Source organism: Talpa occidentalis, unplaced genomic scaffold (assembly GCF_014898055.3).
Source record: "Talpa occidentalis isolate TD23 unplaced genomic scaffold, MPIMG_talOcc4v2.1 talOcc4.14, whole genome shotgun sequence".
Classification (NCBI taxonomy): Eukaryota; Metazoa; Chordata; class Mammalia; order Eulipotyphla; family Talpidae; genus Talpa; species Talpa occidentalis.
In genome coordinates, this window is record NW_023601433.1 from 15,797,644 (window position 1) to 16,015,533 (window position 217,890).

A 217,890-nucleotide genomic window follows, 5' to 3' on the forward strand; every position below is an offset into this window, starting at 1 on the left:
ATTATCATGGGTTCCAAATACTCATTAATTCTTTAAAGAACAATATCAATTTTCCCATTCAAAGGAGAGTTGACAATCCATGTCCTTCAGAATCTGGTGAAAGGAAGCAGTCAAGAATTATAAAATGGTGTGAAATGTGTATGTGGGCCGTGGCAGCCCTGGAACACCGCAGTGAGTGTATTCTGGGCAGAGACTCTCTGGGTATAACTGATCCTGCATGTGGAGAGGTTTACTTGGTCAATGAAAAGGAGGGTGCTCTTACAAGCAGCTTTAAAACATTTTGGTAAATTTGGAAATCCCTTCTTCTGCAGTTCTTTGTAACTTGTCATCTGAAGTTACCTACCTAACGAAGTAGGTGAGGAGTGTCCCTGTACTGATATCATTGTCTTAGACAAAGAATAAGTGTGAAATATGTCCAACTGAGGGTCCCAAAGTAGACCAAGGATGTACCAAACCTATCCATAGGATGAAAGAAGAAAACCAGAACCTATAAAGACTTACGGATGAGTTTGTATTATTTTGCAGAGAACAGAAAAATTTTAAGGTAAATCACCATTCAACATTCCCTGGAAGAGGGCACTTCATAAGACTGACATGCTGTGGGAGCTTCCTTGCAGGTGTTTGCAGGTGAGCCAATGGTCCTCTGGAGCCTAAAGATTTATTTCTCAACACAATGTCTTTCTGGTTTGATGTTCCTTCCCTCTCTCGCTGCCTCCCTGTTTCCTTCTCTCCCTCCCTCTTGGGTGCCTTTCTCCCTTTCTTCCTTATTTCTCCCCTCCTTTCTGCCATACTTTGCTCTCTGTCTCCCTCCCTGTCTACTGCCTTTCTTCCTGCCTGCCGGCCTTCTCTCCCGCCTTCCTTGGCAGACATTGCTTGTTACTTTCACACTGTAGAAGAAACAAAGGAAATTGCCTTTTAGCACTAAGGAACTAGGGAGTCCGGGCCATCATTACCTGTGTCAGAGGTGATTGGTAGGTAGGTTCCCTGGCCTTTCTTTCTTAAAACACTCATATGAAGACAGGGACAACCTGGATTTCTGTGAGTCTAGTTTTCTTTGAAATTCAGAATAAATCCTGATTTAAAAAAACTCATCATTCAACGTATCACACATGCAGCTTTGAGCTTATTTCTCTTTACTTCCAGCATAACTTACATGGGCATGTGCAAGTACAAATACCTGGAATTAAAATGACCATTTCAACAATCGAGAAACAAGGAAGGAAAAACTCAGTCTTCACATTTAAGTCAGTTAGTCCTTTTTTAATAAATTTGAATTCATTCATCAACAAGTTTCATATTGTATCTATCACTCAATTTTGCTGTTTTTTTTCATGTCAAATAATACCAAAAAATTACATCAATGTGCTTAAGCAAAATTGGGTTTTAATTGATCTTTACAATGAAATGAAATCAACATGGGAATTGTTCATGACAGCGATCACCTATTTCTACTAGAATAATCCTGTACTTACCTTGAATATACTCACTGACTTGTGAAGTAGAAATATGAAACAAGAATGGCGAAACATGTCTACGGGGCTGGCCTAGGGAGAGGCGAGGTGAGAGAGCCGCTCTCTGGGAGTCCCTGTTTACCCAGGTGTTGGGAATTGAGTATTTCAGGAAAACATGGCACCTTTCAATGCAGTAGAAGAGGTAATCGATCCAAGGCACACTAGCCAGTGTCCTGGGAAAGTTTAATCCACCTGGGCAGCTCTTTGCCCCACGAGTCAACGTTACTCTGACCAATGGCTCACTTTAGATGAGAGCCAGTCAATTCCATGAGTAACAAAATATTTTACCAATTGTTCTGTTTTGCTTACATAGAATGGCCAGAAAAATGAACTCGTTTTCAGGTGGAGAGTTAAAGTAAGAACTATGGGATAGTTTATACTTTCAAGCCAGGAGATTCAAAGTTAGGGACATTGTCTTTTTTCAGGACACACCAGTGGTGAGACAGCCCTCAGTGGGATTACCTACTAGATGCCAAAAATGAACACCTACAGCTGCAGTGTGCCTGTCCCCTTAAAACCAGTCCCAGACATGCTTGGCATCACCTCTGAGATGATCTCTCTGGTGAAAATGTTAAATCCATAGCTGGCCAGAAGTGCCTTTGATGTGAATGATTAAACGGTTGGAAATTCAGGGTGCTGGCATTAAAAACACACAGTGTTGCAAATGTACATATAATTTCAAACCTAACAGGAATATTACCATGATACACTTTCTATTCATTGAAGATTCAGGGGGAAATGAATGCCTCATGGTATAGACAGTGAAACCCCTCCATAGTCCTGGGGTTGGTGAACAAGAATAACATTTGCTTTAAAGATTACTCGAGTCTTATCAGTCTTTCTCTGTAAGGATTTATGGAATAGGGCTCTTGAATTACCTCCAATATAACTGAATATGGGTGATCACAAACTGTCATAACAAGATTCTTCTGTACACTTTGAGCCCCTGTACAACATTTCGGAAAGACAGGACTACTTAGAAAATTAACTTTTTATTATGTTCATTTGTTGAGAAAGAAAGAGCATTATATCCCAAATTCAACTTTCCTTACTCAAGAGGTATGGATGTGGGTAACAGCCACCTCCCAAAAATGTCAGAGGTCCGGGTTCAGAATTCATCAGTACGGCTCACTCACTGGCTTCAGTAACTACTGTGGTGTAATGAGAGGTCACTTAACAGAACAGAGAACCCAGCTCAATTCCCGTCTGTCAGCACAGAGTTCTGCTTCTCAATATTTCTTGCAATGCTTTTAAAAATGGAGAAGCTATAAAATAATTTCATTAGAAGAAAAGTAATTTTCTTCCAAAATGAAGTAAAGCAAACACATACCCAAGGATCTTAAAAAGTTTTTTTTTACAGACTATATGTATGTATTCGTGTGTGTGTGTGCACATGTGTGTGTGTAGTTACAAACACTATTTATAGTATAGCTATTATGTTAACTTCATCGCAGTGTCTACAAAGTTGTGGATCCCAGTCTTGGTGCCAAATGCATATAAAAAGCTCAAAAGCTATTATGACTATTCCATGCAAATTTATATCCAGAAAACCTTGGGGAGTAGACTGCAGCTCTTCTGAGCTCCACTGGGTCTCTGCCTTTGATATGTGTGTACCTCAACTATGCATCAAAAAGGTTTTGAATCACTTTTCTCCCAGAGATAATTAATGTCACAGTTCTGAATAGTATAAATTGTACATTTAAACGGATCATCAACTGCTTTTGTCCATGTTCATTTGCATTTTGGGGGTTCCTCTTCTGCATGTGGAGCTCATTCCTTGAATCACTAGATACGGAAAAATATACCTGAAGTATTGAAAGGGATAAGGTCTTCACAAAGTCTTTTTTTTTTTTCTTTTTACATGTTAACAATGATAAGGCCACTTACAAGGTTTTTCCCAATCTGTTTAGCTTTTAGGATCCCCCATTGTTACCCATGATAAAGAAAAAAATTGTCAGAGAAAAGCCAAAGACCAAGAAGTCACTGGCTAGTCTCCAGATACAAATAAAACCAGAGAACAGCATTAGGGAGAAGACATTGAAGAAAGTCATAAAGTACGGGCCAGGGTAATAAAGTCAGTCATTGCTTCTAGCATGAGACTTTGTGGCTTATGTTTTACCTGACGGTGGTTTTTGAACTGTTATAGACTCCCACAAATTAAAGGTTGTGATGGCCGTCAAAGAAAAATCGAGTGGCAGCAACTCATGGTGGTAGCCAACACCACGTGCCTCCCCAGGGAAACTGACGCTCTGTCCACCTGGAGAAAAGTGGTGACAGCTGCAGAGCACTGGATGGGACTCTGCTCATTGGTTTCGGACAGAACAGAGAGGGTGAGGCATATGTGGCATTTTTGGGGTAGAGTGTTAATTTAGCAGTTCTTTCCTGAATATTTTACTTATTTTGTTTTTCTCCAAATGCTTAACTTCACTGTGACATCTATTTGCACAACTGTAGTCATTTCAGTTTATGGATGCCTGTGATAGAAATATTGTTTACAAAAAATATATCATCTCTTTTTTTTTTCTTTAGAAAGATCTCATCTAAATAGTAAGTTAAGGTTGCGTCTATGAAACCGGTGCACCTTGTCTTGTTTCTACGAGCTTTAAAAAGTCCAAATACTGATGAGGCTGTGGATCAGAAGGAACCAAAAGTGACTGTGTTGGTTGTCAGGTTGCTCTCCTTTGCCTTAAGAGAACTGTCACGGGTCCCTGTATGTGTGGTGTGTTCTGGTGTGTTCTGGTTGTGTCCTGCAGCGTTAGTCTAGGAGTAGTTGGATGTGCTTATGAAATGTGTCAGATACAGAAATAAAGGCATGAGGATGTTTCTTGGTTTCTGCAATTGAACAGTAGAAGTGTTTTCACTTCAATCTTAATTCTACATAACAGAAAGTAGTTACATCACATGAAGAAAAGTAGAACACTGCATGCTGCCGTGAGAGCAAGCATAAGGAACAAAATCTTGATAAATATACATATATATGCATATTATGCAAATATATTTTATATTAACATACAATGTTATAAGAATGATTGATAACTTAAAGACAAGGGGGGAAATCATCCTACGTGGTTTCACCTTAGAATAACAAATAACCTGAGACGTCTATGATTTCTGTTAGATATCAGGCCTAAAAATCCATACAAGATGTGGAGCACATTGTCGATGACTGAAATGTCAACTAAACATTGCCAAAATGTGCCACTATGTTCCCACATGACAGGTAAGCTGGATCCACTCCTAGTGAACAAATAAATACACTGTACATCAGGGTACTTACAATGACATGGCATCCATTCCCAATGGGTGTTCAAAAGATGAACGTTCAGACATCAACTTGGGATCTACCTAATGTTAAGACAACAGGTGAGTGCCCACCAGCAACTCACCTTGTCCACAAAACCAGTACTGAAAAAGTCTGTCTGATGAAAGTAAACCCCGTTGCCAAAAAGTCAAAAAGCCTTCACTTAGTAAACTGAAAGAGGATATGAAGTGTGTGACTTGTTTTAAACTAGCAATATCACTGCATGAGTTTTCAAAGATGAACTGAGAGCTTCTTTCTGATTTTTAAACTAAAACATCTAACTTATGATAATAAAAGACACATTTTGGGATGATATTGTGTTTCACGCCCTCATTCTCAAGGCATAATATTTAGACGATGCTTGTCCCTTTCAATTAAAAAAGAAAAAAACTATGACTTTCTTTAATATGCATCCTGTGTTAAATTGTCCATAGCTGCAAAATGTATACATGTATGTGTATTTGTTTTATATACACATGGGTCCTTACACCTGTGTGTATAAACATATACACATACATCCTCATATACACGTGTATTTTATATATATGCTGAGAAAGTTCACATATATATACAATTGCGTATGTATATATGTGTGTGTCTGCATGTGTGTGTGTCTGTGTGTGTACACAGGTATAAAAACTTGACAGGCAGAGTAATATTTCACTCAGTGTTAAATGAAGTCTTTGAAAAATCAAGTACAGTCACTCAGTTAACATAGTACAGCCAGTAAACTAAGTTGAAAAGAGAAAAAGTGAATGGAAATACGATCCTGGACCATCTGTCTATGGCATTCACATCGGTTAGATCAGGGATTTTAATTTTGAGCTGCGAAGATCTCCTCCTTAGGTGGGTCTTCTTGTGCGGGATGCCTCTGTCCCCCATGTGTCGCCCATGCCCTTCCCTAGGCATGCTCTGTTTCCTGTACTGGATTCCTGAGTTGTCAAAGGATATTGCTGAATTCCTGGTGTCACCAACGCTGCCCGCGACCTCATTCATTTCATTGTGAACCTCCAGCGACGTTAACAGAATGTTCCCATGAGCATCCACCTGATTGGAGGAAAATGTACATTGTTACATAGCTAGCGTGCCAATAAATCTCATTTCCATATGCAAACTCAGTGGAGATTGAGGTCACAAATCATGTCATGTGTATTATGAGAAACTGCACATCTGTCAAAACCAGCACTATTTCAGCGGGGAATGTTCTTTTGGAGGTTTAACTGTAGTTTAGAGATCTTATTTCTTTGATTTGAATATTTTCAAATAGGAGGCTAGGTAAAAAAAATAAAATAAAATTGAGGGGTTAGGACACAACCTATGAAGCTGTCTGCAGCCTCTGTAGCACGAGTTCAATCCCCGGCCAGGGAGCTACCCACAAGATGCAGCAGATTCACCTCCTGACTCACCCGCTGCTCCCCTTAGCAGTGTATTTCAGTCACTCTGCCTGTTCTTCTCCCCGCTCTCTCTGGTGAATCCTCTCACCCCCCAACACCTGTACCCCAGTTCTTAAATAAATCTTTAAAAAAATCAAAATTGAAATTTCACATTACAGAAACAAATCCTTGTGGAAGAAACAAAGTTCAAATGCTTTCCAAAATCTTAACCTGAGTGTGTAACCATTTCCCACAGCTATACACTGGATAAAAACTAAATGTCCCCAGTTATCCACAGGGCATGTGGATTCCAGTAGTATTGAACATGATATATACGGTTTTTTCTTGTACATACACACCTATGATAAAGTCTCATTAATAAACTAAGCACAGTAAGAGATCAGCAAAAACAAATAATAACAAAATGGAATAATTTTAAATGATATACTTTAATAATGCTATGTGAATATGATCTCTCCTAAAATATCTTCTTGTGCCTAATAGTTCCAGACTGAGATTGACCACAGGCAACTGAAACCACGGAAAGCAAAGCCACAGATAAGGTGACACTACTGAATTCTTTCCCATTTTTCTGTGGAAGCCACTCTGTCCCCTTTCTTGATGATAAATTATGCGAATTTCCTTGGAGAAATGAGCAAATAATCCAAGGATGGAAGGATACTCAGATGACTCTGGTGGGGTGGATATCAACCCCGCCCAAATATGATCTCTTTGCCAATCATTTTTTTTTTTTCCTGCTGAAAGGGTTCTTTTTAAGGACTATATTGAAGATAAAGTTCCTTCCCACATTGGAACCAGTACCCCTGCCTGCTGTGTACCGGGTAAATCCCAATAAAAGACCTGCAAAAACCACTGAGGACTCTGACTCCTCCTTTACCCGGTCTGCATGGGATCAGAAAACCTGCACTGGTCCATTCCTGCCACTACAGTCTGTGATCACTCTTTGCACACCACTAATCCCTCTTGGCCCTTGAGGTCCCTCCCATGGAGCCTGGTGGTCCCTGTTCATTAATGTGCCCTGCGTCATCCATCCCATTGCCTGGAACACCATCTCCCTTGCCCTATCTCTGTGGAATGCCTACCACTTCTTTTAGAACAAGATCAAGTGTTTATAGCATCCTCAATGAAACTTTCACAAAATTCATTCTTTCATGGGAGAATAATTAATTGGAAATTAATGTGTCTTCCTCTCCTCTGTGTTCTCCTTCATTTCATCAAAGGCATTGAGATAGACATGCAGGAGATGAGGTGGAGAGAAGATTTCACACTAAGAAGAGGAAGAGACCTATGCAGAGCTGTGATCTGGGCCAGGACCACAGGTGGGATGGCCCTGGACACTCAGGGGACCCAGGACAGAAGGGTGCAGATATACAGGGGTCATTCAGACTTTGGCATAAAGACACCACAAAAGTCTCTCAGATGTCTCCCCTGTGGTTTGCAAACACCATTCAAATTCCTTTGTATTATGACTGGGGAGGGAGGTATGTCTTGTAGGATGTCACATCTGGCTCTCCAGAACCTGTGAGTATATGACCTTACATTAAGGACTTTGCAAATGTAGTTCAGGTCATGGGCTCTAAAATAGGGAGACTATGCTTCATTATCCAGGTGGACCCAATCTAATCACATAAATCCTTAGCAGTTGAGAACTTTCTCCAGTTGGAAATTGAAGGTCAGAGATACAGCAGGAGATAAAGGAGAGGTATTTGAAGCAGGACTGGATTACCCATTAATAGCAAGGACTATAAGAAAATCATAAAAAGAAATGGGGTGACTTCCAGGAGCAAAGAATGCCCCTGCTGATATCCAGAGAGGCACCAGGGGCCTCAGTCCCACAATCACATGGCGCTGTGTTTGAGAAAAAACGTGACTGAGTCTGGGGGCAGATTTACCCCCAGGGCCTCCAGAAGAGAACACAGTCCTACAGATGCCTTGATTTCAGCCTTCTGAGATGCTAAGCTCAGAACCCATGGGAAGCCCATTGTGCCAGACTTCTGACCCACAACTGTGAAATAATAACTGGTGATGTTTTAAGTGGCTACTTTTATGGTTATTGTTATGGCAGCAGTAAAAACTACTAGAGAAGAGAAAGAAGGGAAATTTAGAGGGAAAATGCATTTCTGTTGACCTCAAAGATCGAGTACACATTTTTCAGGGAAAAGAAAAAAAGCAGCAGGAAAATTAGCACAAGGTTTGAGGAGTGTCTGCAATGTTCTGATGAAAGGCAAACTAGTTGTGTGGGAACACACACACACACACACACAGCTCCTGGAACATGTTAAGCTCCAGAAAGATAGGCAACCAACCCTCTTCTCACCATCATTATCTTCTGTCTTATCAGAACAGGAAAGTGCACCTCTGATGAGGAGAGCAGAGCGAAGTCCAGAGAGTAAGGGTTTCTGTGTCACATCAAGGAATGCCAACTTCACTCTTCAGGTAGTGAGAAGTAAAAGTGATCTCTAGGTAGAAAGGTGACATATTTCTGAAGCACAACTAAAGCTGAAGGATAAAGGGTTAAAGATGGTGTCAGAAGAGAAAGTAAAGAGGGGGTTCTGGTTAGAGCACCCTGCAGGGGTTTCTGTTTCCTGTCAGGCACCCAGAAAGAGAAATACCAAGAGGCTGTGAGTGGCTTCTCCAGCAAAGCAAGGAATCCTGGCTTGCCCCCAGGTCTCGGCTCAGACACAGGCACAGCCATAGCAGCCAGGCTCCACCACAGTCCAGTCATTTCTGCAGTGAAGAGGGTGTAAAAGAAGTGGAGAGTGACCACCTGGCCTCCAGGCCCATCCTTGCTCCCCAAGGAGCTCTCACTCTGCCCCTGCAGCCACAAGCATGCTGGAGCCTGCTCTGATACCTTCTTTCTGTGAACTGCAGGGGAGGGGAGGCTGCCCATAGATGGCCCAAGATCTACAGTCTCCTTAGAATGAACTCAGCCAGCCTGGAGGAGTATGGAGATGAAAATGGCCTATGTAACACTACACTGGGGAGAAGGGCCTCCATGAAGACCCAATGTAGGATAAATGAAGATTGCTCAGGCTTTTTGCACCACTGGCCTCTGTGACTATCACCTGCGGTCTTGAATGCAGGAGGCACTTGGGAGTGTGGGCTCCGGGTAGGCATGCCTGACGATGGACACCAGGAGTATGGTGTGGGCATGCGTGAGTGGGCACAACTGAGCAGAGAGGCTGAGCATGTCAGGGCAGCGCCACAGAGGACAGGGGTGGTGGAGGACGGTGGGCGGAGTGCAGTAGAGACCAGCGAAGAGACCAAGAGAGAGCCCGGCCTCTCAGACTCCTGGCCCCTTACCCTTCCGTCTGCCCTGCACCTGGTTACCTCACTGCAAATGCTTTAGAAAGATCACTAAATGCCTGAAAAAGCCACTGAGGGCTCCAGGACTCTCCTTGGCCCGCTCTGCCCTAATGCCTGCCTGCACTTCACCCATGCTTGGGAAGGGGACTGAGCACTGGCAGAACATTAGAGTTTTGTTATTTTAATCTATTTGGAGGGGCAATTTTTTAAAAAGATTTATTTATTTATGTATACAAGAACTGGGGTACAGGACAGAGGTGTGGGGGGTTAGAGGATTCACAAGAGACAGAGTGGGGAACAGAATAGGCAGATTGACCAAAGTACACTGCTGAGGGGAGCAGAGGGCGAGACAGGAGAGGTCTGCTGCACCATGTGGGTCACTCCATGGCCAGGGATCGAACTCGTGCTGCAGTGGCTGCAGATAGCTTCATAAGTTGCGTCTTAACCCCTTGTGCCACCAGGGAGGCCCTGGAGGGATGCTTCTAATGGGGCTCTATCTTGAAAGTACCAAGAATGTTAGGCGTCTGTGAAAGTTTAGAACTTATGTTTCATGTCAGTTCTTTTTGCTATCTTTCTCTGGAATAATGAGCAGTAAAACCCTTACAAATACAAACAACAACAACCACAACAACTCTGTCTTCAGGTTCTGGTGGTTTGGGAGACTGATCCTCTGACTCTAGGAAAAGGATGCGGGAGGACAAGGCAGCAGGTAAACTACGGTGTGGCTGGAACAGGAGAGGCACTAAAGGACTGGGCAGTAACATGGCCTCTGTGCAGACCAGCCAGGAAGTGGGGGAGAGCGAGGGCCAACAGAGGTAGCCACCCTCCTAAGAAGGGGGGTGTGATTTGAACCTGCTGTGGAAGCTGTGGGCAGTTTATTCCTAAGACAACAGGGAGGGGAACTCAATGGGGTCAGCTGAGTTGGCCTTTACATGTAGGAAAATTAAAGCAAGATCCTAGAGGAGAAAGCTTTGTGTTTCTTCATTCTTCATGCCACGCAGGTGTGGCTTGATGGTGAGTGATTGAACAGCTTTCCCTGGAGAGGTCATCAGCCAGGGACATCCGGTTAATTCAGTTTATTTTAGTACTTCAATCACGATGTGAGAACCCGCCAAATTTCGATCCTGACAGAAAACTTATTAGATTAGCACTTAGAGAGATTTAATATGTTGAGATCATTTCTTCAATTAGCTCTATTGGATTTTATTGAAATATACAGCATTTCCATCAAATCTACTTGAATGGAAATTAATGTGTTTAAAACAAAATATACCTTAAGGTGAGTCAGAAAATAAGCAAAGGTGTGAGATGCTTATAATTTTTTAAAATAACAATGTAGAATTGATTATTTTCAATAATAAGAAACTGACTACATATTTATTAGAACCTCAGAAAACTGAAATTGTTTTCCTGAATGTAGAAAAAGCAGAAGATGTTATTTAGACCTATAAGAATCTTGTCTACATTCTTTTGAATGTTTTAAGTCCTTTTTAATATTATTCATTTTTTTTTCAGTTATTTCATTCTTTTTTCTTTTAAGATTTATTTATTTCTTTATACAAGCACTGGGTACAGTCAGAAGCATGGGAGGGTGAGAGAATTCACCACAGCCAGAGCGGGGAGCAGAGCAGGCAGAAGGACCGAAGTACACTGCTGAGGGGAGCAGCGGGCGGCAGGAGAGGTCTGCGCGCCAAGTGGGACACTCCTTCGGTGGCCGGGTTGCAGCCGGGGATCGAACCAGCACTGCAGAGGCTGCGGGCAGCTTCGCAACCCAGCGCTCAACTGCTGCGCCACTGGGGAGGCCCTATTATTCATCTTTGGACAGTATTTGATTTCTCTCCTCTCTGTGCAATATTTTAAATTCCACAAAGGATGACATGAAACTTGTGGTCATCCATTTAGTAAACCTGATGCCTCACTCTGTAGTCACGCACAGAAAGGTCTAGATCCTTCCGCAAGAAGCATCCTTCATGCACAGGTGCAGGGCTGGAGCTGAATATGAGAAGGTCCTTCCCTTCAAGGGCTCTACCAGGTGAGCATTTGAGATAATGGACAATTATGTTTCAATAAGATTGCCTACTGCCCAGCTGCCCCATTTCCAAATAGATGCTAACAATATCATCTCCGTCCAGTTATCAGAAATGTCATATGAGTATCTTCTTTTGTCAAAATCTAGGGGATTGTGATTAAGAGCTCTGTAGAACAAAATATCAAATAAAGTATTTTCTTAAATGAAGAGAGGGGAGTATTTCTGATGAGTTTTTCAGATGAATTTCGATGATTCTAAGGACTCGGACTTCCCCCTGGATTTAAAAAGATGTATTAGGAGCCTCCCTCTTTATTCATACGAGGAAAGTAAAAAAGCACACATCAGTGGAACCCAACTGATGACAATTACCACAATTACCACTCCATCCTGAACACTTGTCCTTTGTGCATGTAGGCTCTGCTTCCCCCACAATGTTCTGACAGGTTTTATCCAAGATGTCCAGAGCAGGCCTTGGCTAGTACATGTCACCTTGGCACATGCGGTGATACATATCAAGGCCTGATGGGCTCAGGGAGAAACTTACCATTACCTTAAAGAATGAAGATTACCCAGATTTAGGGTCATCTCCAAAAATCACTTTTTTTTTTCTTTTTACCTGTCTTAAGGCAGAGCCAACATCCAGAGGCAGGGTTTTGTCCTATGAAAACATCCCCTCCTTGTCATGTGAGACCTTCTCCTCTCTCCTTGAAGGCCAGGTTCTGATCCTATGCCTAAGTACAGGATATAAGCCCTCAATTTATCCCATTTACTCTATAAATTTCAACCACAAGAATTTTGCAGATGTAATTAATTTTGTCTTTTTCTCCTACTGATCTGCCTAATGTTAATTTCCTTCACCATGGGGAGATGAACCCAGAAGGGTGGGAGTGTGTTCCCAGCACCACTAAAGCACTGACCACCTCTGGGCCATGCTGTATTTGGGCAGGTGCAGAGAATTGGATGTGCACTGGCAAAGAAGGCTTGGTGGCTGCATGCCACGGGAAAGCATGTGCTCGTGGGAGAACAGGGCATGCCAGAGGCGGGGGGAACAGGTAGAAGGGGAAAAAAATCAAGGACCATTTGCAGAGAAGAATATCTGGCACATCTTGAAGGAGGACAAGATGTAGATGAAGAAGAAAGAGATTCTGGGAAAAGAAAATTAAAGGCAAAGAGATAACAATATTTATGGAAGCATAGAGTGAAGAAAGCACAAGAAATAAGGTCAACTGAAAGCTGAGTTGATTTTTTTTCAAGACTTAATGAGAAATTTGTATGACTCAATATTCTGTCTTCCCTGGTCCCTCATGGCCAGTGTATGCATTTGGGGAAAGACTTGATGAGGGTGGGGATATATTCTATACCCTTGAACTCTAGCAAAGAGAGAAGCCAAACCCAGCATCATCAGAGAGCGCTTGGATGCTTTGGATTTTTTATGGTTACCTTGCAGCTATTTCACGACTTGGCTCACATGAGGTAGATCTCAGGAACCGATACCATTTTGCACTATTCCTATGCCAACCCTAAGCCTTATATTCTAATGGAAACAATAATGTTGAAAGGAATTTGGAATATACTGAATTAATGAAACACTATAAACTAGTTTGGTTGATTGTGACTTACAGTTTTATATTTCAAAAGATTTCCTTTAATTGCCTACCAGTGTATAGAAAACTTCCACCAAAATTGCCAGGTGGTAATTTTTTTTTTTTTCAGAAAGAATTAAAGTTACTAAAATTTAAAAAGCAAACTTTTTAAACAAATATTTCCTAAAGAGATGTTAACCTTTGCCTGTCATCAAGGTTTCAAAAATGAAAACAGACGGAGGAGATTGTGTGTGAGATATGGACCCAAGTGCCTTGAATAGAATGACAGATGATGACTTACAATTTTTAAAGCACTTTCTGAATACTCCCTATTTTGAGGAGTTTGTCTCATAACAAATCTAATTACGATCGGTGATTTCAATATAGATATTCTTTCTGCTTTATAACTTTGACACATTCAAACACGACATATCTCATGCAGATTCTATCACAGAAAGGTATTTTCATTTTTTTCTAGAATATTTCACCAGATTGGCAACATTACCACCACCTCATTTTTTACTTACCTTCAAGTTTTTACATAAGTAATATATTCCTGTTTTGGAAAAAATGGGAAGGCATCGGCCATAAGAAATGAAATCTTGCTCTTTAGAAGGAAGCATGATGTCAAGTCTGCAGCTCTGATTCCTTGGCAAGGATAATGACTTTCTGCCACTTGATGAAATTCAAATACCAATGGTTCAACTTGCAAAATATCACAAAGCTTGTAACTATAATGCATTGCCACCAAAGACTAACTCTTGGGTATAAAAACAACCCATGAACAAATAGAGGTTAGGCACAAATAAATTAAGGTCAAGACTTACATTGCACCACTGGTCTGAGGGAAACTAAGTGAACATTTCAATTATTTATGAAAGAACCACTGAGTTAAGATATTCTACAACCACTCAGACAAGGAAAGTTTACTCATGGTTTTACAGTAGGGTAGACAAAGTCATAATCCCCTAGGCAGGTACTGTTGGCACAGATCCCTCATTGGTCACCTGTACTGTCCCCGAGGAACTGTCCTGATGTCTGTTAGAGGACAAAGAAGGTGTCACAGCAAAGACAGTAACAGCTAAGTCCTTGCTGCCAGTCTAGCTGCTATCAATCCATGGTTGCCATGACCACACTGGTAACTATCCTGAGATATCACTGAACTTGATGAGTATGAATAATTATAATTACAATGGACTCTTAAAGCCATTGTCAGTCCATAGAGCCATTTCTATTTTGCATAAAGTTTGATTCTCACTTTTTGTTAATTCATCTACATCACACGATACAAACTTCTGGGAGAGATTCATTTCTATCAAAAAATTATTAGTAAATTTTAAGGTGTAGTCAGCAGCAATTAAGAGCTGATCTACTAGCATAGATTTTTAAAATATATGAATATGTCAAGACTTAAACAAAACTGCTGGAAAAAGAGAAGTAAATTTTAAGCTAGACAAGAAGTAAAAATGACATGAATAAAATGAAATTTTCCTCTGCATATGATATATAAAATATTCTTTTTGCATTCTGATCATTTCCCCTGTAAAAAAACCTTTTTTGGTTTTTCAATTCTAAGCCTCATATTCAAAAAGGTATTTCTGTCACTCAACAGTTTGTTCTAAACAGTCTTATTTTGAAGAAAGGAAACAAATTTATAATCTGTTCAAATATGGAGAAATTTGAAAAAATAGCATTGCATGTGTATGTATGTCTGTGAGACAGAAACAATAATATGAAGTGATGAATTCTGGTTTCCTTGGAAACAGCGTGACCAAAGCATATCGTGTATTCATAGTAGGATGCAGACTTAGTTAGCAACATAGCAGTATGGTACTAAATATATTTTCCAGTAAGAAACTCAGGAGAATCTTGCCTGTGGAGGCCTGATTTTAGTCACAGTTTCTGGGTTTCTCTGACCAACTCTATTTATGTTTTGCTGAAAAGAGAGGAGCCATTTACAGTTATCTAACTGCCTTCCTCCATTCATTATACTTTGTGGACCTATTCTGGGCCACTGATGGGACACAGACGCAGCAAATACAGTCACACACGCTCACGATAAGGGACCAGGAAAAAATTATAATAAATCAAAAAAAAAATAACAGGCAACTATTAATCAGAGACACTCTGCAAGGAGGGGGGGCAGGAGAGGGATCAAAACAGGGGAGAGAACGTGTTCCTACACAAGGGACTATGGTGATGGTACAAGGGTGATTTTGTGATGTGGATTTTGAGGGGACTACACCTGAAAAGAGAAAGCATACTTTGTACAAAAAGGCAGAATGATGTAAAAAACAAAACAAAACAATATATATATATATTTATATTATAAAACAAAATATATATATATATTTATATTATATATATAGAGAGAGTGTTTCAAGATCTCTCCAGCCAAAAAGGCATGTAAGAGGGAGGTCCAGTGGGCTTAGCCCATGTAGCCCAGGTGAGTAACACATTATACTGTCTAGATCTGTGTGTTACATCTATGATGTCTGCACAACAAGGGAATTGACTAATGACACATTTCTCAGAAGGCGTCCTGTGTGTAAGAGGGAAGATGATACTCCAAGGAGCTCCTGTGTTGCCTCTGCCAGGCACAGACCTGCGATGCACTAAAACCATGGTCAAATATAGGAAGATCTCACAGCTTAGGGAAGAAGCACATTGAACGAGAATTTAAAACATGAAGAAATGTAGGAACAATAAGTAGGCAAACAGGTGAACATAAATTTTTGAGAATCTGATGGGATGCAAGGGGTGGGTGGACAAAGACAAAAATTTTACAGAAACTGTAGTGCCCTTCCACTGAACTATAGTTGCTAATTACAGTTACATATTGCTTTTACTAAAACATCAAATGAAATGGTATCTAATGATGATGCTACTTTGTCATTGGAAGACTATAAGCATGCTGAACTGGACTGAAGTAGGGAGACGCAGTTTATGCTCTCTCTTAGAGTATAACCCAGGAGCTCCTAGGCCACTGCTGTCGGGATTGGTCCAACTCTAGCTTTTTGCTGGAGGGACCAGGGCCAGGGCATGGAGCCCCAGGTGAGGACACTGCTCTGCCCTGCACTGAAGACCTTGAATGAGGGGACTGTGGCCAGCTGAAAAGTAAAGAAGTAAAGAGTAAAGAGTTCTTTGCCCACACCACAAAGAACAGCGAGCTGCTGGGTAACCAAGTTTATCAATTTACAACTAAAGGAATATTGCCAACTTTGGAAACATCTTTCACTTCCAGTTGGGACCCAGCCCTAGAGTTTTATTCCTTCCAGAATATCCTGTTCTTTTCATAGGAAACCAGGCAGTTTTTGGTTCTCCAGCTTCTGCCCTGAGTTTGGTTTCTATAAAAACCCACTTATATGAAACAATATTCAAGGCAAAGATCAAGAAGTGCACACAACTTCTACTCAGAGGTCATGCAAATAGTTGTTAGATCTGATGAGGTGTCGGGTAAGGTGGGGTCCGAGACAGGCAAGGGGGGGTGGTCAAGATGGGAGGTCCTACCCGGTTGCTTTCAGTCTTTGAACGGTCATTCTTCGCCTTGGCTGTTTTCTCGGCAAGCTTCTTCTGCCTTTGAGGGCCTCTTCCAAAGAAAATATAGTTGACAAAGGCATACTCCAGAAGGGCCAGAAACACAAAGACGAAGCAGCCCATGAGGTACATGTCAATGGCTTTGACGTAGGGGATTTTGGGCAATGTCTCCCGCAAGTGCGTGTTGATGGTGGTCATCGTCAGCACGGTCGTGATCCCTGCAAAAGGAGAAGGTAAGCGGCTGCAGCTTCACCTGAGGTCCTCACTTCCACTTTCCTTTTGTCTCTTCTCAAAGCTTAAAGTGGTTGGAGTAATGGATTAAATATCACGGGACATTTGAAATGCAATAGAGCATGAACCGTGTCAGCTGGGCAGCAGGTCATGGCTGAGGGTCAGAAGCTAACTTCTCCCCTTGTCTGTGGTGCACTGCCTGCCACACCTGGAAGCCTGAACATAAACCCAGTGCTTAACATAAAATGTCCAGAGGAGCAGCTTCAGTGAAGAAGAATGAATCTATAAAGACCCTCAGAATCTAAGATCTTCATGGCCAGTGAGGCAAGGCCATTAGTAAGGGCTCAATGAGCCTGCCTGTTGAAAGGAAATTCTTATGACAGTGGTTTATGAAGCAAAGGGAACGAGGCAATGATTTTAAAATTATTGAGGAGGTGTGAAGCTAGAGCTGAGTGAAGCTCCTGAGAGCACATTATCTCACAGAGTGGTTTCCCTCCTCAGCTATGAAATAGTCTATGTAAGTTTCTCCAGACATGTTTGCTGAAGTCAAGAGATGATCATTTTATTAAAATTATAGAATTATAGAATCTGATGTAACCAGATCCCTTTTTTTAATGTCATTCTGTTGAATCCTTTAGATGCTTTTGGGTCATTTTACCCTAACAGGGATACATTTACTCTAGAGAAACACACAAAGACCATATTTTGCAATTCTCCCATATCAGTGACAGGATTCTTGCTTTACAAAGATTTCCACTGGATCCTTTGAGGCCAAAGAGAGCCGGAGGCATGTCGGGGCCTCTGTGAATTGAGTGCAGCTGCATGTGCAGGAAACACTCACTTTGGGGTGGGATGGTGTCTGTGGCTCCTGAATTGTTCTCCTGGAGACAACACTTTGGAAATAGGAAGACATCTCCAGGAAGCAAGATACTTCTGGGTGCAGCTCCTGTCTACCTACCCAACTGTGCCCCTGCCCGTGATTATTCCCAATCACCAGGTCCGAAGGAAGGAAAAGCTTCCTCCTCATTACTATGTCAAGGCCTTTTCAGAAGGGAGATTTTAGAAGGAGAGACCTAAGTCTTAGTTTCATATCCATGGTAACCCCACAAAATTATGTCACTGAGGTCAGGAGGCAATGAGGGCCCAGGATGCCAGTGGGCCCTGGATGTTGAGCTCCCAGCCTACAGGTGGGACCCCACACCACTGCCACACATGGTCCCAACAGGGGCAACTCTCTGTACGCAGGACCCCTACCCAACTCTCCAGTGGAGGGTTTGAATTTGTTAAGCATCTTAGTTGGATGTAGTCCTTGAAGACTTATATCCTCACCCTCTGTGCCTCATAGAGGGGACCTTGAGCTACAGCTAGATGGCTCCTGATCACCTGGGAAGCAGGGAAGATGGTCGCACCACCACTATAGATGTTACTCACACACGCTCTCCCATCCACCAGGAAAGTAGATGAGGAGTTTGAAGAACTGGGAAATGATTTTTATGTTTATGGAATATATGAAAATTGAAGATGTTGGAATATTTTAAGATTCTCCTTTAACATAACATTCATGTGCACCTGGGAACTTTTAAATTTGAAAATGGCAATGGCATAATTACAGTTTACAAATAAATGTGAAAACACCATGCAGATGCTACAAAATTAGGTGTTCTCACCATTATTTAAGAATGTAATGTTGCTGCTGCCACTGCCATTACTTTTTTTTTCCCTTCCAGATGGATTTGGAAAGCTTGAGTGCTCTGCATTAGTCATGGCTTTCGCTCTCTGGTTGACTGTTTTAAGTGGACATAGGTCTTAGTAGCTATTCCTGGGACATGGACTGAAAAACACAGTTGATAAGGATGGCAGCACATGTTATGGGCACAGGGGCTGGTAAATGCAGCCAGAGGAAAATGGACCAGCTCACTGGCAGAGGCTCATAGAGTGGTTTACCAGCAAGATTTCACAATGAATGAGCTAGTCTTTCTAGATTGGGCTCACATGAGCTCTTAGATTAAAAGGTCAATGCCTTTACTAATCCTTCTGTTATTTTACTGGTTATCTGGGGTACATGGTTCATGGGGGACTGCAGTGGTTCACAGACTGGAAAGTACAAACAGACAGTCCAGGCTATGAGCCGTGAGGGTTCACAAGCATGGTCTAGAGCTATTGTAAAGTCAAATGTAATTCCTGAAAGGCAACAGTAAAATGCTAACTAGTTGTAAATGGCATTGTTAGTATCAACAACAGATAACCATGTTATTATCATCATTACAGAAAAATAACAATCTTCGGTAAACTCTAGGTTTCTAGCAAGAAATCTGGTTCTGACAACCTGGCCTTAAACTTCTGGATTTATGTACTTCTGAATTTGTGCACTGGCACCTGAGTATTTGTTAAGTTTCCACCTTAATGACTGTAATTGTTATTGTTAATCAGTACTCACAATGCTAGGATATGCTATTTTCTAACTAACTGGAGTTAATCCCTGGAGATCCAAGCTCAAGGACTGTGTCATGTTGGCAAAAGGGGGGATGGAAGGGAAAAACATGCTGGTATCTCTGAGATCTGCACCCACTGGCTGTGGCCCCAAGATCACCGCATCCTTCTAACCTCCAGACCTCAGGTGCACCCTGACATGGGTAAATGCCTGTTCACTCTGCCTCCCACACATCTGACATCACCCAGAGATGTCACTTCTCTACTGTGGAGCCTTAGCCACCTGGCCAGATCATGCCTCAATCCCCACAAAGCCATAGTAAAGTGATTTCTGTTTATAATAGTTACACTGTTTTGTTAATAACAAGTGGACTCCTACTTTCATATACTGTCATGAAATTGGGTTGACTACAACCCATTTAAGGTAGAGGATCTATTTAATATTGGGGACGACAACACGTAACAATTATGGAGCTGTTGACTTGCTATTATATAGAAAATTTAGAAATTTGCATTTTCAGGATACCTCACTTTTATCGATGCCAGATAATTATGGTTCTCATAATTAGGGTACTCATATTTTCCTATTTTTCTCAAAAATGACAAATTCTCTAAGGCAGATTCACCATGAAGTTCACGAAGCTTCAGCTTCTAGTGTCTACCTCATAGGTCTCTCCCAGGCTTGGGGAGCAATTCTTTGTGTATTTTCAATTTTTTACTTAAAGAGAGCTCCTGACAGCTCTGATTTTTTCAGGTGTGGAGAGAAAGTAGTTTAACAATAATCAACTTGTAACTTTTTTTGGGAAAAAAGTGGTATCTACAGAAAGGACTGATGTTGCAGAGTAACCTCCAAAAGCTATGGAAAAATTGTGGAGACTCTTTTTGAGATGCTTTTCTTATTGTCCCCATTAGAAGTTACGTAATAATTAATATAACACTTTTTATTTTGGTATGTTCTGTTCTTCTTCTCAAAGTGCTTTTTTTTTTTTCACCTAACATCTTCAGGAAGAGCTACCTGATTTTCTGAAGTCATAGCTATGTGCCACTTCATAGGGAAAATATCCAGTGCTGATGGAAATATATAAGCCACATATGTACAGGTCTAGACCAGACATTCAAATAGAGACAAATACACACAATCTTCTAGATAAAAAAAAAAAAGTTGTTCAACTTAAAGTTCTGCAGAAAGATAGTAAACAAAGGAAGAAAAAGATAACTGGAATCCTGAATTCTTATGATTCTAGATAGATCTACATGTTCTGTTGCAAAAATATTCAGTTTTCTTCCCCAATTTTTCGAAGTATGATTAATAACTTAACCTGCAAGATACAAATTCAATTCTATCCAAAGAAAAGACAGATTGTAAAATTGTTCTTCAGGGCCTCCCCGGTGGCGCAGCGGTTGAGCGCCTGGTTGCGAAGCTGCCCGCAGCCTCTGCAGCGCCAGTTCAATCCCCGGCTGCTCCCCGGCCACTGAAGGAGGGTCCCGCATGGCGCGCAGACCTCTCCTGCCGCCCGCTGCTCCCCTCAGCAGTGTGCTTTGGTCCTTCTGCCTGCTCTGCTCCCTGCTCTGGCTCTGCTGAATTCTCTCACCCTCCCGCGCTTCTGACTGTACCCAGTACTCGTATAAATAAATAAATAAATAAATAAATCTTTAAAAAAAAAAAAAGAAAAATTGTTCTTCAATTCTGTACTTAGCTAAAATGCATTTAAATGATTGTTTTGTCCATTTAACTGCATAATAATTAGCTGAATAGAGAATAACGTTTCTGAAAACATGAGCCTCCTCTCAATAATAAAAATATATTGGAACCTATGACATATATTGTACCTCAATTAATAATCCAGTTGTCAAGTGACCAGTGGCCAGAAAAGATCACTAGAACTTTTGGGAATCACTCAGAATCTAATCACATATTTTAATGCTCATTAAATTGTGTAATTCCAATTACACGCTATAGTATTTGACTATTTCTCTGACTTCACAATGAAGAATGTACAATTAATGAAGTCTTTTTCCTGGGCCACAGACAAATTTTGAACAGGAGATGTTAATCCTTGCTTTAAAATTAGCATCAAAAATAGTTTTATTATGCAAATATTCGGCAAGCATATTTTCCCTTTCATGGGCATGAAAATTCACATTTCAGCTTTATAATTAAATTAACACTTCTAGGGAATCATGCATGAAATTAGTGTTTCAAGATAAAAAGTGACTCTATGGGCAAAGCTGTGTCAAAGATGTCAAAAATGGTAGTGAACTATAGCCTTTGAACTCTAATGCAATGACATGGTTCTTTTACATTTTAGATATCATTTTAAAATAACACATACCAAGGGCAACTCTAGCCGCAGATGCATCATAATTGATCCAGAAGGACACCCACGAGAGAATCGTGATTAGTATAGAGGGCATGTAAGTCTGCAGAATGAAGTATCCAATGTTTCTCTTCAACCGAAAGCTCAGCGAGAGCCGAGGGTAGGCACCTATGGGAGACAGGTAAGAATCAAACTAGAGAAAAAAACATGGCAGACAAAAGAGTTTGCTTCGCCTTCAACAGGTCAACAGCATGAATTTGAGAAGTCCATGAATCTAGAGGTGGCTCACAACTGTGAGAACTGCTTCTGTCTGCTTAATGGTACTTATAGCAGAATTGGGAGATGGGGGGATTTGAGCCTATGTAAGAAAATATTCTTCTAAGGCTAAATGCACAGCTAAGAATGATCCCTGAGAAGACATCAGGAATGCATTTAACTAATAACACAGAATAATTCTAAATATCTTGTTTATTTTTAGATTTATAACTGCCCCTTTCTACTCCATTGTAAACAGGGGAGATTTGGCTCAAGCTTCATTGAGCAAAACAGCTTTTATTACTCAGTTCCTTCTGCCCATGGAGAGTGACTATGCAGAGATAGTGCACACTTGAGCCCTGACTCTATGACTGGGAGAGCTCAGGGGCACCTGAGACTTGGAGGGGTATGTAAGGCAGTAGTGCATGCTCAGATGATCTGCCCCAACCACAGACAAAGCACAGAGAGCCTTGGAGAAGCACTGTCTGTTTTCTTGCATACCCCACTCAGCTCACCTTGCAATCCCCTCCCTGCCCAGTATTACAGAGTGAGAAATAGCCCACGGAAAATACCACCTGTGTATTTGCCCTTTCTGTTTAATTTTGCTTTTTGTAGAACCAGACAAGTATAATTCCACTCCTTTCTATTTCAACAATCCACTTCAGCAGTTATACACCTTTCAATACTAAACTTATGAATGTTCATGAAACTGCTCGAAGGTAACCAATAAAAAGCCAATGGTGGGGGGTGAGGGGAGGGAGGGGAGGGATTGGGGTCAAAATGGGGGGGGTTGCAATTGTATGGGGAATATAAAAATAAAATTTATTATATTAAAAAAAAAGCCAATGGCCTTCCATGGTCATCAGCTCGTTGGCTTCCTCTCCTGATGGACAGTGATCTTGTCAGAGGTCACTGCACCGGAAGCTTCAGTAGACATTCGGTCTTGACCTCCTTCTACTCAAGCCTGTCAGGTGCCTATTCTCCTCCTGTGCCCAATTGTATGCATTTCAGACTTGGATCCTTGTCCCTTTCTGGATTTGTCCTTCTAGCTTTCTCTTTAGCAGTCAGAGACACTCATATCATTATTATTTCTATGTAGAAGATGAAAGACCTTTATCTCCTACGTTAGCATCAACCACATTCTCAGACAGAATTATAAAAAGGAGAAATCACCTCATAGCCCAAGCACTTAAAGGCTGACAATCTGTAAAATTTCCCTCAAGCTCTGTGTGTGTGTATGTGTGTGGTTTCTATTATTCTGATCAAATGCATAGATGATATCATCATCATAGCATAAACATTTGCACATTTTGAAAAGATTATTTGTAAACATTTCTAAATTCCTCCTAATCTCCCATCAAATATATACATGATTCTATAGTTTATAAATACATATTCCTGAATGCTATACATTTAGGTTATTTTCATTTTTTGAAAAACTAGAATACTCTTAAGATTATCTCTGAGGATAGTCTTTTTAAAATTTATTTATTTTATATATTTTTACACCATTTTAATTTTTGTATAATAGATGAATTTTCATCTTGGTTATAGTCCCTGTAAAATTCCCACCACCTCTTCACCCATGAACTATCACCATGGTCCCTTGTGTTCTTCCCATCCTTGTTTTGATCCTACTCCCTTCTCCCCCACTGTAGTATCTCTGATTTATAGTTGCCTGTTGATTTTGATTTTTACTTTATTATAATTAGTTTTTTTCCCTGATCCCTTATTTGGATCCTCTACATTCCTGCTATAAGTGAGACCATCCAGTATTTTTCTTTTCTTTCTGGCTTATTTCACTGAGCATGATCCCTTCCAGCTCCATCCATGTTGCTGCAAATGGCATGAGTTTATATTTAATGATTGCTGAGTAATATTCCATTGTGAGGATAGTCTCTTTGCCATATTCAGACTTATTTCCTTAGGATGAATGTGTGAAAACAGGAACTACTGGGCCCATCTCTGAAATTTTTGATACCTATTGCCAGATTACTTTGCAAAAAATTCCCACCAGTGTACATGGCATAACAAGTACTTTATGAAAGTGCCTTTCTCATCTTGTAAACGTGCTATTAGTATTTATTAACCATAATTTTTGTTAACTTCCTTGAGAAGAATTATCCTTTCAATTATTTTTGTTAATTGAATACTTCCTACATGGTTTTTTCCCTCTGTATATAATCTTACAAATGATTTCATTACACTGTAGAAGAATTTTTCTCATTTTTCTCCCTTGCACAGTTTTTACCTATAATTTAAGGTTTTTGATACTAACTCTTGCTTGTATTCTCTGCAAGCATTTCCCAGTTGTTTAAGACTTGTAATGGGTTTGACTGAGGAAGATGTACTTAAATGTTTGTATTTAGTTGAATCAATCCATTTCATCTGTTCTTTGTGATTTTTTAAAGCTTGTTCTTAGCCTTAGGTAAGTTCATAACAGAGATGTAATCATGGACCTGTTTTGAAGGTTAGCCATTACTTCAATGTTTGATGGGAAGTTGATTTCTGTTCCAGAATTTTTCCCACATTGGAATGGAATAAAGCTCCCCTTGACATACTTTTGATACACTCTATTGTTTTATATTATCTCCTAAGTGTATGTGCATCACTGACATGATGTGACACTGGGCTGGCTCAGAGCCTCATCATGGCCTTGGTGTCACCATTATTGATGTTGTTGCAACATGTATTTCAGGGACACAACATTGTCTCTCCATGTCATCCCACAATCAAAAGTTCTTTGGTTCAAATAAGGTCAAAATACTCTTCCAGGAATTTTACCTTTCTCCAAAAGATTTCCCCAATTAACTCCAGTTTTATTATCTGCTGTGTCTGCGCATTAAACAAGAGTGTCCTCACTGCCTCAAAATAATTGTCCCTATTTCCAACTTATGAACTGACACCTACTGTTCCCTCCTTAAGAAATGTCTTCTTTTATCCACCCTTGGTCAAAAAGCCTTTCTTCTCCTTCCCTCCAAATGCAAGTGATCACTCTCTTGATTTATTTTCTTTCCCATTAAAAATTTAATTGTTGGGCCTCCCCTGATGGCGCAGCGGTTGAGCTCTGGGTTGCGAGGCTGCCCGCAGCCTCTGCAGCACCAGTTGGATCCCTGGCCACCAGCGAGGGTCCCACAAAAAAAAAATAATAATAATTGTTAATATTACCAAGATAAATTGAGTGATTCTTCAGTTTGTGAAGTAATGTATTTTCACATACTATAAAGCTTAGCTAAATGTCTACACTATCATAGGCTGCCCACAAATATCTGTATGCTGACAGATAAAAACATAAATATTTGGTTTATTTCCATGACCCTACGGCAAGTCTAATACTCAATGTGTTCAAGATCTTTATTGAATTGTAGTTTGAAATCTCATGGCAACTTAATATATTTATTGAAGTAACTGGATCTTAATTATAAATTTCATGACAAGCTCATGCCTTTCTTATCACTTAACTTTCACTGTTCCTTGCTTCTGATGTGTCTCATTGTTTCTACCAATTTTGGTTAGCTTATGCTATAACAACAATGTTTCCAAATCTCTGTTGCTTGTGCAATTGTTTTTCTTTTTTGTGCTAATATTCACTAATTTCCCCCTGCCTAGATCACTACTGGACATCATAGTAGAAGTGCCACACATACTCCCCAGCAAGTCTTATCCTCAATTCTTGTACCACTGGGGGTGGGAAAGGTTAATCCTCTCCCAGGGAAGAGGAACAAATATATATTTTTTGAGTGATAAAGCGATCTATCATATTCCTCAACTTTCCACTTTTCTTAACATTTTCCAAAGTGTATCTTCTTTAGGGAAACCATTCCCAACAGAAACAAATCTTGATATCCATATAATGAAGTACCACTGATGCTATGCTGGGAACACTTGTCCCTTGAGATATGGGATCAGTGACACAGCTGCACAGCCAAACATTGGAAAGTCATTCAGGGCCCTAAGGAAGGAGTCAGTAATCTGACTTCAGAACTACTATAACCGCTAGAAATTTTTCAACATATTCATTAAGACAGAGCTTTTGGTTAAGATAATAGACTACTTTCTTATGCTTTAATTTAGTAAATGCATTCTATTGTAATAAGTAAAATTCTAACTCAAATCCTAATCCCAGAGGTGGGAATGGACAGCAGAGCAGTCAGCAAAAATGATGAAAAGTACCTGTGCTTTCATCTAGCTCCTAACCATGTCAGAGAGCAATTCATACATGACTGGCCTTGGTAAAATTGAAGTAGGGGCTATACTGGAGAAACAATAATATTCTAAAGCACTAGATTTAGTGACGCAGGAGAGAGTTCACAGTATCTGCACTGAGATACTTATAGCTAAATAAGATTGTTTTCAGACAGGGGAGGTAAAGGACACAGCAGGGTCATATGGAGAAAAACCTTTCAAGATGCCTTGAGACAAAGACCTCAGAATGTTAATAAACACAAGAATTCTCTGAGATGTCGAGATCTAGTCTACTACATGAAGGCTTTTGCCATTTGATGTGCATTTTAAAGAGCATATAAAAGTCATTTTATAGTTCTACTAAACAAAGTCCTTATGCTGACACAATGAATGCCATGATATATGCTGTATCTATGGAGAAAACTACCCAAGTGTTCATAGTGCTAATAATGTAACATTGAGAACTATTGAGTCAGCCACACCAAAAAATACCCTTCAAAACAATAATAGAAGAAAGCTTGAAAATTACAGCAGAAAGGCACAGGACGCCTATGTGGCAATGCAGATGTTGTCAGATTCCCAATTAGATGCTGAGCCAACAGACAGAGGAACAGTCCCTGAACACAAGTGCATTGTTCCAACTCAGGGCTTCCTTGGCAAAACTATCTATTGAAGATGCTGATCTCAACCCTTTCTCAAATGCAGTAAGGCATGGCCAAAAACAAGGCTATGGATCTCTCATCCAACCTAAATTAATAATATCACTAAGACATTAACATTGTGAGGAACACATTAAAAATGTGGTCAGGTATATCATGTCACCTTTGTGGTGATAAGAGTCATCCAAATGAATCTATGAAATAACAAGCTGATAGTTTAGCAACTGTAGTAGAGTTGTTCTTTACCTATACATCTTTGGCAAAAATAATTCTCATCTGCCTCCATCTTTTGGAATTGCTCATAAGGCAAATAAGTCAGAAGGAAAAAGAAAAATATCAGATGGTCTCACTTATAGCAGGAATACAGGGGAACCAAATAAGACATCAGTGTAAAAAAATAATAACAGTACAAAACACAACAAAGCAAAAATGGACAATTATAAATCAGAGACATCCTGCAGGGGAGGAGGAGGGAGAGGGATCAGAGGGAGGAAGGAAGGAGAACAGGGGACTGTAGTGATGGTGCACGGGTGCCCTAGGGAAGGAAATTCTATGGGGACTCAATCTGAGGGGGTGGGGGTAAGCAAATATTGTCTAAAAAATTAAAAAAAATGATAAATGTTAAAATAAAAAAATATGCTCAGTGGTCAAAACTCAGATTTTGACACAGAAGTTACCATAGGGGAAAAAAAAAAAAACAGAAAAATGTATTAAGTTCATTTATTGAATGTGTACTTAAAGACAAATCGTCTTTTATATTTTATGTAATTAAGCCTTTCAATTTTCAGCAAAATGCTGAGGATGATAACAGGTGTAATGAGAGATAATTTACATACAATACTATTGATTAATTTAAGGAGTACAATTCAGAATTGTACAGTCAAACATAACCACAATCCATTTCAAATATTTTCATCACTCCAAAAAGAAACTCAATACCCATTAACAATCACTGCACATCACCCCCATCCTGCCCAATGAATCTATAAACAACATTCACTATAGGTCTAGTGTAGATACTACATGAAATGTTAAAAGAAGGAATTGCTATATGTATCAATCTCATTTTTAATTTAATTTAATCTTAAATTCCAGACACAGACTCCCATTTTTTTTCCTCCAGTGACTCTTGTTAGACAAGAAACCAGTGTTGGAAAGAAGGGCACCTCCGCACTGTTGGGATGAATGTGAATAGGTGTGGCCATTATGGAAAGTGCTGTGGAGATTGCTCAAAAAAATTAAAAAAAAAGAAATTCCACATGATCCATTTATCCCACTCCTGGGTATTTACCCAAATAATGAAAAACACTAATTCAAAGAAATATACGCACCCCCATGTTCACAGCAGCATTATGTACAATAGACAAGAGTTGGAAACAACCTACGTGCCATCAAGAGATGATTAGACAAGGCCTCCCTGGTGGCTCAAGGGGTTAAGCACAGCACTGTGAAGCTATCCACAGCCTTTGCAGCAGGAGTTCAATCCCTCGTCAGCCAGGGACCTACCCACATGGTGCAGCAGACCTCTCCTGTCTCGCCCATTGCTCCCCTCAGCAGTGTATTTCAGTAGATTCGCCTGTTCTGTTCCCCACTCTGTCTCTGGTGAATCCTCTAACCCACCTCACACCTCTGGCCAGTACCCCAGTTCTTATATGCATAAATAAATAAATCTTTTAAAAAAAGAGATGATTGGATGAAAATATGTGGTATATAAACACAATAGAATACTGTTTAAGTATCAGAAAAAGATGAAATCTTGTCATTTGCAGCAACATGGATAGAACTAGAGGGTGTCGTGCTCAGTGAAATAAGCCAGGCGGAGGAAGACAAACACTGAATGATTTCACTTGCATGTGGTACATAAATAACTCAAATCAATGAACTAAGTACAATGAAAACAAACTACTTTTAGACTTTGTTTAAGACCAAATTAGTGGTTACCAGAAGGGAAAATCTGGCAAATGAGGTCAATTGTTCAGTAAAGGATGGAATTAGACATTTAGTGGTGGACTTTATTTAGAAGTTGATTTATGGTAACGCACATATTAGAATTGTATATTGTTATAATGTGATGTTACTTCAACAAATAATATTTTGAAAAAAAGAAAGAGAATGCACACTGACACAAAGTACTCTCAAGTGATTTGGAATTTGAGGATTCAGGAAGCCCATTTCTCTTGGAAGCACTTGCACCCTCCACAAACACCTTATCAGACTTTCTGATGAGGTTGCATGAAAATGCAATAAAAGAGCTTCATGTCAGCACCCCAGAGACCTTCACTGCCAGTTTCTAGTCAAAGGCAGGCAGGGGCAGGATGATTCCACAGAGAGAACACCAGTGCTGTGTGCTGAGAAGACCTTTTCTTCATATCACTTGGGGCATGGAACAATTTGAATCCAGTTTGAAAAAGAATATATCATTTATGCAATACATCACAGAGCGATTTTCTTGGTCGTGGAAATCACTCCTAATGAGAAGCCTATGCTCCTGCTAGTTCTCAGTGCCCACCCAAGGCCTCAGCGCATCCTCTCTGGAGACGGCAGGGACATCTGCAGGACCTCTGGCAACAGAGGACAGAACTGCATAAAAACGGACCATGACTGGTGTGTTCAACATGCAGGTTTGTTTGTATTTGGCCTGTCTGTTGGGTCTTAGAGGCTTGGGTGGGGGAAAGGGGAGGGGCACTTGACTCATTCTTCACTTACCCCGTGACAGCTGCTGCCCACCTAGGAGCTGGCATTCACAAGGTGGCCACTGGGAGGGCTACATCAGGACCCAAATAGGCCCCTCCTTAGAAAGCTGTATCCTGAGGATGCAGACAGTCGGAGAAACCACTGAGGCTAGCATGGGGAGGGAGTATGGGAGCAGAGAAGGGTCAAAAAGCCTTCCCAAAGAAAGTGGCATCTGGATTAGGCTAAATGTGAGTGAGGGAAGTCCAGGCAGCTGGGCAGTAAGGTGGTAAGGAAGGCAGGTTGCTGTGGGTCAAAGGCATTCAAGCCAGAGGCAATAGGCAGAGAGATCAAGACTTCACAAAGGTCATCACAGGGTCCAGGGTTGGAGCTAATTTCCTACCTGGCACTGTTGTTTAAGGTATATTGACAAGTGAGGCTGAGATGGGGTCCTAGATCTCCTTTCACTTAGCATTTTCAACCCAGAGTTTGTGACCTTTATCACAATTTGCAAAGCACTTTTGCTTACTATCTTCAAGACAATAAACAGCATTCAAAGAATGCAAAGGTAATCATTGTAAAATACACATGGTTGTAAGCTAATAAAATCTTAGTGGGGACAGACAGGAGAGCAAAAGATACCCTGTTACTTTTTTGGGTAGGTGACAATGACATCACAGCTGGGATAACCTTAACCAGACAGGAGCAGGAGCACGTGATTGTGTTGGAAGAGGCACCACTAACTTTTGTGGCCAAGGTCATGGACTACTGAGGTTGCCCACTATCCACAGGTGGGAGAAGTTTGCTTCCTCCTGGAAGAACAGTATTCCCTCCTCAGACCTTCTTTCCCCTTTCTTTCTGCTTCCAAAGTCAACAATGTCCCTTTTTGTATAGATGAGAGTCACTTATGTTATCAAACACAGGTTAGTGAAATTTACCCTTTTAACTTTCCACTAACCTGCCCCAGACAGCATCTGCTTGTCTCTCGATCCTTCCTACCCATCAAGTTTTACCATTTCCCTTAAGACACAGAGAAGGGGTACCTAAGGTGATGGAGATGGATGATGGAGCTTCTTTGAATGACAGATGCTGAGGGTCAGTGGCAGGGCATTTCACAAGGAAACCATCACCAGCCATAGTCCATCCAGGGAGTAGGAGTGGACGCAGGACTCACCTGTGGCAAAGACAACATTCCTTGAGACCAGACGATGCTCCACAATAGAGAACTGAGGGAGCTCGATCCTCTCCACTCCAGTGACAGCCTTGTCACCACCACGCCAATAAAATTCAATGTCATCCGTGGTGTAGCCATCTGCCAGGAGAAAGAAGAGGGGACAGAGATACAAACTCATCATTTTGTCTCCATGACAGACTAAAGAAGCTATATTAAAAAAGCAGGGCCTCCTTGGTGGTGCAAAGGGTTAAGCACTGCACTATGAAGCAAACTGCAGCCACTGCAGCACGAGTTCAATCCCCGGCAGGCCAGGGAGCAACCCACATGGTGCAGCAGACCTCTCCTGTCTCGCCCACTGCTCCCCTCAGCAGTGTACTTGTCAATCTGCCTGTTCTGTTCCCCACTCTGTCTCTGCTGGATCCTCTCAACCCCTAAACCTCTGGCCTGTACCCCAGCTCTTGTATGCATAAATAAATAAATCTTTAAAAAAATGGAAGCAACAGTTTGCCCCATTTGAAGTAGATTTGCTTGATGTGCTTGTCTATGAGAAGAAGCATCACCAAAGAGCTACCTTTCAAATATTCTTGAATTACATACCCTCTGATTTGTACCAGACGATGTTGAAAAACAGAAATGGGGGAAGCACTGACAAGAGTTCTATTTGCTAAATCTAATTGCAGAACTGGCCTGGACATTATACAGAATGAATTTTAAATATATATACTAACAGTATTGAATCAGATGGTTATAAGGAAAAATGAGATCTCAAGTATGAAGATTTTTTTTCAAAGGCAACTCTGCTGAAAAGCCACTAAATTTTTACAAACTTAAAGGTGAACTTAACCAATTGGTATTTGATGACATTAGAAACTCTCAGAGTAAGAGCAGTGTCCTGGGCATTTTCTAATGGTCCTATCAGTCCCTGGCTATGAGGTGTTGCAACCTTAGAAATGCCTTTGTTGGGACACTCGTGGACCTTAGAGATTTGTGCAATGATCTCATCTGAAAAAGGAGTGGTTACTGGCCAGATTAGAACTCCAAACCCAGAACTCAACAGTGCTTCTGGAGAACAATAAGATGATAACATCCAGTGTTACTTGTGGCACTTAGGAGTCTTTTATTTATTTTTTTAAAGATTTATTTTATTTATTTATTTATTTTTTTATTTTATTTTTTTTTTCAGTGTGTTTTTTTTTTAATCTTAAATATAATTTTTATATTCCCCCATACAATTGCAAACGCCCCATTCTGACCCCAATCCTTCCCCTCCCGCCCCCCACCCCCCAAAAAGTGTCTCTGGTTCATAGTTTTTTGTTGATTTTGATTTTCACTTTCTTATATTCATTTTCCTGGTCCCTTATTTAAGTTTTCTAGATTCCTGCTATGAGTGAGACCATCCGGTATTTTTCTTTTTCTTTTTGGCTTATTTCGCTGAGCATGATCCCTTCCAGCGCCATCCATGTTGCGGCAAATTGCATGTGTTTATCTTTTTTGAATGCTGAGTAATATTCCATGGTATATATGTACCACATCTTCTTGATCCAGTCATCTATTTTTGGGCATTTGGGTTGTTTCCAAAGCTTAGCTATTGTAAACAGTGCTGCTATAAACATAGGGGTGCAGGTGCTCTTTGGAATTGATGTTTCTGTGTCCTTTGGGTAAATACCTAGGAGTGGAATTGCTGGATCATATGGAAGCTCTATGTTTAGTAGGTCCAGAAATCTCCACACAGCTCTCCATAGTGGTTGGACCAGTTTGCACTCCCACCAACAGTGCAGAAGAGTTCCTTTTTCTCCACATCCTCGCCAACATTTGTTGTTGCTAGTTTTTTTAATATGTGCCATTCTCACTGGTGTAAGATGGTATCTCATGGTAGTTTTGATTTGCATTTCCCTGATTACAAGTGATGTTGAACATTTTTTCATATGTCTGTTGGCCATTTGCATTTCCTCTTCAGAGAAGTTTCTTTTTTGCTCTTCTGCCCATATTTTGACTGGAGTATTTTCTTTGTTGTTGCTGAGTCTCATCAGCTCTTTGCAGATTTTTGTGATCAGTCCTTTATCATTAGTGTTGGGTGCAAAAATGTTCTCCCAGTTGGTGGGGTTTCTCTTTGTTTTTGTTATTGTCTCTTTTGCTGTGCAGAAGCTCTTTAATTTGATGTAGTCCCAGCTGTTTATCTTTGCCTTCACTATCACTGCTTTGGGTGATGTGTCTGTAAAGATGTCTTTGAGGTGCAAATCACGTAGTGTTTCGCCTATATTTCCTTCTATGTATTTTATGGTTTCAGGTCTTAAGTCTAGTTCTTTAATCCATTTTGAGTTGATTTTTGTGTATGGTGTGAGGTAGTGGTCAAGCTTCATTCTTTTGCATGTAGCGACCCAGTTTTCCCAGCACCATTTATTGAACAAACTTTCTTTGCTCCAATGCATAGTCTTTGCTCCTTTGTCAAAGATTAGTTGACCATAAATCTGTGGGTTTATTTCTGGATTTTCTATTCGATTCCATTGGTCTGTATGTCTGTTCTTGTTCCAATACCATGCAGTTTTGATGATTATGGCTTTGTAGTATAGTTTGAAGTCTGGGAGTGTGATGCCTCCATTCCCTTCTTTCTTTTGCAGGAGAGCTTTGGCAATTCGGGGTTTTTTGTGATTCCATATGAATTTCATCAATAATTGTTCTATTTCTTTGAAGAATGACATTGAAATTTTGATTGGAATAGCATTGAATCTGTATATTGCTTTTGGTAGGATGGCCATTTTATTTTTTTTTTTTTATTTTTTTTTTTATTATGTAGATAAGTATTTATTTATTTATTTATTTATTTATTTTTTTTTAAATATTAAATTTTATTTTTATATTCCCCATACAATTGCAAACGCCCCATTCTGACCCCAATCCTTCCCCTCCCGCCCCCCACCCCCAAAAGTGTCTCTGGTTCATAGTTTTTTTGTTGATTTTGATTTTCACTTTCTTATATTCATTTTCCTGGTCCCTTATTTAAGTTTTCTAGATTCCTGCTATGAGTGAGACCATCCGGTATTTTTCTTTTTCTTTTTGGCTTATTTCGCTGAGCATGATCCCTTCCAGTGCCATCCATGTTGCTGCAAATTGCATGTGTTTATCTTTTTTGAATGCTGAGTAATATTCCATGGTATATATGTACCACATCTTCTTGATCCAGTCATCTATTTTGGGGCATTTGGGTTGTTTCCAAAGCTTAGCTATTGTAAACAGTGCTGCTATAAACATAGGAGTGCAGGTGCTCTTTGGAATTGATGTTTCTGTGTCCTTTGGGTAAATACCTAGGAGTGGAATTGCTGGATCATATGGAAGCTCTATGTTTAGTAGGTCCAGAAATCTCCACACAGCTCTCCATAGTGGTTGGACCAGTTTGCACTCCCACCAACAGTGCACAAGAGTTCCTTTTTCTCCACATCCTCGCCAACATTTGTTGTTGCTAGTTTTTTTAATATGTGCCATTCTCACTGGTGTGAGATGGTATCTCATGGTAGTTTTGATTTGCATTTCCCTGATTACAAGTGATGTTGAACATTTTTTCATATGTCTGTTGGCCATTTGCATTTCCTCTTCAGAGAAGTTTCTTTTTAGCTCTTCTGCCCATTTTTTGACTGGATTATTTTCTTTGTTGTTGCTGAGTCTCATCAGCTCTTTGCAGATTTTTGTGATCAGTCCTTTATCATTAGTGTTGGGTGCAAAAATGTTCTCCCAGTTGGTGGGGTTTCTCTTTGTTTTTGTTATTGTCTCTTTTGCTGTGCAGAAGCTCTTTAATTTGATGTAGTCCCAGCTGTTTATCTTTCTCTCCACTATCACTGCTTTGGGTGATGTGTCTGTAAAGATGTCTTTGAGGTGCAAATCACGTAGTGTTTCGCCTATATTTCCTTCTATGTATTTTATGGTTTCAGGTCTTAAGTCTAGTTCTTGAATCCATTTTGAGTTGATTTTTGTGTATGGTGTGAGGTAGTGGTCAAGCTTCATTCTTTTGCATGTAGCGACCCAGTTTTCCCAGCACCATTTATTGAACAAACTTTCTTTGCTCCAATGCATAGTCTTTGCTCCTTTGTCAAAGATTAGTTGACCATAAATCTGTGGGTTTATTTCTGGATTTTCTATTCGATTCCATTGGTCTGTATGTCTGTTCTTGTTCCAATACCATGCAGTTTTGATGATTATGGCTTTGTAGTATAGTTTGAAGTCTGGGAGTGTGATGCCTCCATTTCCTTCTTTTTTTTTCAGTAGAGCTTTGGCTATTCGGGGTTTTTGGTGATTCCATATGAATTTCATCAATAATTGTTCTATTTCTTTGAAGAATGCCATTGAGATTTTGATTGGAATAGCATTGAATCTGTATATTGCTTTTGGTAGGATGGCCATTTTAATAATGTTTATTCTTCCAATCCATGAGCAGGGGATGTCTTTCCATTTCTTTGTGTCTTCTTCTATTTCTTTTAACAGTGTTTTATAGTTTTCTTTGTATAGGTCCTTTACCTCTTTTGTTAGATTTATTCCCAAATATTTGATTTTTTTTTGTTTCGATAATAAAAGGGGTGGTTTTTTTGATTTCTTCTTCTTCAGATTTATTGTTTGTGTATAGGAAGGCTACTGACTTTTGCGTGTTGATTTTGTATCCTGCCACTTTACTGAATTGATTGATGAGTTGAATTAGTTTTTCTGTGGAGATTTTGGGGTTCTCTATGTATATTATCATATCATCTGCAAATAGTGATAGTTTGACTTCTTCTTTTCCTATTTGGATTCCTTGGATGTCTTTCTCTTGTCTTATTGCTCTGGCTAGGACTTCCAGTATTATATTGAAGAGCAGTGGTGAGAGTGGACATCCTTGTCTTGTTCCAGATCTTAATGGAATTGCTTTCAGCTTTTCACCATTGAGAATGATACTGGCTGTTGGCTTCTCATAGATGGCCTTTATGATGTTGAGGTATGTTCCTTGTATCCCCAGAATTTCAAGGGCTTTTATCATGAATGGGTGTTGCACTTTGTCGAAAGCTTTCTCAGCATCTATTGATATTATCATATGGTTTTTATATTTCTTTTTGTTGATGTGTTGGATAACGTTGATTGATTTTCGGATGTTAAACCATCCTTGTGCCCCTGGAATGAATCCAACTTGGTCGTGGTGAATTATCTTATGGATACATTGTTGGATTCTGATAGCTAAAATTTTATTGAGGATTTTTGCATCAGTGTTCATTAGGGAGATTGGCCTATAGTTTTCCTTTTTTGTGTTGTCCTTATTCGGTTTTGGTATTAGTGTAATATTGGCTTCATAGAACGTGTTTGGTATTGTCCCTTCCTTCTCAATTTTTTGGAAGAGTTTGTGAAGGATAGGCACTAATTCGTCTCTGAATGTTTGGTAGAATTCATTTGTAAATCCATCAGGTCCTGGGCTTTTGTTTTTGGGGAGGTTTTTGATTACCATTTCAATTTCGCTAATTGTAATTGGTCTGTTTAGGTGTTCTATTTCTTCTTTATCTAGCTTTGGGTGATTGTAGAGTTGTAGGAATTTGTCCATCTCCTCTAGATTGTTGAACTTGTTTCCATATAACTGTTCATAGTAGTTACTGATTATTCTTTTGATTTCTGCTGTGTCCGTTGTGATTTCTCCTCTTTCATTGATGATCCTGTGTATTTGTGCTTTCTCCCTTTTTTCCTTTGTGAGCCTGGCTAGGGGTTTGTTTATTTTATTTATTTTTTCAAAGAACCAGCTCTTGGTTTCATTGATCTTTTGGATTGTTTTTTTAGTTTCAATTTCATTTATTTCTGCTTTGGTTTTATTATTTCTTTTCTTCTATTGGTTTTGGGGTTTTTTTTGTTGTTCTTTTTCTAGATCTTTGAGCTTCGAGATTAGGTTGTTTCTTTGAGTTCTTTCTTGTTTTTTGATGTGAGCTTCTATTGCTATATATTTTCCTCTTATTACTGCTTTTGCTGCATCCCATACATTTAGGATATTGGTGTCCTCCTTGTCATTCAATTCAAAGAATTTTTTAATTTCTTCTTTGATCTCCTCGTTAGTCCAGTGGTCTTCCAGTAGTGTGGCTTTTAATCTCCATGAAGTAGGATAGTTCCTTGCCTTCTTTTTATGATTTATTTCTAGTTTGATGCCTTCGTGGTCAGAAAAGATGGTTGGTATGATTTCAATCTTGGTGTATCTGTTGATGTTTGTCTTGTGCCCCAGTATGTGATCGATCCTGGAGAATGATCCGTGTGCGCTTGAGAAAAATGTGTACTCCGTTTTTTTTTGGGTTTAGTGTTCTATAGATGTCTGTTAAGCCCAAATGCTCTAGGTCCTTATTTAGAGCTTTAGTTTCTTTACTTATTTTTTGTCTTGTGGATCTATCCATTGTTGATAGTGGTGTGTTGAAGTCTCCCACTACGTATGTGTTTTCTCTGATGTCTGTTTTCAGAGAGGACAACAGTTGTCTGATATATTTTGGTGCTCTTTCGTTTGGTGAGTATATGTTAATGAGTGTTATTTCTTCTTGAAGTATTGTCCCCTTAATCATAATGTAGTGACCATTGGGGTCTCTTTTTATTTTTTTGAGTTTGAAGTCTGTTTTATCTGATATAAGTATAGCTGTTCCTGCTTTCTTTTTTGGCCCATTTGCTTGTAGGATTGTTTTCCATCCTTTGACTTTGAGCCTATTTTTATCTTTCGTAGCTAAATGTGTTTCCTGGAGACAGCAAAAGGTTGGGTTTTGTTTCTTAATCCAGGCTGCAACTCTGTGTCTTTTTATTGAAGAGTTTAGTCCATTTACATTTAGAGTTAATATTGATATATTAGCATCTGTATTTGCCATTATGTTTGTCTTTCCTTTGATTTTATTTATTTATTCTTTTAATAATTTTTTTTTTTTTTTGGTCTTCTTTCGTTGTTATTCGTCCCTCTGAGGTTCTGGCTTTAGGATTCCTTGTAGTATTTTTTGGAGTGGGGGTTTATTCGTAATGAAATTCCGGAGTTTCTCTTTGTCTGGGAAGGTCCATATTCTTTCTTCATGGAGGAAAGAGAGCTTTGCGGGATAGAGTATTCTTGGTTGGCATCTGTTTTCTTGGAGTCTGTTGACTATGTCCCTCCACTCTCTCCTTGCCCGTAGTGTTTCTTCAGAGAAGTCTGATGTCAGCCTGATTGGTTTTCCTTTGAATGTTATCTGTTTCTTCCCTCTTGTCAGCTTCATTATTTTTTCCTTGTCCTGGATTCTTGGGAGCTTTACTATTATGTGTCTTGCTGTGTTTTTCCTTTCGTCGTGGAAGTTTGGTGTTCTTCTTGCTTCTTGTATATCAATTTTCAGCTCCTTCTTCGCATTTGGGAAGTTCTCTTCAATTATCTCCTGGAATATTTTCTCTGTTCCTACATCTCTCTCCTCTCCTTCTGGAATTCCTATAACTCTTATATTTCCTTTCCTCATGGAGTCAGATAGTTCCTGAAGTCTTTCTTCATTCTTTTTCCTTCGTACTTCTCTTTCCTTTTCTGTTTTGGTTCTTTTTATTTCTGTGTCTTCAAGAGAACTTATTCGTTCTTCCATTTCATCTATTCTGCTTTCCTTGCTTTTCCCGGAGTTCTTTAGTTCCTCCATTAATTCTTTGATCTCCTGCATTTCTTTTACTTCCCTCTTTAGGGACTCAATTTCATTCTTCTGACCATTGTTTTCCCTCTTTAGGGACTCAATTTCCTTCTTCTGATCTATCACTTTTTTAATCATGGCAATTTTAAATTCTCTTTCTGGAAGGCTCAGAAGTTCTTCCAAGTTGCTGTCGTTGCAATCTGGGGAGTGGTTTTCTTTTTGTGGTGTGCTTCTTTCCTGAGGAGTTGTTAGGTTGCGTGTGGTTCTTCTACTCCCTACTGTCTGTTTTCTAATTTGCCGTATGCGTTGGGACACTGTGTTGCTCGGACTGACTGGCATCTTGGGTGAACTTCTCCGCTCCCCTCTGGCTCTTCCAGGAGCCATCTCTGTCTTCTGGGGGAGCTTTCTGCTGGTTTTAGGCAGTTTTTACTGAAGAAATGTCCCTGTTCTCAAATGGCGAAGCGGGATGCAGTCCCTGCGCCTCCGGTTTCAGGCACACTCTTCTGCGCACCCGGTCTGCCCCTGACGTGGGTGCCTGCTCCCTCTGTGGGCTCAGACTGCTGGTCGGAAGGGGCCTGGCGTGGAATAACTTCCCGGCTGGCCACTGGGTCCTCCAGAAGCCTTCTGCCCTTTTCAAGCAGTCTTAAGAAATTTCCTGTTTTATGGGGTGTTAGTGACTTTTTTTTCCTGGTCGCTAGGTGGCACCAGAGATCTCTCCTATTGTCCTTGGGGGGCTGTTTTTCGCCTCCCCCCACTCCGTGGGACAGGGAACAGAGCGGGAATGGTAGGGTACACCTCAACAGCTTTGGGGTGCTGTGTCTGCCTTGTGCCCCACCGTCGTGGAGAACCCACGCCCCGAATTTTCGTGCCCCGGGTCTCAGTTCAAAGCCCTCAGTTCCAGGACGCGGGCTGTAGCCCAGTTCAGTGGCGCGGGAATGGCGCCTTTTGCACCCCGCTCCCGTGCCTGGGCGCCTGGTTCCTGCTTACTCAGGGAGGGACCTTCACCTCAGTGAGGACCTCCGCGCGTTTCCCAGCAAGCCTAGGTCGCAGGCGCGGGGACCTGGGCCGCTGCGATCCCGGTCCGCGTTTTCTTTTCAAGGCGCCAAGCGTGCCGCTTTCCCGCGCAGGCTTACGGGCAGCCCGGGCTGTGTGCGCGTCTCCCGGGGTCTTTGTTCTTCTCTAATGGCGCCCGGAGCCTTCGCTCACCGCTGCGGCGAATCCTGCAGGGTTCCTCTCAGCTCCCGTTCACGGGGTGTGGTGGCTGCAATAGTTCCTTTCCACTCACAGTCCCGCTTGCTGCTTCGTTTGTTCTTGTGGGTCGTTTTGGTTTGTTGTTTTCCTCCTCTCTGCCGGTCGGAGAGTGCCGCCTCTGTGGGCGGGGGAGGGGAGCAGGGTTCTGCGCTTCCCTCCCTTCTAGTCCTCTTTTATGGCCACTTTCTTCTTCGGGCAGTTCGCTGGCATCACCCGTTTATCTTCCGTGTCCCGGTTCTCACTGGGACCTGCCGCTTTTCCTCCCTATTAACTTTTTTTAATGGGAGATCTTACTCGCAGCGTCTCCTCGCCGCCATGTTGCTCCGCCCCCCTTTTTTATTTATTTATACAAGCACTGGATACAGTCAAAAGTGCGGGAGGGTGAGAGAATCCACCAGAGCCAGAGCGGAGAGCAGAACAGGCAGACTGACGAAGTACACTGCTGAGAGGAGCAGTGGGTGGCAGGAGAGGTCTGCGCGCCATGTGGGACCCTCACCTGGCGGCCGGGGATTGAACTGGCGCTGTAGAGGCTGCGGGCAGCTTCGCAACCCAGCGCTCGACCACGTGCCACAGGGAAGGCCCTTAGGAGTATTTTAATGGAGGAGGTCAGCTTAACCAACAAAGTCTATAAAACTTATACTTGGAGAAAAATAGCTTTTCAATATAATGGAGTTTTTTATTTGAACATATAATACCACAAAAGGCAGACTCTCAGTGTTTGGCTTTAAACAAGTAAACCAAAACTGTAGGGATGATGGCTCCCGCACTTAATTCCATCCTTCTAGTTCCATTGGCTATCTCCTCTCCCCACATGGTGGTCACACCTCTGTCTCCAACCTTCCCTCTATTTCTTTACACTCCATTCTCATCTGGCAGCCATGGCAACCTCAAATAGAGTACACACCCTACCAAGTTACTCCTCCGCTGAATACTTTCAAATGTTTTCCAATGCAATGAGCAAAACAAGCCCAAACTCCTTATAAGGATTCCGAGATCCTGCAGGAATGGCTGTTGTGCATGCGACTCCCTGTCCCTTGCTCAACATTAGGTCCAGCTCAGACCAGCACACTGCGTCAGTGCTCCAGCGCTTTCCACCCAATGTGCCCTCAGATCTCCATGTGGCTAACACTTCCCCATGTGTGCACCTGACTTTGATCCTTTTGCAGTGACCCTCTCTCTCCAATACTCCATCTTATAAGCAACCTCAGAAGTTTCTGTCTTTTATGAGACTTTGCTTCCTTTAAAGCATTTATCGCTATTTGTTTTCTAATTGTTTCCTGTTTTCTCTTTGGCAATATAAGTGCCAGGAGGCAAGCATCTTGTCTATTTTCTCTATATATTGCTGTGCTTTAAACAAAATGTAAAGAGTTGATATCAAATAAACATTTATTAGCTCAATTGGTGGATTGATGAATTTACTTCCTATTTGGACATAACACCACACCTTCCTTTTGCCCATTCCCAACACAGAGATATGTACATTCGGGTCACCCAAACATTGGGAAAATTCAGTCTTCCACTAAAATGTTTTCACCAGGAATTCTCCAAGGAGGAGAGCCCTACACACCAAGGAGCTCTCTTCTACAGCAGTCCTTCCTTCCTTAGCTCAAACATTGCCATGACAGGATCTACCCTCTCAGAAGCTACTTGTTGTTGCTCATACTGTTGAAATAGAAATCACTTTCTTGTTAGATTCCAAATTTGCCCTCCTGAAACTCAGTGACTCCAGCTTGGGGTTGTGTCCTCCAACCACATGGAATTCACTTAACTTCTTACAAAAGTTCAACTGTTGGGAAATCACCTGAGCCTTCTGTCCCTTGGGCTAATGTCACTTGACCTAATTTCATGTCCCTCAACTGCTGAGTACACAGCTCTCAGAAAACAAGATAGTGACCAGTGCAGCAGTGAGGGCACAGTTGGGCTGGTTTCTTCTGGTCTCAGACACTGGCCTCCCACCAGTAAAGTTTCCCAATATGGTTATGCACAAAGGCATTCACTTTTAGCCACAAGATTCTAAGTGAGGCTGAAAAGTTAGTCACTTGCCATTCAAAAAAAAAAAAATACAATGTAAATATGGGCCAGTCTAAGTCCAACTGAGATGAATTATAAATCAATTATAACCAGTGGGGATAAGTAACGACAGCAGCTACACTCGGACATGCCAGGAGGGGTAGTTCTGGTGGCAGGAGGACACCGGTTTGGTAGGTGATAACCAGGCAGCTCTTGGCTCTCACATTGAAGTGCTCAATGCTGAATTATCAATAAGGCATCTGAATACTCTTCAAATTGAAGAAAATTGCCAAGATGCAGAAATAGCTGGCTTGTAAAGCTCAGTTCCTGATGGGAAATGAGTTTCACTTCAACTGCCAGGGGTCCCAGGAGTACAGCCACTCATGTGTGATGAAGCATATTGTGAGAAAATTGCATCTTACTGTTTGCGCTCTTCTCACTGAATGTATGAGATGGGGAGCACTTGTTTTCTTATATTTCAGCACAGCAAACAGACTCCCTTAATCAGATTAGAATAAAGAAGTCTTTTATGCTGAGTCTCTGCCATGACAGTAAAATTTGCAGAGTAGAAGATTCTACCTCTAAACTTTAGGATAGTAAAAACTATGACAACAAAGTGATACATGGCTTGGGAAAAGATGCTAAATTAAGGACAAGGAAGCGTAAAAAAAACATTTGGATGAAAAGGAAATACAGATACACACAGCTTTCAATTTCCAGGGTGCAATTCTGTTCATCCAAGGGGTATCTTCTCAGGTCCATCATGCATGCTGCAGTTGTGGTGATTCTGGAACACAGAGCAAGGACATGTTAAGGATGGGATCAAAATGCATCAGGGAAAACTGCTTCTAGAGCAGCAATAGTAACCCCTAAAGACAAAAGGCATTTCACAATATATATTGAATAATTTACAGAATAAGGTAGACCAATTTTATCAAGAAAAGCGACATAACTTAAAATCCTATAAAATGATTCATGGGTTTTTTTCACTTTAAATAATCACAGGCAAAGAAGGGAAGGTTTCTAAGGAAATTCTTCCATTTTTTCTGTCTCCTTGTCCTCATAATAAAAAGATCTATTAGCTGTATAAACATGTGGAATCAGAACTGATTAATTCAGATTGAATTCTTTGACTTTGAAGTCAAGTGTACAGATACACAGGCTACATGTTGGGATTCTAACCAACTTACTGCTTGATCCTATGATTTCAACACTCCAGAATGTTTTGCCAGAAGATCATCTCTCATTAGTACTTATTCTGAATCATAATTGAATGGGCTAGCTTCTGAGGGGGGTCAGCTGCAGCCATGGAAATAATTGATATCAGGGCCAAGGACTGTTAAGCCTCCACCATGCAATGGTTAAAACAAACATACATGAGAAACAGTACTTCCAGAAATGTCAAGTTCATATCATACTCTGTTTACAGCTTCATTTTAAGTAAATTAATCTGCCCAAAGTCATTGTTGAAATGCAGCAATTAGGCTACATGATTTATATCATTTTTCTCTAGAATCCCATCCCTTTCCCACAGCCACAGTTGACTGGGTTGGGGTGGGCCCCTGATTCAAGGATAGTCAATCATCAGCTGATCAGGAAATCTATGATGTGGCCTGAGTTTAATGGCAGAATGGAGCTGAAGGAATTCACTTCATGGAAATTAATTAAGATAAGAATGGAACTGAACATGTCAAGTTGATGAATTACAGGCTTATGATGCCACTTTCAAACTGGATAATCAGATATAAGGAATCAAAGTAAAGGGGAGAAATTGCAGAGAGTAGATGGCTGAGGAGACAGCCATGGCCTTGAAGGATGTACACACACATCTCAGGGAGAAGCATTCTCACAGCTGCATGGAGGCTGTGCAAATGGCAGCCCTATCTAGGCCCACTCAATGGTACATCATGAGAATGAAGAAGAATGTCTTCTGAGATCCTTAAAATCATCTAGGGAACCTCCCCCTCCCCACCACACCCCATGTTCCCCCTTTCTAGAAAATTCCTCTTTCTAGCATTCATCTTTCTCTGGGCATCCTTCCAAGTGACTATTCACAACAAACCAACTACTACTTCACGTAACATGAGCAAGCCCTGCTCCTGTCCGCAGAGTCTAACTCCCTAACTAAATCACCAGTGAAATAACATGCATGAGCCAGTTCTGTTGCACAACCCATTTCATCTACATGCAGGTAGAAATAATGGAGCAAAGTATGTCCTTCTATTAGCATCTGGTTAGAAAAAGTGCTACATTTCAATAGATGAGAAGAGCAGCAAGGGAAATGTCAACACATTTGGCAATCGTGGGTCAATGCTAAATTTTATCTATTCAAATAGCATGTGTGTGCCAGGCAGACATTTGCTATAAGACCAACAGTAATGGTGAAAGTGTGTCCTTTCCAAATGTCATAACACTTCCAATTATCACTCCAAGCAGTGGATTACATCCTATAATCCAAAATCAACACATAGACCTTTGGTGTATTTTTCTACAGTGTCTGATTTCTAGCCAACTAAAAACCAACCCCACACTTTCAAACTGTGGTATGTCTTATGGCAGATTGGTAAGCCAACATCCATACAAGATGCTTATAAGGAAAATCAGAATAAATTTATACTAAAATGATGGATTTTTGGAAGTGAAAAATATCTACACTAGAAATGTTCAATTTTAATTTTTCCTACATATATTTTTGTACCTACTTACTTGAACAGAATCATGAATTGAAATTACTATTTTCAGCTTGTTTTCCATATCCATATCCCAAATCACCCCCTAAAACACATACACACAAGGGTGTGTGCACAAGTGCACATGCACACAAACATGTCCAAATAGTTTAGGGCTCACACTTCATGTGGCATTATCTAGCGTGTTTCATGGGAATTATGAAAAAGGGACCATGAAAGTAGAAGTGGTGAGAGTCCACCCAATACAGTTGTTCTCTGTCTTCTCATACAAGTGTGGTTCTGATAATGAATCCTTTTACTATTTGCTTGAGGAATAAAGTAAAGGCATCTATTCTCTTCCACCTATGGAAGAAATACACAGAAAACCCTTTCAAGGTGACAAGAGAGACACAAAAACCTACTCATGCTATAAACCCTAAAGATGCTATAAAGCACAAGGATGGCACAAGAGAAAAAGGAAATTTCTTATCATGTACATACATATATAATATATGATAAGTTATAAATATAATGTGCAAAAAGAGAAAATAAACATCCTACTGCTAATGACCCTAGTGATATTTAACCCACTGTGGGATATAGCAGAGACAATTCTGCTTTCATGAGTGACACACCCCTAAAAGATACACTTAACAAAAAGAAATGTGAAAATTGAAGGAACAAACTTTAAGTTCATGGGAAAAGCCAGGGGGAATAGAGCTCAAAAGTCCTTGACTAATATTCCTGTGGACCTTACAGAATTAAAGTATCTGGCCCCTAGTGGTCTCTCCTTGCATTACTCCATTTTAATATTTCATAATCAGAACCACATATTATTGGGGTGGTCCTTGATTTGTTGACTTATAGGCCCCTTGCCTGTCCTCAAGTGAATTCATCAGGGTTAGAACATAGACAGGCATTGATTTTATACTCTGCGATTTTGCTAAATTTATTTTTAGATCTAATAGTGTTGGAGTTTCTTTGAATGGACTCTTTAGGCTTTGTTTTATATATGATCATTCCATCTGTTCACAGACAACTTCCTTCCATTAGAAAAGATGTGGTAACAATGGAAATCCTTGACTTGTTACTGATCTGTGAATAAAAAGTCTCCATTGAATCCATTGACTATAGTGTTAATTATCAGTTTTTCATATTTCATTCTTATTATATGAAGAAGTGTCTTTCAATTCCTCTTCACATTTTTTTATAATAAAAAGATGTTGAATTTTGTCAGAAGCTTTTTCTGTATCAAATGTGATGTTTATGTGGCTTTCTTTTACTTTATTAATGTGATATAGTGCATTGATTTTTATGTTGAACCATCTTTGCATTCCCAGAATCAATCCCAATTGGTCATAGTATATGCTACTGAATTCAGTTTGTATTTTGTTTGGAATTCCTGATTAATATTTGTAAGGGATATGGATCTATGTCTCCTTATAGAGTTTTTGTCTGGTTTTGGTATCAGAGTAATACTGACCTCATAGAAAGACTAAGGAAACATTTTTTCCTGTTTATTTATTTATTTTTTTTTGGAAGACATTCTGTTTGAATCAACTGGTGCTAATGCTTCTTCACATGCTTTTTAGAATTTATCAGTGAAGACATGTGGTCCAGGGAGTTTTTTTTTGTCGTGGGAGGTTCACAAGTACTGATTCAATCTGCAAACTAGTGTAGTCTGTTCACATTTTCTATTTCTCTGTGATTTGGTAGGTTGTAGTTTCTAAGAATTTGTCCATTTCATCTAGCTTGTCCCATTCTCTGGCATACTCTTTTTTTGAAATATTCTTTTCTAAACTTTTATTTCTTTAATCTGGGTAGTAATGTCTCCTTTCTCATTTCTGATTTTTTCTGAGTCCTCACTCCTATTTCATAGTCAATCTAGCTAAAGATTTGTGAATTTTGTTCACACCAATGTGATAAAACAAAAATAAGAATAAAATTAAGGAAAATGAAGACTAAAATAATCGTTATAAATAACATGATTGTAAAATTAAAACCCTCAAGATGATTAACCAATCTGCTAGAACTAATAAGAGGTTTGTCTGATGGGATATAATATTGGAGAGATATATAGATAAAGATATATAAATAGATCAATAGCTTTCCACATGCTAGCTCAATTAGAAGTCAGCTAGAAAAATAATGTAAAAATGGGCCTCCCTGGTGGCGCAGCAGGTTGAGCACCGCACTGTGAAGCTGTCTGCAGCCTCTGCAGTGTGGGTTCAATTCCCGGCTGGCCAGAGAGAAACCACATGGTGGAACAGACCTCTCCTGTCTTATTCGCTGCTCCCCTCAGCAGTGTCTTCAGTCTGTCTGCCTGTTCTGTTCCCTGTTCTGTCTGGGGTGAATTCTCTCACTCTCCCGCACCGATGGTTTGAACCCCAGTTCTTGTATAAATAAATCAATCTTTAAAAAAAAAGAAAAGAAAGAAAAATAATATAAAAATGATTCATTTCTAATAGAACCACACTTTTAAGAGTTAGGAATAATTTTATCAAGAAATGCGTGAGCTGTCTATGAAGAAAATGATATATGGTGTGGCATATGTTCTTTTCAAAGTAATATTTAATGAACATAATTCCAACATCTCAAATTGAATTTTTAAGAATTTGATAAAACAAATGTGGGAGAAAAAAATAGTTAACCATTAAAAAGAAAATGTTGGATAAATATTTCACACCCTACATCAATATAAATTCTGATGGATTGGAAATCTAAATGGAAATATCAAACTATACTACAGAAAGAAGAGTTGTAATTTAAATTTAAACTTCATACAATATTTTTCCTTTTTTCTACCAACCTTACTCAAGATTTTGGGAATGGAATAATAAACAAGACAGGAACAGTTCTTTTCTCAGAAAGTCTATACTCTCATTGTGGTTTCCCCACCATCATAAATGGGAACATACAACCAATAAACAAGAAATACAATAAAAATGACAATGTCAGATCTGGATAAGTGATATGGTAAAAATAAAATATGGGGGCCTCCTTCATGGTGCAGGGGTTAAAGACAGTGCTATCAAGCTATCGCCATCCACTGCAACACAAGTTCAATCCCTGGCTGGCCAGGGAGCTACCCACATGGCGCAGCAGAACTCTCCTGTCTCTCCCGCTGCTCCCCTCAGCAGTGTATTTCAGTTAATATGCCTGTTCTACTCCCCGTTCTCTCTGGTGAATCCTCTCACGCTCTCACCTCTGGCTGACACCCCAGTTCTTGTATGCATAAACAAATAAATCTTTAAAAAATAAAATATAATGATGTAACAGAAAGGTAAGAGATGATGAGAGAAGGGCTCACCTTGCAGAGGTGACAGTTGATTTCTCACGAATTACATAATTGCATTATGACACTAAAACCACAAATGTCTAGAAACCATACATGTCTAGACCAAGTACAGTCATGTATCATTAAAATTTTGATCGATGTATTACATATACAATGGTAGTCCCAATAGGCTGTACCATCTAGATTTGAAGATGATTTTGAATACAAAATCTTTATGATTTTGTTATTCAAAATCATCTAATGACACATTCCTAGGAATGTGACTCCAAGTTAAGTGATGCATGGCTATATTACATCTAGCAAAATGTATGCACAAAGGCCCTAGGCCAGGGACAAATTTGATAGTTCTAAAGAGCAGAAGGAAGGTCTGTATACTGAAAGCATGATGAGGGAGAACCATGATAGAAAAAGAGGGCTTAGAGTTTTAGGCCAAATCCTTGGGAAGGGAGAGGATGCCAAGGGAAGCCAGGTCGTGACATGGTCAGGAACCCATTCTCCACTTGAAAAAGGATGCAAAGAGTAAACACAGGCATGCCAGCCACTCTCTTTTTACATAAAAACTTAAATATGTTTCTGTGTGTTCAATAAAAACATGTAATGTCATTAAATGAAAGTGAGGATGGAAGTCTGAAGAGGGTGCTTATAAGTAGGGGAAGAATAAACATGCTTGGGAAGGAATGAGAAATTTTATCAGTGGAACTGAAAGTGAGACAAATGACTTCCTCCATATTTGAGGGGTGAAGTAAAGAGATTCCTTACAGTAGCCTCAATAATGATAAATCCCAAAGTAGGTGTCCCAAGCCTGCTTGTTGGTGAGAGTATAAACTGGCATAATCCCACTTGGAAAACAATTTATCAATATGTTATTTACTTGCATAAGAGTAATTGGGAGATAGAGATAAAACAAGGGGTTGGCAGTTAAGTGCAAACTCAAATCACATGGGTATTATCATTTCTTTGAGTTCATATCTTTTCTCGAGGGAAATGGTATTTGATCAGAACCACTGTGTAAAGTACTGTAGGAATAAGAGGGCAAGAAAACCAATTAGATGACTTCATTAGGACATTATGAAATTAGTTCTAGTTTCATTTTCATAATGTGATCAATCTCTTTAAGGATGGGAATGGCAACTTTAACAATAGTAGCAAATTTTAACAGATGCAAACTTTTTATTTTCTGATAACTTTTACAACAAGCCTCTCCAGCAGAACACAGCCACAATTTTTTAGGATAAAAATGACTCAACCTCTGACTTCCAGGTGACTTTTGGAACAACCTAAATACCATTTTGTGAACCTGTTCCCAATGCTTAGTATCAGAGAAAAAGTTCAAAGACAAAAACATGCATGGCCTGAAGAATAATCACATTACAATTGACCTTCCCTGATGCAAAGGTGAGGCATTCAGTGACATAGGTGACCTGCTGACTGAAAAAGAAAGTTGGAAGGGAGAGGAATGTTGACTCCACCTTCTCAGGGACACCAGATACTTCAGCCAGCACCAAAGAAAGAGAACAAAACCTCTGTTGAGGGGCCTCCCCTGGTGGCGCAGGCAGTTGAGCGCCACACTGCAAAGCTGTCCACAGCCTCTGCAGCCCTGGTTCGATCCTGGCCGCGGGGGTCCCATATGGCACCGCAGACCTCTCCTGGCTCGCCTGCTGCTCCCCTCAGCAGTGTATTTCTTCAGTCTGTCTGTTCTGTTACCCGCTCTGTCTCTGGTGAATCCTCTCACCCTCCCGCACATCTGGCCTGTACCCTGGTTCTTGTATAAATAAATAAATAAATCTTTAAAAAAAAACCTAACAAAACCTGTTTCGAGAACAGGGCCAAGGCCTGCAAGCCTTTCACTCAATCCCTAGATCCTGGACAGGTTTAGTCTATCTGCCCAAAGAAAATTTTCAAAGGATCCAACTTTGTTATTTTCATTTGTTTCCTGAACCCCATTTTCTTTTCATTGAAATAACACTGCATTATAACCTTATGTAAGTTTTAGGTGTGCATCATTAAAAGAAAAAACACACCTGCATATACACTACATTAAGGTCACCAACTAAAAGTCAAAATCTCTCCTTCACCATACAAGTGACACCTTTTACCTAGTTTACCCACCCCCATCCCTCTTCCTTTCAAATAACCACTAGTTGGTCTTAGAGTCTGAAGTTTCATTTTGTTTTATTTATTTAGTTCATTTGTTTGCTTGGTTTCTCTGTACAGCACACAAGAGTAAAATCATACAGGGTCAAGTTGTATTTTAGGATGTTGTACCTGCCCCTCCAGATTATTCCTTTATGTCACATGGTTATGGGGTTCTGTGCAAGAAGATCAATTCACGGTCTTATTCAGCTGAGCTCCAGTCAGTGAGCTCATGTGAGCCTTAGCCCCAGTTTCAAGCTCAAGGAGCTATAAGGGTCATAGAAAAAAAGTTCATGATCTAAAACGACCTTTTCTCACTGTCAGAACATGACCACTCTTAAGCCTCTGTGCGAGCAGCCATCTACTACTTTTGCGGAGTCATCAGAGTAATGGATTAATGATTTCCCAGAATAAGACTGGATGATGTATACACCTACGTCATGGACAGCTCATCCACAGCCAGAGATCTTCATCTACCCTTGATAAAGCAAAAGCCCTCATTGATCGGATACTGCAGTGACTGTACACGATTGGAAAAGGAGCCTAGGAAAGCTAAATGGTGATGACCTACCAGTTTGGTCTACTTGGGAGGAAGGAGTGAGGAAAATTCTATCTTGTGGTCCAGAGACACAGCCTGGCCAACTAGTATCTCGGGGAATTAGCGACTAGGAGATTAATCTCTATTGGGTTCGACTTCTTTAGCAGCATCTTACAAGCAGGAGAGCAGGAATAATCCCAGTTCTCCACACACCTGCCATGGGCAGATTAACCAACTAATGTCCTCGGCTGGGCCAGAGAGGACTCACTCGGTGCCATGCCATGACACTTAAGTTACCAAGGGGTATAATTATTTGTTGGTCCATCCCTGGCTTGCCACCCCACCAATATGATCCAGTAAGCAAAGTAGTGGGGGAAAAAAAAAAAAAACAGAAAAGGAAGAAGGGAAGCCAGGTGGGAAGTGAAGCCAAAGGAAGGCCCACCAATGCAAGCATGCAAGCTGTCCAACTGGTTTTCTCAAAAAATATGAGATATATAGTGTGCATGTTTGTGCATGTGTGTGTATATGCTTATCATGTCGAGTATATGTAAATGGTACTTCATTTTGCACAGAATAGCATCGATGTGTGTCTACATGGTATGCACATGAATTTAATAAAATGATGGGGATTTTGAAATACTAACCTGCTTTTTGTGCAAAAAATACAAATTACCTCAAATTTGAATTTATCATTATGGCTAGGAGTGGTTTTTAAAATTCAAGACAGAAATTTCTAGATTAGCCAATTTCAAAAGCAATCAGATGGCTCAGGCAGTGTAGCTGCTAAGAATAAGGTGGTCTGTTATTGTAGATTTTCTTTCTGGCAGCTTGTCTGGGTCTACATAGATCTGGAGAAGTGTTTCAAAAATACAAGTTTCTAAATATAGATATAAGGATTGTATTGTGAGTACTTTTGAATAAAATCAACTACTTATACAGAAATCCATTTACTCATTAAGTTGCATAATCAATGTAAATTTGACCGGAGAGATTTTTTTAGGTTACTCTATGAAGTTCATTATTGTAAGTTTCCCAAAACTTATTATTACACTATTATTTAGCTTTCATATAAGAATTTGTAAGCAGAATATAAATAAAACTATAGTTTTATTCTCTGATTTTTCTTACATTTTCCTAGCTTATGGTAATATATCTAACATTTTCAAATGGAGTTTGGAAATGGATTCAAGTTCTTTCATTCCTCTTATATCATTCTCTCTGCTATAGACTGAATGTTAGTGTCCCCCAAAAAATTAATTTATCGAACTCCTATCCCCTAAAGGGTATGCTATCAGGAGGTGGAGGTCTAAGTCTTGAGGATGGAATATTCATTGATGGGATTAGTGTTCTTTTGGAAAAGACCCCAGAATTCTCTGCTCCCTTCTACCAGGTAAGGACACAGTGAGGAGACTGTAACTTAGGAGCCAGGATATGGGTTCTCATTGGACACTGCTGGCACCTTGATCTTGAACTTCTAATCTCTCAAACTGTGAGAAAAAATGATTGTCCATCGCTTATAAACCATGCTGTCTGTGGTATTTTGTGATGGTATCCCCTAGACTAAAATGCTATACTATCCTATCAGAGCTTTATGCTTTTAACAGAGACACACTAATATACTCTAACTCCGGTAAAAGAGTCAATGAATGAATGGATGGAGGAAGGAAAAATAAAGACTAATTATAATAAAATAAATATCAAAATCAACAAGCAACTATAAGCCAGAGACACACTACAGGCGGGTATGGGGGGAGAAGGGAGTAGGATCAAAACAAGGGGGCTGGGGATTGTATGAAACCAAGAAGAAAATGCATACATTGTGCAAAAATGAAAACTGATATAAAAACTATATAAAACAAAATTTAAAAACTAAAATAAAGTTAAGTAGATTGCCTAAAAGAAAAATAATAAAGATGGAAGGAAGCCAAATAGCAAGTTTTGCTTAAAAAGTCAAGAAAGTCAAACTGATTTTTTAATTGATATTTGCTTCTTTGCTCTCTCTCCACTACACACACACACACACACACACACACACTCACACACACACACTGGTTCTTCTATTCTTTTTTTTATTTTTTGAGGGGAAAGAGGACGAGTAGATGAAGGCCATGTCTCCTGGGTTTACGCTCACGAGATTTCTGGATAATCTTTTCCATGACTGATGTACTTGTCAGAGCCTCCAGAACTTTGCAACCACATCTCTCATTTCCAGGCAAAAATATTAAATGCTGAAAAATGTCCCAAAGAAACATCAATCAAGACACCTTTTATAGTAACTCCATGGCTTGGTTGACATGTGCCACTTTTTTTTTCTATTACAGTTAATAAAGTCTTATTTTTCTAAAGTTCTCATTCCACATATTGCTGTTTAGAGGAAGTCATTCAGTCATTTTCTTTATCTAAAGCCATGCTAAAGAATCCCCTTTACATCTCAAAGCACTCAAAGTTACAGTATATATTGTTATGATTTCACTGAGACCTGCTGAAGTCATAGCTAAAAGGCTAGGAACACACAAGACGTTTACATAAATCTTCCCTCTAAGATCTCTATATGTCTCACATGGGGGACTCCTAGGAGGGTCAGGTTACTTTTAAAGCAGGGGTTCAAGAAACACACACACACACACACACACACACATTTACTCTAAAACAAAACAAAACAAAAATCAGTGCAAGAAACCAAAGCTTTTCAAAAGCAGGGTGTGCCAAAGATGATATTCATAATAATTAACCACCACCAACAGTGGAACATCATGGGAAGATCTGATGGTTTCCTGGGTAACCAGGAAAGCCCAGAACATCCTCAGCCCCATTTCCAAATTCAAGAAATTTTATTGTGAGACCTGATGAGAGGTGATTCTTCTCAGAAGCCTGGCATTTAGTCATTCCCATAAATATCAGTGGCACTACCTCATAAAGCTCCGTGGAGACCAGACCTTATATCAGCACAACAGACGTTATTTTCAACTCTGTGAACAGCTTTGGGAGAACCTTCTTGAAAGCGTCTGCTGTGTCAGGGCAATATTAATTACCCATTCTCGTGGCTATGATATGGGAAATCCGTCCTGAGGGGATCCGTGTTCTTAGATACGGCAGCCCAATTATATACAATCAATCCAAGGAGCTTGTTTTTGCATTTCCTTGCTGACTATTTATAGTAACGATGATGCCCCAAATCTTATCTTTATTAGATTTTTTCTGCAAAGCTCAAAGTGGTTCATGGATGACTCCTAATTAATCTGAGGACATGGCCTCACTTATTATAATCATCTCAAGTGAGAAATGCAACACCCATGAAGCGTGCAGCTGTGAAAGGGGCCCCGAAGAGGCAGACAGACCTGAGCCCGTACAGCACCGTCCCGTCTGGGTGAAGGCGGATCATGCGGTTTTTCACCGTCACTCCATGCACAAATGACTTTTTGTCATTTAAGAAATACGTGTCAGGCACCCATAGCTGGTCAGCCACTCGATTGTCAAGCGTGAGGTTGAGAGGGATCCCAGAATAGGCAAGCCTTTTATCTCGCCAATATTGTTGAAAATACATGGTTAAGGTGTAATCCTAGGGGGAGAGAAAGAAGAGAAAGAGATTAGTTTGTGTTCGGTCACGGGCATATTTCCTGCATGACAGGTCAAATTCAGGCTGCAATCCAGGGGAAATGGATGTTATTTCCAGACAGGGTAGGAAGCTATCACTGTGTTCTCGTAAATGTAAATACCAGGCTTTATAAGTGTACGTCACGTATATAACTCATCTGTTTTACTTGAGTAAGAACCTGACTGGACAAATTGGCATTGAAGATAGAAGCACAGAGAAATAAAGATAAAAACATACCCCCCCAAAAAATCATAAAATCAAGTAGCTGGCAGGAAACTGAAGCCCTCGCCCTCCCACCAGGAGACATGTGGTTAACCACCCGAGACAGATAAACTCCATCTACGAACTACCTCTCTGCAATGGAAGCCACTTCCTTTCCTCTGCCCTTCATGAGGGCCATAAATACTTGCCCTCCATAAATACCCACTGAACACTGGAGACTTGATGACCTGTGGGAAGTCTCCATGCCTGATCCATTACATTTATTTTTCCCTCCAACTTGCCGGGGCCATAAGGTGACCTCGTCATCTGGACAAAATGGGAATCTGAAGCTAAAGCTGGAGATGGCCAGGGTGCATCCCCATGGGCGTGGCAAAGAATTAGTGAGTATCTAAGCAGATAAACCTAGCTGTTAGTGCACTCACACACATATAAATCTATATAAAAATATTATATATAGATGTGGTAATCACTGTTCAAGTCCAGAATGATCGAGTCTAGGCCTCCCTGATGGTACAAGGGGTCAAGGAGCAACTGCGAAGCTATCTGCGGCCATTGCAGCATCCCTGGCCGTGAGTTCGATCCCTGGCCAGGGAGCTACCCACATGGCGCAGCAGACTTCTCCTCTCTTGCCCGCTGCTCCCCTCAGCAGTGTATTTCAGTTAATCTGCCTGTTCTGTTCCCCACTCTGCCCCTGGTAAATCCTCTCAGCCCCCACACCTCTGGCCTGTACCCCAGTTCTTGTATGCATAAATAAATCATTAAAAAAAAAATGATCAAGTCTGAAAAGCCTGTAATATTCACGGGACATCCTGAAACCCTCTGTCAAAGGGTCCAACTGAAAATCTAAAGGTGAGCAGGTAAACTTTCCAACAAGAAGGATAAACTGCTGCTTCCACGCACGGGAGATTCTGGATTCACTGACTTGTAGATCACGAATGAAAACAACCTCATTTGGCAAAAAGTGATAGCATTTCAGTGGAAGAACACGTGCCAACTATAGGTCTTCTGACAGCCAGTCTAATATTAGTTTTGCCATCTCACAGGGCAAAACTCAGGGTTTGCCAATTCAATAATGTTTATCACTGACTTGGGAAGCATTGGCGCAGAGACCCTTGAGAGGACAAAAAGCACAGTGGACGTGGCTCTCCAGATGCTCACAGGCAAGGAGGTGACAAAACAATACACAGTCAATAACTATAAGCAATATGTCTTAAACTGTAAAGCTGGTTACAAATCAGAGAGGAGGAAGTAAGAAAATTCATGTGGGCTGAGCCTACAGAGGTTGCATCTGCAGCCTGAAGGAGAGTGGATGAGAAAAAAAGGATTTTTTTTTTTCCAGGCACTTCCATGGGCAGAGCTCTGTGCCAGTATTAGCTGTGGCCCCTTCCTCACCACCAGTTAAAGACTCTCACAAAGCGAGTGACACTGAAGATATAGAGGCCTTGGTTAGCTAGACATCAGGTAGGAGGCATGAAAAATCACACAAGGATGTGGCTTTTACTATGTTGATGGAAACCTCAAGGAGGGTGGTTTGGCTGGAACTTAGGTTGCCGAGCAGGGAGAAGTACAGAGTGGTGGGCAAGGCTGGACTTCTCGGGAATGAGCAGAAGGTCAGCAAACTTGAATGCCAGCTTCACAGTCAATGAAACCATTGATAGTTTCCAAATAGCAAGAGACACTCTAATTCGCATTAACCACCTCTCATTTTCTCTTTACTCTTGCTGTAACATCTGGGCCCTTGCCGACCCTGGAAGGGACTGCCCTCCCTTCCCCTGGGAGGATCCAATTCCTAGAGGTAGTAAACAACTCTGCCAAGAGATTGTGCATTTCAAATGCAAACTAACCAAGCTGGAGCCCACATCCCCAACAGCCGTCCTTATTGGATTATTGGATTTTCCAAGTCCAGGTCAATTTCCTCGTAGTTATGCCCTCTCTTCTGGTGACTGACCTGGGGTAGCTTCCTTGTGGTATGGTGTGCCCCCATCTCTTGGGGTCTCTGGGTAACAAATTATGTGTTCAACAACAGTCATCTCCTGATCTGCTGGCCTAGCCAGATCTTACATAACAATACAACTTAGATTTTAAACACAAAGTCGTGTGGAAGGAAGATCAATTTTGCAAAGGTGAGTACAGAAGAGGGATGAAGAGCAGAGGCATTAGTGGTGACTGTCAGTGGGTGATAACAGAGAATGGGTGGAAAGGGAGTGTTGGCTTAAAAAAGTCCTGAAAAACTCACTGATATGGGCCTCCCTGTTGGCGCAGGTGGTGGAGCACAGTGCTGTGGAGCTGTTTGCGGCCTCTGCAGTGCCGTTTCTATCCCTGCCAGCCGGCGAGGGTCCCACACGGCGCGGCAGACCTCTCTTGTCTCACCCGCTGCTCCCCTCAGCAGTGTATTCCATCAGTCTGCCTGTTCTGCTCCCCACTCTGTCTCTGGTGAATCCTCTCAGCCTCTCACGCATCTGACCTGTACCCCGGTTCTTGTATAAATAAAATAAATCTTAAAACAAACAAACAAAAAAAACCTCACTGATATGAGGCTTAATCTAAAACCTCAAAATACACATGGACCTGCAAAGTGCAATCACCCCTGCATGAGAGGGGTGACCATAGAGGATGCATTCTAACAGAAATATGCAGAGTTCTGGTGGCATGAGAAGATACAAAAAAGTCAGCAATAGCAGTGAAAGAATTTTCACTTTGAATACATCTCCAATTCCACCCTTACTGAAATAAAAGAATTTCATCTGTTTCCCTCTCTGGTTTCTAACCCTGCACCCTACGTTTGAGTCATGAAGTCTAGCACCCTTCCTGGATCTCCCTTCCAACTGGAGCTCACGGGGTTGCCATGACAATGGAGGGAGCATGTCGATATGCCCTGAGAACCCACTTGTCATTCACAGTCTACAAACTCGGAATCTGGTCTTATTTTGGTTGTGCTGCTCTCCACACCATCTGCACTACCTCTCCCTCTCCATTTTGGTCTGGGTGTTTTTACTAAAGTGATTGGAGTTGACTGGGGTGGAGAGAGTTCAGGTAACAGAGGGAGAGAGGAAGTTGAATTTAAAGGCAAACCTGCTGATTTGGCTGTGGACCCTAAAGCAAGGCCTGCAACACATCAGTGGGAACACTAGTCAGCATCAAGGGGACCACTCTCTTGTGAAAATGTGGGGGCAGCTGGTAGAAGATGTTACTTGTTCCAGGGCCTCCCCTGGTGGCACAGGCAGTTGAGTGCAGCTCTGTGAAGCTGTCCACAGCCTCTGCAGTGCGTGTTCGATCCCTGCTGGCCACGGAGATACCCACATGGCACAGCAGACCTCTCCTGTCTCACCTGCTGCTCCCTTCAGCAGTGGATTTTGGTCAGTTGGTCTGCTCTGTTCCCCGCTCTGTCTCTGGTGAATCCTTTCACCTTCCTGCACATCTGAACTGTACCTCTTGGTTATTGTAAGCATGAATAAATAAATCTTTAAAAAAATATATGTTACTGTACCAGAGCAACATTGCTAAGTCTTGTGTGCTCACCCCCCACACAATAGCTACAGAGCAGTCTACACATTCAGACCTCTCTGGATGCAGGGGCCTCATGTTTTTGTAGTATCATCTCACTTTTTTAAAGATTTATTATTAGTTATTTATGCATACAAGAACTGGGGTTAGGTCAGAGGCGTGGGGGTGGTGGTGAGAGGATTCACCAGAAACAGAGTGGGGAGCAGAACAGGCAGATCTACTGAAATATACTGCTAAGGGGAGCAGCAGGTGAGTCAGGAGAGGTCTGCTGAGCCATGTGGGTAGCTCCCTGTCTGAAGCTCTAACTCAGGTTGCAGTGACTGGCCATAGCCCGATAGCACTGAGACTTTAACCCCTGTGCCCTAAGGAGGCCCTAGTATCATCTCATTTAGAGCAAAGCGGGATTATTAGTGTTCCATTATTATCCCCAAATCAATGAATTTAACTTCTTCTTCCCCAAACCCCCATTAAACATGAGTAATTGGAGGAAGTGGAAATTGGAATCGGGGCAGCCTCCCTCTAGAGCCTGGTTCTCAACCTTGAAGCTCTAAGGGATGGTGAGTTAATTAGCTCTGCATGATAAAATGGAATGAGCTTGTGGGGGGAATGGTTTGCACAGACAGCTTGAAAGGGGAGACTCAGGTCATGTAAGGTGCTCTTGGGAGGGAGAGAGAAGAACTATGGCACCCCCAAATCCCTCATCTTTGCAAACATTTAGCACAGCTGCTATGGAGACACAGGGGATCCCAGAGAAGTTGCTGGTTTTCAGATGTGGATAACGTGACCTGGATCACAGAAGAACACAGCCACCAGGAGATGTAATTTGTAAGGGAGGGGGTAGGGAGAAGTTTGCCAGAGTTTGAATTTCTAGCCTGTTCTTAGAAAAGGAAGTGCGCTTGAGACTGGGAAAGCTCCAGGAATATACAGTGATCCAGGTGGCGCTGGGCTGAGGGTGTGGAATGGGGCTCTGGACTCCTCCGGGACCATGACATGGAGATCAGAAATTAAACTTTTGTTCTTTACCCTCATACTGGAGGGAGACTCGAGCCATGTCTAGGGGGTGGGTGGGGGAGGACACCTGTCGGCTGAAAGTAGAGACGGGAGATAAGTTGGTTGAGGCTGAGAGAACTGGGATCTCTCAGAGGACAGCCACGTGGCACGAATTCCCATCAGGTCCCTGCTGTGCTACAGGGCAGGTAGGGGGCAGAGACATCAAGTGAGACAGCTAATAGGTGGAGTTCACAGAACCAACTTGGTGTGAACTCCACTCTTATGCCTACTCCCCAACTGCACACAATGGGAGAGGCAGAGAGGGGTGACCCCGCAGGACCATGAGCTGGTGCTTCCTTGACTTCCTCCAGGTGGTGACCCCCAAACACCATGTGGCTCAGGCAGGCCCTGGAGAGGGGAAAAGGGGACGCAGCGGAGGCCCGGAAGTGGCACTTCTCAAAGAAGGGCTTTAGGGAGCTTGGAGCATCATGGGGACTCGAACCAGGCAGGGCTGGAGAATTCTTCGTCACAGTGAGCGACAGTGTCCCCACTCCCCATGTCCCTGGTTTTCATCTTTTCTGTTCCAATGGGATGACTCGCCAGGTGAATCTTCAGGCACACTTGGTGAACAGGGGAAGAAGTCCGGATCGGGGGTTCCTTTCTCACATGGCCTTTAGAGAAAAAAGCTCAGGAGGAGCACGCTAAGAGGCGCAGGGAGTGCGGTGGGGTGGGAAGGAGCAGAGGAGTGAGGAGCACTAGCATCAAAGAGGAGCAGTGGTCTCTGGTGGAGGACTGTGGGTGCCTTGGTGGGGAATGCGGTGTGATCCTGTACCTCTGAATCATCTACGATGTTGTAAAACAATGTTATCTCAATAAACAAATAAATAAAATTTCAATAAGAGGAGCAGGGTTAGGGACAGGTGGGCTCAGAGAGGACTGGAGTGTGGAGAGAGCCTGGGTGCCCTGAGCACCAGAGCCCTGGGGAGGATGAGCAGGAGTAGGGCCCCCGGGACAGTGCCTTCCAGGGGGCTGGAGGATGAAAGGATTGTGGGGAGAAGCAGTCTCAGGGAGGAGGCGCAGGAGGGTGCTGGTGGGGAGAACAGGATTCTAGGAGAGGCAGGGCCTGGCAGGGGAGCCAGTGTGCGGGCTGGCAGGGAGGGGGATGGAATAGAGGTGCAGTGAAGCAAGCATTAGGGAGGGGGTGGGGGTAAGCGAGATGAGCAGGACCCATTGTGGGGAGAACCTGGAGTCCTGGGGGAGTGGCCTGGGCCTGGGCCTATCACCCTCACCCCAGCAGGGGGGCTTAATGAAATTAGCCAACACCAACCAGGAAGAGACAGGCTGTCTCCTGGCGCTGACGCTTGGCTGTGGCACAAGCAGCCCTATCAGCACATCTAGACAGGGCGAGCTGGCAGAGGAGGAGGGGGTGACAGCCTGGAGAGCGAGCTTGGAGCTTCAGCTTTGGGAAACAGAAGCTGCCTGGGGTTGCAGAGACAGGGCCCTGCATGTGCATGGGGCCCATGACTGGGGATCGGATTGCACACCTCGTACCTCCCTATGTTCTTCACTCCTGGTGGGGCTCTAGGCTCTCAAAGCTCTTCTGTTGTAATTTGATGGGCCCTGATTTGAGAAAACTGTGCTTTGGGTGAAGGTCGAGATTTGAAATGAATTATGGGGGGGCACAGGTGTGTGTGTGCATGGAATACTGATTCACAGCCATCGAGTTAGCCGGCCTCTCCCTGAGAACAGAAGGCTTCTGGCTTAGGCGCAGACACGATCTTCAAATGGGGCTGGCAGAGGCACCTGGAAGGCCCTAAGTAAAATCAGTCATTTCCTGACCCCACCACTGCCACACCCCCTACCACTGGATGTTCCATTCACCCCTCAATCCACCACTCGGTAGCATTTGGGGGTTATATGTAGCACAGTTATCTTTGGGCTCCTGGATGTGTCCAATATGGGGGACACCTGTGTTGTTTCATGTTGGGTCACAAAAGACTTGGGGTATGGCAGGAGGGGCAGGAAATTTGCTGAGACTTATCAGGCCTCTGCTTTTCCAGGTTCCGGGTCCTATGAGACTCCAGTCCATAGAAGGAAAATGTCCAGCACCTCTGGTTTAATCAGGGACAGGTCCCAGTGGACAACAGAGCCCTGGGGCATGGTATTCTGTGAGAGGAGCCAGGCAAGGAGGAGGCAACCCCAAGTGCATCCTCGTCCAGAATTCTCCTGTCCACTGAGAACTGGAACTCGCAGGGCATAGAATGTACAAAGGTGGCTTATCTAATTACAGTTGGTTAGAACTGCGGTAGTTCATCAAAATCGTTAGATAAGATAAAGTATCTGAATCTCCCTGCCCATTCCCTGCCCTTGCCACTCTGGAGCCTTACGCCAAACTTAGGGTCAACATGAAGAAATACTCAAGAATTATGTACGTTCAAAATAAAAGGTCTCTCTTCAAAAGAATCTTACAAACGAAGTCATTCCACAAAAAGGTAGCTTTTAGGGATCAGAAAGCCCTTTCCTAATGTAATGAAGTCATGTCCTCGCCTCTCTCTCTGTGCTCAAGTATCAAATCAATCATTACAAACACTCGCGCTGGCTGCGTGCATCATGTCACCTCCGCAAAGCAAAGCCAGTGCTGGTGAGTGGGGCTCCAGACGCTTGTAAGGCCTTTCTTTAAAATCTGTGTAATGTTCTCTCGTTGATAGAGTATGACACAAGGATGTTAGGTATTCCCCCAGATTACAAAACTTCATTTCATGCGAAGGTCAGAAGTTGGGGTTCCTGGGTAAAAACGTGAAGTCCCATGTTTTGGTTGTTTGGAGCCAGCGGGCAGAGGCAGTCCTGGATGGGGCAGGAGGGGCTGATGGGCTGACCAGTCTGGAGTGGCTAGGAAAGGATTGCTAGAACTCCTAGTTGTAGGGGAAACCCCAAAGGCTGGGGGCAGGAGCAGGGATGCGCCCTCCAATGGCGTCATTTACAACCAAACCTTTAAACATAGGAGGCGACTGTCATCGCAAAATCTCTTTAGCATCTACAAGCCTTAGAGCAGCAAAAATGACAAAATGAAACCTCAGCTCCTCTTTAGGTGTGTAATTCAAGCCGCTCAACGAAATTGCAGTAAGAGATAAACAACAAAGTTTCTTCCTGCTTCTGGAAATCTCTCAGCATTTATCTCATTAAAATGACAAGCATACATATTTGAAAGTGGAAATATTGCTCATTATTCTGCAATTAAGTAATTGACTAGATTCCTCAGCACAGGAAATGAAGACAAAATTTCCTAACCCTGAGAAAGAAATGCAATCTCCAAACCAAATTTAAATATTTAACTGCAGCTGTGAAAGCCACAGGACACCTGCATTTGCATCTGGCTCAGCAAGTTTATGATACAAAATCTCACAGGTAAGTTGTTCTCAGGTCAGGGAAGACTGAAAATTGTTCTGAGACACTTACATAAGCCCTGGGTAGTAGTACTTCCTTTGTAGGCTCTTCTGCAACTAATGTTAGGCTTGGAGAATCTCAGCACTTCTATGAGCAAAACTTATTCAGAAAATTCTAATTTATTCCTTTTGATGGTCTAAAAATGAGTGTCCAACATTACATCCATCTCTCCTCCATGCAGACTTCAGTGGTGTCCAGGTTTCTTTTTGCTGCTTCAATGCAGTGATCTTTCATAAGAAAGTATGATCTGCTTTTTATGCGTCCCTCTCTCCCTCCCTTGCTCTTGCTTCAAGCAATTCTTGAGCCTATACCAACTGTCAAGAGCCATGCAGAGTGAGTCCTAGAGACCCAGAGATAAAGAAGTCATAATTTGTACATTTCAGAGCTCAAAAATCTAATGGAGCAGACATAAAATTGAACCAAAGAAAATTAAAGCAACTATGAGAAGCAGGGCCAAGTCTTCAGTCTGCCTTCAGTTGCCTGGGCAAATGTGGGTGAGTCATTTTTTTTACTGTCCTAAGCCCACATACCTATCTGAGAATGTCAATGGATAAGGTGAGGACCACCTTCGTCAGCCATGCTCCTCTGAGCTATGCTTGCTAACAGAAGCCAAGACAGGATGTTAAGGCTACTGTCAGCACCAAGCGAGCCTAAGATGGTGATGGGCTGGCTTGTGCAAAGAGATATAGGCAGAGGTGCCAAGATCAAAAAGAACTCAGCTGTGCCTGACTACTGACATGCAACACTTCTAGCAGAAATGACCCTACAGTTCCTTGCCCAGGGAGGTTTCCTTTCATTAAGAGCTCACCCTTCTCTGTACCTTGATCCACGAGTAAAGTTTCTGCTTGCTGTGCTGAACTTGGTTTCTTGTTGGTGTGCAGGATTCGGACTAGGGGAAGAGTCAGCCAGGGGCTTAACCCCCAGTGTCCATAACAGAATTCTGCCTGCCCCCCAGTATCACATGGTGGAAGGCCCAACAAGAGGGGTCAATAAACTACAATAATCCAGAAGAGATGTGTAGTTAAGAGACATCTGCAAACTCTGGAGTTGACCAGGGAGGAAGGTCGTGAGCAAATAAGGAAGAGAGTTGCTAAGATTTTCTGGCCTTCCTTTATATTCTTTATGTCTGCCAAAAGGCTCATAATTTGCACTTTTCATTCATCCACCTAAATGTTAAACATACTCAGAAGATGAACCAGTCACCCCTGTATGAAATCTGAAAAGGTTGATGAAATAGTTGCAAGTTCTCCAGAAAGTCATCTGAAGAACTGCGTAGGATAGACACTATCTTTGAAATATTTTTCTTTTCATGTATGAAAAGATAGTATAGATATTTTTCTGAAGTCCAAAAAGTTTGTAAAGCAAAATGATTGTACCGACCTACATTTAAAGGACAAAAAAAAAAAAAAAAAAAAAAGAAGAACGCAGTAGCAGAAGAAATTGATAACTCAACCTAAGCCAAGAAGAATCTGGGGAATGTAAGAGATGCCCTTGGCTAAATAAACTCCAAAAGAGGCTGGTTTGCAGGGACTGGTGAGGATGTCTGAGCAGCTTCTTTGCCCTGTGACTTACCCAGGAAAGTTACCTAATCACTCCAAGCCTCAGCAACCTCTTGTGTAAAAATGAAACCAAAAATGCTCATTTTACAAAAATGCTCTAGAATTAATTGAGGTAACAAAGCTTAACACAGCACTTTACTCATAATAGGCATTTGGAAAATTCTCTTTGCTTATCCCTCATCCCAGAGCAGGGTCAGTCACCTCTGAAAGAAGCCCCTCCAGTACTGAAAGAAGACTGATCTTCTCCATCAATTGGACCTCCAGTCCATTGCTCCACACCAGTACACACTAAACTACAAAGGAAAATGTGTTTCATTATCCTAAGATGCAGGTCAAAAAGGTTCAGCCTAATATCTTAGTGTCAAATTCTCAAGACCATCTGAAGTAGGGTTTAGCTTTTGCTTCTGACACCCCAAGTTCTGTCTTCTACTCTTAATGCAATACACACAAACTAGTTCCCTGAAGTGTATCGGGTCACTAGATTTTTCATAAAACATTTTGTCTACCGTAAAATATTTTGAAATTACAAATTAAATTTAAACACAAACCAATAAAACAGTTACAGCGTCAACAAAAACAAAACAACAAAGCCGGCCACCTTGCTGAGATTTGACCTGCTATGGCTAAACTTTCTGACCTTCAAATGTTCCAGGATTCAGTAACCTCCTTCCCATTCAGCATCCCCATTTTAAAATGGGGGAAACTCCATGTTAAAGTCAGTTGACCGCTCTCTATAAAAAACATTTTCACTAAGTACCACCTCCACTTCCTCCCCTATTGCAAATTGTTGACCAGACAGTCTTGGGGGGGGGGGAGGCGGGGGAGGGATCTTATTCTCCCAAACCAGGCATCAGGAGCTGAGAGAGAGAAGCATCCTCTCCTTTCCCGTTCCTCACTCCAGTGTCCAGGTCTTTGCCCCTCCATTGGTGCCCCAAGCACACAGTTCTTCCCTGGAATTTCAAGGATGGATCCAGATGTCTTCTGACACTTCCCATTCAGATTTCCAACATGTAACCCGAATCCAATATATCCAAAATGAATCTCTCTATCCCAAACATATTCCCCATTCTGTACCAACCAAACCAAAGACAGAGTTACATACCAGCCTCTCCCTTTCTTAACTTAACCTCCAATATTCACTCAATCACCGGGTTTGATTGTTCCTTTTCCCTGAATACCTTTCATATTCAGACCTGGACCATGAGCACAGATACATTATGGGTTAAATAGAAGAATATATGAGATGACCAGATGTCACACGTTATATGGGAACAGATGTTCCAACCTTGCACAAGCACTGTATGAATGAACTTTTGGAATATGTTTGTACACTGGGGAATCATTGCATGTTCTCCTTTATTTGCGTGAGTGTTTATCTGAATTATACTGAAAACACCAGGCTGTTCAGAAAATTATATACCTGCACCATGCATATGTGTGTGTATAATCAAATATAAGCTTTATTTTCCAGCAACTATATTTTAATGATAGGTTCCCCAAAGGGGATGCAGTGACTCCTAAAGTGCTCTGAGAACTGGGCTGTGAGAAATAGTCATATTTCTTGGTTATTTTAAGGTTTTTTTTTAAAAAGATGTATTTATTCATGCATATAAGAACCAGGTGCAGGCCAGATGCACGGGAGGGTGAGAGGATTCACCAGAGACAGAGCGGGGAACAGAACAGGCAGACTGACTGAAAAACACTGCTGAGGGGAGCAGTGGGGAAGACAGGAGAGGTCTGCCCTGCCATGTGGGATTTTCACCCATCAGCTGGGATCAAACCCGTGCTGCAGAGGCTGCGGACAGCTTCACAGCACTGCACTCAACCACCTTTGCCACCAGGGGAGGCCCTATTTTAAGTTTTAAGGCAACCTCAAAACCCATGAGAGATTTGTCCGCATTTTAATTTTTTGGTGATTACCAAGCCTATCTACGCTTGCCTTAGTTGACCAAAATGCCTGCAGATAACCATGAGGTTGAGAATGCTACATTCTTAAACAGTGATGGTCATTGCTTGGATTACATGGTTTACAGAGTTTGCATCATAAGATTTGCTGAACTGAGTATCATTTAAAATTTAAGGATTTCCCCTTCTCGAAGACAAAGCGTGCACTTTAAAGATGCCACACTTTTTAAAGTACTTTCAATTCCTAAGAAGATGTGTTATTTTTAGACAGCAAGCCCATTCATTTCAGAGATCATGACTATTTCTGGTTCCTATGCAAGACTTGTTAGATTATCCCTGCTAGACAAATCACAACATTAACAATATTGCACTTCATACAGCTGGAAAAAAATTAGTGTGATAGCTAATTTTTTAATGAATTTCAGCAGAAATTTCTGGATGAACATCTCTGCTTGGAATTACATGAAGCAGTACTTTCTCAGGGATATTGTAATCAAAGAGGTAGCCAGCAAGAATTTACGATACTCAATCACACACAATGCCCATGTCGGCAGAAACACAGGTGCTAACCTTTAGACAAGAGAAGAACACTTTCTTACTGACTTTTGAACAAAGGATCCTGTACTTTCTTTTTTGCACTGAGTCCCTTTTTTGCACTGCAAATTATGCAGCTGGCCCAAGCCGTGAGGAGTTAACTTCCTTAGTTTCTGATCCAAGAGATTTGTTTCTCCTCCTAACACCCATGAAACTGTGGCAAACTAACTTAATAACTTGCAAGTAGAGTAGTATCTAGCTGCATCTCGGCTCCTGACACTATTCTCTTCTGTGCTTTCCCTCCTGTCCAAGAGGTCCATCTTCCAACTTCTTCTTTTTAATATCAGCACATCCTAGGATTCCTCATTCTGTTCCACCATCCACCCAGTCACTCATGAAGACTTGGTCTCTTTGCTTCTCTCCCTGCACTCACTTACCGATCTCGTCTAGTTTCAGGGATTTACATGGGTTCATGAGTTTCTTTTTCTTTAATTTATTTATGTATGCATACAAGAGCTGGGGTACAGGCAAGAGCTGTGGGAGGTGAGACGATTCACCAGAGGCAGAGTGGGGAGCAGAAAAGGCAGATTGACTGAAATACACTGGTGAGGGGAACAGCGGGTGAGACAGGACAGGTCTGCTGTGCCATGTGGGTATCTCCCTGCTCAGCTGGGGATGGAACTCATGCTGCAGAAGCTGCGGACAGCTTCACAGTGCTTAGCTTAACCCCTTGCACCACCAGGGAGGCCCAGGTTCATGGCTTTCTATAGGCTTATAATTCCCAAATTTTAATTCCAATACAATTTTTAAATCAAATTCCAGATTGACTCAGTACACCCAAGAGGAAATATTGCTCTTGCCTTCAAAATGCCCACTTACAGTCTTCCCAATTCACTAGATGCCATTCCATCCTTACAGTTACTCAAGTCAAAAATTTCATTAATTTTGTACTCACATGTTCCCTCACATTCTGCATCAATCCATTGGAAATTCCATGGATGCTATACAGAAAACACTGGGGGTCAACCATTTCTCTTCACTGCTATGACCACCACTCTGCCCAAGCATCACCTCTCTTCCCCTGTACCATAGCAACCTCCTGACTTCTTCCACACCTCTTCTTCCCTGGTCCCTTTCTCAACATTGCATCCAGAGTAATGTTTAACGAAGTCACATCATTTGCTCTTCTGTTCAAAGCCATACAATGGTTTCTCCTTTCACTGAAGTAGAGCCCAACTAAATGTGTTCTAGCCCACTTCCATCTCTCTAACCTGATTGCCTCTGTTTCCTTTGCTAACTTTCTTTTAGCAATAATACCCATCTCATTGTTCTGCAGGCAACCCCAGAAACTCTCCTCCGTAGGGCCCTTTGCTTTAACTGTTCTTTCTGCCTGAAACTTTCTTTCCCCAAATAACCTTTTGGCTGACTTCCTAACCATAGTCTAATCATAACTCAAATTCACCTTTTCAATGAGGCTTTGCTAACAATAGCAGCAACCTTTGGCTCTTGCACCCTTGCATCCCATTAACCCTGACCATATTCCAACTGATAAGTTCATTTACTGCATTTCTTTATTCTGCTTATTTTTTTTTTCCTATCCTGGAACTTAAACTGTATGAATACAGGAAATTCTCACCTGTTTTGCTCATAGATATATTCCCAGAACCTAGGACAGGGCCTAACACCCAACAGGAGTCACAGAAGCATGAGATAAACCTGTGAGGCCAAGTTCTGTGCAACCTGGACTATGGGTATGTCCCTTCACGAAGTTCTGCTTTGCTTCCACCAGTGTTTCAGATTGATTGATAACCTTGGATCATGCCCAGGGAAGATTTCTCTGTAGTTTAAAGTCAAATGCCAAGTATGATTAGTACAGGCATGTGATATACATTCTCAGGGCTGTTTTAGCCCAGCTAAAACAGATGCATTTCCTTATCATCTCCCTTTGGGAACTGGGAATTTTTTTTCAAAACACCCTATCCATAGGCATGTAGTCTTTGGAGTGTGCCAGTCCCATAAAGCCTCTGCTTTGTGAAGTTCCTCACTCTACTCTCTTGTTCCTGCCTGGCCATTAACACCAAACCTCTTGTCTCCAAGGACAAATGGCTCCAGGGCTTTCAGTTGTCAAGTGTAGCTTACAAGACTTCCAATCTCAGCTTTCTCCCTGATTCTTTGTCCTTTTTTGTGGTTCCTGGGTCTTAAGTGGCTCCTGGTGAATTAAGTGATTATTGTGATTTGTTTACCATTTCAAATGGCTTCATAATGAAAATTCCTTTGCTTATTTCCTTTGCTTATTCTTTTGCTTATTTATTTATTTATTTATTATTTATTTATTTGTCCAAGCACTGAGTACAGTTAGAAGCATGGGAGGGTAAGAGAATTCAGCAGAGCCAGAGCAGGGAGCAGAGCAGGCAAAGGACCAAGGTACACTGCTGAGGGGATCAGTGGGCGGCAGGAGAGGTCTGCGCGCCATGTGGGGCCCTCCTCCAGTGGCCGGGGAGCAGCCGGGGATCGAACCAGCACCGCAGAGGCTGCGGGCAGCTTCGCAACCGGGTGCTCAACTGCTGCGCCACCGGGGAGGCCCCTCCTTTGCATTTCTTGCCAGCCATATTGCTAGACACAAAAGTCTCCATCCCCTCATCAATTCACCTGTACTTGCTTCCAAGTCCAGCCTGCCCCCCAACAAGGTCACATAATAATCTTTAAAGGACAATATTTTGTCCTTATCTGACCCCCAAACATGCAGCCTGCAAAGAGGCAGGAAGCTCATGGGGGCACAGCTCGGCCTCTGAGACACTCTTCTTGCCTTTGCACCATTGGCTGCGGAGCCAGGGCTCCTGTGCTGGCGTCTCCAGCTACATCTCAATGTTCCATGCCTCAGGCTGGGCCCTGCCACTTCCCTCCTTCTTCTTCTCTCCCAGGATGACCTAATTCATTCCTAAGATGTTTAATACAATCTTTAGCCTACCCTTCCTTTCCTGCGGGCCAGGAATCCCACTGAGCTCCAATTCCTTATCAGTCTGCTCCCCTGACAGCTCCATTTTGTGGTCCTTTTGTCATCTTTACTCTTCCTCCTTCTTTATTCCCCAGCCCAATTCCAGCACCCACCCCAGCTGCCTTGAATCAGAAATGCAGGAGGGAAGGCCAAACACTGGTATTTCTTAAAATCTCCATTTGGGATCCTTATTTTTGCATGCAGCGAGTCTTACCAATGTTTTGACTTAAAATTATACAGAAGCTTTAACTTCATTAAAATCAAGAAACTCCATTTCCTCACATCAACAGTCTATATTTAGAAAGCATGCACGTGTGTACTGAAGCCTGTCACGTGGACAGCTCCCGCCACACACTGCATGGAGAGAGTGGGTGCTGGGGGTGCTGCAAGAACACAGTCTTCCCACTAGCGTCTGGGATGCCAGTGGCTGCCAACACAGCCCTGTAGCAAACCATTCAAGTGCATCTCCATAGAAACCATCAACTCTGTCAATCGCTGACATGACAATAGGAAGACCTGGGTCACCACTCCAGCATCCTCGGGTTCGGGCAGCACTGCACACAGGTGTCTGGGGGCTGCTTCAAAACCAGGAGGTTCTGCCTTGTTCCAAGTCCTGATGCTATAAATAATACGACCATCAACCCAACAGGCACTGTTACCTTCAAAGGCCACACTGAAGAGCTGTTCAGTAAATGAAGAACAGGAATGAATATTTCAGAATACTGATTCTGCACATGTTAACTTGGCATGCTATTTATATCACTGCATGAAGGTCTTTTTTATATCATATAAGTGTATTCATAGGGTGGCGCTTTCAAATAGTGTATTTATGTCGAAATCCAGCACTCTCGTGTTATCCAGACAGTTTTGTATAGTCAATGTCTTTCAGCTGTTGTGTGACAGTTATGCTTATTTTAATTCTGCTAATATCGGTTCCTAGGAAATATAAGCAGATGCTTCTAATTATTTCATTTCAGTCCTGACGTTTATGTAACATGCACATGGATGATTTAGGATTCAGGAGAAGGTGAGGAGTTAGGGAGCTACCACGAGTCCTGAGAGAGTGGTTTGATTATTAAAATGTCTACATTTGCTTTGGAAGCTGGTAAATAAACAAGAATTCTTAATTTCTTTCAAAGAGTATTGTTCTAACAAAGCAAGTGCACTCCCTCAGCAGGCAGTCATGGGCCCCCGTTAAACTTAAACATAATATCTGACACTATTCGTATTCAAATGAGCTCAAGGGAGCAGTGACGCAGAGCTCTGGACCCGCCAAGCTGACTCTAGCCACTGAAAGCCAACTTTAATGTAGCATCCAGATGGTGATTTAAAGTAGCAAAAGGTCTCCAGTCACCAAGGCACTGGTTAGAACATCAACTATCAAGTTAATTGTACATTTTCCTGATTTTGTGAGTAATGTGGATATTAAAATACGGGTTTTCCATATGTGCCTTGCCCCAAGTTGGATGGCAGCTAGACTATTTTTAGAGCAAGAACAATAATTCTAAATGTCCTTTATGTGTCTCATTCTTTCGTAGGCTTTCTCAGAAACCACACAGCTCTGTTTCAGCCACCTTGGCGCTGATTACACAGCTTATATAGACACATTTTCCCTTGCTATGAGTTACGAATTGTGCATGCCGGATTCAGTTGTGACATAACCAAAGATGTCAATTAATTAGCTGCTGTGTTAATCAGAATTAGAGTTTATAATGTATAACCGGCAATATAATTAACTACTGGTAATTTAATCAGTTATGAATCACTTGCTTTACATTCACCTTTAAAACTGTGAAACTGCTGTCACTTAAAATGTATAGGGTGTGACATCACAAAACTACAACGTCTCCTACTATAGTAGGAGACTCCAACTCAAAATTCCACCCTAATGAGGCCATGGGCCAGACAGGCATCTGTAAAGATCTTTAGAGTTGCTCGTCCTCCCCTATAGCCCATTATCAAGTTTACCTTTATGAAAGATGACCTGTGAGGATCTGCTTGCTTTCCGGCGTGGGACTTAAGGCAGAGAAACATGTCAGAAACTTGGTCTCTGTGCACTAGGACTTCAGAGCTGAAGTGAGTACTGGGGAGCTGTGAATAGAATCCACCTCACCTCTCAGTGATGCCTCCCCTCTGGGATGGGCCAGATGGGGGAGAGAGAATAAAAAAGGGGGAAAGGAAATGACTGATGCAGCTGAGATTCAAAGAACAGGATCAGCATGCTCTGGAAAACAAACTGGTGGTCAGAGTTAAGTGTTGCCCCTCCACTGTCCATGACCGAAACCCCTGAATCTGAACAGAAGATCCCTCCACTCTGGTCAGCCTGTGAGCCACATTGGATGTGCTAAGGGGTGGGGGTGATTTCCCAGTCATGCTCTTCTGTCAGTTCCCTTGGGCCAGTGCCAGGGGCAACTTATCTTCCCTGGCTGACCGAGGACAGCTGACAGCAAATGCATACATACTGCAGAATGTCCAGCAGTAATGCAATTCCCACACACAGGTACAAACATGCATATATGAGTGGGTGTGTGTGATCTATATGCACACATGCATATACAGCTCCATACTCATAGGAAGGATAAGTGTGTCTATAGGCTGTGTCTATAGGCAGAAAATTTAATGATCAGCAGCACACTGGCTGAATCCCAGTTGTGCTGGATCTTGTTCCTACATAGTGATGAGAATTATTGTTCTGGCACTAGAAGTAGTCTAGCTGTTATTCTCTAGATACTATCTATCTACCTACATATAAGTGCACACACACATCAAAACAGTGTGTAGAAGAGTCAACCTCACACACAACAAATGTATATACCACCCCCATGTCCACCATCAATGGTTTAGTTTCCATCCACCACCACCCAATCAACCCCCCTTACTTGTTCCACCCACCTCCCAAGCCCTCTCCCCTCTAGGAACTATCATTCTGTTAGCAGAACCTAAGTGCTTGTTTTTGTTTGACTTTTATTATCCATTTGCTTTGTTTCTTATAATTCACATATGCATGAAAGGACATGTTTTTGTCTTTCTCCTTGAATCGTCTTGCTAAGTATAATACCCTCAATGGCCATCCATGTTGTTGCAAATGGCATGATTTCATGTTTTATAGATTTTAACCAATGTAATTTTAAAATTGGGAATTATTTGCAGGAAAGATTATCAGTTAGTCAATAAACAAGTCATTAAATTCATTTATTCATCTACTCAGTCATTCAGTTATTGTATCCATCATTTTCTATTCATTAACTTATTATATTGCCTCCCCAAGCTTGCAAAAAGAAATTTGGCTTGGATTGAGTCCATAAAAGATATAGCATTGTTTTTTACACCCTTTCTTCAAGTCCCATCTTTTCTCTTATCCAAACCTTTCAAAGATCCATCTTCTCCTTTCTTTTCTTTGCCCCATCTGGGTTGTGCCCTCATTATCTCACAGGTCACTTCCCATCACCTCAGGCAGCTCACCCTGCCTGTTACAACAGTTTCTGGCCTTGCTGGTCAATCCCACTTCACTCTTGGTTCCCATTTAAGGCACAACAGAAGAGCCCCTTGGAATCCCAGCTCCCTGCCACACTCTGCAGCATGCAATTCCCATCACCCTCCACACTGTGCTTCCAGGGCTGACAAGTGGATCCACCAGATGACCTGCCCCACTCCTGAAAATAACTTGACACAGGACTCATCATCACCTGAGCTGAAAACCTGCTCTTCTCAAGCAGCTAAGGGTTCTCTCTGCCTACCAAATGAACTATGACCTCTGGCTGCTTCATGTTAACTTTGCAGTTGATTTCTCCACTACACCACTATGGCCAGTCTGTCTGATTCCATCTGTTTGTATCCCTCTATGCTCCACAGTGGGCTCTCCTTCTGTGTCCATCTGACAAGCACCCCCAACTTTATCGCCTCTTTCTGCAAAGAAACTTCAAGCAACATGGCTACCGTGGACCCTTCTGAGACTCTCTCCTGCACTGGATACTTGGTGAGGCCCTCGTGTCGAATAACAAGGTTGTCCTTGCTGACCAACAAGATTTTTGAGATTTCCTAACTTTCTAAAACATGACAGCCATAAATGAATATACTGAGTGATTGCTCTCTGCTTGTTTTATGAACACCCATGCACCCACCTTAGGCTATAAAAGGTAGCCAATCGCTGAAATAGTCACAAGATTGTGAACATTGGAAAACTAGGACAAACAAGGCAACAGGACAAGGAAGAGCCCATTCTGAGCTCATCTACCAGGCAAACTTAAATCCTTAAGTACAGGGCTACTTATTAGAGCACATTCTGCAAACAACAGCTGTGGGCATTAGTCAAAGTGCAAACTTCAGCAGTGGGCAGGAGCCAGTTGCCTTCAGACTCCCTTACAGTATACTGAGGACAATGCTTTGACCATGTGTGTTCCCTCTGAGCTCAGGTGACAGGGTAGAACCAACAGGCAACCCATCGCATATTCCTTGGGTGCAGTGGTGTGAGTATGTGTGTGTGTGTGTGTGTGTGTGTGTGTGTGTGTGTGTGTAAGCTCACCCTAAAGCTTGACACATAGCAGTAGCCCAGTGGATAATCTCAGTCTGGACTCCAAGGTCCAAACTTTCCTTTGTCATTTTTCATGTTTTTACTCCACTGACATTACTGATGGCCTACTGTAACATGTCATCGCCAGTGCATGAAAGGAAATTCAAGAGAAACCAGACATTGCAGATGTTCAGTATGACTAGTGAGTGTATAAACGGGGTGGGGGGAAATTTGGACAGACATCACACAGGACTTGGGACATGAAGCTAAAATTTAGGGTGATGATTCTGCAAGCCAGAGAATGTCAGAGATTGTGGGCAAACCAACAGAAGCTAAGAGTATGATGTGTAACAGATTCTCTGTCACAGTCCTTAGAAGGACCCACCCCTGCTGACATTTTGATATGAAACTTCCAGTCTCTAAAATTGTGAGGCAATACTTTTCTGCTACGCAACTCACCTGATCTCTGGTGCTTAGTAATGACAGCCACAGTTCATGAAGAATAGGCAGTCATAGACCATGCAGTGTGGTGGTGACAGGAACAGAGAGACTTGAAAGCTATAGAATGGCTATTATCAAAAAAAAAAAAAAAAAGAAAAACAAAAAAAAAAAAAAAAAACAAAAGAAAAAAAAAAAACACTGGTAACAAATGCTGGTGAGGATGTAGAGAAAATGAAAACCTCGTGCACTGTTGGTGGGAATGTAAAATGGAGCAGCCACCATAAGAAACAATATGAAGCTTCCTCAAAAAGGATAAATAGAGACCTGAAATCTGGCAATTCCAGTGTGAGGTAAATATCCAAAGAAGATGAAATCCCGACCTCAGAGAAATAGCTGCACACACGTTTACTGCAGCAGGAGTCACAACAGCCAAGACGTGGCAACAACCTAAGTGTCCATCAATAGATGAATGGAAAAAATTGTGATATGTATACAGATATTATGTATATATTCAATGGAATATTATTCAGCCACCAAAAAGAAGGAAATCCCACCATTTATGAAAATGTGTGTAGCCCTCAGGGCATTATTCTAAGTGAAATATGTCAGATAGAGAAAGACAAATACTGTACAATCTCGCTTATATGTGTAATCTAGAAACTTCTTGCTCCTCGACACAGGCAACAGATTGGTTGAAGACTGGGGGAAATGGAAGTTGTTGGTTAAAGGAGATAAACTTCCAGGTATAACAGAAGTAAGTTCCAAGGAGTTAATTCACAGTATCACAATTATAATTAATCAGCTTAATCATTTAACTACGTGCAAGTTTAAATTAATAAGGCTATATTATATACTTGAAAGCTGCTATAAGAGTATATTCTCACCAAAACAACAACATAATGGTAAAGGGAAGGATGTGTTAACTAGCCTTACTATGATAAACATTTTACTATGTATATTATATCAAATCATCACCTTGTACACCTTAAACTTACACAATACAGTATGTCAAATAGATCTCAGCAAAGCTGGGGAAAAGCAAATATTCCCTGCGCATTTCAGTACTCTTTTATTTATTTTTATAGATTTATTTTATTTATTTTATGCATACAAGAGCTGGGGTGTAGGCCAGAGGTGGTGGGGGAGGTGAGAGGATTCACCAGAGACAGAGTGGGGAACAGAACAGGCAGATTGAGTGAAATACACTACTGAGGGGAGCAGCGGGTGAGACAGGAGAGGTCTGCTGCACCATGTGGGTCAGCTCCGTAGCCAGGATCAAACCTGTGCTACAGTGGCTGCCAACAGCTTCATAGTGCTGAGACCTAACCCTTTGCACCACCAGGGAGGCCCATTTAAGTACACTTTTAAGAAGCAAAATACCTCCCACATACAACCTCCCCTTCTCCACAAGAAAAAGAAAGCATGAATGTGTTTGGGAGAAATTTAGGCAATAAAACAAGTGTCTTCATGTTAATCAGTATATGTAGTAAGGATAGTGATTTGCACATGGAGTGAAGAAAGGAAACACAAGGCAGAGGTAGGCCAGCAATGAAAGCAATTTAATTTCATCAGCAGGTGATGGGATCTGTAAGATAATTTTAATCTATAGCTTTGTAGTAAAGTTAGAAAATGAACTAAAAGGAGAAAACTGAAAGCACCTTTAATATCATTGCCAATCAAAAGCACCCCTTTTCCTGTTCTGATGCACAGCCTCCTGCTGTCCTTCCATGCCAGGATGAGCATGGGGGTGTGTGTACATGCATGTATTTACACGTGTATGTTGTAGGGGAGTCTGTGTGCGTGCCCCAAAACAACTGGTAACTGAAAGTAAACCACCTTCACATTCATGGTTTTTAATTAAGAATATATTTAAAAGTTATTTCTACATCTCAATATTATGCTACCAAATAATGAGCTCTACTTTTTAATAGCTTTAGCGAGATACAATTTACATACCAAAAAACTCAGTTTTTTAACAGTACTTAAATAGATTTTTAGTAGAAAGTTCACCATAGTCTAATTTTAGAATGTATGTAGCATCCCACAAATAAACTGTGTCCTCTTGCAGAGTTCACCCTCTATAATCCTAAGCATACATTCTATGATAAACTAATTTGTTCTATCACTTTGCAAGTTAGTGAACATTTCTAACACAATTCATAATATCCAGTTAGTGGGTGTTATGAATAATGCTGTGATGATCATTCACGTCTGAGTCTTTTGTAGACGAATGTTTTCATTTCTCTTGGGTATATACCTAGGAGTGGAATTGCTGGGTCAGATATAAATAATATAAGTTTTTCCAAAATAGCTGCATCATTTACAGTCACACAAGCAAGAGCTCCAATGTCTCCACCTCCTTGCAAACACTTGTTCTTTTCTTTTTATTATGACCATTCTATTTGGTCAGAAATGGTATCTCCTTTCATTTGCATTTCCCTAATAACTAATAATGTTGATCATCTTTTTGTTAGTTTACTGGCCACCCAAATAACTTCTTTGGAGAAATATTTCCAGAATCTTTGCCAATATTTTTCAAATTTGTTTTTCTTCTTATTAAATTGTACAAATTCTTTTTGTAGCCCAGATAGAAGTCAGTTATAAGCAAATATTTTCTCCCTGGTTGTGGATTGTTTTTTCATATTCTTAACAATATCTCAAAGAATTGAAGTTTTAAATTCTGATGGCGTCAAAATTATCAACATATCCTTAAGTTCTCTTTCTCCTAAAGGAAACCAAGGCCCAGTAGAAAGCAGAGCTGACGATGACATCCCCAAATATGACTCTTTGGTGTAAGGATTATTTTGGGCTGGTTCTATTTGAGAAGCTGCAGACACAGAATTTATGAAAACAGTTGAAGTTGCCCTTTTGTGAGGGGAATCTACACTTATAAGGGAAATCTTATTATAAGTGTTCTTCTCTGTACCAGGAAGAGATGGATGACTAAACACTTATCAATGGAAAAGACAGCTACTGAAATCTGTATAACAACCATGCCCTAGTTTACTGTTTTGCCTGATAACATCCCGGAAGTGGCTCTTCTTTTGTCTTTAGCTGAAGCTGGTATTTAAAATGGTTTGGCCATTTCAGGGAGTTACTATTTTCTGGCTATCTACTATGAGGACAAGAGATATATATGTTATTAAAACGTCTGTCTTTTATTACAAGAGCTTCTCAGTCAAGAACCTAGAGACACAGGGAAAGTTATTACTTTTTTTTCTCCCCTGCATAGGACACTTTGGCTTCTTTGGATTCCTGCAGAACTAATAGAGGATGAGGTCAGTTCTTCCTTCATAGGGCCATAGGGCTTATCAGGAATTTACACTGATCCATACTTGGCTAGTGGAGGGAATCAGACTGTCACCTCAAAATGTGCATTCTGTTTTAAGAATTATTTTGAACTGAAAGAAACTGAGAAAAAGCAGACATAGGAAGTGATTTCTGCTGCATACAACCCTCTCCCCCATTGTCTTCTGGAAAAAAGAACGTAAAGTCTCCTTGTGAAGGTATCCTACCCCCCTCTACCACTTTCCATATCAGGGAAGGAATAACAACTTTATTGCCTGAAATGAGATTAAGCCTAGAGTTTACACAAACAAACCTCATTAAATAGCCATTTTCTACCAGGAGTTCACCCATATATTTATCCACAATTTGCCACACCATCACATTTCCATTATCTGTCACCTCTCCACAATTGAGTCTTTTATTGAGATGCTATATAAACCCAAGTTCTAACCACCCCTTTGAGTTACTCATCACCATGTGCTCCCATGTATGTAAGATGCCCTGAAGACACTTTAGTTTTTCTCCTGCTAATTTGCCTTTCGTCAGTCTATCTGGAAGAACCCCAGCCATGGAATGAAGATGGGTAGAAATTTATCCCTTTCCTATGCTAGGTACATTCCTGCAGCCTCCAGCTCTCACATATGTGAGATTCTTGTTCAAGCATTTATTTTGTCACATCATTTTCTTTACTCTGTTTTTTTTTTTTCTTTTTTGTGGGAAAAGTCCATGTGGGGGGATTGAGTAGTTTTGCAATTCACTCATCGAGAAAAATATAGAGGTGTTGCCCTAATAACAATGTTTTATAAACTATTATTTATGCAATACCAAATAGAGAGAAAGGGATCACTTCATTCCTGCTTTATTATTCCCAAGGATAATAATTTGATTAACTTCAACAATAGGGGGCTATACTACACCTTGCCAAAGTTTTATACAAGAAGAAACATTTAATAGTTAAGGATTTTATGTTCATCAAAGATAGACCTGCAGAACAAAAAGATCGTTTGCTTCAGCAATTTATAGGAAATCAGTGAGTCATTCAAAATCATTTGAGAATCAGAGTTCTCAAAGAAAAAACATATTCAAGATGCCCAATTAGACCATACAGGTAAAAAGGAAATAATGATTATTCCACTTAAAAACTAACATTCACCATGCTTAGCAGAATTTCTCTTAACATACTGACTTTTTTCAGTACCAGTTCCTACCACAAAATCTTAAAAGGAGTTTGCAGAGGCTACACGAAAAAAACAACCAACCAACCAACCACACAGCATGAGAGCCATTTTCCTTTGTTCTGCAGAGTGAACACTCACATTTTCCAAAAAGTTATTTGAAATCAACCATAAGCAGGTCTACTGACCCAATACAGAAGGAAAAACCACAATCAGAGCCAATGGTACTTTTGCAGAAAGAAAGCTTTCTTTAAAGGTCAGTCAAGCAAGAAGGTAGGAAATGAGGTTCAGATACATCTCCCCTATGAGTTTTTAAGACAAATAGGGGTGTTTATTGTAGGAATCGAGAGCAAGAAGATTTGGGGGTAGAAAATTATTGGCCAAAGGGTATGGGGAAATTTCAAGAGTGTGGGTGCACTATAGCTCTTCACATCTCTTTCTGGTTCTTGTGAGATGGGGGAGGTGGGGTGCAGTTCTGTGTGTTACATGTGGTGGATTTTTCACCTTCTGATATTAAGAATTCGCTACTGGCCATCTGCTTCTCCCATGCACCTGAGTGTGTCTCCTGGGGCCAGGATGGGCACAGGTATTGCAAACAGGCCAAACTGATGTCAGCTGTTCTGCTGGTACCTTGGTCATGATAACTCAGAAGTAGAAAACATAAATAACTGAAGTAGCAGGAAGTTTCTGGGTACTGGTTTCATCTTCATGGATCACAAATCAGAACATTTGATATTATTTATTTCCCAGTAAAAGCAACTACAGCATTAGAACTTTTATTAGACTTAGTATCTTGTTCAATGTTATCATTTTGCAAGTTGGGGAAACTGAGATCCAGGGAAAACCTCCTATGGAAACCAACCACATCCTGGCTGCCTTCAGACAGGAAGGGCACTCTGGAGCCTGCCTTTCTTAGGCAATCAGAAGGAGCATGCAGGGATCTGTCAGCAAAGGTTGGCAAATTTACTTACAACTTGATATCCAGCAAAGCAGCTTCAAAATCCCAGTGGAGAGCCAGAGGGCTAAGACAAGCCAAATATATATCTGATAAATCAGATCCAAGTGTGAAAACTGTCACTTGTTCCTTATACATGCTTTTCTCTGGAGTCATTTTTATTTTCTTTCTCATCACCTCACCATTTTCATCCCAGAAGCATGTGTTAACCTGAGTATTTCAGTCAAGAGCCCACTAGCCACCCGTTCCCCAACATTGCAGATGAGGGAGATTTGGCCCTAAATCAGTCCACCTGCAGCAAGGCCGGGGTCTGTATATAAGGTATTTCCTGCGTCTCAGTTCTCCAACCTGCAAAATGAGAGTATGGAATAAGATACTAGCCTGTCCCCATTCCCCAGACAGTCCCAGCCATCACCTGCTTGTGAGCCCTTACCTGATCAACCATTCAGAGTCACAAGTCAGTGACTCATTCACAGTTGACTCTCTTCCTGGTATACCAACAACCCCCTTTGCTTCTCCCAACTTCCAGCTCCAGAGAATCTTCCTAAATCCCATCTGGACTCTCCCAGGTATATTTTTCTGTTGCCTTCCAATGATAGTTTGCATTTTAAATGACTGCAACAGGGCAGATCTTATCATTAAGGAGTGAATTTCAAAGAAGTGCAAAGTTAAGCAATTAAGCTGATAAAGAAGGTATCAAGGAAATGTCTCAGCACTGTTAGTATGACCCAGGGATCTATTAAGGGATACATGCTCTAAAAAGAGTATAGCCATCCATGTGTTATAGGGCAGCCCTGATACAAAACGTGGTACCTGACTGGGTCCTCACCCACGCGCTTAAAAGGACTTATCAATGTTCTACTGCAGGCACACGCGAAAGGTTAATAAAAGGTTTATTTACAAGGGAAGGGGAAATGAGGAAATGTACAGCTCAGGGAGAAAAATGGGAGACAAAGTTTTAAATGCGTCCTACCCGATCCGCCGATCTGGAATCCCAAATGGCGCTCTGAGAGCTGGCCGCGAGCCAGGAGCCGTGAAGCCAGGAGGCGAGCGACAGAGCGCGAGACCCCAAGGCCCACGTGTTTGGTTTTTATACCCAACCTGGCTGCTTAACTCCACCCTCAGGTCCCAGCCACCTTCCCTTTGGTGGTGACAGGATTTGTCTTTCTCAATGTCTTGATGACTTTGGTCTGGAGTGGGGGTGGAGTCCACAAAGCCTGTATGGGATTAGCTCAGAACATCCTTTCCCCCTAACACATGTACACAAAGGTGAAGGAAGCACATTCTTAATACGAAATATTTTGTATAATACTATTGTGAAATAATGTGAGAGAAGGAAAAACATGTCATTGGACCCCTCTGTCTTCAGAGCAAATGGAAATACGTTTTTGTTTTTTTTTAAGATTTATTTATTTATGCATACAAGAACCAGGGCACAGGCCAGATGTGAGGGTGGTGAGAGGATTCACCAGAGACAGAGTGGAGAACAGAACAGGCAGATCGACTGACATACACTGCTGAGGGGAGCAGCGGGAGAGTCAGGAGAGGTCTGCTGTGCCATGTGGGTAGTTTCCTGGCCAAGGATCGAACTCGTGCTGCTGTGGCTGTGGACAGCTTCATAGGTTGCGTCTTAACCCTTCGTGCCACCAGGGAGACCCTGGAAATAGTTCTTAATATCAGTTTTCGTATTACCCCTCTTCATGTAGCTATTTATCAAAAATCAGAGAGTGTATGAGCGTATAAAAATATTTAAATATATTCAGAAATCTACAGATCTTGTTAAAAACCCCCCTTATTTGTGAGTTCCAACTGAAGAAAATGTCAGAGATTACAGCCCATACTTAAGAGCTGGGGGAGATAATGGCAAGTAGACTTGTAAGTAGAAATAATTCTTATAAATGGTTACTGCTCTCAAAGTTGGCACCTTCCCAGGGACAAAGAAAATGATACACATAAAACCAAAAGAAAGTCACCAGAATGTTAATTGTGTGATAGAACAGAAATAGATGTCCCCACAATCCCATAAAAATATAAAAAAATTATGTCTAACATAAACACATTAAAATATAAGTGTATTTATGAAAATATAAATAGAATATAAGCCTTTTTTTTGGAAATAGTGAACATAAAGGTATACATTAGCCTGGATGAAACTCTTAATCATCTCCAATCAATGGGTTGAAAAACCGAGGCTTGTAGTTTCGCAATTTCTTAGACCATCAAGTTGGATGCTAAAAAAAGGGTAAAGCTAATCTTTATAAAGTGACAATAAGAATGTTTAGTTATACCAATTTATTCTGGGTCCAGGACAAAGAATCTTGGAAATGAGTGGTCTGGGGCATGGCAGGATTAGCTAGTCTCTATTTTCATTTCTTCATCTTTAAATAGGACAAATACAGCCAAATACAGCCCTGCATGTCATGCCTTTGGTACTAGATATATAATAGTCATTAGTGTTTTATTTTAACAGAACTAAGTAAGAAGCTGAGACAGAATATATTGTAGTATCTGAATATTTAGGTAAGTTCTTTTCAAGGCTCATGGAAAATTTGGGAAGTGGATTGGAAAAGTACTCAATTAGATCCCTGATGGTAACGTTTATTAGGACATTAAACTGCTTAAATGTTAAACCAATAAATCCCAAATGCAAAGAACACCATGCAATATAACATTATGAGATATAAGATGGGCATTTCACGGGCTCTGCTAAAGATGCGATTTGAATATAAGGGATTTCATGACTCCAAAATGCTTAAGTTTATGACAAATTGAGGTATTCTAAAAATGGGTTTAATTTTAATTGAATTTTAGATATTATTTAAAAATAAGTATATCCTTTCTTTGATTATAAAGATGATTTCTGTTTATTCCAGGAAGTCTGAAGGAATAAGAAAACAAAACCCTGCTATTTTGAGATAACTATTGTCATATATTTGGTGAACTAACTTACATTTTATTTCATACACATGGGTTAATTTAATAAAATTGGGGTCATACTTGTATTGCATTTTGTGCTCCATTTCATATAAAACTGTAGTTTGAACATCTTTTCACATTAAAAATTCTTCAAAGATCACTTTTTACATGCATAATCTATTATACCATAATTTATTCACCATCCCCTTCTTTAAGTTGGTAAATTATATTGATGCATACCTTCATAGACACAAAGCTAGGTTTCCATGCTGTTGATTATTTTATCAGGCACACACAGGAGTGAAGAGACAGCTTCCAGCTCTGCTCACATGAAGAAGCCTTGTGGGTCTGGGTGTTTTGCTGGAAAGCCTGGCCTCCCCAGCCAGGCACAGGCAGACCATGAAGAAAGCTCAGAGTTTTCATTTGCATTTATTGGATTATCGGTTATATGTAAGTTGCAGCCTTTTATTTCCTCTGCTATGAGCAGATGAGATGTGCCCTTTGCTTAGATTTCTCTTAAGATTTGGGGTTATTCTTATCATGGCGCTCTTTGTCTATTACAGTTATTAAACCTATGACTGACATATTTGGCAACTCAGCTTTCAATTTGTGGTGTCTAACTTTTATCTCTACGTGACTTTTTGACGTGCATGTTCTCACAGTTATAAAATACAGCATATGTGGAAGCCTCTTCTTCTGTGAGGCACAAGGTGCAGGGGGAGACCCTGAGTTAAACTTGCTCCCCGCAGGCACTTCCTTGCTATACCTCTAGCTGCCAGGTCTGTCAATCAAGTGTGCTAGCTACCCACCTTTCACACCCATTCCAGTTCCCAAAGTGTAAACTGTGTTGTGACTTTAGTATAAGAAGCAAAACTCAATTCAACATTCCTAAACTTAAATAACAAATTGAATTGGAAACTTTCAAAGACGATTGCTCTGGGTGGTGGAGGTATTGAGTATCCACAGGGCATTGACTGCAAAGAGACCGAATCTGTTACAGGGCAAGGTGAGGGGCACCCAGAACACCCAAACCTGGCCACTCTAAATAGATTCTGCCATCCGCCACATCAAGACAAATATACTCTAGTACACAAGAACTTTAATGGAAAGGAACTTTAACATAATTAGTGTGCAACAAAGACAAGACAAAGAATAATGTTTCCAAATCAAGCACCAGAAATAACGAAACCCTCATGGGGAAATGCCCAGCCAAAAAGGGTGGCCTAAAGCAGGGCCCCTGCAGCCCAAGGGTCTGCTGCCAGTCTAAGTCACCTCCTGGTGGGGACCCATAGGGAAGGGGCAGATATGGCCAGACAGGTCTAGGAAGAAAAGAGCAAAATCAAAATCAAGATAAAAGCTGCCATTGTTAACTTCCCCATGGGCCTTTCATCCATGTCTATTTCAACCGGTCTAAGACCAAGAAGCAAGTGCAGCTTCTTCACATGTCTCTCTGCTCCATGGGCCACTTCCATGTCTCCTTCTGGCTCTCTCCATCCTTCCTCCTTCTTTCTCCAGCTTCTTCTCTTCCCTGCTCAGCTCCACCCTCCCTTGGGTGGGGCAGGGAACCTGGAACCTCCCCCTTTCCTGGAGACCACCTTGTTACAAATCAAGCAGTTGCCAGGCAATGACTAGATGAGGCTGGTGCCTCCCTCCATGGAGGTTCCTTAGATAACTGGTCAGTTGGAACTGGCTTGTCTTCTTCTTTTTTCTTTCCGTTTTCTCTATCTTTCCACAATTTAAATTACTGCTCTTAGGATTTGAACGCTCCAATAAAGAATAAGCCCATGAAACCTGAAATCCCCACCTTCAGTCTCATACCCCTGTCAGTCTGTCTGTCTCTGTCTCTCTCCATACCCTTCCTTCCCGCTCATATCCTCATTACTTCCCCATTCCCAGTGAAGCCTGGGTGTACTGTGTAATTCCCAAGTCTTGTGAGTAATTTATTCTATTTTTTCACTGTTTCATGATAGTTATTACTGAAGGGCATCTTGCTGTATCACAAGATTCTAGGGCTTAGATCCAGTTGCAGTATTAGCAAAAAAAAAAAAAAAAAACCATCAATGGGGAATTTACCTAGACCCTGGTAGAAGGTCCACAGACATTTCTGTCCTTAGTATTAATATCAATAGCCCGAGGCAGACACAAAACACAAATATTGTGAAGTAAATGACTCTTACAAAATGAGATATCTCAGAAAACCTCAGAGATTTTATCTATGTTTGCTATAAACTTAGGATTTTTCTTTAAGAACCTTAAGCATTGTTAACGTTTGCTAATTTTACTTGGAATATCCTAGACCACAGGGTTTTTTAAACAAGAGCTCTTGTCTGGGTTTTGAGAGCCTTTGGGATCTGGGTCCCAGCACTTGACGTGATGTGCTGATATTTACTCTCTTACCTGGACCTGTGGTTTCAGAGTAAAAAGCAACATCCTCCCTTTTGTTTTAGGTAGAAGGGAAATAACCCACTCTTAAGGAATTTATTGTCTTTGGTTTTGTAAATATAATGTAAAATTTTCTGGGGACCCACCCTGGCCCCTCTATGCAAAAATCTATGCCCCAAGGGAGTAGTCTTTACAGCTAAAAAAAAAAAAAAAAAAGAAGAAATTAACAATGATGTCTGATCTTTGCATCCCTATGGAGTATTCTTTAAGGGGAGGAGACTGGATCCTGCGTTGTCTTCCTCTAGCATTGCTCATCTTTGGATCTGGATAATTTAGATCTGCAAGCCCTTCTTATCAAGAACAATTATGGTGTTGATGACTCATTGCTTCTGGATATATAAACTAAATTCAAACATGCTTATTCAGAAAAGTTCTCACAGAGTAAAATCTGGTGGACTGTTTTCTGAATTTGAATCTTCAGTTTGATTATCTAATAAACACTTTGCCAAACTAATCTTGAGATTATTTTTCCATTAACAGTATATACTTGAGTTTTTATATTACGGTCTTTGGGTAGTAATTACTTCTACCTTCATATTCACTCATGCAAGAAGTGCTGAGAAACTGTGGGTAGGACGTAAGGTTAAAACCAGCAGGTTGGGCTCTGTGATTGAGAGGTAGGTCTTACTTATTGCCTTATAGCCAAACATTCCTCTCCTTGATGGAGTAGCCATTGAAATGAGGGGCTGGAATCCACTCCTAGATGTCCAGACACCAGCCAAACTTCACAGGACCACGTTTGTTCAGTAAACTATGTCCTGAACTCCACCCCTGACATCCTGTGTGAGGAGCTGCTAGGAAGAAGATGGAAATGAGTGACCATTTAGGGGAGGCCTTTAATAGGAGCAAGGTAAGTAAGCACGCTCTCTTGCTCATCAGAGCTGCCGTGGAGGCAGCCGTCTTCCAGCCAGATGGGTGGCAGACCTTTGCTTCCATCTTCAGTTGTGGGGGGTTGGGGGTGAAGGGGAGTACTCCCAACCTCAGCAGCCGCAGTAGTCCTCTGCCACATTCTGCTGACTTCTATAGCTGCAACTCCATCTCACACCATTGGTTGGTAACTGGACCTTCTTCCTTTATCTCTACCCTGTTAGTTCATCAGAAAAGAAACAACCCCAGGCTTCTAATCTAGGCACTCCCACTCCATGCAGGAAGGTGCCATCAACAATGGGCATCAACCTGCATTGGGGAGAGCCAGGGGAAGGGTAACATGAAGAGAGTCACAGGAAGCCCCAAATATATTTTTACCAATATTGTCAAAAAAGACTAAGGAATCCCTTTAAATGTACACTTCTGGTGTTATAGGACAGGGAGAGGGGCAGCCCAAGCCCCACAAACCTGCCTATTCTACATGGGTTCTGCCATCCGCCGCATCAACACAAAACATATGACACTTTAATGGGAAGGAACTTTAATAAAACTAGGAAACAATACAGGTAAGGCAAAGAGTCTAGTTTCTAAATGAAGCATCCAAAGTTACCCGTCCCCTCGTGGGTAAAAGTCCATCCAAATGGGATTGGCCCAGAACAAGGCCCCACAGCCTGCTACAAGTCTAAAGCATCTTCCAGTGGGGACCCACAGAAAAGGGTCAGAAATAAGCAGACAAGCCCGGAAGGAAAAGAGCAAAATCAACATCAAGATAAAAGCTGCCATTGTCACCTCCCCACAGGTCTCACCCACATCTGTGTCACCCAGTCCACGACCAAAAGACAAGCGCAGTTTCTTTACATGTCTCTAGGCTCCATGCGCCTCTTCCAGGTCTCCTGGCTCCATCCTGCTTCCTTCCTTCCTCAGTCTCTTCTGCAGCTTCTCCTCTTCCTGCTCAGCTCCACCCTCCCTTGGGTGGGGCAGGGAACCTGGAACTTCCCCCTTTCCTGGGGACCACCCTGTTACACTGGGAGCAATAATTGATAGAAAACTTAACCCTTGGTAGGGAAAATGTATGTGTGAATTGCTGGAGTTAGGAGACCCCCCCCCCCCCCCCCGCCGCCGCAAGATCCAGCTGATTACAAGGCATAGGATTGTATCCATAGCAACTGAGTATGTGTAATAAACAGTTTAGTTTATTGTAGTTAAAAGCACCTGATCTCAGATGGTGAGGGAGTTCTGAAATCCCAAGTCAATTTCCTCCTCTCTCTCCTCTAAACTCCTATATAAAGGATAAATATATCAGTTAATAGTTGCCTAATTCAGAATGAAAATCAATTGGCAACTGCTCAAAATGCTTTGACAGTAAGAAGTATTATCAACATCTGGCAAAATGCCAGCAGTCAAATTCCATGGGGTATTTGGCATGAAGAATGGAGACTACTTGGGTTTGAGATTTAATTCTGCCTTTTCTTGCCACACAAGTTATCACTGCCTTGAGCCTCAGTTTACAAGCTGCAGCATAAGATAAAACCAGGTTAGGCACATCTGTTAGGATGTTAAGGTGAAATACGGACTCACAAGACCACATTATGTAAATGAGAAGGAACTATAAAGATGTTTAAAGGAATATTATCTAATTGACAATTAGTATGGGTTAAAAAGATTGGTAAATTTAGTTTGAAATTATCAAAATAAAGAGGCACTCATGGTTCCTGGTAACTAGCTGAATCCTCAAGCAGCTCAAGACAAAACTATAATACACATGCACATACACATACATATGTGCACGCATACACACATGTACACATACGTCTACATGGAGCACCCACATTTAATCGCGATAATCATCAGTCAGAAAATGTTTATTGGGCTCTTAATCTGGACCCGGCACATTGCAAAGCACTAGGACAATGCAGACCAAATCAGTATGTCTGCACTCTCAGACAAGACACAGCTGTAAGAGGAAAGATTCACATGCCTGAGATAGATACGGAGATTCAGGTGGAATAAAGGAAGCATATGCAGGAGGCAGAGAAGACGAGAGGGAGGCAAGGTTACTCTCTGAACAGTGGCAAATGCCCAAGGACAAGGTGCTGCTCTCAGGCAGGGTGGACAGAAAGCAGAGGTGTGAACCTAGACCTGCACAGAGCAGCCTGAAGAGTCCTCCAAGTCCATGTGCCAAAGTATTGTTTGGGAAACATTTTGGGTGCTAAGTGCTTTTTTATTATTAGGTAAAATTGGTTTACAACACTGTGAGACCCAGATGCACAGTTTCACATCTTGAGAAATGTATACCCCTCTCCATGTCCACTACCACAGACTCTCCAATCCCACCTACCACCCTGTCTCAGATACTTTCACCTGTTCCTCTCATCTCTATCCACTCCCTCTGAAAACATCGTTCTGTTGTCAGAATCTAATGGTTTAATTTTGCTTTATGCATTCATTTGCTTTATTTAAAGATTGCGCATAGAGGTGGGATCACTCAATTTTTGTCTTTCTACTTCTTACTTATCTTGCACAACATAATCCCCCTCAAGTTCCTTTCATTTTGCTGCAAATGGCAAAATTTCACCTTTTTTTAAAATAACTGAACAGCATTCCATTGTGTATAAATACCTCATCTTCTTTATCTACTCATTTATCAGCGGACACTTAGGTTGTTGCCCTATCTTGGCTGTTGTAAATAGCACTGCAATAAGAGAATGTAGATAGCTCTTCAAATGAACATCTTCATACTCTTCAGCTTAACACCCAGAGGTGGGATTGCTGGATCATATGGTCCATTCTTAGTTGTTTTTAGTTTTTTGAGGATCCTCCAAATTGGTTCTCACCTACACCTGTTTCTCCAAGCCATGCTTATAGGTATTCTTAGTAGTCTTTTGGATGTGAGCCATTCTCACATGAGATGACACCACCAAATTGTGGTTTGATTTGCATTTCCCTAATAAATGAGGATGAGCGTGTTTCATGTGACTGTTGGTCATCTGCATGTTCTCTTTGGAAAAGTATCTGTTCCAATCTTCTGCCCAGTTTTTGATTGGACTGTTGTTGTTTTTGCTGTTGAGTCTTGTTAGTTCTCCATACATCTTGGGTATTAACCCCATGTGCAAATATCCAAATATTCCTGACGTGCAAATATCCTCTCCCCGTCATTAGGCTTTTTTCACTCTTGATATTTTCTTTCATTGTGCATATATATATTTTTTAATGTGATGTATCCTGTTTGCTTATTTGTGTTTTTGTTTCCCTTGCTATTTAGAATATTTAGACATCGCTAAAGCTGAAACTTTGGAAGTTTTGCTTATATTTTCTTCTATGTATTTTATGGTTCTGGTCTTTCATCCAAGTCTTTAATCTATTTTGAATTTGCTTTTGTTTAGGAAGTTAGAGAATAATCCTATTTCATTATTTTGCATGTGGTAATCCAGCATACATCATTATGAAGTAGTGCTTTCATATTCTTTGGAGAGAGAGAGAGCTAAAAATGGAATTGTTTGGTCACCTGGTAGTTCTATTTTTAACTTTTTGAGAAAGCTCATACTGTTTTCCACAGGGGCTGCACAAATTCACGCTCCCACCTACAGCGTGTGCAGGTTCCTCTTCTCCACACCTTCCCGAAACACGTTTCTTGTCTTTTTGATACAGACCATCCTCACAGGTATGACAACGTATCTCATGAGCTTTGATTTTCATTTTCCTAATAAGTGATGGTGAACATTTTTCATGTGCAGTTGTCACACCTGACATGTACCACCGAGGGCCACAAACTACAAGAGAAAAATGTTTTGTATAATAGACATTGTGCATTCAAGTAAATTCAGCTAAAATAGTAAAATTGACCAATATATCTCCCCAAATCATGTTTCCTTTATGACAAGATTGATATTTTAAATCGATAATATATGTAACGACTCATCTCCATCATGTTTTTTAACTTTAGTCAGATGTCATCTGCAATAATTATCAAAACATAATCCAATTGAAAGAGCAGAGGCTTTAGAACTTGGGAAGTATATGAAAAGGGTGTCTATTTACCAGAATTAGATCTCCTCATGTGATTTACTTATGCCCTTTATGCTTCATTTGCATTTCACAACAAATTAAATAGCCAGTTCTATTACCATGGAACAGCATTAATACTACAATTTTCGAAGAGTCTCTGCTTTCAAAGATAGCCCTAAAATAAAACTCATCAGTTGTAAATTGTGAACTTTCTAATTGGCTGGACACATAATAACTTTCACCCAAATGGGGCGGTTCCACCATCGTCACCTCCATCAATAACAGCTGGTGGCAGGTTCTTCCTCACTGGGTTACGCTTCCCCTTTCAGAGTCAGGAGCATTGCCACAGATGTCACACCTGCGTCAGGAAATAAATGACTCTATTTTTAGCTCCTGCTGCTTTGAGTAAAACCTCACAACAATTAGGCCTAATTACTATGTGCGGGAGCATTGCCACGGCGCCTCTCTAGAGATGAATAGGAAGATGTTGGGGCCCTGGGCACCACACGTGCAGCTGCATGTCCACAATCACATGTGAAAGGCCTCTGTTTTCAATCCACAGCACAGATGAGGATGTCTCAGGGATGGTTGTTGCAACTCCAGTCCAAGCCAGGTCATGAAAAAGGGTGCATATATGGGATATTGGCAAAAGAATCCCATAAATGCGGACCTAGCTCCATCAAAGCTACTGGCATCCTATGATGTTAGGATTCTTCATTTGTTTGTTTTTAAGTTAGAGGTAATTATAGATTCACAGAAAAATGGGAGAAAAAGTGCAGGGAGGTTCCACATACCCTTCAGTCATTTCCCTCCAATGCTACCACCTTGCTTCATTCAAGCACAATATAAAAACCAGGAAACTGACCTTGGTACAATCCACAGACCTTATTCAGACCTTGCCAGCTTTACATGCAATCACTTGTGGTTGTGACTGTGTGTCTGTGTGTAGTACCAAGCAGTCTTATCACTTGTATAAATTTGTATAACCACCACCACAAGCCAGACACAGAACTCCTTCATTGTCCTTTATAGCTGCACCAACATCACTCTCTTCCATTCATAATCCCTGGCAAACACCAATGTGTTCTCCAATTTTGTTATTTTGGGGGATGTTGTATGATTTTCTGTGTAGTGGTTCTATAAATTGCTAAGAGACGAGTGTTGGAGTTCCCAACTCTAGTTGTGGATATGTCTATATCTCCTTTCAGTTCTATTATTTTTGGTTTTGTGTTTTTCATGTTTTTTGTACACACAGATTTAAGGGTATTATGTGTTCTTTGTAGATTGATCTTTTAATCATTACATAGTTTCTTCTTTGCTCTTTCATCTATTGGATATAAATATAGTCCAGCTTGCTGTTTTTTAAAGTAATGCTTGCAATTTTTTTTTTACTTTAAACCTACCATTGATATCAGTATTTTACCATTTTGATCCAAGTGTAAACACCTTACATCGATTTGGGTTCTTTAACTCTTCCAACCTTTTAAAAAGAATTATGTTAAGAGTATTCTCAACATTCATTGAGTATCACATCAGGTGATGTTACATTTAATTCAATTCTTCTCATGAAGAACAGTTTATTACATTTATAACTAATGAACTCCTTCCATTGTTCTATGTTACTTCATGATATATCATTGTCTTTCTGTTATAACTTCCTTTATGTTTAGAAAACTTATTTTAGATATTATGTAGCTAAATCTCCTGGGGACAAATTCCTTCGCTGTTCTTCATCTTAGAATATCTTCATTCCTGAAAGATGTTTCCGCTGGATATAGAACTCATGTTTGAAATTTATTTTCTTTTAGCATTTGAACATGCCCCAAGTCCTATGTCTTCATGTTTTAAAGTGAGAATTTCCCTATCACTCAAATTGTTGGATTTCTGTCTGATTGCTTTCAAGAATTTGTTCCTTTTCATTAATTTGATTATAATGTATTTTGGTGTGGATTTCTTTGGTGAATGTTTTTGTTGTGAATTTACCTATTTAGAATTCATTAAACTTCTTGAATCTATAGGTTTAGGCCTTTTGCCAAATTTGGGAAATTTTTCCACTACTGTACTTTTTAATTTGTTTTCAGTTACATATTGTTTCTCCTTTCTTCTGGAACTCTAGTGATTCAAATATTAGATCTGTTATGATTACCACACATACTGCCATTCTTTTTTATTTTAAGTCTACCTTTTCTCTGTTATCGGATTGAGTAATGTCAATTGTTGTGTCCTTGAGTTCATTAATTCCTTTTTCTAATCTCCTACCTGGTGAGGTTTTTAAAATTTTACTTGTATTTTTCAGTTCTATAATTTCCTTTGATTTTTTTGTATCTTCTATTTAATTGCTGAGATTTTCTGTTTTCATTTGTTTTGAGACTATTGTAGCGCCCATGGAAGCATTTTTATAGTTGATGCTTTAAAATAATTGTTGGAAAACTCCATCATCTTATCCGTCTTAGTACTGGCATCTGTGGACTGCCTTTTCTCATTCAAGTTGTGCTTTTCCTGGTTCCTTTATTACCAGATTCCAATTGTATATGGGGTATCATGGATATCATTGTGAAACCCTAGATTTCATTATATATTTATTTTGAGCAAATGCTTGCTTAGTTTTGGTGTACTATGCATATCCAAGTTAGACCGGGCTCCCCAGTGAGCAAATCTGACCCTTTCTGCAAAAATTCCCACTCAGCCTCACAATGTGACTCAAGACACCTTTTTTGCAGATGTGTGGAGTATAAATCCCGCTTCCCCTCAGGTCCTGCCAATACTTTTCAAGCAAAAGTAATATGCCCACTCCTTACTGAAAGCACTAACTCCAGAGAGGTTGGGGAAAGGGATACAGAGAGCCAATTTCACTCACTTCATTGTTAGAAGGTAAGGGTAGAAACTCACCACCCATCCCTTCCATGTCTTAATGACCCAAGGAGGATGGTGGGGCAAAATGATAAGCTCCATCTTATATTTCCATGCATGTGATGCTAATGCAGGCAGAGCTGGAGGCTCAGCTTCCTACAAGGTCTCACTAAAACCTTAGTGGGGAAAAGTAAGTGAAATGCTGACTAGACCTGCCTCATTACACACCACTCATTTTCACTGTTACAGGGTAATGATGGAGAATCAGCTAATACCTGAAAGTAGGAAAACAAAATGACAATGAGCCCCATCTTACACCACCTCATTCGCTTTTGTGGCTATTTGTGGGGATGTATGTTCTGCTCCTTGTTGACACCCAGAGGCAGGGAACAGATGTCAATTAACTTCCCCCCCTACCCCCGCCTTACTCAATTCAATTGCCATCAGGTTAGGGAGCAGGTTACGTTCCCTGTTGCATCTACAGACACTACCCCCCTGGGATATTATTCAAGGGGAGGTGAAATCTCTGTTGAACCCCATCTATACCACCCTGGCAGGGAACAAGCATTCTCTCGTCTGCTCTGCCAAGCAAGGAAGGTGGGATAGCTTGCAGGTCAGCCCACTACACCACCTAGGGGGGAGTCTGAGTAGTGCCGCCTACTCCAGCTGTTCTGGGGGTCTGGGGGTGATAAAGTCCCAATTTGGCCCCAGTATAAACGTGAGGGGGAGAAAAAAAATTAGTCTTCCTCTTGGTGTTTCCTTGGAAGAAGGCAAGTATTGTGAAAAGTATTTTCTGTTCTGTTAGACTTCCCTTTTCCTCTAGAAAACAGTTTATTCAGAGGAGAAAACAAAAAAACCCAGGAAACTCCCCACCATGTTGTTCACCAGTCTGAGATTCAAGGCAGTCTGCTTTCTTTCTGCATCTTTCAAGCCATTCCTTCTCTCTCTCTCTCTCTCTCTCTCTCTCTCTCTCTCTCTCTCTCTCTCTCTCTCTCTCTCTCTCTCTCTCTCTGTGTGTGTGTGTGTGTGTGTGTGTGTGTGTGTGTAACACCAGGGTGTTTTGTTATAAGAGACAGGACCTGGGAGGAATGGGGCCCCTCCATCTTTGCCATATTTGGAAGTCTAGTCTTCATTTATAAATTCATTCAGTGTAGGTAGCGCACCTCTCAACATGGGAAGAAATAAACATCTTAACGGCCATCGAACTGAACCCTCTCATTTCATAAACACAAAACAGAAACATAATGCAAAGTTGTAAAGGTATAGGTTGTCAAAGTGCTACTGAAAGGCTGGATGTACATGTAAAAGTAAAGGACTAGGACTTGAAGACTCAAAGTACAATTAGCTGCACTAGCAGAAATAGTAATTAAATGCTTATATTTTGATATTTTACAAAATGTAAAATGATATTTTACATTTTCACTCTCTGTCCCATCTAAGGTGACCTTCCATTTCCTATACGTGCCAGGAGTTGGAATAGGAAATAAGGTGCTGGAAGGGGAAGGGGTCAGATCAAAGAAACCCCTAAATGTTCTGGCCGGCATCCACATTGGGTGGGGACTTCTGACAAATCCTTTTGTCTTTCAGGGCCACTGTTATCTTCAAGTGAAGATAAAAAAAAAACTCATCTGACTGTCAGGTAGACTTTTCTTTTCTTTCTGATCGTGCTAATGAGCTACTTTATAGATTGACATTAAAATGAATTATAAAGGGCCTCCCCGGTGGTGCAGCGGTTGAGCGCGGGGCTGCCTGCAGCCTCTGCAGTGCCAGTTCGATCCCCGGCCTCCAGCGAGGGTCCCACACAGCACGCAGACCTCTCCTGCCGCCCGCTGCTCCCCTCAGCAGTGTACTTCGGTCCTTCTGCCTGCTCTGCTCCCCGCTCTGGCTCTGGTGAATCCTCTCACCCTCCCATGCTTCTGACTGTACCCAGTGCTGGTATAAATAAATAAATCTTTAAAAAAAATAATAAAGTTAGCAAACACAGAAACTACATCTTTAAAAAAAATGAATTATAAAGTTGGATATGATAAAGAACTAAATATGGCTAGTTCAATGGATGGTAACAATAAAAAGTATACATGGTAACAATGCATTGATAGGAAAAACCACTGAGACAGAGATTTAGAAGTATAAAACATTTCTTTATTACATATATTTCAAAGTTGAAACTCCAATGTTGAGACTGCTCTTTTACCATGTGTGTGTGCACATAGAAGTGTGCACACACACCCCCCAAGCCCACACACACACACACACACACACACACACACACACACACCATTTTTGCTCTTTAGCCCAAAGCCGCTGCCTCAAAGAATGCCTGCTTACGTAAGGACAACAGTACTGAAAAATGGCCTCTGTGCAACTCTTCAATAATCCATTCAAGAGTGACGCTATTTTTAGGTTTGGGTGGGAATGAATTGCTCAGATTGAAAGCATGACTCGTCCACTCCACCCAAGTACCACATTACTTATGGTCAAACAATTCTTAAGGCACAAACTGAGTAGTTTATTTCCATTACTTGGCAGATGGGAAGCAAGAACTGAATATTTTTACCGTGACTCTTTCTAAAAAGTAATTTGTTAGGGAGAATGTATTTTCCACTCCCAGCAGCACACTGCGCTTCCTGTGTGGGGCTCTGCAGTCACTGAGGCTTGCAAAGTGGGAGGAGGCTGCACGATGCAGCAGCCCTTGCAGGCTTGTCACGGGCCATTTGCTGTTCTACATGAGGCAGTTCAGAAGCAACAGGCGAATGAGGAGGGACGTGAAATGGTCTGCAAACCCAACAGAGCCTGACAGCTGTTATTTATATCATTAATCATGATTACATGTCAAAGGTAACACCATGAAGCAGTATACTAGGAAGACAGCCCAGTGTCAACTTGGGGATTTCAAAGACCACGGATGACACTTGAAACTTCCAAGCCTGGATCATGGATAGAGTTGAGACCCCCTAGAGGACTCCAGATCAAGGGTATCCTGGCTCCCCCTCAAGGAGACAGGATCTATGCAGAGGCAGAATTATTGTGCAAGATATAGACAGTCAAAGCTGTTCTCAAAGGGAAGACATGCCTGGAAGAAGAAATGCAGGGATAGTGGCTTCCCGGCTCCGAAAGTGGTGGCAAAGGGATCAGGCTGGCTATTTCTAGTCCAAGCCTTTCTAGCTGGGAACATTTGTATCTGCCCTCTGCCAGGCAGGACAAGGGATGATCCATTTCTGCTGAAAATGGCCTCAGTAGGAAAAGCGCGCACACCATTTGCGATGCTAGGTGCTTTCAGTGTGAAAATAATGGGACAATTATTTACCGAAAGCACACTGCTCTACGTTTCATGAACATGCCTCACTTCAGCCTCCTAAAGCATCATCTATTACTATCCCGTCCTATAATGGAGGGACAGGAGGATCAGGTTGCAAGTTTCAGCTACTTTGGTGCAGAGACAGGGTTCCAGTCACAGCAGCCAACACCAGAGTCTGAAAAGTGAACCACCAAGGAGGACAGCCCCCCAGGACTTCCGGAAACCATGGGTGTTTGCAGTGGGGTTCTCCCACTTTGGGGAGAATCTGGGCCATGACACACAACAGGGCATTGCATCTGCTTCCCTCTGTCATAATCACTCTGACTGATGTGGTGACTGGTTGGAGCGCAAGTCCTCTGTTTGGGGTGGCACAGCCACCAGGGGACTCCAAGGCAGGGTGTCAGCTCTGGTTATTTTAAACTGCATCTCCCCCCCAAAACAGAAAGGTATGATTCATTCCATTTACTTCAAATTATTAAATATATTAACATGTATTAAATGTAAAAATAATATTCAAAATGTGACTTCCACTGTTTAGTTAAAACAGTCTTTTTTTTTAAGATTTATTTATTTATGCATACAAGAACTGGGGTGTAGGCCAGATATATGGGGGCTGAGAGGATTCACCAGAGACAGAGTGGGGAACAGAACAGGCAGACTGACTGAAATACACTGCTGAGGGGAGCAGTAGACCATGAAAGGTCTACTGTGCCATGTGGGTAGCTCCCTGACCAGGGTTTGAACTCTTGCTGCAGTGGCTATGGATAATGTCATAGTGCTGCGTCTTAACCCCTTGCACCATCAGGGAGGCCCCAGTTGAAACAGTATTATTTTAACTTTTTTGCTATAGAACATGATAGCCATTCTCAAGGTCAGTTCCAATCCTGACTGTGTGTTCACTAGGTGGGCAGCAGCCCCACTTCAATTTCCTCCTTTGGTTAGAGGACATCACAATTCTTCCTTCTTGATTTGCTGTGAACATTAAATGACATAACCCATTCAGGCACCCACAGGGTAGATGTTCAAGAAAGGTTAACTATTATCACATTACCTCATTAATTATTGATCGGCAATGCCACAACCTGTTTTTCTCCAGGGAAGGTCGTAGACCGTGATGTGCTCATCACCTCAGAGCTTTCCAAGATTCTTTCTAGAAAGCATTCTTGTTCTCCCGTCTCCTCTCTCCAGCTCTCCTCTCAATTCAAACTTAGTTTCCCTCATATTCCTACCCTGACATGAAAATTTCCCTCTTTGGAATTTTCTTGGTCCCCAACTTTACTCCTGTTTTCACACCAGGATCTCCCTCTTCACTTCAGCCAGCCATCAATGGGTCCCTGTCAGACGCTGGATAGTCCAGGATTTCCCCTCCTGGATCATGGTCCTCTCTCTCCTCTGGGCCCTTTCCCATGACTCCCCTTCTCAGGAGTGATCCACTCTCCTAAGATGGGCCCCGGATACTGTGCGACACCCACAAGTACAAATGTCCATGTCCATAGCAGCCCTTCCAGAGAGACCTTGTCCAGCCTTTCCTTACCCCTTTCTATGCAGGAGGAAACTGAGGCACAGAGCAAAGGGCAAGCCTGCCCACAATCACACATGACCTCCAGGGAGAGGCTAGTTAGGGGACAGCAAGGGCACTGAGCTTTAAGTCAAAAGAAGAGACAGGAGCTGAGAAAGTTTAGGTTTAGTTTCATAATCACTAGGTTATTAGAGTCCCTCTGTTGCCTTTGGGAGCAAGGTAAAATGTAGACTCTTAAAGCACATACTATAGCCCAATTCCCTCTACCCTCAAGTCCTCGGGTAAGATGGGCATTAGGATGAAATACTTCAGAGTGTCATCTTAATTGAGTCTATTTAAGGAGACATCTACAAGCTTACCATAAAACTCATTCAAAAACTTCCAACCTGGGGCCTCCCTGGTGCCGCTAAGTGTTAAGCATCAGCACTATGAAGCTATCTGCAGCCACTGCAGCACGACTTTGATCCCTGGCCAGGGAGGTGACCCACATGGCACAGCAGACCTCTCCTGTCTTGCCCATTGTTCCCCTCAGCAGTGTATTTCAGTAGATCTGCCTCTTCTGTTCCCCATTCAGTCTCTGGTGAATCCTCTCACATACCCCACACCTCTGGCCTGCACCCCAGTTCTTATATGCATAAATAAATAAACCTTTAAAAATATAAATAATAATAATAATTAAAAAAAAACCTTCCAAGCTACTATAACCTCTTCTTAAATGTCTGGTCTTTCTGAAACTATTTTATTTATTTATTTGGGAACTGAAAGATTTAGTTTGTGTCAATGTTCCCCACAGATTTGCAATAGTTCACCTCAACTTCCAGTTTGATTGTGGAAACTTATTACAAAGCAAACAAAAGGCAAAGTAAGTTACCTCCCTAAGCACAAACAAACAATACATCAACAGTCAACAACCGTCAGTCACCAGCACTGAACCTGGATGTAAATGACGTAAGGTTTTCACAGGTGATGACAGATGAGAAAAACTCAGGGAAATCTTGTATGTCTTGGTACCAACAGAGGACAATCTAAGCTGACCCCAAACACCCTAAGGAGCTTGGGAACTGACTTCTCTCTCTTGCGCCTCATGTGACATTATTTAGGATACGCTGTACCCATAGCCAGGGAAATGAACACCATTCCCAGGAAGAAATATTCTTAAAAATCTCAGTCAAAATTGATGTGCTTTGGGCCTCCCCGGTAGGTTGAGTGCTGGGCTGCGAGGCTACTCTGCAGCGCTGGTTTGATCCCCGGCCACTGGCGAGGGTCCCATATGGTGCGACAGACCTCTCCTGCCGTGCCTGCTGCTCCCCTCAACAGTGTATTTCGTCAGTCTGCCTGTTCTGTTCCCTGCTCTGGCTCTGGTGAATTCTCTCACTCTCCCGCGCTTCTGACTGTGCCCAGTGTTTGTATAAACAGATAAAATTTATAAATCTTAAAAAAAAAATGATGTGCTTTTCCTTCATTTTAAAAATGACAATTAAGAGGCTGTTTAACTTCTGTTGTGCATTCTGTGTGTCTGACCACATAGAATGCACACGGGGCCCTGGTTCTCTAGGGTGCAGATGGACCCGCAAATGTGCACAGGAGTGCTCAGGTGAGCACCCTCAGGCTGAGAGTAGGGTGTGCACTGAGCCACCCCATGGGGAGAAGTCCAGCTGGGAAGTGGAGTGGGATGGAGAGGGGAGGTAGGAGACATCACAGAGGCATTTGGGAGGTGAGTGGCAGAGTCTCTAGTTGGAAGAAGAGGCAGGGAGGACTGGTGAGAGCAGGAGGCAGTCGCTGGGATGGACAGCAGGAGGGGCAGGTAAGTTTAGGAGAATGGGCCCAGTTAGGGGCATCTTGTTCCATATTACAAGTCCTCTGCAATAGGCACAGGCAGAGCAAGTTCCTAGGAAATCATGGTAGGACTGTAGGAGATGACAACTGCAGAGCAGAGGGCTGAGAGTTAAGGACAAGCCCGGAGGACATGGTGGGCCCTTCAGGACTTGGGAATCAGGCAAATCCACCAGCTCCCCAAACTATGAGGCAGTGACAACTGATTCTGTGGTGTGTTTACAACATCCCCAGATCCAGCTTTTCCAAAAAGTAGTGACATCAGAAAAGTAGGGCCGCCCTGGTGGCACAGGGGTTAGAGACAACGCTATCAGCCTATCACCAACACGAGTTCGATTCCCCTGCCGGCCAGGGAGAAACCCACATGGTACAGCAGACCTCTCCTCTCGCACCCGCTGCTCCCCTCAGAAGTGTATTTCAGTGGATCTGCCTGTTCTGCTCACCACTTTGTCTCTGGTGAATCCTCTCACCCCCCCACACCTCTGGCCTGTACCCCAGCTCTTATATGCATAAATAAATAAATCTTTAAAAAAAAAAGGAAGAAAAGTAAAATTCTGGGACTTAGAAGAATGAAAACACTGATACTGAGAAAATGATGAAAAGTAACTGTGCTTTGAGGAATTTGATGAAATCAATTCAGGTAGGCTCAAGACATCATAAGCTTTAAAAATATGTTTAATGCTTGGCTTTGCTATTTGGCCTTCTTTTCTCTCTTTTTAGACCTTGCCTTTTCCTCCAAAGACCATTCTTTTTTTTTTTTTTTTTTAAGATTTATTTATTTATATATTTACACAAGCACTGGGTACAGTCAGAAGCGCGGGAGGGTGAGAGAATTCACCAGAGCCAGAGCGGAGAGCAGCAGAGCAGGCAGAAGGACCGAAGTACACTGCTGAGGGGAGCAGCGGGCGGCAGGAGAGGTCTGCGCGCCATGTGGGACCCTCCTCTGGTGGCCCGGGAACAGCCAGGGATCGAACCGGTGCTGCAGAGGCTGCAGGCAGCTTCGCAACCCAGCGCTTAACCGCTGTGCCACCAGGGAGGCCCTCCAAAGACCATTCTTTACAAAGATCCCTCATCGTGCACTTCATTTTGTGAGATTTCTGATGAGTGATGAGGCCAAAGCTATCCAAGGAAGGAAGAATATACCATGTATAAAGAAAAGACAATATAAATTTCCCCAACATCATCCCCATCAAGAAGAGAAATAAAGGTCTTTATTTCTGGAACAAAATGCAAATAACTGATCATTTTCCTTTCAGGTTCTTGGTATCTCTGAAAAATTTTCCATAATAAAATAAATTCCAAAAAATTCCATCACTGAGTGGTTTGAAATAAACAGAATGCATTAGGCTATACCAACATTCACAAATTCATCACAAATCCAAGTTCATTTTTCAAAAATGCCTAAGAAAAAGTGTCAAATCAAGATTCTTCAGAGATTATCTATGTGTGCCATATCCAGGAGGGCAAAAGGTGTTGGATTAACCTTGAATCAGGGACAAGATCCTGCAAGTGCAGACTGAACCAATGCTGCTGAAAAAGGATCTCTCAATGAGGGCTGCATCGTCCTCTTGCTGTTTTTAGAGTGCTTTAAGCATTCATCAAGAGACCAACAGAATGTGTAACAGAGTCGTGCGCTTTATAAATGCTGGGGTTGCTTTATAGCTGAGTCGTATTAAAGAATTATAAATTTCTTATTTGATTAATTTGCACTGGTTTTACTGCTAGCATCTCAGAAGGACTTTATTGTGTTTCATCAATTTTATGGTTGACATGTTTTCAATTTACTTCTTACTATTAAAAAGCTGAAATGAGTTTTTGGAAAGGGATGTTTAGTTCTTTCCTTCCTCCCTAAGGCCACAGGGCAGAGTGGCGAAGGTTCTGAGCAGATCCCATGCCACAGATTCTTCCCTTGTCACTTTCTAGAAGCATTTGATCTTATCTCACATAAGGGAAAAAGTTGTTTGTCATTGTCACATCTATACATTTATTGTTTCAGTCTGGAACATACTAACAAATAGTTTCACTGTGGGGAGAAAGGCTCAGACCAAGAAAAATTGGGAATAATTACCCTGCATCCTGCTTGTAACTAATAACATTCTTTTATTTTCCCCCCTCTTTCTCCTTTTCTTTGGAAACTTAGAACTGTATAGACTTTCCAGTGCCAATTATTTTATCTTATTTGCATAACTCTTCATTTTACATAAGCAAATGAAAGTATTCACAACAGAAAAAAACCCTGGATATCTACAGCATGATCAGCATGGAGACAAGATGTTTCTGAAGAGACATGAGAAATATGTGATAGGAAAAGAAATAATCAAGCGGGAGACACAAGAAAAGCACTCAATACAAAGAGGGGTAAAGAGGATGCAATTGGTGGGAGTAAAAACTGATGCAACCGTTATGGAGAGCAATCTGGATTACAATGGAAATACTGTATCACACAGCAATTCCACCCTTGAGCATATATCCAACCAATAAAACCCATCAATGTGAAAGTCCGTCTGTTCCACAGTGTTCACAGCAGTACTATTTTAGGAGCTCAGACATGGAAGCCGCTTCAAAGTCAATCCACAGATGACTGGATACAAGGGATAGCGTGTGTCCATACTCTGGAGCACTATATCGCCATAGGAAAAGATGACATGCAGCCATGTTCAACAAAATGGAGGGAGTCAGAAAATTAGGTATAGCAAAGTAGGTTAGAATGATAAAAACAAATACTAGACATTTACATAGTAGAAAATTTGATTATGTGAAACACTTTAAAAAACCGGTGGACATTAGCATCCCGAGGACTCTCAGGATGGAGGGAGAGGGCAGGAAAGGAACAAAGCTTATAAAGGATGGTGGCGGGGGAGTGGATAACTGGGAGGGAAGATATTGCAAGTTCTTAAAAAAAGTAAAAATGTATTTTTAAAAAAACAAGGATAGGGGCCTCCCTGGTGGCGCAAGGGGTTAAACATTAGCACTATGAAGCAGTCTGCAGCTAGTGCAATATGAGTTTGATCCCCGGGCAGGGAGCTACCCACATGGCACAGCAGACCTCTCCTGTCTCACCCGCTGCTCCCCTCAGGAGTGTATTTCAGTAGATCTGCCCGTTCTGCTCCCCACTGTCTCTGGTGAATCCTCTCATTCCTCACACCTCTGGCCTGCACCCCAGTTCCTGCATGCATGCATAAATAAATCGTTTTTAAAAAGGGATAAAGGTAGATCCTCTTAGGTTTCAATAATTATTTCATAGCATCTTAAAACACTAGTCCACACATTCACAAACACAAATTAAAAGTGCTTGTCATATTTACATGTCTAAAAATAGATCAAATAGTATAATATGCATTTTAAGCATAAATCAGGGTAAGTCACAACTGAGCTACAAATTGTCTTATGATATTTTCCTGGGGCAGCTCTCCGGAGACTAATTCCAACTCATTTTGGAAAAACAAGCGGGGCAGAGAATTGGTGTGTTTACATTCAAGGAGCTTCTGCAGCTCAACCTCCATAACGTCACCTGAAAAAAAAGGATCAAATTATAACTGCTTTTTCTTTGCTTTTTTTGTAAAGGAGATGCAGGCAAGCTGGTGAGAAATTTCCATTTTAACGGGTTATTTTAAACCATTAGAGGGGTGAGTTGCAGAGTTGAGCCTTTAGTCTATTCTCCTCACATTCTCTCTCAGGAAAGTGAGTTCTTATAGATACCTCATTTTTCTCTATTACTTATAGACTTACCTGTTCACTGAAAATTCTGTTTCATCCCCTCAGGCACTTGGAATAGTGAGATTTAACAGTGCCTCAAATACTGATCTGTGTTGTGAGCAGGACGGGTCCGGGACCACCATCAGCCTTCCATTACAGGAGTGAAGAACTACAGTTGTCTCCTGAATAATACGGCTTTGAATTGTGAGGGTCCCCTTAGCCGGAGATTTCTTATAAACAGATGACTTGCACTTACGGCATCAATAGATGGAGTACAGTCCTGTAGATGTATCTCCTCTTCCTTGTGCTTTTTTAAATAACAAAATAAATAATTTCTTACCTCCTTGTTGGAATAATATGGTATGTAATGCATATAACGGATGAATTATGTGTTAATGGACTGTATGTTATCAGTAAAACTTTCGGTCAACAGCAAGTTAACAGTTAAGTTTTGGGGGACTTCTTCAAAAGCTATACACAGATTTTCAACAGTGGGGGGTTGATGCCCCTGGACCACATATTGTTCAAGGGCCAACTATATTCTTTGATTCTTAGGAATGTGACTGCAAAGGCCCCACTCAATATGCCCTGCAAACAATGCCTCTGCAAGTCACAGGAGGCATCTTCATTTAGAACAAATCAAACACTGCTGTTATCACACCACGACTGTGGGTTCCAGGCAGGAGGGAGGGATGGGCAAGCCCTCCACACTCATCCTCCTTAGCAGATGTCCAGCACCCACGAATAAATCTAGAAATGCACCAGAGTGTTTAAAAAAAAAAAAACTCTATCCAAAAAAACAAAAACAAAAACAAAAACAACTCTATCCAAAGCTTTACTTCTTGGGACAAAAGAAAAATGTGACAAGTTAATTAATGAACCATTATGGGGAAAACTCCATATTAAAACAGATTTCTTCATCTATTTTTATCTTTTGCCTTACACTATTTTTTTGTAAGTCCTCTCTTAAAGACACATATTCACACCACTGCTAATCTGTAAACTAAGTTATCTGGCAGCAAAAGCACATCAAGTTCCAGGAGTGGGTACATTCATATATTAATTCATTCTATCATTCATTCACTTCCATGTTTTTTTGTTTGTTAGTATTCTCTGAATCACTATTTGAGACCCTGTGGGCATGGTGGAGAGGAATATATTAAGATTCTGCTCTTACAGGGCTGAAACATTATAAAAAGATGATGAACTAATAAATGCGTGCACATGCAATGCAGTGATGGGGGTGGGGGATGAGGTTGTAAAACCAGAGCTCGGGGAGATGACCTTGAGCAGAGGCCTGGTGAAATATGCTCAAGCAGGACCTAAAATTGTGAAATTAGAATCAGGGTATGGCTGCAAAATTGTGGGTGAGATCACTAGCTTCAAAGAGGACAAGCTTTGTGAGGCCAGGCCAGTATTGTAGACCTGCAGAGGAAGAGATGGTGAGCCGTGGACCATGCAACGGTTTGTCCTTGAGCTAAAGGGTGTCAAATATGGACAAAATGTTGGACCTTGTGCAATCCAAAACTCTGCTTTCCTTCTCATTGGAATAGGTAGAATCAAACTTATCAAGCTAGTATGTCTTCCTGTGACATAATTACTTGTGGATTCAGAAATCTCAGGAGTCCTGGGTCTCTTAATGAGGCACTGAATATTAAATTACACTTGAGAGCCCAGGGTCCAGTTGAGATTGTGGAGTTGATTTTCTCATGCTGCCACAATTTCTTTTTCCCATTTTCCATTTTCTGAACAACAACAACAACAATGTTAAAGACCCTTTAGAGCTTATAAAACCAGTTCTTTGGTTTTGATTCAGTGCCCTGCCCGATTCAAGAGCGGAATAAACCTTGGTTCAAAAGAGTAAGAGGTACCAAGTTTTCATCATTCATCTCCATCCTTGGGCTTCTTCCAAGACAATGGAGCTCAGTAAGAAAACAGCTGAAAGATCAAAAGACTCTAAATACCCCTCTACTCTGTGTGTGTGTGTGTGTGTGTGTGTGTTTTAAGAGGGGTGAGTATAAACAGAGATAGTATGGAAAGCATTTTCAAGAAACAAATGTTGACAATAACACTACTTGCAAGTTACTGTTAGACTCCACAGCTTTGCGTACATAAACAAAATGCACCATTCAAAGTTCCCGAGTCTTTAAGCAATGGATTCTTTAACACCTGCTCCCAACAGACCTTTACTTCTCTTTGTGACTAGTACTTGATTAAGTTACACAAAATCCAATTTCTAATGATACCACCATGTTTACTTCTCTCATTTCTGACTGATCTTGCAGGCCAGTGGGGGTGAAGGTCTGGGTTGGCCATTTTCAATCTACCTGAGGATAGATCTGTAGGGGGAGGTGAGCTCAGGTGCCCAGAATTGGCAGAAGCAGCTCAGCAACCACACAGAACCTGGGGATGAAAGCTACTATTTGGAAAAACCAAACACACTCAAGACAATATACTTACATATGTGCATGTATGCATACACACACAATGACATAAATACACATACATTCACATAAGCACACACTCACAAAAACATGCAAATACACACACATTTATACACACACACCCCTGTGTTTCTTTATTTTTTTTTTTTTAATAGAGGCATGCTTTATTTATTTGTTTGCTGGTTTGTTTGTTTGTTTTGTTTATGCATGCACTGGGTACAGTCAGAAGCACGGGAGGGTGAGAGAATTCACCAGAGCCAGAGCAGGGAGCAGAGCAGGCAGAAGGACCGAAGTACACTGCTGAGGGGAGCAGCGGGCGGCAGGAGAGGTCTGCGCGCCATGTGGGACCCGCCTCCGGTGGCCGGGGAGCAGCCGGGGATCGAACCGGCGCCGCAGAGGCCGCAGGCAGCTTCGCAACCCAGCGCTCAACCGCTGCGCCACCGGGGAGGCCCCCCTGCGTTTCTTTAGAAGTGTTAAATTTCTCACCATAAATGGATAAGCCTAATCTCAGGCTATTGAAATAAATATTTAAACTGGGCAACTATTTGATCCTGGTATCAGAAGTCTTCATTTCTTAGGCAGGCTCTCCCACATTCTTCATGGTTGAACACCTCCAACAAATTTAAATCAATCCTGTTAATGCTATCATTCACATTCCACATTTGTGTCCTGCTAAGGGATTTAGGCATGATGAGTACTAATCAAAGAAGAATAATTTCAAAATAAAATAAATGATTAAATGTCCACATTATACAAATGTTGCTTTTAGACATTTTTGTTGGAATGAATGTGGTTGTTTCTCTTAGAAATCTGTTTTAATGCATATAGTAATTTTGGTTACACATACAGTTAGCTGATTTCAAACAGACTAAGTGTAAGTTCTCATAGAAGAGATCATATAAATATTGCTCATTTATTTACAATAAGTAACTTTTATGTCTTCTCATTCATTGTCATCTTAGTGACAATGGGTTTATCAGAGCTATTCCTAAAATAGGCTTTTTGGGAGAGAGACCAATATCCCCAAAGCAAGGAAGCCAAGAGCCCTGACCACCTCCTGACCATTCCATGGCCCAGGAAGGATTTTCTCCTGAAAACTTTGGAGATGCACTTATGCACGTAAATGAATTCAACAGTCCCCACTTGAATCAAAACAATCACCCAGTTTCTTGGGATCCAAAAAAAGGAAGAAAAGGGAAACCAGCTTTCTTTCTTTATTACAGCAAAGGGAAAAGAAAGACAATTTTACTGTAAATGAACCAAAATGGCAATGCACATTAATATGGAGCACCATGTTTTTCTGAGCCGTCTATTTGCACTAAATTCTTGCTCATTTACTTTGAAGTTGACTCATGAAACTGCTTTAATAATTAATAGTTTGTATTCCTTTTTTGTCATTATTTGAGGACTGTAATGACCCTCCTGAGGTTCTTAGATGGATTTGTAAATTAGGGAAATAATGTGTTCCTCCAAATTTCACCCAGATATCAGCATATAGGAAAGTGACTAGGGCTTCTGAAAATCCAGCTACCCTACTATCATCAGTAAATGGATGGATCTACAACTTATTTTCCATATAAGCAGTGGAAGATAGCTCAGTGCACAATGGAGTAGCATGAGCACCCTAGTAAGTTGATGCTATTAACATGTCTAAGAAAACACATTGTCATCACACAAAAAGATATAGCACCAAAGAGAGAGTCCAAAATAAAAGAGAGAATGGAATTATACAGAGGCTAGAAGGGGACTATGCTTCAAACTCTCCTGAGAAATTTTCATAAGACCCACTCAATTTCCTTGAGTGTTTATCTCCACCCATCAAAACAATGCTCATTATGATTTGGCTTCCCAGCAGGCTGATCTCAGGGAGAGAACAAGTTGATGATGCAGACTCCTTTGCTTAGGTTGCTGACAGTTCCTTGCTTCAAATTAATCAGTTCACAGTCTGGTACCTCCTTCAGGCTCCTGGGAATGCTAGTTTTCCCATGTTACGTTCTCAAGGTGTTTTTGTTGTTGTTGTTGGTAATGAACTTGACCGGAGTGGAGAGATCGTGACAACAACTTGCCCAGACCTGGGGCCCTTTTCTGCTTCTTCAGACCCTTATTTTATCAGAGAGGGAGCGAGAGCCACACAGACAAGAGAGAGCGAGTAATAGGGAGAGAAAGGGAAACAGAATCAAAGAGATAGAAATACAGACAGAAAGAGAGAAAAGGAGTAATGGGTTTGGGGGTGGAGAGAGAGAGAGAGAGAGAAAGAGAAAGATAAGGAGTGGGGGGCAGAGCAGGAACCCAAGAGAGACACTGAGGAAGGACAGTCCCCCTGTGGTGACGTCAGGAACGGGAGGTCCTGAAGGACCCCAGGAGTGCACAGCATCAGAAGCCACTGCTAGACACACAGGTGGGCAGCTGGGCTCTGTGCCACCCTCTGTCCCAGCTGACACTGTGCCTCACTAAGGCCAAGATCAGATCAAGAACAGGAAGAGCCCAATGTTTGTAAAATTTCCTTAAGTGGAAAGTCATGAATGTTAGTGTGAACGCCTATAAATAGTGACTGCAAGCCTCCACTTCGAAAGCAGAGCAGGGAAGCAGCTGCACCAAGGCTGTTTTCTCTGCTCCAGCGGCACTCTGCCCAGAAGGCTGATCCTCCAGCAGGCCAGGCAGGTCTGCAGGGACCTGTACCGAGACCTCCAGCATCCAGCCCACCAGATCAGCGCCTTCTGTCTCCTTGGCAAAGAAACCAATACTCTAGGTTTACAGGACATGGAATATGCATTATTCCATGCATATTGGAATACTATAAAAGACATAAACTCATTTGTAGGGGAAGATCCCGCGCCTTCTGGTAGTTGCTTCCAAGCAACTTACTCAGTGTGGCCACACTCTCCACTGAAATCTTGTCTTCTGACCTTATTAGGGTAGGTAGTACCAGCTGACATCACATTTCCAAAATATCCACTCTGAACATTTAGAATAAAACAGTGAGAATCACACTCACCTGCTCTTGAGAATTCACACATACATATTCGAATTTCACTCTGATCTGCCTAAGCATATCACCTTATGATGCAGTGTCTATTGCATATACACCCTGTTTGCCCCCATCTACTCCAGCTTCACCATTTTTAAATTCAGATTTGGCCTATTTATCTTATTTGCATTTGTGGTACACTTATCCAAGTGTGTTTGGGAAAGACACAATTGAACAATCATATCTAAGCTAAAGATTCTCAAAAGCAGAACTGGATCCAGAACTATGTAGTATCACAGTTCCTCCAGGCCAATCTCACTGCTTCCAGAAAGCTTCCAGAGGGAAGAAAAGCAGCCTGTCCCAGGATCCAGGGCAGCTGGCCCTCTCCTACTTCAGACCAACACGTGCCCCTGCAGTTGGCACCCATTGGGTCCGGTCCTTCCCTTTAGGGTCCCACAGCACAAATCGAACTCTTCACTGTCTAGGATGAACTTCAAACCTATGTTGAGAAAACTCTAAAGAAATTTAGAGAAAGCCAAGAAGACCATGGCCAGGTCTTTATGCTACAAGTCAATCTGCTTTTCTCCATTTATTTCATAACAGAATGTGATGGCTAATTTTATGTCAACTTAGCTAGGTTGCGATGTCTTATTGGTTCTGATTCCCTGGAGCAAGTCCTGGCGCACGGTTTTCAGGTACTTTTCATGAGGCTTCCTACCTTTCTAATACCTCAGTGGAACTGGACAGCCCATCAGCCTGGCGCTGCCCCCACATCCTACACGACAATGTTCTTACAGTTTTATGGCAACCTTAACACGGTGGTCACCTGCTTGATATACTAATCCAATTCTATTTTGGAAAAATTACACATAGGTCTATTTAACCTCACAGTTAAAGATGTCTTCTGACACAAGGATGCTAGCTTTTAGGTTAAAATTGCCCAAATCTGTTATTTTTCTTATTTATACCATGGGAGTAAAAAACCTTGATGGTCCAATTGATTCCGGAATAAACCATTATAAGCTACTGACTCAAACATTCCCTATAACCGGACATGGGAATATTCAATAAGTGGTGATGATTATTAACATCATCCTGATGAGCACACATTGCTTGAGCACCTGGTAGCAGAGAAGCGTGGAGAAATCAGGGAGCTGTCCTCTTTTCTGAATCACACAGGACTCTCCTGGGACCAGGTTCTGGAAAACCACACTATTAGGGAACCACAGTTCTGGCTTTTTGTGCAGACAGAAAGAAAAGAACCAAAACTCTGTCTTTCCTCTGGCAGTTGAAACCTCCATCAATGCAAATATTTTAATTCCCTACCCCCAGTGATTTTCTATTACTTTTCTTACCATTGCTTTCCTTGAGACCTGATTTCAAGATTCTAACTTTAAAATTCTTATTGTAATCACGTATTTTTGTAAACTGTTTTAAATGTCTTGGAGGCAATTGAAATAAACCAACCACCAGCATGTCTAATATTAGCCTTACTTGATCTAATCACCCTGGAATTTTGTTCTCACTTGATCTAGAACTTCAAATTTAATGGATTCTACTTAAATGAATTAAGGTGAAAAGATGATATATTTGCCTTCCATTTCCTTCTTCAAGGAGAAAATATGTTTATAAATGCCTATTTTTCCTCAAAATCAGAATAAAAACATAAATAATAACCCAACTGATATTCTGTTTATATCTCCTATGCTTATATCCAAGTTGTAAGCAGAAAATATGATTCCATTTACTTTATACAGATGTTAAGTAGATGTTAACTTGAAACATCTAAGAAAGTTCTTCTGTCTCAACTATTCCATAGTGTGGATGACTATCCATGGTTTTTAAGGGTCAGAATACAGGTAATGTTCCACATTACAGAAGAGAAACTTGCAAGTTTATCTTGGCTTTTATTAATGCCAGCCATCCCCAAGCCTTGAAAGTTGGTTCTGGTAAAGTAGGAGAATGGCTATTATAAAATCATCACAGCACTTGGAAGAATAACATTAGAATTACTTGCTATCTTGCTTCTGTTTTCCCTGAACACCTTGAGTCTTTGCCCTTTCCTTGAGAAAGATCACTGAATCACTGACTCAAGGATTTTACCTTAAGTTTGTCCTTATAGTGTATCATGCTAATATCTAATCTCTGGTTTCATGTATTTCTCTGTTACATGATTTGGGAAGTGATGACTCATTTGTACCATATAAAATCTACCTTTAGCTTCATATTCACAATGTTTTCAATAAAGTCTGTATGAACTCCTGGAACAAAGGTTTCCATGCCTTCATCCCCTTTTCCTATTATGTTGGAGAAAAATGTCTAGATATGTTTCCATAAGTTTCCCCATTATTTCCTGGCAGAAAGCAGATAAGGTTTTATCATGGAGCAAAATAAAATAGGAGTAAGATCTAGCACATGACCACTGATACCGAGTGCCTGAGCAGAAAACCCCCAGCTCCTACATAAATGAAGAAGCACAAGTTCCAGACAATTCCCTCTTCTCCTATAAAAGCCTGAAGCTGCCAGGATGCTCTGAGATCTGGGCCCCAGCTTTGCCCCTAACTAGCGGGGTACTTGGGGCAGATCACAAACACATATGAAGCATTCAGGTGCTGCAGCTGCACAGGATGCATGCCCAGTGCCTGCAGCATTTGGTACTGTTAGACATGAGACAGGAAGACAAGCAGTAAGGACACTCCCCATTACTGCCCCATGGATGTGCCTGCTGGATTCCCAGGGGACCCACAGTGAGTTGGGCACATGACAAGCTGGCCCATAATCCTGGCAAGCAGCTCCTTTCACAGTGCTGGCCACACACACCACAGCAGCCTGAACAGCCTGGTAGGCCACCAAGAGCGCTGTTTTTTGCCACACAGGCAGCAGGCTCCCCAGGTTCTAGGGACAAATTTGGGAAAGGTTCAGCTCCCAGGAATCCAGACTTCTGCCTCAGCTTCAAAGAGACTGCCCAGCACAATGAGAACAGCTCAGAGAAACCCCCCAGTCAGGTCAACACGCCCGCTAGCCACCAATGCGATATGTTTCCAGGACGTGGTTTCTAAGAACTCTGATGTCAAGGTGCCCTCTATTTTGAAATAAGGAAAACACGAAGAGCATATATGAGCTACAACTTCCCTTAGATAGCTGAGGGTCAATGTTAATTTAAGATGAACTCCCCACCTGGCATTTCAAGGCTCGCGTGTCATCAGGCCCTGGTCAGAAACAGCTTGTAAGCCAGGTCAGGTTGAGAATACCAGTGGCCACATCAGCCTGTCCCTTGCTCGACCGCCCATCCCTAGCCTGTCAATGCTTTACAAGATTTGCAGAATGAGGACATGAATGAGATGGATAGCTGTCCCCTGACCTCCAGACAGAAATGTGATTGTTCAGGTGGGGAGACCTAAGCAAACCAGATCTAAGTGAGCAGATGCTGTGCCTTTGTCTCCTGGAGTCTGAAAAAGAGAAGAAATTCACTACATAAAATAGAGACTAGAAAAAAATATTTTTACAGCTGTCCTTACAAAATCTCCTGACTACAACAAATGTAAGCTACCATAAAGGTATTTAAAATTATACACTCTGGAGGAGTGACTTGGCTCGTGAAAAGGAAAAGGATAGAAAGATGTTACCTATTTCGAAGAGAGACACATAAATGGCAAGAACTCTCTAGAGAGTCATGGAGATTGTTACTGACATTTTCCCAACTGACCTAGAAAGAGAGGGGCACAAATCCATCTCCATGTTTTCAGATGTTTCTGAGTTAACGCAGGGAGTAAAATGTCCAATTAGTGGGAATAGCCACAGCAGAACTTTTGAGAGTGAGATTTAGGGGGAAAAGATACAGTAGGTCACACTTCAGTGCATGCATATTTAAGTTAGTTATTTACTAAATGAATGGGCTTCAAGCTCTCATTTTGCAGCTTAGGAAAGAGAGCCAGAAATAACCTCAGGATGCTTTCTGAAAACCCTACTATTTTTTGCAGTCCATCCATCAGACTGGAAAAGGGGACCAAAGAGATAAACTGCACACCCCCACATACCGCCTATCTCAGACACCAGGGCAAAGTTTGGTGTTCATAGGCTAGAAGAGGAAGAAAATGCTACTTGGCACAGTGGAGGTGAGGAAAATAAATAAAACTGGGGGTATAAAAGCAATGTTCAAGTGAAGGAAGACAAAAAGCACAGAGACTCTGTATCCTAACTTCTGTTTGTGGAGTTGTCTTTAATTCTTCTGTTTCTTAGCCTAGTTTTCTTAAGTTTATACATCAAGTGGTTAACTCACTGCTTTCCTTTTCTTTCATCACCACTTTGCTAGAATCCCAGCCCTCATCATCTCTGTCTTGAACAAATGCATCATCCTCTTCCAGGTTTAACCCTTCCTCTCTGTGCTTTGGATTTTTATCTAGGGCATATATCACTTTCCTGAATGAAAATAACATAAGTGGTAGCACATTTCCTACAGAAAACTACAAACACCTTTGTAGGCATATTAGGGTTCTCCAGAGAAATACACCTAAAGGGAAGGAGGGAGAGATTGAGATTTATTGTGCTACTGCACAGAATTGGCTCATGAGATGTCTATGGAGTTGGCGACCCAGGAGAGCTAATGATGTCTAGTCTGAAGGACAGGGATGAGATCCAAGAAGAGTCAATATTTTAGTACAACTCTAAAGGTAAGTAAAGACTGATGTCCCAGCTTCAGAAGTTAGGAAGGAGGAACTCCCTCTTGCTCACAGGAAGGTCAGTCTTTTTGTTCTCTTCAACTGATTGAATGAGGACCACCCACATGAGGGAGAGCAATCTGCTTTACTTAGTTTACAGATTCAAATATTAGCCTCATGCAAAAACATCCTCACAGAACCACCCAGAATAATGTTTCACCCAAAACCTAGGGACCTTGTGGCCCAGGTAAGCTGCCACACAAAACTAATCATCACAGGAAGGTTTTATAAGACCCTTTAACAATCTATCCCAAACATAATACTCTCCTACAGGACCAGTCTCACCAATTGTGGGAGTCTACTTAAAATTGAAGTGCGAGGTCTCTTGTTCAAAATTTCCAAAAAAAATTCAAGCTGGTCAGAGGAGAACATTAAACCAAGTGTGGAGCCCTTCTAAGCAGAACTCTGGATGGCTGCACAGATTGCATGCCCCTGAAGCATTTTTTCTGACTTCCAAATTCACTGCTTCCAACTATGACAAAAGCTTTGTTGGCACTCAGCATGCCATCTTTCCCATGCTGCCATATTTGCTCTTCAGACTTCTCAGTTCAATACACTCTGCCAGACTAGGGGGTCACCCCTCTCTGGGGAGCCTTGAACATCCCTTAAGGACACCAAGTCTTAAGTAAGACCCTCATTCCAAACTCAGAATCAGTGCTCTTTTCCTACTTGTGGCCTAGTACCCGCCAATCTCTCCTTCCTGTTGCTTTTCACGTTTTGTCTCCTTACCAACTATATGCTTCATGAGTATAAGGACCATGTGTTATTCATTGGCATCATCCTAGGATCTAATGGAGGGAGCATTAGCCCACCATTGGCACTCATAAATATGCACTACTCATAGAAATAGCTATAAAGTAATTTCAAAGTAAAGATTATAATAGCCAGCAGATATCAAGTCCTTTCTTAGGTGCCGGGCTCTGGTAATTCAAAGTATTTCCCATATAATGTTGTATTTACTCCTTGCTATAACCTTACCACAGCGAACTGTCAGTGCCTCACCAGTATACTATGGGTCTTCCATTTCTCGTAGGTATGGAGGCATGCATTGTACATCTTTCCCCATGATTTCCCATGAGATTAAGCTCCAGTCACTCTTGGTTAGTGGATTAATAATGAGGCTTTTTTGGCAGTGTTCCCTCCCTTTAATCACTGTCCCACTTCTCTGCCAGTGTTCAAGGTCCTTACAAGATTCTCATTTCAGGTTCTATTTCTGAAAGAGCCAAACCAAGAGAGAGTTCATATTATAAAAACTTGAGACCCCTCTGTTTATAGCTGCACTATTTACAATAGCTAAGCTATGGAAACAACCCAAATGCCCAAAGATAGATGACTAGATCAAGAAGATGTGGTACATATACACAATGGAATATTACTCAGCAATCAAAAAAGATAAACTCATGCAGTTTGCAGCAACATGGATGGAGCTAGAAGGGATCATGCTCAGCGAAATAAGCCAGAAAGAAAAAGAAAAATACTGGATGGTTTCACTCATAGCAGGAATTTAGAAAACCTAAATAAGGGACCAGGGAAAAGACTAATCAATGCAAAGTAAAAATCAAAATCAACAAGCAACTATAAATCAGAGACACACTACGGGGGAGGGGAGGGGAGAGGAAGGACTAGGGTCAAAATAAGGGGGGGGGTGCAATTGTATGGGGAATATAACCAAAATGAAAATGCATACATTGTGCAAAAATGAAAAATGATGTAAGAATTACACAAAATAAAATATTAAAGCAAAAAAAAACAAAAAACAAAACTTGAGACCGAGAAGTTTATCCTCCCATGTGATAAGTGTCAAAGAAATGCATTACATGAATGATTATTGAATGGGTGATGGAAGACAGAATTCTGTAAGAGCAAAATTTGCAAGCGAAAGGTGATTTTGGGTTTGTTTTCTGTATTTCTTGATTACTTGATCCTATTACCCTGAATATGAGTTCAAAAGACATAGTTTAGAAAAAAAGGAAAGGCTGGATTAAATAGATCATAATCTCAAGACAGAATTCAGGATGAAAAAATAAGCAACTAGGTTCAATAATAATTTGAATAACTACAAAATGACTTATCCAAGATCAATTATTAAGGAAGAAGAGATAGAAGGAAAAGAATTCTTACTTCTCAAGGTCAGTGCTATGAAAGACCCACAAATATATGGCTATTGGCTAGGATTCTGGATGGAGCCACCATCTCTCAGTAAGTAGGGCAGTTCTCAGGTTCCTGATATATAAATGAGGGCTACAAAAAAGAAAGATCATCAGCTATTTTGAAAAAGGACAGGATGTTAAAGCAGAAGGAGATTTTCAACAGCATGGAGGGGATGTCATTGCAGTTTGCAGGGCATTCTCTCTTTTATATTGCTGTTGAAACTATTCCAGTTCTCTCAGCCAAAGTGTTTATATTAATCAATAAGAAGTATGAGAGCCATTTCTATACCTAAATTCTAAAACACCTACAACTCTGATTCCAAGTCAAGAGTAGCTTGTTGACAGCTCCCCCAAACTGACATGGTCACACTTTGGACTTAGCAATGACTTTGATCATCACAGAAAAGCTCATGAAAATATACCCCCAATCAAAGGATTTTTCATAAAGTTAAGATAACATGTCAGCAGCATTGCTTTATATTGCACTGGCAATGCCCCAGGAAAAGTGCTGAACCAGCAGGAGCTCCAGCATCATTAGCGCTAACACATTTATGCTGCTGGACTGCAGAGCGGCTTCGCCTGGGATGCCACCGAGGAGGCCCCGTGAATCACGAACTCACACGAAGTCTACTTTGGAAAGAATATGTTTAATAAAAGCTCTGCCTAGAGTGTTATACTTCTCCACTAAGTGGAAGTTCTTTTATCGATAGTAGCTGTATTTGAGAAAGTGCTGAGGTGGAATCCACTACCTCAGCAAAAGAGGCATAAACTTGATGACCAGGCAGCTTGGCGGCTCTCTGGCCCAGGAGGCACAGAGGATGTGCTGGCAGGCGGCCCTGTGGGTATCTCCCCTCACGAGCCAGAGGGTGGAGTGAAGGGAGATGAGCCTCTAGGACTGTTGTGGGGCCAAGTCATCCTCGCTGCCTTTCTCATTATCCTACTGCCAACTGGCTCTGCACTCTACTGTCAGAGGGTCTGGAGGATACACTGACATATTTAACATTCTCTTTTCAACTTCCACCCTTTATTTTGAGGATCTTCCACAAGAAATTTATCAACACCACCTTTTGAAAGATCAAGATCATATAGGATAGGTGAGATTTACGATTTAGTAAAGATATTAAAATTTCAAAGTGCTTTAAGAAATGAATTCACTCATACAAATAATGAACTGCTTATAGAAAGAAGCTCCTGTGCACAAATGGAGTGTTACCATGAGCGTTTAATAACAATGCTCCAAACCAGAGGGACCTTATACAGCTCAGTCATTACCCCATCTACCTTTTATCGTTTCTTCCATCCTTCCTGCCTGCCTTCCACCCTTCTTTCCTTATGGAAAATTATATAACATAAATATTTACAACCATCACATCTTGAATTTTTTTTAATGTGTTTGTTAAGAAGTCCATCAAACAAGGGCAAAATGCAGCAGGTCTTGCATTTTTCATACCAATTTGTTTCTGCTGCCCTGTAAGATGTCTGGTCCTGTTTAATTACACCTGCTGACTGAGAATTTTAATAATCAATGTTCTTTCACACCAGTGGAGAATATTTAAAAGCCCTGTTTCTATCCAAATAACTAACTAAAATAAACAAATTATCTTTAGTATATGTTAGTGATAAGCTCTGAATGTTAACAATCACTTTACAATCATCTTTACAGAATCTCCTTTTGGATCCAGTGGGCAAGCCACTATTGCTGAAGACATGCTGACTTTTCAGCATATCATTTTAAGTCAAAAAAATAAAAGAAATTGAATAGAAATGACCTTTTCTCTATTACATGATGACCACATGAAATAGATTACTGGTAGTTGGGGACAACTCAAAATCAGTCATTAATTATTATAAAACCCAAAGAGACACAAGACATAGTTTAAAGCAAAGATAAATACACCATATGCATTTTTTTTCCTTTACAAATGTTGATGCTGGACCGGACAAATGTCAACTACGTCATCAAGGAGACAGGCAACATGGAGGGTAGTCATGTGCACTGTAGTTATTAGAGCTGAGTCTCTCCCATTCTGAGGCTCACCAGCTATGGGTCTCTGGGCTGGTCTTTTTCACTCAAACATCAGTAGACGTATTTGTCTCATGGAGGTGCTAAGCTAGCACCTAACAAATATACTTTTGTGGATCATGTGTCTGCAACCCCATGTTGATGCTGGATTTGTTGCTGCTGATTGGTGGCATGGAGAAATCAGAGATGCAGAAGTCTCTACTACAGGAATCAATAAATCCTAAGAGGCAGAGAGTGTGTCGTGGATGCCATTTAGGGAAGATCTGTGGTTGATCTTCCAGGTTACTGCTTATTTCAGTGCAGACTTCAATCAGATCAGTTAAAATGTGCAGCAAGCCATGTTTGTTGCAACTATTCTGAATCAAGAATTACACCAATCACTTTCAAGGAGTAGCTAAGAAATTTGACTATTTACTAATGGTTGGTCATTGGTATTAACATTTTGATACTCAACGAATTTTAAAGCACTTTATGTAGTCAGATAATTAAACCATCTGGATACTGTGAGGAAAGTCCCATTACTTTGAGATCTCACTAAGCATTAAAGCACAGACCTGTACTACTATTTCAGCTTCATTTTTATTTTCAGGTTTATGTAAACTTCAGTTTCTTATACAAGTTCTAAAGCAAGAATCATACTTCCAGAGCCATCTTCCTTTTAAAACGTTCAAGGAGATTTCAATTTATATTTGTTCTCCTAACATTCCTGTGGAAATGAGAGTCAACTGAAGCATTTGTACAAAGGACTTGGATACAATGAATTGGAAGAAATACTACATGTTTTTATTGTAGGCTAATAGAAAAAAATGGTTTCTAGAGGAATGAAGAGGTCACATCTTGAGCCAAGCACAAATCATCTTTTGGATCTGGGATTGTTGGTCTACAGTGTCAGTGCAAATACTTGGATACAGTGTCGATCAGGTGACACTTTCACAGGAGACCAACGAAAGGAATAGAAGAAGGGGGTGAGCATTTTAATCTCTGGTGTGAAGAATTATACAAAACCTCTCATTTTTATCAACATGATCATATCAGGAATAATGTATGATCTCAGGACAAGTGAGCCTGTTCTAAAGACTCTCAAACTCCAACATCTTTCAGTCCTCTTTGCCCCTCTTCACTCATGGCTCCTTCTTCCTCTTCTCCAGAAATCTTTAATTCTTCTTTTTACACTTTGCACCTCCTCCCTCCCTTCCTTCTTTCTCTAGAAATTTTGTAACACTGGTTAAGTAAGCAAATACTGAGGGACTAAAACTCTACTGGCCTTTCTTTAATTTTCTAATTAATCACACATCCTTTGGGGTCCTCTTTTATTCATCTGTCCTATAGATTAACTTTATGATAACATGGAGCAAAGGGAGGCTTTAGATGGTATCCTTAGAGAAGGAAGGAGCACATGAACAAGCAAAGAAGGGAGAAGGAAGAAAAAAGTCAGAACAAATAGAAAGTGAAGAGGTTGGGGGAATTCAGAAAACTGAATCCCAAAATTTGGCTTCCATGCTGTGTCCTATGAAGGGTCCCTTCCATTCAATGTATCACTCTTTATATAGACAGCTTTCTCAGCTGGCCCGGGTGGCTCACGGAATGGGATGACCCACAGTCCTTCAGGGGATAGGGTAAAGAAGGAAGATTTTAATCACAAATTATTTAATGACCTAATCTTTATGGGAAAATGAATTAGTAATAAGGTTATCATCTGCCTGGGGGCATGAATTGGTCCAAGTGGCTGTGATTACAACTTACTGACTGATTCTTCCCAGTAATTTATTGCAAATCAGTCCATAATAAATTTGGTTAAAGAGAATATAATTATAAAATATTGGAGTTGGAAATGACCCAAGAAATTATTCTGCTCCAACCTCTGACCTCTGCTTGAATACCTCTCATACTGGCCAACTCAACAACGACTGGCCTCAAGTCCCAGGATCTTCTTTGCCTTCTGAACATGAGTTAGTCTCCAAGAGGTGATCTTTCTCCAGAGGCAATGCCTTTCTGGTTTCTTGTAGTATAGGCAAGAGAGAAAATATTCAGTTAAAATACATTTTAATATTAAAAGGAAATGAGAGGCCAAGTGAGTAGAGTGCAAGAAGAAGGTAGTAACAGGTAATTAAATACATTTTCTTGGTGGCTAGAGTTACCACTGATTTCTATTCTCAAAAGCTAAGAAACCCTAAGCATTCTCTGTTCTTATCACAAGTTCACCAAGAGGAAATGAAACGAAAGCACATTAACTAGTGCCTGAGCAAACAATAGAAAGAAAAGAAAGAAAAGAAAGAAGGAAAGAAGGAAGGAAGGAAGATGCGACAAAGCATCTCTTATTGAATACATATGAAGTATAGATGGCCTGATCTACTTTCATTTTTTCATTTCATTTTTAATTAATGAAAAAACATTGCCATTTTGTCAATAGGGATATGATGGAAGGATTCTGAAATGGGTCCCTCACGATCCTTCAGTGTGATACAAGCCCTCAGTGGAGATATTGTGCATCACTGAAGCCCACACTCTTGTCTGAATGGGCCAACAACCATAACCAATTCACTCACCAAGGTGAGAGGACAACATAACAAGAGTCACTGTTAACACTGTTAACACTTAGGAAATTCCAAGTCTGTGGGACTAATGAGCTAGGAACTGTGAATGAAGACCAACTATGTATGAAAAATGTATTTCTTATTAATGTATTTCTTATTAATCACAATAAGCTCACATGCATCCAAATGCCATCCAAATGTCAAGGAGCTAATGTCATGAGAGTTGCAGCTGTTCAAACTAATAGCAGAGAAATATATGACCCAGAATTTCTCAATTTAAAGAGTGTCAGTACATTGTTCTATTTGACCATCACAACAATCAGGAGGACACAAGTATTTGTAACTGTTTTCACAGGGGAAGAAACTAATCACAGATTGATTACTTCAGGTGCCTTAGGATGGGGAGCTCCACTGGCGCCATATCCCTACTATAGAAGGTCTATGACCTGCAGTTCTAGGTGAGGACATGCTCGCACTTGCAGGGAACTTCTGGTCTACTCCAACTTGACTCCACTTCTCACAATAAGAAAAATCGGAAGGGCCTCCCTGGTGGCGCAACGGTTGAGCGCTGGGCTGGGAAGCTGCCCGCAGCCTCTGCAGCACCTGTTCTATCCCAGGCCACCAGGCCAGGGTCCCGCACGCCGTGCAGACCTCTCCTGCTACACCCGTTGCTCCCCTCAGCAGTGAACTTCGTCAGTCAGTCTTCCTGTTTTGCTCCCAGCTCTGGCTCTGGTGAATTCTCTCACCCTCCTGCGCTTCTGACTGTACCCAGGGATTGTATAAATAAATAAATAAAATCTTAAAAAAAAAAAAGAAAAGAAAAATCTGAACACAATGAAAATCAACAACTTTTTAGATTCATCTGAGAATTTCAGTCATGGGGCAAACTACAGCCTTGAAAACTAGAGAGACAGACCTACCAGAGAATCACCACTCACCGGGAGTAGAAGAACCACTATGCCAGCAACTGGGCAACTGACTAATTCCTGTGACTGAGCAACAAATACCTTGAAAACTGAAAGCTCCTGGAATCCCAGTCTTAAGGGGACTCCCACATGTTTGTGAGTTTTTACCACAAACAAACCCATCAGGTTCTAAGGGTAAAGACGGCAGAAAGAAATCCTTTGGTGCTTTCAGCTGGAAGAAGGGGAAATAAATCATTTTTAATATGATCACTGAGACTTATTTTCCTTAACAAAGACCTGCCCTCAAGGAAAACTATTTTACCAGGGCCTACTCAATGCGATGGAGGGAAAATAGCCACCCCCAGGCCTCTATAGCCTCCCATCTCATTAAGGTGGAGAAAAATCTGAGAAGCATTTGTAAGGATCATAGCCCATGGGCACAGGCCCACTAAAAGACCAAGAACTAATCAAACAACTATTATAGAAAACGCTTTTTCTCCTCCACACCTTGTTACCACTACAACAGGACTCTTGTATAATAATGATATTACAACAGAAAGAACTTAAATACTTAAACTCTATATAAGAAGGAGTTTTTAAAGAAATTCAACGTCAACTGAGGAAATAAAAACAAAGACACTGGATGAAATATTAGCCTCAGAAAGCTAGAAAAAAAGTAAACACTGGGAAAATCATAACTATAAAAATATAAAACCTCACACTACAGCCAATTTACCTTAATTCTCTTTAACCACTACATTACGTCTGCATTGCAGCAAAAAAACTGTGAAAGACATGCTGAAAGGTGGAAATCACAGAGCTAAGAGAGAAAGCAAACAACAGAACTATACTCAGATCAGGCAAAGATGCTAGAACTAGATAAGAAAATTCAAAGTAACTATGATGAACATGTGAAGGACTCTAATGGAAAAAGTGTATAATATGCAAGAAACCAAAACCTGTAACAGCAAGGAAGAATGCTTTTGATATGCTCATCAGAAGACCAGAGATACTTGAGGAAATAATCTGAGAGTTTACAGAATCCAAAAAGTAAAGAGGAAAAAAAAAATGAAGGAAATGGAACCTAATATCCAAGTAGCATCGGAACACTACAAAAGGCATAACAGACACATACTGGAAATACCAGAGAAGAAAGAAAGGAACATAAGACATATTTAAAATAATAATGACTGAGAATTTTCCAAAATTAATGACATACACCAAACCACCCAACTCCCATCACCTGGCAACACACACCAGCTCCGGACAGTGCCGGCCCCTACTTCATCACCCTGACCCCTACTTCATCATATCCAATATGAGCCGTGCAGAGGGTCCGACAGAAATCACAGCACAATCAAGGGGACCTGGATGCGTGCCACTGAAGAGGAAGACTTGGATGTCTAAACCTTCCCAGAGCAGTGTGCATAAGGCATGTTTGAATGCAGAAAACTTTGCTGAAGTACTAAATCTGACAGTGCAACATTGCACCCCAGAAGCTGCCTCCATGAAATAAATTTGAGAGAATGTTGACACAGTGATATAGTCAAATTTGAAGGATTAAAAAAAAGAGAGACACATGAAAACATGTGCTTAAAACACATTTATATCCAAACCCACATACATTTTTTTTTTAATTCTTGGAATATATAAGTCTTTTCTGGAAAGAAGTGGCCTTGCAGTTTTCAAGATCCATATAGATTCTTTGGAGTGCTAATTGTACTGGAAGTATAGTTCTTAAAGTACAATTATTTTTTAGCACAAAGTGGGAAAAAATGCTTCTGAAGAAATAGATTATCTTAGGATAAATAATGTGTATTCTTAAAACGTGAGCTTTTCTTTATTATTATATAAAGATATATATCCTATAAATATACATATTCTATAACATATTTATATAACATAGTTATGATCACACAAGATAATTCACATACCATAATATTTACAATCATAAATGCATTATGAAATATAAAATTACAAATATGGTACATTGATATATACTATATAAAAACATGTATAATTCATCTTTAAATTCCTTGGAAATAAACACTACTTTCACATGTATTTTTTAAAATAATCACACTTCTGGGGTCTCCCCTGGTGACATAGGCGGTTGAGTGCAGCACTGTGAAGCTGTCTGCAGCCTCTGCAGTGCTGGTTCGATCCTGGCCAGCTGGCGAGAGTCCCACATGGTGCGGCAGACCTCTCTTGTCTCGCCCACTGCTGCCCTCAGCAGTGTATTTCTTCAGTCAGCCTGTTCTGCTCAACACTCTGTCTCTGGTGAATCCTCTCACCCTCCCGTGCATCTGGCCTATACCCCGGTTCTTGTATAAATAAATAATCTTTTAAAAAAATAAAATAAAATAATCACACTTCTGAACTTCTGCCTAGAACGAAAATCTATGGAGAGAAGCAGAGTCTACATAGCGTGGTATGCAAAGTGACCAAATTTTCATCCCCTGAGCACTTGCTAAGTCTTCCTTCCCTGCAGAGAATGACCTGTCTGCCTCTGCATTTCCTCTAGGACATGGCTACCTAGCAAGTTCTCCAGGCACTTCTCAAATCCTGCAGGGAAATTGGACCTCACTAAAAAACAGGAAACAGAACTTGCATATCAGCCTGCATCCACCTGGAGTTTCAGAGAGGGTGTGCAGAATGTTTCCGAAATTGTTGTTCCCTTGATTCGCAGAACAAGACTGAAATATCTACCCCCACTCCCAGTGCAAACATTTTTCAAGTCACTGATCTGGTAACTAACTAAAAAAAATTGGTCTTAAACTCCTTGAGCAACAGTGTGCTCCTTACATTTGTATCTCCACATCCGCTGTGATTTTCTTCAGGGTCAGGACCTTAATGAAGGTAGGTACCACCAAATGCTTTTGTTTTTCTATTGATATGAAAATCATCTGGCTGTCCAATTCACCCTACTCCCTCATCACCTTAGGGCAGATCAAGAGTCCAGCTCATCAGCTAAGCAAGTCTCTATGAATCACGCCCACAAAAGGGATAGAACAGCCCCCGTGCAATCTGCAAAAAAAGACAGATGCAAAGCAGGCTGCCAGGTTAGCCTCTCCAGCTACCAAAGAAATGTCAACTGATTATACCCCAGAAGGAAAAGGGAACAGATGGATTGACGTGACTAATGTCATTAGCCTATTTGCCTCTGGGAATTAGAAAAAGGGAGAAAACACAAGCGTGTTTACCCATATGCTTCATGAAGGTAAGGGTTGGGAATTTGTTGGTTTCTTTCTTGATAAAAGAAGTTCTCATTCTCTATTAGGTATTCTGCCATTCCTTTTGTAACCTGGATATAAATGCCAGAGTGAAGTATATTAGAATTAAATTGATCACTGTGTGATCACAATCAGAGGGTCACAATTATAACACATTTATAGGGCACATTTGTAGAGCACTGTTGTCTAAATATAAAAATACATAGTGACAAAGAACTTACAAGAAAAAGGAGAGCATTATCTAAAGGGCTGAAAACAGAAAAGAAAAAAAATGATAAATACATATATATATATATTTATACACACACACACACACACACACACAAGAGGGGAGGTGAAACAGAAGAATGAAGAGGGAGGAGAGAAGAAAGATGAAGAGAGAGCGTAATGGGAGATAAAAAATATTTATGGTGTTAATTCTCCCTCTTTCAAGCTCATTATTGCCTTTCCCCTATATCTCCCCAAAGACTCCCGCTTAGCTTGTGTTCAACAGATGCATGTTTATGCTCCCTCCGCTCAGCTGTCAGAAACTTCATCTGTTAAAATGTTAGTTTTGAAGACTGTAAAAAGGAAAGCTGATATAGTAAATCTGATTCAACAACCACCATCACCACCACCACCACAACAAAAATAACACTTATTTTTGAGTGAGCTGTACTGAACCTCTATAATAGTAACATAATTGCCAAATTTAGCTTGAATAACCAACATTTTAATAAAGCAAAGGAAAAAAAGAATGTCATTCTTCATGGAGTTGATGAGAATATTTGAGATTACATTAATATATCAAAACAGCAGAAGAATGAAAAACAAATTCAAAATCCCATTGAGAAACAGGGCTACAAATATCCAAAGGAATATTTGTCAGGATTTAAAAAAAAATTCCAGTGCTATTTCTACCAGAACAAAATTCTTGACACATGAGGTGAAATATTTGGGTCTTGCCTCACTAACGTGGAATAATTAAATCTAGACTGAGCAGTGCTCCAGTCCTGCCTAGTCACTCATAAAGGCGAGATTCAAAAGAAAAAAAAAACTAGACCCAAGGAACTTAACAATGCCCCAGAAGAAAACCCAGAATATTCAGAGGAAGACAAAAATATCATCAAGTTAAAATCCACAATAAATGACTACCAGGTATGTCAAGAACCATGAAAACACAAGAAATATATTAATGAATCAAAATGGGAGAGGCCTGTAACTTTAAAAATACTAGACTGCACAGACAAGGATATTTAAAAAGTCATTATAATGCTATTGTATATATTCTTAAAGCTAATGATAGAAATGAAAGATAGTTTTAAAAAACAACTTCTAGATATGTAAATATAGTATCTAAAATATAGAGATGGGAATTACTGCAGACTAGACAGTGCAAGAGAAAAGATTAGAGAATTTGAAGATATAGAAAAAGAAACTATATAAAAGAAAACACAAAAAGTAAAGAAAAAATAGAATACAACTGAGTTTTATGAACTGAATGAAGATGAAAATAAAACCTATCAGAATGTGGGTGTTACTAAAGAAGTACCTCAAGTTATAACAGTGAATTCTATTTTTAGAAGAGAAGCTTTGAAATCACTGACCTTCACTTCTACTTATGAATAGAAAAAAGAAGATCAAGTTAAACTCAAAGTAACTAGAAGAAGAAAACAAATATCAGATCAGAAATCAATGAAATATAAAACAAAAAAGTAGAAAAATCAATGAAACCAAAAGCTAGTTTTCTACTAAAATCAATAAGCTTCTACAGACTAAGAAGAAAAAAAACAGAGAAAACAAAGATTATTACTACTGGGAATGAAAATGTCACTTCACTTCAGTGTCTAGATATGTTAAAAAGGAAAAGAAGGGAATGAACAACTTTATGCTGATACATTCTACAACTCAGATGAAATGAACAAATTCTTTAAAGACGCAAGAAACTACCTACCCTACCTCAGTCAAGAAACAATAGATCATGTGAATAACCATTTAACTATTAAGGATATTGAATTTTATTTAAAAATTTTCCAAAAGTTCAATGTTGAATCTTACCAAACATATAAAGAAAGAATATCAATGCTGTACAAACTTTTTCAGAAAATTGAAAAATAAGAAAGAATTCCCATCTTATCCCATGAGGTCAAAATTCTGACAATTATGACATAAAAATCACAAGAAAAGAAAACTATAGATTAATATCTATTCTTGAATGTTTATGCAAAAAAATTATTCAGGGCCTCCCCTGGTGGCTCAGCAACTGGTTGAGCGCTGGGCTGCAAAGCTGCCCACAGCCTCTGCAGTGCCGTTCGATCCCTGGCTGCCGGCATGGGTCCCACATGGCATGACAGACCTCTCCTGCCATGCCTGCTGCTCCCCTCAGCACTGTATTTCATCACTCTGCTTGTTCTGTTCCCTGCTCTGGTTCTCTCACCCTCCCATGCTTCTGACTATACCCAGTACTTGTATAAATAAATAAATAAATCTTTAAAAAAAAAATTCAAACTTTTAACAAATCAAATCCAACTACATATAAAAAAGATAATTCATCTTGACCAAATTAAGTTCAAGCCAAAATTGAAGGTAAGTTTAACTTGTTTTTTTTTTTTAAAAACTAACTAATTTAATTCAACATATTAACAAAAGATAAAACATACTATTATCCCAATAGATGAAGTGAGAAGAGCTTGGACAAAATTCAAAATCAGTAAGATGAACAATTCACTGAAAAAATTCAGCAACTAGAAATAAAATAGTTTCAACTTAATAAAGAGCATCTATGAAACACATAGCAAAACATCAAATTACTTGTCAAAAGATCCATTTACTTTCCCTGTAAATTCAGGAAGAAGCCAAGGATATTATAATCAAGACGGATAGATGTTGATTTAAAATTTTGTACACCCAAAACCTATGGAATGTTATAAACCAATGTTACTTCAATAAAAATTATATATACATGGATATTATACATTAATCTCAAAACTCAACAATAAGAAAATAGATAGTCCAGTAAGATAATTTGCTAAGATCTGAACAGATACCAAGAAGATATATATCCAGGCCCATGGATAGAGGATTAGATCAAAAGATGTGGTACATCCACACTAAGGAATACTATTCAGCCATAAGGAACGATGAAATGTGGCCATTTACAGCAAAATGAAAGCAGCTAGAGAATATTATGTGCAATGAAGCAAGAATGGCAGAGACAAGTATTAGACATTTACATAGAAAATTAAACAAGGTAAAATACTTATATAAACTAGCAGACATCAATAAACACAGCATTTCTAAGGTTAAGAAGGAGAGGGGAAGAAAAAAGACTCTAAGGGAAATATGGGATGATGGTATGAGAAGAAAAAAAAAAAGGAGATATCTAGCTAGCTAGCCAGCTAGCTATTGAGATATATATATATATATATATATATATATATATATATATATACCCAGAAAAAAAAAAATCAAGTGAACAGATGTTTAATGTCATTTGCCATTAGGGACATGCAAATTATAAACACTGCACATCTGTTAGAAATGTTAACATTAAAACGACTGACCGTGTCAAGTGTTGCCAGGGAGAAGGAACTGAAATACACTTTGCAGATGGGAATCTAAAATGGTACTACCACTCTAGAAAACATTTTGGGTATTTTGGAAAAGGTTAAATATACACCTACCATATGTTCCAGTCAATCCACCTGTAGGTATTTACCCATGAAAAATGAAAGCATATGTCCATACAAAAAAGTGTACAAGAATGTTTCACAGCAGCCTTTTGGTTTAATAGTCAATCCTGGAAATAGCCCAAATGGCCATCAGCGAGTGAATGGACAAGCGAAGGAATAAAGCAGAAGTGATTATTGATACGCGCTCAAAAAATGACGCAAAACAACAAAATCCAGACAATCCAGAACATACACAATAGTTTGATGTATATAACATTCCAGGACCATCAATCCATGCAGACTGGGCATGGGGATAGAGGTGTGGCAGGGAAGGATTACAAAGAAGCAGGAGGACTCTTTTAGGGATGACAGATACATTCATTCCCTTGATGGCAGCCCTCGATGACAGTGATGGTTTCAGGAGTAGATGCAAATCAGACTCACCAGATATTATACTTCAGACATGTGAAATTAATGTAGGTCAAATATCTCCCCCCAAAAAGTACAAACAAACAAAAAGACAAAGAGAAAGACTTGGTTTCCCCCCACCAAAAAAAAAAATAAAAACAGATGTTAGACAAAACAAATAAAAAACACTCCACTCCACTCAACCAAAAAATTACTTCAGATCTCATGCAGTCTCTGTCTGCTATTTACCCTCTTCCCTCAAGGGGTCTCAGCTGACAAAAATGAGCCAGGGACCCTTCTGAAGAAACACCCATCCACTGCGTGGGAAGAAGTAACTGTCATGAAAATCCACTGATTCATTAGGTCTCCCGCAAAAGAACTCTTCATACAGAAGGGTAACAAGGCCTAGAAACATTCCTTGAAAATTCATATGAAGCTGTCATGTTGATGAGGCCAGATGACATTCATCTACATGCTTTTTCCTGCTCCTTTTAACTTTACAGCATGGTAGAAACAGTTAATGTGTTCATTCCTTCACCAAACATCAATTTAATACCCACCCCACACAAAGACATGTACAATCTGCAGGTAGGAAGGAAAAAAGTTGTGGTCCCTTTTCTGGTGACATCTGTGTTAATTGTCTTTAGACAACATAAATTAAAGCAACCAGAAAATTAAAACAAAAGCATGAAGGGAGTAAATATAAATAACAAACACAAAAGAAAGTTGAAAATAAGGGGAATGCATGAGGCGACGTCATTAACAGGAGTTGTCTGGGATGGCGGAAGTGTTGCTCATTCATTCAACAAAGATTCTTTTGGCCAGGATTTACTAAATCCGTGTCTACAGCTCTCTGTGTGAAAATACAAGGGCTTTTCAGCCTCCCAGGCACCGTTCTTTACCTGATGAGAGTCTGTGAGGAGGGAAGGCGGAGGTCAAAGTTCAGGTGGGGATGAGGGTTCATATTTGAGTAACAGTGTTTACTGGACTATAATTCACTTTTTGAAAGTGCCAAGAAAGATGGGACTATAGCTTCCATCCTAAAGGCACTCATAAAAGCAAAGAGAAAGAAGCACAGAAAAGCTTGACTGCACACATATGATAAATATTTTAATGGAAATGTACCAGAGGCAATGGGATCATAAAACAAAGTATCTGTGGCAGCCAGCAAAGCTTCATGGAGGAGACACTGGCACCAACAATTATGGATGATGTTCCTAGGAAGGAACAGGCCAGGTGTGTTTCCAGCAAATATTTTGTAAGGAAGCCATGAGTTAAGATTTGTATGAAGGGGGCCTCCCTGGTGGCACAGATGGTTGAGCACAGTGCTGTGGGGCTGTCCACAGCCTCTGCAGCCTGGGTTTGATTTTTGGCTGGCCAGGGGAGATACCCACATGGCATGGTAGACTTTCCTGTCTTGCTCACTGTTCCCCTCAGCAGTTATTTCGGTCAATCTGCCTATTCTGTTCCCCACTCTGTCTCTCGTGAATCCTCTCACCCACCCCCCACCCGGCCCCGCACCTCTGGCCTGTTCGCCAGTTCTTGTATAAATAAAAATAAATCTTTAAAAAAATTTCTGTATGAAGGGAACATCATTTCCAGCACAAAGAACTGATGGCAAGACCAGAAGTGGGGAAACTGACTGAGAAATGACTACACAAATACAAGAAAGAAATGGCACATAGGATGGAAAGAGGAGAGAGAGATTTAAGCATCAGGATATTGAGTCTATCAGAGTGAATTATAGGTACAAGCTGAGGGATGGCACAAAGTCAAGATGACCTGAGTTTCTGTCTTAGATGGCTGGAGAGGGAGGGCACACGGTTCTAGTCATTATTTCATTCATTTCAGTGAATGCATTCATTATTGGAAGTGGTGGATTCGAAATATTTAAGACACAATTCTCTGCTGCAGATATAATCAAGGTTCACTGCCATGGTCTACGGCGTCAGATGCTTCAGAGGAAACCCTAGTCTAATTCAGCATGAATACCGCCCCTTCAATTTGGGGGTTTCAGTCAATTTCAGCATGAAGGGTCTCAGCACAATGATGGTGACAGAGTTACCCTGAATGGATGCCATGTCCCAGTTGGATCCCTAAGAAATCATGGTGTAAAAACCCAGAATGGAACCACAGATGACATTTGCCAACTACTAAGCTCAGTTGCCCACAAGATCTTACTGGGTCCAGGTGCAGACAAAGGGTTAGTGCGAGGGAAAGGGCATCGCCCGGGAATGGGCACAGTAACAGGCCATTGGGAAGAATTAGGAATAAGAGTCTTAACACTGCCCTGGCTAGAGCTGGTGTGCAGGTGAAAACACCCCAAGGCAGCCACCAGCTCAGTGCATTAATGAAGTAGGGAGCCAGGGGGTAGCATATTGGGATCGTGAGGCAGGCAGACAGAGCAGGAGAGTATGGAAGGGGACAGAGAGGAGACCAGAGAGGACACAAAGGATGAAAGGGATTTAAATGGGAAATGTAGTGCTTGCATTTCAGTGGCCACTCTGGCTAGCACATGAGGAAAGGGAACAAGAACAGAGACAGGGAGGAGGGTCCAGATAGATGGAAAGCCTGGGGAAGGATGAGTTAGCATGAGCAAACACTGCAAAGCAATTCATCCCAATGCAGCAGATGACGCTCTGCAGGACTCTCTGAAGAGCGAAGAAGAGTATGGGAAGCCAGGAGTGGATGATTCCAGAGCTCCAGTTCGGATATTGTATTTTTGCGGTGCTCAAGCCTCCAAGGTCATTCAGGAGGCAATCTGGTCCTGCTAATCCCAGGCAGTGTTATCAGAGTGTGGATGACTCCAGCAAGTCGAGGAGGAAACACAAGGAGGTTAGGGAGGAGGCTCCAAGGCACAGAGCAGATGCCGAACTGGAGCAAAGGCAGAGGAGATGGGGCACGGGGCAGGAGGGCACAGTGGAGCTAAGGTTCAGTGGAAGCTCTGAGTCCCACAGGCGGTGCCCCAGGCACTGGCTGGGAAATCAAAGGAAGGGACACGAGGGCATCACACGTGGGTGGTGGACCCTGGGGAATCCCAAGTAAACTCTAGGGTGGCTTGGGGGTAGAGAAAGGGGAAGCTTTGTAAGAAGTCAGGAAGCCAAGACCTGTTGGTCAAGGTGAACAGGTCACGAGGCAAGAACAAGGAAAGGGCTAGAAAGAGCCTGGTTTGGGCAAGGGAGTGGCACACTCTTCCCAAGAGCAGCTAAGGGAGAAGGTGAGGGGCTGGGTGAAGACGTCTATAGGGAAGAGACAGTGGCATTATAAAGACAACCAAGGGGTATCTTTCTTTTAAACCTTATTTTTTAAAAGATTTATTTATTTATTATTTATTTATACATACAAGAACCGGGGTACAGGCCAGATGTGCAGGAGGGTGAGAGGATTCACGAGAGACAGAGCAGGGAACAGAACAGGCAGACTGACACAATACACTGCAGAGGGGAGCAGCGGGTGAGACAGGAGAGGTCTGCTGCGCCATGTGGGTATCTCCCAGGCCGGGCTCGAACCCGCACTGCAGAGGCTGCCGACAGCTTCACAGTGCTGCACTCAACTGCCTGCGCCACCAGGGAGGCCCAAAACCTTATTATTTTTTAAGATGTGGAGCATGAAGCTATCTCCTGAGAAGGTGGAGGATGAAGACAATGGTTTCAGTTCTCAGTGGCAAAGGTGAGGGATAAAGAGGGAGCGAGTGGATGTAGATACCAATGTGATTAAAACCTGATCCCTGATACTGGTGACTGAGTTCTGGTGTAATACTGCCCACCCACAATGGCACTGGGATGCGGTATTTTGGCTCAGGAGTGGGGAAGGAGGAGGAGGGGCTGGGCGAAATCTGGCCTTGGGGGTCTGAAGGGAGGTTGATGGGAAGATATTTGAGGAAAGTATAAAAAAGAGCTATTTGGGGGTATAGCTCAGGGTAGAGCATTTGACTGCAGAAAAGAGCTATTCAACCAGGCTGCCAAGGGCCTGGACCACTTCAGGGGAGACCTAGCGTAGGGGTGGGGGACAGGTGGTTGCTGACACAGGAAAGAGTGGGCTCCAGGAAAGGAGATGCCAGCTGCCATTTCCATCCGTGGTGGTGGGTGGATGGTGGGGAGGAAGCGCTCCCTGATTGATCTGGGTGCTGGGGGCATGAGCTGTGCAAGTGAGCATGGACTGGAGTGTGCTCTTTCCTGCAGGTATGCTACATGTCACAACAAAGAAGAAAACTCAGGAGAGCTGCCAGAGAAGGCAAAGGACCACAGCAATGAAGTGCAAGTGTTCTGTGATGCAAGTTCTACATCCCAAGGCACCTGCTATGGTGGTTCCTAGGGGGGACTATGCTAATGGGGGAGACCTGGGACCCCTGACTCAGAAGGAAACCATTGCACAAGCCAGCAGCAACATGAATGGAGATAGTGAGACTGTACCCATCATTCCTCTCAAACCTAGGAATTCAGTCATAGAAGATATGTCGAACTTCTTAATGTGTGACTCTAGGCAATTTTTGCAACCTTTTCAAGCCTCAGTTTCCCCGATTATAGATTTCAGAACTGTCCGCTGTTCTATTGCCTCTCATTGTGAGGACTGGCAGAGATGATATATGCAAACTGCTGAATACAGAGTCTAAAATACAATCCCCAACACCACCTATTGTTATTCTCTTTATCACTGTTGTCAGTAACGATGTGTGTTAGAAACCACCCAGGACAGTCCCCAAGACGCCGAAGTTCAATAAACACTTGTCAAATATGAGTTCCGTGTAGAATATGAGGTTCATAGAGGACACACCAAGAACAGAGAAAGGTAACCATCACCTGCCTCCAGGGGAGATAAAACACATCCCAAAAAAGCAGCATGCGAAAAATTACAAAGCCTCACAGCAGTTCGGTAAGAAAACAGAGTGCTGGTTAAATATAGATGAGCAAAGAGTATTCAGAGGAGAGAGCAGAAGAGAGGTGCAGGACTGATGGGGAAGTTTACACAAGACCAGGCATGAGGGAGCCAGAAGGGCCATATAGTGCGACCTGGGGGGCGGGGAGCATCACTGCCCAGACCAGCAAGGCCTGAGAACCATCCCACCAAAGGGCTTAGGCTGGACTGGGGATAGGAGTCACCAAAGGTTAATAGAAACAGGAGGTCAGAAAGGCTTGAGAAAAAGCAAAAGGAACAATTGTTTGAAGCCACTACTTCTGGGTGCCCAGTTACTTTGGGCTCTCAGAAGCCCCTCTAGAACCAAGCAGGGAACAGGGCAACAGATATGATGGTTACGGAGAATTTTCCCTGCAGCTGTGTGTGGGATGTGCTACATCCCAGAACAGAAAGCAAGAAAACCCACACGATGTAATGAAGACTCTTGCAAAGATACCACATTATGACAATAAGTCCTTAAGTGCCAAGTCAGGAACTAAGCGGATATGACTTACCATTGGTAATTATGTTGGACAAATTGTAAAATAATAAGCATTTATAAACTTAATTCTCCTACCAGTCCTGAACATAGCACAGAGAATAAGTTCTTGAAATAAAAATATAAATAATGAGATGGTAGGAAACGGGATGAATGCACAGGAGCCAGTGCATTGTTTCCATGGTGATAGGTGACGTCATCACTCTGCTGACCTAAGATCAGTCTACGGTCTCCGTTTCTTGAATCTCATCTGTTGCCTTCTGTGCAAAAGTGATTCCCTTGTCAATAAATTGTCAGAAACAGCCTGACCTAGCACAGAGGCCTCCTTTATTGCAAATCACCTATAATCTGTAGAAAGTAACTTCAGTGATCCAGAGGTTACTCTAAATGTCCAGACTTTCGACACAAAGAATCTTCCAGACACAAAAGCCAGGGTGTGGTTTTGGTGCAGGGACCAAGCCATGGAAAGAACAAACACCACTGTGCAAACAGGCTAGTTTAAATTAGAACGGAAAACCCAGCTATGCAGGAATTCCCCACACCTCCTACAGCAAATCCACCCAACTCATTCTCCACATGAGCTAATCAATAGCCCGACTCGAGGGAAGGAAACAGAGAAGTCTCATCTTCCAAATCTAAGATTGTGATTGATGTTTTCTCCTATGGGCCTAAAAGATACAAACTACAACACATCTTTCTGCAGCTGACTGTCACAGGCTGGTCATCTTCTCTTCAGAGTGATGATAAGCAAGGGAGAGAGTGCCAGACGTGGAAGTCGAAACCGGCCTGAGCAATGAAGGGAAACACAACCAACAGAGCAGATCAGGTGATGGCTACCAGGGGATTGGGGAGCATGTTCCTATTTATAGAGAGCCACGGGATCCTAGAATCCCCAATGCAGGCCTCTCCTACATCAGGAAGAATCCAGGCATTACTTCCATGTCCTGCAGACCCCCGTCTCAGAGGCAAGCGGACCTTCCTGCGTGCTCTCATGTACACTGTTCTGGCCCTGGATTGCTCATGTGTAGGTCTGGGCATAGCTGTTCTTGCCTCCTGTGCAACAGCTCATGATCTCTGTTCTTCATTGCTGCGGCATGCGAGCCAAGCACATGAAACCTCAAGGAACATGGACTACAGGGACAGAGCACAGACCACAGAGGAAAGTGACAACCCTGTTTAGTGTAGACTCGTCTGAATGCCATTTGGACACCTGTGTCGGCCCGACCAGGAACTCAGTTTGATACTGCCCCCGTCATGCCAGAAACTGAATGGGCATGGTTCAATTTCATGCTTCTAATCAGGCACAAAAACATCATCCAAAAGTCCTTAGCACAGTGATTCAAGCAATTGCTGCTAATTATTAAAATGGTTACTATTCAAATTTTATTTATACTTTAATTTTTATGCTCAATTTTACAACACTGGTGTGTAAAAAGCTAAGTATAAAATATTCTGACCTGAATGACTGAAGACATTAAATAATGACTATTTACTATCATCCCAACACAGTGTTTTAAAACTACCTTGAGGAGTGAACACATTGATTGCTTCATTGCATCTTATTATCTCACCCCGACAGCTGTTTCTGTGCCAAAATACGTGAGTTCATCGGCCTGGATATAGTTATTCTAAGGAAGGTTAGTCCTGACTACTAACTTTACAAGCTAGTTCAAGAAATCAAGACCGTCAGATGGGCATGGAAAAAGGTTAAAAGCAAAAACTAACCCAGTAGTTAATGTCATAAGCAAAACTGGCCACTCCCAACCATGACTGATCATCAGAATCCGTATTATCTGTCACCACAGGATCACCTGCCATCGGCCACACCTGTTTGTCTCCAGGCTCTCAGATCATCACTGCGATCATCAGGTGTGGTGCAATTTGAGCTGAAATAACTGAAGGTACAAAGGTGCTATGACTTACGACATCAGACTGTAACACCCGGCATTGATTTCAGGGCATCGAGAGACCCACAGGATCATTAAAACCTAGCAATTGTCCAACCACCACACCCCAAAAGGTATTAGATTTTACTTCAACCACAAATAGTCTTTTTTAGGAACACTGAGAGTTCTCTCATTCATTAATGTCCACATTACTTCTTTTTAGGTCTTCTTTACACCTATACAGACAGCCATATACACAGAGCCTAAGCATTTACTTCAAACAGAAGAAATTTTTTCTCAAATCTAAAACTGAAATAGAAGAAGCTGGAGGGAAAGCTGTGGGATAAAGATGAAGTGTCAGAATGGCAACATATAAAGCCAGAGAAAGGAGTCCAGTTGATGTCCCAAAGACTCAATTAGTTTTTTTTTTTTAAATCTTTTTTAAAGATTTATTTATTCATGCATACAAGAACTTGAGTACAGGCCAGATGTGCAGGAGGGTGAGAGGATTCACCAGAGACAGAGTGGGGAACAGAACAGACAGCCTGACAGAAATACACTGCTGAGGGGAGCAGCGGGTGAGATAAGAGGTCTGCCGCACCATGTGGGTATCTCCACCAACGGCCGGGATCAAACCCATGCTGCAGAGGCTACGGACAACTTCGCAGTGCTGCACTCAACTGTCTGCGCCACCGGGGAGGCCCTCAATTAGTTTTCTTATATCAGAAAGTCCTTAAAGAATTTTTCTCTCATCATCGAGTCACATAAAGCACTCAAAGGTGGGATTCAAGCCAGATCTTCCCGGGGATGCAAAACAGTCCAACATTTCACATGTGAGCAAACAGTCGCTCTCACACTTTCCTGTTCTTTCCCTCTACCACAAGGTCTTCACCATTTGGAAATGGGTGGCTCCTGGCTGAAAGAGCCAGTGGGGCTGAACCTCTAGAAATGGGCACAATAGCACACACCCCAAATGCCCTCCGTGCTCCCTGTTGGACACCATCTGTCTCATGACTCAAGGCTCCTTAAGTGAGCCCACAGAGACACCAAGAAAGTCTAACTGACAGATTTTGGCTGCACTCTTGGGGGTCTTGAGGATTTTGCAGGAAGAGATCAGAGCTCCTTGAGGATCCCAGCCCTGCCGGGTCTCAGGTGATCCTTCCAACTACACCACCACCCAACTCAGTGTTCCATCTACTCTGATGGCTAGGAAAGAGGTGAGCATTCTTGAAACTGGAATGTAATCTTTTTAATGAGCCCCAGTATATGCTGGCCCCAGGCAGTGAATCGTCTACATCTTCCCTCACCTCATTTCATTTTCCCTTTGCTCAATTTGCTCCCTCTAGGGAAGGTGTCCTCAATCTGAATGGTTCATTAGAATAAACTTGCAAAATTCAACCCCAGAGACTGGAGAATTCACACCATTGGATTAAGGGTGGGTGGGAGGGTTGTGGCTGCTGGGGTCAGACGGCTTTAGGAACTAATGAACTAGCCAACAAAATGGAGACTAAGACACCAATTCATTGAAATCTCTTGGATTGCAGGTTTATAAAAGACAGAATTTGAAAATGCAGGCCTAAAAGGTGAGACAGCATAAGTAGAAGGAATCACAAGCCAGTAGGATGAGTTGCCCATCCTGTTTGAATAGGTGGGCTAAATCATGGACTGACAAGTCCTTCCAGTTTAGCCCAGCATGAGGCGGCCCACCATGACCATGAAGTGGCATGACAGGTAAAAACATTAGATCCTGACTAATGATTGTCTCACAATTTCTTGGAGGGAGAAGGCCAGGAGCTCACATGCTAGGTGTGCTGTAACAGCTTCTACACATGCCTGGTCATAGCCCAACCCAGAGCAAGCTATAATGCTGCTGCTCTATCTCCCCCTCGTATCTCATGGACTGGCCCTTTATTTTTTGTTGTTGTTGTTGTTGTTGTTTTATTTCTTTTCTGAGAATTTTTAAAATTTATTTTTATTTCCTTACATCATTCATTTTTGTACAATATTTGATTTCTCCCCTAAGGAATAGTCCCTACAACAGTTCTTCCACCACCACAGCACCCGTGAACCATCTCCATAGTCCCTGTGCTCTTTCTTCCACTGTTTTGACCCCTCTCGTTCCCCCTCCCAAGCTGTAGGCCTCAGATCTCTGGTCAGCCTGCGAGTTTTGTCATCTTCCTGACCCTTGGTTCAATATCCCTATTTTCTACCTACAAGTGAAACTATCCAAGATTTCTTTTTCCTCCTGATTTATTTCACTGAGACTAATCCTTCCAGATCCATCTATGTTGCTGCAAATAGCATGGGTTTATCTTTTTAATCATTGAGTAATATTCCAATGTGTATGGATACCACATCTTCTTGATCCACTCCTCTGTCTGGTGCATTTGGGGTGTTTTCAGGCCTTAGCTATTGTGAATAGTGCTGAAATAAACATTGGGGTGCAGGACCTGCCCTTTAAATATCTCCTCCTAACTCCCATTAGAGAGCCAGGTTATATTCCCCTTTCCCAGACTAGATTCATGTATGAGTCTTTGTAATGAAGCCAACTATTGCTCTCTGGTGAATTCTTTCCCTAGAGGGCAAGGACCCACTCTTTTTTTAGGGGGGCAGTAACAAAGATGTTAGAGACATTGAGGCCTTCTGGTTGGTTATCTTTCTGGGTTACTTGGGGTCTTGAGGGAACTACACATCATGCTGTAAAAATTAAAACTGGTCTCTTACTTTACTTCTTATATGTGATCAGGACCGTGGGGGGAAATTCTAAAGCAATATATTCAATGAATTTTACACTAGCCTTCCACCTTCGCATTTGACAGAATTTCAAGATTGGTAGCATCTTCATCTTCACACAGCATCTTGGCAATACTTTTAATTTTTATAAAAGGGGAAACTGAGGACCAAGGCAAAGTTATTCATTCAGAAATATGATGAGTAACTAGAGAGGGGAAAGTCACAGGACTGAGGGTTCAGACTCTATTCACTCAGAAGTGATTGGCTGGATCCAAGGGCTTGCCTTTGATACTCTGACACTGTCAAAATCAGCCTTGTCTAGCCTTAGGTTGCTCTGCTCAGCTATAATTGTTACAGTCTTTGTTGCCCAAAGCTTTGCCTGAGGGACCTATCAACTTCACACTATTTTGGATTTTATCATTCATTTCCCAGGAGAGTGACCTCATTTCAATAATAATACAGAAGCACTCAACCTTAAGATTGTTAGAGTAGCTTCCAAATGTCACTCAAAGGGCCTTTGTACTTCCACTGAGAACAGTTTTAGTTCTCTGCCCATTTATAAGGAAAAGGAGGGCATCAAAGAGTCATATAGATCAGAAAAAACTCATAAGAAAATTATACTAGATTCGAAGAGAAATTTGTTGAACTAATATTCTCATTAGCATGTTTACAAAGTCATAATGTAAAATTATACGGTGCTTTGAACAAGCTTATATATACTTTCCCTATGATGAAATAATTTGAGTCTTTTGAATGTTGCTATAGACATCTTCCTAATCCTACATCCTGATAAGTATGGATTCCTGATAATTATGGGCTTATAACAAACCCCCACCTAGGGTGGCTGTTCCTACACTAAGAAATCCCACATTGAAGCATTTATCAGCTATAATTTTGCAAACAATCAGCTTCTCAGTTTTAACGTAAGCAAGTATTTATCTCCACATATACAGAAATAGGAAGACACACTTGAGCAGGCACCAGTGGGAAGAGGAGGTGGGAAAATGTGGACACACAGCTAACCTCCAATCATTGTTGTTATTCCCCTGAATATTGAGGAACAGCATAGTCCTGTTGGCAGGTTATCCTTCTGGGTCATAACTTAGGGTCTTGGTGAAACAGGATGGGCATCATTGCCTACTATATCTGTCTCTGTCCAACCCTTAGGCAAACCAGTGCCTACAATTCCTATGTTAAAAAGAGAAATTGATCAAAAGGTTGATATCAAAAAATGCACCAGTGTTCCCTGAATTTGTTTTAAATAAGAATGTTCAAAACAAACGGAATAGCCATGGGAAGGAGCAAATTCTTAAGCAGGTCATCTTGCAATCTGGAAGCATCCATTTTCAATTTTTTTTTTTTTTTACAATTTCATCTGCTGCCACATTCCACATGTTCATCACCCCTCCATTCTGGCTCTTCTCCAACAAGCCAAGCTTTTCATATTTAATTTTTTTAACTTATGCAGAACTCTGAGAACACCCTTCTCCCAGAGAACATTCTGCCCATCTTTGTAAAATGTCATGTGTTCTGCAACACATTCTCTTCTCTTCCATGCAAAATGAACCTACTGGTATCAATGGGTCCTCTCCCCTGGGCTATGCCAGCAGGAACACAAGACTTTGCCAAAGTTGGCCATGACCTGCCAGAAGCAAATGGCAGTGTTATTTCTGAGGACAGATGTCATTCCTTGTTCATCCCTGTCCTTACAGTGCCTACCACTGTGCCTGATACACTCAAGAGCTAGTGTTGCAGAAATAAATTCTAGCCTTTTACCCAGGCAGGGAAAGAACAAGCAGTACTTTAGGAATGGTGAGGCCAGGAGAGTTTTATTACTCATGCATGAGTTCTCAGACCTGGGTAGCCCCATAAGGTCTGAGCACTGGTCTAGAGACAGAGTTTCTTTTATACACAACCACTTTACATTGATAAAGTTGGTTAGTTAGCAAACAAATTATTTTTTTAATATTTTGTTTTCTATAATTCTTACATCATTTTTCATCTTTGCACAATGTATGCAATTTCATTTTGGTTATATTCCCCCATACAATTGCACCCCCACCTTATTTTGACTCTAGTTCTTCTTCTCCCCACCCTTTCTTCCTCCCCTCCCCCCAATAGTGTGTCTCTGGTTTATAGTTGCTTGTTGATTTTGATTATTACTTTGTATTGATTAGTTTTTTTCCTGGTCTCTTATTTAGGTTGTTTCCATACCTTAGCTATTGCAAAGAGTGCTGCTATAAACATAGGCGTAGCATACAAATTCTTGACACAGGAAAAGGGGAAGGATACAGATCTTCCAGGATGGCCTGGGAGATCAATCAGCCTAGCAGACGGCCAGACCTTGTTTAGATATGCTTATTAAGGAAGCAAACTTATTATTTACTTTACATTTCCAGGTCTATGACTCTTTTACAGGGAAAGATTTCTTTTTCTAGCAGTTCCCTTTCACTAGGTGTAGGATGACAGGTTCTTAGGAAGAGGAGCCTTATTTCCTGGTGTGCCACAAATGAGACTAGATTTCTACTGGCTTTTGAGGGGCTTCAACTGATCCTATATCTTCCTAAGAATGGCTATAACTTTAACTGTCTTCCCAGAGACCATTCAACTCATTCAGATAAGTTCATGCATCCAAAGTGAAAATAAGCTAAACATTCACCTCATAGCAAGCAACAGATAATAATGATTATAGGTGAATTATTTCTTATTTGTTTTGATACAGAAATTATTTCAGACTTAAACAAACAGCACAAAACTAGTAGAAAATTATTCCATGCACCATTTGCCCAGCTTCCTGCAATGCTAACATCACACAAAACTGTAGTAACATGATCAAAGCCAAGAAATCAACAAATGGTACCATATTATTGAATCAATTACAGGCCTTTTCAAGTTTCCACAAATATCACTTTCTGGACTAGGATCCAAACCAGGATCACACATGGCATTTAGTTGCCAGTGTTCCTAGTCTTGTTGAATCTTGAACCCGACGCTTCAGTCTTCCGAGGAGTACTGGCCAGGTGTCCTGTGGAGTGACCACAAATGAGGTCTGTCTGATATTTCCTTGTGACTGCACTTGGGGCCAGAATATCAAAGGAGCCAGGCTGTGCATACCCTTCTCAGGACATGGATCAGAAGGCACAAGGAGTCCACTCTTGCCATTGCCAGAAAGGTTCACTTGCATGTTTCATTAAGCTGCTGTGTGTAGGGTTTCTACACCGCAAATTCACTGTTCTTTCTTTTTATAATTAATAAATATCTTATGCGGAGTTACTGTGACACTGTGTAAATATTTTGTTTTTCCTTAAAACTTCACCTACTAACTTTAGCATGTGCTGATCATTTTGTTAGTGGGATTGCCAAATGGTGCTTTTCTAAATCTATCATCCCCTACAATATTTATTTGCAAATCCTTTATTTATTTATCTAGATAATTATTTACTAAATCACCTATATGGACCATAATGGGCACCTTATTCCATGGATTATTTTTAGTCCTACAGGTTGTAGTCCCTCTCTGTCATTCTCTTACTGTCATCCTCACATTTGACCACTGACAAGCCCTTCAACTTTGTAAGAGGTTTGCATCATTTTAAACACTTTCTTTATCTCTAGTACAGAAAGATATTCCAGATTCATCTGGTACTCTTCCTTTCTAAAATCAGCTATTATTTCAAGGAGGTTTGATTCATTTATATTGGAGAATCTTAAAATCCAAGATCTGGAAGCTAGGGCTACTAATGGCCACTGAAGCGTCACTGATTCTTGGCACAGGGCACAGAGCTGGGACATTCATGTCATGCACATACAACCACACTCTACACACCTACCCCCCTTTCTGTATCTGTATCTACATGTACATTAAAAACCCACATGTTTACATATTATATGTGCTTACATGTATTACATGCTTACATGTATTATCAAAACCCACATGCTTCTCATCCAGGCCATCTCCTTGTCCTTGCTTGTCAATTCTTTGACAATAAGAAACCCGGTTTTCATTACCCACAATATATTTATTTGTTGAAAATAATTTTCAGAAGTTCTAACCCATTCATCTGTAAGAAACCGAAGTATAATATCTGTACTAAACAGAATACGATTATTGCCTTAGCGTCTATGGTCAAAATACTGCTTTTTAAGTTGCCTGAATTAAGTATTAATCCCTCCCTCAACCCCAAATCTAAAGAGAGCATTCAAACTGGAAGGAGAGACATTCTTATGAAGGAAAAACAGGAATTCTCCTGTCTAATGGCATCTCCTATCTTAGTTATTAGGTGAGGCTAATTAATTCAGCTGTGTCAATAAAACCAAAAAGCCAAGTGCCATTAAATCTTAATTCTTCCAATGTAACAGCACTGCTGGGCAAGACCCTGCACTCATTGAGTTCCCAAGTATCTGGAGACTGTCATCTTTCAGCACATGCTTCCCAATGTCAGCCTGGGGTGATCTCCACTCTGACATGCATACTGGGTCTCTATGGGGCATAGCTAGAAGACACACCACTTCTGCTGAGACCCAAGCACAAGGACACGCTTATCTACAAGAGGGGCTGGGAAATGCAGTCTACCACAGACTCAAAGGAGAAGAAAACATGGATTTAGAGAGCAGGTAATTGCCTTGCCACACTGCACACACTGGCAATGCAAGATGTTCCTAAGAGAGTTACATCTATATCACCAGTTTTCCAAAATGTTCTGACTGTAGTATTCTATAAACATCATTAATTCATTTCAGCTCTCCTCACATCCTTGCTCTAGGACTGTCCTCAATCTTTCAAATTAAAAGGACTCTCACATTTCCATTTGTGTGTCATTTTTCAAAATGTATCTCTGATCCTTTCTAGATATATCAGCCAATATGCCACAGATGACTTTTGTCTAGTCCTTTATAGAGGCCAGGCTTCACCTTAACCAATTTAAATGTATCTGGTAATATAAATTCCGTTCACAATGTGCAATGAAAATGTAGCTTCCTACATGGCTCTCCTTGAGAACATTCACCTTTTTTGGGCATTATAAAAATACCCCTACAAGAGTATGCATGAGTGGAATTAGTCTGAGTCAAACATTCAACTATAAGATAATAGGTGGATTCTTTTTTCAAAAAAACTCGCCTTTCAGATCGCACTAACCTTTTTTGCTCTTCTCCATGAGGGCATCTGTCCACCCAGCAGTGGGAGGGAGCAGGGATGGCCCAGGTGCATTCTCATGGTCTCTGGTGCACAGAATGTTCAAACTGGACATGCTGAGCATGGCTGCCTCCAGCTCATCTCCAGGTCTGATGCACAGGCTACATACAAAACCCCAGAGTCCTCGATTTCACAGTCCGGACCACCAGTCCTGCCCAGAGTCCTCCCTGTTCATCCTTCTCCTTGGCTCACACAGACTTGGGGTGTGTTCGCTGCCCCACCAACCATCAACTGCACCTCTCCACCAACCTGCATATGCCACTTAAACAAAGACTCCAAGCAGAATTGGGGGGATTCCTGGAGCCCTGCAACCTTTGCACACGGCTCTTGCAGAAGCAATCACCAGGCTAATCAGGGACCAGGTGCCAGAGTGCATTGTGCACGAGTGGGTGTTTTGAATTCTCAGAATGCCACTTCTCCCCACAAATCCATGAGCCAAAATGGCTCTGGTCCAGCTTTCTTTCCTCAAGGCAAAAGTGTTACATTTTCTGTTCTCCAAGCCCTCAACATCCTTCCACCAGGGATCTGCAGAATTTAGTTCCTCACTTTCTCCAGGTACACAGCCACATTTTACCCAAGCAGTGGGGGCTCCCCTGAGCTCAGCTTCCCATCACATCCATGGTCTTAACTTGTGCCTTCATTGGTGGTTTGTCTTCACACACTGTCAGCTCCAGCATGGCAAAGACAGTGCAATGGCCCCTGATGTTACTCTAGATGTAAACCTAGAATAAGGCTAGCACATGAGAAATTCTCAGCAAATACCATACACAGAAGTTGAACACATAAACTCCCTTGCCATCTCAAGGAACAGGAATCTCCTCTATAGACTTTTGAAAGGAATACCAACACACACAAAATGAATTTAGAAAAAGCCTGGCTTTCAAATCTCTTGAATTCCAGGGGTGTCTTGCAAATTTCTGCTTTGACAGTTCAACTAAGAAAATATATTGTTTCCTTCAGTAGATTTTGTTCCTTTTCCTGAAATCCTAACACCCACTGATTCAGTGAAGAGGAACGTCTAGAACAATAAGATTTACAGCATGAAAACTAGTTTTCCTGGTGGGCATGTGCAGCACTGCCACAACCCTGCATCTGGTGGTAAGAGAGAAGGGAACTGTGTTGCAGAGACTGGAGCACCTGGCCCCAGGCCATCAAGGTGCACAGGGAAGGGTGGGGCTGAGCCCTCCTTTATCTCACTCAGACTCTTAACACTCTCAGTCACTGCTCTTTGTATTTTAAAGTCATTTTATTGTTTCAAATTGTTTTCTGGGTTCTGCACATGTATTCAGAAATAATTTTATGAGCAGTAGTATGAAATAGGAGGTCAGAATAAAAATGAAAAACCAGATGCCTGAACTTAAATCCTCCATCTCCATTTTGCTGGCTACACAATATGGCACAAATTACTCAATCCAATTGTATCTCAGTTTTGCAGAGATGAAAAAGGGTTAATAATAAAATATATTCCCCATAGGACCATTGTCGCAATAAATTAATTCATACATACAGCATATCACTTATAAAAGAAACTTGCAAACAACTCATCAAGCAATCTTGAATAAAATTTGAGTTCACATTTAGCCTTACTGGTAAGATCCCTTCAGCTACTATTGCAAAGTCCCTTTCCTTTTCAACACAGTAACATGAATGATGCAATCTCCTTTTAAATCTTTGTAGCAAATCAATGATACTATTTTCATCCAAAAGTTATGTTTGCAATCGACACCGATTTCACAGTTTTACTTGTTTTAATAATGAAATTATTTGGAACATAAGCAAGCCATTAAACACAATAATAAAGGAAATCACCACAAAACAAAACAAAACAAAAAAAAACCAATATATATATACATAAGAAGAAAACAAAACAGCAGACATCCAAACAAGCAATGTTTACTATGGGGAGCAGTTCATTTCAACTCAAGTTTTCAAAAGACTTCTTCCCACCAATGAGAGAATGATGGCTCACTGTATAGAGCTCTTGCTAGAATAATATCCTTGTTGAGTTCATGACTTGAATAAAACCCTCATGAGATTTGCCTGCTCACTAGGTTTCACTTTGGAGTTCACATAGGGGCCTTCAACACCAGCAGCCCCTTCTAGGGATACACAGGGAAAGCAGGGAAGCCACAGACCCACACTTGCATGCAGGCCAACAGGAGGCCCACTTTTGCACCCTCGTATGAAATTCAACTAAACAGAACTGAGTTCAACACCTATAGCCTTTTTCTCCACTTATGTATATTCTTGACCTGAATTTTTCTTTCTGTATGGGATGTTACATTCAGTAATGCTAACTGCAAAGAGCTCATATCTAAGTTCAGCAAACATACAAACATAAAAGAGATAGGCAGGAGCATTTTCACCCAGAAAGTGGAAACTGCACACCACTTAGTACTGTTCTTCAAAAGATGACAGAAACCTCTGTCTCCTGCACAAAGATAATGTGGTTGAGGCAGGTTAACTGATGTGTGTGTGTGCGTGTATCAAGTTAATTTCCCAGGAAAAAAGGGTCAATGGAGAATTTTAATTCTTACGAGAAAAAATCACTTCTCATAGTTAGATCAAAAGAATAATAGGGCCTCCCCTGGCGGCGCAGGTGGTTGAGCACAGTGCTGTGAAGCTGTCCACAGCCTCTGCAGCACCGGTTCCATCCTGGCCAGTGAGAATCCCACATGGCACAGCAGACCTCCCCTGCCTCGCCCGCTGCTGCCCGCAACAGTGTATTTCAGTCAGTCTGCCTGTTCTGTTCCCCACTCTGTCTCTGGTGAATCCTCTCACCCTCCCGCACATCTGGCCTGCACCCCAGTTCTTGTATGCATAAATAAATAAATCATTAAAAAATAGAGAAATAGATCTAATTTTTCAACACAAAAAGTTCCATCATGTTCAAAGACCCTTAAAAAATGAAAGCTACTTACAAAAGCTGATCACTTTGATGGCATTATATGAAGTCATCTTCCCATCAGTGTAAAACACTTTTCCACAATACAATACTATTATAAGGCATACTTTGTACTATTTTAAACTTAGGTATGACGGAATTTCCTTTACCAACAGTTTCTAAGGAAACAATTCAACTTGATCTGTTATCTCAAGGACCATTCCCTCTGAAATTGTTAACTCAAAGTTCCTACCAGGAAGCATCCATCTAGAGTTCGATATAACATGTTGCCTCTATCACTCTTTAACCCCCCACCCAACCCCACCATCACACACACACACACACACACACACACACACACACATACAGTGGAACCCCAAGTATCAGGGAGGCAGGAAGGAAGGCCATGGAAAGGGCAACAGTTGAGCTTTCACAGGGTGGTGGGAGGTACTCAGGGTTTATGAATCAGGAGCACAGGGCAGCTTTATGACTTAAAGCAACTAAGTAGTTAGTATTTATTTCCAAGTCAACATCACACGGTGGGGCTTTTGTAAGGGTTAGCAGGTAGCAACCCTCAAAAAAAATATTGAAAAGTTTTGAATGAATATTTGGATGAAAGAATAATGAAAATAAATGAAGGCAACAACAACCATGAACTTGAGGATGAAGAGCTTGGGGATGGTGGCCACATGGGAATAGCCTTTCACAAGCAAACAGGATCACCAGCCCTTTCCAGGTTAGGCCTGGAGAGAGAGAATTTTCCAATAAGAAGGACAACTGGCGAAGTGCCCCCTTTTTCCCTTTGGGTTTGACCTTCTTGATTTTTCTTACTTGGCCTCTTCTGTCACCACTGTCCTCTATGTCCTATCTCACTGCCCAATAGCCAGAGAAACCCCCTACTTTTATCCCCACAGCTGAGGCCTCTGGTACCGGCTTTCTCCCTAATTTGTTCTTAGAAAACGTTCAACTATAAGAGTAATATACATGTCTGTGTGATTTCTACCATAAGCTTCAAAAGGCCAGGACCTTCCAATGCAGCTACAATTTGCTATCCCAGGGGAAAAAAAGAACTCACTGTACAAAACAAGACTGGGTACAGAAAATAGAGAACAGTAAAATCAATCATTTAAATGGTCTGTTATTTACTTATTGACTAGGTAAATAAAAATATTTTCATGAAGATAGACATTAAAAACAAAATAAATTTTGCAGGCCAATGGGAAGAAATTCTGCTGGTCAGTTCTCATCCACCTAAATGTCAGTATTTTGATTTTACTGCAGGATAGATATAATTCTAAAACTATTCTGTTGACACAATTTTGATGTTATATAATATTTCTCATCAAGAAATAGTTTCTGAAAACATTAATTTTTGCTGCACTATAAAATTCTACCATTTTGCTTTGCACCATCATTTATTTACACATCACTCGTCGGAGATTTAGTTTTTTTCTGGTTTTGTTTTGTTTTTTTTCTATTTTAGCTAGAATGCCGCACAGCTCATTGTCTAACTTTCTGAACATTAGTTTGATAGATTGCTGGAAGAGAAATAACTAGACAAAGATATCAATCTTTTTTAGAGGTTTTATACTTATTGACAAATTGTAGGGATTAGTCATCTCACCAGCTGTGCCTGAGAAAGCCTTGGTCTCTGCCCCCTTCTCCTCTGTGGGGATGATAATTCTTTTTAGTCTGGAATGTTTTTTTAAGGACCTCAATGGACAATACAAAGTATTGGTAGGGAAGAGCACCAAGCTCCTGGTTACTATTCCTGCACCCTCAGTTTACAAACTACTGGGTCTCTGACAGTCACTGCTGTTAGTGCCTCTGATTGTGTTGATCTTCACTCCTTGGCAGCTTCCACCCTCTCCACACCATCCCTGCCATGAGGTCCTCTCCCAATGCTGGTGCAATTGAGAGGGAGGCTAAGGCTCATTCTCCTAGGAATGTAGGGTCCCCTCTCTCCACTCCAAGGTTCTAACTCTCCAGGTTATTACATCCTGAGGGTTAGATGGGTTAACTCATGAAATATTAGCCATCTAAATTAATGAAATACAAAAAGAAAGTGAAATGATAGAATGAAAGAGGGTGGGTTTTCACATTTGAAAACAAGAGAAAGAAGAATAAAAGGGGGATTGATGAATTGAGCATGCACAATATTCTTTTCTAACAATATTTTTTTAAAGATTGATTGATTTATATATTTATTTATTTATTTATTTATTCAAGCACTGGGTACAGTCAGAAGCACAGGAGGGTGAGAGAATTCACCAGAGCCAGAACAGGGAACAGAACCGACAGACTAACGAAATACACTGCTAAGGAGAGCAGCAGGCGGAGCAGGAGAGGTCTGTCCTGCCATGTGGGATCAAACCAGCGCTGCAGAGGCTGCGAGCAGCTTCGCAGCCCAATGCTCAACCACTGCGCCACCAGGGGAGGCCCACTAACAATATTTCTTAATATAAGTTTAACAACAATCATGAAGGGTAATTATCAGAGATAGGAACTCAAATGCAAACTTAGAGAAAATGACAAGGTAGTTCCAAGGGAGTGGCTCCTCAGTGCTCTGTGCTCACTACATCATCCATTCTGAATAGCTGATCTGAGAGCCCAAGGGATACCTCCAGGGGCCTCACCTGGAACTTTCTGTGCCCCACTTGGGTCAGCTTGACCTACATGATGCCGAATAAGAACAGCATGTGTAGAAACCCACTAGGCCAGGTAAATGTGACTCTGTGCAAAGTGTTTTCATGCACATTTTGGCCAGAAGTGAGAAGCAGAAGAGCTAACAATTCAAATAAGGATGACAGCTTCCCTAGAGACAGAAATTGCCTGGTTGGGCCAATATTGTTAGGGAATCAGAAATTTTCTATGGGATCAATAGATGCTCAATAAATATGTGTTGAGTGATTAATAGCCTCATGCATTCATCAGCAGCCTGCAAGAAGAGGCACTAATGGCAGGCAGATGACATGCTTTTTTTTTCCTCATTGACCAGGGATTTCTAAAGAATAAATGTTTGGTGTGTTTACACCACAAAGTCGGAAAAGTAGAATAGGATCTTTATTAGGAAGAGACTTAAATGACTTTGTAAAATAGAGGGAGGAGAGGGAATTGAAGTTAAAATAAGTTCTATTCCTTCTTTCTGATGCCAAAAGTGGAAGCAGAGAAGTGGTCCTGTGGCCCTAGGATCCATCTGAATTCAGACCTTGCTGCTTCCTTCTTCCACACCTGCACAGGTTACTCATTTGTCTCTGTCGCCCAGACTCCCCAATTTTTAATCACATCACCAACAAAATAATCTTCCTATAAGTCAGTTTTGATATCTTCACTCCTCACTCAAACAACATTTGCGAGCATCCTGGGACCCTCCACAGACACGAATCCCCCCACATTCATCATCTCTGGGCGTGCTGGGTCCCAGGCTGGTGCTGGCTAGACAAGGAGCTCACAGAAGCCTCTGTTCTCTAGGAATGAGGACAGCAAAGGACACACTCCAGGGAGTCGACAGTGATATGGTAGGCATGTGCAGTGGCTCAGGGACCCAGCCAGGGTGTGTCCGGGAAGGCATGCTGGTTCTTCAAGGACCAAAACACATCTCCAAGGGGGTGGTACAGTGAGGAGCTGAGGATAGAGCCCTGTTATGGGCAGAAGAAGCAGCATGAGGCAAGGTCAAAATTGTCACCTGCCTGATGGCCCCTCAGTAGGTCCATCTCCTGCCTCCTCTGCAGCACCCAGGCAGTTCCTTCTGCTCCATGTACCCTCTGCCAGTGTCCATTCCACAAAGCCACTCTCTTTCCCCAAACTGGGCTCCATTCTCCCTCTTCTAAACTCTCACAGGGCATTTCCTAGTTTGAGCTGTGAGGCATTTGCTCTATATTAGACAATCTGAGACACCCAGTTTGATGACAGCTACTGGTGGCCTGCTTGTACAAGGACAGTCCTTGTTTCATTCATCACAGAATGGTTACCAATAATGCCTTCTTTCATTCTCAAAGCCTCCCAGCTGAATAAAAGCTATAAGAAATCTCAGATTACCCAACACACACGTGTGTGTTCTTGGAGGCACACGCCCTCCTAGAGTTAGGATAGGACCATGTCTAGGTGAACCCATTTCAAGCTGGAAATATAAGTAGAAAATACATTTACTATACCTAACCTACTGAACATGGTAACTTAGCTTGGCCTGCTTTAAATGAATTCATAACACTTACACTAGCTTACAATTGGGCAAAGCCATCTCCTACAAAGCCTATTTTACAATAAATTATGGACTATCTTGTGATTTATTGAATACTGCACTAGAAGTGAACCGAATGCCTTAATTCAGAATTCAAAGTAAAATTTCTATGGAATTCATATCACTTCACAGCATCATAAAGTTGAAAAACTCTAAATTAAACTACTGTGAGTTAGGGACCTTCTGTACATGAGGATGGGGACAGTAAGCGTGGGAACTATCCCAGGCAAGGCCTACAGATACCGACTCTGCAACCTGCAGCCTGAGGGTCTGGAGTACTATGACACTCGCCAAATGCCTCTGTTTCTTGGCCCACAAAATGGCATGATGGCAAAGGTATTTAGCAAAGGCTTATGATTCAGTCAGTCTTGCCCAAGTAATGAAGCTTCTATGAAAAAACAACCAGAGGGGCTTCTGAGAGCTTCAGGATTGGGGAACACATGGACTTGGGTTGAGTAGCATGTTTAGAGAGGTCCTGAAAGCCCAACACCCTTTCTCCATGCCTTGTCCTATGTATCTCTTCCAGCTGGCTGTTCCTGATTACATCCTTTGCAATAAATCAGAGATCAAGTGAGTATACAGGTTTCCTGAGTTCTGTGAGCTGTTCTAGCAAATTAATTGGACCTGCAGTGATGGTGATGGCAAGAGCAAACCCATGTGTCAGCAGCACAGGAGCCACCCTGGGCTTGCAACTGGTGTCTGGAGTGGAGCGTGGTCTTGACAGACTGAGTCTTATCCTGTGGAATCTCATGCAATCTACAAGTAGGTAATGTCAGAATTGACTTGAATTGCTGGAAACCCTGCTGGTATCTTAGAATCAATTGTTGATGTGGGGAAATCTTACACACTCACAATGGAATTGGGTCCTGGAGCCCTAACCCATGTGCCTTGGGTGAATTGAAGGTAATTCCTTGTACCACAATGAATAGCTGCTTCCAGTGATTTTTCACATATTCTTAACAGAGAAAGGAAAAGGAGAATATGACAGCTTGTCCAGTGGATGCTTGTGGCTATCACCAAATGCTGAGACTTGAGACCCACTGCAGTTTGCTATGTACCTCTTCTATCTCCATTTAGAAGAAACAATTCATCTTAGCCACAAACTTTTTAAAAAAAATTATAAACTGAAAATATGATATAATCCCAGCTACCCAAATCCCCTCACAAGTGCTAAGTAAAATTGACAGTGTAGTTGTTTGGTGACTATCCTTTCAGGCCACTTCCAATTTATATACATTTTTTCCAAATTTGTGTTCATCCTATACACTGCTGTTTTGTAAATATCTGTGCACCACACCAGGTAGATACCCACATCTCATCCTTTGAAGGGTTTCACAATATCTGATTGAAAATACCCAAGCTTATTTTTTTTTTAAGATTTATTTATTTTTATACAAGAGCTGAGGGTACAGGCCAGATGTAAGGGAGGGTGAGAGGATTCACCAGAGACAGAGTGGGGAACAGAACAGGCAGACTGACAAAATACACTACTGAGGGGAGCAGCAGGCGAGACAGGAGAGGTCTGCCTCGCCATGTGGGATTCTTGTCAGCCAGCCGGGATCAAACCCACGCTGCAGAGGCTGCAGACAGCTTCACAATGCGGCGCTCAATCTCCTGCACCACCAGGGAGGCCCCAACCCAAGCTTATTTTAACTAGCCTCTCCTATCAAGGTCATTTAGTCACTTACCAGCTTCTCACTGTTCTCAACAATGATACGATTATCATCTTTGTAATTATGCAAATGTTTCCAGCAGAAAATCCTCACAATGCAATTTCTAGGTTAAAAGTGTGCAATTTTGAAAATGCACTCTATGGTGCCAAATTGGCGCTTATCGATTGGCTCCTCTTGCTTTCCTTAAACCATGTTTCAGAAGCTGCTTCCCTGGAGTCCTGCTATGCTATAATGATGATTTGTCCTTACGTGTCACCTGTGTCTCTCTAGCAGGGTCCCCTACTGACTGCCTCTCCACTACCACTTAGGACATCGTGTTTTTTCTACAGCTTTATCTGCTGGGTCCTTTACCACTATCAGTTCTCTGACAGCTTCTATCATTTCCCATAAATATTGTCCATATTTTACTCAATTTTTTCTTTCAACTCTGTTTTCTTTACAGTATGGTCTTGGTATATTGCTAAAACAAACAAACAATAACAACAACAACAACAAAGCCAGCTTCTTCCAACCCTAGGATTAGAAATTACAGGATTAGGATTAGAATGTTGTCCAAACATTCTGCAGTATTTCCTCCCAAGCTCTATTAAGAATGTGCAAGTCTCTGATCCATTAGAAAAATATTTTATACAAATCCGGAGGTAGAAAATTGAGCATCTAATGGTCTCACCTGAAATCTTAAATAGATGATCCCTTTGGCCCTGATTAGAAACACGATTTTTGTTAACTGTCTAAATTCCCACACATGAATATGTCTGTTACTGATTTTCCTCTTCTCTTCCATTGATTTACTACATCATCCTTGCTATGATTTACCTGCTGTCTCATAAAAATGAAAATAAAACTGCTATTTCGCAACCTCGTAAGGAAATTTCCCTTTCCTTTCCTTCTAAAGAAAGAAATCACTTTCTTCCAAGATATTTTTGTTGTGTTTACCCATTTATTCTGCCATAGGAACTTCATCCATCTATCATGTTGTTGCCAAAATTTAGGATTACAATTGGGATTTTATTATAATTACAAATTAATTTGGGAATAATTAACATCTATACAATATTAAACCTCTCCACACCCTCATTACCATGACATTAGAATTTATTTTCCTCATGAACCTGGTACATATGGAATGGATGATAATTTTTCGTTTTTCCTCCTCTCTCAACTCTTCCCAAGGTCTGTTACAGGAGGCTTTGTACCCCAAAGACACTCAGTTTCATACTAGGAAGGTTTCAGATTGGGGTTCTATCTTAACTCCATGCAAGTTACGTGACTTGAGGTAATTGAATTCTTACAGTTTTCTACTATAGCATAGAACTGTTCATTTTTAACTCTGTAATCTTTTACCCATTAGAACTATAAATGTACTGTTTACAGTATGCAGTATTCTGTGCACTGTTATGTAGTATAATCAATGGTTTCCAATTCAGAATGATGCCAGAATATAACAAGGTGTTCCCATAAGATTTCATGAGATCAATGGATTTTCTATGCCAGAGCAAAGAAAGAAATCCAAAATTGTGGGAAAAATAAACATCCTATTAGATTTTTTTTGTCTGTTTCCTTACTAAACAAAATGCACCATGACAGCCTCAATAAGTAAAGGTCATTTTCTAGCATCATCAATATTCTCTGCCAATTCACTTATCCCATGAACATTTATCTTGTATCCTTTCCATTTCACCATCTTAACAAGCAAATGACTCAAAGTTGTAATTGAACTGATCACTAGAAATGAATAAATGAATATGCATGTGAGTATCAACAGCAATTTGTATGCATTGAACACTCATCTCTAAGAAATACCTTTCAGGTTTCTTTGAGATAAATTCCTTTCTCAATTCTACCTCCTAAGTAGGAAGAAGAATACATTTATATGTGGGAGGACTAGAGAGAAAAATGGAGCTAGTCACCAAAACTAAAGTCCCCTTCCAGAGTACTTGACCCAGCATCACCTGCCAAAATAACTAGCAAAATAACTAGAAAAGCTCGACATAAACTGAAGAGAAAGAATTGCACACAGGTGAGGATTTCTGAATGAGGCACGTATAAAATAGCATAATCTACATGCTCTTATGCATGCACTTGAGTGCAGATCAGAGTGTAGGGCTGAGTAATTGTATTTGATACTAAGATCGAGCATAAAAATCCTAAGATATTTACTTAGAAAATTAGCTAGACTGTATGCACATTTAGCTACATTCTAACTCCCATTTCTTTTCATTTGTGATTTTTTTCATTTAAAATATGCTTCTTTGCTGAGATAAACACAGCTATCAACTATAGTGGAAATTATTCTCACTGTAAGTCATCCACAATAACAAACTTTCAATAAAAGTTGAATAAACAGTTACAAACATCATGATATTGAAACTGTTATTTTCAGTTACAAATTACCTCCCCAAGAAAAATTGCAATTATTCATTCAACAGCTCAAGACAAAGAAATAATATTGAAGCTGGCAGGGGAGAAGAAGCAGATAACCTATAAATACTTCTATTTAAGTACATATATACATCTTCAAAATTGTTAATTTTTATTTCTAAATAATTACAGATTTTTAGGAAATTATAAAATATATACATAGGGAAATCCCATGTACCCTTCACCCAATTTTCCCAAAGGTAATATCTGGCATAACTATAGGACATTATCAAAACCAAGAAATTGGCATTGGTGCAATCCACAGACCTCATTCAGATTTCACCAAATTTATATGAACTCATCTATGTGTATATTGGGTGAGGTTGGGGAGACAACAGTGGTTAATTTTATGCATTTTATCACCTATCTAGGCTCTGGTAACCACAATTGAAGTATAGATGTGTACTATCATCATAGGCCTTCCTCCTGCTAGCCTTTTATAACCATACCCACCCCACTCACCATCTCTAACTAGTGATAATTACTAGTCTATCCTCCTTATAATGGTATTCCTTCAAACTTGCTGTAATTGGAATCACAGAACCTTTTGGCACTTTCAGGTCTCATAATAACATGAGATCCATTCAAGTTATTGCAAGTATCAATGGTTCATTCCTTGTGATTGCTGAACAGTATTATATGGCACGTATGTGTCAGTTTGTTTAACTATTCAATTCCTGCAGTACAGCTGTTGTTTGCAGTTTGGGGGGCTACTAAAAATAAAGCTGTTAGGGATTTTCATTTATGGGTTTTTATGTGACCATAGATTTTCATTGCTCTGGTGTAAATGCTGAATAGTGCAGTTGGTCGTAATAGAATAATCACATATTTAATTTTATTAAAAAAATTGGTTATTTTCAAGAGTGGCTGTCCCATTTTACAATGCCACCAATAATGTATGCATGACTCCTCTTCTCCACATTCTAGCACATACTGGATGCTATTACTTTGTTTTTACTATGGCCATCACAATAGGCACTTAGACATCGAGCAGCTTTTCATGTGGTGATTCTCCATCTGTAACTCTTTGAGGGAAGTCTGCTCATGTTTTCTGCCCATTTACTAATTGGAATGTTCATGTTGTCACTGTTGAATTTTGGGAATTCATTACACATCCCAGATCCAAGCCTTTGGCCAAGTATGTAGCTTGTAGAATTTTCCCTGGGTATAGAGCTTCTCTTTCATCTTCATGGGATCTTTCGTAGAATAGGTGTTTTAATTTTAGTGAGGTCCAATTATATTTTCCTTTTATAAATCATTCACTTGGTGTCAAGTCTAAGAATTCTTCCCTTAACCCCAAGTCTTAAGGTTATTTCCTTACATTTTCTATTTTAGTTTTCTGTTTTATGTCTATTTTGAGTAAAGTTTTACATATGTCTGAGGTGTAGGTCAGTGTTCATTTATTCTGTCCCCCTTGTTGAAAGCCTTCCTCCACTGAATTGCTCTCGAACCTTTGTTAAAAATCAGTTGTATAACTGGGAGAACATTTTTGCACCCAACACTAATGATAAAGGACTGATCACAAAAATCTGCAAAGAGCTGATGAGACTCAACAACAACAAAGAAAATAATCCAGTGAAAAAATGGGCAGAAGAGCTAAAAAGAAACTTCTCTGAAGAGGAAATGCAAATGGCCAACAGACATATGAAAAAATGTTCAACATCATTTGTCATCAGGGAAATGCAAATCAAAACTACCATGAGATACCATCTTACACCAGCGAGAATGGCACATATTAAAAAAACTAGCAACAACAAATGTTGGCGAGGGTGTGGATGAAAAGGAACTCTTCTGCACTGCTGGTGGGAGTGCAAACTGGTCCAACCACTATGGAGAGCTGTGTGGAGATTTCTGGACCTACTAAACATAGAGCTTCCATATGATCCAGCAATTCCACTCCTAGGTATTTACCCAAAGGACACAGAAACATCAACTCCAAAGAACACCTGCACCCCTATGTTTATAGCAGCACTATTTACAATAGCTACGCTTTGGAAACAGCCCAAATGCCCAAAAAACAGATGACTGGATCAAGAAGATGTGGTACATATACACCATGAAATATTACTCAGCATTCAAAAAAGATAAACACATGCCATTTGCAGCAACATGGATGGCGCTGGAAGGGATCATGCTCAGCAAAATAAGCCAGAAAGAAAAAGAAAAATACCGGATGGTCTCACTCATAGCAGGAATCTAGAAAACTTAAATAAGGGACCAGGAAAATGAATATAAGAAAGTGAAAATCAAAATCAACAAAAAACTATGAACCAGAGACACTTTTTGGGGGGTGGGGGCAGGAGGGGGAGGGATTGGGGTCAGAATGGGGGGGTTGCAATTGTATGGGGAATATAAAAATAAAATTTATTATTTAAAAAAAAATCAGTTGTGTATACTTGTGTAGATTGATTTCTGAAACCGCTATTCTCTGCCCCTATTCTCCATTATTCCGAATTCATTGTCCCTAGACCAAGCTGCACTGTCTCGATTACTGTGGCTACATGGTCAACATAAACATATGTAGTGTGTGCAGTTCCCTCCCACTGTTTTCTTCCATGTGGAGATATTTTGTCTCTCCTTTTACTTCTCCCTCGCCATGTATGGTTTAGAAGAAGTATGTTTATGTCTATAAATAATCTTCTAGGAATTTCATAGAAATTGAAAAAAGAACCTATACATCAATTTGATGTCACTGTGATGATTCTTCCAAAAACATTAAATTTCTCCGTCTGTTTAGGTCTTCTCTCCTTTCTTTTATCAGCATTTTGTAATTTCTGGCATACAGATTCTCTAATGCTGTGTTCAGTTCATATCTAAGTATTTCATTTTCTTGGAGTGATTATGAACATTGCTGTGTTTTTTTATCTCAACTTTCACATATTTGTTGTTAGTATAGAGATATGTTACTGAGTTTTGTGATCCCAGATTCAGCAACCTTGCTGGATTTATTTATTAATTGTAGAATTTTTTATGTAAACTTTTTGAGATTTTCTATATACATAATCATAACAACTGGTAATAGGAACATTTTGTTTCTTCCTCTTCAATCTGTATGTCTTTTGATTGACTTTTTTTGCTTTAACCAAGTGACTAGAATAAGAGAAGTGAAGTGATCATCTTTGCATTCAGTCATTTACCATCAAGTATGATGACAGCAGTAGGTTTTTAAGATTCTTCTCATAGGTTGAAGAAATTTTTTATTCTTAGTTTGTTGAGAATTTTAATCCTAATGGGTATTGTATTTTTCTAATACTTTTTCTGTCTATGGATGTGTAATTTTTTTCTTCTCTAGCCTATTGTTATGGGAAGTACTGATTTCTTATTGCTACTGAACCAGCCTTGTATACCTGTAATAAATCACACTTGGTTATGTTGTAGAATTCCTTTTACACACTGCTGGATTTGATTTGCAAATATTTTGTTATGAATTTTTGTAGCCATGTTCTTGAGAGATTCTGTTCTGTTGTTTCCTCTTGTATACTCTTTGCCTTTCTCTGCTTTGGTATCAGAGCAGTACTGGCTTTATAAAGTGAGTAAGAACCTGTCTGTCCCCTCCTCTTCTATTTTCCATGGAAGACTGTGTAGTAGGAATACTAATTTTCCTTTAACTGTATCCACTGAAATTATCTGGGCCCAGAGATTTCTTGTTTGGGAACTTTTAATTATAAATTTGATTTCTTTAGTTATTAATCAAATATTAAGAATACAATTCATCTGGAATATGTTTTAGTAACTTGTGATTTTTTAAGTAATTGGTCTTTTTCCTAAGTTATTTATACTAGTCCCTTACATTCCCATAAGTGAGTATAGAGTGTATAGTAATAATTTTGTTTCATATATTCATGATTTGTGGCTATCTGCTTTTTAATTTTGTCCAAGGTTTCTCAATTTAACTGAGATTTTTGAAGACTCAACTTTTCACTTGATATTTTTTCTCTACAGTTTTCTTGTTTTCAACTTCATTTATTTCTGCTCATTTTTTTTTTATTTCTGCTCATTTATTTCTGCTTCATTTATTTCTGCTCTTATCTTTAAAATATCCTTAAATCTACTTAGTTTGGGTATTTTTTTATTTTTTAATATTTTATTTTATATAATTCTTACATCATTTTTCACTTTTGCACAATGTATGCATTTTCATTTTGGTTATATTCCCCATACAATTGCACCCCCCCCTTATTTTGACCCTAGTCCTTCCTCTCTCGGCCCCTCCTCCCCACTCGCCTCCATAGTGTGTCTCTGGTTTACAGTTGCTTGTTGATTTTGATTTTTACTTTGTATTAATTAGTCTTTTTTGTGGTCCCTTATTTAGGTTTTCTAAATTCCTGCTCTGAGTGAGAGAAAACTGGTCCAACCACTATGGAGAGCTGTGTGGAGATTTATTGACCTACTAAACATAGAACTTCCATATGATCCAGCAATTCCACTCCTAGGTATTTACTCAAATGACACAGAAGCATCAATTCCAAAGGGCACCTGCACCCCTATGTTTATAGCAGCACAATTTACAATAGCTAATCTATGGAAACAACCCAAATGCCCAAAAATAGATGACTGGATCAAGAAGATGTGGTACATATACACAAAGGAATATTACCGAGCAACCAAAAAAGATAAACACATGCAGTTTGCTGCAACATGGATGGAGCTAGAAGGGATCATGCTCAGCGAAATAAGTCAGAAAGAAAAAAGAAAAATACTGGATGATCTTACTCATAGCAGGAGTTTTGGGTATATTTTGCTTTTCCTTTTCTTGTTTTTCAAGACTTAGACTTGAGAACTTTTCTTTCATTAATATAAGTAAGATTTAGTGCTATTATTCCCTCTCTGTACTGCTTTTACTGTGCTCCAAAATTTGATAGGGTAGATTTTCACTTCATTCAGTATTATGCATCTTTTTAATTCCTTTGAGATAGCCTCTTTGACTCATAGATTATTAAAAGTTTGCTGCTCGATTTCCAAGTATTTGGAGATTTTCCTGTTGTCTTTCTGTTCTAATTTTAGCTTGAGTCCATTATAGTTAGAAAATGTAAACTATAAGATGTGAATTATTTTAAATATGTTAAATTTTTCCTTATGACTCAGAACAAGATTTATGTTACTTTTTTTTTCCTGACCTTCAGAATCTCCCTATGTTTACTAGCTGTATAGTGTCCAGGGTTTTTTTATTGTAAGAAGAAAGAGTAGGAACAATGTGGCTACTCCATCTTGGTTGGAATTAGAGATTACTCTGTTTAGAACCTTTTTAAAAAAACAGTTTCATTTAATCCTTCCCTCTGTCTTCATGCTTTTTGATTGTATTCTTATTAGCACTTCCACCAGTAAGAAGGCAGTGAAATAAAAGGAACTAGAAATTAAAATCAGTTCATTTTGCTATTCATTAGCAACTCTGGAAGAGGTTCAGTGAAGGAATAAGTTGAAACTACTTACTAAAATGAGGTTTTCAATAATCTGTGGGTGTTAATTATCCATTCAACCCAAGCCCTCAATTAGTAGTAGTGGAACACTAAGTCTTAGACCCCATTCACTACATACATTTTGCAGCCCTTCAAATACTTTCTAGAGGGAAAGTACTTAATCTTTGCTCACAAAACCAAAAGTTCTTAAAAGCTAGATTGTAAAATTATATACAAAATGAAAATGTCGAAATTTTTGTCATGAAAACATGAAATATACTTTTAAAAATTGCTTCATACCAAGCAAAGAGACCAGTTAGTATGACACCTGTCTTTGTAGCATATTCAATTAAAGAAGAAGCAGGTTGAATGCACAGACAAGAGAATCAAAATTAACTAAAATATGGGATCTTCATTATATTTAAATAACTATTGTTGATTACAAAGAAAAAGTTAACACAAGGGACTGTTTTATAGTAAAATAGCTTTAACCATTTGAAGAAATAGAATTTCATGGAATTTTTGACTCTGAAAGATAGAAAACTGCTAGAGATATAACAACCTATGAAGTCCATGAGGCAGGCTGGAAAGGTGAAGAGATCAAAAGTAATGTTTAGATATGGTGAATCAGAAAAGCACAAAATTTTGCTAGAAACTAATTGGACCTCAAAAATATCATAAATATAAAATTTTTCCTAAGCTTATTTATTTTCAAATTTTATTCTGATAGAGTCATATTTTGTAAGTTCTTCACATGGTAATGCAGCATTTGGTCTTTTTCTTCCAAAATTGTGTATTATAAAATACAATTAGCATTTCAGAATAATGTTATCTCTAAATTTTCATGAGCTTTCTAAATTATGGAAGATTCATGAACTACTTATGTTGAAACTTACATAATAATTTTTTTGTAAGAATTCTCCAAAATCTATGTGCTTGTAGTTTTCATTTTAGCAAATTTGAGGGATAAAATCAATTTTTGATGGTAAAGCTATCTAGAATTCATGGGATTCCTTCCCTTTTTTTAACAAAGCACATTTTACAATGCATGTTAATCAAATATTAAAATATAATAATAAGCTTTTAAATATCAACTGGCAACAATTTCATTGTGGATATTCAAAGCAGAAATGCACCGGAATGTGTCCAGAACAATTACAGATTGAAAGCTACATTGTTCCAAAGTCTATGGTTTCCAACTCCTGGAACAAGGCCCAACAGTAATAACAGAGCCATGATCGGATTTCCTTCAGTTTAAAAAGAGCTCTCTAGACATAGAAACTCCTGATAAAAGGTTGTTAAAGTAACCACCACTCCACCTCCTCCACCTGGTTTAGAATTTGATGTGTAGCACCTTGTTTTCATCATATCTCAATATTCTCAAAGTACCTTGGGCAAAATCGATGCTGGAGTTAACTCATCAATACCTTTTGGTGGCATCTCTCATTGCTGTTGATTCAGCATGCTAGTAAATGAAGTTTGATCAGAACACTAATTTCACCAATACTTTTCTAGGAGTCAAATTGTTAAGTTTTTTTTTTTTTTTCTAGATTATTTCATATACTTACTTTGAAGACTAGAAGCTAAACTCTTGTATCACACTCAGTAAAGTAGGAGACCTTATTTCTACCTCTAATTTTCTAATGTGCTAAGTAACCTGACTTCTAAGGGGTATTGATGAAGAGGGAGGGTAATTATTAAGTACATGCAGTTATCACTGACAGCATCTATGCCCCTCAAAATGAATTATTATACAAAGAAGCATGCTTTGAAATATCTTCAAAAATTAAACAACTTAGTGTTATGTAACTAGCAAACCAAATCTTTTCTAACACCTACTCTTTCTCCCCATCTCTTCTTTCTCTTTTCTAATACGTAGTCACCAGGGGTAGTGGTGATGACTTGGAAGAAAGGAGTCCAGGGCTCACTCTCTACCAACTTACAGCTTCACAATTACTTCTTCACCACTTTACACTTGTTGTCTTTAATGAGCAAATTTAAGGATCTATTCTTGGCCACTATGTTCTTTGAATGATGGTTTCCTTAAGAAAAAAAGGGTCCTTTCCTATCTCTTGTCATCTTTACAATCAAAATGTCATCACCCCAATACTCATTTTTAAAATACCATTGATGACTGATGGTATGGAATATACAGGAGTGAAGGGATACATGATATTGCAAAGGGAGGAAATCTTTAAGTGTAACAAAGTGAGACCAATAGAAAGGTTACAGGGAAAAATTGCTAAAGTTGTGATAGGGATTAGAATAAGCTGGAGTTGGATGAGAGAAAGACTTTGCGACGAGCCCAGTTCTGAGGTCCCCAGTATCTACCTTCCCCCCAAAATCAACCTGTTTACTCAATACCCTCCTCCAGGGCCATCACTTCTTTTGTTTTTGTCTCAAAATAGTGTCCATAAATATGTGGTCAAAGAAAATTTGATAGTTAGAGAGAGCACAGTCAAGGATAAGGTTTGGTGTATCTCATTAACATATAAATACTTTCCTTTTTGTATTTTCCATACAAAGACTAAAGGAAAGAATCTAATCGAGAAGATGCTAAAAAGGAGACAGTGAATGCAGGTATGGGAAAATTCAAACTATAGAGCTCAAAAATCAAGATAAATTGGGGTATGGGTCCCTATGTGATGTCCATATAGGATAAAGTAAGCCTATGTTCTGTATCCTCTGAAGGAAACAAAAGTTGAGTTCCAACATAGATGGAGCTAGAAGGGATCATGCTCAGTGAAATAAGCCAGAAAGAAAAAGAAAAATACCGGATAATCTTACTCATAGCAGGAATTTAGAAAACCTAAATAAGAGACCAGGAAAAAGACTAATTATAATAAAGTAAAAATCAAAATCAACAAGCAACTATACACCAGAGACACACTACAAGGGTAGGAGGAGGGAGTAGGGTCAAAACAAGGATGGTGGGAATTGTACAGGGACTATAACCAAGATGAAAATGCATACATTGCACAAAAATGAAAAATGATGCAAAAATATATAAAATATAAAAAAAATTAAAAAGATATGTTAATAAAAAAAAAGTTGAGTTCACCATCAAGAAAGACAAGAATGAGAATGGAGACCTTAAGAAGAGAGAATGTACTGTGTGGTGTAGACAATCAGGATTACATAATAAATTATTTGATGGGAGCATTTTTGTAGTAAGAGAGCATTTTCTCCTAGCGATTTGTACGTCACACTTTGACTAACATTTTTTGGAAGGGTGGGGAAAAGGCGAGTATAACCCTGATGTTAAAAAGAACTTTGAAAGAGATTTCTTTAGTATCTGGACTGAGCCACAGAGCAAGATGCCTTAAAGAAGTATTAAACTAAAATTTTTACCAGGGCAGAGGATGTAATAGAGGGACAAGGAGACCAGTAAAAAGCATCTTCTCAATACCAGGATGCTACCTATGGTCAAATGTGTGACCGTGACAGAAAAAGGGAAACATAGGGCTCAGGAGTAGCTGAGAAACTTGGGGTCATTTCTGAATGCCTTTCACTGACATGCTGCTAATTCTGAGCATGATGGAAGGATTAGTAATCAGGGTCTTGAGGAAAAATGAATACCCATTCATCGCATGATCAAGATAGAAAAATCCAAATTCATCCAAATAAATGTTAATGGCCTTTTAATGATTCTTTTCCTATGAATCAATAGGCCAGACTTAGATCATATGAAATAATGTCTGATTTTTTTGTCATTGATCTCCAGAAAATAGTCCCCTAAAGTGTTAATCATGTAGGCAAACTCATGTAATGCTTCATTAAAGAAAACCTCAGGTTATCAGGTTATTCGTTAAACAAAACGTCAGTTGTTCCCATCCTATCAGCCTTGCTGCAGCCCCATAATGATTAAGGCAGTGACACTCATGAGCACCCTTCCCCCAAGGGATACTTTTAGTGCTGATGAGCTCCTCCCAGCTCCAAGCCTGCCTCCTCAGTCTCCCCACGTGTTCCTCCCAGCTGTTCCACATACTCAAACACCCAAAGGGTGGGGGGGTCAGCTCAGTTACTGACATTAAATGTGGGATTAAACTGACATTAACATATCTTGGTAGAGTATGATATGTGTGTTTCAAAAGGAAAATGTTCATCTATGATTTCACAGCTCCTAGCAATAAATTATTTTTTCCAAAGCCTTAAGTCCTTATTTTTGAGAACATTCCAATTTTCTGTTGTAAAATTTATTTGGGAAATTAGAATTAATTATAGTTCACTCAAAACAAGGACCTGAACTTTTGTGCTCTGTTCCTTATATATAACAGAACATAGCAGCAAGCATAAAATTAAGATAAAATCAATTTTAATATGAAACTACAATATTTTTTTTGTTAGATGAGATTTTGTTGGAATAAAATGGTAAAATTAAGAACAGTTGGAGGAGATTAATTCACTTTTAGCTTTAAATCCTAATGTTTTGTTGTGATAGCTCTTCCATGCACCAAAGAAACAAAATTCTAAAACATTACATATAGAACAGTTAATGAAAGTCCAAATCAAATATCCCTTTCTTAAAAGTTACTTGGCTACAAGTGTCGAACACCTTAAAAATATTTATAATACTATTTTTGAGTTGGTAGTCCTACTTAATGAAATATTTCTCAAGGAATTAACCTATAATACACATAACAATTTATGCACAAGTATATTCATCAAAACACTATTTATGTCTAGCACATTAGAGAAAATAACCAAAATATCAAACAATAGGCAAATACTACATAAAACATATTATTCCCATGCAAGTGAATAATATAGTTTTCAGAACATCTGTAAAATATGTTCAATGGCATTGGAGTGTCTATATTAAAAAAGTATAAGGAAAAACAAGACAGTAACATATATATATATATATAGTATTAAAATAATGCAGCCATATTACATGCACATCAGAAAAATACATCCAAGTGTATATAAATTTTTTTAAAGATCCACTCATTCATTTTTATACAAGAACCGGGGTATAGGCCAGATGTGTGGGAGGGTGAGAGTATTCACCAGAGACAGAGCGGGAAGCAGAACAGGCAGACGGACTGAAACACACTGCTGAGGGGAGCAGCGGGCGAGACAGGAGAGGTCTGCTTTGCCAAGTGGGATTCTCGCCGGCCAGCCGGGATGGAACCCGCACTGTAGAGGCTGTGGACAGCCTCACAGCACAGCACTCAACCGCCTGCACCACTAGGGAGGCCCCTGTATATACATATTTTAAACTGTTTTAATAGGAAATATTTTTTTGGGGGGAGAGAAAATAATAGAAACTCTTTTGTGAAAATGTAACAAGTGTAACAACTACCAGACTTCCTAAGTATCATCATGCTGGCTCTGGCCATAAGGGTCTTCTTTTCAAAATTTGAACACTGAATATTCCTCACAGAGAAAATGTTCCTGTGTTGACATGATGTTAAAGAAAATGGAAATCTGCAGTAAAGGCATCTAGGTGTCATACAGAAAAATCATTTACAGAGTTCACAGTTGGGTAGGGGAGACTGCCTACCTTCCTTCTTAACCATCCTCCCTCCTGCTTGCCTTCGTCCCATTACAGCTGAAAAGCCACAATGTCCAGCACATTCTGCAGCTCCAGAAACACCTGGGTTTTCAGTACAAGTTCCTTGCAAGTTTTCAAGACTGTTAGAGATTATGTACCTGAGGAGACTGCCCTGGAAGTAGGATAGGCTCCAGTTCAAGTAGTTCAAATATCCTCAGTGCTCAGTGGCTCTACTTTTATGAGGATAAACACAGGAAGAACAGAGCTAAACACTCTTTTTTTTTTTTTTTTTACTTAGAACAAACTGGTATATTCCTACCCTCTAATCAAACATGGCAAGATGCCCCAGTATTCAAGTATTAACGAATGAAAAAGTCACATATCCTAAAACAATTTTACCCTTTTTGTCTATTCTTATCCTACCTACAGTTCTGTTATGTCTTTTCCATGCCTCCTATTCCTATCTGTTTCCTCTCAAATTGCTTTTTGGAAAAATGGTAATATCGGTCCATGTCTGTCTCTCAGCTCCTCAGCTCAACTATCAGCTTCTCCCCTTTCTTCATCCCTACTATTGGCAACCAGGCCAAGTTGTGTGCCAAGAGATGATAATTATTCACTCTTCACACATTTGTTGACCAACTCATTTGTTCTCTTACTCACTCTTGGCTCAAGGCAAACACCCACTTCATAAATTTCTTCAGTAAGTTTATGTGGCCCTGAGGGTGTGCCAGTATTTCAAGTCTGAAGTGATACGGACTAAGTTTGAACAAGGGTACTAAATGGGAGGAACCTGTCATTTGGGTTTATGATGCTGGCATTTGGTTAGGAGAAGACAATACTCAAGTCTCCTTTTAAACCTGAAGTAGGCAGGTAAAGATGACAGAATAAGAATATAGCAGTTGAACCATAAGCAGTCACAAAAGACAATAGGAAATAATTATTAAGTGATACTAGTTGTTTTGTAAATTCAAAAATAAAAACATATCACTTTGTCTTTTCAATTAGTTCCAGTGTTGACCTACAAATACAATGTGATTTGATAAGTCTGGGATTTTAAAAATCTATTCATATAGTCTATTTGGGTTTTGGGCTTCAGATATACATCAATAAAAATCAACTTGTGTATTACCACACAAAATTCACCATGAGAAGTCTAGTTCTCATGGTTTATTTTGTAATAACTTGTGAAAATAAGTGTAAGTTAGGTAAAACCTTTCCCTCTAACATCAAAAATAGTGTTTTTTCTACGAGTTCTGCTGAAATCAGTCCCTTACACATCCCTCTACTATCTCAACAGCCTTTGCTGTCAGTGTAACGGGAATTCTATCATATTCTCTTTTATTAAATGTCAGGGTTTTGTTGTAATTGTTGCTGTTTTCACAATTTCCATTATAAGAATTCACACAAGAAACAGTCACACAATTGTGATCTGGAAACACTCACATTATTTTGTATTATCTTCTAATAGACAACAAAAATAATCCTGTGATATGTGAGATTGATATGTGAGTGCTTCCTCTGGTTAACTGACAGTTTCTATTAATATTATAGCACTAATGGTCCAAATTTTCTGTTTACACATTATTACATAATCAAGTAGTCTTGGACAAAGGTTGGCATATCAGGAAATCAGCAAATTGGATGTCAATTAATAAACACCTGCTTTTCTGTCAGCCTTTGTTTAACAATTTTCCTTCTGCTTTCCTCTGAAGGATGCTGAGGATGAAAAGAGGATTTTCCTTAATTGTATAAGAGTGTGAGAGATACGTTAAATGGAGAAAAGTTTCTGGGTCAAATTGATGCTTGAGGTCTCCAAATTTTGAATTCAAAATTGCAGAAAAACAAATGGGGAGAGAAGCTAGCAGGTGATACCCTCATTTTTTTTTACCTTATAAGGGAGATAAATGTCATTGAAGGAACAGCTAAGAGACAAGAAAGGACACCCAATTCTTTGGCTTGGCCTTTCCCCTAACTCAAGCAAACCGGCTCATAACCACGATCTGTGGGCACCCACTGGCCCTCTGAGTTGGATCTACCTAGGAATGCTCATTTAGTTACACTTAGAATAAATGTCTCCCTTTTCAATGTCTTACCTTTGCTAGAAGCTTCCATATACCTCTTGTGAATGGGAGAGAAAAAAAAAACCTGAGGAACATATATGTGGGGCTACCATTGTAGAAAAATGATTAAGTCATAAGTTAAGGAAGTCATTTCTCTACTGTCTTTAGACTATGCTACTTTTCCCCCAACCACAAACTATAATCCATTATTAATGGGATTGCACCCTCTACCCACGGTGGAAAAATATGAAGTAAACACACCTTGAACATTATGAATATTGTATTTTCGGTCAATGACTACATCCAAGTTTGGGTCATACTATGGATTTTAATCTGTAGCTTCCTAAATAGATAATGTTCAACTTATTTAAGAATTTTCACATCCACATTTTTCCTTTTACAGAGTAAAACTAACAATATTACATTGCTCATTTTACAATTTCTAGTATCAATAAGCCAAATCTTTCATTCCCATACTCACTCGCTCAGATTTTATAAATAGGAAATTTGAAGCTAGGAATAAAGGGAAAGGTAGAACATGGTAAAAATTATTTTTTTAGAGAAGCCACAATATGTGAATTTTACCTTTAAGGTCTAAGCTTACAATTATCTTCATTATGTGCTGGTTTATCATCCCGAATTGTCTGAATGCCATAGTAGAGATGATACTGACTAAGTCTGTGTCCTTTTACTTTGGACTAAATGATGAGATCAAGATTAAAATTATCTTACTGCTGTATCACAGAAGATTCAAATACGATACATGAATTAAACGTATGCCAAATTTAAAAAAAAAATCTTAATATGGACATTTTGATGCCCAATAGCATTAAGTAAGACACTTCGAGATAGAACTATTTTTCTTAAGTGATAATGGAAAGGTTATGCTTTGGACACAAATAAAGCATTTTGAAGTCCATATAGTTTCCCTCCTAAATTAGTAATTCCAAATTCAGTTCAAAAAAGCAAACACCACTCTGTTTGAGATCTGAAAATTAGTAAGCATGGATACAGATTGTAAGTCCCAGTTGTTTATGGACAAAATGTCTGATGGGCTCTACATTCAGTATAAGATGCTTTTTAAAAACATGGTTCCCAAGATTCAGAGTGGGGACACTTTGAGTACAAGGTTGTAAACTGCTGAAGGACTATTACTGGGGTAGCCAAAAAAAACCATACCTAGTATCAATTGACAAGTAGCAGTGACCTGTGCAAGGCAGATAAAGTTCCCCTTATATTTCTAACTACTCACAAACTCTAGGAAACACAAGAGCTGGAAGGCAACTTAGACAATCCATTTTAACACTTTCCTTTAAAAGAGCAAATTGAGAACCCTTGAGTTCAAATAACTTGCCAATGTTTTCATAACCCCTTCCTGGGGTCTGAGTGGTCTGACAAGCATTCCTTTCCACTGCATAGGGAGTCTTGCAAGTTAGACCTCCTATGGTCTCTAAAGGCAAAATAGCCTGGAGAATTGAGGAAATTATCCAGATAATTAAAACTCCAAACAGTGTATAATAATAAAGTAAAAGATCAAGCTTGGAGAATGGCATTCTAATCATAAAATAAAAAGAAGCTTTGAGACAATACAATGTAAAGTAATCATGAGAGATGGCACACATACAGATATAGATATAAATATTTTGAAAATAAGAATCCTCCTTTTCAAAACCAGTTTTCTGGTTTCTAAATGCCCAAAACAAAACAAGCAAAACCCATTGTCCTCACAGTCAATTAACATTTTAAAATACCCTCTTTGAAAATTTCTAGATTGACTTTGAATTTCTTGCCCATTATTACCAAACTTTTACAGTCAAGCACACATCCTGACGGGGCCTCCATAGTGTTGTTTGCACAAGACATCCCTCTGACAATAGTACTGTGGTTTATGGGCCAGTCCAAAAAATACATTTGTTCTCCCGGCTACTATGACCAACTATTCATGAATGTGTATTAACTCTTCATCGAACTATAAAAAATTAGGGGAATTTTAGAAATGACCTACTCGAGGACATGGCAAATAGTTTATTATTGAGAATCTTTCATCCAAAGAGAATCTTACATATAAATATGAATAATAAAAATTACAGTATATTTTATATATATATAAAGTATATACTTTATAACTTCACTATACATAAAATAGTGTATATTGTAGTAATTACTTGTGTATGCATTGTAATATATCCAAAAGAGAGAAATCACCCCTCCCTAGTGGGATGTGGAGCCAGAGCAATACCACCCCAAGAAGGAATCTCCAGGCTCTCAAGAATATCATCTAGAAACCACTGGTCCAGCCCAGCAGCCTCAAGGAGCCACATTTTAAATCCACTTGTGAGCCCAAGAGCCTTTTGCATCATCCCCTTTTCAATACACACCTCTGCCTCTGTATCATTTACGCTTGTGATATAAAAACAAGGCTTAAAATGCATGGACTTCTCCTCAATATGACAAAGATGGTTATTGTAGAACAAAACATGTTTTTTTAAATCAATCTAATTATAACAGATGTTTTATCTTTGCTTCCAGAAAATATCACCCATCCCCATACGCACAGGTAGAATTTTCGGTCAAAATTGTGCCTTCTACCTTTGGACCTGGTGACCAAGCAAGTCTTTCTTATTCAGTAATCTCAGTGATCATCACTCACATGAATGGGCCGTATGGAGACCATTCTGATTCATTGGGTTAACCCTGCATTTTCCTACACTGTGTTCTACAGAAAACTTCATGAAAGTATTAATAGCACTCCCTCAGTTCCCCACAAAGCAAAAGTTCCCAAATATAGTTTTGATATTGAATTCAACCTACTCATGGACATTTACAAAATCATGAGCATATTAAAGGACCTGAGGATTCCTGTAGCAAAGAAACCTGATTTACATTTTTAATATAATCACTAATATTATTTGAGCAGAAATGATTTGATTATGGGGCACACAAATATATTCTTTTTTTTAAAGATTTATTTATTTATTTATTTGTATAAGCACTGGGTACAGTCAGAAGCGCGGGAGGGTGAGAGAATTCACCAGAGCCAGAGCGGAGAGCAGAACAGGCAGATGGACTGAAGTACACTGCTGTGGGGAGCAGCGGGCACAGCAGGAGAGGTCTGTGCGCCATGTGGGACCCTCGCCCGGCGGCCGGGGATCGAAGCAGCGCTGCAGAGGCTGCAGGCAGCTTCCCAGCCCAGCGCTCAACTGCTGCTCCACCGGGGAGGCCCACAAATATATTCTTTACAACTGTATTCTCTTAAGGAACCCTTATATAAGCCCATTCCACAAGGAAATGACATTCTTACAGGGAATTTTGGTGGCCTGGGCCAAAACAAAGATTCAGAAATGAAAACACATCCAACATCACAATTAACTATGCCTTCATTCCAATGAGTTATCTGCGGAATATTTAATAGCATAAGTAAGAATGTAGCACAACCAATCCTGGTACTCATACATTCAATGAGTTATTCCCAATGTATATGGTTTGGAAAGCTAAAGCGAAGAAAACACCAATGGTGAGAAATTATGCTTGGAGGGCACTAGCTCTGTGGACCTTGCAGTAACTCCAATACTGCACAAATGTTCTTGGATGACAGTTTAGGAATCACTGGTCTAGACCAAAGGAATGCACTGCTCCCATAACTCAGATTTTTTTTTTCAATGACAAGTTCAAGTGATGGCTAATATGATGTAATAAACAAATACCCAAGTAAAGGAATTAAACAAATCAAAGGTACAGCTTCACAAGCGTCAATTGCTACACAAATGCATTTAACAAATATTTACCAAACATTTTCTGCATGACAGGCTCTGTTCTTGGCGAGTATTCTGGTCAACATTCAACCTGATGTATGAAAGTATTGCTTAGATGACTATTTACAGTCAGCATTTTAAAAAAGTGTTACATTATTCAGATTGCTCTTTCTTTTAAAACAATTTTTGGTTCCCATAGACTCACACACAGACACATACATACACAAACACTCACCTACAGAGCATATAATGAAAATTCAGCCAGAAAGGGTGTTCTTTCTATTCATTAAAGTTTCCAACAGTAAAGTTTTATTCAAAAAATTAAATTGTAAGAGAACAGCGATGTCAAGTTGAACAAATTAAATATTTTATATGTATTATCAAATACAGTTAAGGTTATAATGCTTTCAACCAGTAAAGTTTTGTCATTCTTCCATCATCAATTCCAAATAAAACAAATGCATTTCCTATTATAATTCATCCCATGAAGAGTAATAAATATTTTATATAAAAGGAACTCTTTCACTATATAACTGGGATAAAATATGATATTGTAATTAAAAGAATCCATATACTCTTTCAAACTGAGTCAAGAAGTATGAATTAGGGCCCCAAAGAGCTGTGAGATTCTCAGATATTAATTGTATTCCTGTTCATCTTAAATGTTAGTTCCATGCACACTAAAGTTTTTGTTAATTGTATTAACACTTTTGTGATACTTAAACTCAATGGGGAAATGCAGAGGAAAAGGCACATGAGTTAATGCTTGTATTTCTGTTCTATCCTAACTGCTTTCATTTCCTGTTTTGGTCTCCTGATAAGCAAGAGGGAAATTGTACTGGCCCAACCACAGAGCTCAGAGGCAAACTTCTGTATGAAATTGACGTATTGAGTAAACTGCCAAGAGATGAGACCTAGCTTTGTCCTAGTCTTCCAAATTTTGCAACTGGAGGGCCTTCATTATGGCTGCCATAAATAGCCCAGAAGTAAATTGTGCTAGAAAACCAAGAAACAAATGAAAAGCACTGCAGCTCCACTGCACTGCTGAGCCACCAAGGAGAGAGCAGGCAGAACCCATGAGTCCCTGTACAAGAACAATCAGAACTTCCCTATCTTCTAGAAAAGCGCAGCACAATTTACAAATTTACGCAATTTACAAATAGACACACAAATTTTGATTTAAAAAAGCACTTGTGGCTGCTGTTTGGAATACCCATACACACTACCCCTCACACAGGCTGTAGTTTGCAATTCATTATTCTCCTTTCTGCTTTGAAGTCAGCATAGAAGTTCTTCAATAAACCAATAATGGGATGACAGTTACAGGATACCTGCAGCCATTGGTATTATGTGATATAAATTTATACGAATTCTGATTCAGTCCCCTAAGGTAAAATTATATACATCACATTTAGCCTATGAAAGTTTCTTCTTGGTCATGAGTCCAAATGTTAGGTTATAAAAATCTTTCATTGGAGAGCTACATATCTATTCATTCATATACTTATAGACACATCATTCATTCTTTGTTTATATACTTTCTTTCAGCAAATATCAATCAGGCCCAGCACTATGCAAGGACTGCTCATAGATGCAATCCTGTCTCATGGAATTTAGAGTCTAAAAGATTTAGTATTTAAGCAAACCCTAATCACATTTAAAATGATGACAAATCTCATCAGGGAAGACTAAGATTTCATGAAGAACCAGGATAGGAAGATCTAATTTAGAGAGTAATGGGGGGAGGGGGTAATAGAAGGAGATGAAATCCCATGAGCCCCTAACAGAGCATTTTTTATTACTCTGTAGCATAATGAAGTAGAAAGACCAAACACACACCAACAAATCTGAGTTTTGCCATGTAGCAAGTCAGAGCTATTCTTGAAACTGTTTTCTCATTTGATAAATGGAGATGACATTCACACCTACATTACCTACTTCACCAAATTCATCATCAGGTGTGATGATCAAATATGACAAAAACAGCCCAAGCACTTCATAAACTGCAAAATGGCACAAAACTGTTAGTTGTCATCTCCATAAATTACACCTCCACATATATTACAAAATGGTTTCAAAGGTTCCAAGTGGTACATAGTCTCCATTTACTTATACCAAATGCTAGGTAGTCTTCAAAATGCAATGACATGACAGTCACACACATAACTGTATGTGTGATATGATCCAGACCTCCATATCAAAAGGAAGGATTCTATTACCACAGAAGAAAAGAAGGGCTATCACAAATATCAGATTGTGCAAAATTAAGTATTGTATTCATACAACTTTCATTGTGAAAATTGGAAATTTCTTTAGCGATATGTAAATAAGCTGATTTGCAACATCCAATGCACCTAAGCCTGGCACAGGTTTAAGCCAGAGGTCTTTCACAACAGAACAGTGCATGTAAGATTCACTTTTAAGAGATGTAGCAACATAAGCTTTACAACCTCCCTGAGGGGAAAGACAAAATGCATTCTCTTTGCACTCTGCATACCATTCCTTCTAATATTAAACACAAACCTCCTTTCATAAAGAGCATATTATGTAAGGTATTATTCTCATCCATCTCTGAAGTTCATTATATACTTTCTTATCAGTGCCCCAGCACTGATGTATGATCATAACTTATGCATAAAACATACTGCCAGTGAAAAGTAATGTCCTCAATAAACAGTCTTACCTCCAAAATGCAGCAATCTGGAACCAAATGCCAACACGCCCCATGGACTTTACCCCAGGAGTGCCTTCCATGCAAGCAGTTTTCCAACCCCAACTGGGTCAGGGAAACACTTTTCCCTTTCTGCTGAGTCATCCCCCAGCTTACTTTATAATAAGAGAATTATCACATTCCTTACCTTTAAAATGTGGTAACAACTTAGACGCAAACTCTGATTATATGCCCCAGACCACTCCAAAAGTCAAGGATAAGTTTCTCACATGTGTTTGCGTGGCTATGACTGTGGGTGTCTTTATCAGGATTCTCACTGTCAAGCTAAATTCTTGGTGATATCACATGGGAATGAATTCTGTGGACATGCCATAAGCAGTTGGGACGCCTTTGAAGGAATTACTGGGTCTTAAGTGACTTACTAAGTATAGAGGTTCTTAAAGATTTGGAAAAAGAACCCACAGTTCCCAATAACTTTAGGCTATTTTCAGTATACTACTTGGACCCCTGAGATTGAGCTATTCTTCCTGAGAACCTAGCAAGGTGCTGGACATGGGGTGCTCACTCAGCAATCACTACTGGCAAAGCAACCTCCATACTGAAATGTGGGGTTGATTCACGTAAGTTTGACAGAAAAATGCCTATACGAATTATCCAAATCGCAATTCCCAGATCATTCTAGCAAAGATGACCCCTTCCCCTTTCCTACTTTTCTGAAAAGAGAAGAGACATAAGTGGTAGTGCTGATGTGTGCATGCATGGTTTTGCACATTAGTAAGATGGCATCCATTTTACAGTTATACAACTCCAAAAGCTGTTTCTTGGGCTTCTATCATAAGAACATAAGTCTATGTTCTTATGCACCACACTTATTTTACTCAGGGCACTTTAAAGAAATGAGTTTTATAAAAAAAAAATGCAACAAAAAAGAAAGACAACACAAAAGAAGTAACTAAGTATATGAATAGATCTCATAACTAAGTGTACACATTACATTACATATAAGGAACCCATCACTACAAAAAAAGAAAGTAAGTGATGATTTATATGCATAAAATTTAAAAGAAAATCCTGTCGTTACATTTTCATTTGGGTTGAGCTCATTTTAATGAACTAATTAAGTAGAAAGTAATAACAAGGTACAAATTAAGTCATAGAAATTAGTGTTAATAATACTAGAGTTTGAGTTTTATATTCTTCCTTCTTTATAGTTAATTAACTGAAAATGAAAATTTCTGTCCTGAATTAACAAATCAAATTAACAAATGGCTTATTCGAATTTTCAAACTTTAAAAACTCATGACTCGTTTAAAACACTGCTTTTAAATTAAAGTTTTTTGATTGTTTTATTTTTTACTTTCCTTATGTTTTCTTTTATCTTCCTTCTGTTACTTGTGTTTTCAATAATATTCCTCTGTTTATATGTCTATTTATTTTTTTAAGATTTATTTTTATTTATGCATCCAAAAATTGGTGTATAGGCCAGAGGTGGGGGGAGAGGAGGGCGGTGACAGAGGATTCACCAAAGACAGAGTAAGGAGCAGAACAGGCGGACCTACTGAAATACACTGCTAAGTGAAGCAGAGGGCGAGACAGGAGAGGTCTACTGTGCCATGTGGGTCAGCTCCCTGGCGCAGTGGCTGCCAACAGATTAATAACACTGAGACCTTTAACCCCTGTGCCGCCAGGGAGGCCCCACTCTCCATCTATTTTGTCAACACAGGTTTGTTAAACACTGGGGCCAAATGCTAAGTACCAGAATTATAACACATGCATATAAAAATTCTAGTAAACACTATTCTGTCATATATACAATCTTACTTAAATATGCAGATTAAGTAAATTTCAATAATTACTTAATCTTAGATAATTTAAAAGGTAATCTGAAATTTTAAAACAAGACCTAAGAGAAACAAAGATAGTTACATGAAATAAAATGATCTTTGATTTTTGTCAGGTCAGCTAATTAAAACAAGCGCATGAAAAGAAAAACTGAAGATTAGGAAAAATGGACTATCGCCATTAACCATCAAACAGGCTATATAAATAAAGATAAATGTTAAAACACTCAAATCCATCTTAGATTATTTCTACAAAACATCACAATGTGTGACAGTACATAAGTGTATATGCATAATGTACCTATTTATTTGTTTATTAAGTCAGAGTCAGTATTTGGGAGTCATCTGTCTGTACTGCATGTGCTTTATAATCATTAAAAAAGAAAAGCAACAGCATAACAATTGTGCAATATCTGCTGTCATTCTTTCTAGTCACCCCCAAAGTTCATGAACAAGTACACATATGTCCTGCCTTGAAGTACACTTGTTTTACACATTTTTATATTCTAAATATAGAAAAAAATTTTATATATTTCTCTAAATAGACATTTTCAAAAATAGATCTATGACAGCCTGAGGAGAAAAATTTCAAGGAATGACTTTCCATGACTATATATCCTGAAGTCTTTTTGCAAATTTCACTCTTCTACCTCAATATCCTCACTTCTCTATCTAAATTTACATTTTGGCCAAAATATTCATCCTAAACCACATGTCAGTCACCAGCTTAAGAACATTTATTTATAGGCCTTTTATTTCTTGAAAAGTAGCATCTGAAGTCTTTGGCATGGCAGAGAAGGGCCTAAGCGAACAAGGGTCTGTGCTGCTTTTCCAACTTCATCTTTCAAATCTACACTTCACAATCTGTGATACTCTTCTCTGTCCATATATTTCCCATTTTATTTCTTAACCCAGAACATCCTTCTCATCCTCCTCCATCTATAGGAGCCTTGACCCTTCTCATCCAAACAAAATTACTTTTCATGAAAGTTTTCAAGCCAGAAATAATCTCCCTCTCTCCCTCCCCCCTCCTTCTTCTTCTTCCTCTCTCTCTCTCTCTCTCTCTCTCTCTCTCTCTCTCTCTCTCTCTCATTCCTTTTTCTTCCTCCAGGCTTCGCTCTTTTTTATGTGCACTTTTCTTTTTCTCTGATGGAACTTATCACATCCTAATTTTTGTTATAACCATTTGACATTTCTCTCTTGTTCCACATTTCTCTTCTAATGGTTACAATATCCTTAAAGCAAGACCATTCCTCATTTAGTTTCATAATCTTACAAAAATTAGTTTTGTGTGACTAGTAAAGTGATTAAGAAAGCTCATAAATAAAATTTACCATTTTTAAGCAACATGACTTAATGACAGCTATAATTTTATATTCACATATTGCCTCATCTTTCCCAATAAAACGGGACTATCAAAATAAATACTTAATCATTGCTTTCTTAATTTCCTTTAATAATAAGTCAAATATCATAGCCATGATCATGAGCATATATGTTAAGGGAAATTGGACTTTTCTAGAGCATGATATTAACCAAAGCACTATGGAAGATGTTTCAAATGGCACCTGTCCAATGGCCTTCAAGCTCAAATTCTACTAGTATCCAATTTTGTTTATAATAAATTTATGTTTACAGAACCAGAAAAATTAGCATCATGAGAATGCAGAGAAAAAAAAAAGAGCACAGAAGTGTCCCATGCCTGTGTTATGCATAGTCACTGACTTTGGGATAATTCAATATAATAACCTGCATCTTCCATTTGTCTTTCTATTATTGGGTACAGGGAAAATTGGAACACCTCAATTCACAGCGCATGAATTAGCAACTATTGATGAAGTTTTTGAAGGTATCAAATATGAACATGGTGCCAAAGCAATTGTATCACAAAGTTTAAAAATTAACTCAGAGAAAACATGCAATATTCTGTAAGAACACATTCTCATTCTTCTGGTTGGTTTAATATTGTATAGAGTTGTTAACTGGTCACACCAATATATTTCTTTCACTTGAAATCCAGAGAGTAGATATTGAATATACTAATTTCTTTCCTTAAGATCATAAAACATATCTTCAGGACACAACTACTTTTATAAAATTACAAAAAAGTAAAATGTATCTTATTTAAAATTAATTTTATATAAAGGCATTCCTTCTGTGTTTCTTGCTACCACTGTTATTGTTATAATACCTTGCATATAAAGATCGTAAGTGATAATACATGGAAAGGATACATTTTAAAAAAAAAATGACGCATAATTTTAAAATCTTGAGGTAAAGAGAAAAAAATTAATGGAAAGAGTTTCACATAGTCAAAGATTTATTACCACAAATCCACAGTAGCATATACTTCTAAATATATGACATTACCACCTATTTAGTGTTTTAGTTTATTTGTGAGTCTATATTTTTATGACTTATTGCAATGTTTCTCAAAATGCTGTCCATAAAATATCTGCTTCAAAATAATCTGAAGGACTAATTTTAAATGCAGAAACCCCAACATTCCACTCCACACCAGTAGGATCAGAATCTCTTAGAGTAAAGAGGAAACTGGGAGTCTGCTTTTGAAGCCAATTTTTCCACCTGACTCTGATGTACACCATAGAGACCTACAGAGTTTCCGAAACCATGCCTCAATATACTCCCAGCGTTATATGTCGGAAAGAAAAGTTGCCAAATGATTTCTCCTTAGAAATGCTCATTCTTACAATCCCTAAAGTGTCATCCAGCAAAAAATAAACTTACTTCCAAATTCCATGGTATGTCAACTCAATGAATAAATGAATAGGATCATTTTTCTCTGCGTACCCTGTTGTCTTGAAGTGCCCCAAACAAAAAGTCTGTGACACCCACTTCGCACTTCGGGACAGAGACAGACCTCCTCCGCTTTCCACAGGTCAGAATTAGAATCCTGTCATCATTAACAAAACCCTAAGAGAGACTCACTAGCCTTGAGATCTCCAGGCATAGCCGCCCCTTCAGAGAGCTCGCCTGCAGCACAGGCCCTCCATCCAGCTCAAGGAGCAGCCAAGACGCCGTCAGCACCTTGGACAGCGACCGGCGGAGCAGGGCTGCCGGCTGCACGGCTGGAGAGTTTGCCTCCAGCAAAGTCTCTGAGTCCCAGGAAACTGCTCTGAGCTACCCCCACCAGTGCACAGACCACCGCCCCTGGTTCTCTACAAGTGCCAGCATCTCTTCCCAGAAGACAACAAAGGAAACCTTAAGTGCCTCTTAACTAGACTATGATTCACCCCCACAACTCGCCTCTCTTCCCCTTCCCAGTGGCCTGTTGCTAAGGAGGCAAGAAGCGCTTGGGAAACCTCGGGACCAGCTGACAGAGCGCCGGAGGAACTCGGAACAGGAGGGCGGCGGTGAACACCGAGCGCTAGGCCAGCCCAGGACCCCTTCCGCAGGAAGGGTGCGCTCTCCGCACGGCTCCGACGCCAGCGACGCCCACCGCGCACACCCAGGGGTGGGGGAACCGCGCGCGCAGGAGGCTGGCACCCTGGAGCGCCGCTCCCTCTGCCGGGCCGGGAAGCTGGACCCCGCAGGAAAGGCCTCTGGCCCAGCCCTGTGGGCGCCTGCGGGCCCCGACAGCCCGGCAGGAGCTAGAGGGAAGCCCCGAGGAGGGCGGGCACTCACCATGTTGACTTCGGAAACCATGTCTATGCTGGCGATGTCGATGTTCATCCCCACGCAGACCGGGGGTCCTGCGGGAAGCGCACAACACGGGGATGAGCCAGACTGGAGCAAGGGGCGCGGGTGGCTCTAAGGGTGCCGGCGGCGGGGCGAGGGGCGGGCGGCATCTGAGGGGGGGTCGCCAGCGAAGCGCTCCCGCCGCACCCCCATCCCGCCGCAGCCCGGCGGAAGCGGCCCCCGCCCCCCTTCTCCGCCCAGGCCGCCGGCGCGGTGGGTGGCTCTTCCCGCAGCGGCCGCGCGCACCCCACTTACCCCCGAAGTCGGGTCTTAGGCGAATGTCGTAGCCTTTCAACAGCTTGTCCACCGTCTCCTTCACAAAGGACATGTTCCCGGGATCGTTCACGCTGGGCGAGGGAGCAAGGGGCACCGAGATGAGCCTCGGGCGGCCGCGCCCCCGCCCGCGCCCGGCGCGCACACCCCCGCGCCTCGCCCGCCGCCCGGCCCGCTGCCCGCCGGCCCCCCGCGACCCTACCTCTGCGCGCAGCACACCACCGCCACCAGCACCGGGGCCGAGAAGATGCCGAAAAGCCTTCCTCCCGCAAAGCCCCACATCCCTCCGCCGCGCCCCGGCACGGGGGAGGGGGCGCCCCGCCGCCGTCGCGACCCGCAGCCGGGGCTGCTCCTGCTGCTGCCGCCGCCGCCGCGCTGGCCCCGAGCGGAGGAGGCGGAGGGGGAGGGGCGGGCGGAGGGGGAGGAGCGGGCGCGGGGAGAGGAGGAGCCGCGGGAGCCCGGCGGAGGGGGGCGCGCGGGCTGGGCGAGCTGGAGGCGGAGCCCGCTGCGCCGCGCTCCCCACCCGCCCCCGCGCACGACGCGCCGGGTGGCCACGGCCCGCGAGGCGCCCTCCGGCCCCGGCCGCCGAGCCCGAGCCCCGGGGCGGCGGGGAGTCAGCGCCGGTCCCGGCCCCCGAGGGCAGGCGGCAGCTGCGGCTGCGCGGCTCCAAGCAGGGCCGGGGTCCGCCCGAACGCCGGCCCCCCTGGGGTCCCCGAGACCTGGCGAGGGCGAGGACCCGGGGCGGCCACGACGCTGGCAGAATTCGTCAGGGAAAAGCGATTCGCCTCCTCCCGCCCCTCCCGGACCCGATCTCCTCACCACGACCCCCGCCCGGCTGCGGCGCAGGCTAAGTGCCAGGGGGTGCAGCGCTGCGCCCCTGCCCGCCGGGTGCCGGCTGCAGCGCCTGGAAGGAAGCTGCGGCGCCCAGGAAAGCCCCCTGCCTCACCTGTGGGGCTCAGAGCCCCGAGTCCCCAGAGTCCAGGACAGCCAGATTGGCAGCAGCAGGGCCAGGAGACCTGAGCACATGGCGCTGCTCTTCCGATTTCACCTGGGTGGGATCCGCTCTTCCCAGTCACGGAGCATTCAGACGGCGACGCGGGGATCCCCGCCCCTGCCCCCACCCGTGGGCTTTCCCGCCAGACCCACCTTCCATCTTCCGGCCCCTTGCATGGCGGCTCTATTAATTATTTATGAGAGGAAACCGTTTTTTAAAAAATCTGTTCTTTAAACTATTCCTCTTACCTGTACTCCTGAACACCTCATGTGAGCACTGGATCCTCCTCGCTCACATAAATACATTTGTAATGAATGCTAAAAAGGAGCCTGGAAATGCGTATTTTATTATCAATAAGCGGAGGTCTGAATCAAACAAGGAGACCCCTGTCATTCCAGGGACGCAAAACAACCCGCCTTTCTGGCGCAGTCTGGTGCTGTCCATGGTTCTTAATATACGGCCAGGGGCTCTGCTGTCCGCCTGACAGGCCCCATATTTTGGTTCTCCTTCGAAGACTGCTCACACACACCTTGACCAAGCTGCAGCCCTATGTACGCCACACTCCCCCCTGTCCTGTCTGTCACCACTGGGTGCTTAAGGGGTGTCTGCACATCCATGGCCATAGATTATTTTTCTTTTGTGAATGATTCTAAATGATGTTTCTCTGTGCCTCAGACTTCTCATATGAAAGAAGACGGTTATACAATCCTACTTGTGGTCAACCAAAAAAAAAAAAAAACCTACAAATCGAGTTCATTTTTTGTGCTCTGTAGACTCCTTTGGACCATCTTAGGACTTAATGAATGGTTAATAATAGATCACTGCTCCTCTGTATTGACGCGTGTTTTTCTATAAAGCTTAAGGTTTTCTATTGTCAAGACTTCACATAGGTAAGTATCTAAATCTAGACCCTTATTCTCAAGCTGGCAGGTTTCTGTGCATTAATTTTAAATACCATTGCCTTTTAAAGAAATCAGCAATTTTATTTTTGGAACAGAAAATGTGGCCGCAGAACCTGAAAGGTTGATATTAAGATAGGTTAAGAGATAAATATAGCTCCCTAATTATTTTCCGGAAAAGTCTATTCACAACTACTTTGTGTTCTGTGTCCTGCTAATGTGCAAGGAGTTATCTAGAAAATGAGTTCTGTATTATCATACCTTCCCTTCTGTGTACATGTTTTGGCTATTTTTCCTATTTGCATATACCTTTTTTAGAGAAATGACCTCCTGCGGATCACAACTACACAAAGTGAACAATAAAAGTAAGGTAGTTGAGTAAATCCAAAAATATAACAAGAATCATCACTCTTTCTGCTATTTTTTAAAGATTTATTTATTTATTATACAAGCACTGGGTACAGTCAGAAGCTCAGAAGGGTAAGAGAATTCACCAGAGACAGAGCAGGGAACAGAACAGGCAGAGTGACGAAATACACTGCTGAGGGGAGCAGCGGGTGAGTGAGGAGAGGTCTGTGCACCATGTGGGACCCTCGCCTGTGGCACCTTCGCAGCCCAGCATTCAACTGCTGCGCCACCAGGGGAGGCCCTCTTTCTGCTATTTTATACATTCAAAGACATTCAAAACAATATTACAAATGTTATCATTATCCAACCATGTGCTACCTCAGCCCTTCTTGACTTCAACCAGTCTCTGGGATTTGTGGCCCTACTTATTAATATCATCAAACTTGCTACTTCACCAAACAGTTTTGCAAGAATCTAATAAACTTTACATGGAAACAACCCCACCTTCCCTCACCTCATGTCTGCATTGTTTGTGTCTCATCTCCCACCTTCAGGCTTTTTAATTGACAAGATCCAAGGTACTGGCACCCACATGTGAGCAACCTGAAATTGCAGGAGAGTTAGCCGTCCATGTGGGGAAACGTTGACAAATGGAAGATGGAAGCCAGTGGGTAAATCACTCTTCTTTTGATGTCCCCCTGAGAAATATTCTGACATAAAGTAGATACTCCTATCTGTTCCCTCTCCTTTCATGTCTCAATAACCCTTTTCCTTCACCTTCATTTCATCAGCAGTACATGCCTTAGTAAAATGTTAACTCTTAAAATTTGCCTCAATATGTCTTCTGGGGAATCCAAGTTAAGTCGTCAATTGGTTGGAAAATCATCAAAATCACCTAAAATGTGGGGCTCCCTGGTGGCGCAAGGGGTTGAGCACAGCACTATGAGGCTGTCCACAGCCACTGTAGTGTGAGTTTGATCCCTAGCTGGCCAGAGAGCTACCCACATGGCTCAGCAGACCTCTCCTGTCTCGCCCTCTACTCCCCTCAGCAGTGTATTTCAGTTGGTCTGCCTTTTGTATTTCCTACTCTGTCTCTGGTGACTCCTCTCACTCTGCATCTCTAGCCTGTGCCTCAGTTCTTGTGTGCATAAATAAATCAATCTTAAGAATCACCTAAAATGCAGTATTTTTATATAATGAAGGTAAAATCAAATAGAAACAGTGTGGTAAGTAGACACTTTTGTAATCAAGATTCACTAGGCTATGAGGGTCATCAGTGTCACTACTCAGCAACCAAGGCTGGACATGCAACCCCTCAGAGAGCCATCTTCAGGTTTGGGTGAGCACTGAACCCCAAGAATATCCATTTTTCCACTCTCCAGGATTCCTCAAACCATGAATATTTCTATAATTTTATTGAATGCTGCTAATTTATTAGCCAAATGAGCAGGAAATTATTAATTCAGTTCTTTCATTTATTTTCAGCTGAAAGAGAAAAACATCCAGTTTGTTGATTTGTCCTGGATTTTGATATCTTCTTTAAAGAGTGTTTGGATTTTGTTTTGGTAATTAAATTACTTGCTGAAGACTTTGATCTTTTCAAGACTAGTTTAAAACCTGCTAAGGCCAGATTAAAGTAGGCTTTAAATGTAAGTTTATTTTGACCATACTATTAAAATGGTATCCTTCTGGGACACCTATTGAATGTCCCAAGTGTATAACAATTACCTTCCTTTTTGGCTAGGCTAGAATTTGAATATATACCAATCCTGTGTCACCTCTGAAAAATCATGCAGTTTACAGATTTTTGTATATTTTTCTAGCTTTGTGAAGGCTCACCCTCTGCACTTAAAGTATAGTACTTGCCAATGGATGTGAGGAGTCTACTGTCTGGAGGTTTTCCTGAAGAACATCCTTCTTACCCATGAACTTCCTCAAATAAAAGTTGCCACCATCTCTCAGAACTCTTATCTCTGTCTTTTCATGCAATGATTCTCTCATGCTTGAGTTTCTTCTTACTACATGGTGCACAATAAAGGACTTCTGGTTGAGTTTCTTCACATATCTTGTTCTATAAAGGTCTCCAGGTAAAACATCAATTCAATGATAGGACTCTTATTCCCTTCACTAAGAGATCACCATAGTGCACTGCCTATTGTTCAATGTCTAATTATAGTTGCTTCATATATTTTGTTGAGTTTTTTTTTCTAGTTGTTTATGATGGAAGCCCAGTCATATTTATTTCACTATTGCCAGAAGTCTTAAGTTCATTTTTATTTTAAGAAATTGATCATTGAAATTTAAAACACTGTTACTCTCAAGACAGGTCTAATGATCTGAAAGCAATGGCAGTCCATATCTCTGTGATAAGATCATTTATCCAGATAATATATGCTATGTAAATACACAGTAAGTTTTACCAGAAAATTATATTTATTTATTCAATGAAATATATTACAGCTAGATAAAACTGCAGTCAAAGATGTTATTTTAAAAATCTGTATTCAGAATCATAGTTCCTGAAATGTCAATGGAAATAGGGAAAAATCTGACAAGAGGAAACACAAAGGTAAAAAGTTTCAGTTTTTTAATTATATGAAGAAATAGAAGACAAGACTTTCCCTAAAGAAAGGAAGATCACCAGAATATTTTTAACCAATAAATGAAAGTAAACTGTTGCCCTATACATGAAATCTTTTGGTATCTTAGGTTTCTAGAGGATTCCTACTTACACCAGATGGAAAGATCTTAAACTAATGATGACATAATGTGCATTTCTGATATATTACTTTAGAGTATAACATATTCAATTCCTTTTAATATCATTCAATTTCCTTTTCAAAAAGCAGCATAATTTCCTTTACTAAAGATGCCATGGCCCTCCTTCCTCTGTCTCTTGTCATTCTTCCTATGATTCACCTTCTTAACCTGACTAAGTAACAATGCTGACAGGATATATGGAAGAGATGATCAAATACCCACTTGCATAATTGAGTATAGTGAGAAACATAGATAAAACTAAGAATTATTTTAATGTCTTAAGAACTGAAAATTAGGAAATTAATACAATTTTAATGTTCAACCACAAGGTAGAATTGTATCTTAGTGAAAAATGTGAATTAAAACCATAGAGAAATATATAGAAAAAACCCTGCTTGTATTCAATATATCTTAACTCTTAAGTAGTCTTTGTAATTTGGAAAGGAATAGCTTCTAGAATTTATTAGTATATATGTTCATAATATGTAGTGTGTATATACATAATATATTAAATATAAATATGTAATATATGTTAACATATAAATTATAAACACAGTGGAATTTAACACTACATTAATAAATTGTGAAACATAAAAGAACAGAGTCTAAGAGATATTTTAACATACATTTATACATACACAATAAAATATTTCATATATTAGGAACATATATGTTGTTCTTTTAAGTTTCATGATTTATTAATATTTTATTATATAATAGTATAGAATATTGAAATTCATGGAATAGTTATAATTTAAACTAAAAGTTATTTATAGTAAAAAATTTTTAATTTGCAGCAAGCCTAAGGATGTTTTATTTCAGTTTCCTCTCTTCTTTTAATATTTAAGTATTCATATTAGTTAAGCAATTAATTTTTGAGAACTATCTTATCTTAGACATTCTGCTAACAAGTAAATGAGAGAAAAATATGAGAAAAACAGTTCTTGCCTTCTACTTATTTATTAGAATAAGAATAACAGAGCCTGTACAAAACCTTAAAGAGAGTACTTCCGGGCCTCCTTGGTGGTGCAAGGGGTTAAGACACAACCTTTGAAGCTGTCCACAGCCACTGCAGCATGAGTTTGATCCCTGGCCAGGGAGCTACCCACATGGTGTGGGAGAACTCTCCTGTTTTGCCTGCTGCTCCCCTCAGCAGGAGATAGGAGCAGTGTAGTACTGAGCTGAGAAAGAACCAGGAGGCCCTTCAGAAGAGTATTAGCATTAGGACACTAAGAAGAAACACAGAGAAGGCTCATCAAACAGACTATGTAAATAAATTGTAGGGACTTCCTTTACCCCTTACTGAAGGCACTCGTTTATAAGGCATTCATTTATCTTCCAGAAAAAAATAATGGGGCAGTGAGGGAGGAAGGAGGCATAAACTTTATTCAGCAAGATCAGCTGAATCTAATCTGTAAGAATATCAGCACAGCACGCATTACAGTCATCTCCCCCATCATTATTTGTATTTCTATAAATTGGAGGATTTCTCTCTCTCTCTCTCTCTCTCTCTCTCTCTCTCTCTCTCTCTCTCTCTCTCTCTCACACACACACACACACACACACCTTGTCAAAGTGTAGCCTTCATTTATCAGCTGAAGATTCAAAGAACCTCTGAACTTGACATAGTAATGAAGTGACATAGTAATGTGTATGAGGACAACTCGCTGGTAATCAAATGTTATTAAACCTCATATTCTGTGTAAGTTGCTTTTATCTCTTAGGATCATGATTTTTAGATTTATAACTACTAATTAAGATGGTTCTGCTACATTTGCACAAGCATATACATATATGTGGTTGTCATAGCAAAAGGTATGTATGTTCACACTTCATATTGACAAATTCCATTCCAAGTTGCCTCTATCAATTTACAATTGCAATATCAATGATCAAAAGTTCTCTTTTATCTACACATATACCAAATCTCTGTAATACAAGACTTACATTTTGACAATCTGCTAGAAAATTCAACATTAGCATGGGAATAATTTGTAATTTCCTGTTGACTTGTAATATAAAGTATCTTTTCATATTTATTGGTTATTTATTGGTCACAGGCCACTGCCCAGTTATGCCGAGTTATTTGCACTCTCAAACAAGGACAGATATTTTCTTCTTCTTTAATTATGAAAAATTACAGATTGCCATGTGCTAATTTTTTGTAAGAAAGCTTTATATGTTAAGAACGTCTATCTCCCTCCTTTTCTTAAGTTATTCTGCTTTCATTCTCCTTTTAATTTTGCTTATTCACAGGATTTTGAGACCAACACCACAATCTTTTTTTAGAACATTTTCATCCATCTAAAAGAAGCCCTGTGCCTATTAGCAATCAATCCTATCCCCATTACTCATGTGCTCCATATACCCCTTCTCAGCCACACACTCACCCGGTAATGTTTTAAGTGATTATTGGTAGCATACAGGGAAAATGATTATCTATATGCTAACCAGGAGCTTTATTGAAACCCAGAACTACTTAATTTTTTCAAGCTCTAAATAGTTTTAAAATTCATTTTCTGATATTTTAGGTGAAAAATTTATAATATCTGAAACAAAACAATGTGTGCCCTTTTTCAATTGTTATATGTCACGTTCACTTAACTCCTCTCATTGAATTGGCTCGAATTTGCAGAACAATGCTAAACCTCAGTATAATTGCAGACCTCTCCTCAGCTCTCTTCAGTGGTTTCTTGATTGCTTATTCACAATCAAATTTAACAGAAAAGATATTATTCCTCATGTGAAGATCAGGTATTATGTAATAAAAAAGAATAGATATCATTTAACAGAATATTAAGAAAGTATTCTATTCAAACTTCAATATGAGTTTTGCTTTTTTTTAAGATCTGTGATGAATCGTATGTTTTATTTTTTGATTGGAGGGATGCATAAAGATTATATGATTATCTTCACAACCTTATAAATTTACAGGTTTTCACAGATTGCAATCACAGCAGGAGTGTTTCTATGTGCTGTTACGTGTATCTGCCATCCCCACAACAGGCCTGGTGTCGGCGGGTCTCTGAGGGTGTCACAGCACGTCACAGGTCACTGCCCAGTTATGCTGTTGGGCTTATGTATATATCTAGTCTCAGTCCAGACACTTCCATTCCAAGGCTTCTTTATTGGGGCTCTACATAAGGACACCCCTTCCTTATGAGGAGGGGGGACATTTCCCCACTTCTGGGTTCTTCTAAGTTGGGCAAACATTACCATCAAACAGATTAGAAGAGAAAAAATGGCTACATTGAATAACACATGTGTGGGGAATTTACATAACTATAAATTATAAAGTAAATGGGACAAACAAATGGGGGTTTCTATCCCAAGCTAAGGAGCCTGAGGCATCCAGGAGAGAAAAGAGGTTTCATGTGATGAAGAAGAGGATGACTTCCTGTGACAAAACCTTCCCTCTAGATGCCTACCCTGCCTCAAGTTAGGTTTCTCCCCTAAAAGGTGGCTTCTGGAGATAACCCTAGATCTAAGTAATCTTCATTCTTTAGATCATGGAAATGGTATCTCTTTAGGCTCCCAGGGCTTCTGTGAAATAGTTCTGCCTACTGAGGTGACATTCTGGAAAAGACCTGCTCTGAACATCTTGGGAAAAGCCTATCTGGACATCTTTGGGTGGACCAATCCTACAGCAACCCTGAAGATGCTTTTCTCCACTCTGACATGGGTTCAGCACTTCCCCACCCATAACCCTAGGTCCTCCCCGTTCTCTATGGCGGGAGCCTTTTGGTTGGGGGGTCTTTGTTCAGAGAGAGGATCTCCAGATTCCAGCTAACTCGCTTGAACTCCACCTGGTATTGTTCTATAGGGAAAAGAAGCGTGTGGGGCTGGCTTTTCTTTCTGTGTGAGTTTTTTTTTTTTTTTTTTTTTTTTTTTTTAAGATTTGTTGATGCTAACAAGAACTGGGGTACAGGCCAGGGGTGGAGGGTGTGAGAGGATTCACCAGAGACAGAGTGGGGAACAAAACAGGCAGACTGACCAAAGCACACTGCTGAGGGGAGCAGCAGGCGAGACAGGAGAAGTCTGCTGTGCCATGTGGGTAGCTCCCTGGCCAGCCGGGGATGGAATTCATGCTGTAGTGGCTGCAGGTAGCTTCATAGGTTGCATCTTAACCCTTTGTGCCACCAGGGAGGCCCTGTGAATAGTTTTCATATGATGGTAGTTTGTGGTTCAAGACTGGATACTTTTTCACTGGTTTATTTTAATCACCCACTCCAAAAAATAGCAACTTAGTTCTCTTGACATAGACCCTATAAAGATATATTAAGAACCAAATGGCATCCTACTGACAAAACTTTCATTGCTGAGACATTAGACAAGGTATATCTCAATTAATATTCAATATTGTAAGTAACTCTCATTTCTGATATCTTGGGGCCAAAACCTTTGTTTCCATTTTGACACTTTCTTTCTGAAATATTTCAAGAAATGGAATTATTTACTCAAATGATATGTACATCATAAGCAGTGTTCTGTAAATATTGCCAGATATTTTTTCCAAAGGTTATCACAGTTTCATTCACACACACGCAGAGTATGGCAGAGACCAATTCTGAACACCCACGTAGATGCTAATTTAATTTTCTAACCTATGAGTATTTGGTAAATGAAAAGTAGTGTATCTCAGACTTTTTATTTTAATACACCATATTTATTAAGGTAAAATATTTGATAAATTTCCTGAGTTATTTCTAATTTTTCTTAAAATATCAAGTAAAATGCTTTCCTTACGGGTACACACACACACACACATACACATGAGTGCACTTAAAACAGTCTTAGATTCAGAGAAAAATTATGTAAAGGGTGTAGAAAGTACCCACATAAGCCAGATCAAGTTTCCCCTTCTATTAACATCTTATGTAATATGTATATTTATTATAATTAATGAATCAGTTTTGATTCATGAGGTAAATTAAGCCCAACCTTCACTCAGACCCTCTTAGTTTCACCTAATGACATCTTTCTCCCCCAGGAGAAATTCAGAATTCAGAACAGTATCAGTACACATATTTATTTAGTGGTCGTAATTCCTTTATAGTTTTTATAGATTCTCTCTTCCTCTGATATTTTTTAAGATTCTCTCTTTGTTGTTTTTTTTTTTTTCTTGTAGTTTGAGTATGACATACCTTAGTGTGTCTTTGGGTGGTTTTCTGTTGTGGTTTTGTTGTTGTTGTTATTTATGCTTTTTGGTGTACTCTGAGCTTCCCGGTTCTATTGCTCGGTTTGTCTGTCATTGACTTGGGAAATGTCTTAAACATTCTTCTTTCAAATATGGATCTCTGGATCTCTCTCCTTCTGGTATTCTAAACTACATGTATATCACACCCTCTGAAATGGTCTCACTATTTTCATTCCTTTTGAATTTTATTATTTTAAAGATTTATTTATTTATGCATACAAGAGCTGGGGTATAGGCCAAAGGTGTGTGCAGGGGTGGGGGTGGTGAGAGGATTCACCAGACAGAGTGGGGAGCAGAATAGGTGGATCGACTGAAATACATTGATGAGGGGAGCAGCAGGTGAGACAGGAGAGGTCTGCTGTGGGTTATATGATTATAATCATATTATCTTTCAAATTCACTGATTCTTTCTGAGATGATACACAGGATACTAATAGAGCCACCAAAAACATTCTTCAATTTCATTCCCATGTTCTAGATTTCTAATGTTTATTTTTTATTCTTAGAATTTCTACTTTTCTGAGTATATATCCATTCTTGCATATTTCTATATTTCCATGATTAACATATTACATATTTAAATGCCCTCTCTGGTCATTCTTGTATTTGCCACACATCTGAGCTCAGTCTCTTGCTCACTCGGTACCATCAAACTGTACTCTCATTATTGCCTTTGGACTCTGTCCTCTTCCTCCAAGACCTGGATTTGTGCCAGGTAGCAGTACCAGGCCTTAAGCAGAAGAATATGTGAATCTGGCTAGTACTTGGCCTGAACTTAACGGGTCCTGTCACCATGAGGCCAGGGGTTCAGATTCCTCTCGAATCTTGCTTTTGTCTCCTTTCTTATTTTGGGCTTCCTGTTGGCTCTTCTTTAGAGACAATCTGTATTTTTCAGGAGTTTCCACTGTGCTTCATGCTTTTCTACGGAAGTCCTGTTGGCGTGAAGCTCAGGTATGGGGGAAGGGAAGCCTTGTGCCGTGTCATGGTTAAGCTTCAGTTTTCCAGCCTCTGTCTCTGGAGCTTATTTTTCTTCCTAGTGACAAAACTTTATTCACCCCTGATACAGGAGGCTTGTGGTCTAGGCGGGCCTGAGGGGCCCACAGAGGGAGGAATACTTTTCCCCATCTGGGATAAGGCTCCAATAACACCTTTCCTTTGGAGAGCAGGTTTTCCTTCGTCAGAGGGGAGACTGTGGGAGTAGATTATAATTCATTTTCCCTCCCCTTGCCGGAACCAGAGCATCTTTCTCAGATTTTCACCATGGGAACCGGGTGGTGTTTCTGGAGGTCATGTCCATACTGGTGTGTGCCATGCCCTTTGACAGTGTCTACGCTAGCCCCAGTCTCGGTCTCTTCCCTACCCTACCCTGCACTTCATCATGCTTGGAGTCAGTCACCAGGTTATGGCTCTGCTGTTTCACTCTCCAGAATGCAGGGTGGTGACTGGCCAGGGACCTCAGTTCTTGATGAGTCAAACTGTTCACTTTTAGCTTCTCTAGATTTTTCTTCTGAGATTGGCAGTGACTATTCCAAGTGCTTTTACATGCCAAGGTTAAATTCAGAAGTCTTAATTTTTTTTTTTATTAAAAGCAATCTTTAGGGGCCTCCCTGGAGGCGCAGGGATTAAGACAGCACTACGAAGCTACTGCCAGCCACTACAGCACAAGTTGGATCCCCCACCACCCAGAGAGCTACTCATGTGGCACAGCACACCTCTCCCATCTCACCTGCTGCTCCCCTCAGCAGTGTATTTCAGTCAGTCTGCCTGTTCTGCTCCCCACTCTGTCTCTGGTGAATCCTCTCACCTCCCTCACCTCTGGCTTACACCCCCGTTCTTGTATGCATAAATAAACAAATCTTTAACAAAAAGCTTATACTGTCTAAAATAGTCTCACATTTTATATCTTAGTGTAGCCCAAAGAGAACTCCTTAAATTATATGATTTTTAATATAAAACAGTGATCCACTGACATTGATTATTATGTTTTTGGAACAGTAACCAAGAATGAGGGACCAACATGTTTTTCACCAATATGATTATTTACCCTTACTGTGGAGGTCACTGTGCATTTCAAACCAGTGACCTAGGCAAGAACAAACTGTGCAAGAACAAACTAGATGCAAAATATCATCTAGCATGTACATAATGTGTGTAAATCCTTTATCATTCTATATAATCAACTCCTTCAATATTTTTAAAAATTATACAAGTAAATAAAACAATATTGTAGGAAAGCAAAAAAAAAAACCAACAAAATTGTCCCTATTTGCAAGACAAAATAATGCTTCTGTCATTCTAGTGTTTATCTTTGATTTCTTCAATGTGCACTTACAATATTCAACTTATTCTTTATAAAATAGGATGAGTTATCACATTTTATGGGGATTTGCTGGGAATGGGATGTTGTAATTGAAGCCTCATAACAAACTAAACAATATATTAATATATTTCTAAAAAGCAATATACTTCAAAATTATTATTTATGCCTAAATAGTTACTCCTGTGCAATAATCTATTGAACTAATCCCTTAGGGTTAGATATATAATTTATTTCTAATTTTCCCTATAGCAATATTAATATAGTTACTTTTTAAAATTTATTTATTTATGCATACAAGAGCTGGGGTGTAGGCCAGAGGTGTGGGGGAATAGAGGATTCGCCAGAGACAGGGTGGGAAAGAGAACGGGTGGATTGACTGAAGTACACTGCTGACGGGAGCAGTGGGCAAGTCAGAAGAGGTCTGCTGCACCATGTGGGCAGCTCTCTGGCTGGCCAGGGGATCGAACTCCTGCTGCGGTGTCTGTGGACAGCTTCATAAGCCACGCCCCAGCCCCTTGCGCCACCAGGGAGGCCCAATATAGTTACTTTTAAGACATTTCCTATGCCTCATTCACTTGTTCACCTAGATAAATCTCTAAAAATTAAATGACCAGTTCAAGTGGCATGCCTCCTGCTGAGGTTTCCAGAAGGTGCCAATTCAACACCCCATAGTCTTTTCTCTCTCAAACACCACATGAATGTGTATCTTGCTCACATTTGAATCAAAATTGTATTTTATTCTAGTATATAGTCTATGTACTGCTATAGGCAATATATAGACTTTAATTGCAGGTTTTTTTTGGTTTTAAATTGTTGGATTTGTTTCTATTTATTTACTTATTTGTTTGTTCAGTTATTAGTCCAGTTTTTACACATACATTTGTCCACATGCTTATCCTTTCTTTTGCCATTCATATGTGAGATGTTACCCATTTGCTCAGTTTCCCATATGCTCAGTTTCTGTTCACCTGTTTTTGTTTTTTATTGATTCGCAAGAATCTTTAAGAAAAATAAATCTTTGCATAAATGTTTTAAATTGTCTGTGGGATTGATAATTAACACTTACTAAGTGCTGGCTGTATGTCTGCGCTGTGATAATTGTTCTTCACAAAGTCTCTCGCCTCACATAAACCTTCCAATAATCTACAAAGGGGTTACATTTATAATACCAATGGTACTGTGAGGAAACTGAGTTTTAAAGAGGTGAATGGTGCTAGAACAACCACTGAGTGCTCAATCTGTTTTCCTAATCACTGAATAACATGTTTTTTTCTCTGATAGCAATATTTTAACTCCTTATAGCCATGTTCTCATCATGCTATTTGTCTGAGAAAAAATAAATTTTTGATTTTATGAAATGTAAAAGTATATATTGCATATAACAAATATAATATAAAATATAATATATAATATATATTTCACTGTTTAATTGTTATATATATGTTTTCTGCTTTTCAGTCTATAATTTTTATTATTTTAATATGAATAATTTTATACCTTATTTCTAAGACACTAATTGATTGTCTAAAAAATAAACATTATGTATATACATATGTATCTTGAAAATGAGTAATCCATAACAGACTCTTGTAACATAGTTTCAGAAGACTAGAAGAATATTTCTTTTCTCATAGTTCTAATGATGTTAATGTTGTGTATGCAAAAAAGAAATATTAAGATAAATACTAATGCATGGAAAATCCACAAAATTAGCAGAGGCATTAAATCACTTCTGTCAGAATAAGTATGAATGTAAGAGTTTTGAATAACAAATTTAAGCATCATTAGAAACAATATGACATAATACAATTATCTATGTTTATATATCAGGATAATCTTGGCAAATATATACAGACTAGTCACAGATATTGACTATGCATTACTCCAAAGAAAAGTGTCAGGATAGTTTTAAAGTAGAAATCAATGTGCAGTAAGCAATGTAATAAAACTCCAAATTAGCAACAAATGGATAACCAAATTAACTCCTAAACTAAATATTAAATTAATAGGAGAAATGAAAACTTTAACCATATAACTAAAAACCGAGTGTCATAAATTTATACACCATAAAAATCCCTCTTATATAGAAGTTGTTACCTTAAGTCAATTTTTTAGAAAATAAGAAAGAAGTTTGGAAATGAATTCAAGTCAATATTTTTTAAGGAGATATAAAGTTAAACTAATTGAAGTAGAAGGACAAAGTGGAAAGGGAGAAATAAAATATTTCCTACATACCATTAGATAGTGAAACAGAAAACAGTGTCACCAAAAGGAACCATGAAAACTGTAAGTCCAAACTTTCCTCTCTGATTTATACCACCAAATTACTTACAAATCATACCCTTGTATTCTTTTTTTTTTAAGATTTATTTATTTTTATACAAGAGCCGGGGTACAGGCCAGATTCGCGGGAGGGTGAGAGGACTCACCAGAGATAGAGTGGGGAGCAGAACAGGCAGACTGAGGAAATACACTGCTGAGGGGAGCAGCAGGCAAAACAGGAGAGTTCTCCCGCACCATGTGGGACCCTCACCAGCCAGCCAGGATGGAACCGACACTGCAGGGACTGAGGACAGCTTCACAGCGCGGCACTCAACCACCTGCAGCACCAGGAGAGGCCTCATACCCTTGCATTCTTATTGTTTTATTTTGAAAATGTCTAGTCAGATTCATTGGCCTACTTGCCTTCCCTGTGTCACATTTTTATCACAACTTTGTTGTGACACCTGATATAGGATAGGATAGGTTTCTATTTACTACTCTTCTTTGCCTTATCTTTTCTTCATTCCGAACTTCACATAAATTTAAAAGCATGTTAAGTTTTACAAAGAACCTTGGTGAATATCTAAAATTGTGTTGAATTTATAGGTTTTTCTTAGAAGAAAAAACTCTTTTATGACATCACAATCTATGAACATAATGTAATGTCTCCATTTATTTAGGTTTTCCTTTATTCCTTTTCATAACATTTTAATATTTTCCCAATATAAATTTAATATTTATATTGCTTAATAAAAATGTACTCTCAATATTTGTGTAAAAAGGTATTATTCCTCAGCACAAATCTGGTGGGGGCAGGTTATCTCTACATATTGTAGTTTTTCTTGAAAATTATATTTCCTAATTAATTGTTGATGAGGAATCTAAATATTCTGGAGTTAGATTGAGTTTCAACTCCATTTTATTATTATTAATGTGTGACTTAGTTAGATAATATGTAGACAGCCATTATACTATGAAAAAAGCTCTAATTCTTTGTTTTATGTCATTTGATCTTTAATTTCTTTCTATTATCTTAATTTGCTGCATAGGGCCTCTAGTATTCTATTAATTACAAAAGCTGACAGCAGATACCAATGACATAATGAGAATATGTCTAACGCTTCATTATTAACTGTGATGTTACTAAAGATGTTGATATGTTATCAGTGACACTATTTCTTATTGCCAGATTGCTAGCATTATATTGTATCAAAGCTTTAAGTCTGTGGAGATAAAGGAACTTTATTTCTTTCTTCAAAGTCCACTTTCATTGAGGTCTACTCTACATATAATAAAATACCGCACATTGTGAATTCTACACTTTTGGTTCTAGCTTTGTTGTGTTCCAATAATGATTGGTGTGCTTTGCTCTAATTAGGCTTCAGTGGATATTTGATGCTTTCAATGTGCCTTTTAAGCTTTTTAAATGATGGTTCTAGGGTGGATTTTCTTCTAAGCCCAGTTTAGGCCCATTACTATGACATTACCTTTCCACAATCCACTGAAGACCTCATGTGTTCAAAGAACTTTGTCTAGGTATTGCAAATTAAAATGATTTTTGGTGGGCCTCCCTAGGGGGTGCAGGGGTTAAAGACACAACACTATCAAGCTATTGCTAGGCACTGCAGCAAGAGTTCAATCCCCAGCCGGCCAGGGAGCTGACCCACCTTGCACAGCAGACCTCTCCTGTCTCAGCCCGTGTTCCCCTCAGCAGTGTATTTCAGTAGATCTGTCTGTTCTGCTCCCCACTCTGCCTCTGGTGAATCCTCTAACCCCTGCACCTCTGGCCTACACCCCAGTTCTTGTTTGCATAAATAGATAGATAGATAGATAGATAGATAGATAGATCTTTAAATAAATAAATAAAATTATTTTTGGCTCTGTAATCCCTGAGGATTTCAGTAATTAGTCTTTTCTGCAAGTGCTTTGTCTCCCCTTAAGGAGTTTCACCCTATGCTTATATGAATTATTCTATCAAAGATTCAAAAGCATCCTTATCCAGATCCCTGAAGTTCTGCCTCTGTGGATCTGTTCTTCCTTCAAACTCTTGTCCCCAAGTTATGCTAACCTTATCCTTTCAGAGTTATGATCCTGCTCTTCAACTCAGCAAGGTTGCCAGAATTCCTTTGGGTTCCTATTTCCTGCATGAAGGTCTGGAAGTTACCCACAGGCAGAGCTTTGGGCAATAAGAAAGCTCACCACATTTGCTCCTCATCTCTCAGAGCTCACAGTCCTGAGACCAGGCCCATAGGTGGGATGTACAAAGTGGTGTTCAGCAGAGCCCTGGCCACCTTTGAGAGGGAAGTGCTTCCTGCTTTGTTCCCGTGTGTTCCTGAGATGACCCAAACCAAAGGATGTAGGGAGACGCTGACTGTGGATCCAAAACACCTTCATTTTTGCAACTTGCTTCCTAGAGTTCTTAAATACATGACCTAAACAGAACTCTTATTTTCAAACTTGTTTGTGCAAAATTTGCAGTTGGACAGTAACTAAGGGAAAACTACAAACCTTCTTGATTAATCTCGACAACATACAAATGAACTTTTAAGTTAGGATGAAGCAAATATTCCTAGGATAAAATACAGAGTTTCTATTTCTTCCTGATTCTGAATCAGATGATTATACGCTTCTAAGAAATTGGCCCTGTCTTCCAGATTTTCCTTTATGAGGACCAAGTCTTTGGAGCACCCCAGTTCCTCCAGAAGTTTTTGCCCTGTTTCAAGGGAGTATGCATCCATACAACCTCCACTCTTCTCTCTCCAGGGCCCCTGGATCATCTAACATCCCTGCCACCAGTGTCTCCTAGTCCAGACTACAACCTCCAGTGTCCCCTCTCCACCTACTTTCTTTTCAGTGTAGTGTGAATCCTCAGTGTCCTGTTGAGTTCTGGGGGTCATGCTGTTAGGGGGAAAGGATGTCGTGAGCAACCTCCATACAGGCTTTGTGGACTCCACCCCCACTCCATCAAGACACTGGGAACTACAAATCCCATGATCAACAAAGAGGGTTGCGAGGACCTGAGGGCGGAGTTAAGCAGCCATGATCTCTGTTTCGATATTGAACCAGCCATGTGAGTGGGGGGGTCACTCTATTGGCCCCATGGCACTGAGCTTTTAGCCAGCTCTCTGCAGGTCATTTGGGATTCCAGGTCGGCAGAACTGGTAGGCCGCACTTACAAATTTATCTCCCTCTTTTACTCCCTGAGTTGTTCATTTCCTCATTTCCCCTTCCCTTGTAAATAAACCTTTTGTTAACCTTTGGTGTGTGCCTGCAGTTTAAGTCCCCTTTAAGTGTGTGGGTGAGGACCCAGTCAAGCAAGCCGTTTTATATCAGGGTGGCCCTGTAACACTACCACACTGGGTCATCTTCCAGGTCCCATCCTGGGGTCATGAGGTCTGATGGGACCTATTGCACAAAGGCCAGTTGCTAGTTCCAGTCTACTGCTTTCACAGCTTTTTGGGTCACTGGGGCTCACCTCACCCCTTCTCAGCTACCCAGTTGGCCCATTCCATGGCTCACTGGGTCCCTCCCCTGCTCTAGATATTGCTTTAGTATGAGCTATAATTATCTTTTTATTCTTTTAGGATTTATTGGTTTTATTCTTTTGCAATCTAGCTACGAGTATATGGAGGAGGTGAGCCCAGCATCTTCACCCTGCTGCCATCTTGCTGGTCCTTCCTCACAAAATCCAAAGCTCATAGTTTTAACTACTTTCATAGCTTTTCTTCTCCCCATACAATATTATCTGCAAAAGCCAATATCAGATTTCGACTCATTCAATCTAATCAATGTAATGTAAAGTCACGTTAAATTTCATTTCTGTTCTAAGTAAAATTAGATTGAATCCCATCATGACAGGAAATCACCCTAATGTTGTTTGGTGTTGTACGACAGATGCAATTATATTTGCAAAGTCAAAGCTATATTGCATTGAATGTGAGGGATTGAAGACAAAGAACTATCTCTGTAGAAGCTCAGGATTTATATGGATTTTCTCACTGGGAACTATACTATTTCTCTAAATATTCCACTTCAGTTCTAAGCTGCTCATTAACAGTTCTACTTACAGGGCTTAGTTAAGCTCCTCTGAAATTGGATTCTATCCTGGGAGAAGTTAGTCCGGCGATCACATCTTAAGAAACGTGGCTCACTCTGGTTGCTCTACCTATTGTCAATTTTATCCCAACAAGTGACCTTGGGCTGCACTTGCAATGGCCCTTCTCTAGCTGTAGTGTCTCCTGGTATCCTGACACCTGACTTTGTTCCTGTTTGATGACTTCTGTGGGAAATTAGCAAGATACAGGGAGAAAACTAGAGGGATTTTTGACATTTAAAAACATCGAAATTAGGGCTTCCCTGGTGGTGCAAGGGGCTAAATCTCAGCACTATAAAGCTATCCGCAGCCACTGCAGCATGAGTTCGATCCCAGCCAGGGAGGTGACCCACATGGCGCCTCTCCTGACTCGCCTGCTGTGTATTTCAGTCAATCCCCCTGGTCTGTTCCCCACTCTGTCTCTGGTGAATCCTCTCACCCTTCCCCCCACACTTCCAGCTTACATCCCAGCTCTTGTATGCATAAATAAAATAAATCTTTGAAAAAGAAACTCATTAAACTTAATGTGTTTTATAAAGAACATAATATTATACGGATGGTTTTGAATTATGATTTCTGTTGATGTGCGTGATCAAAATAGTGCTTGGTGATAATTTGTTTACTCAACTCCTCCTTAATCCACAGTCCCTGAATTTGCCCTGACAACTGCTCATCCCTGCACGGTGGCCTTGGAGAGTCCACAGAAATTCCAGGGATAGAGTCCTTGACCTGCACCCTATCACTGCGCATGCTCTGTGTTGACTGCGTGGTACAGGCAGTGCGGCTGCCTTTATGAGGAAAAGGGAAGTCGCCAAATGGTGAGTTTCAGGGACTGCAAATGAAGATGTCCCCTGACGCTTGTCAAGCACTGGCAAAACTCAGTCACGATGAGAAAATGCTTCAGTGAGCATGAGAACTGATACTAGCAACAGACCAGAAAAGGAAATCAAGCTTTCAGCAAGGCAGAGACCTGGATGCTTCGAAAACAGGCCATAACTGTGGTTGGGAATCAAGCCCAGGAATGTGGAAATTCCCCAAGCATAAATTACACAGGAGGAAGCCCTCCTCTGATTGTGCTTTTCCGTTTTTTTGTTTTTTTTTTTTTTTTTCAAAGTAATTCTATCAATGAATTGTGGGGAAGGATATCAAAGGTTTTACCTGTTTCCTTAATATTTCATATCAAATCACATATGAAAAAATCGCAGGTAATATAGAACATAACCAGTTTAACTGGGAAGAACATATATCAATCTACCATTCAAATAAGGAAATACTTACCACTGCATCCATGGTTCTTGAAAATTACTTGATGATCTTTAGAAATACCTCAGCTTAACAGGTACAATTTGGATAATAGTTAGCCATCCCCCAAATCAATAGGAAGATAGTTAGTGTCCAACCCATAAATCATTCAGTAAAAGTAAGTTTTGGTGTCCAGAATATAACAACCCAGTTTTCCATCATAGCTACAACTGAATAGAGTTCAAGAAACCAATCTCCTACTTAGAACAAGCATGAAAAATGGACAAAAATAGAAAAAAAATGTAAAATAATATCAGAGAGTTATTCAAATTGAGAGCCAAAATTGAGGGCCAAAATTGTGGAAAAGAAAGTAAATTTGCGGAGGTGACCATGGCATTCTGCACTATGTTTGTTCTGCTCCATCAGCCAAACTTTTAGTGTTTAGTATCATATACATGCAATTGCCTACATATGCACCTACAAGTGTGGTACCTTGTTTTATCTGCAGCCTCAGAATACCGCTCTGAGTGATGGCAGGCTATACATTGGGTAGAGGGTAGAGGATTACTAAGACTGCCTTTAGGATTGGTATGAAGCATACCATATCTCTCAGCTTCTGGGTATGATAAATCTGAGCTATGCATTTTGCATCATTTTCCAGACTTTCCTTAAAGGACTCAGCCTCAGTTGTCTTCTATGAGGACAGGTTTCACCACATAACTCTTGCCAGTTTATTTCCTTCTCCATATCACTTCCCCAAGCTGCTACCAGTGTACTCTGCATGCCACAATAAATTACTTTTGCTCCAATACTTATCTCAGGGTCTGCTTTTTTAAAGTAGTTCAGTTGATGATGCATAAGCTATGGGGAGTTGGGGGGCTAGGGGGCAAAGGCTACGAAGCTAAACAGAAAGCAGATGCTAAGGGACAGAGAAGCCAAAAACAGCTTCAGACACCTCACAAGGCTAATGAAATAAAAATTGAGGTTCAGGGACCTCCCCGATGGCACAGCGGGTTGAGCACAGCGTTGTGAAGCTGTCTGCAGCCTCTTCAGCAGGAGTTTGATTCCCGGTCTGCCAGGGAGATTCCCACATGGCAAGGCAGACCTCTCCTGTCGTGCCCACTGCTCCCCTCAGCAGTGCTTTCAGTCTGTCTGCCTGTTCTGCTGCCCACTCTGTCTCAGGTGGATCCTCTCACCCTCCTGTGTCTCTGGCCTGTATCTCAGCTATTGTATAAATAAAAAATAAATCTTAAAAAAAAATAAAAAACAGGTTCAGTGCTTACCAGTCAGAGTCTGAGAGATTAAGACCCTGAGAACATGAGAAGCACAGAAAAGTGATTACTAGAGCTTGACCTATTATTGTCCTAAGACATTCACCAATTCCTAAGCAGTACAGGAGAAGCAAGAGGTAGAAAAGCTGAGCAGAAAGCAGGTAACAGAAGGCTGAAAAGTTAACAGAGCTACCAGCATTCTCCCTGTTCTGAGGAGACAAAAATTGGCATTCAGAATCAGTCAAGTTAGAGAAACCCAAGAATATACACTACAGTTTCTTGAGGTCCTTGAGACCTGCAAACTAAGAGAAAAGATGAATCAGAAATAGACTTAATGAAAGTCTGGGGGCTCCCTGGTGGCGCAAGTGGTTAAAGACACAACCTATGAAGCTGTCCACAGCCAGTGCAGCACGAGATCGATCCCCGGTCAGGGAGCTACCCACATGGCACAGAAGACCTCTCCTGACTTTCCCGCTGCTCCCCTCAGCAGTGTATTTCAATAGATCTGTCTGTTCTGTTCCCCATTCTGTCTGGTGAATCCTCTCACCCCCACACCTCTGGCCTGTACCCCAGTTCTTGTATACATAAATAAATAAATCTTTTTTTAAAAAAAAAGAATATCCTTTCTGGTGAAAGAATCATTAAATAGAGCACCTGCAACATTTATCATCCAGTGTGGACAGGAATCTTTACATAGAGCTGTGCAATGTTAGTCACAAACTAGTCAAAATATTAGCCGCGTGTGGGTTTTGTTTAATTGAAATAACATTAGTTTACAATACTGTGTATAATTTAAAGGAGCAGGTTTACAAATCCTCAGATGTATGTCGTCACACCACTCCTACCACCAGAAACTTTATTCCTTCACCTTAGATCACTGGGCCACCCTCCCCTATTTGTTCCCAATCCTACACATCCTCCCTCTCAGGCAGCCTCAATTCTGCAGTCATATTTCTAGGGTTTGTTTTGGCTTAGTTCTGTCAGTTCCTTTGTTTGGTTTCTCTATATTCCACATGAGTGAAATCATCTGGTATTTTCTTTCTCCTTCTGAATAATTTCACTTAGCATAATTCCCTGCATTTCCATCCATGTTGTTGCGAATGGCAAGCGTTTATCATTTTTTATAGCTGAGTAGAATATGTAGATACCTAATCTATATAGATATAGGTGTACACACACACACACACACACACATATCATATCTTAACAGCTCTATGAAAATTTTACTTAAAATCATAGCAAAAGTACAAAGATACATTAGGTTGATATTATTTCATTACTTATAATCATAATTATTGCTACTTAGTTTCTATATATGTTTTATAATAAAATTGGTAGGTGTTTCAGACACAAAATACTTAAAGATGTCAAATGCTGCAATGACTATTAATAGTTGTTGAATTAGTAAATGTAGAAGTCTTTATCAATTTCATTGATAAATTGAAGGTATAATGGACTCACCTAGTTTCAAAAATCATGTAAATTTTTCTGTGTTTTTTGACTGCATTCCTGAAAAAAGTAAAAGAAGGATAAATTATAAACTTCAAATATATTGCTAAGGTCTGAATCCAGAATAACTGCTGACTACACATAAAGATGTGAAGTCACAGAATTTCCATTCATTGCTGGTGGGAAAGCAAAATGGTTCAGTAAGTTTGGAAGACATTTTAGCAGTTTTTCACAAAGTAAACAAACTTAGCATATGATGCAATAATTAAACTTCCTTACTATATTTACTCAAATAAATTAAAAACATGTCTACAGAAAACCTACCCCCAGATTTTCTGGCAGCTTTAGCAATCAGGATGTCCTTCAGTAGGTGAGCAGATAACTGAACTATGGTACATCAGACAATAGAAGATTATTCAGAAACAAAAAAGGTATGCGTTATCATGCCATGCAAAAACATGGAGGTACATTAAATACATATTGCTCAGTTGAAAGAAGTCAATCTGAGAAGGGTGTATACTTTCAACTATTTGCAAGCTATGGGACAAAAAAAAAAGATTAGTTCCTGTCAAGGGTTAGGTGGGAGGGACACATGAATAATCAGCATAAATTTTTTTTAAGATTTATTTATTTATGCATACAAGAACTGGGGTATAGGCCAGAGGTTCAGGGGGTGAGAGCATTCACCAGAGGCAGAGTGGGGAACAGAACAGGCAGACTAACTGAAATACACTGCTGAGGGGAGCAGTGGGTGAAAGAAGAGAGGTCCGCTGCACCATGGGTGGCTCCCTGGCTGCCAGATCTGGAGGGAACTCATGCTGCAGAGGCTGCAGGTAGTTTCATAGTGCTGTGCTTAACCCCTTGTGCCACCAGGGAGGCTCCAGAATAAAAAAGATTTTTAGGGAAATGACTATTCTGTAGGATAGGATAATGGTGGGTAAAGGTCATTATGCACTTATCCAAACCTATAAAAAGTACAGCACCAAAAGTGACTCTAATGTAAACTACAGACTCTGGGTAAAAATGATCTCTCAATTTCAGTTCATCACTTATAACGAATATACTATTTTTGGAGTTGACCAAAAGGGAGCTATGCATGTGTGTGGTCAGGGAGTCTGTGGGAAATCTCTATACTTTCTGATCAATTCTGATGTGACCGTAAACTCTCTAAAAAGTAAAGTTTGGTAAAAAGAAAGTTCAGTAATGGTGAATCATTAACTTAGGCTTGAAAGATATGGTTATAAAATATTTGAAAAAAAAAACAATAATAAACCTAGCAGATCAGTGTTGGGCAAGAGTTTTAGACATGACAACAAAGGTACAATGCACATCAGGAAAGGTGGATAAACTGGACTATGTCAAGAGTGAAATCTTTTGTAACACAAGCATTCTAATGCACTCTGGTGATAAAGGCTATAACTTTTCATAGATATACTTGAACTTCAAGAAATTTCATGCACTTTGGACTAGAAATTGCAAATGTGGGAATAACCTGAGCTAATTTCAATTTCATAAAAGGCTGAATGTCAGTTGTATTGATCAAAATACTTTCTTTTAATATTGGAGACAGTCTAAATGTCCAACAGTACAGACATTGTTAAAGTATAGTAATAGGCTTAAAAGAGAGTATTAAGCAGCAATAATATCTATCTGCAAAACATTCAATGATATAAAAAGACCTTGTGTTATATAGCAAAAATATCCTAATTCAAAACTTTGTATGGAAAGACTATAATTTCAGGGATCATTTCTATTTTTCATCAAAAGTTTGCACCTTTGTGTTAGTAAATAGACAAAAAGTTAAACATTACACATCCCTGAGTGTTGAAATAAGTTAGTTTTTTAGTTCTCTGTAGTGTCCAAATGTGCACAATTTCATTATAGTGAAGTGATTATAGATTGTGGATAAAATGAAAAGAATAAAATTGAATGTATTACAAGAAAATGTCTTCCAGAAATTTTCTAAAAATTCCTGCCTTTTAAGAAAATGTGAGTTCAGAAAGATTAAAACAATTAGGAGGATATGTTATATAGCAATTGTAGACCAAAAACATGAGTAGAAGCTAAAGTAAGTATGTCAGCAGTCATGCTGCTATTTATTTTTCTCAGAACCTGTGGAGTTTTTTAGCAATGTCAGACAATCAACAGTGATTAGGGAAAGAAAAAGCCTTGGCGACTGGTACAGAATTGCTCTTTAATAATGTACTTTCTGAGTCTTTGTCCAGTCTCATTTTACATTTTCTCCGGAGGCCCTGAAACTTTCTTAATCTTCTCGGTGATGAGAAACCTTTTTTTTTTTTTTTTTTTTTTTTTTGCTAAGAAAAATATCTTTGCAGTAAATGGCTAGCAAATTGAATTTCTCTGCATAGTGAAGCCCTTTTAATGCAATCAATTCCAATGTAAGTGGAAGCTGCCACTGAAAATAGCAAGTAATCCTTGCACCACAGGAAAAGCTACAAAATCAATCTTGGTATGGAAATATTTGTTGTAAAATCAAACTAGAGCTTATTGCAAAGGAAATTTCTATGACATCAAATGTCCTCACAACACGGTTAATGGGAACATACGATTACTCTTCTTCTATGAAAAGCCATCATTTCTCTCCTTTTCTATCACCAGGTACCTCCTCTGCAATTCCCCGCCACCGTCTTTCAAACATTCTTTATTATTTTTATTATTAAGTGAATTTGTGTTCCTGCAGAAGTAGTACATATGAATTTTCCAGTCACAGAATATTCTAGTGTGCAAACATGTAGCTTTATATATTTAATACGAATTAAATTTCCACCCTTGGTTCCTGTCTGTCAGATGCAGACAATCAAATACTACCATCACACTCAACTGTGAAAGCTGAAAGCTTTCAGATTAGGACTCAGATTAGGAATAAGACAAGAACACCTATTCTTACCATTCTTACTCAACATATACTGGAAACTTTAGAGCTATAAGTTAAGATGTTTAAAAAACTAAAAACAACCATATAGGAAAAGAAGAAGTAAAACTATTTCTGTTGATTACATAGTCATATGTAAGAAGTCCTAAAATTCCACCCAAAATACTAGAACTAACTGATTGTTTTCAAGTATAAAATCAACAAACAGAAATTCAGTTGCATTTCAGATAACAAGCGATCTGAAAGTGAAATAAAATAACTATCCCATTTATAATAGCATTTTAAATAAACAGCAAAATGCCTTGTAATAAAATTAACCAAGGAAGTGAAAGATCTGAACACTGTAAGAAATTCATGAAATAAATTACAGATGATACTAATAAATGGGAAGCAATCCCAGATTCATAGATTAGAAATGTTAATATTGTTAAGTGGCTTATACTACACAAAGCCATTTATCGATTCAGTATTATCCCTACAATAATTCCAATGGCATTCACCACAGAAACAGAAATGATTTTAAAATTTATATGGAAAAATAGACCCTGACTCCTCAAAGCAATCTTGAGAAAGAACAACTCTGGAGACATCACACTTCTTCATAAAAAAAAAAAAAAAAAATTACAAAGCTGAGACCTCCCTGGTGGAGCAGGCAGTTGAGTGCAGCACTATGAAGCTGTCCGCAGCCTCTGCAGTGCCGGTTTGATCCCTGCTGGCTGTGGAGCAACCCACATGGCGAGCACAGCTATCCTGTCTCACCCACTGCTCCCCTCAGCAGTGTGTTTCAGTCATTCTGCCTGTTCTATTTCCCGCTCTGTCTCTGGTGAATCTTCTCAACCTCTCGCACATCTGGCCTGTACCCTGGTTCTTGTATAAAGAAATAAATCTTTAAAAAAAATTACAAAGCTATTTAATAAAAATAAAAACAGTATGGTACTGACATTAAAAAAAAAAAAAGACATATACAAACCAATGGAACAGAATTGAGAGCCCAGAAATAAACTCATATGTATATGCTTAACTAATATTTGACAAGACAGTCAAAAATTCTCAGTGGGCAACGGACAGTCTCTTCAATAAATGGTGCTTAGAAACCTGAATATCCAGGGGCCTCCCTGGTGGCACAAGGGGTTAAGATGCAATCTACGAAGCTGTCTGCAGCCACTGCAAATACCAGTTTGATCCCCGGCCAGGGAGCTACCCACACAGCACAGCAGATCTCTTCTGGCTCGCCCACTGCTCCCCCCAGCAGTGTATTTCAGTAAATCTGCCTGTTCTGTTCCCCACTCTGTCTCTGGTGACTCCTCTCCCCACACACACCTGTACCCCAGTTCTTGTATGCAAAATAAATAACGTTATTTATTTAATAAATAATAAATAAATAAATAAATCTTTCAAAAAAGTTTATAAAAAAAGAAACCTGGATATCCACATGCAAAGCAATGAAATTGGAGTCCTCTGTCATACAAAGTGTCAAAAATTGTAGCAAACACACACACAAGCATGGGAAAGTGTTCCCATCATGCCATAGCCAGTGCCTGCCCACCCCAGTTTCATCATCACCGAGTCTTTGTCAAGGCATCTTCTGACTGCTGGAGCCTTGGGGCTCTGCTCCAGGAGCTGGAGGAAGTGCCTTGGAATGAGTGCCCTCCTGGAGCAACCCTCAGCAAATGATGGAGCTGAGAAATACCTACTTCAAGCATCCTTGGGGTGGGATCATTCTGTACAGCATCTTAGGTTTAACTTCCAGAGAGCCCCAGGGGGGATTATGCTCCAGTTACCCAGAAAGGTAGCTTTCTTGTAATGTTCTGTTAATTGACTATCTTCCCTTCTTTGCCTCACTTATTTCCATCATCCCTGTTTGTGCTCTTTCACTTTCCAAATAAACTACCTGAATCCTCTTCTTGTGGTTTACATTTGGGAAAACATCAACTAAAGATATAAACTCTAATATCGCAAAATTATTTAAAATGAAAATACCCTAAGAAGGATAAATACTGTGGGAAATACCATAAGGGAAATAGATAACAGGAACGAGAAAACTGAGGTTGTCAAATACAGAGCAAAGATAAAAAGGAATGCACGTGGAAGATAGGTAAGAGAGGTCAGCTCACCTAATACCAGAATTCTCCAACAAGAACACTGAAACAAAGAAACGGAACCATTTTTTTAAAGAGCGATTCAATGACACTAATGAAATAAAAATATTTGAATTTAAATGTGGAAAGCACACTGCATAACCAAAAGAAGCCCATCTGAAAAGAGTAAATGCCACATGATTCCAAAAATATAACAGCCTGAAAAGGTACAACTGAAGCAGAGGTTTGTAGGGACAGAAGAGGAAGGAGAGAAGGGTGAATGGCAGGAGCACAGGAGATTTTCAGGGCAATGGAATTATTCCACAAGATACTGCAATGGTGCAGAGAGGACATAGCCCACAGAAGGTACACCCCCAACATGAACCCTGATGTAAACTATGAACATTAGTTCAAAGAAATATATTAATATTGGTTCATTCATTGTAGCAAATGTACACATTCATGCAAGATGTTGACACTAGGAAAAAATGTGTTGAGAGGATGGAAGAGACTATCAAATACACTGTGCTCTTTGCTTAATTTTGTATAAACCTAGAACTATTATAAAATTAATGTTTTAGAATATAGGACTTGTGATGTTGAATTCTGCAAAGATAAATAATCTTATGAAGAAGTATTAAGGGCCTCCCCCATGGTGCAGAGGTTGAGCGCTGGACTGTGAAGCTGCCCGCAGCCTCTGCAGTGACGGTTCGATCCCCGGCCACAGGGCGAGGGTCCCACATGGCGCACAGACCTCTCCTGCCATGCCCGCTGCTCCCCTCAGCAGTGTACTTCGTCAGTCTGCCTGTTCTGCTCTCCTCTCTGGCTCTGGCGAATTCTATCACCCTCCCGCGCTTCTGACTATACCCCAGTGCTTGTATAAATAAATAAATAAATCTTTTTTTTTAAAAAGAAGTATTAAGTGAGAAAATGAAGGGCTTTTACATTAAAAGCTTCATTCCCTCATGAATACAGCAACATTCTTAGCTATGCACCAAATAAAAGGAAGCAACATTTTAAATTAGAAAGTTAAAGAGATTCATAGGAAACAGAATCTTACCATGAGATGAAAGCAGGTTAAAGATTTTAAACATTAAGATTTTGAGAATATAAATTTTATCACTAAAACGTTCTAATAGATATACAGCAACCTCAAATTCTGTCATTAGAGACTATACCTTCTTTTCAAGTACATATAAAATTTTTTTGAAATTGATAATATATTAAACTACAAAAAGCTCTATAAATCAGAAAGTACCATTGACTATAGCAGGAAAAGAATTAGATAAACAAAAGGCAAAAATAAAATATATAAGTGAACCCTAATAATCTCTCCATTATAAATATCTTGATTTAAAAGGAAAATGCAAAGTATTTAGAAAACTAGTGTTGAAAATATCACATATGATTGGATACAATAAATGGGATAGAATGTAGCTACCAAAGGAAATTTCATAGAATTAATTTTGAAAAAAAAGAAAAGAGCAAATGCCTTAAAACTCTAATTCAAATGGCTTACCGGTTGATGATTGTACATCATGTGTGAACATTACAGTAGAAAAAAGGCTAACTCTTCTCATGATTTCATGACAACAAGAAAGATCTATGGCCTAAAAATAAGTCTATGCCCTTACTTCGGTACCACATTAAATTCTACATTAGAAATTATCTTCTTGGGCCTCCCCAGTGGTGCAGCAGGTTGAGCGCAGCGCAGTGAGGCTGTTCGCAGCCTTTGCGTCACCAGTTCGATTCCCAGCTGGCCAGGGAGATTCCCACATGGTGCGGCAGACCTCTCCTGTCTCACCCATTGCTCCCCTCAGCAGTGTACTTTGGTCCGTCTGCCTGTTCTGCTCCCTGCTCTGTCTCCAGTGAATCCTCTCACCCTCCCACGCCTCTGGCCTGTACCCCAGTGCTTGTATAAATAGATAAATCTCTAAAAAAAAAAACAAGAAAGAAAAGAAATTATCTTCTTTTGTTTCCTTTCCTTGTTGCACAACACCATGGGAAATTACAACACATTAAGATTCACTGAAGTGATAAAATTGTTCTGGATAGATATTCCCTGGGCAAGAACAACTTGGGTGAAAGGAATAAAGAGAAACATAATAGAAAGAAGACCTAAGGTGTACAGGGCCCCAATTAAAGTCCAGTATCATTAACAAATGGGAGCTACTGCTGATAGTGTTCCTATGTCCTTATTCTGCTATTTCCACTGGGAAATGTTCATTTTCATGCAAAAGTAACCCTTTATCCCAACATTTCCCAAAGTGTGTAATGTTGTCTCAAAGTCATTCTAACACACCAATAGATGGTTGCCCACCACTGATGCGACTTGTGGTCTCACCCAGGCAGCCAACCCTCACCCCACTCCAGAACTTACTCCCCCAGTGAAAATGAAAGTTTGCACTGATTTATTTGATGGAACGGATTCCCTCTGAACACATACATCTTTCTGCTCTTCTGCTTTCAAGTCGTGAGAGTTATTTTTGCAGATCCATTATTAACCTTTTCATTGCCTTTTGTTATGCGGAAAATGGAATAGTTACAGCAACCCCTCTCAGCAGGGGTTTGTAGAGGAGTGAGAATAACAATCGCTGTAGAGTACTCAGCACTTGTTTAAGTGCATTGGGCACTGATTTATTGCACACTTAATACCAGGACCTGCTATTATCTTCAAGATAAAGAGAAGAGAATGGAAACTTGAGCTGAAACCCTGCTCAGGCCCTGAGGCTGCTACTCATCACCATTCACCACCTGTCACATTCTGTGTGTAAGGCTCCCAGCCCTCCCTGGCCCAAGTGACACAGTCAGTACCACTGAATTATTTTTTCAATTTGTTTTTGTTTTTAAATTAAACTTTTTTTTTTTATTTTCTTACATTGGTATTTATTTTTGTACAATATTGGATTTCTTCCTCTGGTTGAGTTGCCATAAATCTCCCACCAACACATCACCCTTGAACCATCACCATAGTCCCTTATACTATTCCTTCCCCTGTTTTGATCCCTCTCCCTCTTCCTCCCCTGCTATATCCCTCAGATCTATAGTTTGTTTGCCTGCAAGGTTTGTCTTTTTTTCTGGCCCTTTGGTGTCCCTCGATCCCTCCTGTAAGTGAAACCATCCAATATTTTCCTTTTTCATTCTGACTTATTTCATTGAGAATAATCCCTTCCAGCTCCCATTAACCTAGTATTTCTACTGAGAAGGCAGCAAAAGCATATACCTGAATGCCATGTTCCTACCAGTGTTGCTTGGGCAATTTGTCTGCAAACTGTTCCTTGTAAAAGCAATTTCCATGTTGAGTTACTGTGGGAATCATCGCATATTTATTTCTCTTTTAGATATTAACAGTATTTGCTAGCATATTAAAAAGTACTGAGAAGTTAATAATGCATCTCTTTAAACCAGCATTTAGTGAACGCAATTGAACCAAAAATCCATTGATTTACTTTTAATTTTGTTGTTTTTGTCCTAAATAATACTTTTACTAATCAGGAAAGGGGTGACACATTTCCCTAAATTCATTATAATACCTGTCACCTAGATGATATTTACATGTTCCCAAACAATCATTATCTGTTTCTTCCTATTTCCAGACACAAGATTCCCTCCCACTGGAAGATGCTGAGGCACAGAGACCATAGATAACTCAGGTGCAGAACTCTTGAAAACCACTTCTTGTCACTTGAGTTTTCTGGAGCTCATCACAGACATGGGAGGACTCTTCAAATGACAAGGGGCATGGTGAAGAAACATTGAGCTCCCCTAAGTTGAATCTGTCTTATTTACTGCAAATACATTAGAAGAAAAGACCCTACAAGATGTACCATGTCTTCCCGACCTGAGTCCTCACACAGAACAGAGACCAAATGGCATATTAAATAAATGAGGAGAGGCATAGAAATAATCCATTTCATAATTTTTTCATAAAGAGGGAAAATGATCTCTCAACTTGCAAAGAGCAAATAGGCTGGTCTGAGTCTGCAATTCATGAGCAGCTCTGCTGGCCACCTCCCCACTGATCAGCTGCTCACCTTCCCCCTCCTCATCTTCATAGTCTCCCGGGCTGGTGGTCTTCATTTCTCCTCTTGATTGTTGGAAGGCCCAGGACTCAATCATTGGACTTCTTGCTTCCACCTATACATGTCCCCTGCATGAGTCCATGGATTCTAATTCCCAGTTTGTCCCTTTATATTCTGCCCCACCTTCCCCTACCCTTTCCCGTGTCCTGGAAAGGTGAATTCCAAGGATATACTAAACACAGTCCACAGTTTATTCAGTGGGTGGTACCAGCAGATCAGAAATCAGGTGAAAAGAAATGATGGGAGTATAAATGCCTGGCTCCCATACTGCCAGGATGTGGCCCATGGGAGATGCCATCCCTTCAAAAGGCAGTGATGTTGCTTCTGTCACTACAGCTCTTCCTGAATTCTTATATTCTGAATTCTATTTTTCCCTATAAAAATCAATATTTCTTGAGTCTCACCTGGTGGCGCAGTGGTTGAGCGCTGGGCTATGAAGCTGCCCGCAGGCTCTGCAGTGCCGGTTCAATCCCCGGCTGCCGGCGAGGGTCCCACATGGCGTGACATACCTCTCCTGTCTCGCCCCCTGCTTTCCTCAGCAGTGTATTTCGTCAGTTTGCCTGTTCTGCTTCCTGCTCTGTCTCTGGTGAATTCTCTCACCCTCCTCCGCTTCTGACTGTACCCAGTGCTTGTATAAATAAATAAATCTTTTAAAAAAATTAATATTTCTTTCCCTCTCTCTTTCTAACTCCTTCCCTCCCTCCAGTCCCCTCTTTCTTTCCTCCCTTCCTTCTTATCTACAATTAATCTTACAAGACTCTGGCCTCCCTGGTGGCGCAAAGGGTTAAGATACAACCTATGAAGCTATTCACAGCCACTGCAGCTCGAGTTCAATCCCCAGCCAGGGAGCTAACCCACATGGCACAGCAGACCTCTCCTGACTCACCTGCTGCTCCCCTCAGCAGTGTATTTCAGTCAATCTGCCTATTCTGTTCCCCACTCTGTCTCTGGTGAATCCTCTCAAACCCCGCACCTCTAGCCTGTGCCCCAGCTCTTGTATGTATGCATAAATAAATAAATCTTTAAAAAAAAAAAAAACTTATGAGACTCAAGCTACAAACTATTTTCCCTGTGGCAAATGGCAATTTAACTCACAGTTAAGTTCTTTTATTCTTCTAAACCCACACAGAGTTCAGCACAAATCCTTATTTCTGAATTATATTTCCTTTATTGTATGAGACCAGACATGTCCTCCCAGTCAACAAGGCACTGAACAGCAAGTGCAAATCAAAACATTTGATTTGTGCTCTAACACATATGTACTCTAATGCACATATTTACAGTTTTATGGATAAAAGTATCCTATCTAGCAGACAACTGCATGTCTTCTGCACAATTATAGTTACGTAAAATTACTTCCAATATTAAGTAAGTGAAAGGTTTTTGAGGGAATATCAAAGAATCTTCAAGCTAAAAGGAGTCCTGACTTAAAACAAGGCTGCAACCATTCCTTGTCACATGAATCTTGTCCTCTGTACCCACCGTGCAACTGGTCTCTGCCCACATATGCCCACATAGATGGAAGAAAGCAGGCTGCCACCCAAATCTCCAAAGGCCACTAACACCTTAACGTAAATCATTGTCCTAGGAGCAATCACCCAGCCTTTGGTCTTTCCTTGACCCTGACTCTGACCACATGCACTAGTGCCCAAACTCTGGGACCCTTTGAAAAATTAAGACTTTACAAATATTACAAATAGTTAGTTTTGAAAAACAACTTCACATCAATAGGCTGATATAGAATTTGGGGAAATTGGAGCCAATTATTATACCACTGGTAATAGACATTGAGAACCATCACCAGCCTACTTCAAAAAGAGATACCTAGGGCCTCCCTAATGGCTCAGAGATTGAGCGCTGGGTTGCGAAGCTGGCCACTGGGCAAGGGTCCCAAATGGCGCACAGACCTCTCCTGCCATGCCCGCTGCTCCCCTCAGCAGTGTATTTCGTCAGTCTGCCTGTTCTGTTCCCTGCTCTGGCTCTGGTGGATCCTCTCACCCTCCCGTGCTTCTGACTGTACCCAGTGCTTGTATAAATAATTAAAATAAATAAATAAAAGTAAAAAGAGATACCTAATAAGGTAGGGTGATTGATGAGGAGTTTTACTTATAACCACCTGCCAATTCTGGCCATGTAAACACGATTCCAGACAGAAGCTATATAAAGTTCATTGGTGCTTTATTTCATTGCTGGTTTTATCCCTCTGTTGCACTTGGTTTGTATATATTTATATCTTCCCTGCCCACCAAAAATTTTGAGATAACCAAATTAGGGTCCAAATTGTCATATAAATTCCCATTTAAAATTGATCACTCTTGGGCCTACCCGGTGGCGCAATGGTTGAGCGCTGGGTTGCGAAGCTGCCTACAGCCTCTGCAGCGCTGGTTCGATTCCCAGCTGCTCCCCGGCCACCGGAGGAGGGTCCCACATGGCGTGCAGACCTCTCCTGCCGCCCGCTGCTCCCCTCAGCAGTGTACCTCGTCACTCTGCCTGTTCTGTTCCCCGCTCTGGCTCTGGTGAATTCTCTCACCCTCCTGCGCTTCTGACTGTACCCAGTGCTTGTATAAATAAATAAATCTTTAAAATTAAAAAAAAATAAAAAATAAAAATAAAATTGATCATCTTACATCAGAAAGAAGATTTCATCTACTACACTGTATATCACTTTCACCAGTTGAACAATATACTTGAAGGACCTTATTCTCTGTGTTTTCCCAGTTCCAAATGAATACTTGAAAATAGAACATGTTTCTCCCTTAAATAGCTGAGTAACAAAATGAATAATTACAGGCATCTTTTACTCATATATTTAGAGATACAAACGTCTAAGGAAGGTGAGCAAATATGTAGTAAAAGCAAACATAGAAAATCACTATGATGCTTTGGGTATGATCAAAACTTCCCCAAGACTATACATTTCTTCTATTTTTCGATTTTTCAGAGAATCTATAACGTGCTTGGGAATTTGCAAATTTTCCTCAGAATCATTTGAAAGACTTTAAAATTTGTGTTTAAATATTTATCAAAGTAAAAGAAAGTAGTATAAATTCTACAGAAGTATTCATTAAATAAAATATGTATTTTCATTCCTAAGGTAAATATTTCATAACACATTTCGTCATTTTTGTGGCACTTAGATTAAAAAGGTTTAGAATTGTAGCTACAACATACACAGTTGGAGAAGGATCAAAATATTACTACTAACCTCTGGGTAACTGATGATAAAATTGGCATTCTGCATCTGAGAGTAACCCCAAACTAACTCTTGGATTTTGTGCAAAATAGAAATAGTTTGTTTCTTCCTTTTTCCTATTTAAAATTAGCCTGTTCTAGGCTAACAACATGCAAATTGAGTCTGCATACTCTCTGCTAATTGTCAGGTCATGGACAACAGCAGAATTGTCCTGTGTCTGGATACAGGATGAAATGGTATATGGGAGTATATGGGGGTCACAGCAGAAAAATCAAGGCAAACACAGCTCCTCAGAGAGGCTCTGCTTTTTATTTGTTAAGTGTAACTGTTATGCTTGGTGATCACACAATCTTTAAGCTTCAACAATATGTGAACATTCTTTATACATTGGAGAAAGAAAAGCCTCCTCAATAAATGGTATTGGGAAAACTGGAAAGCCACATACAAAAGAGTGAAACTAGACCACTGTTTTACACTATGCACAAAAATTAACTCAAATGGATAAAAGATCTGTATATAAGACCTGAGACCATAAAATACATAGAAGAAAACATAAGCAAAACACTCTACAATATAGGTTTCAGAGACGTCCTTGTGGATTCATCTCCAACAGCAAGGAAAACAGAAGAAAATATAAACAATAGGGCACTTCAAATTGAAAGTCTTCTGCATGGTGAGAGAAACTATCACTTACACAAAAAGATACCTGTACTGAATGGGAGAAAATGTTTGCACACCATACATCTGACAAAGGCTGATATCTAAGATCTACAAAGAACTCATACAAGTCAACAACAAACCAATGTAAAAAAACTCACATGATCATTTCAATTGATATAAAAAAAGCATTTGGAGCCTCCCTGGTAGCACAAGAGGTTAAGCACAGCACTATGAAGCTATCTGCAGCCTCTGAAGCACAAGTTTGATCCCTGGCCAACCAGGGAGCAACCCACATGGCACAGCAGACCTCTCCTGCCTCACCCACTGCTCCACTCAGCAGTCTATTTCAGTTAGTCTGCCTGTTCTGTTCCCCACTCTGTTTCTGGTGAATCCTCTCATTCCTTGCACCTTTGACTTGTACCCCAGTTCTTGTATGCATAAATAAATAAATCTTTTTTAAAAAGAAAAAAAAGCATTTAACAAAATTCAATAACTTTTCATGATAAAACATAGTGAAAAACTAGGAATAGAATGAAAATATCTCAACATAATGATGGTCTTATATGAAAAGCATAGTTACTGTCATAATCATAATCAATAATGAAAGACTAAATGCTTTACCTATAAGCAACCAAGACAATGATGCTTGCTTTTGCCACTTCCATGTAGCATGGTATTACAAGTTATAGCCAGAGCAATATGGAAAGGAAAAGAAATGAAAGTCATTATGATGGACAAAAAGAAGCAGTTATTTCTATACACTGACGATACGATCTTGTACGCTAAAACTCTAACAAAGTTCTTCCCAAATCTATAAACTAGCAAGTAAATTCAACAAAGTTGCAGGCTATTAAAAATCAACACTCAAAAATCAGTTGCATTTCTATTCAAGAACAATAATCAATCTGAAAAGAAAATTCAGAAAACATTTCCATTTGTAATAGCATCAAGGAGGATTAGATGTCAATTCCACCCAAAAGGATATACAGATTTAACACAACCTCTATCAAATTCCCAGTGATATTATATTGCAGAAATAAATAAAATCTTTTCCCAAATTCACAGAAATCTCAAGGAAGCCTGAATAGCTAAAACAATCTTGAAAAAGAAGAACAAAGTGGAGGAGTCTGATTTGTTTACTTACTGGCTTACTATAAAGTTTCAGTAATCAATATGGTATAGTATTGGCAGGAAAGCAGACTAAAGAGCTCAGAAATATTAAAAACCCTTGCATTCACAGTCGAATGACTTAGAAGGTATCAAGAACATTCTGTGAGGAAATAAAAGTCTTTTCAACAAATGGTGCTGGGAAAACGGGACAGTCAAATGCAAAAGAATGAAGTTAAACCCAAAATGAGTAACACACACACAAAAAAAAATGAACCCAACATGATCAAAGATGTAAATGTAAGAGCTAAAAATATAGAACTTTGAGAAGAAAACAGATGAAAGCTTCATGACTTTGATTTTAGCAATGATTACTTGAATGTGTCAACCAAAAAAAGAAAAAATTGACTTCAAAATTAAAACATTTCTGCATCAAAGAACAGTATCAACAGAGTAGAAAGGCAACTCACAGAATAGGAGAATATGTTTTCAAATCATATACCCAATAAGAGTATATCCAGATTATCTAAAAACTCCTGGCCCTCCTTGGTGGCATAAGGGTTAAGTTTCAGTGCTACCAAGCTTTAAGCATCCACTCCTGCACTAGTTCTATCCCCAGCCAGAGAGCTACTCACATGGAGCAGCAGACCTCTCCTGTCTCACCCACTGCAGTCAGTCTCCCTGTTGTGCTCCCCACTTGTCTCAATAAATCCTCTCACCCGTATAGCTCTGGCCTGGGCCCGGGTTCTCATATGCGTAAATTAAAAAAAAAAAAAAAAATCTTAAAAAAAAAAAACTCCTACAATTCAACAACAAAAAACAAAAAAGCCATTTCAAAAATGGGCAAAGACCCTGAATCAATGCCTCTGGAAAGAAGATATACAAATGGCCAATAAGCACAAGATAAAGATGCCCAGCATCACTAATCGTTCAGGAAATCAAATTAAAACAACAATGAGCTATCACTATAAACCCTTTAGGACAGCTATTATAATGAACAAAACAGAAGCAGAAAACAAATGCTGGAAAGAATGTGGAGAATTAGAAACCCTTGCTCTTGGGAATGTAAAATGGTGTATCCACTGAAGAAAAGCTGTTGGTTACTCAAAAAATGAACATAAAATAATTCTATCATTCAGCAGTTCCATTTCTGGGTGTGTGTGTGTATATTCTGCCAATATATAGGGAGAATTGAAAGCAACCAGTTCAACTAGTAAAACAAAATAAAATAGATATAACCAATCAAGCCAACAATGGAGATAAAGAGGAATCAAAATATTAAATATTTTTTAAAAATCTAAGGTGCTTCTATTTATCAGTTATTATAAGTGAAGGGAGCAGGCAAAATGTGAAAAAGAAAACAAATCTAGAAATAGGATTGCAGAATAGAGGCTACTGGTGGGGGGGAAGGCACCAAGGGGGAGAGGGCCCCATGGACTGTAATGGAGTAAGATGGGTGTTTTGGTGGTGGGTGTGGTGTGGTAACATAGAAGTGTGAACCTATTGGTCCAAATCATTTAGAGTGCTGTAAACCAATCTCACTGCATTTAAAAAAGTTGTATCAAAATTAATAAATTAAATATTTTGCCATGAGGAAAAAAAGAAATATTTGTATTGAAACTACTAAAATAAAAAAAAAAAAGAGGTTACCTTGTTCTGGAATAAATAGGTCTAGGATAAATAGGTAAGGGTGAGGTGAGAGAATAAGAATAAAATTCATGCTAGATCTGCCTTTTATGTTCTCTCCTTTTAGCAAACTCAGAAATCTGGAGTA

General features: G+C 40.3%; 1 protein-coding gene across 2 annotated transcripts; it reads right to left on the reverse strand.

Annotated features, from left to right (window-relative positions):
• Positions 1-1,245: 1,245 nt before the first annotated feature.
• GABRB3 (gamma-aminobutyric acid type A receptor subunit beta3) lies at positions 1,246-180,294 on the reverse strand. Of its 2 annotated transcripts, none has more exons than XM_037510122.2 (9): positions 179,471-179,642; positions 179,251-179,342; positions 178,942-179,009; positions 53,419-53,639; positions 42,147-42,229; positions 30,584-30,721; positions 21,656-21,808; positions 16,635-16,879; positions 1,246-5,859 (listed from the first exon to the last, which is right to left on the reverse strand). In XM_037510122.2, exons 1-9 carry the CDS (start codon positions 179,548-179,550, stop codon positions 5,518-5,520), a joined length of 1,422 nt encoding a protein of 473 aa, XP_037366019.2. In that variant the 5' UTR covers positions 179,551-179,642; the 3' UTR covers positions 1,246-5,517. The 2 variants fall into 2 exon arrangements, with proteins under 2 accessions (XP_037366019.2, XP_054550776.1); XM_054694801.1 differs by lacking the exon at positions 179,471-179,642 and adding an exon at positions 180,215-180,294 and having other exon boundaries at positions 4,548-5,859.
• Positions 180,295-217,890: the final 37,596 nt, after the last annotated feature.

What these genes read in the sequence shown, in the direction of transcription:
- GABRB3 (XM_037510122.2), bottom strand. Translation starts at nt 179,550, where the DNA reads ATGTGGGGCTTTGCGGGAGGAAGGCTTTTCGGCATCTTCTCGGCCCCG. An exon ending in CCTAAGACCCGACTTCGGGG is followed by an intron (nt 179,010 to 179,250) that starts GTAAGTGGGGTG and finishes CGCTTCCCGCAG; the next exon opens with GACCCCCGGTCTGCGTGGGG. An exon ending in ACGGTGCTGTACGGGCTCAG is followed by an intron (nt 42,230 to 53,418) that starts GTCTGTCTGCCT and finishes TCTGTGTTCCAG; the next exon opens with AATCACCACAACTGCAGCAT.